Here is a 288,358-nt window from a genome sequence, read left to right as displayed (position 1 = left end):
CCTTGGCTTCCTCCATCATTGGAGCAATTATAGCTACTATACCAGGCATAGTATGGTCAATAGAGCAAATTACGGTAATTATAGCCTTCTGGCTCCTGACAGACAAGCACTGCCACCTGCCACCTGGCCTCTATTACTCCAATGCCCCATTGTCTCCAAGGATAGCAACCAGTCCAGCTATGTAACTGCTCCCAGTGCTAACATTGTTGGCTGGAAGAGGAAAGGCACCACAGAATTTCTTAGTGGTTCTGGTGCCCCTCTCACTAGTGCATCCCTGACCATCACACAACTGACCTTCCTTGGCTGAGAATTCAAGTGTCTGTGGTGCTCTGCACAAATTTGGCCTCCCAGCAGGAGATGGGCCTCTTTGGAAGCTACTACCTGGGTTCTCTGGATCTCATATTTAGCTCCTAACTGCTTGTTTACAGCCCTCATCTCCTACTATCCCTCTGCAGGGTGTCAATACAGCTTAGTACTAACCAGCCAACTCCCCTCTCTTTGTAAGCATTGTTCCCGTCATATTTTTCAGATGCCCGTGTCATCCCCTCATGTCACAGTATTCACCTCCACTTGAATGTTTTCCAAAGAGCACACAGTGCACCAGGCCCTCAGGAACACATGGGTGAGAGGTCCCTGAAGTCTAGCAATTTTGTCACTGCCTGGTAGGGGGTAAGTCATTACCAAACCCCCATCTTGCTGCCTGTTTTTTGGACCATTCCTGGTACCATTGGTGTTCATTTGTGTCCTCTGAGAAAAATAAATCAAGACTGGATTAAATATAAAAGGATTTTATTAGAGAAAATGCCTGTATGAGAAAAAAGGATGAGGGGGATGGAAAAGACTAGAAGAGCTGACACATGGGCAAGTCTGACCTGAGTGAGGAAGAGTAGAAGGAAGTTTGAGTGGAAGTATGTGGTTCTAATTTGAGGAAGGTTCAGAAAGGCCATCAAGAAGTCTTCAAGACCAAACGACCTGGAGTCCCGTGTCTCCCAGGTCACGCCGCCGTTGCCTGGAAGCAGCCCTTCTGAAGCATTGCCTCTGCACGAACCAGGCAGTGGGTTCTCAGAGAGCAGCAGTTGGAGCCTTTGGTCAATTTGGCTCATTCTCATGGCCACCATGGCTTAATGTGTTTTAGTTACTATTTATGCATAACAACATACACCGAAGCTTAGCAGCTTGGCACCATTCTATTATGCTTGTACTCCAAGTTGGAGACCACAACTTGAATATACCCCTAGACCAGTGGTCGGCAAACTGCGGCTCGCGAGCCACATGTGGCTCTTTGGCCCCTTGAGTGTGGCCGCGGCCGCGAAGTTTCAATCGCACTGTACGTGCGTGCCCACACGTGGTATTTTGTGGAAGAGCCACACTCAAGGGGCCACAGTTTGCCAACCACTGCCCTAGACCAAACACTCAAAATTTAAACTGTCCCGATTTCCCTAAAATGCTGACTCTGACATTAAACAAAACTTGAGCTTCATGTCAGGGTGGCCTTATAGCTTCCTCACCAATCAGCTACAAATAAATATATACAGTGTTACACCCTGAAAGGAATGTAAGTCTCTGGTAACCAATTGCAATAGAAAACTGTATTTTCTCATCCATGACTTGTAAACGGAGCTGTAACAGCTGAGTCCTGAGCTTCATACTGATTTTGGTTTGTCACCCTATTTGCAAACAGTTTGTTGTTTTTGCGGTAAAATGTTCGTATCAAGTAATGCCCTCTGGATTTTCTTTGGCCAGTAGATTCTATGGGTCCGGAACTCAAACAGAATATCAAGCGTGGCTGGTCTTTGCTCCGTAATGTTTCAGGCCTCCCTTGAAGGCCGGGGTGACTCCATGGTTCAGGGCTGGATTCCTCTGAAGGGTAATTCACTCATAACAGGCACCTGGATTGGGATGGTGTGAGGATTAGGGCAGGCTAAATGCCTACACGTGGCCTTTACATGTGGCCTGGCTTCCTTGCAACATGACTATCTCAGGGTAGTCAGGCTTATTACAGGGTGGCTTGAGGCTCCAAGGGTAAACATTCTAGTGATCAAGGAACCCCTTTTATGATCCAACCTCTACTGTACTGTATTGGTCAAAGCAGTCACAAGCCCATCCAGTCTCATGGGGAGGGGACAGCCTCCCTACTCCTCCCCATTCCCCCACACCTTTTGATGGGAGGAGTAACATAATTTTTTGGCCGTTTTTTTAAAACCACAACTGGTCAGTTGGTTTCTGTAAAGGAGGCCGTAGAAAACCCACAGCTCAATATATTGCCATTGCTAGCTTTCTGGATTTCTACTCATCATAGCACTCTTCAACTTGTAATTGCCTGTCTACTTCTGTTTCAGTCTTCCGGTTCCCCTGCACCCGGCACACAGGTGCTTAATAGGCATTCAGTTAACTGTTCCTTCCTGAAACCTACTTTGGGAGCAAAACTAACATATAAACTAGTAACAATGTAGGACAATAAAATTACAATAAAGTTTATGAGGTTCAAGTTGTACTATAAGAGTTAAGTCTTCTTTTATCCCTCCTCCTAATTAAATTCAGGTTAATGAACACCAGGAATTATCCAGATAATGAACTATAGAGAGCTATTTCAGGATTCTTCCAACTACAGTGAGATCTGTAATTCCAAAATAATAAAATCCTAACTTGCCTCCTGAAATGGCCTTTCTAACTGGGAATTAGGGAGCTGACTTCTTATCCAAAGGCAATTAAATGGCCTTAATAAGTAATTAATGACTGAAAGATGTCCTTTGTACATTCAAGTGAATGTGTTTACCTCTGTAAGAAAACTGTAAGAGAATAAGGAAGAATGACAGCATTCTTAGGAAAAGAATTAGGAAAACTGTAAGAGAATTAGGAAGAAGGACATTCAGAACAATTCTATAACCTTTCCCTACTCATATTTTCCTTAGAAAATTTTAGATAATAAAATGGATTAGATTATTTCAACTCTATCTGCATAGTAGTTAAGTGCAAAATAACAGAAGCAGCAAAAGGGAAATGAACAAGATCAAACCAAACTATAGCTATGGCTGTGTCAAAATACCCTTGAGTTTGTTTAATCTCCGTGTGATTTATACATGAAGAGCCAGCTAATTTGTGGTATTGTTTGGAGAACTCAGAGGTGTCAGAGTGAAGGCGGTTTTTCCAAACTAAAATGAGTTGGGAAGATAAGAAAATCCACCATTTAAAATAAATTGGCTCAGAGACCAGCTAAAACTCAATACAAAGTTATATTATGAATGAAATCCTTATTGGAAACTTGGTTTGACCTATCCGTGAAGATAAAATTCTTATTTCATTCTTGTGCAGCAATAGATACCCATTTATTTATGACTTTTATTTTGCCTGTGACAATCTGCATATTTTGGTAACTTAAGAAAAAATTTACAGAATTTTAAAGAGAACAAATATCCATTGACATTAGAAACAGCTTTCCTGACAATCCATGATTTTTCATCATTGATTTGATGAAGCAATAGGTTTACTTTGAATTGTATAGAATCTAATTATTGAAGTTGGGACTGAAAATTGGTGTGATTATACCTTTGTCTTTCTTGTATTCCCGTTGGCTTTTGTAGAGCAAAGTAGACTGCTTCCTCACTCTCCATCTCACTTCTGGCAGGCCTGGCCACAGAGGGAATATGTATATGGAGATGGGAGGTAGCTATTTAATTTTTTTTGAGCATAAAATCTACTGAGTTAAAAGCTTAAAATAATAGAGAAGAGTAGCATGAATCCAGAAAGATGTGATTGGATACCTATATCCTGATTAGAGACCAATTCTAAGAGTTATGGAGAAAGGGGAAGTGAGGGATGTCTGATCTCAATTAAGACTACAAAACTAAAGAGAAGTTCCTTTTTTAATAAAAAAATTCTTCATATGAGGTTATGTTTTCATTGATTTTTAGAGAGGGAGAAAGAGAGAGAGAGAGAAATATTGATGTGAGGGAGAAGCATGGATCAATTGCCTGCCTCCCTGACCGGATTGAACCTGCAACCTTTGGGTGTATGGAACACACTTCAACCAACTGAGCCTCCTGGCTAGGGCAAGGGAAGATTGTTTTAGTTTGAGAGGTTAATTGAACTTACAGGAGTCTTAAAAGAGCATAATCATTCAATACACATCAATAATATATGTATTTTGTGATGCCTATATGTCATGTCATTGGTAGTTTCTGGCTATAAAGTCAAGGTAATTAACTGGATTAATCCTTTTATTTTTTTTAATTTTTTTATATATTTTATTGATTTTTTACAGAGAGGAAGGGAGAGAGATAGAGAGTTAGAAACATCGATGAGAGAGAAACATCGATCAGCTGCCTCCTGCACATCTCCTACTGGGGATGTGCCTGCAACCAAGGTACATGCCCTTGACCGGAATCGAACCTGGGACCTTACAGTCTGCAGGCCGACGCTCTATCCACTGAGCCAAACTGGTTTTGGCTGGATTAATCCTTTTAGATATCAAAACTAACACTCGATGTGGTGTCTTCTTAAATGTGTGGTGTACATGATCCTCTTATATTAAAAATTAGTTTACTGAACAACAATTACGCTGCCTTGAAGGTGCCCATCCCCCACCAAAAAGAACATTCTGACTCACTGCAATTTGATGAAACCTGTGCATTTATGTGTTTAAAATCTCCCCAGTTTGACCGGTGTGCTTCAGTAGATGAGTGTTGACCTATGAACCAGAAGGTCATGGTTTGATTCCCAGTCAGGGCACATGCCCAGGTTGTGGGCTTGATCCCCGGTGTGGGGCATGCAGGAGGCAGCTGAGCAATGATTCTCTCTCATCACTGATGCTTCTATATCATGTTTCTTCCTCTCCCTTCCTCTTTGAAATTAATAAAAATATATTTAAAATAATAATAATAAATAAGTAAAATCTCCACAGTTGAACCTGAAATGCAACTAGTAGTTATATCATCCTCTCAGAAAAGTCCTCAAACCAAGGCAGTGGCTTCCATCTTCAATCAGGTTTCTGTGGATAAAAATTCAGAACTGCCTTCTTTATTTTTCACAAAATATTGCTTGTCAGGTTAACCACACTGCCCTGTGACATTTTGGAATGTGAATTTTCCTCCCTTAGTTATCCCTTCATTCTATCTATCTTGGGCTTCAACTTCCTATTAATACTGTTCTACTAAAGTAAAGATTTTCTCCTTTATAAAGAAGAAATAAACCAAAATTAAGTAGTTCTGCCTTCAACTGAATGATTGCTTTTAAAAATTATATTCTTCAAGCAGTGGAGTCTAGCCTGCCTTTATTACTTTCTTTTGCCAATTGAATTTCGACTTCCTGATGCAATCTCTTACTGTTTTTTGATTATATGCCTGTCCCCTGAAAGTATAATCTGAGTTGTTGAATTTATGTATATTTTCCTTTTTCTTCCCTGTGTTGCCTCCCAAATGATTCAGAGTTTAGTTTGAGCCTCTCATCAGGCCCAAACTGTCTTTCACAATAACAGATTGTCTGGTATGTGAATGCTCTGAATGCTTTGAAATAAACTTTGCTAATATCTGGCGTACTTTTCACAATGTATTTGATGCTCTTTTCTTTGGTTGAAATAGGTTCTGAGGTGTTTTTACTTTCTCCTGAAGTTTCTACTTCTACTTCAAAAAAACCACACATTAATTTATGTTGGTCAGGGTGAAATTAATTTAAGGGAAGCAAATACTTTCTTCCAGAAAAGCAGCTTCTTAAAAATCCTGCTTCATCATTTCAGAAGTATTTGTCAGGGATTTTAGAGTGTATTTTTTTCAATATCCCCTCAGTAAGGAGCCATGCCTACACCAATAGTCAACTCAAAGTTTTATGTAAATAGAATATTTCTGTTCATTTCTACAATAGAAAAAAAAATGGAATCAACTAACAAGTCAATTATTATTATTTTTTCTTTCTGGAGCATCAAATTTATTACAAAATTTGAGAGAACCAAATGCTTTAATAAGAAGCCCCACAAACATGGGAGGAAAGGGACCCAGGATAAAGTCCAGCCTCTGAAGTTTTATTCAGGTGGGGGCTGAGGGGTGGACCCACAGCGAGGGCACTTCCTCTTGACCTCCAGGGGGCGCCAAGCAGTCTTCCAAGCTCAGCAGGTATTTTGGATAAGATGCTTCTGAAGACCTTGGAGCTGCTAGGTACCCTCCTGATGTGAATCCCCTGAGGCTGAGGAAAGGCCAACTGGTAGGAGCCTTGCTGTAAAGATTAAAGGGAAAGGATTCATCCCTCCAGTGGTACTTGCCAAAGGATGCAATGAATTTGGATCTGCAATGAGGCTGCAACATATTTTTATATTTGGAATATCCATTGACAGATTACACAGAGGACTTCTCAGGTGACCTTGAGCTGGCCATTTGGGTAAATTTCTGTGTTACTTAAATGAGCCATTTCTGAGGAGAGAAATGATGATGAGGCTTGGTAATTTACATTCGCAAACACACTGAAATCTCTGGATGAAAGAATTTCTGCAGGGTACAAAGGGCGGGCGAGGTAATACGTTGGGGCAAATGCTGCCCTTTCTGGAAGCAGAGGGAGCAGGCAGGCTTGAGGACACTTAGGGGGAGCCTCTGGCATATTATATATCAAACTAATCTTCCAAGAAACCTCGCTCTTTCAGTTCGAGTGTTTTAATCACACGTACACATTATTCTAGTAATTATTTTCCTTTAACACTTCCCTCCTAAAGTCTCAGCTCTGTGTAAAGAGAATCTTTGGAGGGATTAGTCTGTGAGCTTTTTCCTTTACAACACTTTAGTTTGTTACTTTTACCTTATAACCGTGATACTCAGCTCCTAAGCATGATGGTCTCTGTTGCTGAGCTGATTGGGACCCAAACAGGGTCATTTCATCAATTCTAGACAGATGTTTACAAGTTCTAGTCAGAGATTTGTATAAGCTCAGAAAGGAGAAGAGAGAGAGAATTTCAACAAAAGCTGCCAGTCTATTAGTTAATTATATCCATTTATAAAAATGGTATTAATAGTTACTTAAGAAATAATACCAACCAAATAGAACATTTTCTGATCTCTTTCAGCAAGATAAATACAGATTCAATGATAAGACATTCCATTCAATGTAAAACTGTCAAGGCAAAAACCAAGCTCTGGCTAAGTCTAATTTGAGGTCTCCAGTAGACTGAGGTGTTCAATCAAGTGAATGAGGTATAATTTTGGGAGCCTTTTAAAAAGAAAAACATAAATTCATGGATCAGTACTTTTTGACCTTGCAATGCAGGAATTAATATCCATGGTCCACTCCATCGAAGCTGGAGGGAGTCCTTGTGGAGATTCTTTTCCCCCATCACCATTTATCGTCTCTGTGCCCTCTTCCATCTCTACCCATCCAAAGTTTTGGGGTGACCATATGATCATGCCTGGGCATTCCAAGCACTATATTCCCTGAGACATATTGATTGTCTCAAGAATGGTCCCGTGAGCTAGTTAGAGCCAATGAGCATGACAGGATGTGTGCTTGGACTTCAGTGTGAGCATTTGGGCCTAGAACTGCGCTTGCCCATCTTGCCACCATGAGGAGAAGTCCATTATTAATATAATTAATACTTCATTGTATACTGAGCTCTAATTTAGGCAATCTCAAACAAAGATGGTTTAAGATATTTAATGGCATGGGAAAATACTCATGCAGTCAAAAAGTAGGTTTGAAAACCGTGTACTAAGAACATAATATATTCTAAAAATATATGCATACAAAAAATAATAATCAGATTAACAAAGGTTATTTTGCAATGATTGCATTGTTTCTTTTTTTAATTTTCCAAAGTCTCTATAATCATATATGACTTTAGAAATAAGAAAAAGTTGTTATTAGACCTTTTTTTAAATCATCTACTTCTTTAGTGGATGACTGCTTTGTTGGGGTTCTCTATCACTTTCACATCTTGTTTTAGAATCTTTTTGATGATCACTTATCAGGTATAATGGGACAGAGGAAACAGTTGCTTGCTAAATAAAGTTTTGATTCTTTCTCCTTCATGATAGCTAGCATTTGTACTTACCATGTGCTAGGCACAGTGTCAAGGGTATGAAGTACACAGCATTTTATTCATCTAATTTAGGCACTACCTTCTAAAGCCTTAAAACAAATCTGGTATTTTATATATGAGGACATGGAAGCTGAGACTGTCCCAGTCATACAACTGATATGTAGGTGAGCTATATTTGACCAAAGCTCATAATCTTTCTTTTCCATTACAAAATGAACATTACCATGCTTGTCCTATAGCATTTGGATAATATAGCAGCTCCTAGCAGTATTATTTGTGTCTATAATAAAATTTCTCCATTACCCAGCCTTCAATTAGATTTTTCAAATTAAATTAAATTAAACTTTTTGTTTTGAGGTAATTGTGGATTCACATGCAGTTAGTTGTAAGAAATGTTACAAAGATCTATGTACCCTTTACCTAGTATACTCCAATGGTAACATTTTACAAAAGTATAGTACAACTAGGGGCCCAGTGCAAGAATTCATGCACCTTGAAAGGAACTGTGGGCCGTGAGGCTGCGGTGGGCACAGAGGCAGGTCTCGGCCCATACTCTGCACCCCCATTCGGCCCCTCCCGCTGTGGCCCCTGGTCCCCTGTCTGCCGGCAGCCCCACTCCCACCGCCGCTGCTCCCATGTGCTGATGGTGCCAGCCCTGCTTGTACCCGCTGATGGCCCGGAGTGACTGAGGCCAGAGCCATCAGCAGTTGCGAGTGGTGGCTGCTGCCCCGATCACCCCTCAGGAGCAGGAGGAGGTGGAGAAGCCCTGAGGGGCAATTGGGGTCGGCAGCTGCAGCAGCTTGCACCTGCTGATGGCGCTGAGCAATCGGGGGCTACAGTGCAGGCAGCAGGAGTGAGTACTAGGTGGGACCATGGCATGTGGGATCAAATTTTCAGTAACTATCAGAGGCTCTCCTCGATTACAACAACTGGTGCCCTACCGTGGTCTGGTGCCTCCACTTACCTGCTCCACAATACCACCCGCCGTGTCGGACACCCGCCATATTCCGCACTCTGCCACCTGCTGCCGACACCTGCCATGTTCGCGCACCCCTTGGTGGTCAGTGCACATCATAGCAACTGGTCGTTCGGTTGTTCGGTTGTTCCATGTTCGGTCTACTTGCATATTAGTCTTTTATTATATAGAACTAGAGGCCTGGTGCACAAAAATTAGTGTACTCAGGGGGGTCCCTCAGCCTGGCCTATGCCCTCTTGCAGTCTGGGACCCCTCGGAGGATGTCCACCTGCTGGCTTAGCCCCACTCCCTCGGGGATCAGGCATCCCTCTGGAAGCCCGGCAGCGCTTGGGGGATGTCCACTTGCCAGCGGGGAGCAGGCGTAAGCTACAGTCGGACATCCTTAGTGCTGCTGAGGAGGCAGGAGAGGCTCCCACCACCATCGCTGCACTGGCAGCCATCAGCTTGGCTTGTGGCTGAGCAGAGCTCCCCCTGTGGGAGCACACTGACCACCAGGGGGCAGCTCCTGCATTGAGTGTCTGCCTCCTGGTGGTCAGTGTGTGTCATTGTGACCAGTCATTCCCAGTTGTTCTGCTGTTAGGGTCAGTTTGCATATTACCCTTTTATTATATAGGATAGAGGCCTGGTGCATGAGTGGGGGCCAGCTGGTTTGCCCTGAAGGGTGTCCCGGATCAGGGTAAGGGTCCCCACTTGGGTGCCTGGCCAGCCTGGGTGAGGGGATGATAGCTGTTTGCAGGCTGGTCAAGCCCCCTTTAGGATGGGGGGTCCCTAGTGGGGTGTCTGGCCAGTCTGGATGAGGGGCTGAGGGCTGTTTTAGACTGGCCAAGCCCCCCTGGCAATGGAAGCTCCCAACCTCTCCTTTTTTTCTTTTTTCTTTTTTATTCTGGGATTTATTTACCTTCTATAATTGAAACTTTGTAGCATTGATAGGAGCTCAGAGCCGGCCAGGGCAGGCAGGAGGGAAGCCTCCTGCTTGCTCTAGCTCCGTGGCCACAGCCGGCTGAAAGCAGGTATCTGGGGTTTATTTACCTTCTATAATTGAAACTTTGTTGCTGAGCTCAGAGCCCGCCACAGCAAGTGGGAAGCTTGGCTTCCTCCATCATTGGGACAACCAAGCCTCCTGCTTGCTCCAGCTCTGTGGCTGCCGGCTGCCATCTTGGTTGGGTTAATTTGCATATAGTTGCTCTGATTGGCTGGTGGGTGTGGCTTAAGGCATAGAGAAGATATGGTCAATTTGCATGTTTGTCTTTTATTAGTGTAGATATGGTCACCAGGATATTGTCATTGATACAGTCAAGATACATCAGCACAAGAATCCCTCATGTTGATCTTTTGTAGTCACATCCGCCTCACTCCCTGCCCATGTAACTCCTGACAATTATGAAAAGATTCTCTCTTTATGTAACTTGTCATTTCAAGAATGTTATATAATAGAATTGGCTTTTTAAACTCAGCATAATGTTCTTAATAGTCATTTAGGTTGTTGTATGTATGATTAATTAGTTCTTTTTTACTACTGAGGAGTATTCGATGGTATAGATACATCACGGCGTAACTATTCACACACTGGAGAACATCTGGGTTATTTCTTATTTTTGACTGTTACAAATAAAACAGCTATGAACATTACTCTTCAGGTTTTTGTGTAAACATAAGTTTTCATTCTCTGGGATAAATTCACAGGGATTCAATTTCTGAGCCATATTATAGTTGCATGCTTAATTTTTACAATAACTGCCAAACTGTTATCTGAACTGATTCTACCATTTAATGTCCCCATCAGCAATGTATGAGTGATTCAGTTCTTCCATATCCTCACCAGTGTTTGGTATTGTCATTATTTTTTTAAATTTTAGTGGTCACTATTTTTTAATTTTTATTTATTTTCTTTTAAATTTTCTTTGTTTTTTTTTTCTTCTGCTAGATGTATAGTGATTATCTTATTGTAGTTTTAATTTTCATTTCCTTCATGTTTAATGATGAGCATCTCTTCATGTGCTTATTTGCTTTCTACATATCCTTTTGGATGCAATGTCTCTTAATGTCCTTTGTCTATTTTTCTTATGGATTCTTTGCATTTTTACTGCTGAGCTTTAAAAGTGCTTTCTGTATTCTAGATACAACTTCTTTGTTAGATGTGTGACTTTTTTTTATCACTGGTCTGGTTATAGAGATTGCATTAGTGATATTTTCTCTCAGTCTGTAGCTTGTCTTTTCATCCTCTTAAAAAGGTCTTTGCTAAGCAAAAGTTTAAAATTTTGATGAACTCAGGTTTGTAAATTTTTTTCTTTTATGAAGAATACTTCTAGGGTCAAATCTCAGAACTTTTCCCTAGCTCTAATTCCTGAAGATTTTCTCTTATATGTTTTTCTAAAAGTTTTACAGGTTTACAGTTTATATATAAGTCCAAGTTCATTTTTTGCTTCAATACTAAAATCAACCACTCTAGGATATTTCCTGCCTCTGTCCTCAGAGCTCTGTTTGTTTTTTTTTAATTGGAGAATTGTATTAGAAACCAAGGACCTAGGTAATAGGTGTATTGGTTACTGGAGTGTCATTGATTTTAGGTCCTCTTGGCCTACAGAGCAAGGAAATATGTGTTACACTAAAGCATATACTAAAATTTTCCTGTACATATCTATAAATATTTTTTATGTAACCACCTATAGCTATATTAAGCTAAACCCAAGTTTATAGTAATATTTCTAACTCTAATCCATTAACATATGGGTTATTCTAGCTTATCTGTAAATTTCCAACAGTGGGAAATATGACATTCATCATCAATCATCTATTTATTTAATTGTTCAGTTCCAGTATACATGCATAATGGTATCAGAATTGTTCATCTGTACCCCAGTGGGAAACAACTTATCTATTAGAGTATAATTCTTATATATGGTTTCTTTAGCTTTAGTGTCAGAGATTCTCTACTCATTTCCAGAGTTATTTAAATCAGCACCTTTCCCTCCACACCCATCAGTGAAGTTGTTTCATGCATTTGTAGTATAATTAGATTGTTTTGTCACAGTGTGCATTCCATCCCGGAATCCCTGCACTTCCAAGTGATTTTTTAAAAATGTGCACAGATTAAGGTTTCCTCTGTATGCTATAGAGTTCCATGGGTTTTAACGAATGCATCATTTCATGTATCCACCATTACATTATAATATAGAATGCATGTGCTTTGCCTGTTCAACCTTCCCTCTTCTCCCTCCTCCCTGGCAACCACTGATCTACGTTTGAACTATAGTTTTGTCTTTTCCAGAATCTCTTATAATTGGAATCATACAGTATGTAGCCTTTGCATACTGGCTTCTTTCACTTTGTAATATGCATTTAAGGTTAATCCATGTCTTTTGTTGGTTTGATAGTTCCTTTCCTTGTTATAGCTGCCTAATATTCCACTGTATGGGTGTACACATCTTGTTTTTCCATTTACTTAGTTAGGGACACCTTGGTTGTTTTCAGTTTTTGTGTGTGACTGTGAATAAATGTGCAATATGCATTCATGAGTATATTTTTTTGTGGGCATACATTTTCAGGTCAGTTCAGTAAATATCTTGGTGTTTGCTTATTGAATTGTATGGTAAGGAACTTCCAAACTGTCTTCTAAAGTGACTGTACCTTGTTGCATTGCCCCCAGCAATGATTGAGTATTCTTCTTGCTCTGTATCCTCACAAGCAATTAGTATTGTCAGTTTTTTTTAAAAAAATATTTTGCCATTATAACAAATGTGTATATTTTCATTTAAAAAAATATACTGGAAGACAGGTTATTTTGCAGGGCAGGAGAATTAAAGCACTAATAACCATTGGCTTTACCTCTTCACAGAATTGAAGAGGGGTCTCACTGCTAAGAAATTTGCTTCAAGATCCAGGAGAGCCCATGTTTGTAAACGCTCCCTTAAATTCATAGTTCTTAGCCCTATCATGCCCTACCATTACAACCAGTGTTTGCAATGCCTTCTTTTCTATGCTAAAATGAAAGTAACCAGTAATATAACCTAACTAAATAGTTTTTTATTGAATTTGTTGGGATGACAGTGGTTCACAAAACCATACAAGTTTCAAGTGTGCAACTCACTATATCATGCACCCATTGCTCCTAGCAAAGTCTTTTTCTGTCCCCATTTCCCCACTCCTTTGTCCACCTCCACCAACTCTCCACCTCCCTTTGCCTCTGGCTATCACTTTTTAATTTAATATAAGGAAGAATTTTTTTAAATTTAAAATAAATTATATATTTCAACACATAAAATGCTCAGTCGTAACTGCATTAACAGACAATGAAATTGTTAAGTATTAGAACCTTCTTGAATAGGTGAGTGAGAAGATCAGAGTCATTCCACGTAAGACGTATAGGGAAACTGAAGCAGTGATACTGGTGGATACTAGAATAAAAGCTAGTGTTACTCGTGTGTATAAGAGAACGAGAACTTATTTATATATAATGGGAGAGAACAGCCCCAGTTGAAGCAGGAATAACATCTATAATAATAAAAGCATAATATGCTAATTAGACTGGACAGCTGAACGACCTTTTCAATGTCATTCCGGACATCCTTCTGGATGAAGCCATGGTGTGGGGGAGGGGAGACAAGGCAGAAGTGGTTAGGGTTGATCAGACAGGCAGGCAAGTGGTTAGGGGTGATGAGGCAGACAGACAGAGTGGTTAGGGGCAATGAGGCAGGCAGGCAGGTGAGTGGTTAGGGGCAATGAGGCAGACATGCCGAATGGTTAGGGGTGAGCAGGCAGGCAGGCGAATGTTTAGGGGTGATCAGACAGGCATGCAGAAGTTGTTAGGGATGATCAGGCAGGCTGGCAGAGGGGATAGGGGTGATCAGGCAGGCAGGCAGAGGGGTTAAGGGCAATAAGGCAGGTAGGCGAGCTGCTGGGGCGATCAGGCAGGCAGACAAAGTGGTTAGGAGTGATCAGTCAGGCAGGTGAATAGTTAGGGGCATCAAGAAGGCATGCAGATTCATTAGGGGCAATCAGGCAGGCAGGCAGAGTGGTTAGGGGCGATCATGCAGGCAGGTGAGCAGTTAGAAGCCAGCGGTCCCAGATTGTGAGAGGGTGCAAGCCAGGCTGAGGGACATCCCCCATCCCCATGCAAGAATTTCGTGCACTGGACCTCTAGTACTAAAATAAATTAAATATTATTAAAGTGAAAACAGTAGGGGATACGTAATTCTTGCAAAGGAGCTCAACATTACAACTATGGAGTTAAAGTTTCCTATCTTATGACATAGGATATGATAGTGACAAAGTGTCACATCTCATCCTATTTTGAAATTCCATTACCTGTTGGGGCATATGTTCAGTCTCAGGGAAAACGGCCTGGGAGGCTATATTCCTCAATAAGCAATAGGGACTATAAGAAGGATTGGAAATAAACTGTAAAACAAGAAGCTATAGAGACATTATGTAATGAACCATTAGGGACAACATTGTGGTAAGAGCTGAGAACAGGCAACCCCACAATAATTACAATGCTATTTTCACCACATAAGTTTTTGTCCTTGTACTATAAAAATAATGTAAGATGGTAAGGATGTGAAATTTAAAAAACATTTTTATAATGAAATGTAGTGAGGTCCCCATATGTTCTGCTAATTTAGTAATATTTGGCATCAAGTATCTTAAAAGGAGTCCCAAAGCTATTACATAGTTGCAGACTGCCTCCTCATTTCTGTAGCACTGTAATTGTACTGCTGCACTGAAACCCTTCTTTTTCCTTTTTATTGAATTTATTGGGGTGACACTGGTTAACAAAATTCTACAGGTTTCGGTTGCACAATTCTATAGTATATCATCTGTACACTGTAGTGTGCTCACCATGCCCAGTCAAGTCTCCATCCATCACTTTATTCCCCTATACACTTCTCCACCTCCTGCCACTGCTTCTCACCCTGGCAGTCACCACACTATTGTCTGTGTCCAGGAGTTCCTCTCTCTCTCTCTCTCTCTCTCTCTCTCTCTCTCTCTCTCTCTCTCTCTCCTCTCAATCCTTCCACCACCACCACCACCGCACCAACAGCTGTCACACAGACTCATAGATAGAGTCTGTTTCTATTTTGCTTATTAGTTCATTTTGTTCATTAGATTCCACATATTTACTAGAGGCCCACTGCACGAAATTTGTGCACTGGAGGGGGGTGTACCTCAGCCCAGCCTGTACCCTCTCCAATCTGGGACATCCCTCTCACAATCCAGGACTGCTGGCTCCCAACCGCTCACCTGCCTGCCTGCCTGATTGCCCCTAACTGCTTCTGCCTGCCAGCATGATCACCCCCTAACCACTCCCCTGCCAGCCTGATCAATGCCTAACTGCTCACCTGCCAGCCTGATCACCCCTAACTGCCCTCCCCTGCCAGCCGGGTTGCCCCCAACTGCCCTCCCCTGCATGCCTGGTCCCCCCCAACTTGCCTCCCTTGTTGGCCTGGTCACCCCTAACTGCCCTCCCCTGCAGGCCTGGTCTCCCCCAACTGCCCTCCCCTGCTGGCCTAATCACCCACAGCTGCCCTCCCCACCCGGCCATCTTGTGGCTGTGGGTGCTGCCATCTTTGAGGGTGGGGCAGTCAATTAGCATATTCCCTCCTCCTTGGCTGTGAGTGCTGCCATCTTTGCAACAGCCTGAGAGTCATTTAGCATATTCCCTCTTTATTAAATAGGATATAGCCCTTGCTGGTTTGGCTCGGTGGATAGAGTCTTGGCCTGCAGACTGAAGGATCTCGGTTTCGATTCCGGTCAAGGGTACATGCCTGGGTTGTGGGCTCAATCCCCAGTGGGGGGCATGCAGGAGGCAGCCAATCAATGATTCTCTCTCATCATTGACATTTCTATCTCTCTGTCCTTACCCTTCAATAAATATATATAATATATATAATATATATATATATATATATATATATATATATTCTCTCTCTCTCTCTCTCTCTCTCTATATATATATATATATATATATATCCTATATAATAAAGAGCTAATATGCAAATTGCCATCACTCTGTAATGGCTCATTCAACACTGAGGAGAGAGGAATGGGGACTAGCCAGGCCAGGGGTGGGCAAACTTTTTGACTTGAGGGCCACAATGGGTTCTTAAACTGGACTCAGAAGAAGGATCTGCGGCTGTGTTTCCCGACGTTGCCATGTTAACACTGCTGCTGGTGAAGGAGCAGAGGGGAGAGCAAGAGAACCCTCCACTCTTTCGGCTCCGCGGGCCGGATAGAACAGCCGAACGGGCCGAATCCGGCCCGTGGGCCATAGTTTGCCCACGGCTGAGCCAGGCTGTGCCCAGGAGAGGGACAAGCCACCCGCCCCATGGTCCCGGGGACCACCGCCTGTCCCTGCGGCCTGGGATAGGGACAAGTCATCCGCCCCGTGGCCCTGAGCGCCAGCGCCTGCACTTGAAGTGCTATGAAGCATTTAGTGGATAGAAAGTCAAGAGAAAGTAAATCACTCAATAGTTTTAGAATAGTCTTTGTCCCACTTGAGCTTTTCTTTCTATAACATGCTTCTCTTAAATTATGTTGACTTTTTGTATAAACATATGTAAAATATTTCCAGTATCTCATCTACTAAAGTATTATTAATTTATACTTGTAGTGAGATTGGCACCATGGATATAAAACATTTATTCAGCAGCCTAGTCAGTAATCTACACCTTCCCTGACAGTGGCCATTTGGGCTCCTTGCTCATTGTCTCCCTCAGAGATCGTGGAAGAAAGCTGTTTACCCTCCTCCAGTTGTTGTTCCTTTGCTTTTAACAGAACATAGTGATATTGGAAAAAAATAAAATCAGTTATAAATTTAAAAAAAATTGTTCAGGAAGATGCTTTGTTTGTGAGATTGTCCTGTGTGTTTTAGAATATGTAACATCCCTGGACCCTAAGACTCCATGTCTCTGTCCCCAATCATCAGACAAGCAAAAATGTTCCCATGGCCCAGCTGGTGTGGCTCAGTTGGTTGAGCATTGTCCCAAGCACCAGTAGGTCTCCAGTTTGATTTCCTGTCAGGGCACATAACCGGTTGTGAGCTCAATCCCCAATAGGGGACGTGCAGGAGGCAGCCAATTAATGTTTCTCTAGAATCTATGTTTCTATCTCTCCCTCTCCTTTCCTCTCTCTAAAATCAATAACAACATTTTTTAAATGTTTCCAAGAGGTACCCTAGGCTAGAGTACCTGCCTTGTTGAGAACCTCAACTAAATTGATGGTTTCTGCCCACTTATGAGGAGTATTATACATTTCTGCTCTTTGAGCCTATAGCGTGAAGTCTGGACAAATAGATTCTGTAATTATTTCCTGGTTACTGGCGAGGCCATCATGTGTTTCATGACATGGGAGTTTTAATGCTGAGTTGAAATGTTTAAATGTCATATATTGCAAAGTTGGGTGCAAAAATGCCCTACAGGAGTAAACTGACTATTAGCAAAGAAGGAGTTAGGTCAGAAACTAATTTTGCTCCCACTTTGTCCAAACTGGGTTAGGGCATGAGAACCAAGAAGAAACGGAAACTAAAATGCAAGCATGTACCCTGTCCCAAGTGCACTATTGATACTTCCACATCTAATCTTCATAAAAGCTCTGAGCAGGTTGCACTCTTCTCACTTAATAGTAGAGGAAACTGGGATCCTGAGAAATTATGTAACTTTTCCTGCCTCTCTTGAAAAAGAGAATCTGCTAAATGAGGAACAAGGAGAAAACTGGACATTGGAAATAGAACAGATTTGAATACTCATGCTGTTGAATAGGCAAGCAGGCTCATTAGGTGAAAGATATCCGTGTTTGGGGAAAATAGACAGCCTTTGTGAAATGGTAGGTCCAGAAACTCTGTATCACCTAACCTGATCTAAGGTCTTTTGTCCAAGCGGTAAGACTATCCCCTAAGCAGAAACAGAATATGCCGGAAACCAATTCCAGCATGTCATAATTTCAAGAGTTTCGTCAAAAAGTTGATGAGACTTGGAGATTCAACAGGGTTGGGAATGGCTGAAGGCATTTCCCCAAACCTGAATAGGATACATTAAATTGATTCGTGGCTGCCAGACAGCTAAAAGGCATCTTAATCTACATGTTATTGCCTCCTACTGGCCAAACACCTGAACAGCCGTAGGCTAATTCCCCCATTCTGACAATGGACTCTGTACCAAACCCTGACCCTTTGAGATGTATATCTCTGCCTCGCCTCAGGACAAGTTGTGTTAATAAAAAGCATGGTGTCCTGGGGACAAAGAGAACCTAAGACCTTAGACTTAAGATATTGGATCTTAGCTCCTTTAGCTAAGCTCCTCTGACCCCCAATGCCTTTCAAAATTATGTTTCATCTCTGGACTCTTCATTAGTCTCTGGATTCCTATTTAACATCTACGCGCAGCGTTCTGTTCTCCAGATTCCTGAGCCCTTCCTGATGCTGGGACAAGAGCGCCAACAAGAATACACCACCAAAGGTTTAGCCTTTTGATCCAGGTCTAGCTATAGCTAGACCCCCCATTGAATAATGGGGTCTGGTTTTTTTGTGATAATTAGAGATTTCAAACTGGAAGATGGGAGAAGTTCCTCTTAGCTCAGATTAAAGATTCAATCAAATGAGTTACTTTTTGAGAGATTATGGACGGAAAACCTTTAAATGTTTACTTTATGTACCACCCTTGGCAAGATCTATATTTAAATCAGTGGGTCTTGTGCTGTAATTCTGGAATGTCAAAGGCAGTCATCTGGAACAAGCTCCTGCCCTCATTAGGGCCGATTGTTAAATTTTCAGGAATTTTGCCATCTGTTTTTTAAATCCTTGATACTTTGAAATCAGCTACGATGGGAACATTTGAGACTCTACTCCCCCATCCCAGAACCAATTGTTAAACATTTATTTGCATACTGCTGTTTAAAAGTTATAAAATGGTTCCACTCTGGCCATTGACACTTATTGATGCTCAAAAGATCTTGAATGTCTCAGGGTGTTTTTCTGGGGCTTGACATCTTTGGCCATTTGGCAACTACTGAGAAACTTATTTGCACCTTTGCCATAACCCACTTTCAGTTGGGATGAGGCAAGTAACGAAGTTACTTATTTGGGAAAAGATTTCCAGCGCAGATGGTGATGTAAATCAGTTTGTGGATCATTATCATTAAGGCTTTTGCTATTTCCATTTACCCTCGTTACTTTACTCCCATTGCCCTCTGCTGATATTGGCAAACATTTTAATTGAGAAAATGTTTATACTTATGTCTAGGTTCTTTGAAAATGTGTACTGTTCTGCATATATATATATATATATATATATATATATATATATACACTTACAGAAATGATTTTGTCTCACTCTGGATATTTTATTCTATTGTATACCTTTACACCCAGAATTAGTTTTATGGATTCTTAATTTGACTATTTTGTAACTAGTTGTCCGCTGGAAAGACTTCACTAGTCTTTCCCATCAACATTTCTTGAGGATTCCCATATTCCCACATTCTTGCCAATACTTGAAAATTATCTGGCTATCTATTTCCAGGTATTAAATCATATATTTTCTTAATCTACATTTCTTTGATTACTAATGAGTTTGAGCATTTTGTTATATATTTGCTAGCTTGTGGTTTTCTTTCCCATAAGTAACCTGTGGGTATATACTTCACAAAGATTTTTTTTTTTCCCTGTAGAGTTCCTCTCTCTGCATTATACACTCTATATGTTTTTTGGTCAATTTCATATGCTGAAAATTTATCTGGAGAAACAAATGTAAGTACCTTTAATATTCAGGCCCTAAAATTAGAAGCCAGTAATTTCATATCTTTTGTTCATAGTATGCCAAGAAGAAAACTGTGCCCATTACCTTGCCCTCCGCCCTCCCTATTGGTTCTTTTGTCAGTCAAGATGGATTAGATTATGTTGCAATGCTAAACATCCCCATAACTTTGTGGCTTAAAAACAGACAGCATGCCTGAGTGAGAAATGAACATGTCAACTATGGATGAGCAGAGGAGTTCTGCTTGTCACAGTAGCTCAGGGACTGATGGATCAGCCACCACATGAAGCTGTGCTGGTCGCTAAGACAAAGAGAAAGATAGGATTCTGGAGGGTCTAGGACTGGCAGTTAAGTACTTGGCTTGGGAGTGACCCCTGTTGTCCACAACTCATTGTTCCGGAGTAGTCATGAGGACTTACTCATTTTCAAAGGTGCCAGGAAGTATAATCCTGCCATTGCACAAGAAAGAGAGAGATGCAAATGTTATGCCCAGAGTTCAGGGTCCCCAAGAATCAACCACCAGGGAGCCTCTTCCGATGCAAAAACACAGAGTCTTTATTCAAACCCGGGTTTGGCTCCCAGCCTCTTTACCGATGTAGCGGCGAGATGAGAGAGCAAGCCCCAGGAGAAGAAAGGTTATATAGGGCTAGACATTTGGGTGGGCTTAGGTAAGTGACGTGGGTTACAGAGACTGGTCACTTTGGTCAGGATCTTTCAGCAGGGTCTTACAGCACAGTGGTCAGGAAGTGACCAACACATTCTAAGGTTTGAGCCATCCCTCACTACGTCTTGATTGGTCAACAGCGACACATAGGGAACATTTTATAGTATAGCCTTATTAGGACCTTAGCTGCATTCCTTGAGCTTCATTGGTCCACTCAGGCGGTGGTTGGGGGAGTTAGGACATTTCTGGCATTCCTGTGGTCACTCCCTAGGGGGGAGGGGGTCAGGCTGAAGACCCAGCTCTACAAGTATGGGGATAGTCAGTTCTGCTTTGTTCTTTCACAAATAGCAGAAATCACATCTGCCCTTCTAGCCACCAAATATGCAGGTCATCACTTTTTTTTCCTGCATCCCAAACACTTTGACCTTTCTTTAGAGATACAACCCAAAAGTCAATTCCAGTCAGTACATCAAACTCAAAGCCCAGCATCTGTGATGAAAATTTTTATAACAGATCCAGGTGTGGTTCTGAATTATCTGGAAACCTAAAACTTAAGATGACAAGGTATTTGTTTCTCACCTACTTTGGTAGAATAAAAAAAAATAACTGAGACGACAATGTCATTCTGAAAGAGAGGGACATTTAGGAATCAATAGTATGTTTAAAATCACTCTGAGAATGTGTTGTGAGGGGCCTTTATGCTGTGAGTAGAGGATGTTTCTAAGTAGGACTTAATTCTACTTCCTGGGAGGGACTTGGACTTCCTAGTCTATCATTTTCCAAGGTCCTTGACATCAGGCCTGGGTGTTTCTTTCTTTCTCCATTATCTTCCTTGATGATATTTGAGGAACGCTTTGTAGAACATACCCTCCTTAGGGCTTGAGAAGTTTTCTCAGCTTGTTCTTTAGGGCCCACAAGTCAGTTTAAGTTTCAAAAAGTCACCAAATTTTGGTCTCATCTTGTTGTTGTTTGGACTATAACTACAAGTTGGGTTCTCATCTGTTTGATTCTAATCGGTAGCATATGCCAAAAGACACATCCACATTATTTTAAATACTGGGTTACATTTAATTAAATACCCAGCTTGAACCTACAAGGATTTAGTGGGAAAATGAATTTGTCTCTTTTTAAAACTGAGCCACTTTGTCCTCTTAAAATGATGTAGTGGGTACTGTAACCTTAACTAGATCTGTGCTGTGAAATAACCAAAACATTCAGAAGTTTTAAGCTACAGCCTGCCTTCAATTTGGTTCTTGCTGTAAGGCCGAATTCTAATAAGTTGTGTTTTTTTTTTTCCTAAAATGCCTCTCTATTTTTAGCTTTTACCAACTGGGGATAAGAAACAGCACCTCTCTCAACTTTGCAAGTCTTAGACTTTCTGAATCCTTTCTCTTCCCTTTCATTCTATTCTTCCATCCTGCAAAATTTATTTTCTGGCTGTCTAACTCTTAAACCAAATAACCTGATATTTTTTTTATGGTAACACCTCCTTTTCTAAGTACTTATTTGTGTAATGATCCAGGCATTCTTGTCTCCATGATGAGTAATTAATAGAACTGGGAACTGGGAGCTCCTGCTGCTTACTAGACTATATTCCCCTGTGTTACTGAGTTAGAAGAAGACAATTAATTGGTTCAATTTCTCTTAAGATCCAATATTTCTAAGTCAGTTACCAAATATAGCATGGTAAAGTACCATTAAATGAATAAAAAAATCTAAAACATCAGTATGTAAAACTAAAATATTGAGTATCTCTCTTTTCCTTTGCTACAATTGTAGCAATCTTGAGGATAAACGTCATATAGTTTGCCTTCTTGTCTGACCCTTTCATTCTGGTATAAAGCATACATAAGTAGGCAAACCCATCTTTTATCAAAATACTAGAGGCCTGGTGCACGAATTCGTGCACCAGTGGGTCACTCGGGCTGGCCTGCAGGATTGGGCTGAAACTGGCTCTCCGAAACTAGCCCAAGGGGTCCCAGATTATCAGAGGGTACAGGCGAAGCCAAGGGACCCCACTGGTGAATGGTCAGAGCTGGGGAGGAACACAGGAGGTTGGCCAGCTGAGGAGGGACTGCAGGAGGGCTCCAGGGCATGTCTGGCCCATCTCACTCAGTCCCAATTGGCCAGACCCCAGCAGCAAGTTAACCTACCAGTCAGACCATCTGCCCCCTGGTGGTCAGTGCACATCATAGCGAGCAGTTGAGTGGCCTTAACATATCATTAACATATTATGCTTTGATTGGTTGAATGGATGACCGGATGACCAGACACTTAGAATATTAGGCTTTTATTATATAAGATGTTTGCAAAGTCAGAAATTTTCAAGGGCTGCAGCCTTTTGGGTTTGTTCTTTCAAGGGATCTTTGAATAATTTTAGACAGTAATGTACTGGAATACATATTTTGGGGAGGTAGAGAAATGAACAATGCTCTTGTACTGTGGGGGTTGGAGTAGGCAACGGACTTTTCACGTCTCTTGCCTTCTCTTTTATATTTATACACCAATGCATTGCAGAAATTTTCTTCAAATTGTACTTCCAGTGTACACAAAGCCAAATAAAATTAATCATTTTAAAAATTCATACTCTAAATTTTACATTTTATGTACTGTATTATTCTTTTCACATATTCTATTTGGTTATGTTTTTTTTAATTTTTTAAAATATATTTTTATTGATTTCAGAGAGAGAAAGGGAGAGAGGGAGATAGAAACATCAGTGATGAAAGAGAATCAGTGATTGGATGCCTCCTGCACACCCCACACTGGGGACTGAGCCTGCAACCCAGGCATGTGCCCTGTCTGGGAATCAAACCATGACCTCCTGATGCTCAACCACTGAGCCATACTGACTGGGCTATTTGGTTATGTTTTAAATCTGTTTGTTCTTTTTCTAAAAATCTCTCCTTCCCAGGTCATCCTCAAGGATCTCATTTTTTAAAACATATTTTTTTTATTTTATTCTGATTGATAATTCTGATATCTGGAATGTTTGTGAGTCTACTTCTGCTGGTTTTTACTTGTATTATGTTTTCATTATTAGTTTGTGGCTTGTATTTTGTTGTATGTATGGAGTTGCTCAGTTTCCTTGGAGTTCTATCTGTGGAAATTCTTAGAGTTCTGGCTTGTTAAGTTTCTCAGAGAGGATTGGTATTTTCTTTTCTCAGTATCCTGGAGGTATGCCTAATCCAGGAAAAATGCAAATTAAATTCTGTGTTTGGGGTTTTCTCGGACCACAAAGGTAACTTGAATGTAAATAGTAAAGTTGAGGACTAGTTTGTGCTTATGTGTTTTCAGGGAAAAATTTGTTTTCTTTTCCCTTCACTAAGCATCATTGATATCATATTTTTCGGCAATGTTTTTTTTTTTCTTATATTCTGAAGGAGTTAAAATCTTATGCAAGGTACCCTAATGGATGGGCCATGAGGTTTAGTTATTCTCATACTAGCTCACAAAGAGGAAGCTCAGGAATCTCCAGGGTTCACCAGAAACTGACAGGTCAAGAGACTGGTTTGATATGAGCCTTGTCATTAAACTTCCTGGCTTTAAAAAATTTGGGAAATCTTTCATATTCCTTAATTTTGTACCAGCTTATTGACATTTTATACAATATGTTTTTTATATTTCTATTTGTTCTCTTTGATTCAGTTAGGAGGGGTTGTTTTGGATATTTAATCTATCATACTTTTAAAAATATGAATAGTCATAGCTCTTTATCTGTCATGGTTTTAATGAAATCCTAAATTTTTTTTCAATTGTTTCTCCCTATAAAGTAAAATTGTATATTTTGGTAACTGGATACTTTAAATAAAACTAATTTATTGCTGCTTGCTGCTTGCCTTTGTTATCTAATACAATCTTGATGTTAACAAAATTTTACCCTCTTCTGGTTTACTCATACTCTGCTCTACTTCTAGAGCATCTTCTCTGACCTGCTCTTTTCTGTTTTCTCTAGAGTCAAAATTCCATGTTCTGTTGTTAATACTCTTGTGCTTGAACAGCATTCAATCCATTGGAAAGTAAAATCATCCATTCTAAGGATCCCACTTACATTAATCCTGTGAAAGATGCTGGAGGAGTAAACATTTTCCACTGCCCCCTGCAAGACCTTGGCCCCAACTAGTCACTTCCCTCAGTAAACCCAGTGGTCCCACCAATGGCTGCTAAGTCATGGCCCTAATCTAGTTGTCCCTGCCTCTTGTCCTATGATTAACACAACCTCTGTTTCCCCATACCTTTCAAGAATTTGAACAATGAAATCTGATCTTCCTTAATGTAGCCTGTAAAGTCTTTGTCTTGTTCTGCCTGGAGCATTCAACTTGAGCACTCATATGTTGCAACCTTTAAATAAATGCTTGAGCTATCTCCTTTCGTTTGTATGTTGTTGTTTTCTACTTTCATGCCCTTTCATTCAATAATTGTTTAAAAGTTGCTAGGCAATGAGCAGCCTGGGTGCTAAAGTAACAAAGGTAAGTAAGTATGACCCCTGTCTTCATGGAACCTTTAGAGAAGTAAATGGTTCCGTGTGATTTGAGACATTCTTCACATCCCCTGGTATCTGAGGAAATATATGTAACCTAAGTTTGGGTAAACTTGGCCTCTACAGATGAATAGGAGGAGAAAATATGAGGGTACATCTGACTCATGTGGAGGTGGCAAACATATGTTTCTGGATTTGGGAGTGCTTTCTGCAACAAGCAGAGACAAAATACATTCCAACAGAGGAAGACATCTGGTCTTCACACAAAATAGGCTGTTCTTATGGAATCTTATCCTGTGATTCCCTTCCAAAATAGGGAAGGACCCTCCGGAAACTTTACAATTACAGAAAAATAAAGAAAACTGGATGTGTTAAAGTTAGACGGACTTATTTACTATGTTTAAGGAAATCTAAATATTTACACAGACCACTGAAAGCTTCCCCCAAATGCGTAAAAGAATCTTTACCTTCAGATTATTTTACTTGTTAATATACAGAAGCTGAACCAGTTAACCCTAGGGTTGTGATTGTATTCATTACACCTGTCTCCAGCTCTAAAACTTTGAACCACTTAATAATTTAAAGAATCTATCATGTACTCCATTGTTTTAGAGGTCTAAAATTAACTAAAAGTTAGTATTCTTCACCCAATAAGTTATATGCTTTTGGAATGTTATAATTTAGATTTGCTTATGCGTAACACTCATCCAAGAATTTAACAAAAAAGAAATAAGACTCTATATTTGTACATTACATTAGCTATGTATCTACATGGCTGTTCTATAGTTAAGAAAAGCCAGATTTGTGACTGCTAGAATGGAGGCCTGAGTTTCCCCTGTGGTGGCTGTAATTCCCTTACACAGTAGTCATTGACTCTGTTGATAATTGTCCACCTGTTGTTCTGTTGGCCTCACTATAACTCTCGTTCACCCTGCTATAAAACAATGAGAAACTGGGAACAGAGACAGGGCAAGACTGGTGACAGTGGTGGCATGTTGCATCATTGGAGTAATAGCCCCTCCCCCCTTTTTGGTTAAAGTTGAGGGTATTATTCAGAAGAGAGTATTTGCATATGTAAACCATTTTGTTCCTATGAGATAGATTTCTGGGTGTTATCCCATTCTGTTACTGAGAAAATGGCCATATTGCTGAGTTTTGGTCCAAAGCACAGTATAACATCACAATAGCTTAGGAGGAACTTGCATTTGGGTAGACATTTAAGTCTAATATGTGCTAGAGGCTTGGCTAATGCAATCACATTCCTGTACAGAGCAAAATCGCCAATTCCAAGGAGGAAGTCAGGAATAGTCCTAATGGTATTGAGAGGATATGAGGGGTCTGGCAGATATTGAATCTTTTTGGAACTAAATGAGTCAGAGGAAGTCTTATAATAAGCACTTGAAAAATCAGGTGATTAATTCATAGTTTCATTGCAAACAGAAGCAAGCCAATATTTCAGTGTCTACAATGAGTCAAATGCCTTACGTATGTTTTTGTTTAATCTTCTGCACCACCCTATGAGGTAGATGTTTTCCATACTTCACAGATGAAGAAACTGCAGTATAAAGGTCAAGTAGCTAGTCTCAATTTCTTCCAGGAATACCAAGTAGAAGTGCTTGTCTCTTTTCCTCCCACTAAGTAGAGTGAAAATCCCAGACATTGTATGGAAAATAAACATAAGGCTCTGAAAAGTAGAGAAAAGAAAGCCAACAGGCTAGGAAGCCCGGGTCCTGAAGAGAAGACTGAGGAGTTAGTTCCCTGGGTTTTCCTTTAGCCTCACACATCCCAGACTTGGAGTTGAAGAGGCTGGCAAACAGGAAATTCCAACAGGCATAGACCAAAAGTCCCAAACAAAGGTTTTCTCTCTCTACTAGGAAGATCAGGAAGGGGAAAACTTAGCAAGACAGAAAAGTTTTAGATTTTTTAAAAATTGATTTTTGGAGAGAGAGGAAGGGAGAAGGGAAGGGAGGCAGAGAGAGTAACATGAATTGGCTGCCTCCTACATGCCCAACACTAGGTAGGGATGGAGCCCCAAACCCAGATATGTGCCCTGACCAGGAATTGAACCAGCAACCTTTCAGTGCGTGGGACAATGCCCAGCCAATTGTGCCACACCAGTCAGGATGAGACAGAAAACTTTTAGGCAATACTCCTCTATTCATACCAAACATTACAGAAAAGCTATGGTGGTGAGCTTAGACTGCGATCTTCTAGAGACTGTAAGGAAGTACCATACCCTCCCATTGGGATGGTGTCATAGAAAGCTACATTGGAAACTGGGACTTTCATCCCTCCTAGGCAGTAAGGCAAATCTCCCCAAGCATCAGTGGAGACTATCTGGGGAGTCTGGACTTCCACCCCCAGTTGATAGTGATGAGATGGCATCTCTGCCTTCTCTGCTGGAGCTGTGACAGGAAAAGCCACTAAAATACAATAAAGAAATAAGATCCAGAACCTTGTAAATAAAAAGCTTTTGCTCTGCAAAAATCTCTGTTAAGAGGATGAAAAGACAAGCCACAGACTGAGAGAAAATTTGCAAACCACAAATCTGACAAAGGACTGGTATCTAAAATATATAAAATACTCTCCAAACTCAACAGTGAAAAGGCAATCCCAATAGAAAGTGGGCAAAAAAATGAACAGAAATTTCACCCAAGGGTATATACAGATGATAAATAAGCACAAGAAAAGATGGTCAATATTACTAGACATCAGGAAAATTCAATTAAAACCACAACTATACATGTATCCGAATGGCTAAATAGTGGTAGCACCAAATGCTGGTGAGGATTTAGAAAACCTGGATCACTCATACTGCTAGTGAATCACTTTATTGCTGGAGGGGATAGAAATGGTATAGCCCTTCTGGGAAATAGTGAGGCAGTTTCTTTAAAAACTAAATATCCCAGCAATTGCATCCCTAGGTATTTATCCCAGAGAAGTAAAGACCTGTGTTCACTCAGAAACCTGTGCATAGATATGTATAGCAGCTCAACTTGTAACAGTCATAAAAGGAAGATAGCCCTGATGTCCTTTGACTACTAAATGATTAAACAAATGGTAATATATCAATACCATGGAATACTACTCAGCAATCAAAAGGAAAGGACTATGGATACATGCAAAAACCTGAATGAACCTCTAGAGAATTATGCTGAGTTTTAAAAAGTCAATCCCAAAGGTTATATACTGTCTGATACCATTTATAAGGCATTCTTGAAATGATAAAATTATGAAGATGGAGAAAAGATTAGTGAAACCCAGGGTCAATGGAATGAGAGGAGGTCTATCTGTGTGAGGTCACTGTGAGGGGTCCCTGTAGTGATGGAAATGTCCTATGTCTTTACTGTGTAAATACCGATATCGACCTGTTATGGACTGAATTATGTCCACCCCCCATTCATATATTGAAGTCCTAACCGCCAAAGCTTCAGAATGTGACCATATGTGGAAATAGAGCCTTTAAGGAGGTAAGTTAAAATAAGGTCATTAGGGTGAACCCCAATCCAATATGACTGGTTTCCTTATAAGAAGAGAAAATTTGGACACAGACACATATGGAGGGAAGATAGTGGGAAGATATGGAGAGAAGACAGTGATCTACAAATCAAGAGAGATCAAGCCTGCCAAGGCCTTGAGGTGTTCAGCTCCCCTGAATTTCAGCTTCTGAGGCCTGGAGACCTCAGAAGAAAACAACATTGATGACTCCTTGATATTAGACTTCCAGCCTCCGGAATTATGAGGAAATAAATTGATGTGTTCAAGCCACCCACCGATAGTGGGCATAGCAGCCCTCACAAATTAATGCACTACTTATAATATTACCTACAATTTTACAAGATATGTTACCTTTTAGGGAAACTGGAATAAAGGGTACATGGGATCTCCTTGTGTTATTTCTTACAATTGCTTGTGAATCTACAATTATCTCAAAATAAAACGTTCTTTTAAAAAATGATTCTGAGGTTCAAATGAAGGTCTCTCATTTGCTAAAGCTTATACTCAAAACTAACCCAAACTATTGACTCAGCCCTGTGTCAGAGGATCTTCAGTTCTGAGGTTGAGTCAAAAATCCAAACTATGAATTCAGACTTAGATGATTGGTGTGGGTACTGACCTAGTGTCTTAGTAGTGATAGGTCAAACTGTAGCCTTTTGCCCTGGGGTTTTCTGTTTTCTTTATTTTGATCAATACTTCCTGACTGCTTTCTTCCACATAGAAATGGCCCTATCTCACAGACCAGAGCCTGGAGTAGAGGATGACCTCAAGTGTTGTTTCAATTTTACAGGTAATTGAAACCACACATTGTGACTTTCCAAAAGTCATGCTGCAAAATTTTGAGGACAACTATTTCATAGTGATTAAGGACATATTGCTTTTAAATAGATTTTTTGTGTGCCATATATCCCCTCAATGCAAGCCAGTTATGTTGGGCTCTGAATTGAAAAGTACTAATCGAAACTAAAGAAATCGAAATCTGTTTCCATGCTTAAAAAATAAAACCCCAAAAGACAAAGTCTCTGATGAACTCAGGATGCTTCTGTCTGTTTCTTATGTGTTAAGAGATTTTCAGAAAGAATTTTCAGAGGTAATTTTGACTCTGGGAGTGTCTTGCTTTATATGCTGACTCTAGAAATTAACCTCCTCATAAAATCCAATCCTACTTTGCTATTTTGACACTTCTTTGTCTGAAAGTATTCATTAACATTTTGCATAATTGCCCTGCTTCCAGAACAAGTATATAATTTCCTACAGTGTGAAGACTTTATAATGCATATACAGTAAAGTCCATCCTGTCTTCCACTAGTTGATGCCTGAGTCTTAACCAAGGATTTGAAAGAGATTTTTCTGTTGTTGGTTCTGTTTAATCTTGTTGGCCAACTGCATCATTAAAAGGTGACTGACCATCCATCCTGGCCATTTCTAATGTCTACAATTCTTCAGTCATTGTTGTTCTTTAATGAATTCCTGCTCCTTTCTGAATATATGCTACTAGTATTTATAACCATGTCAACACAGGATTTTAAGCACAATTAATTAGAATACTTTTACAACTTTGCTTTTTACCAAGATAGTCATGTAAATATGGGTCTAATTTTGATGATAATATTGAGGAATAGGGAAAGCCATAATAATATACCCATGAGAACTTAGCATAGTGAAATATGAAGTCAAAAAATAGGCTTATTGAAACAAAGGTATCTTACTTTCTGACTAAGAGTAAATTGCACAGAACTTCAAGAAGAATTTTTTTGAAATCAAGTATGTGTATTTTTTTCCCTGAGGAATTAAGAGCAATTTTGGAAATAGATTTAATTTTATTGTGTTTCTTTCCCATTGAAATGACCTACTAGTATTTTTATATTCAAACGAACTGCAATTTAAATATTCTTTAGTAATTTTATTAAGCTATTAATCATATGGATTTTGGTGTTCAGCCCATAAAATAGTAACTGAAAGCTTTTTTATAGGTATCCTTGGTTTATGCTTTGAGAGAAATAGATTTTTGGGGGCTACTCTATATAGGCTGTATGTATGTTCTTTAGGAAAGGCATGGAAAAATTCAGTCGTTGTTCCACAGTGATGGATGTTTCAACCAAGATATCTAAGATTTAGAAGCTGGGTCCTTTCTGCATATTTATAACTTAACACACTCAGTCTTTAGTGACAAGAAATTACAGCAATATTTATATTCAGACTGCTTGATTTCTGGTGTCTATCAACTATTTAAAAAATTATCTTTGTTGGTTCTTAAATCAGAAGCAGTGTGGGCAAATGATCTGATAGTCTGCACAAGCTGAATAAAATTGTTCCTTTTGTACTATTATTTATACTTAGATTTGTCCTTTCCAAGTCAAGAATAGTTTGATATTTAGCAGTTGGTTTTCTTAATCCTGTGCTGGTACGTCATGGCGCTAGCAATATTGTACTCCATTTAAGAGATTTCATTTATTTTTTGTATCAAAAACAAAAAAAAACATGAATGACTGGTGTTCCATCTTTCTAAAATTTGTGAAAGTTAAACCCCCATTTATATATATATTTACAACTGGTAAATATTGATATTATTGCTTTTAAACCTCAAAGCTATAAAGATACCATCTGTTTTCTTTATTCAGTGAGACTGTTTAAAGTAAGTCATCAAGCCCTGGCCAAGTGGCTCAGTTGGGTGAGCGTCATCCCATACACCAAAAGGTTGCTGGTTTGATCCCCAGTCAAGGTACATACAAGGAGGCAGCTGATTGCTGTTTCTCTTTCATGTTGCTGTTTCTCTTCCCCTCTCTCCTTTCCTCTCTAAAATCAGTGGAAAATCATATGCTTGGGTGAGGATTAAAAACATAATGATAAAATAAGCCCTCAGTACAGTATATCTAAATAAGAAGCCATAAAAATAAAAAATTTACTTCTTGCTAAAAAACTTAGGATTAAAGGAAGCCAACCAGGAAGGTTTATAGACATCGAACCTTTATAGACTGACCCTAAAAATGCCACTGGGTAAAGACAGCTGCTTCTAGCTCTCTAAAGTCAGCTTAAAGAGTTTGTACTTGGTATCAAATATTAATTCTTATAGCTGTTGTTGTCTGTGATTGTAAATGGAAAAAAAGATGAGTATTGAATTTTAGACCTGGTGATTAATAGGATAATAAGAAGAATAAATCAGAAAATCGAAAGAGTATGTTTATAGTCTGTTGTAACTTAGGCTCCTCCAAGAAGCAGAGCCTGAAATAAATATTTCATGTAAGTAGTTGATTTGGGGAATAGGGAAAAGGTAAAACGTGAAAGGATGGAGAGTTAATGCAAGGCTGTGTTGTTGAGTGGCTGTCCCTACAGGCAGCTGAGGCTTGTCCTCATGGGGCTGCTTTAAGAAACCATGTAGAAGGCCCTTCAGAATTGCTGAACAGAGACACAGAAAGAGGAGCAACATGACTCATACAGGCTAAAATTAACTCTGGAAGGTATTAATGTTTTCTTCTTCAGGGTTCTTGCTAGAAACAGAGAATCCAAGCAAGACAGACACACAGCCCTAACCGGTTTGGCTCAGAGGATAGCACGTTGGCCTGTGGACTGAAGGGTCCCAGGTTCGATTTCAGTCCAGGGCATGTACCTTGGTTTCGGGCACATCCCCAGTAGAGGGTGTGCTAGAGGCAGCTGATCGATGTTTCCCTCTCATCGATGTTCCTAACTCTCTATCCCTCTCCCTTCCTCTCTGTAAAAAATCAATAAAATATATTTTTTAAAAAGACACACAATATAGCTGAGATGAGGTGCCATTAAGAACACCTGTCCATAGCTTACAGTTGACTCAGCATTGGCCAGAGCTAAAATGTGGGCTGATGGTATATGAGAGGGGAATGGCATATGTCTAATGGGATGCCTGTCTTGACAAATGCTCATTAGGTGCATCACTTGTTCGCTCTTAGCACCTGTTTCCTCATCTTAAAAGAGGCAGGGCTAACCTACCCTGCCTGTTTCCTGGAGTGATCATCAAGGATTTGTGAAAAAACCTGGAAGCTATTTTAAGGACTACAAAACTGAAAGTTGTTGAGGATGTTATAGAAATACAGGAAAAGCAGAGAACCACGAAGTCACTGAAAGAATCTAGAAGGCCATGATAAGCACCTATATGTTATGTGACAGCTCTGAAGCAACCATAAAGGAAGACAAGCACAACTGAAGACAAATAGCATATCTAGCATCTTGGAAAATGTGTGACTTTAACAGATCAAATTATCTACTATCTGGGATATTAGGAGATTGTTTCTTTTTAGAAATAAGCATTTATTAAACTGATTTAGCAAATGTCTATTATATAAAGACCATTATGCCTACTCTGCCTCCCAGACCAATTTAAGATGTTCTATATTTTGTTGATTTTGAGAGAGAGCAACATTGATTTGTTGTCTACTTATTTATGCGTTCATTGGTTGCTTTTTGTATATGCCCTGACCAGGATTGAACCCGTAACCTTGGGATGAGGCTCTAACCAACTGAGCTATCTGATCAGGGCAAGATCTTCTACATTTTAGTCTTGTCCATCTACCTCTCAGCTTTAGAGCTCAAATTCGTTGTCTTTGGCAATGTTTTGACAATTGAAATACTCCAGTTGGATTATTAATTTTAGCCTCATTTGATATCTGAGGATTCAGCCAGTAGCTACTCTCCCATCCTCAAGTTATATGACATTGACACTTTTATTTCTTCAGAACGTTGCAAATTTAGTAAGTGTTAAGCACCAAGATTACTTTGAATTCTCCTCTGAGCCTTGTGCACATGCAAGGTTAACAATATTACATAAGCCATATCTCCTCCCAGCAACTTGAAGATATTGTGAAGGAACTTTGTAGAGGAGAGACCAAACTGGTACTTGAAGTGCTAACAGATTTCAAAGCCAAGAGCTGAACCTTGGTAGGCAGTGGCCCCATGGACTTCCCTAATCTAGGGTCATAATGACTCATCCTACTTCTTTTCAGGTACCCTCTTCTGGAGTGGTAGTGACAACATTACAAGGGAAAGGTCCATAACCTAAAACTTTCTCTAGTCTTCAACAGTGGTATAAATGTTGTAGTAACTTTCTCTGTGACATAAACTTCAGAGCATCCCTTATCTCCCAGCCTTAATTCTATTTTTACTTTAGCTTGCACAATTTATGCATAATAAATATCTGTGTGTGTATATAGTATTTCATCCACAAACCTCAAAAATGTTCAAAGAATATCTACTTCTTCTGTTTTGAGATTCTGTGAAAATCTGTTCTCCCCATGGGTATATTTTTGGACCTTAGCTATTTTCTTAAACAAACATTAGAATTTCTGTGATGTACCAGGAATTGTGTGGTGCTAGGAATTCAGAGGTAAAAGCTGAGATTCCTTACATCTTTAAGGAAGTCCCAGTTTGATCCTATTTCATAATGGATCTTGTTCAATAATGATAAAAGTTGGCATGGGTGACTTTGGGGGTCCTACAAGGGGACAAGAAATTGACTTCTAGTGGGTAGTAAAAGATTCACCACTAATGATTCCTGAGTATAAGAAGTAGGGCAAGAAAGAGATGGGAAAGAAGAAGGAGAAGTTCCCCAGTGTACCCTGCCCTCTCCTCCAAGTGTTTCCATGTGGCAGGAGGATACAATAATGCATGAGGGCTAGAAAGCTAGGCAGGGCCACACTATCAAGAGCTTTGTGTGCCCTGTTAAGGTGTGGATGGCATTCTTTGATCCAGACCAAAGAGCCTATTGAAATCCTGTTGAAGAGTCCATTGTCTTCATGAAGTACCTTTTGTTTAATATTTGTTTCCATATGTTCAACAGAAAATATTAACTACCTGGTATGTAGTAGGCACAATGCTAGTTGTTGGAAATACAGAGGTGGGTAAAGCATGGTTCCTAGTATCTATCTTACATATGTATGTATGTGTGTGAGTGTGTGTATGTGTGTGTATATGTGTGTGAGAGAAATAGAAGGAAACACTTAGTAATTATAATAACAATGTGTGATAATCCTATCTAATAAAATAATAATATGCAAATTAACCATCACTCCATGACAAAGATGGTGGTGCCCATAGTGGCTGGGGCGGAACACTGGTGGCATTGCCCAGCAACATGAGCCCAGCGCCCATGCCCTGGCTGCGCGGCAGGAGAGGAGGGGCTTACGGGATGCTGGGCTCACGTCGCCTCTGGTGACATGAGCCCAGCATCTGCGCCCCGGCTGTGCAGTGGGAGGGGAGGGGCCTCGGGCTGGAGGCCAGGGTGAAGGATGCTGGGCTCGCGGCTATGCGGCAGGAGGGGAGGGGCCTTGGGCAGGAGGCCAGGGTGAGAGACACTGGCGTTATTGTAGGCTGGGCTGAAGGACGCCCCCCCCCCCCCGTGCTCGAATTTCATGCACCAGGCCTCTATATATATAAAAGCCTAAGTGACCATTACAACTGGTTGCTATGATGCGCACTGACCACCAGGGACAGATGCTCAATACAGGAGCTGCCTCCTGGTGGTCAGTGCGTTCCCATAGCCAACCTCCTGCGGTCCCCCTCCCCCGCTCTGGCTGGCCCTGATCAACCCTATGGGGACTGGGTCAGGGGGCCCCGATCAGCCCTGATCGCCAGCCAGGCCGAGGGACCCCACCTGTGCACGAATTCATGCACCGGGCCTCTAGTGATTATATAAAAGAGAGGTATTGTTAAACTCCCCCTCCGCCCCCCCCCCCACAGAGAGTTCCAGGAAGTGCTTACAAAGAAGACTTATCTGAAGACCAGTTTGTTAAGCTTGGGTGTTCTAGCAAACAACTTCAATGAAAATTGTAAATGTGGAATTGTGTAGAGTTATGGTTTTCTTTCATAGAACTTTCATCACCCACAGAAACCAGAAGCACACCCCCTCTTTTATTTTACCACTTGGCAGCAAACTAAAAAGGTTTGCTCTAAACATGAAGGTCATAGAGCAGTCCACTCCAGGAGGTGCCTGAATCATGCTGATGGTGAAGGCTGGCACCCATAGTATGGAAATCAGAGTGTTCTGCTTCCATAGGTAAATGTCTAGTTGCTCCATTATACTATCTGCTAATGGGCATTTTGATTTTTCAACTTGAAAATCTGCACTAACTCAGATCTGGGAGGGGTTTACTTTGAAACAAGCAGTCCTAATGACATCATTGGTTTCCTTTATCTGTTACTAGGTAGTTAACTAAACATACCTCAATGTCTGACTCCTACAGCATTTATCATCCCTCTCCTCACATCACAATTCAACCTCCAGCTTATGGACTTAATGTTCCAATGAAAGGCATAAATTTCTAAGTAAGGTAGGAATTTATTTCTAAGTTGTTCCTACCTAGAAGTTAAATTTGGGCATTAATGAATAAAAAAATATTGATTTTCCTTATTATCTTATTCTGTTAAGAAAAAAATTTGTGACTGGTTATTTAAATTTATTTCATATGAATATCTATAGTATATATGACCAAAATGCTTAATAATGATTATTATTATTTCAGACTATTGATGTAAAAGACAAAAATTTTTTCTAATCATATTATATTATGGTATCTATAATAACTGTACCAAAAGTTTGGAGGTTCTTAAAGTAAAGTCCATGGAGAAGGCTCTGTCCAGTTTTAGCATGTGGCCCAACAGTGTGCTCTCTCAGTTGGCCTGTGCTGGGGAAGAGACTAATTCCTGGATTTAGGTTTCCTCCAGACACTTAGAGAAGGCCACAGCTGATGAATATTTTTATCAGTAACTTGGGATCCTGGGCAGCTCCTCCTTGCTGTGGTCAGTAGCCATTGTACATTGTATAGTTAGGCACTGAAGGTGTTTTTCCTCCTAAAGGGTGTCAATCAACTAAAAATTTAGAACATGGAAACGTTGTAAACAGTTCTGTGACAGCACTTTCATCTTTAAGGCTTTGAATGGATCTCTCTAACTGACTTCCAGCTCTCGACATACAAGCATTTCCCCTCCGTCTACTGGAAATAAATACCTCTTCTCTAAGAGGCTCCTCAGTAGTTGCTGAGGGGCGACCAAAGAGTCCTGACTTGTTTTAAGCTCTGGAAAGACCAAATTTCCTAGCCAGGAAAAACTTCCAGTCTTTCTTATAGGGGAGACTGGCCCTTGGGTACACTTCCTAGGTTTCTGACCAGACTTTCAGGGAAAAGTAAGGTCCAACTTTATTCTACTTAATTGGAACTAAGAACATAATGTCATTCTAAAAATCCTGCTATTGTGTTTTGTGGCGTTTTCTTTTTTGTTTGTTTGTTTTTAATTTTGAGTCCTCCTTTTCCATACAATACTATCTTTCTGACACATGCACACCTTTCATTGGTATTCAGTTGTGGTATTTATGAATAAAAAAATCCCTGTGATTTAGCGCAAATTAAAAGTTCCCAATACATATTTTAGGTCCTTGTTGACTCCATGATCTTTAAAACTATGTGGATTTCTTTCTTTGGAGGTAGACCTTGCCCTTGAAGGCTTTCTTCACTCTGAACGTTCGTTTACAGCAGGTCTCTGTGATAGCTCACTCTACTGAATCCCTCGCTGCTGAAGAATAAAGTGTGGCCAGCAGGTAGATTCTGATCATGTCTTTAGTTTCAGGATTTTTCTCTGTAAAACTCTTAAATGCCTCTTCAGATGCTTCTTTTTAAATTCTGGGTCATGGGAGATACTCTTTCTTTGTTCTTGATCTTAGAATCTTGTAGTCTTTAATTGTACATCATTCCTTTTCAGCCATTTAAACTAGTAATCCCCAACCAAGAAGATATTAAGATACAAACTGGAGATATAACAATGCATGCTTACGAATTTATTACTTCTCCATGACCACCCAGGTTCTGTCCTACACACCATCTTTGACAAATGGGGTTATTTTCATCTGATTTAACCTAAATTAGAGGCACTGCAGACAATACCTTTGTAAGAGAAAAACCTTCTTGCTTTCTCTTTCTGTTCTGTCCTCTAGCTCCCTTAGCTGTAATCACTAGAATGTCCTGTCAATTATATAAAATCAATGTCACTAAAACTGACTTTGGTAATATTTCTATCTATAGGGGAGGTCTCCAGGGAGAGTCTTAACAGAATATTCAGTAGCTTTCCAGGTGTGTCCTTCCTTCCATGTGTTGATTCATCAAAATGTGCTTATAGAGGGTACATCTGGAATGTACCTGATATAAACCATTTGCTCCTAAGTGTCCTTGGTTAGGGAAGATTTGTGATTCATTAGCTGGCTGTAAATGGCTCAAATTATTTGGTCCTGTTTAATTATTTTGTCTCAGTTTCCCTTATTCCATTTGTCAAGGAATTTCCCTAGCTTCTTACTATCCTGCATCATTAGGAAATTTTTTTCTTTTCTTTCTTTTTATTTTAGGGTTCAGGTGTGAATTTCTATGTTACAAGATCTGTATATGTCACTGTGTGCCCACCGCCCAAAAGGAAATTATTTCTTTTCTTGGAAAATATCACAGCCTTATAAAAAATCGAGTACTTTATTGAACGTTCTATTCCCAATTATATATTTAAACTTTACATATTGTTTTGGGACTATCTTAGCCATATTATTTTCTTTTAAACCTATTATGGTTAAACTGGGCCTTCCCCTTCATGCTGTCCCAGACCAACTCTTATTTCAATCTACACTTAAAGTATTTTTTAAAACATTTTTCCATATTTAAACAAACTTTCTTGATTCATGTATTCTTTGAACCATTTCATTTAACCATCTGATCTCTAAAGAATTTGTTATACCTTTTAGTAGCTGTGTTATCTTTTTTAAACACCAAAACATTTCATGATCATTTACCTAAAGTTATATAAGCAATTTTTACCACAACTTTTTCTTTAAAAATATGTTTTTATTGATTTTAGAGAAAGAGGGAAGGGAGCGGGAGAGAAATATTGATGTGAGAGAGAAACATGGATCAGCTGTCTAATGCACACACCCCAACTGGGTATTGAGCCCACAACCTGGGCATAAAACTTTTGATATAATTACAAAAAATCTCCTCAAGTTATCTTCTAAGTAATGTAGGCAACAAGTTAAAGTAGTCAGGAAACTTTTTTCATTAGTTTAAAAAATTATAAAAGTAAATTAATACAAGACAAAGATGCCCCCTTTTATTAGCAAAATATTTTAGATATCTAATGCCGGTGATTTTGAGGAGTGGCAGCCACTTCCAAACATGGCCAGTAGCTATCTATATTACAAAAACCATTTTTGAAAGCAATAGCTTAGGAAATATAGATCATGTATAATTCTAGAGTCAATTTCAAATTCATAAAATGCTAAGATACAGTATAAAAAGTACCCTATTTTCAGTATTAGTAGATTACTGGAAAGACCATCTCCTCGTGGGTGTAATGGAATAATTTCTAAGGGCTAGATATTATTGGTTGTTAACTTTTTTCCTCCAAAATAAATCATTTGTCTATGGGACCTGTAGACAATAAAAATATGAATATTTCATATTCCCGAGTCTTTTATTCCTTTTGATTGTATGGCAAAAAGCTTTTGGCAATTTCTAAAACTCCATCTGGTAATTATTAGTAAGGGGGCCTCATTTCTGAATTCCAAGGCTCTTATAATCATGAAAACTTATTGTATATGTATGTATATCAAAAATTATTCTAAATACTTTTATATACATTAATTTGTTGAATCTTACAAACGCTCCAAAGGTTTTATCCCCATTTCTGTCCAGTGCCACAGACCTAACAGCTAGGACCTGTATCCCAATAATTGTATTGATTACTGGTTTTCTCAACGAGATCAGTTATGGTATATGTATAGCCCTCTGCCTAGATATTACCAGATATAGATAATTATCGTCTGTACCAGGGGTGGGCAAACTTTTTGACTCGAGGGCCACAATGGGTTCTTAAACTGGACCGGAAGGCCGGAACAAAAGCATGGATGGAGTGTTTGTGTGAACTAATATAAATTCAAAGTAAACATTACATAAAAGAGTATGGTCTTTTTTTTCAATAGTTTTATTCATTTCAAACGGGCCGGTACTGGCCCGTGGGCCGTAGTTTGCCCACGGCTGGTCTGTACTATACTCTCTCAATTGCTATCATTATTTCTGGAGAGTTAGCTAAGATTAGATTTCATCTGCACAGTTATAGATTTAATATTTGTCCATGGGTGATAGTATATTAAAAATACTTAACAACCTTTAAGGCTAGGGCACTAGCCAGTCAGTGAAGACACCACCCAATCAAATGCACCCAGCATTAAAAACTAGTAACATCAAGTGGATGTAAAGTACCTGGATATCAATTCACTCCATAGCTAACTCGTCCAGGAATATCTGTGTGATTCAAGAAAACTAGCAGCTAATTTTGTCACTAGCTATGTACATCATGCTTAAAGATTGTCTATGGAAACAACTTTAAGGAATTTGCCAAGAAACCCATAATTAAAATTGCAAAGCAAGTTCTTTTTACATCATACATTGTTTAATCTGCGCCCAGAAATTAGGGAGCCTCACTCTACCTGGGCTTTCAGTTCTCCTTAGACATTTTTTGTTCTATCACTTTTAGCTTAAAGAACAATTTTTTAAAAAATAGGAAGAAGCAAACAAAATAAGAATTCTACTGTCTGTTAGGTGTTAAACACATGCTAAGCAGTGGAGCCCATCCTTCTTCAGCACAAGCTCCAAATGTGGCTTTGCAAAGACTCTCATGCTCAACTCTTCTCATTCGCTTACCTCAAACTAGAATTAGTCTTTACTGACATTTTAAGTAAACCTGTGACTATCCTAATTTTGAATTAATCCTTGATAATACTTTTTAACTTTGGTTATTCTCTTTTTAAAACCTGAGTTTAGAGAAACTTTTTAGTCATAATGCTTTCTTTGTCTTTTCTATCCTTTTCGGGACGGGGGATGTAGAGAGGATTATTTGTGTTGTTTGTGTTGAATTTGAGAGACTCCATCCATTATGTCACTTTTCATTTTAGGGACTTTTACCATGAAATCATAGCTAAATCCTTGGGAAAGTTTAGAAGTTAGTTTTTTTCTAAAGTCTATAGCAATGCCTCTCTGTGCTCAATGGGTTGTTTTGCAAATAACATGATATTTTTTATAAGCCCAATAAACAGCCAATTTTATTATTCTTTTCAGGACAGTGGCATTATACTGTGTTTAATTTATGAGACGAATGCACTGCCTACCGCACTAAGAGGGCATCTTTGTACTGTAGTTAATTTAAAGACAGGTGTCATGTGTACTGTGAGAGGTAGTACCTTGAACATTAGTCTTACGCCTTGTCAAGCAAGAATTCTAATGAATAAACTTATAGAGCTTTTGTAGAGTAGGGCCTTTTATTTTTTTCATCCATATCCTCTGCATCATTTATCTAGTGTTAGGTACCTGGAATGAATAGCTCCCTTTTGATAGTGAACATTCATAAATGAGTCTTTTCTAGAACTCTGCCTGGTTACAAATTCCTGGTGCAACTCCTTTGAATTATAAACCGAAGTGTTCATAGCTTTTTATTTATAGCTTTGACACAAGTAAAGATTTTATATTTTTTTTGGGGGGGGGGATATACTAGTATATTCCTTTCATTACAGCTATGTATCCTAAAATATAATTCACACATTGCACCCTTACTGCATTAGTTATCTATTGTGTAGTAAATTAACCCACAATGCAGTACCTTAAAACAACAAAGCTTAACTCATGGTTTCTGTAGGTCAGAAATATGCATACAGCTTAAGTGAGCGCCCGTGGCTCAAGGTGTTTCAAGAGGCTGTAGTCAGTGTGTCAGCAAGGGCTGCGGTCTCATCTGAAGGGTTGATAGAAGATTCACTTCAAGTTCACATGCATGGTTGTTAAAAGGATAAAGTCCCTTGTAGGCTGTTGGTCTTGAGAGAAAAAGGGGAAAAGGTCTCCTTCTATTCTGTGCTATGTGGACCTCTGCATCGGCCATCTCACAGCATGGCATCTGGCTCCCTCAGCACAAGAGAGCTAGTGAACCCCAATGATGGAAATTGTGTTTTTATAATCTAATCCTGGAAGAGTTATCTCATCACTTCTGATGTAGTCTACATTTGTTAGGAGTGAGTCACTAGTCTTGGCCAGTGTGGTTTAGTTGGTTGAAGCATTGTCCCATGCACCAAAGATAGCAGGTTTGATACCCAGTCAAGGTGCATGTGGGAGGCAACCAATCTGTTTCTGACTCTCCCCCGGCTCTCTGTCTTGTCAATTAAAAAAAAAAATCAAGAAAAGAAGTGAGTCACTAAATGTTGCTTAGATTCAAGGAGGATGGAATTACATAAGGGTGTCAGTTTTAGGAGGCAGATCACTGGGGTCATCTTACAGGTTGCCTCTGACCCCTGCCAGGTGGAACACGCATGTGTGCATATACGTGCCTGTGTTAAAAAAAGGGGGGGTGGTTTCAGTCAGCCATGGGCTTACTCTAATAACTTATAAGAGGCCAAGCATAATAAATATCACAATAGTAGAAATGACATTGCTATAGGAGTATAAAGGAAAGTCGTTTGGAGGAGGATCTCAGAAAGCTTTATGGAAGACGTTGGGTTTATGTGTGACTTTGAAAGATGGAAAGGGCTTTGACAGGTGGTGTCGACATAAGGCTCATCCCAGGTGAAGGAAACAGCATGGGCTGAGCACAGGACACAGTCAAGAGACAGGCAGGTGACTATGACCAGAATCCTGGGGTGTATGAACACTAGTGCTGAGGGTAGAAATTTTTTAAAAGATAGCCTGGAACCAGATTTTGATATCTTAAATTTTATTTTGAAAAAAAAAAATTGAGTTCTGTGGGTAACATGAATTTATTGGCTATTTGAGGAGGAGAATAAACTGGTCAAAGAGTATACCTGGGCCATGTTATCTGTCTTCCATGACATGTGGTACGAGGTTAATAGCAGGTGCTTTATACTAAGGCATTGTCACTTGCTATGAATTTGAAATAAATTATTCAATTCCTTGCCCCTCAATCTACTGATATTTAAAATGTACATTAGTACACATTTTATAGAATTATTGCTGGGATTGAATAAAGACATGTTTATAATGTACTTAGCATTTCTGTCATAATGCCAACACTTGAGTGACATCTGTTAATTACAAAGTGAACCATTAGAGAGCTTCTTGTGTGTGTGTGTGGCAGGGGGAGGGGGGGCGGAGGTGAAGGGAGTCTTTCTGAATACTCAGGCCATCTTTGTGGGTAACAAAAAGAGAACTTTCTAAGATCAAATTTTTGTTGTTGACTTTATTTACTTTATATGTCTGGGTCTGAATGCCCACTTAGAAGGCAGGAGCATCCAGAAACCACAGCTAACCTAAAATGTGGGGATGAAATGGTCACATCTGGAAATCCCCAAAAGATAATTGGCTCCTCAGCCTCTTGACCCTGCATATAGCATGGAGTAGGAGGAGAATCGGCTTTGGAACAGGACTCTGTCTATTGCTTAAGTATCTTTGTGACTTCAAGCATTTCATTTACTCTCTGAACCTCCATTTTATCATTTTAAATGGATATCAAATAGGAACTTAAGTGAATACTATTATAGTGCATCTCCACAGAGAAGGCTCTCTTAATTCCTCATCTTTTTTAATGTAATTTCCGTGTGTGTGTGTGTGTGTGTGTGTGTGTGTGTAAGATAAATGAACCCAGTATATTTTTATTATTATTGATTTTAGAGAGAGGAAGGGGAAGAGAAACAGAGAGAGTCAGATGGAGAGAAACATCAATGTGAAAGAGAAATATCGATCAGCTGCCTCCTGCATGAGCCCTGACTGGGGATCAAACCCACAACCTGGGTATGGGCCCTAACCTGGAATCAAACCCCCAACCTTCTGGTGTATGGGACAATGTTCCAACCAACTGAGACACACTGGCCAGGGCAACTCTTCATCTTTTTAAGACTCGCTCTATAAATGTTCTAATTGAATTTTTCTTTTCTATGGCTATACTCCATTAACCCTGAAATCTAGAGATGAGAGGGATTTCTGAGAAGGGAAAATCTCTGTTACCCCCCCCCCCCCCCGCCCCGCCATAGATTTTCCTAAAGAGAGAACATGATGTATAATTGATGAGTTTATTATAATCATATTTTTTAATTCTGCCTACTTAGCATCACCTTATTTTTTCTTTTTACTGTTTATCTTTGGTCAATATAATAAAATACGTCAACCCCCATCTTCCTCCCTAAACTGAATTGGCAATATTTTTTAAAATTGAAAACTACGTGTTCCTCTGTACCTGTTCTTATCTAATTTCTTTTAAAAAATATATATTTTATTGATATTTTACAGAGAGGAAGGGAGAGGGATAGAGAGTTAGAAACATCGATGAGAGAGAAACATCCATCAGCTGCCTCCTGCACATCCCCTACTGGGGATGTGCCTGAAACCAAGGTACATGCCCTTGACCAGAATTGAACCTGGGACCCTTCAGTCCACAGACCGACATTCTATCCACTCAGCCAAACCAGTCAGGGCCTTATCTAGTCTTATACTTAACCTCTGCAAGTTAGAAGGATGACCATCAGGGGACATACTCCTGTTCCCTAACCAATTTAAAATCAGTATCTGTCAAGGACAGCTGTGCCCTGACATATGGTATATGCAGAGCATGTTACATATTACACATTTTACTAGAACAGGAGCATGGTGGGAAAATATGAAAGCTTGGCTGAAGGAATAGATAAGAATTAAGCATTTGAAATCTGTCTCTCTGAAGATGCACGTGGAGGGACTGTACAGTGCACAGGGGAATACTCTCTTTGCTTGTGCTACAGTTGAAGGAAGGGGACAGACCCACAGCTTCTACAGAATCATTTCAAGGAGTGGCTGAGAGCTTCTTGCTCTCCCCAGTTGGTTCTGAGAATTCCCATTTCTTTCTTTTTGAACACAGGAATGCTCCTGGGGATTGCTTGAAGATTAACCTTCTGACAATACTTTTTTCCTAGGAAGAGGGAGTCCACACTCAGTAATGCAAATCTTTGACCCCTGGAAAGTCATTGTGAACTTGGACTAGTTTTCCAGCCTCAGAAAGCATACTTCCACTTTAACAAGCAATGACTAATTCTTTCTGAAATTGGTTTCAAACTGTAGACATGTTGTATTGTTTAGGAAGGCTGATTATGGAAATGAGACCAGCCTTCTCTCTTTGACCTCAGAATTATGTAGCCCATTACAAAAACTCTTAGCCGTTCTTTGGGAAAGAACTGTCCAGATGTTATAAACGGGAGCCTACTTGCTTCAGTGACTCAAGTGTTGTTTGATCTCCAATTCCAAATGTACATGGTAGAGAGTAAGTGAGGTAGGGAGGAGGTGTGGGAAGCTTTTCTTCTTCCATTATTTTTAAGAGGATATGCAGTTAATGTTCTTAATTAAAAGGACTTCTTTTTAATTTCCTCATAGAATTTTAAATAATAAATACTAATTATTTACTAAATATTAATAAATACTTTAGGGATGTTGGTTTACCAGGCATTTCATCTTGGGTTGCATTGGGAATAGTGGGCCTTTCTACCACAGTTTTAGCTTTTTGGGAAAGAGAAAACCCAAAGCCTATTGAAATCTAAGAGTGCTATACCTGTTCTTTCCTGTCCTCATGACCAACCTCACTGTGAAACTATAAATTTCTTCTAATGTAACCACATCAATAGCTAAACATTGTTCTTAGAGATTTACAAACTGGCAAATTATATTACTAATCTAATTACATGTAAGCTAAGCTAGCAGCTCTGTAGTTATCAAGATTAATGTGACAACAAGGAAAAGAAATCTGTTGTTTTAGTCTTTTTTCAAAATAAGCTCAAGATGTTAAGTAGTTTTTGTAAAAAGACCTAGGAAGTATATAATAGCTTAAGTGAAAATGAGAGCAATTGGTGGAGTCAGGGCTTAGAAATCTTAAGATTGTTAGTTCAGTGGGAAGAGGGAAAGGATATGATTGTTAGAATGATAGAGAGTTGTGTCAGGGTAGGATACTCTTGTGTTTAATGATATCTCATTTTTATAATTTAAAAAGGTTGATAAAGTATAAATTGACATATAACATCATGCTAGTTGCAGGTGCATAACATAATAACTTGAAGTTTGTACATACTGTAAAATGCACATTTGTCATCATACATAGTTATACCTTTTTTTCTTGTAATGATAACATTTAAGGGGTAAGATATTCTGAGTTTGAGATTTCAGGGGTGGAACAGTTCTAGATGATAAGAGCAGGAATTCATCTATGAGGTGATAGGTTGAGTGAGGAAGTGACTAGTTTTGGAGTTCTTTTTTTTTATTGAATTTATTGGGTCGACATTGGTTTACAAAACCATACAGGTTTCAAGCACACAACTTAACAAAACATCATCTGCACCCTGCATCATGTGCCCATTACCCCAAGCAAAGTCTCTTTCCATCCCCATTTATGCCCTCTTTGTCCACCTCCACCTACCCTCCCCCGTTTCCCTCGGGCTAACACCACACTTTTGTCTGTGTCTATTTGTTATATATATGAGAGGTGTGTTTGTTTTTTTTTTTTTGGTTTTGTTTTTTAGTTCTTGTTTTTCCTCAAGAGTTTTTTTAGTTCTTGTTTTTCCTCAAGAGTTTTGGGTTTGTCGTCACATGGGCATCAGAGTCACCGAACAGTGAGGATGGAGCTGGAGACTGAGTTTTTGGTGCTAGTTTTAACAATCTATGGGATGTGGTTAGGATTTGGTAGATAATTGAGTGAGGAGCATAGGAAAGACAAGACAGATAACCCAAGCCACATGACAGTCATTAAAAAATATTTCATACCTAGTAAAGATGTAAAGAATACTATATCCCAAACCTATATGCCCCATCTATCTTAAATACAGCTGACATTCCCTTGGTTCTCTCCTGTGTAGAGACAAGGCACTTCAGAAGGAATTCAGGTTCTCATAGTGAGATCTAGAAGCCCTAGCGATACAGAAATGATGTAAAAGGACATAGCCAGGTTTATTTCCAGGTTCCAGTGTGAGAGGATATATGAAAACGAGTCACCCTTTCTTAAGAAAAGGGAGAAGGGAAAGTGGTGCATGGGGCTGAATCATGTTTCAGTTGAGGCTGACAGGTGGCAGGAATGTAAGCAGGTTATGGGTAAGGAGCAGTTTATTGTCGAATGATGTTTTCAGGGGGCACATGGATGAGATTTGGAAGTTGCTGAGGAAATAGGAGGCTTGTTTGAAGAGAAGCAGCACAGACCTGGGAGAGGATGTATAAGAAAAGATAAGTGTCTTGTTCACAGAGTGGAATGCCAGCCTTTGCAGAGATGTGAAAGTGGGAAGGAGCAGCTCAAGGCTTTCGAGGATAACCTGTCAGGTTTGATTGCATTTCTTTGTGTCTTAAAGAAGAGCCTACAAGCAGCTGCTTAGCCAAAGATTTAGGTGCAAATTATTTATTAAAGTAGTGCTCCCAGGAGAAACCAGTTAGGAAGTGGGGGAAGCCAGTGTGAGGAGTGGGATGGGAACATCACCCAGCTGAGCCAATAACAGGCAAACAGTTGTTTGCTTGGGCTTCTGGGACACAACCTTCTCATAAAAAGATGCTGGCTGGGAATCCTGTTCTTTCTATCCAGAGTTTGGAGGTGCATAGATGTCAGGCCTGAGACTTCATTACCAAGAGTGTGAAGCCAGACTGTATGTCAAGCAAACCCAGGGAAGGCAAAGCTGAGATGAGACCCGGTGAGATGAGTCTTGGATCAAACTGACCTGAAGCTAGAATCTTTTCAGGTATGTTTCTTAGAAAACTTCCTTTGCCGTTTTAAGCCAGTTTGTTCTAGGATTTTGTTGTGTTGCTTGCAACAGAATTGTAAATTCTCAAACACTTTAAGAATCCTGTGTATTTATCTAAATGTGCTTTAATTTGGGGTTTGAGAGAAATAAAAAATGAGTGATAACACAAATATTTAGGTTTATCTTCTAACACATCTGAAATTTTTCATGGTATCCCATTGGAAAGGAAAGGAGATTATACATTTATAAATATCTCTTCTAAGTTATATCTTCTGATCTTGGAGTAAGTCTTAAAAATTTGAATGTGAAGAGACCTAGGGCCTCCAAACTTATTTTCCTCGTTGAATTTAGCTTTTTATTTTATTTTAATTTTTTAATCCTCATCAGAGGATATTTTTCCACTTATTTTTAGAGAGTGGAAAAGAAAGGGAAAGACAGAAAGAAATATTGATGTGAGAGAAACACATCAATTGGTTGCCTCCTGTATGAGCCCTGATCAGGGCCTGGGCGGGGATGGAGCCTGCAACCGAGGTACATGCCCTTGACCAGAATTGAATCTGGGACCCTTCGGTCAACAGGCCAATGCTCTATCCACTGAGCCAAACCAGCTAGGGCTAGCTTTTTATTTTATATGTAAAACAAGTTTATATCCTAAATGTGCTTTATAGATTGCATTTCTAATTCTTGTACCTTCTTGTGCTGTTAGTGCTGCATGCTCTGACATAGTTCTGCAAGTTGTCTCTGAGGGGCTTTTTACCATCCTTTGTCTTGCCTGTGAATTCCAGAGATGTGACAGCAGAAGTAGGTGATTGAATTCCAAGTCTACCGTTGCTCTGTTTCCTCACTTTTATTCATTTCCTTTTCTGACAATTCCAAACACATCTGATGTTTTCTGAGGCGTTTGCTTTTTCCTACAGTTATCTTCTTGCAGTCTTTTTTTTAAAGATACTTCCTATTCAACTCACAATTATTTCCCCATAGTTTTCTCCCACCACAACCTGAAGTCAGCTCTATGTCCATCCCCTGCCCTCAATTATTTCAATGCATACACATTTGGTCACCTGAAGTGTCAGAAGTGGCGTGTGCTCACGTGTTAGTAGTAAAGAAGACACACAGAAGGAGAGCTGTGTTTTAAAAAATATATGTGGTGAGTGGCTTTCAGCAGTATCTCTGCTGGTGCTTAGCAAGCTCTATATTGTTATTAGTTCTCTTTAGAAATCTTAATGCCTGTTTCATTTCCTTAGACCTGCAATCTTATTTTCATCTTATTCTTTCATTTATTTTGTTGGCATATGTTGTATTTTTTTATTTGGTTGTAATTTAAAAAATTTTTATTCGGGAATAATTTTAGAATTTCAGAAAAATTGCAAGATTGTAAAACAGTTGCTATTTACTTTTACCCAGCTTTCTTTATGTTAGCGTTTTACATAAACGTGGTTCATTTGTCAAAACTGAGAAATCAGCAATGGTAAAATCCTGTTAACTAAACTATAAATTTTATTTGGATTTCACTAGTTTTTCTACTGATTTCTATTTTTTTATTTCACCCAAGCCAGAATACCACACACTGCATTTAGTACTTGTCTCTTTAGTTTTCACTAATCTGCAACAACTTCTCAGTCATCCTTTAGTTTTGGTAATCTTGACAGTTTTGTGGTGTAACAATCAGATACTTTGCAGACTCTCTCTCAAGTTGGGTTCCTCTGTTGTTTGTCTCCTGATTAGATTGGCATGGTGGGTTTTGTGGGAGAGCTCCACACAAGTGAAATGCCTCATCACATTGGGGTACCTGACAGCAACACGTAATGTGAACCTTGATCACTTGGTTAAGGTGAAATCTGCCTGTTTTTCCAATTAAAGTTACTATTTCTCCCCTTTTCATACTCCATTTGTTGGACGTGAGTGACTAAGTCCAGCTCACACCCCATGGGGATGGGAATTAAGTTCTACCTCCTAAAGTGGGGTGGTATATGTTGTATGTACATATATTCTTTGATAAGGAAAAATATTTAACAATTTTTAATACTCACCAAGGATATGTTTATTGATTTTAGAAAGAGAGGAAGGGGGAGAAAGAGAGAGAGAGAGAAACATCAATGTGAGAAAGAAACATCCATAAGTTGCCTCCCATATGAGCCCCAACTGGAGATGGAACCCACAACCACCCACAATATAGGTATATGTCCTGACTGGGAATCAAACCCACAACCTTTTTGATTATGGGATGACATTCCAACCACCCAAGCCACCCAGACAAGGCTATTTACTTAATCATTTATATGAGTATGGACTCAGAGTTTTAAAAATTCTTTGGGTTATAATCTGATATTATAATTAATTTTGCTTCTTAACATTTCCAGCTTTGGCCTTTAGAGGCTCTTTGAGGTTGATGCCTGTGTATTGTTGACATCCCCCTACTTTTTTATTCAAATTATCACTTTCTTTCTCCCCTTGATCACCCTCCAAATTTGTACTCCCAGACCACTCATATTTACCTAGACTAGAGCAAATACATATTTCTAGGGAAATTCTAGGCTAAAATGATTTTTAAATATTATTTTATCTGCAGTTTTTATATTTATTTATAGGAAAAGTAAGTCTTACATAGACATAGAACAGTTACATATTTTATAATTGCCTTCAGGAGAAAAGTATCTGAAAAATACAAAATTCCTCAGAAGTATCAGTTAATACACTGTGTTATTTTCATCAATCATATTCTTTTGGAGTTAATAGCATATTGTTTTCTTCTTAATCGTTGGGGGGAAATCAGCTGTCTTAATTAATTTTTTTGAAATTTCTTGGCAAGTCAGTGTAATTCATTTGGATTATCAAGAGAAACTTTACAGTATAATGGTCTGAATCTTGATTCTAAAAAGTTGTTAATCACTAATAATTAACTGCATCCCACATCCATATTGGCAGTGAGAATGAATTTGCTGTGTGTTATGATTGTGAATTTGATTTCTCATCTCAGCAGATATAGAATTGGATGCCTTTCTGCTGCATCTCAAGACTGATTGGAAAGCTTGAGAGACCATTAAAACTTTGGATTTGGAAAAGATGTGAATACTTGGCATATTATAATTATTCGACTCTATGTCGTCTGCCCCCCTATATAAGTTGCTTGAAGACAGAACTTTTTTAAATGCAACATTTAACATGCATATTCAGTTATATTTTTTTTAACAAAATGAAGTTTTGGAAACTGTATGCTAATATGCCCACACATAAAGAATATTTCTTGCGTTGGTTTGCCGTTCACCAAAATCCACTATAGATTTGGTAAAAGGTTATAGCTTACAGATCTTCTAAGTTGTTTTAAAGAAATATGGAGTTGAGAACACTTACAGAATTCTAATGTTTATTTTCCTCTGTTTACTAAATGGGACCAGTCTGAGTTTCTGTGCATAGTATGTATACTTGAAAAATGGTTTCACTTATAGCAAAGAGGAATTTTTTTCAGTTATTTGATTTGCAAGTGGTAGAGAACAACACCTGGGAGCTCCTCTCTCTTTGTTTCCTAATAAGCCTGCAATCACTTGTAAGTCCCTTGGGGCAGCCATTGTATAAGCTGTCTCTTGAGTAGTCCCAAGTGCTGACACAAATCAACAAATAATTAAAGACACATGCAAATGTGCCCACTAAATTTGGATCTGTGGTTAAAACTTAATTGTTATTTAGTGAGTGGCAAAACATTTCAGGTGATGACTAACACTTTGCAAATGTCAAGTAATATCAAATATTGAGCATTATTTGCTCAGATATCTAAAGGAGAAAATGGAAATCCAAGCAAAGAAAAGGTCCTGCCAAATTGGCCTGTGCCAAAATGATTAATGAAATGCAACTCAGTCCTTAATGTTACCTTAAACCAATCTCCACTTTTTCCTTATGTCTTTGCCTAGATTTAATTTTTTGGTTTTTGAAATGGGTACCAGGAGGAGTGTATCTTTCATTGTTGATCTCTTCCACAGTTTGAGAACTAAGGGCTGAGTAGAAAAACAGTACATGATATGCATTTGATATAGGGTTAACTAAGACCTGGCATAAATTTGATAACTTCTGTTTTCATCTAAAGAGATGTCTCTGTCCCCAAACTAACTCATTCTATATAATGGGGAAAATGATGACACACTGCTGTTTTGGTAAGTGTATATGTCACTTGGTGTGAACAGAAGAGTGTAGATGTGTGCTATCATGCCTGTGTAAGCCGCCTGCCTGGAGGCTCTTGTTATCATTCTGCCTTTCCCCTACTCTGCTGAGCATCACAAAAAGCTACATCTCCCTGACCCCCATCCCTCCAGTTTCTATGTAAGGTTAGCCAATAGGAGGCACCTGCAGAAAACTGGAAGGCAGGAAGGGAGAAACCAGGTTACTTTCCCCTTCTTATTTCCTGAGGCATCCCATCTGCATCCCTCAGGAGTTCACCTCCTTCCATATAGCCCTGACTTATAACACCACCTTCTTCCTTACCTTTTAGCCCTAAGGGTTATAGCCCCATCTTGTTAACTGTTAATCACTGGATTGCCTTACTCACCCTTGTTGTTTCCTGTCACCCATGTAGCCATTTTCCTGCAATTTCTTCTTTATAAAAGACCTATGGTTGTTGCTGTTTCCTGGATGGATCTTATATATATACTAGGGGCCCGGTGCACGAAATTCGTGCACTGGGTGTGTGTGTGGGGGGGGGGGGAGTGTCTCTCAGCCCAACCTGCCCCCTCTCACATACTGGGAGCCCTCAGGTGTTGACCCCCATCACCCTCCGATCGCCTGATTGGCGCCTTGCCCAGGCCTGACGCCTCCGCCAGAGGTGTCAGGCTTGGACAGGGAACCCCCGATCACTGGCTCTGGCCCCCGCCCAGGCCTGAGGCCTCTGGCCCAGGAATCATGCCTGGGCAGGGGACCCCCATCTCCCTCTGATCGCTTGCTCCACCCCCCGCCCAACCCTGACGCCTCTGACCCAGGCTTCAGGCCTGGGCAAGGGGACCATCATATCCCCCCAATCCCCGGCTCCGCCCCCCACCCAGGCCTGATGCCTCGGCCAGAGGTGTTGACCCTCATCACCCTCCGATCACAAATCACCGGATCGGCCCCTTGACCAGGCCTGAGGCCTCCGGCAGAGGTGTCAGGCCTGGGCAGGGGACCCCCAGCTCCCCGCGGTTGCAGGCTCCGCCCCTGCCCAGGCCTAACGCCTCTGGCCTAGGCGTCCGGCCCAGGCAGCGGGGACCTGCAGTGGCAGCGGGGGGCGCCGTGATCGTGGGCTTCGCTTTAGGCCCAGGCAAGGGACCCCTAGCTCCTGGGACTGCCAGCTTCGACCGTGCCCAGCTCCCATCGCTGGCTCCACCCCTACTTCCTGCTATCACTAGCCAGGGTGGCAAAGGCGCCTGATTCTCCGATCATGGCTGGGGGGCAGGGCAAAGGCTGCCCCAGGGCCGCCTTTGCCCTGCCCCCCAGCTCTTAGCTCCCCCCTGGGTTTCAGATCACTGTCAGTGGCAGGGGGCTTCTTCCTGCTTTCCCTTTCGCCTCTCTGCATTGTGCCTACATATGCAAATTAGCCGCCATCTTGTTGGCAGTTAACTGCCAATCTTAGTTGGCAGTTAATTTGCATATAGCCCTGATTAGCCAATGAAAAAGGTATCGCTGTACGCCAATTACCATTTTTCTCTTTTATTAGTGTAGATATATAGACTATTTGCTACATGAATAGACAGGTGTCAGTATGAGCAGTAGTCCCTCTTAATGTTTTGCCCAGATCCAGTTTGCTGTGCAGGTGCACCCAACTTTCAGCTGCCATGACTGTTGGTTGATAACGGTTCGTAGATGCCCTCTTCAGAGCACATCCTTGCCTGGAGATGCCTGGAAAGTTGTGTGTCCTACCTAGACTGGCTCATGTCTAATGACTGACTAATTTGAGGATAGATGACTTAACCCCTTACCTCAAGGATGAACAAGTTTGTGGTGCCATTTTCATGCTCCAGAGTTCCTTGTGCCCTTAGTTGTACACAAGACTTCAATCAATGTTTGGTTGGCTCCTTTCCCTTGCCTTGCTCCATCCTACTTCCCTCACGTTCTTATGGCTTCCCTCAGAATCTCCATCCCTGGCTTTGCTTCTAGGGAACCTGACCTATGAAAATATATTTTACAGAAGAAATGGGGAAAATGTGTTACTCTGGTGAAATGGTTAAATGGAAATTGTGAAGAGAGCTTTAGTTACAGTTCTATTTGGTGATGGTAAGAATGAAAATAAAGCAATAGCTGAAAGTCTTTAAGAAATCTACACTTTTTGGGGAACTGATTGTTCTAATACTAGAGAAACAACACCTTATAAAAGTAAGATTTAGAAAAGCTCGATGTCATAGGAAATAGATGATATTGTGCTTTTTTATTAGTTGACTGTGAAGCCCTAAAAGTTTTCAAGAGTAAAAATACCTGGGAGTGATTAGAAATGTAAGTCTGATCCAAGACTAAACTAATAAACTCTAATTAGAGAATTATATGAAGGCAGTTTTTCTCAGACTTGAGTAATATATACTTCTTATTTTTCAGAAAAAAATCTCTTTGTACCCAAAGTATTGGTGTAAATTATTTTTTAGTACAAAATTACCTTTTTTTGAGCCACTGGTGCTACCTTGCAGGTGGTATGCCATTTGGCCTTCAGTTGATAAAAGCATGTCACTTATATAAGTCTGCCCCTTTCCTTATTTTTTTTTAAAATATATTTTATTGATTTTTTACAGAGAGGAAGGGAGAGAGATAGAGAGTTAGAAACATCGATGAGAGAGAAACATCAATCAGCTGCCTCCTGCACATCTCCCACTGGGGATATGCCCGCAACCAGGTACATGCCCTTGACCGGAATCGAACCTGGGACCTTTCAGTCCGCAGGCCGATGCTCTATCCACTGAGCCAAACCGGTTTCGGCCTGCCCCTTTCCTTATTAACATGAAACAAAATTGTCTAACTTGATGTTGAACAAAGGCAACATTGACACTGAAATTGTGTAGCAGCTCTTGAAAATGGTCAACCGTGATATCCAGGATATGGGCCCTTTTATTACAAAAGTGAAAATAAAGTTCCTAAATGACTTTTAGATCATGAAGAATACATCCCTGTACCAGCTGAGGGTGGGAGTGTGGTATAGGCAAAAGAAGGTGGAAGGATGAAACCTTGAGAGTGGCTCTCTCAGGCTCTGCTTTCAGGGAAACAAAGGCTGGTGCAGCGAGCAGGACTGAGGTTCAGGAGGAATAAAACAAGGAACAAAAGCAGGTCAACCCAGAGATGCATTATTGATTAGGTCACTGCCTTCAGTGACTGTTCAATTCTTTGGGACCTTCTGAGGAACATCAAAAAATGTGTTTCAGAACGATTAGCATCTATCCATCCTCTCCAGACCTACTATAGATGTTACTTCCCTTATATTTCTGGATTGTGTGTGTGCATGTAGAAATAGAGAGAATTCCTGTGGGTATTTCACTTCCCACTTCAGAACCTCTAGGTCAGTCAGTGGTTCTCAACCTTGGCTGCACATTAGAATCACCTGGGAATCTTTTTAAAATCCTGATTTCTGGGCCTCATCCTCCGGAAATTCTGTTTCTTTGTTATGGGGTGGGGCCACAACGGCAGCAGCAGGCAAGCAAGCTACCAAGGACAAGGGTATAAGAGTGAGCACCTTCTGTCAACCCAGAACCTCATGGGTGGGGCCACAACATTAGTAACAAAGAAACAGAATTTCCGGAGGATGAGGCCCAGAAATCAGGATTTTAAAAAGATTCCCAGGTTATTCTAATGTGCAGCCAAGGTTGAGAACCACTGCTCTAGGTGATGGTATAGTCCCAAGGCAAGGTGCCCCAGTCTTAATGCAGTTAGCTGCTTGAAGCCTTTGCAGAGCTGGTTGCTGGAGGAGGGCCAGAACAAGAGGTTAACAAAGTGGATTAAAGTTGTGCCCAACGGGTATCCACAGGTTAATGTGTTAGGGTTAAGGATAGCCACAGAGTGGTGAGAAAGTTGATCTGGAATAAGGTCTGGCTCTTGGCCACATTGACACTAATCTCTGTGACCTTGGGCAGGTCAGTTCTACTTTACTAGTGTGGAAATTGAAGCTCAGGATGTTTAGGAACTGATTCCCATCATACCCCTTTGATGGGTTAAAATGGCTTTATACCAGCCGTTCCCTTTTATTCCCCTCCCGCAACGAAATCCTCCTTAATTTGCAAAGCACAACTCAAATGTTATCTTTGAAGGACTGTGGATGGCTTCACAGAGCAGTTATCACTTTCTTCAAGTGTCCATCATTCCTATCAGAAGTCTAGCATGTCCCTTGTTTAATGTATTAATCATACATCCTTTTATTTCTGCTGAATAAAAATGCATGGGACACATTTTTTGTCTTTTCCCCCAAACACTATCAGGTTGGCAATCAAACTGTTGAACTAGCAAGTGCCTATGAAAATGCATGATACAGAGAAAGAGATGACGGGAGGAGGAAAAGTTGGGGTGGGCAGCCATAAAGACACATTCCACATTCTTGTGAGCACCTACTCTGTATCACTATGAGCAAGGCAAATCCATGGCCCTGTCTGCCTCTTAGGTGAGAAAAAAACATGTTTTCTCTACTTCCACATCCTTAGGTTTGACTTTTGCCATTCTATGGATTCTTTCCCCTTTTGAATATTTATTGATATTCATTGCTTCTAAGTTTTAAATAGAAAAGAATGATGGAGGTGACGGAGGTTGGCAGAAGAAGAGGACCTTGCCCAGCTTCAGATGCCTTAGGGATGGGCCTGGCTGTACCCACCTCTCCTCTCCATGTCTCCTCTCAGAAGAAAAGCAGAGAAGACAGTAGGAAGTAAGGAGAGGTTGATAGAATGTGAAACAATACTTGTGTACCTACAATATAGCTAGGTATTTTACTTCATCAAGTTGCTGTGAGGATTAAAGGGACTGTTTGTATCCACTGCTACTCCCAATCTCCATTTTACAGGTGCAGAAACGGCTTAAAGACTCTATTATCAAAGTCATATAAGTAGTAAATGTTGGAGCTAAAAGTGAAAACCCCACCTGAATCCAGAGGCCAGGCTCTTGCCTGCCTGCTGCTAACACGCCTAACAAGAGTCTTGACGAGACTCAGGTGACCCCACTATAAAAGGAGCCTGCTGCTCCAGTTGGGACTTTCCTCCCTACTCATCTGAATACAAAGGTTGCTATGCCTACCAAGAAAGATGCCAGGCTGTGTGCCAAAACTTTTTTCCGGCTCTTCAGAAGAACAAATGCTCTTATTCTCCCAGACGGGTTGGAAATGGTGCTTTGTACTCCCGTTAAGTCTTTCATCCGAGGCTCTCGCCTTTGAAATTAGATTAAAGGTGGCTCATTGAGTGTATGCCAGGAGCGCATTCTCTTGCCCCTCTGCCCTCGGAAGAGCCGTGAGTTCAGAACTGAGTCCCCGGTGTCCCATAAAAGTGCAGTGCACACTGATTGAGTGTATTCTGTGGTTCTGGAGACAAGAACGTTGGCACTTGAAAAATCCTCAACTATGAGAGCAAGTACATGGCCTCCTATTATATTGAATGGGGGTTACAGTCTCTGGGAGCTTAAGTGTGTGCCCAGGGTACATATTAGTGCACTTCCTTAGAGCTGTTAACCTTTCCTTTGCCACTTGACTGCTTCAGTTGATCTTCCCAGGTAGTCAGTATTCCCTGCAGAGGCTGCAGGTGCAGAGGAAGCACTTAGTCCTAACTGCTGCTCCCTCTCTGTGTGGTCTTAGGCAACTCTGTTGACCTCTGCTTTGGCTTATCTGTCACATGAGGGGATAAGGCTGGCTAGCATTCCAAGAGGCTTTCTGCCTAGAGAATTCCAACCTGTTTGGATAGGCAAGCTATTAGATAAACTATAGGTGAGTTATTAGATAAACTAAGGCGATTTACTTATGACGGTAACTTTCTCTCCTGGAAAGCAGGGAGCTTGCCTCTGAGATAATGAAGCTCTGCTAGAGACCACAGGAGATACATAAATCAGATGAGTAATTAAGCCAATTAGGGATTGTTAGCCTATGTACATTTTGTATCAAATCCTTTTTATTAGACTAAAATACAGAATTAGAAGTTTAATGGATATTTGGCCTCATTTCAAGTACTATTTACCAAACCAGATAGCTAGTTGGCTTATTTTGAATGTTAAGAGCAGACCTACAATAAGCTTGTTTTCATGGGAGAAAAGAATCTTGATGTTTCCTCGAAACCTTTGGAAAATACATCAGCTGGCTGTTGGCTTTTCTTGATATTTTAAAAGGGCATATAAGAAGCTTAAATGTGGTAGTTTTCTTAAAGTTTGTTGTTTGTTTTTAAACTAGAATGCTATACTTTGCATTTTCTTTTCTCTTGATCTTCAAACATCTGTCCCTTAAAACTACTTCCATTCAAAAGCCTGATCTATTTGTGTGGTTTGCTTGTGGTTGATGTTTATTTGGATAATCTGAGATAGCAGAAGAGGAATATATTTAATCATCTAACCTTTACAGTAAGGAACATTTGAAATGTCAGCATTTTATTTCAGGAACAGGTGAGCAATTGCACTATAAGGCTTTTATTTATTTATTTACACCCTGCATCTTTCTGAAGAAAAATTTGAAACAGCTTATAATAAAGAGTAATATAATAATAAATATGAAAGAGGAAACAGAGTCAACATTCCAACCACAAGAGTCAACATTATGGTTAAGATGGACTATAAACCTCTAAGATTCTTGGACATGTAATAAGGCAAGAACCAAATTATACCATCTTTAATCTTCAAAAAAGGAAGCAAGTTCTTGTGGTTCAAAACTCAGATCTCTCAGATAACTCATTATAGATGGGATGTTGGTTGAGTCCATTCAAGAAATATTTAAGCACCTATTATGTAGCCAGATCTGTGTCAGATACTAGAGGCAAACCTGTAGGTATGAGTGTTGTTCTTATGAAGCTCACATTCTATAAAGGTGATAAATACTAAATCTATTGATATATTACCTAGTATACTTTTCTTTTGTATCACTCATTGAAACATTTACAACTCCTAAATTCCCTTAATTGCCTTTGCCTTAGTAGACTCTGTCCCTGTCTCCCCAATTTGAGACCTGAAAGATGAGTCCGCATAATCCAGATGAAGAGAACAGAGGAGAATTGGGCTGGAGCACTAAGGGAGTCACTGTGCCCCGAGGAGGAAAGGAAAGAGGACAGTACAGAGGAGATGGAAAGGCAGGTGGTGATGGTCATGTCTGCAGTTCATCAATGCACTGGTCAAGCTTTATTTTATTAAAGGAAGAATGTGGGTTTAATAGATAGCTTTTATTGCTTGATGGATACTGGTCTTTGATTTTAAAATTACTATGCTCAGTGAATTACATATTTGAAGTCATCTTATTTTTTCAAATAAAACTTGGCAAACCTATATTAGGTCCCCAAAAACACCTTTGTGGGTTTTGTTTGTTTGTTTTGGTATGTAATTGGTCCATGAAATTGAAAGAGCTTGGAAACATTGGTTTGCATAGGACCTTCAACAAATGTGACTGGAAAAACCTGAGAATAATAAAGGTTTATATTTGAAGCATGACCTAGTGACAGAATTTCCTCATGGGACTCAGGTAATGTCCTCTACGCACATAAACCATAGCTGTGCTGGACAGTTATTCAGATTGAACAATGTACTAGGGCAGTCTGCTTACGGAGTGAGTGATATCCAGTCCTTGTTATGCTCATTAAATCATGTACCCTGGTATAATGCATAGTCTGCCTGGAAGAAGGGGAGCCTTTTTTTTTCTTTTCTTTTTTACAGGGAGGCATTGTGGACACTATCAACACACATCATCTTCCAGTGATGTAGCTTGCTCCTAGGATAGAGCTTAACATGCAATTAGAGTTTCTGTGGCATTTTTTCAAGCAGGTTTATTATTTAATGAGTATAAACTATTCTTCCATACCCTCTAGTAGGGTTTAAAGCAATAGCTGCTGTTAATTGATGATGGATCTATATGTTTAGAAATTAAGCTGCCAAGTGGAAATGTGAATAGCAATACTAGTAAGAAAAAAGAAGGTATCTTCATGTCCCAGTCATGAGGCAGATACTTTATTATTTTACACTAGAGGCCCGGTACACAAAATTCATGCCCTGGATGGGGGTTCCCCTCAGCCCAGCCTGCACCCTCTCCAATCCGGGACATCCCTCTCACAATCCTGAAGTGCTGGCTCCTAATCACTCATCTGCCTGCCTGCCTGATTTCCCCTAACTGCCCTTCCCCCCCCGCCGGCCTGATCAGCCCTCACTGCCTCTGCATGCTGGCCTGATCGCCCCTAACTGACACCCCTGCTGGACTGGTCACCCTCACGGCCCCCCTGCCAGCCTAATTACCCCATGAAGCCTGCTGTTCAGTTGTTTGGTCATTCCTCATGGCCCCCTCGCTGGCCTGGTCGCCTCACACAGCCTGCTTGTTCAGTCACTTGGTTGTCCCTCACTAACCCCCTGCCAGCCTGGTTGTAGGCAGCCATCTTTGTGAGGGTGTGATGGTCAATTTGCATATTACAACTTTATTATCTATACATATAAAAAAGAAACATGGAAATTGACATATGACCAATACCCTTCCCATTGGCTAATCAGCGAGATATGCAAATTAACTGTCAGCCAAGATGGCGGCCGGCAGCCAGGCAGCTTGAAACTAACATGAGGCTTGCTTGCTTCAGTGACGGAGGACCCCAATGTTCCCCGCCTGCTTTGCAGGCCTCTGAGCTTGCAGTTTCAAACATTGTAACAAATATAGAAGCTAAACAAAACCCCGGAAACCAGCTTTCAGCTAGCCGGGATCTCAGACCTGGAGTTGATACAGAGTTTCGATTGTAGAACTGAAACAAACCAGATACCTGGTTTCAGGAGCCGAGGCCTAAGAGCTGGAGCCTCAGAGCTAAAGCTGGCCCAGAATAAAAAAAAAAAATAGAAAAAAAGGAGCAGTTGGGAGCTTCAGTCCCAGCCTGAAAACAGCCCTCAGCCCCTCACCCAGACTGGCCAGGCACCCCAGTGGGGAACCCCACCCTGAAGGGTGTGTGACCAGCTGCAAACAGCCATCATCCCCTCATCCAGGCTGGCCAGGCACCCCAGTGGGGACCCCCACCCTGATCCAGGACATCCTTCAGGGCAAACCAGCCAATCCCCACCCATGCACCAGGCCTCTATTCTATATAGTAAAAGGGTAATATGCCTCCCAGCACTGGGATCAGCGGAGCTGAGAGGCCTCCCGGCACCAGGATCAGTGTGACAGGGGGCAGCGTCCAAACCCTCTGATCGCCCTGTGGCTCTGTGTGTGACAGGGGGCGGGGCCACAACCTCCCTATCCGCCCTGCTCTGTTCATGACAGGTGAAGGCGCCCCAACCCCCTGATCGGCCCTGCTCTGTGCCTGATAGGGGGGAGCTCCCCAACCCCCTGATTGCCCTGCGGCTCTGTGTGTGACAGGGTGCGGTGCCCCAACCCCCTCACCCCACGGGCCCTGCTCTGTGTGTGATGGGGTAGAGCCATAACCTCCCCATCGGCCCTGCCCTGAGTGTGAGAGTGGCGGCTTCCCAATTCCCTGATCGGCTGTGTTCTGTGGGTGATAGAGGGCGGTGCCCCAACCCTCCCCCAAGGGCCCTGCTCTGTGTGTGATGGGGTAGAGCCATAACCTCCCCATCGGCCCTGCCCTGAGTGTGACAGTGGCAGTGCCCCAACCCCCTGATCCGCCCTGCTCTGTGTGTGACAGGGGGCGGTGCGCCAACTCCCCTATTGGCCCTGCTCTGTGCATGACAGGGGGGAGCTCCCCAACCCCCTGATGGGCCCTGCTCTGTGCGTGACAGGGGGGAGCTCCCCAACCCCCTGATCCGCCCTGCTCTGTGCGTGACAGAGGGCAGTGCCCCAACCCCCTGATTGGCCCTGCTCTGTGCGTGACAGAGGGTGGTGCCACAACCTCCCCATTGACTCTGCTTTGAGTGTGACAGGAGGCGGTGCCCCAACCCCCCAATCGGCCCTACCCTGAGCGTGACTGAGGGTGGCATCGCAACCTCCCAATCTGCCCTCCTCTGTGCATGACAGGGGGCGGCACCCCAATTCCCCAATCGGCCCTGCTCTGAGTCCGACCAGGGGCTGCACCTAGGGATTGGGCCTGCCCTCTGCCACCCGGGAGCAGGCCTAAGCCAACAGGTCATTATCTCCCGAGGGGTCCCAGACTGCAAGAGGGCACAGGCTGGGCTGAGGGACCCCTCCTACCCCCTGAGTGCACAAATTTTTGTGCACCGGGCCTCTAGTCTTATCTAATAAAAGAGAAACATGCAAATTGTACCTCTGCTACACTCACAAGCCACACCCATAAGCCACGCCCACCAGCCAATCAGAGCAACTATATGCAAATTAACACAACCAAGATGGTGTCTGGCAGCCATGGAACTGGAGCAAGCAGGAGGCTGGGTTGCCCCGGCGATGGAGGAAGCCAAGCTTCCCGCCTGCCCTGGCTGGCTCTGCTCAAGGCAACAAAGTTTCAACACACTGTATGTGGGAAACGTATTTATATGTTTTACGTTGACTGGTAGTAGAGCGCGGGACACGTATTAATACGTTTTTTATAGACTAGCAGTAGAATGCGGGTAACGTATAAATACGTTTATTTTTATACTTTTTTATTGCTCTAAAGGGATGCTAACATGCAGATATATGAATTCCAAAGGACAAAATTTGGGTCTCTAACACATACAATGGTGAATTATGTATGTACTTGCAGATATAATGGTAATCTATTCAACTGCAAAAATGGCCCGCGCCACCTGTTAACGCACAATAAAAACTACCGGCAAACAATGTGTTAATTATAGAAGATAAATAAATCCCAGATATCTGCTTCCAGCCAGCCTCCACTGGGAGCTTGGGTGGCTGGGGGCTGTGGCCAGCCTGCAAACAGCCCTCAGCCCCTCACCCAGACTGGCCAGGCACCCCAGCGGGGACCCTCACCCTGAAGGGGCTGTGGCCATCCTGCAAACAGCCATCAGCCCCTCACCCAGGCTGGCCACACCCTCATGGGGTGAGAATCCCCGCTGGGGGGCTTGGCCAGCCTGCAAACAGCCATCAGCCCCTCACCCAGGCTGGCCAGGCATCCCAGCAGGACCCCACTCCCTGAAGGGGTGTGGCCAGTCTGAAAATGGCCCTCAGCCCCTCACCCAGACTGGCCAGGCACCCCAGCAGGACCCCTAGCCTGATCCGGGACACCCTTCAGGGCAAACCAGCTGGCTCCACCCATGCACCAGGCCTCTATCCTATATAATAAAAGGGTAATATGCAAATTGACCCTAACAGCAGAACGACTGGAAATCACTGGTCACTATGACACACACTGACCACTGGGGGCAGATGCTCAATGCAGGAGCTTCCCCCTGGTGGTCAGTGAGCTCCCACAGCGGGAGCTTTGCTCAGCCACAAGCCAGGCTGACGGCTGCCAGTACAGCAGTGGTGGCGGGAGCCTCTCCCACCGCCTCAGCAATGCTAAGGATGTCCGACTGCAGCTTAGGCCTGCTCCCTGCTGGCAAGTGGACATCCCCTGAGGGTCCCCAGGCTGCCAGAGGGATGTCTGACTGCCAGTTTAGGCCAAATCCCCCAGGGAGCGGGCCTAAGCCAGCAGGTGGATATCCTCCGAGGGGCCCCAGACTGTGAGAGGGCATAGGCCAGGCTGAGGGACCACCCCCTGAGTGCACAAATTTTTGTGCACCAGGCCTCTAGTATAGGATAATAGGTTATCAATAGAATCCTGATGAGTCATGTTCTTGAGAGGGTGAGGTAGCCTATAATCCAGGGAGATTGCTTCTTGAGAAAGTATAGCTTTAACTATAGCTAGACTTGAATTTAGTCATTATTGGAGCAATATTTTTCTTAAGACCTCATTATAAAGCAAAATAGAGATGGGTCTGGTCAAAAGAGTTTCAAAGAGCTAGTTATCAACAGTCATGGAAAAAGCATCTTAACTAAAAGGTCTATTTTGTCTCACATGGCTTACTAAATATGCTCCTCAGGATGAATTGGCTACAAAACGCATGCATGGGCTACAGTGTAAATTGACCTGTTCTGTGGAGTTCTTTTATAATGATCATTTATGTTGGAGACTTTTGGGAAAGCAATGACTTTACTTAGCTAATGTTTAGCCTAATTCCTGAAAATAAGAAATTACCCAAATCTCTTTCTTTATATTAAATAAAATTCATGTTCATTGTTTAAAAGTTAGAAAATAGAGACAAAAAAATCATTTAGAACCCAATCCTGTAAAGACAACACTAGCATTTTATTTGTACTATCAAATAATTTCTACTCACACATATTTTCTGTGTGTGTGTGTATATACAAAATATATATCTTAAATCTTAAATATATATTTATTGATTTTCAGGGAGAATGGGAGAGGGAGAGAGAGAAAGAAACATCAATGATGAGAGAGATTCATTGATCACTGCCTTCTGCACACCCCCACACTGGGGATCAAGCCCACAATCTGGGCATATGCCCTGACTGGGAATCACACCATGGCCCCCTGGTTCATAGGTCGATGCTCAACCACTGAGCCAAGCCTGGCTGACTGGCTGTGTATATTTTAACTAAGACGTCAGTTGTGGTGACCCTGCTAACAATGAGCTTCCTCAGATCAGCCTGTACTTCCCACTCCCCCTAGGCCTCCCAAGCCCAAGTCATATGGGAAGTTCAGTGCATGCCCTAAAATTTCTGGAATTATTCATAAACTTTGTCAGCCTTGGTTATCATTTATGACTTCATGGTATAGGTGTTGCCTTATCAGTTGGCATAAAATGCTTTTCCTCATCCTTTCCAAAACATATACAGTGTCACTCACAAGGCAGCATAAAGTCCTTTGGCCTCTGAACACCTTTCTCTGTTCCTTTGCTCTTTTCTTCATGTCTTCAAACATCCCAAATTTCTGTTTTTCTTATTCACAGTGCCTTAGGAAAAGGCCTTGATAGGATGATTGCATGGGGGATTTCGGACTTGAGGGCCTGTGGGGAAGGAGACAAAATCCTTAAAAGAAATTCTACTGGTAGTTAGCAAAATACTTTTTAAAAATTCCATCCATTTTATTTAATAAAATAAATGTATTTAATTAAAAATAAATATAATGTAATTGACTTAAAAAATGAGAACATGTAATTTCACATTGAAACCCACATGCACACAACTATAATGCTGAGAATAGATTCCGGCTAATTTGGCTATTGGACAACCATTAGATTCTTTTCTCCTAGTTACCTGCAGTTTCCAATGGTTAAACTATTGATGAGGGCACTCACAGTCTCTCTACTAGGTGATTTGTCTCAGTATAAACTAAGCATAGTATTCTACCGCACATACTATGGTAGCCATGAAAATACTTGGGTCTCCTGCTGTAGGGAACATAATTGACTGGCAATGCAGCTCCTCTGGATCTGCTACTTCATTCACAGTGATGCCATGCTTCCCATAGCTGAGCACAGTTGGGGTATTAATGCAGGACCTTTGCTGCAACAGGAATGACTACCATGGGTGGGTGACTTTGGCATAAGGACTTGTCATCAGATTGACTAAAACTTTCCTAGAACCTCACCAGACTGAGGTTCTTCCCACCGCATCCTCCTTCCTCCCCTGTCACCTTCACATATCAGACCTTCATCAAAGCCTGAAGGTCCTCCTTGCCTTCTCCAGCTTTCTCCTCCTTTCCTTCATGAGTATGTCCCCCAATAAATCTGCAATAATCCTGTCTTGCCATCTGCTCCTCAGAAGTACACAAAATAATACACGCATTTAGCAAGTGACCATAAAGGGTGATAAAACCTGTTCATGTAAACTTGGTGCAAGGGCTCCTGTCCCTTAGATACTTGAAGTTCCTTGCATGGCAGGCTTACTAGAGGCAAACACTGAAATATTCTAGTGCTAACCACTCTTGTGGGTATGGGCTTCTATTATGCTCCTGTTCATACAAGAGCAGATGTGCTAGTTTTTCACCAAGGAATACATATTTTGAGCAGCTCCTATGCTAGTTAGAAAATCCTCCAATGCTGATGGAATTAGCTATTATTGAAGCACTTGGCAGTTGCTGCTTCTATAGCACAGATGCCTGGAGAGCATGCACTGAACAGGGTTCTTCAAATATTAACTAACCACCCCTGGGGAGTAAATTAAAATCAGTGCAAATACAGATCATATGGTCCATGCTTAAGTGTTTTAAAGCAAATTACAGTGGAATGCGAACTTTACCGACATCGGTAAATGTATCATATTTAATGATTGCATAATGGTCAATTACATGAATATCCCACTTATTGGAATCAATTCTGCAAGAGTGTTTTTGGTTCCTAACTTTTAAGCATTAGTTTTAGATTTAGCAAAGTATTTCTGTATACTTTGGGCACAATCCAACTCTTCATAGAATATATTTTAAAGTCAAAATAAATGCCCAGTTTTAAAGTTTTTTATATTCATTGCCAAAAAGTCATTTAGGAAGTTTGTTCCAGTTTCCAGTCCAACCATTATTATATGAGTAGGCTTATTTCTTTTTCATTTGTTTTCTGCATTGTGAAATTATGTGTAAAATATAAACATTTAATCCAAAAACAATTTTAAAAAACACACCTGGAGAACCAAGATGGCGGCATAGGTTAACGCCGGAGTTTGCTGCTTTGAACAACTACTTCAAAAGTGAAACTAAAAGACAGAACGGACATCACCCAAAACCACTGGAACGTTGGCTGAATGGAAGTCCTACAACTAGGAGGAAAGAGAAACGCATACGGACACTCAGAGGAGGCGCAGTGCTGAAGTCAAATTCTGAGGTGCGGAGTGCGCGCGCGGAGCAGGCTGGCGGCGGAGGGCGTGGTTGGCGTTTTCAATCGGGAGGGAGTCGCAGACTCTGAGCTCCAGATCCGGGAGAGTCTTTAGGGACCCAGACTCAAACGGGAGAAGCAGGACTGCCTGGCTTCGGTCAGAACGAGTGCAGCTTTCTCTCCGAGCTTTGCAGCGGGTGCTGGGACTCAGAGAGGCAGAGCCCCTGGGGACAGGACTGAGAGCCGCCATCACTGCTCTCTCCGGCCCACCCTATTGATACTGTGCGACCCGCCTCGCCCAAGCCCTGCACAGAGGCATTTGCCGGATAGCCTCAGGCAAAGGCTAGATTAGCACCTCCCTAGAGGACAGAAGTTTGCTCACTGCTGACACAGCTGATTCTCATAGCCACTTGGCCTGGAGGTCAAACCCTCCCTGGAATTAGCTACAAGATTTAACTATAAGACTGCGCACAAAGACCACTAGGGGGTGCACCAAGGAAGCATAACAAAATGCGGAGACAAAGAAACAGGACAAAATTGTCAATGGAAGATCTAGAGTTCAGAACCACACTTTTAAGGTCTCTCAAGAACTGTTTAGAAGCCGCCGATAAACTTAATGAGATCTACAAGAAAACTAATGAGACCCTCGATGTTATATTGGGGAATCAACTAGAAATTAAGCATACACTGACTGAAATAAAGAATATTATACAGACTCCCGACAGCAGAACAGAGGAGCGCAAGAATCAAGTCAATGATTTGAAATGCGAGGAAGCAAAAAACACCCAACCGGAAAAGCAAAATGAAAAAAGAATCCAAAAATGCGAGGATAGTGTAAGGAGCCTCTGGGACAGCTTCAGGCGTACCAACATCAGAATTATAGGGGTGCCAGAAGATGAGAGAGAGCAAGATATTGAAAACCTATTTGAAGAAATAATGACAGAAAACTTCCCTCACCTGGTGAAAGAAATGGACTTACAGGTCCAAGAAGCGCGGAGAACCCCAAACAAAAGGAATCCAAAGAGGACCACACCAAGACACATCATAATTAAAATGCCAAGAGCAAAAGATAAAGAGAGAATCTTAAAAACAGCAAGAGAAAGAAACTCAGTTACCTACAAGGGAATACCCATACGACTGTCAGCTGATTTCTCAACAGAAACTTTGCAGGCCAGAAGGGAGTGGCAAGAAATATTCAAAGTGATGAATACCAAGAACCTACAACCAAGATTACTTTATCCAGCAAAGCTATCATTCAGAATTGAAGGTCAGATAAAGAGCTTCACAGATAAGGAAAAGCTAAAGGAGTTCATCACCACCAAATCAGGATTATATGAAATGCTGAAAGGTATCCTTTAAGAAGAGGAAGAGGAAGAAAAAGGTAAAGATACAAATTATGAACAACAAATATGCATCTATCAACAAGTGAATCTAAGAATCAAGTGAATAAATAATCCGATGAACAGAATGAACTGGTGATTATAATAGAATCAGGGACATAGAAAGGGAATGGACTGACTATTCTTGGGGGGGGAAAGGGGTGTCGGAGATGCGGGAAGAGACTGGACAAAAATTGTGCACCTATGGATGAGGACAGTGGGTGGGGAGTGAGGGCGGAGGGTGGGGCGGGAACTGGGAGGAGGGGAGTTATGGGGGGAAAAAAGAGGAACAAATGTAATAATCTGAACAATAAAGATTTAATTAAAAAAAAAAAAACACACCTTTGATTCCTTCATCCAGGTTATGAGATAGAACTTAAAAGCCTTTCTGTATTTGCTGCTTTTCAGCTTTCCTCTCCATGCCCTCCTCCCCTCCCACAGGGTGGCAAAAACAAAGCCAGTTCTGTGAGGGATTCCAGGAAAAAAGAAACTCAAAGTCTCTGGGTTTTAGGCTTCTGCTTCCTGGGAGTTTCCAAGAGGACGTTCTGGGGTGTTTAGTGGGTGAGGCCATGCATGCGTTCCAGGAAATTGGAGGCTCACAAAGTGGATGAGTCTGGGAGGTTGAAGTGGAAAACAGGTACTAAGCTTGTGAACAGTGGGAGGGAAGTGAATTGTGCTGGGTTTCTTGCCTCTAAGCTCACTATGGCATTATTACAGCTCAAAGAACTAAATTAAAGGAAAAAAAATTGGTGGGATGAAATAAATGTCCATAGCCGATTCAGGCAGCAAGATCTGGAGAAAAGAGCAGGAAATTTATCAGCAAGTTGTCAAGATTACCACACTTCTTTCTGGGCTGGACTCCCCAGGGTGTTCATTCAGGTGTTAAAAAAACAAAACAAAACTATATCACCTTAGCTGGTTTGGCTCAGTGCATAGAGCATTGGCCCATGGACTGAAAGGTCATGGATTTGATTCTGGTCAAGGGCATGTGCCTTGGTTGCTGGCTTGATCCCTGCCCTGGTCAGGCCGTGTAAGAGGCAACCAATCGATGTGTTTCTTTCACATTGATGTTTCTCCCTCTGTGTCTTTCCTCTTCACTTTCAATCTCTCTAAAAAATCAATGGAAAACATCATTGGATTTTGTTGTTGAAAACAACAACAACAACAACAACAACAAAACCTATACCAGTCATATGTCCTGCAGCATATCCATCTACTCACACTTCTCCAATCTGGTCTAGTTTCCAACTAGCAAGTAGCATCTCATGATGTCTGTTCACTATCCTCCTAGGACTCCCTTCACTTGGAATTCATGTTCCTGTGCCATCTCTTTTTAAAAATTAATTTATTTTTAAATTATAGTTGACATACAATATTATATTAGCTTCAAATGTATAAGTGTGATTCTACATTAATGTACCTTAGGAAGTGACCATCATGACAAGTCTAATAACAATCTGTCACCATTCAACTTATTATATTATTGACTATATTGTCTATGCTGTACGTTACATCCATGTGATTTATTTTATAAATGGAATTTTTTTTTACCTCTTAATCCCTTCATCTTTTTTACCTGTCTTCCCACTCGCTCCCCACTGGCAACCATCAGTGTTTTCTCTGTATATGAGTCTATGTCTGTTTTGTTTTTTTGTTCATTTATTTTGTATTTTAGATTCAACATATAAGTGAAATCATATGGTGTTTGTCTTTTTCGATCTGATTCATTTCCCTTAGAATGATACTCTACATACATCCATGTTGTCACAAATGGCAAGATTTTTTTCTTTTTTTTATGACTAACTAGAGGCTTGGTGCACAAAAATTTGTGCACTTGGCGGGGGGTCCCTCAGGCCAGCCTATGCCCTCTTGCAGTCTGGGACCCCTCGGAGGATGTCCACCTGCTGGCTTAGGCCCGCTCCCTGGGGGATTGGGCCCAGGATGGGCTCCCTGTGACAGCCCGGCAGCCCTCGGGGGATGTCCACTTACCAACAGGGAGCAGACCTAAGTTGCAGTCGAACATCCTTAGCACTGCTGAGGAGGCGGGAGAGGCTCCTGCCACCACCGCTGTGCTGGCAGCCATCAGCCTGACTTGTGGCTGAGCAGAGCTCCCCCTGTGGGAGCGCACTGACCACCAAGAGACAGCTCCTGCATTGAGCATCTGCCCCCTGGTGGTCAGTGTGTGTCATAGTGACCAGTGATTTCCAGTCGTTCTGCTGTTAGGGTCAATTTGCATAGTACCCTTTTATTATATAGGATAGAGGCCTGGTGCATGGGTGGGGGCCAGCTGGTTTGCCCTGAAGGATGTTCTGGATCAGGGCAGGGGTCCCGCTGGGGTGCCTGGCCAGCCTGGGTGAGGGCCTGATGGCTGTTTGCAGCTGGTCACACCCCCTTCAGGGCGGAGGTCCCCACTGGGATGCCTGGCCAGTCTGGGTGAGGGGCTGAGGGCCGTTTTCAGGCTGGCCAAGCCCTCCGGCGACAGAAGCTTCCAGCCTCTTCTTTTTTTCTTTTTCTTTTTATTCTGGAATTTATTTACCTTCTAGAATTGAAACTTTGTAGCTTTGAGTGGAGCTCAGAGCCGGCCAGGGCGGGTGGGAAGCTTGGCTTCCTCCATCCCATCACTGGGGGCAACCCAAGCCTCCTGCTTGCTCCAGCTCCATGGCCACAGCCAGCTGAAAGCAGGTATCTGGGATTTATTTAGCTTCTATAATTGAAACTTTATTGCCTTTTGCAGAGGCCACAGCCGGCCAGAGCAGGCAGGAAGCTTGGCTTCCTCCATCACTGGAGCAACCAAGCCTCCTGCTTGCTCCAGCTCCATGGCTGCCGGCCACCATCTTGGTTGGATTAATTTGCATTTAGTCACTCTGATTGGCTGGTGGGCATGGCTTATGGTGTAGCAAAGGTACAGCAATTTGCATGTTTGTCTATTATTAGTGTAGATATTTCATTGACTTCTTTATCCATTTATCTATTTTGGGGCACCTAGGTTACGTCCATATTTTGGCCATTGTAAAATATGCTGCACTAGCCTTTGCCAGATGACTCAGTTGGTTTCTCTTTGTTGTCTTTTTTTTTTTTATAATTGCCACTTTGACAAGTCTGAGGTGTATCTCATTGTGATTTTGGTTTGCATTTTCCTGATTAGTGATGTTAAACATCTTCTCATGTGTTTGTTGGCCATTTGAATGTCTTATTTAGAGAAATAATTCTATTCAGGTCCTCTGCCCATTTTTTAATTGTGTTGTTTGCTTTTGTTGAGTTGCATGAGTTCTTTATATGTTTTGCATATTAATCCCTTATTAGATGTACCATTTGCAAATAACTTCTCCCATTCAATAGGTTTCCATTATGTTTTACTGATGATTTCCTATGCTGTTTGATGTATTTTTCTTGGTTTATGCTTTCATTTTGGTGGAGAACATTTCAAGTAGATTCTTAAAAAAGAGAGCATGGAAATCTGAAATAGTCTGTCCTCACAAAATTTGATAAATTGACTACAATTTTAGGTTACAAGCCATTTTTTTTCTTTAGATTTCTGGACATTACTCCATTTTCTTCTTGTCATGGTGATGCTATTGCATAATCTAAAGCTGTGGTGATTCCTGATACTTCCTTATCTGCCTTTTCCTCCTGGAAGTTGCTAGAATCTTTTTTCCCATGATGTTCTGAAAGTGTGGTGTCTGTATGGGTATTCCTATCTACTTCTTCCTGTTCATTAAGCTTTTTTGAGTAATAGCTTCCTCTCATTCTGGGAAATTTTTTGAATAATTTTGTTTTGTTTCTGTTTCCTCTTTTTCCCCCTAGGTTTTCTGGAGTTGTTATCCAGTTTTCTTATATTTTTTTTCTCTTATTTTCTGCCTCTATATTTATGCTCTACTTTCTAGGAGATGTCTTTCACTTTATCTTCTAACCCTCTAATGACTTTACTTCTACTGTTCTCAATTCTAAAATCTCTTTTCTGTTCTCTTAATTTTGTATAGCATACTGTTATTATTTTATGGATGCAGAATATTTTTATTTCTCTGAAGATAATAATAATACTTGTGTTTCAGTGAGTCTTAATTGATCTTTCTTATCTCCTACCCCCTGACACCTGCATTATTTACTCCAAAGTGCTTTTTTGTGAGGGAGATCAGTGTTAATTTCTGTCATTCATGATAGGAGCTTTCCTCAGATATTTGGTAATACCGAAATAGTTGGTTAATATTGAAAATCAGAGGGGGTCTACAAAGCTCATCAGAGCTCTGAGAGCTTGAACTGTGGGCCATGTTTATCAACTAAGTTCATATCACAATAGGGTGATCTAGATTGGGGGTAGTTGATTCTAACTTAATTCTGACTATTACTTCAACTCTAATATTTGTTGGGATCATCAAATACCTTGCTTTTAGTTTTTCCAAAGAACAAGCTTCCAGATTTCTCTCAGTGTTGGAAGGGTAAATTGCCTAGCAAAGTTGAGTAGGGGTGGGAATCTGGAAGTTTAGCTTCTTTAAGGGTAAAGTAGAGCCTGACTATATATTATTTTAAATCTTTGACTGCTGAGAGCTTCCAAGACCCAGTTTATTCCTTCTCTTTCTGCCCCTTACTTGAGCAAGTTGTTAAAAAAGCCAGGGCACTCCTCATTTGGCATCAGAGGGAAGTTCAAACCCTTCCAGGAATGAATTCTTCTATAATTCCATCCCCTCTAATCATGATGAAAACTAGAGTCAGTCACTCACACTCTCTCTTAAGACACTCAAGCTAATTCTAGATCAGTGTGGATGCTCTCCTCCTGATGTAATACAATTTTTTCTTCTCATTGTGTGCATGGTGTCATCAGTCTAGACATCCAACCTGTCTGCTTGGGCTGGAATAGCAAATTACCATTGATGAGGTGTTTTAAATAGCAAATATTTATTTTTCACAGTCCTGGAGGTTGGGAAGTCCAAAATGAATCCAGTGTTTGGTGAGGGTACTCTTCCTGTTTTGCAGATGGCCTTCTTCTCATTGTAGCCTCACTTGACAGCATGCTCTCTTCTTCCAAGGGCCCTAATCCTTTTATGAGGCCCATTTCCCAATGTCATTACACTGGGTATTAGGGTTTCAGCATATGAATGGGGGTGGGGGTGCACAAACATGTAGTCTACAGCAAGGCAGGTACACAGCATTTGCATTGGATGGGTATAAGAAATAGTTTTCACAGAAGATTTTTAAAGCTAGTCTTCCTTGCACCACCTGTTTCAAAGGCAGTTCCTTTGTCTTTTGAACACTCTGTGGTATAAAATAGTTGGCTCTCACATTTTCCCAGTTCCAGTTAGAGAATAGTTTTCTTAAGTATACTAAATCAGTTAGTATTTTCCCATCTTTCTCTAGTTCCCAAAATTAGAAGCATGCCTTTAATTTACTTTGATTGATTTCAGAGAGGAAGGGAGAGGGAGAGATAGAAACATCAATGATGAGAGAGAATCATTGATCGGCTGCCTCCTGCATGCCCCCCACTGGGAAGGAGCCTGCAACCAGGGCATGTGCCCTTGACTGGAATTGAACCTGGGACCCTTCAGTCTGCAGGCTGATGCTCTATCCACTGAGTCAAACCAGCTAGGGCTCAATCTACTTTCTTAATCTAGAAGTCCTGGATGGCTAATTTCATACCTTGTCAACAATGGGTGTTTCATTTTTATTTATTGCATAATTTCTGAAATATACACTGTATGTAGTTCTAATTGCTCTGACAACTCAGATTATCCATGTTATTAGATTCTGAACTGCTCTACTGTACCTATGACTAGAAAGCCTAAAGTACAATTTCATGATTTGTAGCAAATTCATAAATTCAGCCATTCAGTTTTTGCTAAAATCGCTTCCTATTTTTAGTAGCATTTCATCATAATGCAGATGGAAGACTTCTACCAATATTCCAAAAACAAGATAAAATGAAAATGAATCATCTATACCTATCCCTACTCCATCTGTGTGAGGCATAATGAAAATAAAATGGGAAAATTGAACTGGAACCTGTGGTGTTCCTCTGGGCAGGATGGTTCCCGGGTCCTTGTCCAGGTGGAGATGAAGAATGAAACCACGGACAAAAGGTGGTATAGTAAAAGGCGTAAATTTATTGAGAAACAAGCACAGACTCCCACATGGGAAGGGGGAAAGAGTCCGACTAAGTCCCTTTTTTCCACGGTTTATAAAGGCTGCAGTTTTTTGTGCCTTGACATCTCCTCTGATTGGTCACTATCCTCTCTGATTTGGTCACAATAGCAACTTCAGAGCTCAAACCTCAAGTGAGGTTTCCTCCTTCTTCTCCCTTATTGTTTTCCTATTCCCTTTGGGCTTTCTTCTTTCCTCTCTGAATTAGGAAATTCCTTCTCTTTATTCTGTAAATGTATATTTTCTGCAGCTTCCAGCTCCCTTAGTCTATGGAAATGTACCTTCTGCTGCTCTGTAGCCCTATGCTTTTCCATGGACCTGTTAATTCCTCAAATTTCCTAAACCTGCCTATTTCACCCCTAAAAATCCCTTTCAAAAAAGACAATAGATTTATGGGTGTCTATTTAAAATAAGAGCCATTTCTTTTCTTGGTTATAAAAATTTGATTCAACTTTTGAACAAATTTAACAATGATTTAAAATTCTTGGCTATTACTGCGAGATTTAAATGAAGATTTCAAAATTCAGTTGGTAATTTGAAAATAATGATTTCATCAAATAGTATCCCTATTTTTTTCCCCAAGTTGATTTACAGGTTAGTGATTTTTTTTATTAAAAATATAATTCAGTTATCTTCAAAATAAAACCATATAGGTGAAAATTATCCCCTCCTTTTCCTAAATACCCAGAGTCCTTGTCTTCCCTTTTAGAAGCAAAGGGCCAGATTAAAATTTTTATGTATGTCTTAAAAATGGTCTGCGTGAAAATGCAAGTATGTGAGCTTTTTAATACGAACAAGAGCAGAGGAAAAGGGAACTTGGGAGAAGGAGAATGCTTTGAAGACAGCAGGATGGCTGGTGAGCTAGGAAGAAGCCCCCTGGCTGATTTGGCTGAGTGGATAGAGCATCAGCCGGTGGACTGAAGAGTCCCACGTTCAATTTAGTCAAGGGCATGTACCTCCATTGCAGGGTATACTGGATCAAGATTTAAACAATAAAGCTGAGGGGGTGCCAATTTAAATTCACAGGAGAGATGAAAAATGGTGGCAGAGTAAGTGGATGCTGAGTGGACATCCTCCCAGAAACAAAATGGTACTACAACTAAAATACAGAAAATCTTCCTGAATAATCAATGGAAAACTCAGAAGAGAAGCCTGACACCCAAGGACTGAAAGTAGAGACCACATAGAGACTAGTAGAAGGGGCGAAGGTGTGAAAGGGCTGGCCGGGTGCCCACAGACAGCAACTGAAGTCCTGGAGAGATACCTCAGCTGTGAGGGGTTGTCACTGAGAACTCTGGGATATAATCTCCAAGCTGGGCCCCCCAGCAGAGAGCACCAAAACTGAAGAGGGTACCCACATAATATCTGGCTGTGAAAAGCAGCGGTGTGCTGTCTGCCAGGGAGTAACAGCTGAAATTTCAGGCACCCTCTTAAAGGGCCAATGCACAAAATTCCTTGTGGAGCCACACACCTTGTCCTCTGGCAGAAGGAGGGTGAAGTGGATTGGAGCTGTGAAGGCAGAAACCAGGACCGGGGACTCAAGGGAAAGAGCTCTGAAGGCAGACACCCCAAGTTTCCTGAGCTGATTCATTACCTCACACAGTGGAGGGAATTTACATCTTTCCCACATAAACATCTGCCTTGCCTGGGGGGAAGACAGTTGACACACCCTATTGGAAAACACCTTGCCCTGAGGCCACTTAAGAGATTTAAAAATAACAATCAGTCTCCAGGCAGAAGCAACTTCCCCACCTGTTGAAAAAAACTCCTGCCACACCTGAGGACGATTGCCTGCGGGCAATTCAATTCAGAATGCTATCAGTCTGTAGGCAGAGGCAGTCTCTGGAGGCTTGAGTCTTTGCGTGGTCTAACTAGTCAGAACAGTCTTTAACACTGTCCTGCACTAAAGATTGAGAGGTATAGAGGATCTACCTAATACATAGTCACAAACTCAAACAGAAAGCCAAAATGTGGAGACAAAGAAACAATTGCCAAATGAAAGAACTAGAGAATTCTCCAGAATAAGAGATAAATGAGGCAGAGATAAGAAATTTATCTGAATCAGAGTTCAGAGTAATGATGGTAAAGATGCTCAACAGCATGAAAAAAAAATATAGTAACTATGAAAAGAACAGTCTGAGATTAAGAATGACATACATAACACATTAGAAGAAATACACAGATTAGGGGAAGCTGAGGACAGAATCAGTGAATTAGAAGACAGAGTTGAAAATATCACTCAATCAGAAAACCAGAAAGAAGAACAATTAAAAAACAGGAGGACAGCTTAAGGGAGCTGTGGGACAATGTGAAACATAACAATATTAGAATAGCAGGTGTGACAGTAGAGTCAGAAAAGGAGAAAGGCATAGAGAAGGTGTTTGAAGAAATAATGGCAGAAAATTTCCCTCATCTGATAAAGGAAAAAGTCGCACAAGTTCAGGAGGCACAGAGAACCCCAAACAATAAGAACCCAAATAGGCCCATGCCCAGACACATCATATTAAAATGTCAAAAATTAAAGACAGCCCTAGCCGGTTTGGCTCACTGGATAGAGTGTCAGCCTGGGGACTGAAGAGTCCTGGGTTCCATTGCAGTCAAGGGCATGTACCTTGGTTGCAGGCATATCCCCAGTAGGGGGTGTGCAAGAGGCAGCTGATCAATGCTTCTCTCTCATCAATGCTTCTAACTATCCCTCACCCTTCCTCTCTGTAAAAAATCAATAAAAAATATATAAAAAAATTAAAGACAAAGAGAGAATCTTAAAGGCAGGAAGAGAAAAGAAGACTGTTACCTACAAAGGAGTTCCCATAAGGCTGACACCTGATTTCTCGTCAGAAACTCTACAGGCCAGAAGGGAATGGCATGAAGTATTCAAGGTAATGGAAAGCAAGGCGCTGAGACCAAGATTACTATATCCATCAGACTATCATTCATAATACTAACAAGTGCATACTATTGCTGCTGTTCAGTATCTTATTTCAATTAATTATATATGTCTATACTATATATTTCTAAGATTATGCCATACTACAGGCCTGGTGCACAAAATTCATGCACTCAGGGGATGGGTCTCTCAGCCCGGCCTGCACCCTCTCACAGTCTGGGAGCCCTCAGGGGATGTCTGACTGATGGCCTAAGCTGTCAGTCAGACATCCTTAGCACTGCCACGGAGGCAGGAGAGGCTCCCTGTGGGAGCACACTGACCACCAGAGGGCAGCTCCTGCATTGAACATCTGCCCCCTAGTGGTCAGTGCACATCATACTGACCAGTCATTCTATTGTTTAATATATTTGCATATTAGGCTTTTATTATATAGGATTAACACATTTATATTTCCCTTATATTTTTATTGTGTGTGGAAATGGAATAAAGACAGGGAATTTCACAAAATCCTATATAATAAAAGCCTAATATGCAAATTGTCTCCTCTACCAGGAGTTCAGCTGCTCACTATGATGTGTGCTCACCACAAGGGGGTGGCGTGAAACATGGCGGGCATTGGCAATGCAGCACTGGCAGTGGGCGGCAGTGGCCCTGATGGGCCCTGATGAGAGCGGGACTGTGGTGGGATGGTGGAGCAGGTGAGCAGGTGGCTCCAGGCCATGGCAGTGTGAGCTGGGCCCAATCACTGTGCAGATGGTGACCAGCAGCAGCGGCAGGGGATGGGACCGCCGTCTGGCTCCCAGACACTGAGGGAACCAGACGGGAGCCCAATCGCCCTGCCGATCACCCCGCCGATTGCCCCACAGACAGCAACCAGCAGCAGCGGTGGGGGCAGGGCCACCACCTGGCTCTCTGGTGCTGAGGGAGCTGGGCAGGGGCCCGATGACTCAGGTGGAAGGGGACACAGGGGGCCCAGGTGCTGCCCAGAGGTCAGCTGGGACCTGCCCTTCCACACCAGATGCTCATACTTCAATTGCCAGTCAGGCCTAGGGACCACACCCATGCACAAATTTCATGCACCGGGCTTCTAGTACCTATATATAAGTGAATCAGCACAAAAGCCTATCAGGTAACCACCTGGTGAGCCAAGTAGTAGAATATCCTTAACCATTCATGTTCCCTCCAAAATTACTACCATCTCTCTCTCCCTCAAAGGCAACCTCTCTGAACATTTATGGTTACCATTTTCCCACTTTGCTTTAGTTTTGCTACCTAAGTATGCATCCTTAAGCCTTATAGTTTAGTTTTTCCTGTTTAGAATTTCAGGTGATTGGAATAATTCAGTATGAATTGTTTCATGTCTGGTTTGCTCAATGCTTTCTACTCTACTCTTTGTCCCACCTATCTTGTTTTTTCTCTTCCAAAATTTTCTCCTTTCTGGTCTTTACTGCAAATCATTGTTCTATTTTTTTCCTCTACTACTTGGAATTTAGACGTTCTTTTGCAGTTATTTTAAAGATTAATCAGAAGATTATGACATATATTTTTGGTTCTTAAAGCCTTTTATTAATTGGTATTTTACCCTCTTCATGGAAAAGGCAAGGATCTTAGACTCTTTTAAGTACCTCAATTCCTTTCAGTTCCCCTCTAAACTTTTAAGCCATCATTGTATGTCCTTTAATCCTGCCTGTATTTTAAACATTATCATAGTAATCATCATCATTGTTAGTTCACTATTTAAATTTGCTTCATAGTCACCTTTTAATTACTCTTGATTTCTTTCTGAATCTCAGCTTTCACGTGATATAATTTTCCTTCTGCCTACAAAGCATGCCTTTCGTGTTCCTTTTAGTGCTTATCTACTGAATATAAATTCTGTTTGGAGTGCCTTCAAATTGTTTATTTCACTTTATTCTGAAAATGTATTTTTGCTAGCTTTATAATTCTAGGTTGAGTGTTATTTCCTTTCAGCACTTTGAAGATATTTTTTTCTTATCTTCTGGCTTCTATTGACTATTGAAAAGTTAGCTGTCTGCCTAATTGCTGCTCTTTTGAAAGCAATCTGCCTTTTATGTTACTTCTGACCCCTTTAAGATTTTCTCTCTTTTCTGGTTTTTAACATTTTAGTATGAGGTACTTGGTTGTTTTCTCTTTATATGTATCTTCTGGTTCTAATGTTTCCTGTTTTTCCTCTCTTTGCTTCATTCTGGATAGTTCCTTCTGACCAATCAATAGTCCAGGCTACTGATTGTGTAGCTACCTAAACAGCTGTTAAATCAATCTATTAAATTGTTGCTTATTTAACTTATAGTTTCTGTTTGGTATTTTATTATGGTTTTCAATTTTCTACCAAAATTCTCAATCACTTCTTGTCTCCTTGAACAAAATAAGTATGATTATTTTAAAGTCTATGTCTAAAAACTTCAACGTCAGAAGTGCTTGTGAATTTTATTTTCAGTTATTTCTGCTTGTTTGTTCGTTGCTTTGTCTCTGAGTTCCTGGTTATTTTTTACTGTGTGCCAGACATTGCAGTTTCAAAGATGTTGCAGAAATAATTTTTAGCTTGAAATAACATCTACTCACAAAGAGGACTTGTGTATGTGTGTTCTTTGCGGGGGGTCGGAGGAGGAAGGGTGCATATGTAGTAATAATACTCAGTGTTCACCTTAATCTAATTTCTTCCACAGCGTGTAGAAGAGTACAAATGCTACACAGGATGTGATGGTAATGCCTCTTTTGAAAGATACTAAAGTACCTCCTAGGGTATATAGAGATATATACAATCAGATTTCAATATGATCTGTGCTAGTACTTTAATACTTTCTCTATACCAGGTAGTATTTTAAGTACTTTCCAAATAAGATAATTTTTACAGCAATGATTATGAGATGGATATTATTATTGTCCCTGTGTTACAGATGTAAAACTGAGGCAGAAGGGAGTTGGTAATGCGGCTTTAAATGGAACAGCTGAGCTTTGAATCCAAGTAATCTGGTTCCAGAGTCTCTGATGCTAACTGTCATGGTAGAGTGAGAATATGCTTTAGGGGAAAAATTCTGGTTATTGTTTATGCCAATTCCTCTGAGCTCCCTTAGCTCAGTTTCTGGCTGCTAAATGTATTGAACCAAGGGGCAAACACCCTTAATGTGATTATTTAAATTTTTTTCCAGAGGCAAGTTTTGTGAATTGTCACCAGGCTAAATTAATGAAATTGGTTTGGTAAGAAATGATACTGTTGAGAGAAATTTAGACTTTGAGTACTGTGCTATTCTGAGAAATGGAAAACTTTGGAATTATGTGGGGAAGGGCAGTTAGGAGTGGTGCCAGTACATTTGACTTTGTCTAATTATAAACTTAAGAATACTTATCTATCTGTCATTTTGTCAGTGGTGCTGGATGATAACAAGAATTCACAATAGGATTATTATATGGAGGAAGAGACTCACTGGGAGAGACCCCAATTTTGTAAACTCACTGCTGTGGTTCAGAATTGGGAGGAAGCAAAATTGTGGGTTGATTGTGTGGTCTCTACAGACTACTTAGTACTGAGAGCAGCAAGTATGGAGAAACTGCATCTTGGAACTCAGAATCTTAGCTGATTCATGTGTGAGATTTGTTTATTGTGGTTCTTTTCACAATGACTGCTCAGCCTGCTTCAGCTTGAGCAGTTGGCTCAGTACCCAGAGAGTGTTTGATTCGCTAACTTAGGAAGCAAAATATCATATACTATAGCGGAAATTTACCCTGGATAAATGTAGATCATTTAGTCAAATTGCTATATTCTCAACATGTTAAGGCTTCCTTGGGAGAAAATGCCTTGAGAGCTTTCTTAGAAACACAAGTAAACAGCACTTATTTTTCAGGAAACCTGAAAAGCATGACCTAACTTATGATTCAGGACCAACCAACATGACCTTGGAGGGAAAGATGCAATAAAAAAGAAAATGACCAGAGTAAGGCATGAAACTAGTCCTATAGAGGGCTTTTATGAGTCAGGACTCCTGGTTGCAAGTGACAGAAACCAGATTCAAATCAGTGTCATCACAGCCATCAAGAGAGGGGGGAGGGGGACAAATGTCTGTCTTGGGCTGACTACATTGCACATCAGTATCAATTTAAACTTGTTGGCTGGAGAGAGTTCCAAAATGTATTCAGCAGGCCTAAATTTACTTTGGAGGGTTCTGAATTTAAAAGGGGGGAAAAAGGAATGCATTATTGGCTCATGATGTTGAAGAGAATAGGCATGACACTAAGGCATGACATTTGACTGGGTCCAGAGGCAAAAAAAAAAATACCACCGCTGCCCTTGCACCATACAAACTGCCTCTGCCCTCTGCTCTATCTTTGTGGACTTATTAGCTCCTACTGGATGTGTGCTTTTCCTGTGGCACTAGGGGAGAAAGATGCAGGTATCTTTCACTCTTTTCTCGGTCAGTCAGGTCTGGGATAATTATTATATTGGTTATCTACTGCTACATGACAAATCATCCCAAAACTCAGCAGTTTAAAAACAAACATTATCTCAGTTTCTGTGTGTTAGGCATCTGGGAGAAGTTTAGCTGGATGGTATGGCTCAGGGTCACTCATGGTGTTATGGGTTCACTCAGCGAGATAGACCACCGACTCAGAATTTAAATTTAAGAGCCTTTATTAAGCTGGCCAGCTGACCACAGTCACAGCACCCTGCCGAAGCAAAGGCTGAACGGCAGCGATGACTACAGGAGTTACATTTTATTATTAAATTTTGTGGAGGCCCAGAGAAAGTATGTCTTTCAAATTCTGGGCCCCCCAATATGGAGGAAACTCTCTTTATTTATACTTTTTCCAGTCTTTTGTCTCCCAAATTTGGAATGAGACTTCCGGGCCTTCTGAGAAAGAAGGCCTGCGTGCTGGGAAGGGGCCAGGAGACCATATCTCAAGGCCTGGCCTGATGTCAGCACCTTCCTGTCTATGTGTTTTAGGAACATACAGCACAGCATGACCCATCTTGCCGAAGTGCCAGATATGCAGCCCAGTACAATGGGATTGCAGCTAAGGTGTTGGCCAGAGCCATGGTCATCTAAAGGGGCTGGAGAAACTGCTTCCAAGCTCATTCACCTGGTTGTTGGTTGAAGGCTTCAGTTCCTTTTTAAAAAAATATATTTTTATTGATTTCAGAGAGGAAGGGAAAGAGAGATAGGAACATCAGTGATGAGAGAGAATCATTGATCGGCTGCTTCCTGCACGCCCACTACTGGGGATCCAGCCTGCAGTCAGGCATGTGCGCTGACCAAAAATCAAACTGTGACCTTCTGGTTCATAGGTCGATGCTCAACAACTGAGCCATGCTGGCCAGGCAGGGCTTCAGTTCCTTGCCTTGTAGCCCACTTCCCCCGCCCCCAAGGCTGTTCACACAACATGAAGCTGGTTTCCCCCAGAGTGAGTGATCAGAGAGCAAGAGAAACCAAAACAGAAGTGCAGTTCCTTTTATAACCTAATTTCAGAAGTAAAGTATTATTTCTGCTATATTCTACTGGTTCCACAGACCAACCCTGGTGTAGTGTAGGAGAGGATTATACAAGGGTCACTGAGGGCCATCCTAGAGTCTGGCTGCTGCAGGTACTATAATAGGCAGAACTCAAAGGCGGTCCCACATTCTTGCTTCCTGGCATACACACTCTTTATAATCCCCTCCACTTGCAGGTGGACTGGGCGTGTGAGTATGATTGACTAGCCACAGCCTTAATGAGATTACACCGTATGACAACGATGAAGAGCTTTTGCAGTTTTGAGGTAATCAGAAAGGAGATTATTCTGGGTGGGCCTGACCTAAGCAGTGAGTCCTTTAACAGAGGCTCAGGCATGTGAAGCGGTGACACTCTCCTGTCGGCCTTAAAGAAGCACACTGCCACATTGTGGAGAGGGCCATGCACCAGGGCGTGGTGGGCGGCCTCTAGTTGCGGAGGAACTCAGCGGCAAGAAACCAGATTCTGCCAATAGTCAGTGAGCTTCGAAGGGGACTCCAGGCCTCAGACGAGAGAGCAGCCCTGCTCTCACCTGCACTGCAGCCTGAACACAACATTCAATTAGGCTGTGTCTGGACACCTGGCCTAAGGAGATCATGAAATCATAGTTGCATGTTGTTTTTATCTATTAAGTCAGTGATAATTTGTTATGCAGCATAGGAAACTAATAAAGGTACCTACCTGTGAAAGGTAAAAGACAGGTAGTTGTCATCTGTCAGTATCTCCTCATGTTGTGAATTGTGATGAAGATCCCTAAGTAAAGAAAGATGCTGTTTGAGAAATGAGGGTTTGGCATGAGCTACTAGGCAAACCAAATTTAACTCGCAGAGTTTATGATAATATTTCAAACCTGGGGATCCCACCATTTCAAGGATTTGAATCATCCAGCAAACAATATTTAAAACAGCTCAAAATGTGGTCTGTGTGTGATCTATAATAGAACTCTCTGGAGTGTTAGTTAAGGTATAGGTTCCTAGGCCTTGTTCCAGATGTATTGACTCATTTCGGGCATATAGCTTAGAGCTATGAATTATTTTTATTTATTATTTCATAGATGTTTTTATTCTGAAGATTTTCAAAATCAGAAAAAAGCTAAACAGCTGTCAGGCATAGGGGGATTGGGAGATTAGATAATATAGATGAAGGGATTAAGGAAAAATAACCTCATGGACACAGACATCAGTATAGTAATTACAGAGGGAAAGGGGGTAGGGGCAGATAGAAAGTTATATAAGGGGTACAAATGGTGACAGAAGGAGACTAGACTTCAAGTAGTAAACACACAATACAATATACAGATGATGAATTATAGAATTGTACACTTGAAGCCTATATAATTTTATTAACTAACCAATGTAACCCCAATAAAATCAATAAAAATGTTAAAAACACAGAGAAAAAAAGAAAAAAGCTGAAGTGACGTAGGGTGAACACATATACCTTTCACCAAGATTAAGCAATTGTTAATATTTCACTCAATTTTTTACTTTTCATATACATAATTACATACATGATTTTACTGCTAAACCATTTGAAAGCAGGTTACAAAAGATCATGACACTTTACCCATAATCACTTTCATACATATCTCCTACAAATGACATTACCTCATATAATCACGTACCCTTATCACACTGAAGAATTGAAACATTGATGTATCACCTAATATATAATCATTTTTTTTCTAGTAGTCCTCAAAATGACCTTCAGATTTTTGCTTCTTAAAGTTTGATCCATAAACCAGCAACTTAAGCATCTCTGTATTTTGACAGGAATCCAGTGATTCATACACACATGAGTTTGAGACGCCTTTAGCAGTTGTTTGATTGAAGACCTAATCAAGGATCGCATTGCATTTTGGTTGTCAATGTTTTCTTTACTCTCTAACATCTTTAAACTGAAATAGTCTATATGGTGTGTTTTTTTCTATTCTCTCTTTCTGCTCCCATCCCCCTTGCCTCTGTTCCCTCCTTCAACCTGGCAAAAACAATGTGTGAAGTTTTAAAATTTTTCCATGCTTTTGAAACACACATAAGTTTTCTGGTATGAAGTGATACAGCAAAATGTAGAGGAGTGTGGTGGCCAATGACATCCGCAGGAGTTGGCTGAGGTTTCATGAAAAACATGGACTTCTGTGGATCCTGAAATCACAAATGTTGACTGAAAGGCAGACAACTTGTGGGGATAAGCATGAGGCATTTGGGAAACCAAGTTAGTTGGTTTCTCTTGAGTGTTTAGTTCAAGAAACAAAGAAAATCCATTTGAAAGGCATGTTGCAGCCAGATTCATGAGCAATCAGAAATCTTAATTAAAAAATAATTTCCAGACTCATTAGAAAAATGGAGGCAATCTAGCTGTGAACAGTAAAATTATATCTGGGCAGTGAGATTGGTGAGTTTTAATTTTTCTTATATTTCCTGCCAGTCTTTTGCAAAAAAGGAATCATTATAAAAGTCTGACATGAATTATAAATTTTATATGAGAACTTCCCAATACATTAAATACCAAGCCAGCATTCACTTTATAAATAATTATAGTAATATCCCATATTTTATTTCCCCATTTTGTTATTTTAATCTTCCCCCTATTATTGGACATTTAACTTGCTTGCAATTTTTCACTGTAATATAAAGCTTTGTTCATACATATATTATATCTCTGATTATTATTTTTTTATAATAGAGTCCTAACAGGGTTACTGTGGCAAAGCTCACAATAGATTCCAACTAGGCAGTGCGATTCCCTCAGAGGCACTGGCTGTGCCATCATTCTCAGTCCTTCTCCCTAATCATTCTGACCCAGGAAGAGAGCACCTGGATTCAAGCTGGCAGCCCCCAAAAGATGTGGCAGAAAAGATGGGTTTGCAGCTGGGCTCTGACATTGCACTGCTCCTCCTCCTGTCCTTCCTGAAGTGTCTGTGCAGCCCCTGCTTGAGTCATGTGAATAACCTTAGACACCTTCCCCCCGAGTCCATGTTTTGCTTGTTATTCTGGGTTTCTTTCTGTTGCTACCGAAAAAGGAACCCCCAACTAATACTGATGGTGGCTGCATACAACAGATACCTAGAGAAAGGTAGTATTTGGAGTTAGCCATTGGATTGTGCAGGGTGAAAGGCAGTGTGGCTCACTTCTATGTTCTGGGACAGAAATGTGAAAGCTCCTGGTAAATGGTAGCCAGGTATCTCATCCATCCCCCACCCTCAGGCAACTGGGCATCTCATCAGGGTGAAGATCTGGGTGTCTGTTAGCAGTTTCCAAATGAAGAGAATGAAGCTGAGGAGAGATCCTGGCCCCATAAATTATGAAGCTGGTCCTGGTGAAGGTCACAATCATTAAGTGGAGGTGATATGATTTAAACCTAGGCAACCTCACTCCATAGCCTTGGTTCTTAGCCACTCCTTTATACTCCCTTGCCCAGTGTAGCTAAGCCTTCTGTATATAACAAGAATCTAATCCAACTGCCCCCACCTATAGAGTTGCCAGAAATAGCAAATAAAAACATAAAACTCCCAGTTAAATAACCAATGAGGGATTTGATTTAGTATATGTATGTCCCAAATGTGTCTAAGACATACTTGTATTAAAATATTATCTGAATTCAAATTTAACTAGGTGTTCTATATTTTGTCTGGCAACCATACATGGCCCAATCCCTTATCTCTCTTTTTCATTATTGCTCTCTTTATAACAAAGGTTAATTAAAATTTAGCACATACATGCCTTTGAGGGTACAGTGAAGAAAATATTTTCAAAGGAAGTTTCAGAAATTGAGATCCACTGAAAGTGTTGCTATAGTGCTCACCTATATTCAGTGAACTAGTCTAAGCAGCCAGCTTTAATTAAAAGTTTGATGGCCTGGTGAGTGCAGACCATTGCTGAATTCTGTGCTAATTGAATTCCTTCCCCTCTGTCATTCTTGGGCTATGCAGGCTCTCAAGGCCTGCAAGAACTAAAAACGTTAGTTTGTACATATGTGAATGTGCATGGCATACCTCCCTCTCGTGCATTAGTTTGGACATATGTGTATATGCATGGCATACCTCCCTCTCCTGCATTAGTTTAGACCAGCGGTTCTCAACCTGTGGGTCGAAACCCCTTTGGGGTCGAACGACCCTTTCACAGGGGTCGCCTAAGACCATCGGAAAATACATATATAATTACATATTGTTTTGTGATTAATCACTATGCTTTAATTATGTTCAATTTGTAACAGTGAAAATACATCCTGCATATCAGATATTTACATTACGATTCATAACAGTAGTAAAATTACAGTTATGAAGTAGCAACGAAAATAACTTTATGGTTGGGGGTCACCACAACATGAGGAACTGTATTAAAGGGTCGCAGCATCAGGAAGGTTGAGAACCACTGGTTTAGACATACGTGTATGTGCATGGCATACCTCCCTCTTGTGCATTAGTTTAGACATATGTGAATGTGCATGGCATACCTCCCTCTTGTGCATTAGTTTAGACATATGTGAATGTGCATGGCATACCTCCCTCTTGTGCATTAGTTTAGACATACGTGAATGTGCATGGCATACCTCTCTCTCGTGCATTAGTTTAGACATACGTGAATGTGCATGGCATACCTCTCTCTCGTGCATTAGTTTAGACATATGTGAATGTGCATGGCATACCTCCCTCTTGTGCATTAGTTTAGACATATGTGAATGTGCATGGCATACCTCCCTCTTGTGCATTAGTTTAGACATATGTGAATGTGCATGGCATACCTCCCTCTTGTGCATTAGTTTAGACATACGTGTATGTGCATGGCATACCTCTCTCTCGTGCATTAGTTTAGACATATGTGAATGTGCATGGCATACCTCCCTCTTGTGCATTAGTTTAGACATATGTGAATGTGCATGGCATACCTCCCTCTTGTGCATTAGTTTAGACATATGTGAATGTGCATGGCATACCTCCCTCTTGTGCATTAGTTTAGACATACGTGAATGTGCATGGCATACCTCTCTCTCGTGCATTAGTTTAGACATACGTGAATGTGCATGGCATACCTCTCTCTCGTGCATTAGTTTAGACATATGTGAATGTGCATGGCATACCTCCCTCTTGTGCATTAGTTTAGACATATGTGTATGTGCATGGCATACCTCCCTCTTGTGCATTAGTTTAGACATACGTGTATGTGCATGGCATACCTCTCTCTCGTGCATTAGTTTAGACATATGTGAATGTGCATGGCATACCTCCCTCTTGTGCATTAGTTTAGACATACGTGTATGTGCATGGCATACCTCTCTCTCGTGCATTAGTTTAGACATACGTGTATGTGCATGGCATACCTCCCTCTTGTGCATTAGTTTAGACATATGTGAATGTGCATGGCATACCTCCCTCTTGTGCATTAGTTTAGACATACGTGTATGTGCATGGCATACCTCTCTCTCGTGCATTAGTTTAGACATATGTGAATGTGCATGGCATACCTCCCTCTTGTGCATTAGTTTAGACATATGTGTATGTGCATGGCATACCTCCCTCTCATGCATTAGTTTAGAGGTATGTGTATGTGCATGGCATACCTCCCTCTTGTGCATTAGTTTGGACATATGTATGTGCATGGCATACCTCTCTCTCATTCTGGTCTCCTGGAGCTCAGAAGAATCTTCTTTCCCACAAGAAGCAGATTGCTGAGCCAGGCTGCAGAATTCTTTAAATGTGCACATTGCTAACTGTCTCCATGGGCCAGGACTGCAGAGAAGAGAGATGCGATGAAAATGGGATCCCTAAACTCAGCAGAGTTAGGAATCAAGCTCAAGGCGAGTGATTGCAGACGGCAAGGGGTGTGGTCAGAGATCTGAAGGCAGTGCAGTAATCAGGGCACAGGAAATAGTCATGCAGAAATCTTTGGCTCAAATTAAACATGGAATCTTCAGAAATTATATTGATGAGCCAGCCTTTCAAGTCTATTTTTTGTTTGTTGGTTGTTGCTTTTTTTACTTTTTTTGATACATAAAAAACACATACCACAAGCCTTTCTTTCCATTGTCATCAGTGTTTGAAATGACTAACTCAAGGAACTGGATGAAAATAAGCTATGAATATCCTCATGTACATCTTTCAAACTTTTGGATATATCCTAGAATGTAGTATTGCTCTTGATAAGTTATTTTGAAGGTATGGGCAATGCAAAAAGCTGTCATTTGGCTCTCCTATTCTAAACAGACTTTACAAAAGAGATGAAAGAGCTAATTTGGGGATGCTAAAAGTTGCCAAGGATAAGCATTCCTGTTATATACTCAGAACAAAGTGTGTTAAATATAGCCCCACAGGGACTAGTGTGTTCAGTCTTAGTTGACAAACAGGTAGCTTTTCTGGGAAAATAGCATCCACTTCAAGTATTTACAACAGAGAGTATTTAATGCAGGAAACCAGGTGACTGAGAAGTTAGAAAATCAGAAGATGGTGAGGAGCTTGGTAAACAGTAGGAAGTCACTTCTATGGTGTAAGAATTTAGTGCTCTGGCCCTAGCCGGTTTGGCTCAGTGGATAGAGTGTCGGCCTGTGGACTGAAGAGTTCAGTTCCAGTCAAGGGCATATGCCTGGGTTGCAGCTCAATCCTCAGTGGGGGGCATGCAGGAGGCAGCCAGTCAATGATTCTCTCTCATCATTGATGTTTCTAGCTCTTTCTCTCTCTCCCTTCCTCTCTAAATTGAATAAAAATAAAAGAATTTAGTGCTCTGGGATCCCAGCAATGAGGTCACCTTCTGGAAGCTGGAACCCTGGCACATGTGTCTGATGGGAGTTTGAGCCATGGAAAGATTAGCTGGAGCTGGTGCCAGCAAAGCTGCCCAGCATATTATTCTTTAATCAGGTGGTGATTCTTATTGCAACTGCTGTCCATATGTTGTCTCCTCATTGGAGCAAATTAATGCAGTGACTGAGGCAGATCTGGATACTGAATGGTGCCTGTGGCTATTCCTAATAAGAGAATTGCAATAAAAGCTCCCAGATTGTGGTATCTGCAGGCTGGTGCCAGTCTGTAAGCTGTTTATTACTGGTTCATGTTGCAAAAAGTACAGGAATAGAGAGTAAGTATTTAAAATTACTCTATGAAATTGGTATCAAAATTTCTATGCCTATTGTATGTAAAAAAAAATCAAGGCTTGCATTTTATGTTTTGAATTTTCATTTTTCCAGCAATTCATTTTTATTGCATTTTCCCAATGAATTTGTTCATGTCAGATTAGAAACAAAAATTTGCTATTCATTTACTACAAATGATTGAAAAGCACTGGCCTTGATGAGTTGAGGCTTTGTGAAATCGATTATTACTCTTGGATATAGCAGCTGTGTGTAACTTCAGACCACTTCCCATTGTGAAGGATGTGAGTGAACTTGCCATTGTTCATAGAGTATTTGGGTGGTGGTTGCATCTTTACCTATTCAGGAACATGAGTGTGTGTGTGTGTGTGTGGGGGGGGGGGTGGTGGTGGTGAGCAGCCAATGGTGCATGGTAATTTTCCAGTGAGCTGACTGTGTAGCTTATATCCTATTGCCCTCTCTTCTTCCCCTGCCATAGCTGGCATTCCCAAGAGTAGATGTAATCAATGTTTGGTCTTTCCCATTTGGACATTAGAACAGTGAGTGACCTACTCAGATGGAAGTTGAATGGAACTGAGTTACCATAAAACCAAACCTAAGAAGTCTCCAGGGTTCCTGCACAGGGTTCCCACTTTTCCTGGAATTGTGTGGGCTCTGCTCTTTTTGTAGCTTGGTTGTTCTTCCTTCCATTCTGGAGTTCCCCAATAATGTCCTTCTAATAAATTTGCTTCTTGCTTAAGTTTTAAATCTGTTGCTTGTTGCTAAGCCCACCTTAAGTGGTACAAAAGATCTTGCAATTTTAAATGCATTTTGATATGTATTGCCAAATTGCTTTCCAGAAAGTTGTATATGAGTATGTACCATCACCAATGATATGAGCAATGGTCTCCAAATATCTTTCTTAGAACTGACTATTCAGTGTATTTATCTATCGATCTGTCTATCTATCTACTTCTTTGCCATTCTGCTCAGTTGGAAATGGGATCTTATTTAGATTTTTTTCATATCTTTGAATATTATTGAAGGTGAATTTGGCACTTTTCACCATTGTCAGGGCACTTTTATATGCAAATTAAGATAACCAATTTCAAATTATCTTGAGCAGAAAAAGAGATTTTGTTGGTACACATGAAATGGAAAGATACTGGAGTAGTTTATAGAATTAAGGAGTGTGGGGACCAATGATATGAGGCCGTGCTTATTGGGGGCACTTAATGTCTGCTTTGGTGCACTCACCTTCTTGCCATCACAATCCGCCCTCAGCCTCTCTGTGTACTCCTCATCACTGATTGATTTCTGTCGAACAGTGCTCTGCATGTGGCAGGAATTATTGCTGCCAGTAGTTCCAAATACAATATGTCTTCTCACCTAATGTCCAGTAGTGCTTTGGCCTTTCCTGGATCTCTTGCCCACTCTTGGAATGGGTTGCAATGATTCACCACACCTGGATTATTAGCCTATCCTTTGTTGGGATGTTAGGGTAGGACAGTGTGACCAGTAGTGATTAACAGTTTCCCCGGAATGAAATGAAATGGGGAAGGAAGTTTCCCCTGAAGAGCAGGTTGCTGGGCAGGCAGAAATGTTCCCTATACATCTAGCAGGAGTTCTTAAAATTTTGGCAGATTGATTACATGTTGAAATCGATGTTTGAAGAAAACTAAGATGACAATGGTATGTAGGTGGGGTGACCATATAATTTATCATCCAAACTGGAACACTTTTGAAAGTGAAAGAGACTACTAATAATGGAATGGACGTTTGCCCTATTTGGAGAGCTAAGTGGAAGCAGAGAGGGTATTTGGGAATTATTGTACTAACCTCTTTTTTGATATGATAAAGGTACAATAGCAGTTTATATAGTTTTAAAACCATCATCCACCATTTGCTGAGAGAAAATAACTTTTTGGAATCAGGGCCAAAGCTCAGGAAAAGGCAAGAGTCACAAAAGGCTAAGTCTACACTGGAAGGAACCATTTGCTCCTTGATAGTTGGTTCTCAGGAGAATAACCTTGGGGCGGTCAATCACTAATGTCACTTGTGAGGTTTCATAGCAGTGCGGTTCATAGCAGGTCTTGAAATCCTGAGCCTGATGTAATTTAAAGTCTTGACTTTGCCATATGCCAACTATGACCCTGAACAAGTTACTTAACCTCTCTAAACCTCAGTGTCTCCATCTCTAAAATGGAAATTATAATATTTCACATGATGGTGTTTTAGACTTACCATGTATATAACATTACTATATGCTTAGTAGCAGTGAAATATTTTCTGCCAATACTACCAAAAGGGGTAATGAAATGCAGGAGAAAAAAATTATTGTTTTGTTTTGCTTTGTTTTGTTTTGTTTGTTAGTTTATCTTTTCAGCAGATAGGACCTCCTATAAGCATTGCTCATAGCAGTACTTTCATCCATCCTTATTTATTCACCTAATGTGCTTTTCTGATATGCCAACTCCTCTCGCACAAATACAGAAACACCCTATTTTTGTGGCAAGAATGGAGTAGCTGAATACCTTTCATGGTTTAAGAACATCTCTGGGTTTGTCACTGGTGTCTCTCGGGCCTGTCAGAAATTATTTCAGGATTGGTAGAGGGAAGAGTCTGGTTCACAGGACTGTAGCCAGTATGTAATGAGGCAATAGATAGAGCCCCAGATACAACTCAGAAGGTAATGGTAAGTGGGAATCAGAGGCATAACAGAGAAAACAACAGGGTCTAGGAATGTTATTCAGTGTTTGTAGGCATGGAGAAAGTGGGATAAGGGATTGGGCGTAGGAGGGTTAGAAAGGCTGAGGTCTAGGGAAAGATTAAAGGGGTCAGAATTGAGACAGGGAAGAATTGCCAGAAGATGGATTTGGTAGAGTGGTGTGTAGATGAGATATTTCCTATTTCTCAAATAAGGTGGTAGCTAATCTTTGGAAAGTAAGAATTGGAAGCCAGTGCAAGGAGAAGCAGGATCACCATTCTACTGTGAATCATGCTGGGCCAGGATCTCACCGCCTGACTAGATGGAGACACTGGCAAAGATGCAACACTTTTAACAATCCTCCCTCAGCATTGGCTGGTGTCTCTCTCTGTTTGCCTACATTTGCAAGTGTCTTTACTGAGCCCACACCCTCCCCGCCCCCACCCGCCTTCCTGTAGAATGTCTAGCTATAGAAACAAACAGAACTGAGTAGAGGCTGACCTACCAGGTGCATCTGAGCAGCTCCGTCTATGAGTGAACCAATGACCTCAGGTGTCTGAATGAGTCAAACTTATGTACTCTGCATTTGAACACTTGACAGACCAATAAAAGCTTTTCTGTTGTCCTTTGTTTAGTTTTTCACTTTATAAATTTCACACTAACCTTATAACATTGAAATGCACATAATTATATTGTGACACTGAATTTATCATTTCTACAAATATACAAATCCTAGTTGTATACTATAAAGTTACTTTACTACTTTATAGACTTATTTTTAAAGGCCCCTTGAAAACAGGTATTTTTATTCTTTTCTCTTTGAAAGTAAGAAGGAAGAACAGGGGCTCTGGAGAATCAAATAGCTAGCCAAGCTCTTTTCTAATTTTATAATAGAAAACTCCCCTATCTGCAAGATTATGCTTCAGTTGAGAATCAGTGTTTTCCTTTTAATGTGGACACTAAAAAGAAATAGGAAATTTAAGGTGAATGTGGTTCTGCTGTTAGAAATCTTCCTATAAAAAGCATAAGGCGCATTAAACTTGCTACAAACTTCCAATGGCTCATAACTAATGTTTGTTTTCGCTTCATGATTACAAGTTGTTTTGTTAACATTAACAAGCAAATGAATGTCTCTAACTTTGCTCTGTTAAAAGATAATACCATGCCTTTCAGTATATTTTTTTTTTGTGGTGAAAGGAGAGATTGTTTTTTCATGGATTTATTTTTGGAGGCAAAAATGGAACCTACTTCCTATGTCAGTAGCTCTTCATCAGGTAAATGTTATTTTTATTTTGTGTTACTTGGAATGTTTAGACACACTTGATGGTCCAACTCACAGCAGTGGAAATTAATAGGAAGTCTAAAAGTCAAAGATCCAGAACATACAGCTACAGGGACTCAAAAATATCATAACAAACCCAGGTTCTTTTTATCTTCTTGCACTATCATCCTTATTATGTGAAATTTTCAGTCCTCCTACTTAATTCCTCACATCAGTAGGATGGCTGCTGCAGCTCCAACCATCAAATCAATACTCAGAAAGTAGAGCAAAGGCGTTTGCCATTAGGTGCTGCTTTGGCATCTGTTCCTTTTATGACACAAAGGTTTCCATAGATATGCTTCCAACAGACCTTTGTTTATGACCCACTGTCCAAAAACAATCTCAAAATGTTCTTTTAAATTTGATTTTAAGAATTTAATCGAAAGGTCCCAGGTTCGATTCTGGTCAAGGGCATGTACCTTGGTTGTGGGCACATCCCCAGTAGGGGGTGTGCAGGAGGCAGCTGATTGATGTTTCTCTCTCATTGATGTTTCTAACTCTCTATCCCTCTCCCTTCCTCTCTGTAAAAAGTCAATAAAATACATTTTTTTAAAAATAATATGAGGTATGCCTGTAATTTATTTTTGATACAAAGCAATGAAAGAGGGTGGCCACACTGTCCTGCTTCCTCTGGACTCTAAGTTAGAAAGGAGGAAAAAGCAGACATATTTTAATTAGACTTCAATACTCAAGAGTCCTGTAAACATGGTTAGTTGCTAGACTCAATTTCTAAGAAATTTGGGAAGTTCTGTCTGGCTTGCCTAAACCCAACTCTTCACAATGGTCACTACCCAGCACCTTCTTTCCCAAATACAGAGGATACCTTACCCCCATTCTGAGCCGGTGGTGGTCATCTCATTTTCCCTTTTCTGGAGCCTTTCCCAGTTCTCCTTTTAGCTAGAGGTGGTCGGTCCTGCACAGCACTGGGCAGAGAAGGAGCTGCGTTAGCGAGGAAAGAGGAAAATGGTGGTGGCGTCTGTCAGTGTCCTTTCACGTCTTATCTACTTCGCACTATAAAGTTTGCTTTTAAATGGTTTCCTGTCACATTTACTTAGTTGATGCTTTCAGACTGGCTCCGTTTATTCATCTGCTACAATCCTATGGTGTGATTTCCTAAAACACAAATTTGACTTCATCAGTAGCTTCCTATTTCCTTAGTGTAGCTTACAAAAAGGTCATTGTCTAGCCTTTGCTCCCCTCCCAGCATCTTCCCTTCCACATGGTTTGCTTGATATTTATTTTCTCTCTTGCAGCTGTCTAACTCTGTCCTGTTGTCTGGGTAGAATATCTTCCCTCCTGGCACTTCCCTCTACTCTTCCTCACAGGCCAGATTCTCTTGGCCTTTCAAAACCGAGGCTTCAAGAAGCTCCCCTTCCTACCCTGCCCTCTCTAAGCTCAAGTATTTTTCTTCTGTCCTTTGGTAGCGCCTGTGGGAGTCCTTATAGCTGCCTGTATCTCTGTGCTATGCCTTATTTGTTTATATAACCCATCTCTTTTGGTACCAGAATGAGATTTTGAGATTAGGGACTGACTCATCCCTGTATAGTTTGTGACCCAAAGGGGAGCTTCAAACTGTATATTTTTAATGGCAGAAAAGATGGTAGGCTTGCTGGGTGAGAATGGATTCTCCACAAGGAAAGCTCTGGCCCTATTTCCAAGGGGGGCAGGGTAGGTGTAAAATATTCCATTTCCCTTGCGTCTCAGAACTTGAACATTTTCTGACTCTAATTTAGGAATGGGTTGTGAGTAGGAGGTAGGGCTGAAGCAATGGTGCTTTACAAACAAAAGTTATTTGGCAGAACTGACTCAGCCGTACAGATAACTCACTGGTACAAAGCCAGCCTGATAACTGCTTTGCTTTGAAATGACCCACTGAGCCATGTGTACGGGACTCGGCCAGCCTTTTTTTCTTGTGCACCAGCTGGTCGGGTGAGCTACAGCTTTAAATTCTATGGACTGAAAGCCACTAATTTAAGTGTACACAGGCACAAGCACATGCCAGAAAGCAGTCCATTAGAAAGCATCACTTAATAAGAGCCGGGGGTGGTGCGCTGCCAGGAATAAGTCATGTCGAAATTGGGTTTTCTTCACATGGAATCCTGGATTCTGATCATCCACTGCAGGTCAATCCACCCTACCCTCTTGACATGTAGATACAAGGAGGGGGTCTTTACTTCTGGATTAGAAAGGAAGACCTAGGGACTGAGTCGGGATGGTTAACCTCATACTGGGGAAGGAGGAGCACTGTATATATCACTTATTATGCCATATGCTATTTAAATGTAACAACTGTGACCCCCATAGTGTGGGATTCTGATATCACAAGTCGGTGATGCACTGAAACCAACATGAGGGAGAGTCCATTGTAGTGGAGCCCAGATTCTATAACCCTCATGCACTGCAGCTCCTCCTCTGTGTTAGAGAGACTTTGTCTCCCATTATCTGTGGTGAAAATTCATCATATTTCAGAGCTTTTATTGCTTTAGTCAAAATCCTTACAGCTGACTCACTTAGGCCCAGTAGCTGGTATGGTGTTTGTTTTTTTTTAAAGGTACCGAAATTATATATTTTGAATGTTTTTAACATTAAGTATGAAAATGTCCATTATTTCCTCACTTTCTGAGTGGAGGGTGTCAAGGCTTTGTTCTGAGTAGGGGGCCGCTGTTTGATTTTCTGAATTATCTTTCTTGCACAGACTACTAGTAAATCAATAATGCACCCCCCAACATTTCCAGTTTTTGTTTCTTGAAAGCACCCAGAGACCTTTGCATTCAGATTGTTACAAAAGACTCCAGCCCCTTCTAGACCTTTGCAATTTGCTTTCAGTCTTTTGCTATTGTCCCTCCCACACCTAATCCAATACCAGAATCCAATACCCTCCCTCTTTGTGCCTGGCTTTTATTTAGCCTTCCCAAAGCATTCATCTTATTCATCTTCGTTGCAGAAACACCAAGTTAGACTGGCCCTCTGATTTAATCAACTAACATAATAGTTAGTTAAAATTATTTAATGATGATAACACACCACATGGATGGATATAGAAGTACACAGACACAGCAAACTAGCTTCCCAGAGGCATCCGTCGTTCTGTGAGCCTCTCTTGGTGTGTTTTAAAGAGGGAGAGGCCACTAATTCCAGAAAGCCTTGGCCTTACATCTACACATGCTCAAAACTCACTTCACTTAATAGTCTTGTTCAATTGCTTCCTGCCTTTGTTTTCAACAAATTGCAGGCCTTGTTAACCCTGGCGTTTTCTCTTGTCTGTTGTGTTGGCTTTACACGTTCTTGCTCAAAAACAAGCAAGCAAAAAGCAAAAAATCCCTTTCTGTTCAGCAATATATCCTTTTTTTGCATAGAGCCCTGTTGAGGAGGATTACATAACCTGTCCTTCTGGCAAGAAGAAACATTTCATGATCAGAGTCTGAACTGGAAAATCGCCCATGGAGGCACAGTAGTGCCCTGGCCCCTCCTATATACTGTGGTTTCCTGTCCACGTGCTTTGTCTGGGGCAATGCTTCTAAGACCCAGCACACCGGAGATGAGGATTTGTGAATAAGTAATGAGGGAATATTTTCAGGAGAAACCTGGAAGGAAGTGTGGGAAGCCGGATGGGGCAGAGGTAGAAGCTAAGTGAGGATGTGGCTCTGAGTGAAGTCTCAGCCTCATTCCCAATCGGGGGGTTTGGACGTGGGGAAGTCTAGACAATGGGTTGTCTCTTGCCTTGAAGCCATCATTGGGGCAGGCAGTGGGGAAGGAGTGTAACTTTCAGAACCACAGCTTGCACCACCTAAGAGCAATCTGCTGAGGAAAGTTCCAGTACGTGAGCAGGTAGCAGTAGCTGAGCAATATGTGCATGAAAACAGAACTGATGAAGTGACCACAGGGGTCTGAATAGGTGATTAATGGTCTGCCAATATACATAATATCAAATAATAAATGTGTCGCGTTTTTGAAATAGCTGCTTTCATTTGACCCAATGTATGAGGCTCTCTAGATTTTCTTGGCCTTCCCTGATTCCTGGCCCTTCAACTGGTTGAACAGAGAGGCCTTGCCCCAGGGCCATTGCCTCATTTCCAACCCTTGCAGCTGACCCCAGCCCCGGGGAGGCTGACTTCCAAATGGCCTCCATTGTACCCACCACGTGGGAGCTGCAACAGCCACAGAGTCCTGATGTGACCCAGGGACCCTCACAGAGGCTGTGGTTCCTCCGGCCCCATATTTCCAGACTCAAAGTGCCAACTCTGAGGCATGATATCTGGCTTCCTTAGTGGCTGTCCCGAAGGGCCAGGTGCACCACCAGGAAGGACATGAGCACTAAAGCCCCATGGGGAAAACCAGTGGAGAAAACCTACAGGTAAATGTCTTTTGCTCTCTTCATCTGACATTGTTCTGAGGTGCTGTAGACAGTGTAGAGGATGCTTAAGGCCTTCCCTTGTGATGGGGCAAGTGGCCTTGTTTTCTGTTCTAAAATTTTAGCCAGCAAGGCACAGCCACCTCACATTGCCTTTCCTTCCTCCCCAGTGTCTCCTCCCTTTTCCTTCACTCCTGCTGCCCTGCCACTGTACCTCTACACCACTCCCGAAATGTACCAGCACATACCTGTAACCTGGTTCCAAACAAACAAACAACAACTCCCCCCACAAAAAAACGGCCTGGAGGAAACACAGTACCCCTAGAATTTCAAATTTCAACCCAATCTATAAATCCTTAAGTGGCAGATTTTCACTGTAAAACACCAGGGGAGATTTTTTTGAGTAAAATGAGAATGATCCTAAAATTGCTCTTTTTTCTATCTAAACAAAGTCAATCCTTTTAAAACCTAAGTGGATGCCAAGGAGACATCCCCAGGCTGCTACAGAGAGTTTTCCTTTTTGTTATGACTTCTTTCACAAACGGGCTCCGTGCCATGAGCACTGTGGAGAGGCAGTGAATTTAAAAGCGATGCAGAGAATGTAGTTCCCTGGAAGCTGCTCTTCCTGAAGGAATTCATAATGGGAACCGGCACGATGCAAGTGATGGGAAACGCTCTTGTATTTCAAAAAGAGAATTGACTGGCACGGTGGCTCTGGTCACACCGAGGCCAGCAGTTAGGAGACCAGAACGAGTTTTGAGTGTTCCTGAAGTGCAGGCGAGAGAACCTGACCAGAACACAGTGAAGTTGTCATCATTGTTACAATTAGTGCTGATGGCTGCAGTCAATTTGGTCTGGAGCTCTTAAGATGGGTACAGGATAGCTGTTCTGTTCTCTTTATTATATGCTTGTGGAGTGACCTCAATTTTCTTTTCTGTCTGATTGGCCTTAGCATCTGGTTTTCTTTTTGCTGTGTTTTATCACAGAGGCCGCCTCTCTTTGTTTCCCCCTTGCCCCACATCTGGAATCCAGCCAAATGTACCAGAACAAGATGCTTCTGACATCTGAAGCCTTTGTAAGGGTGCTGATTGCAACTTGGGTAACTTCAGTTTAATCCAAGGTGGAAGATTTCTGCTGCTTTGGGGGAAGAAAATCGATGTCTAAAAATAAAACTTAGGCACAAAATAGGGCCAAATACTCATTCACTGCCTCACTTAGCTGAATGCTGAGATTATTTCAGCGGCACTAAATCAAGCATTTGTGTAGAAGAGGTTGAGCATGTTCAAAAAAAAAAAAAAAATCCAGAACAGTTAATCTTAGATGGTAAACTGACTACTATAATTTGTCATTTTTTCAAAAGACATAAATTATGTAGTTCTCAAATGCTTAATTTTCAGCTTATACTTATGCTGACCCCTGAATTGGAACACTTGTATTCACTAGTCTTTTGAAATGTATGTTGTGGTTATTATAAGAGAGGCTGGAGGGACAGGCAGGACCAGGAGCCAGAGTATAAAGGTTTGGTAGGCAGGGGTTAAGAATGTGGATCTGGCCCTGGATGGTGTTCTCAGTGGTTAGAGCATCGGTCTGTGCACTGTAAGTTCTCAGGTTCGATACCCAGTCAAGGACACATACCTGAGGTGCAGGTTGGATCCCCTGCCCTGGCCAGGGCACCTGCAGGAGGCAACCAATCAATGTGTCTCTCTCACATTGTTGTCTTGTTCTCTTTCTCTCTTTCCTCCCCCATCCCTCCCTTTCACTCTCTCTAAAAATGAATAGACAAAATATCCTCAAGTGAGAATTAACAACAAAAAGTGAATGTGGATCTGAGTGTGGTGGGAAGCCACTGGAGGGATTTAATGAGGAAGATGTCATAGAAAGATTTATATTTTAAACATATGACTCTTGGCTGCTATATTGACAATGGGTTGTAAGGAGGCAAGAATAGAAAAGGGTAACCAGCCAGGTATCTATTTTAGATATTCAAGTAAGAGATGATAGTGTTTTGGAGTAGGATGGTAATGGTGGGCTTGGAGAGAAGTGCACAAACAATGGAGATCTTTCTAATAATCCATTAGCAAAAAAAGGTTGGTTAATGGATTATATACAGATCATGAGGGAAAGGAAAAGTCAAGGTTGATTTCTAAGTTTCTGGCCTAAACAACTGGGAAGATTTGGTGTTAATTATTGAGATGAAGACTGGAGAAGGAGCAGGGTAAGTTTTGTTGTCATGTTTGGGGTAGGACAGGGAGCAACAGTAAAGGGAATGAAATGGAAACAAGGGCTCATGGTAATTCTGTGATGCCTATAAGGAATCTAAATGAACAGCTCAAATGGGTAGTTGAATATCTGACAAGTTTGAGAATCCTTGGCATACAGATGGCATTCAGAGTCATGGAATAGAGGAACTCACCTAGGGAGAGAATATAGAGAAAATATAAGGCCCTAGAGCATCCATATTTCCACATAAATAAGGCAAGCTGGGGCGGAGGCCCAGGAGAGAACTACGGGGCAACAACAGTGAGGAAGGGAAAACTGGAAGAATGTGGTGGTCCAGAAATGAAGAGAAGAATCTTCCATGTGGAAGGTAACAGCTGGTTATGTTGAATGCTGCTGTGAGATGGATAAGATAAGAACAAATTGTATCCACTGTTTTGAGCAATATGGAAGTTCCTGGTCATACTGACAGTTGCAGATACGACATGTCATGCAGATGGGCCCAGAGTGGTTGGAGGGGAGATTGTAAAGGGGAAATGAGGACGGCTATTTAAACAATTATTTTAAGAGTTAATAGACCTTAGAAATAGATGGGTAGCTAATCAAAAGTTGGAAGAGAATATTGTTTTTTCCTATGTTCTTAAGATGGGATGTATTGGAGTGTTTATGCTCATGGGATTGATCAGGTAGGGAGAGAGAACATGGTCATACAGTAGAAAGGGGATATAACTGCAGGGATAAATTGCTGGATGCAAAAAAAAATATGTGGGATGAGAGCAATAGTGAAGAGTTTGAGTTGGAAAAGAGGAGCCTGAATTGGTGATAGGGGGACAAGGGGGTATTTGTAATTAATTGTAAGTAATTAATGAAGCAAGAGCACCAGCTGAAATGGAGATGGGAAAAGGGAATGCTGTAAATTTCAAGAAAAGGTAGCAACTATTGGAGTTATTTTAGAGAATGGGAAGTGAACAGGAATGCCCTAAACGTACATTAAACAAGGTGGATTTGATTTTTGCTTGGGAAGAGACTGATTAAATCTTAAGTTGTTTTTTTAATAGCCTGTAAAGGTAAAAACAATTATTACATATTAACATTTGTTCACAGTAGGAAATTAGTTTAATGATTATAATATATCTTTTAATATATTATACATGCAAATACATCTACAGGAAGAAAAATAAAGGTCTTATTTTAATAACTAATACTATTTTATAGATTTTTACTTTGCCAAGCATTTTAGGTGTTGCTCTGAGAAAGATAGAAGCTATTGGAGTGATAACTGTGTCATATTGCAAATGTTTACTCTAATTGTATTTTAATATGTTTGTGCTGCTTTTCCAATTTTTATGTAGATATATCTATAATTGGAAATGTACAGTCATGTTAAAAAGGCGCTCTTCCAAGGATATGTACCAATTATTTTTTCTACTATTTAAAATGTAAAAATGAAAGTATAAATTATTAATCTACCAGCTTTTAATATGATTAAATGTAATGAAGGAACCTAATTTTATTTTTTGAATAGTTTTAATTATTCTTAAATTTCATATCCTATGACAAATTTAAAACACAACCTTGCACCCTAGTCAAATAGCTCAGTTGGTTAGAGCAGCATCCCATTATGCTACGGTTGTAGGTTTGATCCCTGGTCAGGGCACTTAAAAGAAGCAACCAATGAATGCATAAATAAGAAAGCCCACTGCATGGGAGAACATATTTGCCACTGTTATCACCAATAAGGGTTTAATATTCAACATTTACAGGGAACTCACATAACAACAAAAGGAAGATAAACAACACAATCAAAAAAATGGGCAACGGACCTACATAGGTACTTTTCAAAAGAGGACTTTCAGAAAGCCAAGAGCCATATGAAAACATGCTCAAAGTCACTAATCATCCCAGCGATACAAATCAAAACGACAATGAGGTACCATCTCACACTGTCAGAATGGCTATCATCAACAGGTCAATAAAGGACAAGTGCTGGCGAGGATGCAGAGAAAAAGGAACCCTCATGCACTGCTGGTGGGAATGCAGACTGGTGCGGCCACTGTGGAGAACAGTATGGAGTTTCCTCAAAAAACTAAAAATGGAACTCCCATTTGACCCAGTGATCGCACCTCTAAGAATATATCCCAAGAAACCAGAAACACCAATCAGAAAGGATATATGTACCCTATGTTCATAGCAGCACAATTCACCATAGCTAAGATTGGAAACAGCCTAAGTGCCCATCAGCAGATGAGTGGATTAAAAAACACAATGGAATACTACGCAGCAGTAAAAAGGAGTTTTTACCATTTGCAACAGCATGGATGGAACTGGAGAGCATTATGCTAAGTGAAATAAGTCAGTCAGAGAAAGATAAATATCACATGATCTCACTCATTTATGGAATATAATGAACAACATAAACTGGTGAACAAAAACAGATCTAGAGACAGAGAAGCATCAATCAGACCATCAAACCTCAGAGGGAAGGTGGCGGGGGGGGGGTGGGGGTAAGAGGGAGAGATCAACCAAAGGACTTGTATACATGCATATAAGCCTAACCAATGGACACAGGTAAGATGGGGGTGAGGGCACGAGTGGAGGGTAAGGGGGAGATAAGGACACATGTAATACATTAATCAATAAAGAAATTAAAAAAATAAAAGTTGTACCAGTTAAAAACTAAATAAATAAGTGGAACAACAAATTGATCTCTCTCTCTCTCTCTCTCTCTCTCTCTCTCTCTCTCTCTCTTTCTCTCTCTCTCTCTCTCTCTCTCTCTCTCTCTCTCTCTCTCTTTCTCTCTCTCTCTCTCCCTTCCCACCCCCCTTCTCCCCCCTTCTCTAAAATCAATAAAAGCACAACCTTGTAATGGTAGAGCTCCCAAATGATTTACTTAAAATTTTCTTCAGAGGTTTATAAAATAAATTACTACATATTGTTCTTTAAACAGGATATTTGTTAAAGAGTAAAAATTATCTATCATCCCATCGCCAGAGAAAACAAGTTGTACTTCACTTATTTGAAGTGACATTGTGTGTATACATTTTGCCATCCATATTTTCTCACTTTTTAAAGCTTTTGAAACACTCTGTAAGCCATGACTTTAATGGCTGCTTTATGATCCAGACTATTATGGACATTTAAGGTTAAGTTTCCAGGTTTTGTTTTAATTGCTTTTTTATGTGTTATTATAAGCAGCATCATAGTTAACATCATTGGCATTTAATATTTAAATTGAATTTTGTTTTAGCATATTTACTGTAAAAACAATACATGCCAATTGTATAAAGCTTTAAAAATAGCAGACAAAGCCTGGCAGGCATTACTCAGTGGTTGAGCATGGATCTATGGACAAGGAGGTCGCTATTCGAATCCCAGTCAGGCACATGCACCAATGAGGGGGGCATCCAGAAGGCAGCTGATCAATTATTCTCTCTCATTATTGATATTTCTATCTCTCTTTCCCTCTCCCTTGCTCTCTGAAATCAATAAAAATATATTTTAAAAATATAACAGACCAAAAAATTATTATCCAGAGAACTACCCTTGGATGTATTCCAAATCTTTTTTCATTCAACAGCCATTTTTCAGTACCGGTTGCTCTGAGAAAGATGGAAGCTATTGGAGTGATAACTGTGTCATATTGCAAATGTTTTCTCTAATTGTATTTTAATATGTTTGTGCTGCTTTTCCAATTTTTAGGTAGATATATGTAATAGGAATAGCAGTCATGTTAAGAAGATGCTGCTTTTGATGTGACACCTGCTCTCCACAGTTAACAGTCTAGTGAATATTTAGTCATATGCCATGTCAGTCTCCAAAATGCAGAAATGCGTGTGCTTTTTAGAAAGGAACTGTGCCACTTAAAAGTTGCATTGTAATCTAATTTTCTCCAATAAGATAAGAACTCCCTTCCATGCTACTGAACTGTTTTTTAGGATCAGCTTTAATGGTTGCAGAAAAATTATCTGTGTGGATGAACCATATTTGATTTTACTAATCTATAAACAGTCAGACACTTTCTTTTCTAATTCCTGTTTGCTCTTAAAGTCCATAGAATACATGTTTTGCTTCTTTTTAATAGGATAATTAACATGACCTCCACAAGATTCTGTCTTTCTTCCTCATTCTTATAATATCTCTAAGCGGATCTCAAAGTAAGTTCCTTTGTAATATACCCAAGTGTTAGTTATTTGTATATTCAAGAGGAACATGAGTACACAGCTCAAGGTGGCTGTTTCCTCTCTAGCCATAGCATTGTGAACTTTTCTAAAAGATCAGTTAATGAAAAGTCTGCATGAAGATTAAAAATCATATTTTTCTCCTGCCTACTATGATTAAAGCTCTTCTAATCTGTTATCTGCTACCAGAAATAAAATCACTAGAAAGGCAAGTTTGATTGATTGGTTGATTGATTTTTTTATTTTATTTTTTTAGTGTAAGCTTGGTACTTACTCAACACTTGACAGAAGGCATTATCAGCTTTGCTGGGTACTGTGACAGGCATTTTTAATTAACTGATAAAATATCAGAGGTGCTTAGTAGAACAATTAGTGAGGTCAACAAAACCACTCCTTTTCTATCCCATCTTTCCATGCCTTTCTTTCAGCATAATACCACATCCCTCTAACACTTTGTAGAGAAATAAACAATCTCGCTGAGGAAGAGAAGTAGGACATGGCAGAGTGGAAATAGTGCCAGAGGAAAAAGATGTGACAGGGCCACATGAGCACCCAATTCCCCCATCTTTGGTGGCCTTGCCTAGAGTCCAAAGGAGCTTACTACATTGTCCACAAGCTAAGCTAAGCTTTTCAGTCCTGATATCATGGAATTCATATATAGGGCACTCAACCTACTGATCAAAGAACCTGGATTCTGGCTTCAATGATTATGAAGTAGCTAAGTATATCTTCTTTGCAAAAAACCTTGATTTTGATAAGTCCATTTGGTTTTTAAAATCAACTTCTGAAGTGGAAAATTGGACTTCCACATTTATATTCAGAATATTTATTTACTAGTTTTTATTAACTCATGGAATAGCCTGAGAGTTGTCCCAAAACCAAAATAAATGAGTCACTTCATTGCCCATTTTGGACTCCTCCTTCCTGTGTGCTCCCTCACTTGAAACTAATGTCTGAAATTCCTAACAGATTTCTGAACCTAACAGTATCTTCGATGTGCTCAAATATTTCCTAGCTCAACCAAGTTAAGCATGTTCTAATCTTTTAGGGCCTGCTAGCTCCAGCTAGCTGGATAAACTAATTTGTTATTGTTATAGTAGGTGTTAAAAGTAAATGTGTTCAGGGAATAAAAATCAATAGGAGTCTTTTATTACATAATATACATAATTTCCAGTAACTATAGCAGGCCAGGATCAGAGGAGAGATGAGACTATTGATCAAGTGGGGATCAAACTAATATTTCTATGCTTTAGGCTGTTGACAATTCTCATAGCTACAATGAATCAAACAGATAGTCTATTAAAATTGCAGTAAGTCAAACCCAGAGCTTCATGGCTTGTTTCTAGTAATTAGACTAGCAAGAGTTCTTGATGCTGTGTCTATTAATGATCAGGCTGTTGACCTAAAATAGTTCTTCTAGTCTACGGCCATACCACCCTGAACTTGCCCGATCTCGTCTAAAATAGTTCTTCTAGGTAGTCCTAACATCACCCTTGATAAGCACCCATCACTAATTCTCTTCATAACGGCTCTTCATTTTATACACAGTCTTTCCAGCTTTCTTCATTCATTTTAGTACTATGAGTCAGCAAATAGTCATTGGAAGACTTGAGGAAGATATAATTCTCCCTTGATCATTTGAGAGTGGGTGAAAAAGTCATAATTCACTGGAGGAATCAGGGTGATGTTTATACGTACTACAAAGACAGTGACCATTTGGGAAAACAAGATCCCAGATACACAACCAGGACACCCTCTTCCTCAGTGAAATCCACAGTGAAAATGCTTCCCTACCTTTCAGAAGAGTAAGCCATTTGGATGAAGGAATTTAATTGTGCTATGTGGAAACAACAGCTAGAAAAATCACAAAGTGGTCCTAGAGGTGGGAGGTAAGTATGCATGTAAGATTTTACAAAACATAACAATGATATAATTCCATGTTTTTCTGAAGTGTCTTTTTCTTAGTTTGATATACTAGGGGCTTCCTAAGTCAATACATACAAATAGACCTCATTTTTAATGAATAATATCTCATAGTATAGACATGCCATAATTGACACACCCATTCTCCCATTGGTAGATATGCAAGCATTTCCAGTGTTTTACATTGCAAGAAAAAAATGAGATTAACATCCTTACACTAAATGCAGAGAAATGATCTGAAGAAAAAAAAAAGTGTTAGATGTAAAATTTTAATGCATTACTTCCATCAGCATTATAAGAACATCCACTTTCCCCTTAGTCTTATCAGTACCTAGAACCATCAATCATAAAATTAATGCCAATATGATATCTTAAAAATATTCAATTATTGACTTAAATTGCACTTTTTTTGGTTTCTGAATGAAAACAGAATGGCAGCAATGGACACTGGAAAACAATGAAAATGCTCATATGAAATTGTACAGTTAATTTTAATATTATATTCAGTTAACCTTGGAGAACACAGGGATTAGATGTGCCAACCACCCATGCAGTTGTAAATCTGCATAAACCTTAAGCCAGCCCTTCACATACATGTGTTCTCAATGGCCAGTCAACCCTTGAAGAATGTGGGTGTGAATCCTGCAGGGCGATTGAAAAATATCTGCAGGTGAGAGGACCCATGCAGTTTATACGCACTGTGTTCAGCATCACCTGTGCTTACCTCTTGCCCATATTAATTGTATTTATCTGTTCATTTATTTATTGGAGAAGGGGCATTTTCTAATGCGTTGTTTTACCCAGCACTGTTCCTTCTCCCTCTGTCCTATTTTACTGTGTCAGACCTTGACTCAGAAATCTAAGAATAATGTGTAAGTAATGTCAAAATGACTGAGTAGTGCAGTACCTGAGGAGTGCAGAGTCCTGCATGAGCGCTAGTTTATAGACTTCAACACCCACATTTTGGTTGCTCAGTGAGGCTATTAGATTTCATTCTCGAGTTCTTTCTAGAGAATTGAGATCGCCATTTGCTATGTATCCATGAATGCCCTTTTTGTTTTCACTTGTAGATAACCACACACGATCTTACCGTTCTACAGTTTTTGTTTTGTTTTTCCTTTCACTGACTGCCAAGTTTTGCTCATAAAGCTTATCTTTCCATTGCACGGATATTAAAATAATAAATGTTCTGCAAAGATGGCCTAACAAGAAGCTAATGATGACAGTTCCCAAAAGCCCTTCTTCCTCCCCCTTCACTTTTGTCACACTGGCGATAAAGTATGAAAAGAGGAACACAAACAGCTCCGTAATATGTGGCGTGTTAAGCGTTTATCCTTGTCCAGTTCGTACATGGCAAGTGGACAATACACCTATCCCTGAAGACAATATGGAAGGAATTGGGTCTTTTGATCCTTTTTATAATAAGGGTAGAATAAATATCATAGGATCAAATTTATTGTGTGCATGCACTATTGAAAATCCATTGCTGAAGCAAACATGGACAGGGAGATGGACAATGAAAGGTGGGCTTCATGGGGCTTTCTGTGTATATGTGCTACGTCCGAGGGTTGGGGGAATGGGGAGTGATTTACAGGACAGAACAGAACACAAAGGAAAGAAAATGCATCTGTGACTGTTACAAGACCGGAACTGGAGTCCCCAGTATAATATTTACTGGCTATTTTACCTTAAGCAATCAATCATTTTTACTTCTGAACATTAGTTTCTCATTGATTAAATCGAAGTAATTCTCACCTTGCTAGGTGTTTATGAAAACATTTGTGAAATGGAAATTAGCATATTTATTCATAAATACCAATGTATTTCTCTATGGTTTATTCTCGAAAGAGGGTTTTCTACCTGCATTGTACTTTAAAAGGTCAGAGGAGAAGGAAAGAATGCTTGCTTGCCTGTTACCAGGTCCCAACCTCTGATTCTTGCCAATCTTTCAACTAAATAAAACTTAACTAATTAGTATTATGGTTTCTCTCTTTTTTAAAATTTTTTATTGATTAAGGTATTACAAATGTGTCTTTATCCCTCCATTTTCCCTTCATTCCATCCCCACCCCCCATCTTGCTCTCACCCTCACCCTCACACCCTGTTGTCTGCATCCATTGCTTATGGTTATATGCATGCATACAAATCCTTTGGTTGATCTCTCTCCCTTACTCTCACCCTCCCCTACCTTCCCTCTGAGGTTTGAGCATCTGATCAATGCTTCTCTGTCTCTAGATCTGTTTTTGTTCATCAGTTTATGTTGTTCATTATAGTCCACAAATGAGTGAGATTGTGTGATATTTATCTTTCTCTGACTGACTTATTTCACTTAGCATAATGCTCTCCAGCTCTATCCATGCTGTAGCAAATGGTAGGAGTTCCTTCCTTTTTACTGCGGCATAGTATTCCATTGCATAGATGTGCCAAGGTTTTTTAATCCACTCATCTGCTGATGGGCACTTAGGCTGATTCCAAATCTTAGCTATTGTAAAGTTTCTCTCTTTTCAAAATTATCTTTATTGTTGAAAGTATTACAGATGTCTCTCCCCTTCCCACCCACCTCCATGCCACTCTCTCCCCATCCCCAGGCCTTCACTGAACTATTGTCTGTGTCCATAGGTTATACATATATGCATATAAGTTATTTGGTTAATTTCTTCCTGCTCCCCCCTTCCCTCTGAAATACATCAGTCTGTTCTATGCTTCTATGTCTCTGGGTCTATTTTGTTCATCAGTTTATTTTGTTCATTGGATTCCACATATAAGTGAGATCATGTGATACTTGTTTTTCTCTGACTGATTTATTTCACTTAGCATAATACTTTCCAGGTCCCCCCATGCTGTTTCAAAGGGTAAGAGATCCTTCTTTTTTACAGCTGCATAGTTATTCCATTGTGTAAATGTCCTCAGCCTTTTTATCCATTCATCTGCTGATGGGCACTTGGGCTGTTTCCAGATTTTACCTATTGTTAATAATGGTGCTATGAACATAGGGGTGCTTATATCCTTTCTGATTGCTGTTTTAAGCTTCTTAGGATATATTCCTAGAAGTGGGATCACTGGGTCAAATGGCAGTTCCACTTTTTCTTTTCCTTTTTTTTTTGAGGAAATTCCACGATGTTTTCCAAGTGGTTGTACCAGTCTGCATTCCCACCAACCGTGCACTAGGGTTCCTTTTATTCCGCATCCTCACCAGTATTTGTTGTTTGTTGATTTGTCGATGGTAGCCATTCTGGCAGGTATGAGGTGGTACCTCCTTGTCATTTTTAATTTGCATCTCTCTGATGATTAGTGACTTTGAGCATTTTTTCATATGCCTCTTGGCCTTCTGTATGTCCACTTTGGAGAAGTGTCTCTTCAGACCTTCTGCCCATTTTTAAATTGGATTGTTTGTCTTCATTTTGTTGAGTTGTATGAGTACTTTATATATTTTGAAAATTAACCTCTTATCAGATGTATCATTGGCAAATATGTTCTCCCATACAAAGTTCTCCCTTTTCATTTTGATGACAGTTTCCTTTAATATGCAGGAGCTTTTTATTTTAATACTAGAGTCCCAGCACACAAAATCGTGTGTGGGTAGGGTGCCTAGGCCTAGCCTGTGATCAGGCCCATCTTCCACCCACTTGCCAGCCCCGGGTCCCGACCCGACTCCACCGCGAGACACCAGGTTCCCCTTGCTGGCCTTCATCCCACCCTGTTGCCTCTGCCAGCCAGCCGGTTCCCTCACTGGCCCCGAGTCCCGGACGGCCACCACTGCCAGCAACCCAGTTCCCCTTGCCAGCCCCCCACCTCATAGCGACCGGTTGAGCAGTCATTCCGGTCATTACCTTATGGTTGCTGGCCTTTTATTATATAGGACAGTCCCATTTATTTATTTTTTCCTTTGTTTCTCTTGCCCTAGGCCTTATATCTGAGAAAATTCTGCTATGTGGAATGTCTGATATTTTGCTGCCTATGTTTTCTCCTAGGATTTTTATTGTTTCATGTCTTACATTTAAGTCTTTTATCCATCTTGAATTTATTCTTGTGTATGGTATAAGTTAGTGGTCTAGTTTCATTTTTTCTTTTTACATGTAGCTGTCCAATTTTCCCAACACCATTTATTGAAGAGACTGTCTTTACTCCACTGTATGCTCTTGCCTCCAGTGTCAAATATTAATTGTGCATTAATTGATTTCTTTGGTCTCTTCATGTAGTATTAGCCCATTAATCTTTATCAATACCTTCATCATTGCATGAGCAGTTTTTAACACTCCTTCCTCTCATTTATTTGAACAAATCCGAACTCTGATCAATCTCTGTATTTATAACCTACTGTTTATGAAAAATTGAGAAGAAAAATTTATTTGATACTTCTTACCAATTCTAAGGAAAAATATTGTTTTATATTTCATTAGAAGCAACACAAGATTTTTCTATAAATCTCCATTATATAGGGAAATCTCCATTGTGCAAGATTTTTCTGTAAATCTATTTTTCTGTGTTTCACATTCTCAAGATGCCCACTGAGAAGATACTAAAATTATAAGTGCTTTATACCTTTACATGATTTGAGTGCTAAAGGCATGGTCACCCAATGTCCATTTTTCATCAGTCAGGCAGCAATGGATACATGGAAAACAATGCAAATGTTCATATTAAATTGTAAATATTTTCTATGGGAAATTGTATTTTCTCATGTTTATTCAGAATTGAGTGTCCTAAAGCACCAACAGGTCCTTAGGCTCCATGCTGTTTGTCTTGTTGATAATTTATTATGCGCTAAGTAAGGGTTGTTGCTCTCAGACTGTGAACTTAAGGACAAGGGCTCTTATTTCTGCATCTATAGCATCTAGTATAAACCATGTAAAAATAAAATTCAACCAAGAAGGGTGCATACAAAGGGAGCAATTAATTCTATTCACCATGGTTGGGTATGCATGGAGTAAAGAATATACGCCTAAGGAAGTTGAATAAGAACAGAATTTTAAACAAGTTGTAGGGAATTTCAGGAGAACATAGGCATTCCAAGTTGGAAACAAAAAGATGCATTATATGCAAATGCACAGGGAAGTAAATATTACTAGCTTTATGAAAGTTTAAGTGTTGACAGCAAGGCTAAATTACCAAGAGATGAGCCTGGAGAGTGCGGGAAAACCAGATGAAAGACCTTCTATGCCTTGTGAAGAAGTTTGACCAGGGTCCTGGAAGTAATGAGAAATCAAAGAAGGATTAGAAACATCAGAAAGATCCTGTACTTGAATTTTAGATGATTTGGGGGGGGGGGGGCATATTCTCTTGCAAGTGGATTAAATGGTAGGAGAATCTAGAGCCCAAAATAAATAATCCATGGCAACCCACCGAAGTCAGCCTACAGAACTACAGGACAGAATGGGGTTCAATCATGGAGTGGGGAGAGGCAAGCCAGAACACCCAGCACAGCTCCTGCTTTAAAAGAGTTCAGGCCACGGGGGATTAGTACACATTTGGAAATGTACTTCTTGTGTACAAGAAAAGAACTTTGTCTAGAAAGAGAGATTAAGAAATGATTGAGACCATAGAAGTAACAGACAACTAGGGAGTAGACAGAGTGACAAGAGGAGAGTCCTGGGAAACACCAGCATTTGAGAAGCCAACAGAAGCAGAACAGTGAGTTTAAAATGTTGGTAACTGGTAGCAATGTTAATATTGGGTGCCCAAGCTTGAGTGCTCACTGTCAGGTGGTAGGAGTTAAAACCCAGGTGGTGTCACCTCCCTAGCTGGCTTCAGGGCTTTAGAAATTAAGAGGGAACATATATGTTTTATGACTCTGCAGGCTGAGCATCTTCAATTCCTTTTATCACTGTGCCTAATATGTTCCTTAGGGCCCAGTACTGGGGGAGTTGAGGCTCTAGGCCAGCCGTGGGCAAACTATGGCCCGCGTTTGAAATGAATAAAACTAAAAAAAAAAAGACCGTACCCTTTTATGTAATGATGTTTACTTTGAATTTATATTAGTTCACACAAACACTCCATCCATGCTTTTGTTCCGGCCCTCCGGTCCAGTTTAAGAACCCATTGTGGCCCTCGAGTCAAAAAGTTTGCACACCCCTGCTCTAGGCACAGTAGGAGTTTGGAATTGGGGCTCTGCTGGATGCTGGGGAAGCACAGTCTGTGAACCTGGGAGGGAGAAGCCACCAAAGGACATTTGAAACACTAAGTGGATGCCTGATTCAGCTCATTTTTACCTCTGCTGATAGCTAAATGCCAAAACTAATTATTTAAAATATTTCTAATTCACTATTCATAGTGGAATGTGTACTCATGAAGCTGACTTTCTAAGGGGGTTGATTGATCCCCTTACCCTTAAACTGTCAACTTTACATCATGGGAGACCATGGCACCTCTCTTTTTATTATTTAATAAAGATATTTGAGTCAATGGAATATGGTTTAGAAATATTTATATCATATCATCCTACTTGTGAAAATTAGTAGGAATAACACACTTGGAGGCTTGGTGATTCTATGTAATAAGACTTTGAGGTTAAGAACCGAGAGCTGTCTTTAGGTTAAGTGGTCTTCAAATAGACAAAATTTCTAGACACTAAGTGATAACACTTTCTTGGTAGAGCTGCCACTTTGAGAATACTGAAAACTGGGATGTGAAGCTATTTTTCTCCAAAATAAGTGTCCATTTTATGTAAAATACAGTTAAGCTTGCATCCTATTTTTAAAATGCTGCCTCATATTGGATTCATTTTGGAGTGTAGAAAAATTATCAGGAAGAAATGGTCTGCAGACCACACATGGCCCATCTTTCTAACCACAGGTCTAAGTTTCAGTTTATTCAAAGTGAAGCCTTAGACCAATCCAGCTTTTCTGAATCTTTTCCAGGTAAACCTTGGTCAGTTGAGACTTGAGAAGGGTCTGCTCAAACTCCTCCCTACTCCCCAAACCTACCCAGGCAGAGGTCTGTAGGAGGAACTACCCCGGCAGGCAAGAGAACAGGGCAAATAGTACCTGTACTTTTACTTCACTCTTTCAAGAAAACTTGGTTTTCTATTCTGAATGGCAATTTTCTACTTGATTCCTTTTCCAGAACATGTTGCAACATTTGAAAAGGAGGCCCAGATAGGGCTGCTTGTTATTCCTAGAGTTGAGATCTGCTAGATAAAGTTTACACTGACTGGAATGGAATTAAATAATTCTTGCTAAATTTTGCTGCTGAATCAATATGTGACCTTGGGCAAATCTTTCGACAGATGGGGGAACTAAGATCACAGATAAAGTAAGAAGAAGCTAACCTTGTAGGATTTTCTTCAGAAGGAAAAATATGCATATCAAAACACGCTGGAAAGTTAATATTTCTACTTAATTACTTCTTCTTTACATGGGTATTGAATTTCACATTGACACAAATACGTGGAGAGATTAATTTTTTATTTTAAAATATTAAAAGTGTGTTTATTAAAAATGAGATCTATTGGGTAAAGCTGTTCATCTTTAAGAATAGCCTAAAACATTTATCCTCCTGAATTAGGCTTTGTGCTCTAATGCTTGCTCACTACGTTTGGGTAGACTTTAGATCACAAGGTTAGCAGGTTCTTACTTTGGTAACATTAGGGCTCCAAGTTTCTGCTTCCCAGGATCCCCACTTCCTTTAATACTAATTACAATTTTGGTACTAATGAGGATGCTGGGAAAAGTTCAGGCTTCTCCAGTTATTCCCAAGGAGCCTCAAGTACTATATATTGTCCCTGTGGTCACCTGTAACCTCTCACCCAATACCATGGCTCCTACTTAGATCTTCCCATCACCTCCGCACTCCTTATCACTATTTCCCTAGGAATCTGTCTTCTCCAAGCCAAGGGTGAACTGCACCCTCTCTTTATCCCTCAAGAAGAACACTGGGCTGACACTGGTTTGTAGGCATAATTATTCCTTTGGAAAAAGTGCATTAATTCTCTTATCTGCACCAATAAAAGACAAAGATGCTAATTGACAGTGCATTCGCTACGCCCCCAAGCCACGCCCACCAGCCAATCAGAGCAACTATATGCAAATTAACCCAACCAAGATGGCGGCCTACAGCCTCAGAGCTGGAGCAAGCAGGAGGCTTGGTTGCCCGGGAGATGGAGGAAGCCAAGCTTCCCGCCTGCCCTGAGCCGGCTGTGGCCTCCACTCATGGCAACAAAGTTGAATTATAGAAGCTAAATAAATCCCAGATACCTGCTTCCAGCCAGCCTCCACTGGGAGCTTGGGTGGCTGGGGGCCATGGCCAACCTGCAAACAGCCATCAGCCCCTCACCCTGGCTGGCCAGGCACTCCTATTTAATAAAAGGGTAATATGCAAATTGACCCTAACAGCAGAACAACTGGGAATCACTGGTCACTATGACACACACTGACCACCAGGGGGCAGATGTTCAATGCAGGAGCTGCCCCCTGGTGGTCAGTGCACTCCCACAGGGGGAGCTCTGCTCAGCCACAAGCCAGGCTGACGGCTGCCAGTATAGCGGTGGTGGTGGAAGGCTCTCCCACCTCCTCAGCAGCACTAAGGATGTCCAACTGCAGCTTAGGCCTGCTCCCTGCTGGCAAGTGGACATCCCCTGAGGGCTCCTGGGCTGCCAGGGGGATGTCTGACTGCCAGCTCAGGCCCAATCCCCCAGGGAGCAGGCCTAAGCCAGCAAGTGGTCATCCCCCAAGGGGTCCCAGACTGCGAGAGTGCACGGGCCGGGCTGAGGAACCCCCCCAAGTGCACAAATTTTTGTGCACTGGGCCTCTAGTTCTATATAATAAAAGAGAAACATGTAAATTGACTGTCCCTCCACTATGCTCACCAGCCAATCAGGAGTATGTATGCAAATTAACCCAACAAAGATGGCAGGTTAATTTGCATACACAGGTGCCAGGTGAAGAGCAGAGCGGGAGAGCCAGTGGAGAGTGGAGCAGCTTGGGGAAATTGGCTCCCCAAGCTGCCTGACGGAGAGCAGAGAGGGAGAGCTGGTGGCTTGGAGGACTTGACAGAGTGGGAGGCTATGGGACGGAAACAGAGCAGGAAGGGAAAATGAAGATCACAGGGAGCATCAGGAATTTTGGGAATAGTAGTTTTGGTGGCAGCCCCAGGACTGGAAGCGGAATCCCCGAGTGCAGGGAGCACCAGGAATGCTGGGACTCATAGTTCTGGTGGCAGATGGGTCTCCTAGACACTAGAGCAACGTGAGCCTGGAGCAAGTTACTATTGTGGTGGGGGGTGGAGGGAAAGCAAAGGTGAGAGATATAAGTAAAATCAGAGTGTCTATGAAAAATTAAAGGATTGATACCCTAAAACTTCCAGGAAATCTCCACCAATGAAGCAAAGAAGAATAAAAATGCTTCTATTATTCTGTGAGCAACAAACCAAATTGAGTTGGGTTCTCAGACAATTCGCTCATATGATTGCAAAGACAGACAGAAACTCCCAGATTGGAGAGGGCTCCCCTGAGGGCTCCCAGATTGGAGAGGGTACAGATTGAGCTGAGGGACCCCCACACCCCACAGAGCATGAATGTCGTGCACCGGGCCTGTAGTCACAATATAAAACAACAGAAACTTAAATGCATAATAGACTCATTGCCTCTCAAGTTTTCAGACTTTTTCTTTCCCAACTCCCACTAAGCCCCAAATTCATTCAAATGACAGCTTTTGCAGGTTTCGCACAATAGAGACATTGAGACTAGTAGGTATTATTTATGCTCATAAAACAAAACAAAACAAAACAAAAACACAAAACACAACTCTCTGGTCCAGACAGGGCTTGTCTTTTCACTATGAAAAGTGTTTTCACTAATATGAAATTAGCCTGCCACCCGCATGGCAGAAATAACTGGTTTCAAAAATAGTAAGCATACTCTACCCACCCACTCACACATTTTCTTTATCGTTTGGTAATTCTTCTTCTAGCTTATAGACTTTTTTTGTTTGTTTTAGTTAGAACCAAGTCAAAGAACAGCCCTCTGGATAATCATTCTGTCTTCAATGCTTTGGGAGATTTTGGTGGTACTTAACATCATGAAGTCAAGAATATGTATCTATTTCATCAAAGGTGATGCCTCATGGAAGATTTGGGTTCTGTCCCTGGGTATTCAGCTTGAGGTATGACATTCACCTGCACTTTCTGGGCATGTAAACAGATCTGAATTTTCTGGATAGTCATTTGTAAAATTTATAAGAAATCTTTTTAAATGCTCATACATTTCCACCTACTTATTGTAATTCTGGGAATTTATTCTGAGTTTAATGGTCTGAGACACACCAAACTATATATAAGTATATTTACTACAGCATACTACCATTAATTCCAGTTTTTATACTGGAATTTCAATAAATAATAGAGGGTTGGGTAAATTAATTTGGCATCACATGTTAGTTAAGGGTTTTTTGTTTTTTTGTTTGTTTTTACTAAAAATGATTAAAAGTAAACCTGGCAGTAAAATAATGCCCAGGGTGGTACCAATTATCTTGAATTGAGAAATAGCTGAAAAGAAATAATCCAAAGCTTTAGACATAGTTGTTTTTGGAGAAAGGTTGCCCTTCTCCATCACTCACCTGCCCAGGTACTTTATGGACTTCCTCAAGTCCCTGGGCTCTTATTTTCTTTTTCTTTGAGCTTTATTTACAGTAGCCACTTCTTGAAATAGCATTGTCCTTTATGTGCCACTTATTTTAATCCTTTTTAAATTTTTAAAAATGTTTTCTAAATTTTCTGCAACAAACCTATGTTACTTAGAGCAATTTTAATGATATATTAAGATGCCATTGTTACAGGACTTCTTAAAAGACTTCACTTTTATCAGCAAAATTAGGTCTGGAAAAAACTTATTTCCATATTTTGCAGATCAGAAAACTGGAATGTAAGGTGTTAACTCAAATGCTAAGGAGGTCTGTGATACAGACTTATGGCCACCTAATATGACCCAGCTAAGTAGCGGCCAAGATAGATCTGGGCCCCAAGAAACTCTCCCTTATTCCATAACTCCCTTGAGCAGGTTCTGAGTATCTGGGAGGTTGAACTAGATCCCATGTCTCTTCCCCTGGTTGATATCTACCTGTCATTTCTGTGGAAGTTAGAGGGTTTGGTCATAGCAGAAACCATTTTTGAAGGTTTTAAGAGTGACAGTGAGCATGAGTTTCACCAACTTTACCCTGTGATTGTACTAATATGCAGGCTAGTCCCCTTACTTGTTACTCCTATTCCTTAGCTGGCAGGAAATATTGGATGTGGGCATAGGTCAGGCCCTACCAGCAAACACCTGGCTCATTCAGAACTGTACAAATGGGAGCACAGAAGATAGTGCATTCCCCCAGAGGTGGGAGCAGCTGACTCACTAGCAAAACTAAACTTGAAGGGACAAGGAAAAGGAGAAGTTCCCCAAATGTGGGGAGTCACATAAAAGCTGCTGCCATGTTAGGAGAGTGACCTGCACTTGAAGAGCACAACCAGACCAAGATGACCCTAAAGGGAGGGAGCTGGAAGAATAAACACCTGATTTTAGTCTTCCTTCCCTCAAATCTCCACCCCAACTGGAAGCCAGAGGGAAGAGAGGCCCTGTAGATAGAACCCATCCAGGTGAGCTTCCCATGGCAGAAAGCAGGATGGATACTGATTCTGGAGGAGTGGTCAGGAGAGATCAGCAAAAGCAATGTCAGGGTATTGGCTACTTATAAATAACAATAATAATAATAATAATAATAATAATAATAATAAATAATAATAATAATAATAATAATGGCTTATAGTTCTATAGTTAGATGGGCTACAAATATATTTCAAGCTATTATACTAAAAGCCACAAACCTACCTCCAGGTCGCTGGTTGTCGTTTTAAATGACTATGGTTCATATGTTTTCCTTTTCAATTATTCTGTTTAAAATACCCTTAGTCTAGGATAAACATAAAGTATACTAGATTTTAGAAAGGCCTAGAGGAAAGGCCTTTCTTGAGAAATGCCATTATACTCTTTTTTTCCTTAACCATCACTCTCAGCTTTAACCATCACCTCTTTGGCTATTTTCCATTAAACAGTTGGTAGGAAACTGGCCAACAATCCTAAAGAGCCGGGAATTCCTGGCCTGGTTGAATTGGCTTTATCACCACTTTGGAGCACCTTAATGAGCCATAGAATTTACTGCTGTTTGTTTCGGATGAGGTATTTTTGCAAGAAATGCATTTTAAATACTGTTTGTTGAAAGAGAGATATGAAAGGGGGAGTAACTAAAGTAACTCTAATAACCTAATTACAGACATACCTCATTTTATTGTGCTTCACAGATATTGTGCTTTTGCAAATTGAGGGTTTGTGGCAACCCTGTGTCAAACAAGTCTATTGGTGCCATTTTCCCAAGAGCATTTTCTCATTTCATGTCTGTGTCACATGTTGGTAATTCTTCCACTATTTCAAACATAGTGCAAACATAGCTTTTATCAGCCCAGGGAAACCCAAAAGTTTGTGTAACTCAGTTTATTGTGATATTTGCTTCATTGAGGTGGTCTGGAAGAGAACCTGCAGTATCTCCAAGTTGTGCCTATATACTGATTTAGGAATAAGGGAGAATGAATGTTTGCAAAGATTTTAAAGTTTTTTCTCTCTATTCCTATAGAAAGAAGTTTTGTCTCTACTGATGAGAGAGCTAGTAATGCCAATAATGAAGAAAACACAGTAAGAGATTTCCTTTGTCAAACCATTTATAGTACAAGAATCCTATCTAATAAAAGAGAAACATGGTAATTAGCCATACCTCTGCTATCCTTCCCATTGGCTAATCAAGGCAATATGCAAATTAACTGCCAGCCAAGATGGCAGCCGGCAGCCAGGCAGCTTGAAACTAACATGAGGCTTGCTTGCTTCAGTGATGGAGGATTCCAACGTTCCCCGCCTGCCTTGTCGGCCTCTGAGCTTGCAGTTTGAAACATTGTTACAAATATAGAAGCTAAACAAAACCCCAGAAACCTGCTTTCAACCAGCCGGGATCTCAGAGCTGGAGTTGAAACAGTGTTTCGATTATAGAACCCAAACAAACCAGATACCTGCTCTCAGCATCCGAGGCCTAAGAGCTGGAGCCAAGCCTCAGAGCTAAAGCTGGCCCAGAATAAAAAAGAAAAAAGAAAAAAAGGAGCGGTTGGGAGCTTCAGTCACCCGCCAGCCTGAAAACAGCCCTCAGCCCCTCACCCAGACTGACCAGGCACCCCAGTGGGGACCCCCACCCTGAAGGTTGAGTGACCAGCTGCAAACAGCCCGCAGCCCCTCACCCAGGCTGGCCAGGCACCCCAGTGGGGACCTCCACCCTGATCCAGGACACCCTTCAGAGCAAACCAGCTGGCCCCCACCCGTGCACCAGGCCTCTATCCTATATAGTAAAAGGGTAATATGCCTCCCAGCACCGGGATCAGCGGAGCCGCAAGGCCTCCTGGCACCGGGATCAGCGTGACAGGGGGCAGCGCCCAAACCCCCTGATCGCCCTGCAGATCTGTGTGTGACAGGGGGCGGGGCCACAACCTCCCTATCCGCCCTGCTCTGTTCATGACAGGGGAAGGCGCCCCAACCCCCTGATCGGCCCTGCTCTGTGCCTGATAGGGGGGAGCTCCCCAACCCCCTGATTGCCCTGCGGCTCTGTGTGTGACAGGGTGCGGCGCCCCAACCCCCCCACCCCCCACGGGCCCTGCTCTGTGTGTGACGGGGTAGAGCCATAACCTCCCCATCGGCCCTGCCCTGAGTGTGACAGGATGCGGCACCCCAACCCCCTGATCCGCCCTGCTCTGTGTGTGACAGGGTGCGGTGCCCCAACTCCCCTATCAGCCCTACTCTGTGAGTGACAGGGGGAAGCTCCTCAACCCCCTGATGGGCCCTGCTCTGTGTGTGACAGGGGGGAGCTCCCCAACCCTCTGATCGACCCTGCTCTGTGCGTGACAGGGTACGGAGCCCCAACCCCCTTGATGGGCCCTGCTCTGTGAGTGACAGGTGGCAGCGCCCCAACCCCCTGATTGGCCCTGCTCTGTGTGTGACAGGGGGTGGTGCCGCAACCTCCCCTTCGACCCTGCCTTGAATGTGACAGGGGGCGGCGCCCCAACCCCCCAATCGGCCCTACCCTGAGCGTGACTGAGGGTGGCATCGCAACCTCCCGATCCGCCCTGCTCTGTGCATGACAGGGGGCGGCGCCCCAATTCCCCAATTGGCCCTGCTCTTAGCCGGACCAGGGGCTGCACCTAGGGATTGGACCTGCCCTCTGCCACCCAGGAGCAGGCCTAAGCCAGCAGGTCCTTATCTCCCGAGGTGTCCCAAACTGCGAGAGGGCACAGGCCGGGCTGAGGGAACCCTCCCCTGCCCCCCCGAGTGCATACATTTTTGTGCACCGGGCCTCTAGTACTACTATAAAAAGGTAACTGATGTTTTAACTGATTCACATATTGTCATTCAAGAGACTTTTATAGAGTAAAACAAGGCAGAAGGTATTGCTGGATAATATAACAGAAAAAAGAATACCATTGGGCTTTTTCCAATGTATAATTAGACAGGCTCTATTTGCTTAAATAAGTGGTTGCTCTTCTCATCTTCTATTGTTATTTGCAGAGAGTGGCACTAGGCATATGAGTGGGCCCATGTGCTTATTATTCTGATGGAAATGGGATTGTATAGAAATGAAAAGAAATATAGAAAGATAAAGTGAAGAAAAGCACACTACAGTTTCTGCCCAGACTCAGATTGCTGAGTTTTCCAGCCACTTCTAGGCTCCTTGGGGACTGATAATTCACTTTTGAGTCACAGTTTGATTGTTCACTCCATTTTTGTTCCAAACCTTTTATTTTTTTAGTTCCATCAATATGAGCCAAGAATCATAAACTTGTTATAAACTCAGGAACATCTAGCAGGGAGATGAAAATTGACTGATAAAACCCAGACTTCATAACTACTTAATTTATAACTATATCATGGATCTCTGATTAGAGATAAAAACAATAGCAAAACACTACCATCATTAAATACTTAAGATAAAAATGATTATTCTGACACAAAGACAGCTCTTTAGAGTCCATTTATCTTGGGTCTAGGCCAGGGGTGGGCAACCTTTTTGTGAGTGCGTGCCAAAACTAGCAAAATCTCTGACTCAAAATTCTTCTGCATGCCAACCCTAATTATTTTAATATATTTTATTGATTTTTTACAGTGAGGAAGGGAGAGAGATAGAGAGTTAGAAACATCGATGAGAGAGAAACATCGATCAACTGCTTTCTGCACACTCCCTGCTGGGGATGTGCCCACAACCAAGGTACATGCCCTTGACCGGAATCAAACCTGTGACCCTTGAGTCCGCAGGCTGATGCTCTATCCACTGAGCCAAACCGGTTAGGGCCCACCCTAATTTTTTGAGAACATGTTATGTCTACTTGATATCTCTTAAGGTGTACATATGTGAAGAACCTTGAAGAATTACTAAAATTCATTCTAGCGACAAAAGCACACTATATGATGATGAAAAATACATTTATTTTTTAATGTATACATGTACACTGATAGTCCAACAGAAAACTCTATGACTTCATTTGATATTATCAGTGGGACTTTTGCTGCTGCATCACTGATGACAGAGATTTTACATCAGGTTTATATTTCGTGACCTTCAGAGATATGCACGAGCTACTACTTTCATCTGTCAGGCTACTCCTATTATGAGACTTAACAAAATTCATCACTGAGAACAAAGATTCACAAGTGTATGTGGATGAAAACATGGAGAGTAACGCTGTTGCAAAGATTTTTAAGCAGAAAAATTTTCTGGAATGGCATTCCAAGTCCTCAATAGTTCGTTTTCGACACTATTGAAATTGCTCTTCCCCTCTCTTGTCAATCCATGTCTAAGGTCTTTAAAATAACTTGTTATGTAAAATTATTTATTTATCTAAGATGCACCTACACTGAATTTATCTGGAAAATAAAAAAGTAAATATTAAGAAAAAAATTGTAAATGGAAGATTATAAGAGAGGGTTTCGCATGCTGGAAAAAGTTACTGGCATGCCATGTTTGGCACACGTGCCATGGGTTGCCCATCCCTGGTCTAGGCTCTTTCAGAACAGTTAGCCAGTACAGGAAGTGAAGTGAAAACAGGAGTGTGACAACACGTCACAGGCATCCTCAGTTTCTGAGGACTACATCTCCCTTTCCTCCCTAGGATTCCAGCAGTGGCAGGCCACCACCAGATGGTTTTAGCATTGCAAAGACTTGTAAACTTTCTCTTTTCCAGTATCACATTCACTCTCCAAGACCTAAGTATCATTCACTGACCACCTACCTGCATCAAGATTTTAAATGCCTGGATGCCAATTCAACTTAGAAAACAATTGTCTCATTCATGTACATTCTTGCTGCAATCATCCCAGGAGGCTACAGTGAGGATCCCACCAAGAATGTGGAAGGAATGTATCACTAAGAACTGATTCAAAAATCTGATCAACTAATGATAGGTAAGAGAGTGGGTAGGGGCAGAAGTCAGCTTAAATGAAAAGGTGAAAAACAGAATCTGCAAACTAAGGCAATTGATTTGCTAAGGTATTAGACTCTAGTTTTATATGGTTATATCTGTTTAAACAACTAGATTTAGTATGCTGAGTCTCAGAACCCAAAGATTAAGCATTTCAGTATCTCTAAGACTGCCCTATCAACCCAATAACTGCCACCTCTGGAATTGGGTCATAGCTTCCAACACCAGATTGCATAGCTGAGTGACCCCAGCTCTGAAGATAATTTGACTCACTTGTCTGGTGCAATCATATTGCTTGCTCATCAGTTTTTTTAATAATTTAGGTTTCCATATAAATTTTTATGCAAGGAGAGAATGAATAGCCCAGCTGACTTGATGATCTATTCCCCTTAATTTAAATCAAGAAAGAAAAAGCCTAACCAAGATTTTTGTGACTTGTTCAAATGTTAACCCTATAGTTTACATGAGAAAACCAACTCTCACTTGTGTGTTAATACTACTGGTCCAATTTTCTCTATCAGCTGGCCTTAGCTTCACAATATCATACCTTGTGCATAATTTTATTTAATCTTATTTGTTTCGACATGATGACAGGTGTAAGGTATTAAGAATGCCATTGTAAAGGAAACCTTTATAAAGAGACACAGGACCCTTTGTGAGAAGGAAATCCTCAGAACTGCTGTGGTCCTCCTCCAGTGATGATGAGGACAAATTTGAAGACCTAAGCCAACACACTGAGGATGGCAGACCCGAGAGAACTTGAGTGCTTCACCACTCCTGAGCACCTGAATCAATCTTAGAGCCACCTGTAGGAGTCGGTGTCGGATCAGAGAGGCAGATTGATGAGAAAGACAAGAAATAAGGATTTATTATAAGGATTCAGCCTTACACATTATGGGCACTCCCCCCTCCGTCTCTGGTGCTGGGCTTGAAGTCGCTCTAGGTCCGCTGTGCCAGTGCTCAGGAAGGAGAGTGGGACATGGAGAGAGGAGAGTGATGACGAAGGGAATCCATGCCTGTTGAGGGCCTCCAAAGTCCCTGCCGTGGGGGCCCAGCAAGCGAGGCTGGTGTCGTTGCCATGGAGCCCCACACATGCCTGGCCAAGACTCTGAGGCTGAAGAGGGAAACTGACAGGAACTGGAAGAGCTGTGGGTCCAGAGTTGTTGCTGATCTCTGGTAGCTCACCATTTTGGGCCTGGGCTAGTATTTTCCAGCTACTGACCATATGCGCATCCAAAAAACAGATGCTCCTTCACTGCTGTTTCTCAAATCTGGTGCAAATTCCTCCTGTCCCTAAGTCCAAGCCTGAACCACACAAAGAAATTCTGGGAAATGTACCTCCAACCTAGAGAAACTGACACAATCCAAAACTACCATACCACCTATCACTGAGTGTCCTGTGTGAGAAGTGGCTTCAGTGTTTAAAGTCTACACCAGCATGTAGCTTCCATGTGAGTCAATTTAGTCATACTAAATCTAGTTGTTTTAACATTACCTACAAGCACAAAGTGCCTAACTGTGACTATATGTAGATTAGAGTGCTAATGATAAATTTATCAACTCCCACCATTAGTGCCTGAAAATATAGTCTTATGGATTAGGGATGTGACAAGCAAAGTTCACTAACTTCAGTAATAACCATTTGCTAACATGCTCTAGTCACCATGGTCTAAAGATTTGAATATTACTCATTATGAGGCAATATGGACAAAGAACAAATATTCATTCATTTGTTAACTTCAGAATTTAAAAAGGTCATTGCATCTATTTAATCTTTCATGTGAAATGTTTACTTGTATTTGAGGATCAAAAAATCCCCATTAACCTTGGAAGCAAGGAGATTCCCTTTAATAATTACATTTTTCTAACCACTTTGTTTAATGTTTGTTTCAAATACAACTCAACTTTTCAGCCATAAAATGAAACTCTCCTTGTACTTCCCCAGCTACTATCCTCCATAAGCAAGAACTGCTTATTTTTCATGAGCCTGAAAAATAGCATCAGTGTGTTCTGAGAGATTCCTGTGACTTCCATCAGTGGAATACACACTCAGGGCCAAGCCGTCCTTTCCAGAGATGAGCAGGCCTTAACCAACTCTTCATTAGCTTCAAAGGGAGGCAGAGAATTGGAGCAATTATCTGCATTATAGAAAGCAGACACCCGCCAGCAATTCACCCCAAGGGTGCGCTTGGTCCCTCAATCTCCCACCCCGCTTTGCCAGTGAAGGAAGAGTCTTCTGCAGACGATCCCATGAGGGAAAGTCTCTGTAGCCACATCACCAATGTGCTCCACAGCCCGACATACGATTCTATCAGAAAACCTTTTCCTCTGCTTTAAGACAGTTGAGAGATTTCCAGGCTTTCCCTCTGTGAATGGGAAACAATTAGTCATCGCCGAGGACGCTTTTCCTATTCATCTCTGGCCTCTCAGAAGAAGCAATTTCTGCTTTGCTCATTTAATCTTTGTTGGAAATAACTGTGACAAAGTCTAATACTTTACATCTGCTTTGGAGCCCTTTCAACCTCCTGCAGCTGAGTGCAATTGCAGCACATGGGAGGCATTTTCCTAAACAACCCATGATACGGGGCTGCTGGGCAGGCTCTGCACAGAAGAGCCCAAATCCAATGCCATAACCTTCTCAAATTGAGGCCAAAGTTCACATCATTTCACTGGACCTCTCCACTGAGGCCTTGTCCCTGAGACAGCTATGCAGGCACCAGTAAGAAACCTCTGGAGTCTGCCAGTGACTCACGCTTCTTATATTTCGATCTAAACATGGGCACTGTACCAACTTTTAGTCTCTGCTTCAAAAGAGGTCCTTTTGACCTCACTTAAGGTAGTATTTACTGTTGGCAACCCTATATATTTATTTTGCAGGGTTATGAGTAATTCTTTATAATAAATAAGAATGAAGATCAGACATATACCAAATTTTTTTTAAATGAAATGATGGTACCTGTCTGTGCTAGGCATTGTGCTAAGTGCCTTATAGGCCTTCTATGAAGGATAGCCAATCTCCTGCTTCTCCTGAAGCCAGATCTCATTTTTAAAAAGTGTATATTCCTTGGAAAATCTATGAGGAATCTGAGGCCCTGACTGCTGTAGTCTGAATGTTTGTGTGCCCCATAGATCCACATGTTGAATCCCAAAACCCATAGTGACGGTATTAAATGGGGTTTTAGGGAGGTGATTAGGTGATAAGGTTGGAGTCCTTAGAGGTATCAGAGCCTTAATGGTATCAGTGCCTTTATTTAAAACAAACAAAAAAAAAAACACCAAAAATACCCAGAGAGCTTCTTTCCTGTTTTTCTCCATGTGAGCTTACAGTGAGAAGAGGCCATTTGGGAAATGGCCCTCACCAGGTTCCTAATCTACCAGCACCATGGTCCTGGGCTTTCCAGACTCCAGAACTGTGAGAAATATGAGATGCCCAATCTCTGGTGTTCTGTTATGATAACCTGAACAGACTACAACACTGACCCCATCAAGCCTACAGTTTGCTGTTCCTTGTCACTCTACCACTTTGCCGGGGAAATTGGGGCCTCCACTATAGGATCAGTACAGTAGTTTATGGCTCACAGAGATGTAGAAAGTTTTCTTTTCTGTGATTTAAGCAGAAAGCTAGAAAGTAGGACTCTTACATGTATTCTCCACTGCCTCAATTTTAAACCTGAGCCCCCAGGTCTCCATATACATACAGCACAAAGTCATACACTTATCTACCATAGAAACAGTCCACTTAGAATCTCAAGCAGACCCATCTGTGCCTTTTAAGTCATCTTTTTCCCTGGGCTCCTGACTATTTTATAGAAATGAATTTAGGCCCTGGCTCTCAGAGCCTGCAAGTTAAGCTAGAATTAAGCATTTGAGAAGTATAAATACAGTGTGCATCCCACTCAGATGCTTAGCACTTCCTACTACCTGGACCAGTAGAATTTAGTAAATATGGGAAGGTTTTATTAGAATGTGGTTTTTTTATATTACTGATTTTTAGAAGCGTTTAAAGAGAAAAACAAGAAATGTCTTAAGAGTTAGAACAGGGGGAAAAGGGACATCTGTAATATGTTCAACAATAAAGATAAATTTTTTAAAAAAGAGAACAGAGTTGAACATGTGACATACCTTTTTTCCAAATTCTTTCACTTTAATCTTGAGTTTATTGACTTGAGATTCTGCTATCTCTGCCCTTTCCTTAGCTTTGTTCAACTCACATTGCTGCTTCTTATACTTGGAAAGATATTGATTGGCTTGTGCTTCCTATAAAAATAAAAAATGGGGGAAAAAAGAAATCTCTGTGCCTACATAGTCATATTTTTTCTGCTCTGACATGAGAAAGTTGAAAAATGTGTGAAGGGAATCTAAACTTCTGTGTATTGAATGGAATATCATATTTCTGTATGACATATAGGATTCAGACTTTCCAGCAGGCATGAGATCTATTTTTATAACTGTTTTTTCCTGTAAGTTTAGAACATGGTCGGCACTTTCCACCAACTGGATGTAGTCCTCCGGCATGCACAAATTTGGTATGTGATAGAATGACCAGTGTTGTTTGTTTTCTTATCAGTTCAATATTATATTCTACCACTGGGTAGAGGGGGGCGAGCCTTTACAATTTTATTGGTCAACGGATAATAGCTCTAACAGTGTTTTAGCCCAAATCATTTAAATAATCAATTTGAAACCCCTAAAGAGATATTATTAGGTATAATCCAATATATATATATATGGCACTTATCTCTTACATTCCACGTAGCTATGAATACTAACCCAAAGTTGGCAGATACATTTCAAGTGATAACAGTTCTGTGCACAGTCATGTCCAGGCTCATCAGAAAAAGGACTGTGAATTGCATTTGTGCTTACTCAAGGTTTTAGGGTGAGGAAGGCCCTAGGGTGATTACCCAGCCAAAAATGTGCCATCCTTACTTAATACCATGCTCTTACTTGGCTTATTTCTTGCACTGTACATGTTTAGGTATAATCACAAAATTGAGGGAGAGAGCTCTGGCTCCCTGGAGGGAAAAGTAGCACAAAATTTTACCATGGGTGATAATTCTAGCTTGAGAAAAACCAGAGAATGAGCAGACTTGAGCTGAGCTGCTTTTCTCTGACAAGCTGCTCACCTTGCTCAGGGCCCCACATCTCCATTAATCAAAAACAACTGCTGGGAAATCCATGAGGCTGCAACCGCCCCAGGCACTTACCGCTGCCTCAATTTGCTGCTTGTAACTTTGCACATTTAGCTGAAGATTATCCATCAGAGTCTGCATCCTGCTCAGATATGTCTTGCCTTCTTCTGCCTGAAATGCATGGGTATGTATGTGAAGGCGATTTGAAGGACACAGCAGTGTGCATTGGAAGTAGCCTCATATGAGGAACTAAAGCATAAGGAAACTTTGTTAAATGTCATTCATATTAGAGTTATGACTGGAAAATGGGTTTAACTCATGCCAAGTTCTGAGAAATTAAGAAAAACACAGCTCTGAGCAATGACAGTCATTTCTCCTGATTCACCACAGAACTTCCAGCCATTGCTAAAGTGGAAGTTAAAGCCACTAGTTTTAATCTGGTCTTCAGTCCTCCCATCCCAACCAAGCTACATCTCTGCCTACGGTTTCTCAGTCACCTCTCTCCCTCCAATCAAACCAAATTTTCCTTTGAACTTTCTAATTGACTGCTGGCTTTTGCTAATGGAATAGGAAAGGTAGTTTTCTGTAGTTTTGGTGTGGACATCACCAGGGATAGTGAGGAAAATTCCATAAACTATGAGGATGTTGTTGTGTGCATTCTCATTGCTACCATTGCGATCCAAACTTGAGCTGGAGGAAGGAAATCTAGTGAGATAGTGTTTTGCAGCTGTGCTTCGTGGAGACTTTGTATATTCTGAGGAGAAAGGAGGGAATAGACAAGCAGGTAGATAAGGGTCAGCAGATCCCCCCTTTCCCACACCCTTTAAACTCAGATATCTCCCCAATGGGGCTGTTGAACTTCCCAAAGAAGAAGGTATCTCAACCTTTGACATTTATTTAATCAAGACCTACCCCTGTTGCTCAAATGTTTTTTTTCTGGCTCCATCTTACTTATTCCATCAAGTATAAACTACTTTAACAGTGTTGGAAAAACTGTACAGGCATATGCAAAAGAATAAAACTGAACCACTACCTTACACCATACCAAACATGATCTCAAAATGGATTAAGGCTGAAACCATAGAACTCCTGGAAAAAAAACATAGGGAGTAGGTAAGCTCTTTGACATTGGTCTTGGCAATACTTTTTTGGATTTGACACCAAAAATAAGGGCAACAGAAGCAAAAGTAAGTAGAACTATATCAAACTAAACACATACATACACACACACACACACACACACACACACACACACACACACACAAAAGGAACCATCAACAAAATGAAAAGACAAACAATAGAACAGGAAACAACCTAAGTGTCCATTGACAAGTGAATAAAGAAAATGTGTTCTGTATATACAATGGAATATTATTCAGCCATAAAAGAGAGAAGGAAATCCTGCCATTTGCAACAATTTGGATGGAAATTGAGAGCATCATATTAAGTGAAATAAGTGGGTCAGAGACAGACGATATGTGATCTCACCTCTATGGAGAATCTAAAAAACTGAACTTATAGCATAAGAACAGATTGGTGGTTGCCAGAGGCAATGGGAGTGAGGGATGGGATGAGGTTGAAAAAATAGGTGAAGGTGGTCAAAATGTAATCACTTCCATTGATAAAATGAATAAGTTCTGGGAATGTAATGCACAGCCTCATGACTGTAGTTAACAATACTGTATTGTATATTTGAAAGTTGCTAAGAGGATAAGTCTTAAGAGTTCTCATCACAAGAAAAAGATTTTAACTGTACGGTGATGAATATTAACTAAACTTGTGATAATCATTTCACAGTATAAACATATGTCAAATAAGTATGCTGTACACCCAAAATGAATCCAATGTGATATGTCAATTATATCTATAAGCAAAGAAACAAATAAATGTAGGTTCAACCAAACTGTTTCGATTGCCTAGAATGCTCCCTCTCACCCCCACCTTAAAGTAAATCTGACAGTAGATAACTAATTACTAATTTTCAGCTTATTAAGCCAGGGACCAATATTAAAGAATAACCTGATGACAACGAGAAAAGTCCATTTTAAAAATAAAATCTCTTTTCTGTTGTCATCTGCTTATCCCGCTACCTCTCAGGTTTAAGAAATTTGAGGATTCATAGAATTCTGTGTGAATAAAAAGTTCTAAAACCAACAGAGCTCTAATTGCCTAAAATCAATTTGCTGAGGTCAATAAATTTACTGTGTGGTGAAGGAGGCCTCACAGAAGAAAACTGAAAATGGCTAGAAGTGGTTGCTGCTGGTAGTGTTCTTCCTGTTTGGGAAGGCAAGCCTTTGTTAGGCTTGGGCTCATGTGCATCTCACTCTGAGGCATTAAGTAACTGTGGGAACCAGAGTTGGGCACCACTCAAATTTCCCTTCAAGAAACTTGCCATTCAGCTGTGAGTAGTTTACTGAAAACTGCCAACTGCAGTGCTTCTGGGATCTGCCATAGCATTTGAGATCATAAACTCCCCAGGCAGCCACTACCCACTAGCGATAAATAGGCACCGCACGGTTACTAGGGTCTGAAGAACATGGGACTCCTAGATGGGCAATTTTTGTGCTGGAGACTTGCTCAGAGTAGCACTGCACTATGAGGCTCCTTCTGTCCAATCCTCCTTCCTTCATCCTTTCCCTTCACAGGTGTCAGACGCTACAGTGGTCTGTAGGCTTTCTCAGCCTGAACCCTGTTTGCTCTCCTCTCTATCTTTCCCAGGTGTTACCTCCAATAAATCTCGTGCTTCTAATTCCATCCTGGCATCTGGTTCCTAGAGGACCCACCCAAGCCCAAATTTTGTTTCCTCCAAAAATAAAGATGCCATCTCTATAATTAGATTTATAAGGATTAAATAACATCTGCCCACAGGTCCCTGACTATCAGAAGCAGTCGAAGGTTAAAATTGAGTAGGCAGATGAAGAGCGGGGGCAGAAAACCTGTCTTTACCTTTTCAACAATTACAAGTTTCTAATCTTACGTCTTGCAGCACATTTTTCTAGGCAGCGGAGAGAAAAAGTAGGATGGGATTCTAAATGCTAGAAGGACATGTGAGGGGAGATAAGTGCTCAGTGGGATTGGCCATCGAACAGTTGTGGATGGGGTCACACCTGATACCCTTTCTAATGTAGTGGGATCTCCCCAGAGGATGTTTCCTAGGAAAGGAAAGCCATATTCATGTCCCTTTCAAAGTGACATTTTTAATTGGCAGCTATGAAGTTCTATCGGAAAACATCCTGCATCATAGTCCTGATGGTTATTTTGATATTAAAGGAGGGCAGACAATTGACACAGCATCCACCTTGAATCTTTCAAAATCTGGTACTGATATTAAGGAATGTAGAGGGCTCTCTAATGTCTCTTAAACTTAAGGATTTAGACTAATATTTGCATAAAATAAGTGTTCAACAGCTGTTATCTGATTTGATGGCAGAAAGTCATTGCATAACTGAATGGATACACTCTAATTATTGTGCAGACAGTTGGAAGAAATTAAGAAATATAACAGTACCTGGGGAATACTAAGATTATTGCTATGAAGAAATAAAGATCTAACATGATAGAACAAGAATGCAGTGCTTGGAACAACAGTATTCAAAAATTAAAAAAGCTTTGGTGTTTTGTTCTATAATTACACCAAAGAAAACAGTAAAAATAATCCATAGGAAAGTAAAAAAAAAAAAAGGAAAAACTCAGACATTAACAAGTACTGTTCACTCCCTCACACTGGTGACTTCCCCCACCCCCCTCAAAAGAAGAATAGAACAGCACCTCCTTCACGTTCCCCAGGTGAGTGCTGCCTTAGCCACACATACCATGCATGGCTCACCCCGCAGTGGCTTCGCTATACCTGCATGGCCTAAAGAAGTGTCAGACCAGCTCGTCTTCGGAAAGAACCACTTACTCAGTAAAGACAAGCTGCACAAGTAGCTCATTTCATCTTAATGAGCCCAAGGCGATGCTTCTGAAGCGCTCAGCTTTCTGATCAACACTATTCTTCCAGCTGCAGAGAGGAAGACTTTGATGCCTCTAACACAACAGTGTCCCCTCAGGAACCAGGGTCAGGACGGGCAGACCCTGCTTTAGTGCTGCAGAAGTGGCTGCAGACATGGGAGCCTAGAATGAGTTTCTTTTCACTGACATAAGCTGTATTGTGCAGGAGAAAGGGCTAGAAAGTGACCTCTGCATCTGTTTTCAGCCACTGAAATATATTCACCTCGCCTGTGCCAGGAAGATGCACAGAGTGTCAGACAGACATACAGGCCTCTGCTATCATGGAATCTCTGTCTACTCCACTTGAAGACAAAGGAAGAAAGGGTAGAAAAGAAAAAGAAAAATGAAGGATTTTATTGTTCCTTTAGAAGTGTATTAATGACTGGTAGGAAGTCTGCCCACCTCTTTTCAATTAGTTGCCTGAGACCGATATTAGCAGGAAAACGGAAAGCTTTGGAGGCCTCTTGTTAGCAATTTGCTATGTGTTCACCTGGCACCAGCACCAGATAGAGTCCTCAGTGGCCTCGAGTGTTTGTGCCACTAGAAAAGAGAAGTGCAAATGTCCCCTGCTCAATTTAGTCAGCGTCCATGTAACCTGCTGGCTGGGTAGCCACCCATCTCTGCCAGTCACTTCATTTACACATTGTTCCCACTCATGCTCTCACAGGAAGGAATATTTCTGAAAGTGCTGCAGGCATTATGTGTGAGAAAATAGGAACAGTATAAATAGCTTTTTACTTCTAATTGCAAATTGCCGTTCACATTTGGCTTCCTGAGAGCTCTGAAAAGGGACCAACCCAAACCACTAATAGCATGGGGTCCCTGGAGGGTGAGTCAGTGTCTACCACTGAGGGAGAGTGAAGATGGAGAGAGAAGTGCAGGAGACCTGGAAGGCCATGTCTGGCTTGATGGAGCCCATTTCTCCAGGACGGAGCCCAGCTGGACTGACAGGGGGTGCTTTCCCCGCATACCTGGTAGGTCAGCTCTTTGGTGCATCACTCCAGCGGGTGGGCTCCCCTCTGCCTCTGCATGGAGACGGATTTCGCCTTCCAGTTCACCTTCCAGTTCACAAACCTGCAAACAATCATGATCTCAGACCACAGGCTGGCCGGGAGCAAGCCGCGCTGGCATTGTACTGGCCATTTGGCACGATCACTTGAAAGAGAGCAAAATCATCAAAGGAAGATGTGTCTGCTCTCTTTCTGGCAGTGGTTAAGCAGGGCAAGCCCTCTCAGAAAACGCTTGCCAAAAGTGAGTTGGCTGACTTAGGTGAGTCCACTTAAGGACTGTTTAGACCGAAGGACATGAAAGGCTAATGCATACAGAGGTGACAGCTTCCCCTCTTAGATGACATAATTACACATACACACACTTATGAATGAATGAATGCATGTAAGCACATAGAGAGGATAAACTATACAGCACACTTTAAGGATTCAGCCAACACACTACCTAATCCTAAACTTCTCTCTCCATGCTCAGTCCTCTAGAACTCAAACCCTGAGTCTATGCCACACATATGTCACACACAGCCCCGCTTTGTAGGAGAGCTATAGTACAGACTAACAATCTGTAGCCTTCCAGAGTTATACAAACAAGGTTAACATGACATTCAGTCAACAAATATTTAATGCCTACTACACACCAGACCCTAGGGCTAAGGATACAGCCAGGAATAAAAGAAAAATCTCTTTCCCCTGTGAGTGTACGTTCTAATGAGGGGAAACACAAACAAAACAAAGTAACATATAGTGTATGTTAGATGGTGATAAGTGATTTGAGGTCAAATAAACCAGGAAAGAGGTAGGGAGCTGATGGGGGAAGGGTGTTGCCTGCTCTTCTCTTGCCCATGTGCTCAGGGCTTCCTCCCTGCCTTCTTCTTGAAGCAATGCCACCTTCTCAGACAGGCAGTCCTGATCACCCTTTAGCACTGCACAGCCCAATGCCCCGAGGCTAAATGTGCCTGGAATATCTGACCTCATCTCTGACTCCCCTCACCTCCTCCCACCCTTTAGCCACTCTGTCCTTGTTCTTTTTCAGAGAGATATGACAGGGGATGGGCAGACAGCAGGCCTGCACGTTCCTTGTAAATGAAGCCTATTAAAAAGAAAAACCTTCCAGACCACTGTCATATAGGAGCATAACACACAATTCTATCAGTTGGAACATGAGACTAACAGAGTCTACCCTTTACGATTTTGTTGTGTATTTTTTTAAAATATATTTTATTGATTTTTTACAGAGAGGAAGGGAGAGGGATAGAGAGTTAGAAACATTGATGAGAGAGAAACATCAATCAGCTGCCTCCTGCACACTCCCTACTGGGGATGTGCCCACAACCAAGGTACATGCCCTTGACCAGAATTGAACCCGGGACCCTTCAGTCCGCAGGCCGACACTCCATCCACTGAGCCAAACTGGCCCGGGCTGTTGTGTATTTTTTTTAATATATTTTTTATTGATTTCAGAGAGGAAGGGAGAGGGAGGAGAAGATAGAAACATCAATGATGAGAGAGAATCATTGTTTGGCTGCCTCCTCCACACCCCCTACTGGGAATCAAGCCACAACCTGGGCATGTGCCCTTGACTGGAATTGAATCCAGGGCCATTCAGTCCACAGGCTGATGCTCTATCCACTGAGCCAGACCAGCTAGGGCTGTTGTGTTTCTTAAGTGATTAAAACACCTCAGGGAAAAATCACTTTATTAAAGCAAATCCTAGACATCATGTAACTTTACCTATAAATATTTCTTTATGTAATTTTAATAAATAACTAGAGGTCTGGTGCATGAATTCATGCACCAGTGGGGTTCCTTGGCCTGGACTGTGGGATTGGGCCAAAACCCACTCTCCAACATCGCCCAAGAAGTCCTGGATTGTGAAGGGGTGCAGGCAAGGCCGAAGGACCCCACTGGTGCACGATTGTGGCCGGGGAGGGATGCAGGAGGTTGGCCAGCTGGGAAGGGACTGCAAGAGGGCTCCAGGGCATGTCCAGCCCATCTGTCTCAGTCCTGATCAGCCAAACCCCAGCAGCAAGCTAACCTACTGGTCGAAGCATCTGCCCCCTGGTGGTCAGTGCACATCATAGCAACTGGTCGGCCAATCAACTGTCTGCCCCTGGTCATCAGTGCATGTCATAGAGAGTGGTTGAGTGGCCTTAGCATATCATTAGCATATTATGCTTTGATTGGTTGAACGACTGACTGGATGACTGGACACTTAGCATATTAGACTTTTATTATATAGGATGCTATTGTGATTTTATTTTAAAGAAAGTTAATTGTAATTCTTTAGTATCATCTGATATTTAGGAGCTCATTGCTACTGATTTATCATTAGTTCTAGGCCTCAATAGTGAACAAACAGCAACTGGAAATAAAATTAAATCTTGTCATCTTAAATTTGAGTAGAAATACTAGTATCATTTGTCTTTTTAGGGAAAAAAAAAGGCATATTCTAAGTTCTTTGATTTTATGCCTACCAGCTTTTTCTTTATCCTATAAACCTTGGTTCTTATATATGTTGTTGAATAAATAATTATATTAGTATTATTGCTAGTAGCAATAATAGTATCTTATTTTGAAACTATGAGTGCAGTTTGCCTCATTTGCTGTTTGTATTTTTTTTTTTATCCTTAGATCTACTTTGTGAGAGATGTACAAACAGCACACTGTTCACAAGTCACGGGGATCATTGTTCTTTGTGTTCTGTGGCTCCCAGCTTGATCCACAGTTAGCTTCGTTTGCTTCCATGTGTGCTAAAATGTTAAGGATTGCTTTGTTTTATTTTCCTCTTTGATTTAAACTTTTTAATTATGAAGCATATAAATATTTTATATGATTTTGCAATCAAACGACAAGGTGCATTCAGCAGGTCCAACTTTTATCTCTGCATCCCCCTCCTTGAACAGCTGTTTTTATTAGTCTTTGTTTTATCCTGTCACCATTTATTTTTTAAAATATAGGCATATGTGCACAAAACTTCATATTTCTCCCCTTTCTTGCACAAAAGACTGTACACTCTCCACATTGCCTGCACCTTTTATCATCATACTGTAGGCATGGTCTCCAGGACATATTATAGAGCTTTTCCTCATTTCTTTTAAAACAGCATGACTATATGAATGTGGTACCATAAATGCACATTGGTATTCCATTGTATGGGTACACCATAAATGAGCAAAGGCAATACTTTACTTTTCAGAGGCCCTTCTGAGCCATCAAATCCCAGTCAAATATTCTTTCCATCCTGTAGCATTTGTCACATGACCTGTACAGAGTCACTGAAATTGATTCAATAATTTTAAAAATCCTATTTTCAAGATAGGTCTTTCTATTTGTTTTTAAGCTCCCTGAAGGCAGGTACTATATCATTTCTGTCAGCCCTTACTATATCCTCACTCTGTCTTTCTTGAGACTTGATTTAGTTGTTTCCCTTCTCTGGCTGTTAGGAAATGGGCCAAGGAAGCAACAACAGCAAGACTGTAAGGGAGTGTGTGGAACAGGAGGTCACCTGGCTCTGGAGAGTCCAGAGCTGGTGCAGGTGAGTGGGAAGAGATGCATTTCAGGAAGCAGGAATGGGGAAGGCAGATTTAATCCAGTCCAAGAGAAATGGCCCAAAGTCAAACAAGAAAGAATGAAACACTGAAATCTGACCCTCTTAGAGATCTGAAAACACCAGAAGCAAAAGTGATGAGGGAGGTATGGATTATTTGGTGTTATTCCAGACAATGTGGACTTGAATTGGGAATTGTCAAGACCCCATGACTACCCAGGCCAACTCCTACCCTGGATTCTAGTTTCTGGATTTGCTTTCTACTCCCCATCAGGGCCATCTGTTCAGCTTCATCCAGCCTTTTTTATAAGTCTTTAATTGTCTGCTCCATATTACTTCTCATCTTCTCCAAGTGGGCATTGGCATCTTGATCCTTCTTCAGTTCTTCTGACATGTTTGCTACCTAGAAAAGCAGGAAAAAGATGGAAATCATCTGGTAGCCAATTGGTCTTAACATTTCTACCCACAGTCTTCAGTTCTTGACCTAACTAGATGTCATGCCTTGCTTCTGTGTATGTAATCTCTTCCCATCAGGCTCTCCCTAGTGTCCGTGGCCCTCAGATTTATGAAGTAAAGGCACTCACGATAGCAGCAGCTACTGAAGAAATCAGGGTGAGGGGTGGCGGAAACAGACAAAAGATGAAGTACCTTATGGACATTATTACCCAACACCCTATGCTAAAAGTAAGATGAGCCACTGAAGCAACAACTTTTTAAAATTTCTAAAAATTGATTTCAGAGAGGAAGGAAGAGAGAGGGAGAGAAAGAGAAAAAGAAAGAGGGAACGAAAGAGAAAAACATCGATGTGAGAGATAAACCTCAATGGTTGCCTCCCATATGTGCCCTGAGAGGGGATTGAATCCGCAACCTGGGTATGTACCCTTATGGGAATCAAACCCATGACCTTACAGTGTGCGAGACAATACTCCAACCAGCTGAGCCACACCGGCCAGGGCGAAGCAAGAACTTTTAATTGAACAAAGCACTGAGACATGTCCTGTAACATCATGCACCAGGAAAAAGTGTGGCGTGCCTATGAGAATCTTTTTCACAACTCACTTCTATGATTCTATGATTCACAACTGCAAACAAGTTAGGCTCCAGGAATTTGGCAGCAACAGCTGTTCCGCATGCCAATAATCGGGCACACGGTAGGTTAATTCTTGCTTGTGAAGCCCGCTTTTGGCTTTGGCTGTATATACAAGGGCTTAGTGTCTTGATGCAATTATTAAGAACTGTTTCCTGAATCTCTCAGTGCATTTAATGTAAGAACTCTATCCTCCCAGGCAAAGCTTCTCTGTCTATCAGGTTACCAACCATCTGTATAATTTAAGTGTGAGACGTCTATGCAGATGGTGAGGGCAAAGAATAAATTACGAAGGCAACTCTGGGCTGTTATGTGAGGTTAGGCCTCATAGCTAAACTACTGGAAAATTCAAGGGTGGTGAGAGGTAGTGAGTTCATTTTTCAACTTAGTCAAGAAAATCTTCAAAAAGCAAAGTTAAGCATATACAGTCTTCATAATGTATGACTACATAAATTTACCAAGCAGATCTAGAAGCTCTTTTTATTCCTTTCTATCTATGTGGATTTGCATAAATGTTAAGCACATTATTTTTCCCTTGGCCAAACATTTTCAAGCTTTCACACCCCCTTCCCCATCAGAGAGCAGAAGTGTCTGTCTTGATACAAAATGGCGAGTGACAGGCATGCTTCTCCATTCTTCCAGATCGTACAGTGACCAGGTAGCCAGGTTGTGGTGCAAAAGATTTGTTCAGCTCCCCAAGGTGAAATAAGTCAGGCAAACACAGACACTAGCTCTTCCCTTCATTTGAATTTCAAAATGACAAATGTAAAATTGAATTGAATATCTTGTCTCCCTCCCCAATTCCCATACCCTTTTCAGCAAGAGGAGCAGCTTCCCTTCATCCAGCAAGGTCAAAGCTGCTGCCTAGGGTGGGTTGTTTGGACTACACAAAATCACCTGATGGGGTTGGGGTGAGTGGAGGCTGAAATCAAGCCCAAGCCCACTCAGCTGGGACCTGCAAGGCTGGTTCCACCTTCTCCCTCCACCCTCCTTCCTGAATTATTTTTGGTGAGCATTTTATTCCGCTTATCCTTTGAGAGGAGTGCTGCATCTGCCCACAGAGGGTGCCCAGAGGGTGGCCTTCCTCCTGTTCCCACAAAGGTGCAGTCAAGGCTGGGGGGCAACCCTGAGCTTAGTGTCATTGAGGAAAAGCACCGCCCTCACCAATTTCTAAGTTGTAAATAAAGAAGGCACACACCACCCCTGAAGCTCCTCTTTATCAACCTATTCTGCTACATGAGCAGTAAGCAGTATGGCTTGTAAGAATTAAGTGAAATAAGCATTTTTTCCCAGAGCATAGTCATAAAACCGTTACACTCTCTAGCAACATAGCTATTTGTAAGTAAACACAGGAAGAATTGTTTCTACACATTAGATATATCGATTCACAGCACTAAGTGGCTTAAGTTTTTTTTTGTTTTTTTTTTAAATCTCTTGCTTTCATAAGGTTTTGCTTATAGAAATTCAACTGCTTCTTTTCATTGCCTTAGGGAGGTTGGAGGGGAGGAGTTAATTGGCCTAATTCTTCAAAATGGGAACAGAGAGCAGAGAGGTGAGCTAACCTCCTCCTGGCTGTTTGGAGAATCAAAGGAATCCTTTTGGGCTGCAGCGTGGCCTCCGACCAGTGGCTGCTGCTCCAGTCAGCTCTGGAAGGCAGGAGTGAGCAGGCAGGCAGTGCACCCACCGCAGCGGCTGTCTTCTTGGTCTTCTCTTCTGCATTTCGACACCTCCACATGGCTTCTCTGGCTTCCTTCTGCATCCTGGCAACATCAACCTCCAGTTTCTTCTTCTGGCCGAGCAGACTTGTATTTTAAGGACAAGCAGCCGTCTCCTTAAGCAAGTTGAGACCAGCGATGCAAACACAAGCTAATATGTTTGGGACAGGGCTCAGGCCAAGGCTGAGTTTTATTCTAGTCAGCCACAGTCACTTCAGCAACATCTCCAACCCCAGGAGGCCAGGTTAGAAAAGCCTCTTGCCATCAAAGGCATACTTGAATGGAAGCGATTTCAACCATTCAGTAACAAAGAGATGACAGCCTGAATCAGAAAGGAGAAATGGGTCCAGGTAACCTACAAGCCGGGGACACGTGTTTGGTTTTCAACTTGCTGCACCATGTTTTTCTGCCTGAGCTCTTTGATGGGGTAGATCAAATGTCCCAGGGCAGAAGTCAGGGTCAACTGCAGCCCTTCGGGGAGCAGGGGGCTGGGGAATAACACTCAGTGTCCAGCACGATGCTCCAGGAAGCAATAGTCTTCCTCTTTATCTACCTCCCTTTCCTATGGGGCTTTGCAGTGAGGAGGTGGGAAGAGTCTTTGAGATGAGCTCCCCCCCTGACACCCCCCTCCACCACCACACTGCGCGGGAGAATCCTTTGTTCTGTGGCTGGTGCTGTCCTAATTCTTTCCTTCCTGGGGTGTGACAAGAGGCTGGAGCTCCTTTTGCTGCTATTTGGTCCACGTTTGAAGCACAGATTTTCTGAAGGTATGAAACCTGAGCATAGAGAGTGTGTATAAAAGGCACGAGCTTTCTATTTTTTATTTCTCCTCACTGTCCTTTCACCTTCCACCAGCTAGTGTCTCTCTCGGTGGCAGGACTGAGCCTTTGAAAAAGAAAGAGATTCCTGCCCCACAGGTTCCTCCCTGTTTCCCTGGTGGCATGAAACATCTCCATCAAGGCTGCCATCCTCTGTCCTTAAGGGACAGCCAGGCTCTGGGCACCCCCAGGCTTCCCACTGCCTTGGGTGCAGCCTGGGGTGGGTAAGTGTGTTTTTCTGAAGTATATTCTGGATGCTCACTGCACTTTACTGGGAAAGGATGTCTTTGTATAGGAAGCTAAAAGTGATTTGTTTGTACATAGAATCAGCTAATCTGTGAGGGAGATAATGGTTAAAACCTTTGCAAGCTGAGCCCCGGCCAGTGTGGCTCAGTTAGTTGGAGTGTCATCCCATACACCGAAAAGTCACAGGTCTGATCCCTGGTCAGGGTGCCTACCAAGCAATGTTTCTTTCTCTGTCTCTCTCTCTCCCTCTCCCTTCCTCTTTCTAAAATTAATATAAAACCATATCCTTAGTTAAAGATTAAAAATAAATTCATGAAAAAAACCTTTTCAAGACGAATGACTCTCTAATTGGTTCTTTTCGGGAAAAAGCAGGGTTAAGGGGTATTGTGTGGAAAGGTAATCTAGATAGTCACAGAGCAGGTTTGAAAAGGACACATGTAATTAGCCAAGGATAACTTTGGCCTCAGATGTTTGTTTTAGAGGTCTGAGAATGCAGAAGGGCCTAAGAAGGTTGGGTAAAAGTTTCATTATGTTATCAGAAGACTGACAGTGTTCTAGTCATTGCAGGGTGTCCCCACGTGATTTTCAAGGGGAAGGGGTCCTTAGGTGCAACATAGTGTCCCCTAGATATGCTGGGTGGAAGGTAGTGCCTAGACCAGCAGCATCACCTGAGGACTCGCTTGATTCCTGGCTCCCACCGCAGAACTTCTGATTCCACAGGTCTGAGGTGAGACCTGAGAATTTGCATTTTTGTGGTAGCTTCTCTTGCTCACCCACATTTTCAGAAATGTGCTCTAGAGACCAGCTCTCTCTACTGCCTAACCCCCCCCCACCCCCCATCCATCTCCTCCTCTCTATGTGTGGTTGATGAATGGCCTCACTTCTCACTAGGCTAGTGGTTTTTCTTTTTTAAGATAGTGGTTTTCATCATATAGGGACTCACTGGCGCATTATCTACACTAATAAAAGAGAAACATGCAAATTGGTGTCACTCCGCTATGCCCAGCAGCCAATCAGAGCAACTATGCAAATTAACCCAACAAAGATGGTGGTTAATTTGCATGTGCAGGCGTAGAGCGAAGACTGAAGATGACTGAAGATGGTGGTGGCCACGGAGCTGGAGCAAGCAAGAGGCTTGGGTTGCTCCTAGTGACAGAGGAAGCCAAGCTTCCCACAGGCCCTGGACTCTGCTCAATGAGGGGCTGGGGGCCTGGGCTCTGCTCAAGGAGTGGCTGGGGGCCTGGTCACCGGGGGCAACCCAGGCTTCCAGCCAGCCCTGGCCTCCCCTCGAGGAGCTGGAAAAAAAAGGAGGGGCTGGGAGCAGCCGGAGCACAGAAGCCAAGCCTCGCTAATGCAGCTGGAACAAAGGCCTGGGTCCCGGGTGCTGGAGGAAAACTGGTGCCGGCAGCCAGGGGAAGGAAGGCCTATTGTGCAAATCTTCGTGCAACGGGCCACTAGTCAGTTATAATATGCATAGCAAATGATTTGTTACCAATAGCTATTAAGTACTACAGATAGTGAATGATTTCATTTAAAAAAATGATATTCTACTCTATAAGAATCCCACTCATTGTATTTAGATCAGCCTTTTTGAGATTGTTGATGTGAGTTATACTGCTGGGAACCACACGTCACCTACAGGCTGTTTGTTCTATTCTACATGGTATCCAAACAGGTTTGTGTCATGTGCATGGACACAGCAGCCAAACTGTAGGCACAGTCTGGTTGTAGTGCCTTCCAGCTGGTACTCTCTGGTTTATACTTCCTTTTTTCTCAGTGGGGACACAATTGGCATTCTGGGAGGGGAGATTCTTTGTGATGTAGGATTATCCTGCACCTCGCAGGAATATTAGCATCTCTGGACCTTTCCCATTAAATTTCAGTGGCACTTCCCAGTCGCTGTGGAAACCAAAATGACCCTGCAGACATTCCTAAATACCCCAGAGCATGGTAGTTCTTCCCCTAGTTTTTTAATCTACCCTTCATAACAATCATGAGAGTAAACTTCCTAAAATATAAACCTAGCAACTTCACTTTCAGCTACCTAAAATTTCACAGCAGACCCTCATAAGCCAGAAAACAGAATTCAATAATCCATTGGTCTCAGACTCAAGGTCCCTGGTGACCTGGCTTTTACTTAGATCATTTCTGCTGATCTGTCCCATCCTGACCCCATGCTCTAGTGAGTATATCAGTTTCCCTTAACATTCCCAATTTACCTCTTCTCCCCATGCCTCTGCCCTTGGCTCCTCTCTACCTGGCTGGCTACTTACTTATCCTTCACGACTCAGATTAAGTATGCTGTGCATCTACCTAAGCCTGGAATGGTCAGAGAAGGCTGTCTGTAGGGATGTATACATCATGAGAGTGACACTTTTAGGATAATAGAGACATTTTGTATCTATACCGTGTATACCTGTCCAAGGAATGGTGGGTACCCTAAAATGTTTGTTGAATGACCCATTTACTATACACAGTTGTCCTAACCACTGTGACTTTTTTCCTGATTCTCTAAGAATGGCAAATATTCTAAGAATTCTTGTTTTGCATCACTTACATAACCTTCAACGAGAAGCCAAAGTCCTGACAGCACAGCAGCAGCAACTCAGAACTGTTAGCTATCTCTGGCTCTGAAGCAGGAGGTTTTATTGCTAATGTTCTTTTGTTGTTGTTTTAATCCTGGAATGCTGGGGAACATGTGGCTTAGAAGCAGGCAAGAAGTTCTGGAACACTAGGGAATGTTCCATCTCTCTCTCCCTAGCATCCTGTGAATGCCCTGACAGTCCATTCTTCTGGCACAAGGCTTAGTGTTATGGGTCAAATTATGAACCTACCCAAAAAAAATATGTTAAAGTCCTTATCCCCAATACTTCAGAATGTTACCTTACTTGGAAATAGGATCTTTATAGAGTAATCAAGTTGAAGTTGTCAGTGTGGGCACTAATTCAAAATCACTGATGTCCTTATAAAAAGAGAATATTTGGACAGAGACAGATGCTCATGGAAGAAAGATGGTTTTAGGGCATGCAGCAAGTATGCCATGTGAAGGTGGAGGGTTGAAATGATGCATCTATAAACTAAGGAACATCAAAGATGTCCAACAAACCATAGTGAGCTAGGAGATTCAGAGGGTGCATGACCCTGCCAACACTTTGGTTTCTGTCTCCTAGCCTTCAGACATGAGAGAATACATTTCTGTTGTTTCAAGCCACCCAGTTTGTGGAACTTTGCTACAGCAGCACTAGGAAACTCATACACTGGGGAATAAATAAAGAGTGTGACCACTCCTCTGAAGCTAAAGGCTCTCCCTGTGCCTCGCATGCCACACCCAGAGTTAACATGGCAACTGTGCATGGCCACAGGCTGACCCGTGTGTGTAAACCACTGCCTTCAACCAGCTGATGCAGGTAATGGGAAGAGTTTATGGGCCGCACCTGGGTATGGAAAATATGGATTCTTTCCATGGCTTCCAGGAGCTCTTCCTCCGCCAGCCTGCGCCCACATTCTGTCTGCTCTTGCAAGGACCTCAGTTCCTCCAGTTGAGACTGGAGAAGAGAGTTGCGCTGCTGAGCCATAGCCACCTGCTCCTTCAGCTCACTATTCAGGTGTGTGCTGTCGTCCAGATGCACCCACAGGTCCTGCAAGAGAAAACATGGGCCAGGGGCATAGGGCCCTCTGACTTCAATGGAATCTGCACCTGTGAATGCATGTTCTGATGAAGGCTCCACCAACTTAAATTTAGCATGTTCCCACTCTCTTGAAGGGTTTGATTTGTTGTCCCCACTTTTATTGCTCAATACAATCTGTTGCTTGGTTGGCTTCCATGATCAGAGGCATTCCCCACCCCCATATGACAACTTGAAAATACCTTGATTTCAATCTGAAGTTGGCCCAGAGACGTGGTTGCCTCTGACACCCCCCGGATGGCACAGCTAAGCTGGAGTTCCATCTCATTGAGGTCCCCTTCCATGTTCCTCTTCAACCGGGTAGCCTCAATTCTGCTCCTGGTTGCAGAATCCAGACTAGACTGCAGAGAGTCAATAGCACACACTGCTGTTTCCTCCTAATTTTAGAATAACATTCAGGGGAAAAAAATCATGCACCTAAATTAAGAAAGGTTACCTGCTGTGTAAATAACAGTTTAGGAAACAGAAGAGCATTAAAATTCAAGAAAAATTCTGGGTAATTAACAAAATGAGTCTAAAGGGTTTTCGGTTTTAAAACACAGAGGTTGAAGGGTTTGGTGAATGAGCACATGTCTATCATAACAGACTGAGATTCCCAGGCCAACCTCCTGGAAGAATAAAGGGAAGCACCAGAATTTTTGGGGGGTTCCTGTGGGGCAGACTTAGCCTTGTCTTAGGATCTCCACCAAAGAGCAATCTATGGAAATTATCTATATTTTATAAAGTGGCTAGGGGTGAAGGAAGGATGCTCTTTCAGACAGCCATAGTGTTTAAGCACTTTCAATGATGCAAAATTTCTGAACAAGGCAAGAAGGAGCTACCCAGGTAGAAACAAGTCTTGAACTCCACCAATGCTATTCCAATGGCCTCCAGAAATTTAACTTTCCTCAAATAGCATGGTTATCTCTCACTGGGAGTGTGAGAGACAACAAAGGATTGTCTGAGAAAGCCAACTGCTGTGTGATTCTGAATTACTTCATAAACAAAGCCCTACGCTGAAATCACACTTGCAAAGTGACAGAAGATTAGACAATAAATGTGTGTTCAGGAAGGCAATGAAAAAAGTTTGGGGAAATCATGCCAATCATTTCCCAGCCCTTTTGCAGTGAGTTTGAGACCATGTAACTGAATTCTTATGGACTATGGGCAGAAGTGTTTACAAGCCTTGCCAATACCAATTTTTTCCTCGTGATCCTGTATTCTCTCGTCCCCATCGATGACAAACTTGGTGGCCACATATGGAAGGCCATAGCATTACAAGATGGGAAAAACCTGGAAATGACTTTGAAGAACAGTGGCCTGCTCTCCACCCATACTCCATGCTGGACTCAGACCTAGAGCAAAACAAACAAACTCTGATCATTTAAGCCATCGAACTTTGGTGGCTGTGTTTAATCGCTATAACTAACATGTGCCTTGTTAAACTCGCCCTATTAAAGAGGGCTGAGTGCTGAACAGATAAGGCAAAAGAGAAAAGAACCTTCCTGTTCTTCTTCACTGAGCCTGTCAGCACAACATACTCATCATGGGGCAGAATTAGGTTGCACATTGAGTTGTCATTGAGTTTATGTCCTGAACTCTGAGGCCAATCAGAAAGGCGGACAGCCTGCAGGGGGATAGCCATGTGGCCAGGGTTTCTGATTGGGTGACAGATGGAAGCACCACTTTCCATGACCACCCTTCTCTCCATTAGGAGGAGCAGGTCTCAGAGTAGTTAATTATGGAAATATATGTTGAATAACTCTTTCTGGTTCCAGAACTAGCACCTCTCCTCTGCCAAGCCCATGTTCCTGGTTGCCACATCCTAAGGTCAGCCTCTCATGCCTATCTTTAGATCCTGGGCCTTTGTTCAACTCCCAGATCGGAATCCTATGGGATGTCAGTATGTAAGTTAATAGAGACTGTTATGACTAAATCTTGAAGTCCTAACCCCCAGTATCTCAGATGTGACTGTATTAGGAGATAGGACCTTTTGAAGAGGTGATTAAGGTCAAATGAGGCCATGAAGATAGTTCCTAATTCAACCTGACTGGTATCCTTATAAAAAGAGGACATTTGGACACCCAGACACACCAGGAATGCACACCCACAGAAAGGACACAGCAAGAGAATGGCCATCTGCAAGCCAAGGAGAGAGGCTTCAGGAAAAACCAAATTTGCTGACACTTTGACTTTGGATGTATAACTTTCAGGAATGTGAGGAAACAAATTTCTATTGGTTAAGCCACCCACTTCATGTATTTTGTTATGGCAGCCTGAGCCCATAACTCCTACAAGAACACGCACACTCAACATCACTAAAAGGTTTAAGACCTCTCTCTGTCTTCCATTGGGGGAACTCATTTTTGCCACTGCTGACTCTCCTTACAAAGGAACACTAAAGCATCCCTAGTCTGGTGTCAAAATCCTCTATAAAGAGATACGTTCTGCTTAAGCAGACAAACTGAATGTTTCAAGCTGTCCTTTTCCCGCAGTTGTTTATGAAGCCTCATAAGTGCCTCTAGACACATAAAAAGTGCTGTGGTTTAAGAGGCTTGGATATGACGCAGACCTAGAGAATGGCTGCTAGACAATCACCACAATTCATGCAGAGTCAAGATATCTTTACAAGGAAAACTCCCCCAAGTATATTTTTTAACAAAAATTAAGCTCTCAGGACTAAGGCATTATGGTAAAAAGTTCCTTTCCCCCACCTCCAGAAATGTAAAATATAACTTGAGGAAAGAAACCAAATGTAAAAACAAACAAAAAATTTAATCTTAAAACTTGAAAAATCTATAGACAATTCAATAGGTCCTTTCTTTTCTCTTGCAATACTGCTTATCTGTATTAGAGAAATGTGAGATATTCCTTCATTTCAATTCATATGATTCAGCTTTAAAATTATTAGCAAGGCATTCTGTTAACTAAATGCTATGTCTGAGTTTGAGATCCTGCTTTTTGTAGACATGCTGAAATATTTTACCTAAAAATGAGAAGAGATTTAGACATATTCTTCTGGCAGAGACTCGAACAATAGAAGAACTGAAGTCAGGTGGTGCATACAACTTAAGACCATGAGGCAAAGTGTGATATTATTGAGTTCACAGGAGTGGACCACATGGAAGGAAAGGATGATGGAACATTACTATATACCTGAGGCTAGAGGGCAGTGGTGGGCACACTATGGGTTATGGGCCAAATCTGGCCATGCCATTTGATTTCCAATGTCTATGGCTGCTTTAAGCGACTACAGAGTTGAGTGGTTGTGACAGAGCCCCTATGGCAGGAGTCCTCAAACTACGGCCCGCGGGCCACATGCAAATACAAATATTGTATTTGTTCCCGTTTTGTTTTTTTACTTCAAAATAAGATATGTGCAGTGTGCATAGGAATTTGTTCATAGTTGTTTTTTTTTAAAACTATAGTCCGGCCCTCCAACGGTCTGAGGGACAGTGAACTGGCCCCCTGTTTAAAAAGTTTGAGGACCCCTGCCCTATGGTCTGCAAAGCCAAAAATATTTACTACCTGCTCTAAACAGAAAAAAAAAAAATGCCTAACCTTTCTACAGGTGATTGAACCAAAGCAAACAAATGCATTTTGACAGAATAAGGAATGTCAGTGCCTCATTCCCAAAAGCTCCTTCCACAGCACCTCCCTGGGTCTCTCTGGGAGACTAGCATACAGGCCAGGCGCACCCTCGCCTAGGCCAGTGAGAAAACCCTCACGCATTTCAGCATGTCTTTGAATACCCTGGGTTGGGAGGAATATAATTGGTGATCCCCGAAGAATCAGGACGTACCTGTTTTTAACCCAATCTCAGGCCTTGTGGTAGGACTTCACTTACATGGCAGTTACGGCCACCAGGTGGCCTGTAAGCTGGTCCTTAACATCAGTCCTCCTTTCCTGTGTCTGGGGTGGAGAGGATCAAAGCCAGCCACCAAAGCTCTTCCCCTCCATCAGTGACTACATTGTCACCTCTCTACTCTAGCTATGCTAATTATAACATTTGCAGAAAATAAAGTAAAAAAAATGGCTTCTCAGCCATAAAAGTTTAGGATGCCTTGGCTAGAATAGCAGGCACATTGTCTCCTCAACATTATGTGCTCAGATACCTGCTGAGCAAGCAAAACACATAAGATGCAAACCCAGCTGCTCAAACATTTCACCACCACAGGCCTCCAGGCCCAGCTCACTCAGGTCTGTCCTCACAGAGAGAATGAAGATTGAGCTGAACAGAGAGAATTAGGTGAGTGAGTTGCCCAGTTTGGAGCCATCAAGGTTTTGCCTTTGCCTCTGAGTCTCTCTCTTGCCTTTATGGTCCCTTCAGCTTCCTGGGTCCTGTCTCAGAGGCCTCCTTCAGTTTCTGTGGAGTTACCTATGGTTTATGTGGACATAGGACCTTGACCCTCACCTGGGCCTCAGGCAATATTTCCCTTGAGTTCTATAATTTGCCTGGGTTATCTTTGATGGCTTGAAATCCTATGCTTTGCTCAAATTTTCCCGTCACATTCCATTATTCCCTTAATATCCCCTCCTCTCCTAGCCCTGAAGTCAGATTATACCAAGGCATTCTGATACAATTCTGATACACGCATTCCATGCAAAGGGAGCCTGGGATGCTATTTGTGAAATTTTGTAAGACATGCTCACCTTTCCTTTCCGGATGTACCTATTACAGTGATTATGAGTCATTAACTAAAACCCATGAATAGCTCACCCCTCCCTCCAGCCCTCCCCTTCTTTTTCAGCCCCTTCTTTCCCAGCTCCTGTCTAGTCTTCTGCTCTTTCTTCTCCAGCCCTAGCTGTTTGGTTCTCCAGCTTCCTTTGCACTAAGATAATTACCACCGGGGAATAGCTCTACGACATTCAGATGGACCTGATGAGATGCAGACTGAGGATTCGTTTTTCCTTAGCTCGGTTTATTAATAGGCACAGGTTTGACATTACCTGAAATGAGGGTGTGTGTGTGTGTGTGTTTAACTACACAAGGAGACATTCGTTTTTGCTCCTCATGGAAGGAAGTAGGGCACATATCAAGGCCCAATATTTTTGCCTTTCATCAAAAAATTTATTTTCACCACTGACGCAGAGCCTCTTAAGTAGACCAGAATTTATCACCACAGTCAGTCCTAGAGAGGAAAGTGCCGATGAGTGAGAGCACAGACAACTCAAAGCACACAAAGGCCCAAATTTGGCTTGACATCCTCCTTTTTAAAAATGACCCCCTGTGGGGTTTTTGTCTGAAAATGGGCTATGAGAAAGAAGCCAGTTCAATAGTACATGTTAACAGGTTTTTGTTTTTTATTAATGTTTAACAAATGCACTGAAAGCAAGTTGCCAGTTGACCCTCAGACTCCAACGATTTTCTTGCTGACACATGGCATTGACTTAGGGGAACAGATCAGATAGATAATATAATCATAGTTAATTCCATGTTTATAATTGTGCCTTTGATCTATAGAGTGTGAAGTGCTTTGCCAACATCAGCTTACTGATCTTCCTTACCACCTTCTGTGACATGTATGAGGCTGCTTTTATCCCCCCACTTCACTGAGAAGCTAAGAAGTGAAGTGTCTAAAGTCATCAGCTTGCAATGATGAAGTCGGGAAAAGAGCCTACCACCCACGAATCCTGTCTAATTCAGTTTCCTGACTATTAGGATGCAGCTGCTTCAACAGGGATTCATTAAGCAGCTTAGCTCTTGGCTTCTCCTCTCCAAACGAATGGCCACAGGTACAGGCAGGGGCTTTGCGAACATTTCGCTCTGATATGACATTAATTTTAATACACAGCATCACATTTTTAGTTCTTTTCCTCCCCTGCATTTCAGTTCCTTGGGTACCTAAGAAAGAGACTTTTTTTATACAAAGACTCAGAGAGTATACACAGTAATTGTATATATAATTAAGTTTTTCGTGGGTGAGTATTTGAGGTTTGTATGTGAATAGAAGCTGCTCAAGTGTACACAAAATTATAAAAACTGACACTAATTATGTAGAGGTATTTCTTAATAAGTAACAGTGGTGAGCTTTCTAGAAAGATTCAAGTTAGACTGGCTAAGTTTCTTTGATAATGTTCCATCAGGGGTCATAAAAGTAGCCACGCTCAGTGAGTTCTGTTCAATCAAGAGTTCTGAAATATGCAACTGTTGCTTATCAAAATAATCTTCAATACCTAAAATTTTCTATTTCTTCATCTTTTTCTGAGAGCCTTCTTTCTTTCAAGTTCAGCTTTAGTATCTGAGAGTTCAAGCTGGAAACAAAGATTCTTGCTTTCATTACATTTCAGAGCTCCCTGAAATATATAAATAAAAAGCACTAAATTAAGTCCACTTTTAGACAATTTTTTTTCTTCATAAAAGGTATGTCACTAATGTAGCTCTTTAGAGTTGCTGAGAAAGATCTAAGTTCACATCAGGTCCCTGAAGTTGGGAACAGGATGAAACAGTGGTTCGTTTTCTCTGTCATGTTGTGGTGGGCCGTTAGACAGACATGAGCAGAGCAAGGAGGATGGGCCCAGTACAGGTCACCAGGGTGGAAAGCCCCGGTTACCTAGCAATGGGGAAACCTGGGAAAACAAGGACTTTACCTTTCCTCCCCCAGCATGTCTCTGGTCAAGCAGTTTAGACCCCTGACCTTTCATATGTTGGTCATGGGATTTGAACTCTCCCCTGACTGCCTCCCCTGGCATGTCGCTATCATGTGGCTTAGACCCCCTTGCAGGGGAAACAAACAAGGGCCTGGAGAAGAGCCCTTAAGCAGTAAGCCCCCAGGACAATGAGGTTCTGACCCACATCAAATACGTCTGGGCTTCAGCTGTGTTTCAGCTCCAGGCCCAGAAAAGCAGCAAAACCAGACAAGACACTGACACCGCTGCCTCAGGACTAGCTACATTGACTAATAAATAGCCCCTGCCCTGGAGCTGACCCATCCATGGCGACACACCTGGAAAACTGATGAATAATCTATTGAGATCCTTCCCAGAGGCCTTCAAGATGACAACCCAGTGCAGCTCTCTGTACGGAGCACACCTAGGCTTTCCCCTCCCTGTGCTAGCCATAACGTCCCGCCCTCCCCCCACCCAGGCGCTTATTCCTTGCCTCTCTCTTTTTCCTAAATTCCAAGGGCCTTTCTTTTGTCTCTCATTCCCTAAAGCCCCCCCTCCCACCTTTTTTTTTTTTTTCTGTAGCTCACTTCTTCTACCTCTGTGACTTTCTAAATAAACTGTCTCTTATAGTTTGAGCCCTGGCTCTGAATTCTTTCTTAGCCAGAACTCAAGTACTGAGGTCACTGAACTGAGGTCTTGGTCTGGCTCCACCAGTGTAACACTTGGTGCCGTTTCACTGCCAACGATGTCACTTAATAGCTCTGACACTCTTAGGGTTTTCAGCTGTAGTTCAAGAGCTAGAGTTCTAAAGCATTTTTAAAATACAAAATTTCAACCTTGTCTATGACTATATTCAAACCTTTAAATTTATTACTTGACTTTTTATAATGTATTCCATCTCTGGGATGAATCAATAAAAGTATCAAACTGGCACAAGGATTCTACCTGGAATCTTTTAATTCTGGATATCACAGAGGGATAGAGTAAAGGTTGAAAGCATTCAGAGAACAAGAAACAGAATGGTGCCCAAATACTGTCATATGAAGAACAACAAAGGAATTTAGGATGCATTTGACACATACATACAGTGTGAGCCATTATCAGCATAATTATTACTACTACTTCAAATGGATTGCTGTGGCAGGTAGGGAGATCTCCTAGTCCTCTGAATATTTAAAGATAAGGCAATTACTACCAGGGTTATTATAAAGGTCATTTGAGTTTTAAAATGTGGGCTTGACTAAAATTTAAAAGCCTGTTCTAAAAAATGTATATAAAAGACAAAAAAAACGCTTGGAAAATACTGAGGGGGGGTGGGTGTTTATAAAGGGTACAGGGGCCCTGGCCAGTGAGGCTCCATTGGTTGAGCATTGTTCTGTGAACTGAAAAGTTGCTGGTTCAATTCCCAGTCAGGGCACATGTCCAGGTTGCAGGTTTGGTCTCTGGTCAAGGTGTGTGCAGGAGGCAACCAATTCATGTTTCTTTCTTGCCTCAATGTTTCTCTCTCCCTGCCTCTCTCTCCCTCTCTCTATAAAATCAATAAAACACATATATTTTTTATTGATTGGAGTGATGACAATCTATGGTCAGTTAATTGGCAGACATTCGTGAGAGAAGGAATAATTTTTATGGTAGTTTTTGTGAGGAGTGGTTAGCATATACCACAAAAAGTAAAACTGAGTAGAAGTTTCAAAACAAAACCAAGAAAGATGTTAGAAATTTTAATATGGCTAAGGTCTCGCTGCTCTTCTCCAAACACTACCTTCAATATAAAAGAAAATAAATGAAAAACAAATGCTTGGATAGCAATTTCCTCCTAGGGAACGGTACCCTTCCTTTCTTGGGGGGAACTGACACCTCTCACCCTCCAGATTGCACTGAGAGTGAATCTTTGTAGGAGGTGACCTGGGATAATTTGAGTTTTGTGACTTCAGAGATAATTTGATAAAGTTTCTCATAAAAGGCTCACCCAGGAAAATAAATAACCCAATTTTACAAATACATGTCCAAGTTGATGAAGTATTTATGGATGTGGTTGAAGATAAAGCTTGAGAAAATGTGAATAGAATAGAATGCCATCTAGTGGTACTAAATGGTATGAGCGCTATGGCCTTGGTAGTTTCACCTTAGATGCTAGTCAATTTAATATACCAAGATGTCTATATTTTATACAGGACTACAGGTACTTCTGAACAATTATATATCTCAACAGATTGTCATGGTGCTTGAAACTTCTACCATAGAAGTTAACTTCTTTGTGTTAAGGTGGTAGCTTTATAAAAGTCCCTAGCTAGAATGCCCAGGGAACCAGCCGAAGGGAATGAGTAAATGAAACAAGGTTTACCAATTTTACAAGAACCAGCTTTGCTAGGGAATGCCACATTGCTAATTGCAAGGATTCTGTATAAGATGTGGGTGACTTTGGAAAACAATTATGCATAAAAAGGCAAGAGCTGCGTCAAGTGCTGTCCACTTGACATCTCTACGCACAAGGGTAATAGGAACACAGCTTCTGTCTGGCAGGGTTCTCACAGAAATGTCATGGTGAGATAAATGCAGTACACACTGCTTGGCACAAAGCAGTGCTCTGGAGACTAATTCCCCACTATCACACTTCCAAACGGCCCTGACTAAAACTGACTGCTGTGTCTTCTAAAAAAAATCATTGTTTCTATTGGAGGGGGAGAGGGTGGGATGTGTTTTAATGGGAGTGGGTGCTCATTCCAAGGGTGGGTCAAGCAAATGAAATTCAACCTCAAGAATGGAGGTATTGCAGGGCTAATTAACTACTTAATGACTGTGACAGGGTGACTGCCTTTCTAGTTTACCCTCTTTGACAAAAGGTCTTCTCAGCAGTCCTTTCAGTCACACCTAGGGATAAAATCAGAGTTTTTCCTGAATTTTTAATCCATGCCACTGAAAATATTCCTGTCCAACAGCCTGCACAAAATGAGCTTTCAGAAACAAATTACCTAAAGTTTTATGGGGGAAATAAGTGTTTTGACTGATTTTGTTTAGAGAGGAGAAAGTATGAGGATATTTATTTTCAACATTCAACACATGTTTACTGAACCTCTACTACACAGGAGGCGATATTCTAGGCCAGTTCTTCCCAAATGTTAGTGTGCGCATGAACCACCAAGGGATCTGGTTAAAATGCAGATTCCAGTTCAACAGAGCCTGGGAAAGGCCTAACTGTCTAAACATCCAGTAAGCCTCCCCTTTCCCCGATGATGCCCATTTTGAGGTTTGAGACGCTCAAAAGGGTCTACGCCAGTGATGGCGAACCTTTTGAGCTCAACGTGTCAGCATTTTGAAAAACCCTAACTTAATCTGGTGCCGTGTCACATATAGAAATTTTTTGATATTTGCAACCATAGTAAAACAAAGACTTATATTTTTGATATTTATTTTATATATTTAAATGCCATTTAACAAAGAAAAATCAACCAAAAAAATGAGTTCACATGTCACCTCTGACACGTATGTCATAGGTTCGCCATCACTGGTCTACGCACTGCGTATGCCTAGCATGTTGTTAACATGTGAATAAGTGTCACTGTGTTGTTGTTGCTGCTGCTGGAATGCAGACCTTCTGCTTTATCAGAATGATAAAAATCTTGTTTACTACCTGAAGGTAATACCTGCTTCTTCCAGCACTACCTGGACTTCAGTCTTCTCTTGTTCAATCTCTTTCTTGACCTTTTCCATTTCACTTAACTTCTTGTTTTCTTCTCTCAGCTGATTTGTCAGATTAGAAACCTCTCCTTAAAGGGAAAAATAAAAGAGCAAAATTAAAGGAACTGTGGTAGGCAGCTAGACAGATGTGAGCAGAGCAAAGGATGATGGTATAGGTACAGAAGGTCACCTAGGTGGAAAGTCCTAGGTGCCCAGTAATGGACAATGGTAAGGTGGAACCTTGCCCGTAGGGTGACCTTTCCTCCCTCAGCATATCATTGGTCATTCTATTTGGACCCCCCTGACCTTTCCTCTCTAGAGATGACATCTAGGCCTCAGTTGTCTTTCAACTCCAGGCCCAGAAAAGCAGCCAAACCAGACAATGAAACCAAAGTTGACCTCCAGATCAACTGCATTGAATAATGACCCTATGCCCTGGCACCAGTCAGTCAGTGGAGATCACAGCCCCAGAAGGACATACCTGAAAAGCTGATGAGTATTCCACTGAGATCTTCCCCTGGGACCTCCTCTAGAATCTTCTTAAAATCCCTTAGGAGGAAGACCCAGAGCGCGCGCTCTCCTGGGAGCCTGCCAGAGCCTTCCCCACCACTTTCCCTTTCCCCTATGTCTGTCACCATTACTTCTAAGCTCCAAGGGCCCTTATTTTGCTTCTGTAACTTGTTTCCTGACCCTATTTCTTCTACCACTCACTTCTTCTATCTCTGTGACTTTCCAAATAAATGTTCTCTTATAGTTTGAGTCTTGTCTCTGAATTCTTTCCTAGCCAGAACTCAAGAACCATGGTTGCTAAACCAAAGTTTGGTCTGACCCAATGAATCTAACGCCTCGTTCCATTCCCAAACTGTGGCCAACAGAACAAGTCTCAGACCCATGATATCAAGCCAAGAAGACTGTTCTCAGAGACCCACTGACACTGTCATGCCATCTTGGTAACTTGATGACAAGGCCACCACTGGCACATAAGGGACCTTTGAATTAGGAAAAGGTATCTCTTTCTTCATTTGCCAGAAAGTTGCCTACAGCAGCTGTTCTCAACCTATGGGTCGCAACCCCTTTGGGGGTCGAACAACCCTTTCACAGAGGTCGCCTAAGACCATTGGAAAACACATATATAATTACATATTGTTTTTGTGATTAATCACTATGCTTTAATTATGTTCAATTTGTAACAATGAAATTGGGGGTCACCACAACATGAGGAACTGTATTAAAGGGTCGCGGCATTAGAAAGGTTGAGAACCACTGGCCTACAGTGAGTATAGTGCTTCTTACACTGTTGTGCATTGAACACCTGTCCAGTTTCACAGGGTGGTCCTGCTGGCTAGAGCAATGCCAGATTCTGCCTGGTGGTGCTTGAAATACAGACCTGGAATCCCATACTTCCAGTGTCAGTGCTTAGTTATCAACACCAGTGACTGCTTTTTTATCAGCTGCTGCTCAATACCAGGGTGGGTTTATCAAGCATAAGCTGGGTCACTGTCTGCCAGAAGCCAATGCAATGAGCCAGGTAGACCAAAGAATCTGAAGGAGCTCAAGCTCTCGAGGGTCTGTGGTTAGCCTCTCAAGAACACAAGCCTTTGGCAGAGTAAGGCATCCAAACCTCCACCCCTGATACCGTCATTGTCAGTTCTGCTTCTTTGAGGAGGAAGCCTCGAATACCTAAGAGGTATGAAGAAGGGCCAAGTAGCTCTTGGAATTACCCACAGTCCAGGGGCAGTAGAAGGAGCTCAAGAGCTTTCTTCTCCTCTGGTTCTGAGATCCTGGACTGTGGTGTGATGTGGGAATTTTAAACAGTTACAAAAACAAACCCACTGGATAGCAATTCTCATCTATACTAATTAAAGGGCAATACGCTAATCAGACCGGATCAACCAGGCATCTTCCAGATGTCCAACTTCCTTCCAGACAGTTAGGGGGCGACCAGGTCAGCATGGAGGAAGTTAGGGGGCAAACAGGTTGACCAGGGGCAGTTAGGGGATTATCAGGCAGGCAAGCAGGCAAGCAGTTAGGAGACAGTGGTCCTGGATTGCCAGAGGGATGTCCAACTGCCGGTTTAGGCCCCATTCCTGTGGCAGTCAGACATCCCCAGAAGGGTCCCAGATTGGAGAGAGTGCAGGCCAGGCTGAGGGACCCCACTCTTATGCACAAATTTCATGCACCAGGACTCTAGTGTGAATAATAAATCCTTCTGTGATAAGCTCTTTCCAGAAGAGATGATCCCAATGTTCTCTATTGACCATACCTTAGAATCACTTGGAGATTTTTTGAAATAGACCTCTGTCCAAACCCCACCCAGACCAATCAGCACTGGCCTCACCTGGGAACTTGTTAGAAATGCAAATTCTCAGACCCCCTCCTAGACCTAATGAACCAAAAACTCAGTCAACTGTTTTAACAGCCCTCCAGGTGATTTTGATACAGGTAAAGTTTTCTAACTACTGTTCCAGCATCATGACCTGGTCATGCATATAGGTCAACATAGAAAGCAAGTTTTATTCATGCCTCCAATGGTAATGCACTTGCTCCCAGGGCGTCTCAGGATTTTGATGCACATCACAGATGGTACTGGTGTAAGCTGGCAGCCTCTTTCAGGGCTGCTTGGCATTATCTCAAAATTTAAAAATTCACTCCTTTAACCCAGTGATTTCATTTCTAGGACTCCAACCCACCAAAATATTTTTACATGTCCACAGGTATATGAACAGGGATGTATAATATAGAATTATTTATAACTAGAGGCCTGGTGCACAAAAATTTGTGCACTCGGGGGGTCCCTCAGCCTGGCCTATGCCCTCTTGCAGTCTGGGACCCCCTCAGAGGATGTCCACCTGCTGCCTTAGGCCCGCTCCCTGGGGGATGGGGCCCAAGCTGGCAGTCAGACATCCCTCTGGCAGTCCAGCAGCCCTTGGGGGATGTCCACTTGCCAGGGGGAGCAGGCCTAAGCTGCAGTTGGACATCCTTAGTGCTGCTGAGGAGGCGGGAGAGGCTCCCACCATCACCACTGTACTGGCAGCTGTTAGCCTGGCTTATGGCTGAGCAGAGCTCCCCCTGTGGGAGCACACTGACCACCAGAGGGCAGCTCCTGCATTGAGCGTCTGCCCCCTGGTGGTCAGTGTGTGTCATAGTGACCACTCATTCCCAGTCTTTCTGCTGTTAGGGTCAGTTTGCATATTACCTTTTTACTATATAGGATAGAGGCCTGGTGCATGGGTGGGGGCCAGCTGGTTTGCCCTGAAGGGTGTCTCGGATCAGGGTGGGGGTCCTGCTGGGGTGCCTGGCCAGCCTGGGTGAGGGGCTGATGGCTATTTGCAGGCTGGTCACACCACCTTCAGTGCGGGGGTCCCCACTGGGGTGCCTGGCCAGCCTGGGTGAAGGGCTGATGGCTGTTTGCAGACTGGACAAGCCCCCCACCCCCAGTGGGGACTCTCATCCCATGGAGGTTTGGCCAGTCTGGGAGAGGGGCTGATGGTGTTTTCAGGCTGGCCACACCCCCTTTAGGGTGGGGGGTCCCCACTGGGGTGCCTGGCCAGTCTGGGTGAGGGGCTGAGGGCCATTTTCAGGCTGGCCAAGCCCCCCCGGCAATGGAAGCTCCCAGCCTCTCCTTTTTATCTTTTTTTATTCTGGGATTTATTTACCTTCTATAATTGAAACTTTATAGCCTTGAGAGGAGCTCAGAGATGGCCAGGGCAGGCGGAGGGAAGCTTGGCTTCCTCCATCGCCAGGGGCAACCCAAGCCTGCTGCTCGCTCCAGCTCCGTGGCCACGGCTGGCTTAAAGCAGGTATCTGGGGTTTATTTATCTTCTATAATTGAAACTTTGTTGCTTTGAGCGGAGCTCAGAGCCCGCCACGGCAGGTGGGAAGCTTGGCTTCCTCCATCATTGGGGCAACCAAGCCTCCTGCGTGCTCCAGCTCTGTGGCTGCTGGCCGCCATCTTGGTTATGTTAATTTGCATATAGTTGCTCTGATTGGCTGGTGAGTGTGGCTTAAGGTGTAACAAAGGTACAGTCAATTTGCATGTTTGTCTTTTATTAGTGTAGCGTATTTGTAATTGTGAAAAACTATATTGAAAATGAATAAAGGTTAGTTAAGTGTTAGTCACCCTTATAAAATACTGTGTAACTATAGATAATCATGTGGTTGGTCACCATGCAAAGAATCACAGGCACATGGGAAAGTGGCACAGCCCAAGACTTAAGTGTGTACATGCCAGATGCAAGCTCAGATCTGTTACTTGCTGACTGTGATTTTGGACCAGTTCTTAACCTATGTGATTCAATATAGTCTGCATTTTACAGATTTAAAAAAATTGACACATAAGACTGTTCTGAGAATTAAATAATAAATAATTGTATATAAAACAGTGCCTGGCATGTAGTATAGGCTTTAAAAATATTTGAAAATTAGAAAACATATTGATAAATTAAAAAATAAAAGGTGTAGGATAATGTGTAATTTGAGTAAAAAAATACATGCATGGATATATGCATAGAAAATCTTAGTAAAGCTATGGATATAAAAAATTCTTAATTGTGGCTTCCTTTACGTAATAAAATTTGGAGCCAAAGGTAGAAAAGTATTCTTATTTTTAGAATAAAAATAATATCTGTAGCAAAAAACATTTTAAGTATGAAAAAATGAAAAAGTTAAAACCTGAGTGGGAATATGTCAGTGTTGAAGTGTTGGCCCACGGAGGACAGCCTTACGCTTGAAGCCTGGCTCCCCCACAGGTCTTTGCTCCTGTTCTGGCTCCAAGCCCGGCTCAGACCTTGTAGGAACTAGTTCTCCCCCTGGAGGGTCTCCTGGCTCACAGTGCTCTTCTCACAAGTGTGCCTGAGCTTGAGGAGCTCAGTGCTGAGGGCCCAGGCCTCCTCCTGAGAGGCATCCAGCTTTGCCTGAGATTCCTTGAGCCTCTGCCTCCAGCCATCCAGGCACATGTCAAAGTGCTGCTGCTTCTGGTCTAACACGACTGCTATGGTGCAGGCCTTCCCCAGATCCCACAGGGCGTCCCCCAGGTCGATATGCCGGCAAGTGCCTGGCCCTCTTCAGGGAGTCATTTCTGGCGTTGGCCACCCCTGGCTCCAGCAGCCTCCTGCAACCCAATTGCCAGCTTGTTCCTGAGTGAGGGAGACCCAAATGGCAAGTGAAGTCACAATCCTAAAGAGCTCATCCAGTTTGTACTTGACTAAAGATAGCGCTTGGGGATTAAATCAGGTGGCTTAATAGTATGAAGCAGAAGCAGCTTGGGTCTGAAAATGACCTCCTTGTGCTTATAGAACCCAGATGTTTCCTGACCACTGCCCCCCACTCCTGTATCCATGTGTCCTTTATTTCCCCTACCCCTCTCCAACCTGAACTTGGAACTGGGGATCTCTGAATCCCTGTATTTGCTCACCCTAAACCTTAAATAAGCAACAAAGCATACTGATGACTTCATAAGAAATGGGAGAAAGAGAAAGATTGTACTGAACATTCCACCAACAGGAAGCAACTATTAAAAATCCTTAGGCACATCCAGTCTCTAAAGAGCTCCTTAGCTATGTTGCTTCCAAAGAACATCTGTTGGCTCTCTCCTGCTCATTCTCTCTCCCTCTTAAGCAGCTCCTAAATGGCCCAATTTATCTCTTTTCTCTGAATGTCTTTTCTATCGCAGCTCCTCTGCCCAAATTTATACACCCCAATCCATCCAACTATTAAGCTCATTTAATAGATTCCACTGCTCTTAGGGGGTACCTCAGCCCCTATCTGCATCTTCTGAGATGGGGTGGTTTATTAAGGTGCCTCTTCCACCCACTACACAAAAGTGGGGCTTTTGAATGGATGAAATGTGTTCTCCTGCTCACATTTCCTGCATATACTTCTTAGATGAAAGACACTAAGTACCATAGCTTCTTCTCATCTACTGGGTTTTTAAAAAAAATTTATTGAATTTATTGGGGTGGCATTCGTTACTCAGCTACTGTTATTAAACAGAAAAAGGCCCTCGGGAATTCACATGTGCCACACAACTAGCCCAATAGAGCAATGTGGTCACAAAGCCTCTTCTTGGTGGAATCCTTACAAAAACCAGTCTGTGTTCAACATCCAGGAAGGAGCTGGGCTCTCACAACCTTTCTTTGCTTCCTGCTTTCTAAGTCACCTCATGTCTTTGCTTCATTTCCCTGAACTGTGAAGAGGAGACTCTGATGGACTGCATAATGAGCACTAACAATACTGCACTGTACACCTGAAAGTTGCTATGAAAGTAGAGTTTCAATGTGCTCACCATAACAACACAACAGACAGTAATCACGTGGGGTGAAGAATGGGTTAACTAACCTGATTGTGACAGAGATTTTGCAGTATGTACATGCATTTAGTCATCACATTGTATATCTCAAACTTACACAATGTCAGATGTCAATTATATCGCAAATAAAGCTGAAAAAAGAGGATGTTTTACCCCACCTAAAACAATAGTCAAATAAAATTATTACATGTATTGACCTTCCCTCCTTGCCTCTCACCCAACAGTGCAGAGGTATGCTGTACAGGAGTGAGGAACAAAGGAGCAGTGTGGGGAGGGGAGCGAGTTCGGGGAGTGAGAGCCCCTAGCCGGCTGCCAGAAGATCCCACCAGGAGGAAACCCAAGTGTCCCTTGAATTTCATCCAAGAAGCTCACTCCTGGGTCTGAGCACCTGGGTTAGCAATAATTACTGGAGCTCACCCTACACATTACCCAGAGGAGGACAAACTCTTGCCCTCTGCACTCCTGCTCCTGCCCGCCCTTCCTCATGCCCCCATCCCCCAGTGGTGCCCCACTCTGGATGGGGAGCCCCAGAATGAAAAGCAAGAAAGGTGTTGCAGCCTCTGGCAGTGAGACTGAGGATGATGACAGCATGGACATTCCCCTGGACCTTTCCTCTGCTGCCAGCTCAGGCAAGAGAAGGAGAAGGGGCCACCTGCCCAAGGAATCTGTGCAGACTCTCCAAGATTGGCTGTATGAGCACCGATACAATGCCAACCCCTCAGAGCAAGAAAAAGCATTGCTGTCCCAGCAAACACATCTATCTACACTACAGGTCTGTAACTGGTTCATCAATGCCCGCCAAAGGCTCCTCCCTGACATGCTGAGAAAGGATGGCAAAGATCCAAATCAGTTCACAATTTCCCGCTGCTGGGCCAAGATATTTGAAGTGAGCCCTGTGGAGTCAGAAATGGGCATCAAAAACTTCATGCCAGCTCTAGAGGAGAGCCCATTTCATTCCTGCACTGCTGGACCAAACCCAGCCCGAGGGAGGCCACTGTCCCCTAAGCCGTCATCTCCAGCATCCTTTCTGGCCCGTCCATCAGCGTTCTGTCATATCCCTGTGACTGCATTGAAAGAAGTGCCTTTCTATCAGCCCGTTGGCATGGGACAAAACAGCAGATAGCAGCCAGAAACTTTCCAGACACTTCCCTCATGCACCCAGAGCACACGTGTAAATCTGGACAAACCACAAATACACAAAGTGGTCTTTTCAACAGTCCTCCCCCTAATCCACCAGATCTCAACCAGGATTTTAGTTGATTTCAGCTTCTAGTGAATGTTGCACTCAAACAGGCTGCAGAAATGGAACTTCAGGAAAAACTTACAGCTTAACCCTTTTCCAGTAAAACAGTTCTAACAAAGGTTATGATTGCTGGGGTGATGGCAAGAAATAAACTGCATTATTTTATATATTTTTTATTAATATCTGCACATGGGATTGTTAAAATGAAGCTTCCTGTTACTGAGATGCCTTCAATGGAATACAGTTATTCCAACAACTATAAACTCAAAGCTACTGTAGAAACAAAGGGGTTTTTTTAATGTTTCTTGGTAGATTATTCATAATGTGATATGGTTTCCAAGATCATGTGATTTTCCCCTCCCCCCCCCTTTTTTGTTGGTGTTTTTTCAGACTGCAATATTTAGAGAACCTATAGCATCTTCTCATTCCCATGTGGAACAGGATGTCCACATACTGCCTAATAAATTTTCAAATTTTTTTCAGACAAGTATGAATCTAGTTGATTGATGCCTTTTTTTTCATGACATAATAAAGTATTTTCCTTAAAGAAAATAATTACATGTATTTTTAAGTACTTTAGAAATGCTTGGTTGGTGCCAGAAAAGAGGAATTTTACTTTGGGTGACCAACTCTGCTAGTTTGACCAGAAATAAAGGGTCTCAGCAGAACATAGCCCTGTCAGTGCTAAAATCAGGCTTGTCCAGGACAAACTGGCCAAGTTGGTCACCCTTGTTTCACTGATAATGTTCTACATTTAATACCGACTACAATTTTGCTCAACTTGATAATCATAAGTACTTACTTAGTTGGCTAGAATATACATGAGTATATGGGAGATTAAAAAACCAAATTCCTAACCTTGGGGGATTTAGAACCCAGAAGCAGTAAACTGGGTCTCAGGTGAGCTAGACTCCACAAAACTAACTCATCGTGTGACCCCAAGCCTGGAAATCAAGACATAGATCCTCAACTTCCCAACAAAAAAATAGAATCATACATTTTTTTTTGTATGGCTCTACCTCCCTGGGGTGATTTAGAGAGAAAGCATAATACAGACAATGCCTTATTTAATCGATGTTCGACTAAGTTTAAAGCAAAAATAATTTTAGCTATTACCATATTATTTTTCTTTAGTTGTCATGTATAACAGAAGAACCATTTGTTAGTTCCAACAAATCCATGTGGTCATAGTCTGTATACTTTCCCTCTTTTCTACCCCTTAAAAAAGACCAAATAGAATGACTGATAGGAACTTTCACCCACATCCTTTATATTAGAAGAAAAATCTTACTTTATTAGCAAATGCCATATTTTGGATATGAAGAGCCATTTTCACTGAAAGCCCCACTTTTCTGTGGTCCAGAGTTTGTACCTCCTGCAGGTATTTTTAGTATCTGTCATCCCAAAGCCCTTTGTAAGTTACTGTGACTACAGAGATGGATCACTTGGTGCCTGTTCTGGGACAGAACACAGCAGCTATTCAGCAACAGCACAGCAATGTATCGCCAAGATTTAGGTGAAGAACTGAAAAACAGCATCTTCGGTTGAAGCTAAAAAGAATTGTATTAATCTGTCCTGGATTTTTGCCAAGCTACCAAACCAGGGACACAGTCTTTTGAGTAAATCTTTATGGATTATAAACTTGAATTTTTTGACATTTTCTCTCAAGCATACATTGTCTTTCGATCTCTGAACAAAATGCTTCAGTACTATACTGTGGTATCAAGTCTTAATTTACTTGGGCCCCAAACTTCTGTAGTTCCTGAGAACTTCTAAAGCCTTTATATAGTATTGGCTATAAAATTGATATTCTAACCCCAGAGATGGCCTGAGTGTCACTTCTTTTCAATGACACCATTATCTCATAAGGCATGATGGCAGATCCTAAGATGTTCTCAACCATCCCTGTCCTTCTCCACAGACCAGTTTGTGGTCTACAAGTTGTAGACTAGAGATACAATGACTTTAATTATAGATACCTGTACAAACATGAACTCAATTACTTTGGTGTTACAAATGAAATACAGGATTTTAAGTGCTAGTCCATTTTCCAACATAGCTCAAAGTTACATCTCCTGAGAAGATTTCCCTCCTGCCCCTAGAAAGAGCTTCCTTTCTTCCTCTAGGACCGCTTTATAGTCTTTATCATTTTTTATTATTATAATTTTTTATCCCCTCTAGAGAATGTGCTTCTTGCTAGTGGTGGCTTTTTCAGCTTTGATCTTGGGCTTATTCATGCACTTGGCCTTACGAAAACAGTCCCTATTCTCATGCTCCTCTGTGTAACTAACTCCAGGTTCAGGGTCACCTTCCTCTACTCACTTGGCATCCTCCAAGTCTTCAGTTCTGTAGATGGCATCATCTTCATACTTCATTCTACAGTGCAGCATTTCAGCATTGCCTTTGGAGAGAGCCCGGAGCCGCTCAGCCTTGGCCTCCTGTTCTTCATATTACTCTCACGGAAGGTCACAGTCATACTTGGCTGACTGCAGGGACTGGGCTAGGGCACTTTGGGACTATATGGGATACAATATACATTGCAAAAAGAAACCACCACCATTAACAACAAAAGGCTTGGAGGTGACATCATTTTGTTAGGTAAAGTTAATAACAACCTGCCACAAATCCAAGCTGGGCCCAAACCTGGTAAGATAATATTAGAAAGAGCATATGGGACAATAAGAGGAAAACAAGAGTATCTGATTGCTGCTGTTAAAACAGGAAAGAGAGTTCTATTTAGGGAAATGCCAGCCTGACTATGTGGGCTTCAGTTCTGGAGTTCTGGAAACAGTGGAGGATGCACAGGTAGCAAGGAGAACATTCACTATCATTTCCAGTGGTTCTCAATTTTCCTAATGCCGCGACCCTTTAATACAGTTCCTCATGTTGTGGTGACCCCCAACCATAAAATTATTTTCGTTGCTAGTTCATAACTGTAATTTTGCTACTGTTATGAATTGTAATGTAAATATCTGATATGCAGGATGTATTTTCAGGGGTCATGACCACAGGTTGAGAACGGCTGAATTTAGGCAATAAGATTTATATTTAGCAATATATACGATTCAGGTCTTCTTTGGACTAGAAGGAACCACTGAGATTTAGTCTAGCCTTTTCATTCCATTGATGAGGAAAACAACATCTTTTATTTCACAAATAAATCTCTGATAACATATCTCATCACTTTAAAACAAGGATAGGGAAACTTTTTTCTGTCAAGGGCCCTATGGATATTTATAACATCATTCACAGGCCTCACAAAATTATGAACTTAAATATTAGTCTGCTATATTTGGTCAAACATTTAATTAACTCACCACTAATGCCTTGGCAGGGCCAGACTGAATGATTTCACAGGCCTTACATGGCCCGCAGGCCAGACGTTCCCATTCCCCATCCCTGCAAACCACACTTGAACTTTCTATGGTGAGGAAAATATTCTATATGTACACTGTCCTATGTGGTAACCACTAGCCATATGTAGCTGCTGAACACTTAAAATGTCCCAAGTACATGTTGGTCAATATGGAATTTTAATTTTTATTAATTTTTATTAACATCAATTAAATTTAGATAGCCACCTGTAGTGTAGTAGTGGCTACTGTATTTATTGGACAACAGAGCTATGTTTAGTGGATATTCATTCACTTACATGGTGATCTGGTTAACCTAACAGCATAGTTCCCAGGAGGTAACCTTGTCTAGTGGGAAGAACCAGGGGTCTCTGCCAGTCCTCGTGTGTCCTTTATGCAAATTAGAAGAACGTATTCTGGAGCAGATTCAACTGAGAGCACAAGGCTTGGTTAATGGCAGCCTCAGCCAGACACCTTTGGATGGTGAATAGGAGCAACAATACATGGTGACCCTGAGAAGGCTGCAGGCTTGGAACTTGATAAACTTGGCTTCAAATTGGTACCCTTCCTCTTATTTAATATATACAGGGTGTCCCCCAGAATGCACACACACTTACTATTCATTATTCATTCTAATAGGTTAAATCTGAAAAGAAAGTAACATCAATTGAGCTACCAGCTGTTAAAGTATGTACACAGTTTTGGGGAAACACCCTGTATGTATTGAGCACCTGTTCCAGGCATTTGTGTTTCAAAAGCAAATGAGACAAGGACAAAGTCTTTGCCCTAAGGAGCCAAAAAGGAGTGAGAGGATACACAAAGAAAACATGTAAACAAATTAATAAATAATATAGCTAGCAGCATAAGACAATAAAACAGACTGACATGATCTGGAATACTTAGCTCCTTCTAATCACCCCAAAGACCTTGGAGAAGGGCCTTCAAGCAGTGGGAACAGCCGCTACCAAAGTCCTGGGGCAGGAATGATGGCGGCTGTTGAAAAGGCAGAGAGAAGCCAGGATGGCCGGAGGGGAGTAAATGAAGGAAGCAGATGTACGAGGTAAGATCGCAGAAGGAGGTTGGAGCGAGAGCAAGGGGGCCTGGTAGGCCAATTGGAAGGCACTGGGAAGGCAGCCAGATGATGTTCTAAAATATAAATCAAGTCCTTTCGTTATCAGCCTAAATTCTTTCACAAGCTACTACTAGCTGTATGATCTTGGACACGTTATTTGTCATCTCAGAGTTTGGTTTCTTCACGTATGAAGATATAATTCTACATGACTTAAAAATTGAGATAACAGGAGAGAAGCATCTAGCGTAATGTCTAATGTACAAACTATGGTAGTGATTTTAAAAATTATATATAATACAGAAAATAAGCCACAGAATGCACGGAATAAAATAAAAGATTTAAAAACAGAAATCTCAAGATTCAGTGACCTTTACCCCTCAAAATAGATCCTTTATGGTGAGATTATATACAAGTGAGTGAGGTACTTTGGGGTCTTAATAACAAGATGCATTGAATATCAACTAAGAATTAGCTTGAAATAGCAAAGCTAAAATAACTCATCTCTCATCTTAGTCACTATGCTTCCACCTTAAACAACCACTTTCACTGAGGTCACCTACTGCCAACATCATATATCTCTCAGGAAGAAATCACTAATATCTATAATTTATTGACAATTTCAAAGTAATATTGAGCTAAGTTAGCTCCACTTATTTTATTTTTAGTGCACTTCAAAATCAAAGATCCATAAAGAACCTTGCTGACTTTCTGTGCACATAATAATGCAAAATGAAAACACATACTTTGCTTGCTCTAAATCTGACAAACCTGAGATGCAATTTGAATCACTGAGGAAGATCCTTTAGGGATCAGGGTCCTTCCCAGCACATATGAGGTTCTACATGTTCCCCCCTCCCCTAACTCCTAGAGCACTTTCCCTTTCCTTTTATATGAGAATATATGTAGGCTGACCAACCAAACACACATTTTTCTTTAAACATGTGGTCAAGCTATTGGTGAAGAATAATAGATGCGTCGCTTTGGTATCCTCTTCCAGTTGTCCTTTCAGTCCTTCAATTTTCCAAATGAAGATGCTCTTCTCTTTGGAAAGTTGGTTTATCAGAGCCTCCTTTTCCTCCAGTCTCCTTAGAAACTCATCTACAGAAAGAGTTCATGGCGTAAGTTAATCATGGTTGTCCTCATATACTGCCTCCCCCACTTAACTTGTTAACTTTAAGGTCAACTAAGATGATTCCTACCCACATATATCTGGTATTTAGGACGGGTTTGAGAGTCCAGTTATTAGCAAAACCATGGCAATGATCCTTTCCAGGACTCACAAGACAACCTTAATAAAGAACTGATTTTTAGTAGTAAGTATAAGTCAATAACAGATAATATTAGCTATCACTTATTGAGAATCATCTATGCAGTAGGCACTTTATGCATATTATCTAGTTTAATTATAATAACTCCTTGATAATGTAGGTATTATATAACCCATTTTGCAAAGGGAGAAACAAGGCAGCTTACTTAAATGTAATTGAGATACATGCATAGCCAGTAATTGGTGGAGGTAGATTCAAATTGAGTTTTTAACCCTGTAGAACACATCTTTTCTTCTATGTCATGCCCCTTGTTTATTATGTGTGGCTATATCAATTTCTGACTATATAATTTCTTAGATAATTACACTTATTTGCCTTATTTATAAAATAAGGATAACAATAAAATATTGTTAATGAAAATCAAATGAGTGTGATTCTATTTTATAGAGTAACTAGAGGCCTGGTGCACAAAAATTTGTGCACTGGGGGGGGGGGGCAGTCCCTCAGCCCGGCCTGTGCCCTCTCGTAGTCTGGGACCCCTCAGGGGATGACCACCTGCTGGCTTAGGCCTGCTCCTCAGAAGATTGGGCCTAAGCTGGCAATCAGACATCCCTCTGGCAGCCTGGGAGCCCTCAGGGGATGTCCACTTGCCTGCAGGGAGCAGGCCTAAGCTGCAGTCGGACATCCTTAGCACTGCTGAGGAGGCAGGAGAGGCTCCCACCACCACCGCTGTACTGGCAGCCATCAGCCTGGCTTGTGGCTGAGCAGAGCTCCCCCATGTGAGAGCGCACTGACCACCAAAGGGCAGCTCCTGCATTGAGCGTCTGCCCCCTGGTGGTCAGTGTGTGTCATAGTGACCACTCATTCCCAGTCTTTCTGCTGTTAGGGTCAGTTTGCATATTACCTTTTTACTATATAGGATAGAGGCCTGGTGCATGGGTGGGGGCCAGCTGGTTTGCCCTGAAGGGTGTCTCGGATCAGGGTGGGGGTCCTGCTGGGGTGCCTGGCCAGCCTGGGTGAGGGGCTGATGGCTGTTTTCAGGCTGGTCACACCCCCTTCGGGATGGGGGTCCCCACTGGGGTGCCTGGCCAGTCTGGATGAGGGGTTGAGGGCCAGTTTCAGGTTGGCCAGGGACTGAAGCTCCCAGTCTCTCCTTTTTTTCTTTTTTTTTTTATTCTTGGATTTATTTACCTTCTATAATTGAAACTTTGTTGCTGTCACTGGAGCTGAGAGCTGGCCTGCTGAAAGCAGGTATCTGGGGTTTGTTTAGCTTCTATAATTGAAACTTTGTTGCTTTTGGAGCTCAGAGCCGGGCCGCGGCAGGTGGGGAACCTTGGCTTCCTCCATCACTGGAGCAAGCAAGCCTCCTGCTTGCTTCAGCTACATGGCTGCTGGCCACCATCTTGGTTGGCAGTTAATTTGCATATCCTGCTGATTAGCCAATGGGAAGCATAGCGGAGGTACGGTCAATTACCCTTTTGTCTTTTATTGGGCAGGATTGCTAAATAATTATTAGAAGTAATCATTAAATAGCAGAGAATGTGACCATGACAGGGGAAAATTCTATTACACTCTTGTCTATACTCTCTGATTAACTTATTTGATTAATGATAGGACAGAAATGCCTTGGTTATTGGAATGGCTACTAAAAGATGAGCCAATTCTGGACAAAGGCAGCTGCTCCTATAGTGTAATTAGTGCAAAAATAAAGCTCCAAATATTTATGACACCTATCCCTCTTACTACAAAGAAATTCTAAAACTCTCAACATTATAAAGAAGCATCTGTGAAGGCCAAAGTAGCAACTCCCAAACCTTTTGATCTCAGGAACACTTCATATGCTTAAAAATTATTGAGTTCCCAAAGAGATTTTGTTTATGTGGCTTTTATATTAATAGATAGTATATCCAAATTTAAAATATGCATTAGTTGATTTTGAAATAATAATAAAAATCTTAATGCTGTGTTTACATATAAACATAAACAATATTTTTAGGGGAAAAACTCTATTTTCCAAAACCAAAAAAAATAGGTGAAAAATGACATTATTTTACATTTTAAAAAAATCTCTGGTTTAATAAAAGTCAGCTGGAATCTCATATCTGCTTATGAATTCAATCTATCACAATACACAGTTTTGTTGCTGTATCTGAAGAAAATCCAACCTGGCACAGATATGGAGTTGGAACAGGGCAATGTATTTCGATAGTCTTTTCAGATAATTGTGACTATTTGCTACTACATCAAAACCCAACAAATAGAAATCTCTTAGTTGCAATATGGAATAAACCATATCAATGATTTTTTTTTTACTGTTACATTAAATTCACTGGTCTATGTTCAACTTTCAGTGGATTTTTATCACACATTATTCTGCATCAGCATGCAGTGGTGATTTGAAAAATATGTGCTCACTGAATCGTGCAGATCTTCAAATGTTGACACATTTCATTACATAATATTAAAAAAATCATATTTTATCATCACCACTGGTCTCATCAAACAAGCCTTTAAGACTTGAAAGCCATCAAGCTCGTGATGACACTTACGTTTTCCAAAATCTAATTTTTGCCTAAAAGCTCCAATTTTATTGCAACCAATATTGTCAGTTATTTCCTTGAAGTGACAGGCTCACTTTATTTTTTGAGAAATATCTGCCAAGTATCTAAGTCTGAATTAGCATAGTTTGTTTGTCAATCATTCTTTCAAGTAAATGTGATCCTCCCTAAAAAAACCTGCTAGCTCAGCTCAGAATTGAATCATGTGTCACAGAATTGCTTTATGCATCCTTCTGGTTATATCTCACAGAATACTAAAGAGATACACACTCAGGGTCAAAATGTAATAAAACCATTAACCTCAATGCCCCCTAAAGGGGTTTTGACAATCACATTGGGGAGAAGGGTCTGTGAACCAAACTTTGAGCATCTCTGGGTGTAAACATCATATTTAAAAGAATTCTGAAGACATGCCAATCCATCAGGGGATTGAGACCAATCTATCACGTATTACAGACCCAGGACGCATTTAACATGACTTCACTGACCACATTTACTATTGGACTCCTTTGAAAGCAGGATATGATAAGTTGGTAGGGGAGAGCATGAGAAAAATACATTGGTGGTAGTAGCAAAAAAATCTGGAGCATAGACCCAATGAGGAGAGAGGAGGTTTGGATAGGCATATACAGTACTTACAATTTAATTCACACAGAACCCAAAAGGTAAAGATATGAACTAAAGGAAGAAAAGGGCCCTGCATCCTAAGTTGAATTATCATCTCAGACCCACTTTCATTTCACTTACCTGCCAATTTTCTTACCAAAAACGGTGAGTAAAAAATTAATGGCAATAATTAGGAGGAAATAGGCAATGCCTATCAAAGCAAATTTTACACACCAGTTCCTTCAGAGCCAGATGCACAGGATTCTCCAGCCTTGTCTCTGGTCTGTGGAGTCTACACACAGACTATGTCATAAATGGCACAACTGGGGGTTTTGTAGCAAGGCCGTGTCATGCACCCTGTCACCTTGCTGGAACCAAAAACACTTTTATCTTCTGGATTTCCAGATTAGCAGTTGTGCCAGTTCATTTTAATTCAGCTTCGACTGTAGATTTAGAGGTATCCACCGGGAGAGGATTCAGTAAGTCTAAATGGTCTTCATTCACTTTCTAAAGTAAGTGCCTCTGGCATCAAGAACAGAACGTTTATTTTCATTGACCTAGAAATTCTATCTCTGGGAATATATTACTAAAAATAATTCTAATTACAGGCAAACATCTAGCCACATGCTGTGCATGGCAGAGAAACAAGTCAAGTTACAGGGCAAGGTTAAGTAAACTTAACCTCTACTTGATGGATTAAAAGAAACCATTATAAATGACTCAGATACAAAAAAGCTTATGATAAATTGAAAAAGAAAAACCCCAAACAGATTGTGTGAATGAAAAGGGCCACATACTAAATCTGACAAGCTCAGGGGAGGCCTGCATGGTAGGCCTAACAAACTCAGAGACTGACAGTAACCACAGAGGATGGTCTGAACATAAAATTCCTAACCAAAAGTGAGTCAAGGTTGTTAGTCATGTAGCTTCCTTGACAAAGGTCACTATTTACTGTAAATGAACAGGTCTATTGTCTTTTTGCATCTAAGATAATGCAGATCCATTTCCCTGACTCCTCAAGGCACAAACACCAAAGCACCAGACCACAGAACCCATAGCTGCTGTTTTGTTGCCTGCATATTATCTCTGAGTGCTGTAAATGTTAACTATCCTGTACCCATCAATGTAAAAGAAGTATGTGTCTCTGTTTTTCTTTTTATCTAACCTTCACTTTGCTTTCTCCTGCCCCTTTAATCTATCATCAGTGGATTTCATGTAACACTCCTTACGTCTCCTCCTTTTATTTTAATGTATAACATAAACTGCAAAACTGCTATTCTCTGGAGCATTTTCCCAATCTGTTGAGTCTTTGCTTCCTGGCAATTATCATCAGTTTGCCTCAAATAAACTCATAAAGTTATCTACAGGCTTGGACATTTCGTCAACAATTGCTACAATTAAAAGATTGGAAAAAATGAAAAAAAAATAAAAATCATACACACACAACTCTATCAATAATGGTTGATTGTAGAGCATAAACCATGTGACGTTTTTCTACTTTTAATTTATCAAATGTTTGTGGGGCACCAACAAGAAGCAGACATTGCTCTAGATGACTGACACACATCAGTGAACAAAACAAAGTCCCCCCACCCTCATGAAGCTTCTGGCAGATGGAGACAGACAAATAATCATATTTATTATGTAAAGTATGTAGTCTGTTTTAAGGTATTAAATACTATGAAAAAGAAGCACCTGGAGAAAGCAGGTTGCATGTGCTCAAATGTCACCTTTCCAAAAAGGCATATCCGAACTTCCCCTGGGTAGCTGATTAACCCTCATCTTCAAGTCTTGCAGAATGAATAGTGGGTTCTAGACAGAGGAAATAGCTAGGGCATCTAGGGTGGGAATGTAACTGGTATGTTTAAAGCAACAGCAAAGAGGTCAATTTGGCCAAGGCAGAATGAGAGCAGGAATAGTAGTAGGGAGATCAGAGAGATAATGAGGCCCAATCATATGGTCCTTGTAGGCCCTGTACAGACTATGGATTTTACTCAGTATATAAAGGAAAGTGTTCATTATTGAAAATGAGAAAAAAAAGAGGCCTATTTCAATGAGGTATACCTTATAAAATATGTCTTGTAGGTGAACAGCCCCTACCACCTTCTGATTTTGAGCGCTTCAGCCAACTGCATATTGCTTTTCCCTTTCATGGAAGAGAGCTACGCGGGACCTCCCAAAGTGGCAGAGTTATCCTTTCCCAGACAAGAGCATGTCTGTACACAAGGGTATATCAGAGGCCTCATTCTTCCCCTAGAAACTTAAAATGCCCACTCATGCTCAGTAGTTGGTACATCATCTCAGCTGGTCCCCCACCAATCTGCTGGGATTGAGGTTCAGCCACGAGCAAAGCAGTATGTGTACTTACTGTTCTCACTCTATAGCCTTGACTTCTGTGCTGTCAGGTCATTTGCCAACTGAGTCGCTTCATCTAGTTTTACATTTGCTTCATTCAAGCACTATTTGCACATACTACGGAGCTTCTCACATTAACCTACAAGTTAAAAAAGAAGGGCTGGACATGGCTCATAAAACCCATGCTGAATTAGCTGTGTGAGAAGGGAGGGGGAGTTATGGGAGGTTCCTGGACTCTTGTGCTCTCTTCTGCCCTGAAGGAAACAGCTAGCATTGGGAAACCATGTCTTGTAATTTAAGCAAGCACAATAAACTTAGGGCCTGTGCTCCTAAGAGACCCGGACTTCTCAGAGTATAGGGGTCAATAGAGAAATTCAACTCTCTGGATATTGGACCCTCTCTAGAATTTTTTGTTCTTTTGGAAGGGAACATGTCAAATACTGATGAATTACAGAATCACTTCCCAAAATGATTTTATTATATATTTAACCATCTTATTTTCCAACTAGAATATAAGTGCCATGAGAATAAAAATTCTATTTGATCACAAATATACCTTCAGTGCCTAGAATAGTGCTAAGCACATACTAGTAGCTCACAAAATAAGGGGTAGGTATAGAAGGAGGGGAGGCAAAGGGAAGAGGAGATGAAGGAAGAAAGAAGGATTGTCAAAGAGCTGACCAAGCAGGAAGGGAGAAAGTAGATAGATCTAAGCAGCAATCTATATTTTTTAAATATTTTTTATTGATTTCAGAGAGTAAGGGAGAGGGAGGGAAACATCAATGATGAAAGAGAATCATTGATCAGCTGCCTCCTATATGCCCCTACTGGGGATTGAGCCTCCAATCCTGGGCATGAACCCTGACTGGGAATTGAACCCTGACCTCCTGGTTCATAAGTCGATGCTCTTAATAACAGAAATTTGAGCTGTCAAAGTATGTGCACTCTCCTGATCATGAAGTCAGCAGGCTCAAGATAATCCTATTGGGTTAATACTTCAATCCCAAATTGTAACTTCTGAGAATTGTTTTTTCAGAAGAGGAAAGGATATGCCTCTGCACTTCTACTTATTTAGATAACCAATCTAATCACTGGATTCTTGCCACACTCTGGAACTAATGCTAGTGACTATGAAACAAACAAGACCAAGAGCTGCCAAATATAAGATGGTAATATCCTCTTTACTTAGCTTTAATTTGTATTCTTATTTTTTTATTGTTTTATTGCTTAAAGTATTACAAAGGGTATTACATATGTGTCCTTTTTTTTCCCCCACCCTTGACAATCCCCTGGCTTCCCCTACCCCCCAGTGTCTTATGTCCATTGGTTATGCATATATGCATGCATACAAGTCCTTTGGTTGATCTCTTACCCCCTCCCTCCTGCCCCCCAACCCTCCCCAGCCTTCCCGCTGCAGTTTGACAATCTGTTTGAGGCAGCTCTGCCTCTGTATCTGTTATTGTTCATAAGTTTATAATGGTCTTTATTATCCATGAGTGAGTGAGATCATGTGGTATTTTTCCTTCATTGACTGGCTTATTTCACTTAGCATAATGCTCTCCAGTTCCATCTATGCTGTTGCAAATGGTAAGAGTTCCTTCTTTTTAACAGCAGCATAGTATTCCATCGTGTAGATGTACCACAGTTTTCTAATCCATTCATCTAATGATGGGCACTTAGGCTGTTTCCAGATCTTAGCTATGGTGAATTGTGCTGCTCTGAACATATGGGTGCATATATCCTTTCTAATTGGCGTTTCTGGTTTCTTGGGATATATTCCTAGAAGTGGGATCACAGGGTCATATGGGAGTTCCATTCATAGTTTTTTGAGGAAACTTTATACTGTCTTCCATAGTGGCTGCACCAGTCTGCATTCCCACCAGCAGTGCACGAGTGTTCCTTTTTCTCCACATTCTCTCCAGCACTTGTCGTTTGTTGATTTGTTAATGATAGCCAGTCTTACAGGTGTGAGATGGTACCTCATTGTTGTTTTGATTTGCATCTCTCGGATGATTAGTGACTTTGAGCATGTTTTCATATGTCTCTTGGCTTTCTGAATGTCCTCTTTTGAAAGGTGTCTATTTAGATCCTTTGCCCATTTTTTGATTGGATTATTTATCTTCCTTTTGTTAAGTTGTATGAGTTCCCTATAAATTTTGGAGATTAGGCCCTTATCAGATATGACATGGTTTCTTTTGCTGTGCAGAAGCTTTTTATTTTGATGAAGTAACATTTGTTCATTTTCTCTTTAGTTTCAAGTGCCCTAGGAGCTGTATCAATGAAGAAATTGCTTCGGCATATGTCTGAGATTTTGTTGCCTTTGGATTCTTCTAGAATTTTTATGCTTTCCTGTCGTACATTTAAGTCCTTTATCCATTTTGAGCTTATTTTTGTGTATGGTGTAAGTTGGTGGTCTAGTTTCATTTTCTTGCATATATCTGTCCAATTTTCCCAACACCATTTATTGAAGAGACTATCTTGTCTCCATTGTATGTTCTTGCCTCCTTTGTCAAATATTAATTGAGCATATTGGCTCGGGCTAATTTCTGGGTTCTCTATTCTATTCCATTGATCTATATGTCTGTTCTTGTGCCAGTACCAGGCAGTTTTGAGAACAGTGGCTTTGTAATACAGCTTGGTATCTGGTATTGAGATCCCACCTACTTTGTTCTTTCTCAGGATTGCTGCAGCTATTCGGGGTCTTTTTTTATTCCAGATGAATTTTTGGAGACTTCGTTCTAGATCTGTGAAGTATGCCTTTGGTATTTTAATGGGAAGTGCGTTGAATTTATAGAATGCTTTGGGTAGTATGGACATTTTAATGATGTTGATTCTATCAATCCATGAACACGGTATGTTCTTCCATCTGTTTATGTCTTCCTCTATCTCTTTTTTCAACGTCCTGTAGTTTTCTGAGTAGAGGTCTTTTACCTCTTTAGTTAAGTTTATTCCTAGGTAGCTTAATTTTTTTGGTGCGATGGTAAATGGGATTGATTTTATAATCTCTCTTTCTGAAAGTTCACTATTGGTGTATAGAAATGCTTCAGATTTCTTGGGGTTAATTTTGTATCCTGCTACATTGCCAAATTCGTGTATTAAGTCTAGTAGTTTTTTGATGGAGTATGTAGGGTTTTGTATGTATAATATCATGTCGTCTGCAAATAAGGACAGTTTTACTTCCTCTTTTCCAATTTGGATGCCTTTTATTTCTTCTTCTTGTCTAATTGCAATGGCTAATACTTCCAGTACTATGTTGAACAGGAGTGGTGAGAGTGGGTATCCATGTCTTGTTCCTGTTCTTAGGGGAAATGGTGTTAGTTTTTGTCCATTGAGTATGATGTTGGCTGTGGGCCTGTCATATATGGCTTTTATTATGTTGAGGTATGATCCTTCTATTCCCACCTTGCTGAGAGTTTTTATCACAAATGGGTGTTGGATTTTGTCAAATGCTTTTTCTGCATCAATTGATATGACCATGTGGTTTTTTTCTTTCAATTTGTATATGTCATGTATCACGTTTATTGGTTTGTGGATATTGTACCAACCTTGCATCCCTGGGATAAATCCTACTTGGTCATAGTGTATGATCTTTTTGATGTAGTGCTGGATCCGATTTGCTAAGATTTTGTTGAGGATTTTGGCATCTATGTTCATGAGGGATATTGGCCTGTAATTCTCTTTCATTGTGTTGTCTTTACCTGGTTTTGGTATTAGGGTGATGCTGGCTTCATAGAATGAGCTTGGAAGTGTTCCTTCCTCTTGGATTTTTTGTAGTAGTCTGAGGAGGATAGGTTTTAGTTCTTCCTTGAATGTTTGGTAAAACTCCCTTGTGAAGCCATCTGGTCCTGGGCTTTTGTTTGCTGGAAGCTTTTTGATGACTGCTTCAATTTCTTCCATAGTTATTGGCCTATTGATATTCTTAGATTCTTCCTGATTGAGATTTGGAATGTTGTATTTTTCTAGGAATTTGTCCATTTCCTCCAGGTTATCTAGTTTGTTTGAGTAGAGTTGTCCATAGTATTTTTTAACAATCATTTGCATATCTGTGGGGTCTGTTGTTATTTCGCCTCTATTGTTTCTGATTTTGTTTACTTGGGTCCTCTCTCTTTGCTTCTTGGTGAGTCTGGCTAGAGGTTTGTCAATCTTGTTTATCCTTTCAAAGAACCAACTCTTGGTTTCATTGATTTTATCTATTGTTTTTTTGGTCTCTATGTCATTTATTTCTGCTCTAATCTTTATTATCTCCTTCCTTTTGCTCACTCTGGGGTTTTCTTGTTGCTCACTTTCTAATTCTTTGAGTTGTAGAGTTAGATGATTTACTACCATTTTTTCTTGTTTTTTGAGATAGGCTTGTAGAGGTATAAACTTCCCTCTCAGGACTGCTTTCATTGCATCCCAAAGGTTTTGGATTGTTGTGTTTTCATTGTCATTAGTTTCCAGGATGTTTTAAATTTCTTCTTTGATCTCATTGGTAACCCAATCAATATTTAATAACATGCTATTCATCTTCCAAGTGTTTGAGTATTTTGGGTTGTTTTTATTGTAGTTTATTTCTAATATTATGCCATTGTGGTCTGAGAAGATGCTTGGTATGACTTCAATCTTCTTGAATTTGGGGAGACTTTGTTTGTGACCCAATATGTGGTTTATTTTTGATTCTGTCCCATGAGCACTTGAGTAGAATATATATTCCGTGGCTTTGGGATGAAGTGTTCTGAAGATGTTAATTAAGTCCATCTGATCTAGTGAGTCATTCAGGATTGCTGTTCCTTTGCTGATTGTTTGTCTAGAGGATTTATCCAGTGATGTCAGTGGTGTATTAAAGTCCCGTACTATTGCCGGGAGCCGGTCCATGCTTGCTGTTTCAAGGGACCTGGCATATATGGCATACTGTTCTTAATATGTTTGCTCACCTTCTTGGCACTATGTGTTTTAACCAAGGTCTCCTCTCTGAGAAAGGTTGTTTCCCCAGGTAGGGATTTTCCCCTGAAGTTAGGGAGGGAATAAAACCCCTCAACTAAGTGCCAGGCGGGTAATTAATCACTTTAACTATGAACAATCATGCTTAAGCTACATAATCTTTACTCCCTGGAATGGAGATAAGAAACGCCCTAACCTTTGTAATAGAGATTGATAGGATTGAATCAACTGGTATAAATACAGATGTAACAAGACAGCAAGAGACAGAGGGAGAGAGACAGAACCTAGGCACAGAACCTACACAGAACGTTCTCTAGAGACAGAAGAACTTCGCTGGAGAGAACATGGCAAAAGATCCTGGACTGAACCTGACTACAGAAATTGGCAAGAGAACCTGACTAGAACTTGGTGACTGAACCTGGCTGGAGAACCTGGACAGAACCTGGCTGGAGAACCTAGCGAGGGAGCATGGCTGCAGAACCTGGCTGGAGAGCCTGGAGAACCCAGCAAGAGAACATGGACACGGAACCTGGCTGGAGATCCTAAGCAGAACCTCTCTGGAGATCCAGACCAGAACTTGGCTGGAGATCCTGGCTGGAGATCCTGGCTAGGCTGCTGATCAACTGAAAGCTGTCTCCGTGTCATTCCTTCTTCGCCGACTCCGTCCACACCTTTGGGGACCCCTGGACCCGCTGGGGTTGGACCCCAGCATACTATGATTGTATTGCTGTAGATCTCGCCTTTGATATCTCCCAGGAGTTTTTTTATGTATTTGGGTGCTCCTGCATTGGGTGCATATATGTTTGCGAGGGTTATATCTTCTTGTTGCATTGATCCCTTTAGTATTATGAAGTGGGCTTCCTTATCTCTTGTTATGGCCTTCACTTTGAGGTCTATTTTGTTCGTTATAAGTATTGCTACCCCAGCTTTCTTTTCCTTTCCATTTGCCTGAAAGATATTTTCCATCCCTTCACTTTCAGTCTGTGTGAGTCCCTTCTAATGAGGTGGGTCTCTTGTAGACAGCAAATGTATGGATCATGTTTTTTTATCCATTTAGTCACTCAGTGTCTTTTGGTTGGAGTATTTAGTCCATTTATGTTTAAAGTTATTATTGAAAGGTACTTGTTTGTAGCCATTTCTTTTTTTGTGTGGCTGTTTTCATTCTGAGCTTTTTATTTCTTCTTTTTTCACCAGTCCCTTCAGCATTTCTTGCATTGCTGGCTTGGTGGTGATAAACTCCCTTAGTCTTTTTTTGTCTGTGAAGCTTCTTATTTCCCCTTCAAGTTTGAATGATAGCCTTGCTGGATAGAGTATTCTTGGATTCAGTCCTTTGCTTTGCATCACTTTGTAAATTTCCGTCCATTCTTTTCTGGCCTGATGTGTTTCTGTTGAGAAATCATTTGATAATCTAATGGGAGATGCCTTGTATGTAACTTTCTGTCTCTCTCTTGCAGCCTGTAAGATTCTCTCTTTGTCCTGAACATTTGTCATGGTAATTATGATGTGTCTTGGTGTGGGTCTTTTCGGGTTCACCTTGTTTGGGATTCTCTGGGCTTGTGTGACTTTTTTCTTCCCCACCTCAGGGAAGTTTTCTAATATTATTTCTTCAAATAGGTTTTCTAATCCTTGTTCCTCTTTCTGTTGTTCTGGCACCCCTATTATTCATATGTTGTTTCGTTTCATGTTGTCCCAAAGCTCCCTTAGACTCTCCTCCTGTCTTTTAATTTTTTTCTCCAATTGAAGTACAGTTTGGGTGTGTTTTGCTTCCTTGTCTTCTAATTCACTAATTCGGTCCTCTGCTTCTCCTAGTCTACTGTTGATGCTTTCAATGGTGTTTGATATTGCAGCTATATTGCTCTTCATTTCTTCTTGGGTCTTACATAAGTTATTAATTTTTTCATCTGTTTCTTCTTGCTTCTTGCATAAGTTGTTGATTTTTTCCTCCATCTGGTTTATGCACTCTAAGACCTTATTCTGAATTCTTTTTCTGTCATGTTGCATGCCTCTGTATCGCTTAGCTGCTTTTCTGGTGAGCCCTCCTTTTCTTTCCTTTGGGGGTTTCTTTGTCTACCCATGTTTGATCTCACTGACATATCTAAATGTTGAGTCATTCAGTGGCTGCTCCCTGGGTGACAGTGGCTCCTCGGGCTGTGGTTGCTCCCTGGGCAGTTGCGGTAGCAGCTGCTCCTCAGTTGGCAGCAGCTCCTCTGGTGGGTGCTGTTCACTGCTGTGGTGGCTCTTCTGGCTGGTGGGGGAGGCTTCACGTACAGCTGCTGTTCCTCAGACAGAGGGTGTGGTGATCAGGAGGCTGCTGTGCTTGGATCTGCTGCATTGATTTAAAGGCACAAAATACCACACAACAAGGTACAACATACCAGGCACTGAACAAAAATGTATTCACGATATTAATAACCCCAAATAAAGGTGACCACATAGCTGCTGTTTCTCAGACAGAGGGTGTGGTGATCAGGAGGCTGCAGTTCCTTGAATCTGTATTCTTATTATTAACACTAGGGGCCCAGTTCATGAATTTTTGCACCTCGAAAGCAACTGTGGGCTGTGAGGCTGTGGTGCACACAGGGGCGAGTGTTGGCCCATCCTCCATGCCCCCGGCTGGTCCCTCCCACTGGGGACCCCAGTCCCCTGTCTGCTGGTAGCCCTGCTCCTGCCATGACTCCCATGCACTGATGGTGCAGAGCGATTGGGGCCAGCACCAGCAGCAGGTGCGCGCAGTGGCTGCTGCCCCAATTGCCCCTCAGGAGCAGGGGGAGGTGGAGAAGCCCTCAGGGGTGATCAGGGCCAGCAGCCACTGCTCGCACTCACTGATGGCACAAAGCGATCGGGACCAGTGCCAGGTGTGAGCGGTTGCTCTGGTGCTGGCTGCGGGTGTGAGTGGGGCTGGTGCCAACAGCAAGTGCAAGCACCAGGCAGGACCGTGGCATGCGGGAGCAAAGAATTTTCAATAACCACCAGAGGCTCATCCCAATGACAGCAATCAGAGCCCCACCTTGGTCTGGTGCCCCTGCTCACCTGCTTCACCATCATGTCATGGCCAATGCCCACCATGTTCTATGCTCTGCCACCTGCTGCCAATGCCCACCATGTTTCATGCATGCCCCCTGGTGTTCAGCACAAGTCACAGCAACCGGTTGTTCATTTATTCGGTTGTTTGGTTGTTCTACATTTGGTCTATTTGCATATTAGGGTGATGATAGATAGATAGATAGATAGATAGATAGATAGATAGATAGATAATAGATAGTCAAACATAGTAGAATGACATTAGTGGTGCTTACTGACCCATAGTTCTGTGGAGTTTACAAAGCTGTTTTTGTGTTTTGCTCTTTACATGTATTAAATGTCAACTCATACCACTTCCCCATGAGACTTTGTTTCTAAAAGAAAGAGTGTTATGGAAATGTCAGAATAGGAAGACAAAGAAGGGATCACCTATAGGCATTTGGGAAAATGGTGAACCTGGTGGTAAATCTAATAGTCTCAATGTTAACCTAATATTTATGATAGAGCAATGGCCAAGGACCAGGAACATTTAAAAGATGATACCAGGTTTGGTCCTCTGGTAAACCTCTGCATTAGCACATATCCTGGAGATCTCCAACTGGAGTGTACACTATATTGAAGATTGTTCTTTTAAGCTCATACTAGTGACTATTCTAAACTTCCTATGAAAGACTACTAGATTATATCTTCTTTTTTAAAAAATATATTTTATTGATTTTTTACAGAGAGGGAGGGAGAGAGATAGAGAGTTAGAAACATCGATGTGAGAGAAACATCGATCAGCTGCCTCCTGCACACCCCCTACTGGGGACGTGCCCGCAACCAAGGTACATGCCCTTGACCGGATTCGAACCCGGGACCCTTCAGTCCACAGGCCGACGCTCTATTCACTGAGCCAAACCGGTCAGGGCGATTATATCTTCTTATATCCCCAAGCCCAAATACATTGTTTGACACAATATAGGCACTTCATAAATGTCTGAGACACTCAAACTATTTCAGACTTTGATGAGAGGCTTGGCCATCATACCCACTAAAGTTTACTTAGAGATCATAGTCAAGCTCTCCTTATAAACTCCAACATCCTAATTTTTTTTAACTTGGTTAGAATCTTATCCACCAATTAGCAAGCAAGTTAAGAGCCAAATCACATATATGCCCATTAGGAAGCTAACGAGGAAAGTCATATATTTCTATTTCACAGATGTCCCCGAGCACATCCAGGCTTGTTGGGGGTTGTGAAACCACACCTGGCAGGTATTTCATGGCAGCTTCTCACACAATGCCATCAGCATCACGCAGGTTAGAGCACTGATGTTAAATGCCAGGCTCACTCTCCGATGCTATGAGAAGGAAGCGATGCTAGTGACAATTGGGACAGTGTTTGGATGGTCTGGAATTTGTAATTATGTTTTGAACGTTGAATATGTTTGTTCTCATTTATGAAACTTGGCACACTCATTGCTTTCCTCATATTACTCAGGAGTTCAGGTTGACTCTGTTTTATAAATGAGAAAAGTGTTAGAGAGGCTGAATACCTTGCCCAAATTCACATAGCTAATAAGTGTTGGAATTAGGATTCAAACTGATAACTGCCTGTGCCAATGCAAAAAAAGAAACATATCAAATAGTAGATTCCTAAGATATGAATTCGTAATAACAAAGACAATTGATGTCCTAATTGGCTCAAATTGTCAAGAATCCTGGGTCCCAGAGGAAACTGGATAAAAATATGATGACTGTTAATAATTTTCATTTTATGTTGTCTCCAATAATAAGTGACCCATTAACTGGGCCATGAGGAACACATCCAGGTGTGAGAAATGGCACTTCTGTTTATGGCCCTGAATATGCTATGCTAGGCACCTGTTTGCTGAGGGTGAAAGAACACAGATCTCTATAATATGAGTTAGTCAATGATGTGTGGAAGTGGCAAGCAGAGGAGCCAGAGATTATCCAGTTTTCAAGAGACATCTGTGTGGTAAAGTAGACAGCTACCTGGGCAGACAGACAAGGCACTGGCCCATAGGCATAGCTTCAAATGGTAGGTATCCATGGACACTGCTAACCATTGGTACAGTGTTTTCAATTCACAAAGTATTTTAATATGCAGGATCGTCAAAGATAATGAGATTGTTTCTCTAAAGGTGGCCTGTACAAGAATATAACAATCAAAGGGGTTGTACCTTCAAAAGAACTTCACATTTAAGCATAAGGACAGCCAATTTTCACACCAGGAAAGAAGAGGTTAATGGAAAAATGCACATTCATCTTAAAGCTGGTTCTTACAATGATGCATAAAAATGCTGCCTCCCAGAAATGCAGGAACCAATGGGAGTTCAAAATAATCAAAATAATTGTGAGATTGCCTATAACTTCTAAATTTCCCTGGGCCTCCCTGACAGCATAATATGCTTTTGAAAATGCTTCCGTTTCCAATGTACCATTGAGTATTGGCATTTCTGGCATTATAATTCAGGAAAGATGAAGTAAACAATTCAAGGAAAAGTTCAGCATAATGTGTGTGCCTCTGAGAGTGAACAGAATCGATTTATCCCACCAACAGATATTTAAGGCAGCAGTGGAATGTGGCCACCCACAGATACACACAGGATTTAGAGTTGAAGCCCAGGTATGACATATAATTGTGGGACCTTAAATAAGTCACTGAACCTATGAGCCAAATAATTCCCAGAATTTTATGAAATTTTGCATGTGTAAAAGTTAATGCTGGTAATTGAGTGCACAGATTACACAAAGCATGTAGTAAACATGAGTAAAATAAGACCTAGTTTCTGCCTTAGAGATTCTTTCTACTTAAGCAAAGTTAAAAAGCCATAATGTTAAAAAAAGGCCCTAAGTGCTACAGGAATTCAGAAATAGATAAATTTTAATATGGGAAGTTGAAATTGAGTGTTCTGTGGAGTAGGTGAAGTTTGGAAAAGGCAGAAGTTCTAAGATCACTTTTAAGTGGGGACATCATTCAGTAAAGCCATGTCTAGAAATATTAATATGGGTACTGGATAGGATGAATTGGCAAAGAGAAGACCAAAGCAAAAAATAGTAATTTAGGAAGCCACTGCGATAGTCCAGCTGACAGGTAATGAGAGTGCTACATGTTCCTGGGAGTGGACTGCAAAGCTATAAACCAGTGCAGAATTGACCTGCTGCAGTAATTGGTTGAAAAGCAAAGAATAAGAGAGGACACAAGTGATCAAGTACAGGATTTAGAGCCTGGGTGTGGGAAGAACCAGGGTGTCAAGAGCAGAAATGTACAGAGGAAACACCAGCTTCAGGAGAAGATTGTAAGTTTGGTTTTAGAAATGCTGATTTCAGAAACAGAAATCACAATGTATCTTTGAAAGAACAATATAAGGGAATACTTTTGTTGTTGTTAATCCTCACCCAAGGATATTTTTTCCATTAATTTTAGAGACAGTGGAAGGGAGGGGGTGGGAGAGAGAGAGAGAGAGGAACATTGATGTAAGAGAGATACATCGATTGGTTGCCTCCCGCATGCTCCCCAACCAGGGCCAGAGAGCAAACGTGGAGCTCAAGTATGTGCCCTTGACCAGGAATCAAACCCACAACCTTTCAGTCATGGGCTGACGCTTCAACCACTGAACAACACAGGCCAGGGCTAAGGGAATGCTTTTAAGAAAAGTGGGGGAAATAACAGACATTGCAGGGGGTAAGGGAGTAAGGGGGGAGTGAGGTATATACCTACCTGTGGAATGGCCCCCGATGAGGCACACCCTCAGGTATTCATACTCTGTGTAGACCCCTGATCCTGACTTGTAACTGATGGGAGTCTACTGAGTCACTTACTGCATTATAAGTCTGCCTCAGAAGAATTTCTGCAGCTTCTGCCTTGGTTTCTTGGAATATGTGCTTGATCTTAGTGCCTTGAATTGCCACATAAGAAGTCCACATCCCCTGTAGCTGCCATGTTGTGAGAAAGCCCAAGGTAGCCACAAGGAGAGGTCACATGGAAAAAGAGATCTCCAACCAGTTCCTAGCTGTTCTAGCTATCCCAGCCCAGGAGTCAGATGTCTGAGTGAATAAAAATTCAGATGACTCTAGTCTCAACTATTATGTAAGGTAAGCCAGTCAACTCCCAGAACCAGGAGAGGTAATAATAAAAAATTGCTTTAAGCTACAAGGTTTGGAGGTGATTTTTTATTCAGAAATAGGTAGAACACTATTTTTTGGTCAAGGAGACAAATTAAGGCATATATAGACAGACTGAGCTTTCTTCTCAAAATCCAATCACTAGCCCAGCCTGAGTAGCTCAGGGGTTGAGCCTTGACCTATGAACCAGGAGGTCATGGTTTGATTCCTGGTCAGGGCACATGCCTGGGTTGCAGGTTCAGTTTTGTCAATGATTCTCTCTCATCATTGATATTTCTATCTCTCCCTCTCCCTTCCTCTCTGAAATCAATAAAAATATATTTTAAAAACAAACAAACAAAACCATATCTTCTGATAAGGACTTTAAAAAATCCAATCACTAGTACCTGAGAAAAGGTCCTTTTATTTTAGAGTGTTTTTTTAATGGTTGAATAATATTTATGTGAAAGAATATTTAATTATTTGAGACAAGAAGGAAAGAAATGAATGAGTGAAAAGAAAAATTTAACATAAGATAAAGAGAGAAGTTTTACTGAATGGTTTTGATGTTATCAGTCTTATCTTATTAGGCCTTATTTATTGATAGGAAGGGTTCAGTAAGGCAGGATTCAAATCTGAGGAAGGATTTTGCTTCTGTTTTAAAAATAAAAAAGTCAATTTTAAGAATGAAGAACTGAAAAACAATGAAATTCTAGAGAAGGTTGGAAAGTATAAAACCCATGTCTAATTCGTATGGCTTTGGTGAACCTATCAGCATTTTTATGATTGCACTAGAGGCCTGTTGCACAAAGAGATTCATGCAATCGGCCTTCCCTTCCCCTGGCTGCTGGCACTAGTTTTTCTCCGGCACCTTGGACCCAGGCCTTCACTCCTCCTTTGGCCGGAGCTGCCTTCCATCTTCGCTTCACTGCTGCTTCACGCCTATGTATGCAAATTAACCGCAATCTTAGTTGGGTTAATTTGTATACCCTCCTGATTGGCTGGTGAGTATAGTGGAGGGATGGTCAATTTACATGTTTGTCTATTATTAGGTAAGATTACTTCCTACTGAAATGTGTAGGAACAGAGCATTCCTGAGCATAAACAGGAGGCACAGGAGAGTCCAGAGAAAGTAAGGTCTTCTAGGATCTCACTTGATCTGAGGAAGGCAAATGAAGCCTACAGAGCATTGAGAGAGAACATTTTAATTGCTGAGTGAAAGACAGAATAAAATACAGAATACACAAGAGAGAAGAGAAAGGGAGGACCCAAGTCCTCGCTAGATTTCTATTCTAAGATAATTTTGGGTGGGGTGTCAGGAATAGTGTGGGGTTAGGAGAAGCAGGAGATTTGTGTTTCTCTCTACTCAATGTGGTCTTTAAAGGGGATTAATGATAAACATTTTAGGAGCCACTCAGTATCTCTAAAGAAACTGTACTTGTTTCTGGCCACAATCCATGAAGATGAAGCTTTACTGTTGGTTGGTCTCTTTCCCATATGACTTTACAAATTTTGCTCACAAGGAAAATGTGCTCTGCTTTACCGAAAGCAAACCTCCTCTCAACTGCCAGAAGGTAGTGTGGTCATTACCTGTGATCTGATGCTAGTCATTTGAGATGAGCACTTGTATAGATTCACAGACTCAGTGAAGAAAGATGTCATAAAACTTTTAGTGCTGGCTGGTTAAAGAGATGCCAGAGGAAATGAGGGAGAAAAAGTTCTCTCTTCTCAGCAAAGCTGTTTGTGTCCGCATTCATTCAGACAGAATTAAGAAGTATCTGTGCCACCCTTAGAGAGTGCTTCCAACACAAAGCCTTTTGTCAAGAGAGACATATTGCTCACATAACTAGCAACTTCACTTTTCCAGCAACTAACTTATGGCATCACCAGACAGAACCACAAGAAATGTGCACTGGAATTCTAATAAAACTAGGAGCCATTGTAAGGCTATGTTCAAGTGATGGTCATGTGACCTTAACAATGATCCCTAAGGTTATACCTGATCTAATCCATTTGAAGAACTATAGCCTCCATCAGCAAATACCTCAAGCCACTAATCCAGTTTCTATTTCTTTCTTATCCAATTCTATATTTTAAGGAGGTCTATGAGATGTTTATTACCTTAGCTCAGTCATCTGCTCAACATGGGTCAGATGGTCATCCACTTCTAGCTGCAAGTCACTCTTGTCTTTTTCCAATTTCTGTTTGATTTGTTGTAGATCTTCTACCTGGCTCTTTCTATCAGTCATGATATAAGCATGTCTCAACTTCAGAAGTTGCCTCAAAGTGCAGTGTGGCCTCTTCCATATCCCCGTGAAGCTTCTGTAATTTCGCTTCCTGTCTCTTAGTTTTCTCTCGCTGGCCAAACTGTCCCCTTCTGCCTGCCCAAGCCTCCCATTCAAGTCTTCCAGTTCTTGGGTGAGGTCAGCTCTGTCCCTCTCCACCTTGGCTTGAGTGATCCTTCTAACTTCCAGCTCCTCTTTCAAATGCTGTATTTGCGTCTATAACAATAAATAATCTTGACTTTTACTAAGACTTTGTGGCATATTTCATAGTGAAGAGCTTTACTGTATATATGCTTTTTAATTTCTCCACAACTAAGAAAAGTAACAGAACACCTTTGGTTCCCATTTAATAGTTAAAGAAAATAGAATACCCAGAAACTTTGCTCCAAATCAGTAGTAAGACCAGAATTAAGATTTGCAGTTGCTCCATATATCCCAGCCCTTGGTGATGAGCAACTTCATAAGTTACATATACGAAGGGGAAATTTTAGTAAAGAGTACTTTCCAACAGAATACAGAACACCTTTCACGTAACAAGAAAAAAATTTGAAGACAGCTTATAAAAAATAACATGATGCCTTTTATATTAATACCTCATTAATCTGAAATTAATTTACCTAATAATCTCAAATATTAGAAACTCAGGCAAAAATCTGATCAATAGGATAATATTAAGCAATTTACTCATAAGAAACAGTATCAACTTAATTTGACAGACAATCTTGGTGAACTTGGTTATTTGGTTTCTTAACCTGCAGGCAATTTTCAGTAGCAGGAGATTTGGAATAGCAAAGTAGAATTGATGAAGGAATAGGGACTACTAAAAAGAGTAGGAATCTAATACCATTAAATTAAGAATTATTAGTCAAAGAAAAGTAGTGATAAAAACTCTGAGAGCCCAAAATTCTTTTAGTGTAGGGGCAAATAGCTCTAGAAATCTTGATAGAATCATTGTATTACAGTACATCAAAGCCACTGATGTTCATTAACATCACCTTAAATAATTAGGCATAGGGAGGGTAGGGGGAAAAACAGAATCTATTTTAGAATATGTTTTCCTTTCCATTAAATAAGAGTACCACAACTTAAAGGAAGCCAATTTCTAGATCATACTAAATATGTAGGCTCTCAGACATGTGAATGGGTCATGACGGAGTAGGTGCTAACAAATTTATGATTTCACATCCAACTAGTTATCTTGGGATTCGATACCTTTATCCCAAACAATGCTGTCACTGGACCAAACATTTCTTCAGAATAAAGCATTTTCTTTTCTTTTTTTTAAAATATATTTTATTGATTTTTCACAGAGAGGAAGGGAGAGAGATAGAGAGCCAGAAACACTGATGAGAGAGAAACATTGATCAGCTGCCTCCCGCACATCTCCCACTGGGGATGTGCCCACAACCCAGGTACATGCCCCTGACCGGAACCGAACCTGGGACCCCTCAGTCCGCAGGCCGACGCTCCATCCACTGAGCCAAACCGGCTTCAGCAAAGCATTTTCTTTTTATCATCAAGGTAAGAAAATCTGTCTTTTAGATAAATTAATTTTTTATTTTTATTTTGGGTAAAGTCAAGTGTCATTGGAAGAAAAGCCTGGTGAATATGATAGATAATTACTTGGAGATTAATGCTGTGTTTAAAAGCATGGCCATGTAGCAATGAGACTGTTTTGTTTTTTTTAAATTTGGCTCAAAATGTCTCAGAAGAAATAATCAAAAAGGGAATGCTAAAATTATTTTGCATAATAGGTAATTCATGAAATAAATATTTATCTCCAATAGAAAAACATCCATCTGTGTGCATAACTAAGAATTTACTAGTATAAGTATACATATATAGTATTTATATTATTTTATAAAAGGTCATATGGTATAAAACAGTCATATGGTCTAAAATGTATTAATAGCTGTTCATATGAGATGTTTTGAGGCTACATATAGCTACAAAACAAATTTTCAGCATAATTGCCTTTTAATCACAAAGACTAATCATCATAAAAAGTGAAATTGCTAACACTGAATGCTAACACTGAGTCAGGCACCATGCTTACCACTAACATATACTGTTACACTTAAAAATATTAGTTCAAAGGTTACCGGGAAGATTAACACATGAAAAAAATATATGTCCAGGGTTTTATTACAGTACCTGAGTCATGGCAAACATTTAACAAATTAGTTATTTGCTTTTATTATCCTCACTAGAGGTTCGGTGCACAAATTTGTGCACAGGTAGGGTCTGGCCGGCCCTGCCCCCTGGTTGAACTCCCAGTTGGTCAAACTCCTGCCCGAGATGGACAATTTGCATATTAGGCTTTTATTATGTAGAGTAAGAAAATTTAAGCTTAAAAAAGTAATTTTCCCTGGATTCACATATCTGTAAAATGCCACAACTTACCTTTTAACCGTTGTTCTTTTCTGCCTCTGTCTGTGTTTGGTTAAGGGTATGGATACTTTGGCAGAACATTTGTCACTGAAGCACCAATCATCACCTATTCATCTAAATACAGGTACTCACAGGTGTCTGGTAAATGACTACCTGAAGCTCTTTAACCATCTGCTGAAGCTGAGCCACCGGGTCTTTCTCATGCTCCACTTTTGAATTCATCTGACTCATTTCTAATTCCTTCCTGTTTGGAAAAATGTACCAAATGCAATTGTTCAGAATAAAGCATTTTTTGTTCCCATTTAATAGTTAAAGAAGATAGAATACCCAGTAAGAGTAATAACGTTATGTTTAAATATTTTTAGAATTACAATAACACATGAATTCATTCTCATTGTAAAGATTCAGCATTACATCTACATCCAATCTCTGTTCCTTCCATAGAGGTAAACACCATTGTCAGTTTGGTGTGAATCAACCAACCTTTTTTTAAAGTATTGACATATGTTTGTGTTTATATATCAGTAGAAATAGTTTCTTTTTTTTTTTTTTACTATAACAGATATACTATTATATACATTTGTATTTATAGTTATATAACTTATTTTTAACCCAATAATACTTTGGAGATTTTTCCATGCTAGCCTACATATAGATTGCTTCAATTAAAAATATACTTATCCATGATTTAGACATCCAGAGCTTTTATTTATCAATTTCCCTATTAATAAGCACATAGGTTTTTCTAATATTTTGCTTTTATAAATAAGACTTTTCATATACATGCTCATTGTGTACAAGTACATATTTCTATAGAGTGAATACTGAACAGAGAATTGCTGGGTCAGGGAGATACGTGCTTAAAAATATGCAACCCTGCCCTTTGACCTCCAACAGTAGTGTGAGATTATTATTTCTCTACATTTATGCTTCACATTAGTATGCTTATAAACTTTCTAATCTGATTGAATAGATTAGTATACCATTGTTTACCTTGAATGTCCTTGTTTTTAGTAATGACAGCTTCTTGTCAACTATGAGGATTTAAAAATGGCCAATAAATCAAATTGCATGATTTAATAATCATGCAATTAATAAATTATAGATTTCTTTTAACATTCTCTACATTTATTTTTTGGTATCTGTTGAAAATATTGCTCCCACTTACAATTATTCACAATTTTATTTTTTTGGCTTTTGCCACATAAATGTTTTAAAATTTGATGTAGTAAAATTTAGTAAGATATTCCTTTTGTGATTTATCCAAGAAGATTTGATCTGCCAATTTCCTATGATTTACAGTACTTTATAGTACTTTTTAATGGGTTTTTGTTGTTTTTATTGCAGTAAGAACATTTAACATGAGATCTACCCTATCTACCCTCTAAACAAATATTTAGGTGCACAATATTGTTAACTATAGGCACAAAGCTGTGCAAAGATCTCTAGAGCTTAACCACCTTGCATAACAAACTTTATACCCATTTAATAGCAACTTCACTTTCCCTCTCTCTTCTCCCATTGGCCACTGCCTTTCTACTCTCTTTCTATGAGTTTCACTATTTTAGATACCTCATGTAAGTAGAATCGTGCAGTATTTGTTCTTCTGTGACTGGCTTATTTTACTTAGCATAATGTCTTCCAGTTTTGTCATGTTGTAACATACAGAAAGATTTCCTTCCTTTTTTAAAGGCTGAGTAATATTTCATTATATGTATACATATTTTCTTTATGCATTCATCCCTCAATGGGCATCTATGTTGTTTCCATAGCTTGGCTATTGTGAATAATGCTGCACCTTCCAATGGTCTTATAGTTTTATTTTTACATTGAATTCTTGAATGCAACTGGATTTTGTGTGTGTAAGTAATGTGAGTAGAAAATTAACTTTTACCTCAGAAAATGAATAGCTAATAATCTCAGCATCATTTATTAAGTAGCCTATCTTTGTCATCAATATTTTGAGTTGCCATCTTTATCATGTACTAAGCTTCCATATTTAGTTTCATTTATAGAAAAGTTTTTATAATAAAGTTACAACTGTCTGCAAATATGGATTTCTAAAATGCCAGTGCTCTTTGACCTGGAAGAACATGGTTATCCTTTTTACTTTCCTGAGCTTAAAAACCATCTGCAAAATTAAAGGCTGAGAAGACTCATCATTTTGCCTTTCACTGTTCCATTACATTCGTAAGGTTACTTATTTCATCTTTTCCAAATACTCATCAAGTTCACTATCTTATTAATAGAATATTAATCACACCTGACCGCAGGCATGTATAATGGAAACCATGTCCACATACAGGAAAACCGGCATCACAGCTGCTCGGTTGACTCTTCTTTTTCACTGTGGGTCCTAATGACCAACATGCTCCCAGCTTTTTACTCTCGGACCTCACTGTTTCCCCCCTCATTGGATATATTCCAAATTAACTTGAAAATCCCTCATGGTGCAATGAAAGTCTAGCTAAACAGAGGAAGACAAAAGGCGAATGGTGAGAAAATCCATTCCAAGGCATTGTGAAACTAAACTAGAATGGCCGTCTTGACCTCGGGATCCACATGAACTGAGATTCCACTAATTTTGATTGTGTGATGTTTTTCTTTAGATTGTAAGGTTTAACATTAATATAGAAAAAATAGCAACATAAATAATAGAGTATATCTGACAAACAAGTGTATTTTTGAGTAATCAGAGAATACACACTTTAAAGCTGATAGCTCAATTTTGAAAATGAAATGTATTTTAATAAACACTGTCTTTATAATTATTCAAAAAGTGTGTGTATACACTTTTGGGACTATATATATATATATATATATATATGACTTCAAATTAGGGCCCATTGTTTATTTTGATTTATTTTTACTTTTATGCCATTGGTCTCATAAGTAGAAGTAATACATTTTTTTTTTACTTGTAGCCTCAATAATTCACATCTCCTATGCTTTAGACCGTTCACTCATATCTGCTAGTCAGATGCCTTCTCAGTTATTTTCTTCTAGATTATGCATTGACTCTCTTTTTACAACTATATAATAAAGTCCAGCAAAAAAAAAAAAAATCCATTTCCTAGGCTCATTATCCTCCCCTTCAGGTTTTGAGAGTTCTGGCCCAGGAGTCATGAGGATAAATGATACAAGAAAGCTGCTCCTTCCAATATTAGTTCTCCCAGAATCTTATGTCAACACAAAGGTGGCTTACTTTCTCAGCTTTTCTGTAAGCTGCAGCTGGCTGCTCTCCAGGTGCCACACTCTCCTGGTGCAGCTGGAAATCGCCCTCCAATTGGAGCCTTTCCCTTTCATGTTCATTTTCGCCTTTCTCTCCTGCTCAAGGGCACCCTCAAACTGACAAAAGAAGATAATTACTTAGCTAAATAAATAGGTAAAGTTTATATTTCACTAGATGTGCTCATTAATTACTTCCCTTTTGGAAAATTTAAAAAAAATAGAAGCACAGATTCTGAAATGATTTCCAGCTCTGTAGATATTTTATTTTTTGTTTATCGATTTTTAGAAAGAGAGCGGGAGAGAGAGAGAAACATCTATTTGTTTTTACACTTATTTATGCATTCATTCATTGGTTGTTTCTTGCATGTGTCCTGACTGGGGATCAAACCTACAATCTTGGCACATCAGGACAATGTTCTAACCAACTGAGCTACCTGGCTAGGACCACTATGTATATACTAGTATTTTTAAATAAATATTGAACGTATCAATAGGATAACAAAAGAATCTAGCAATCACAGGGATGGAAGAAAACTTTGGAGATTAAGGAATACACATTCCATCCTAAGGAAGGAACCAATAATAAATGGCCAGTTGTAGGGTGCGGCTATAAGGTTAAGCCTCAGACTGCCCTGTTGGCAAAGCCACAAACAAGTCCCAGCTTAGAGGGCACAGTCCTCTTAGTATAATTAGGCTTGACCTTATGATGCTCCCTAGATCCTTTCTAGGTAGCTAGCTAATGGGCTGTGGGAGGTGCAGCAAGTGCTGCCAAAACAAGTGAAACTCACAAGAACATTGTAACTATGGTGACCACTACCTCCTTTACCTCTGACTATAAAATAAAGACTCAGCTTGCCTCTGGATCTCTCTCTGTGGCCTCAGCCAGACACAGGAAGATCCACCAGACCCAGCTTATTCTCTTTGTCATTTCTTCAGCCATTTGCTGCCCTCACTCAGGCTTGTGAACCCTTGGCTGAGCTGGCTCAGCATAGCCAGTGACACCTTGTTTGATCGTTTCCCAGTGATGGGAAGCTCACTTCTTCATATGGCAGCTCATTTCATGGGTGGATAAGTCCATTTACTCGGGAATATTTCTTCATAAGAAGCCAAGATATTCTTTGTAAATTCTTTCCAAAGGTGTAAGCTCTGATCCCTGGGGCAATACCAAGTGGACCTGTCTCCACAGCTGTCCCGAGCTTCCCAGCTCAGTACTGACCATTTCAAACATGTCTCACGTGATTTGCTTACCTCCTTCACTCCCTGGGTATTCTCTTTTAGTCCATTACATTAGGTCATACTCTGGTACCACAGCAAAGTGCTCAGAATACTCTAGTTTTGTCTGAATTAATGTTGCTGATAATGATATTGAGGTCAATTTAACAGGCTAGATAACAGTTATAATATAGCTATTTTTTCACTGGTATGTTTACTTTTTAGTAATGGACGTAAAGAGCAAAAATATGAACTTTAAATGGGTGGAGGAGGGAGAATTTCTGAAAGTTGTATGTAAAAATCTGAAAGTAGATAAACTGCAGGAGAGAACACTATGTAACACCAATAAATACTTATATGGAGGCTTTGTGAGATACACAATCAATAGAAATAGGAAGAGAAGTGAGAAAACTAATAAGTAATAGAAGAAATTGATAGAGAGACTTGAGGAAAAAGCAGGTAATAATAATTAATAAACCTATCCACCCTTGTCAGCAGTTTTATAAAGGCTAAGCTGTGGGGACTAATAAGAGAAGGAAAGCACACACTATGTCAGCTGGGGAAGGGAAAGGAAGAACAATGAAGCTATCCATTGAGGCTGGTCTGATAACTTGCTATCCCAGGGTACTTAGAGGCAGAACAGAACACCATCTTTGGAACCTTACAAGTACTTTCCAAGAGTGTATGTAGAACACAGCTTGTGACTTCCATCTCTTTCAACTAGAAATAAACCTCAGGTCCCACCGGAGACATGACAGGCCTTTAAGCCAATCAATCCTTCAACATCAGTGCCAGATAAAGAGAGTACCAGCCTGTCTGTGGGGCAAAATACCAGGCTCTGTGGGGAAAAGTAGTCACTTCGAGTGATAACACTTCGTGATCCATCCCAGTGTTCTCAGACTGCCCAGGGTTGTATGAAATTTACATTTAAAAACTGACGGATTACACGCAGGGGCTTCTCTCTGCTATAGTGGTTCCTGTAGTGGTTCAATGTACATTAAGGAAAAAAGCACACTGTTTCTAATAGTGAAGGAAACAAAACATGCTACTAAGTTCTCCTGAAGTCGTCAAGGTAAATGAACTAAATAAAAGTTGGAGATTTGTATACCTGTAGACAGACAGCTAGCCAGCGAGACAGAGCACTTCTTACCTCATCTACTTGCTGTTCCGGTTTCAAGTTGGCTTTGCTCAGGTTACTGAGTTTCTCCTGCTCTGTGTACAGGACATCCAGTGTCTGCTGACGGGCCTCCTGCACAACCTTGGCTGTTCAGTTTGCTGATATCCTCATTTAGAGACTCCATTTCCTCACTCAAGTTCTTGGCCTGTGGGAAGAAGACAGTAACAGCTTTATTAGAGTTTCCATGGAAAGGTTGGGCACAACGCTAAGGATCATCTTCTCCCTTTTTCTAGCACACACACACACAAAATCTTACGAGCTATCCATTGTCATAAAGAACCAAATGTAGCCAAATTCTTCATATACTTTCAAAAACTCTGAATCTACCCTTTCTTACACACATACAAACTGATGTAACTGCCCTGAAGTGTTGCTTAGCAGTGAGAGCATTGGCCCTCACACTGAAGGGTCATGGGTTTGAATCCTGGTCAAGGGCATGTACCTAGGTTGCAGGTTTGATCCCTGGCCCCGGTTGGGGTGTGTACAGGAGGCCACCAATCAATGTGTCTCTCTCACATCGATGTTTCTCTCTCTCCTCCTCCTCCTCCTTCCATCCCTCCCTCCCTCCCTTCTACTCTCTCTAAAAATCAATGGGAAAAGTATCCACTGGTGTGGATTAACAAACAAACAGTGGTCATGGTCAGGGAATGGGGTACTTTTGGTTAATCAAATATTGTCAATATAGCTCCAAGGAAGGCCAGTTTTGAGAGTGCCACATAATTGTATAACAAGAACACCACTTATGGTAGAGCCTTCTTTTGAATATTCAGAGGGCACATGTTAATCTGGTGGTGCATCAATGTCCACAAAATAGTGGCAGTTAAAGATGAGGTCCAGCTGATAAAATAAGCAAACGTGGAAGCTGCCTATCTCAGACCAATGTTCTTTTTATGAAAGCAAACCAATGGCACAAGAGTTGCTATTTAATCATCTGTCAAAATTGCAGTGTCATTCTGGAGACTGGTTATTTATCAGAAGTTTGATACAGACTCTTCAGCTGTATCAAATCCATACACAGATGTGCAAGTTAAAACCCTCAACTGTTAAAGGACAAAACAGCAAAGTCCTTAACTGGAATTAAATTGGCATACCAAGGTCAAACTCCAAATCAATGACAGAGCTGGAGATTCACACACATCCCAAATCTCCTTTCAGTAAACTGCATCATGCTCACTCTCCTTCCAACAAAGGGCACTTAGAGGCCCCACGAAACCATTTCGCTCTTTCAATTAGATTTCAGATGCAATGAAATTAAAACAAATGAAGAGGCTTCACTGGGGAGAGTTAGTGGGGTAGCACAAATCAAGCTGGAAATTTGAACTGGGACAGCACAGTTCATCAGACCCTTCATTTTATGCCATTTCTGACTCCCACTGTTGTCAAGGTTGCAGACCACTGTGTTAGTTAATTTAAGCAGAGCACGTCTGGTACCGAACCCTGCATGGGAGGGGCATTCAGGCATTCAGGCATCCAAGCCTTCCTAACATTATAGAAAAAGGACCTTGTGCTCTGTAGCACCCTTCTCCTTCTGTGACTTCACCAATATTGTTTCCAGGTCATCGATTTCTTTCTTAAACTCAGAACATTCATCTTCGAGTTTCCGCCCCCTGGCAGTCAGCTCAGAATTTATCTCCGCCTCTTCCTCCACCCATGCAGACAGGGCCTTGACTCTGGCCTCCAGCTGGATCTTGGATTTAATCAGCAACTCGAACTGCTCTTCAGCATTTGCCAGGGTCTCTTGCTCCTGCCATGATGAGGAGAAAATTGTTGCCAACAGCTGGAAGTAATTTATCAGCTAGGCGAAAATGCTTCTTAACACCAGCAAAGAGATAATTGCCTGCCCTCTGCCCAGCACTTTCACCTACCTTCTTTCCTAAGCAGTTGAAATAATATCCCCAGTTGCCCTGATCCTATTGTTGAGAAGTAGAAGAGTTGCAGTGTTTGGAGGTGCTTTGAATCTTTCAGGCCATTCGGTAGATTAGATTACCTCTTCTGAAGCACTTAATAGAATCCTGGTGGCCTGAAGGAGCTAACAGCCTCCAGAAATCATGGGTGTCCTGCTTAAATCACAGCTTCTGGAAGCATCCACTGGGCATAGTGTTTGAGGTTCATACTTGCTCAGAATACAATCTTTTAAGAAGCATTTTCCCAGACAACCGAATATTTATAATATTACACGCACCCTGATGTAATTGCTTAATATATATTGGTATCTTCTAATAAAGAGAGCTGAGCTATATTCACAGGCTGAATTCAGAATTATAGGGTTACTTGCCAGTCACTAACTAGTTTTTACTGTTTTCATCTAAAATCTTTTTCTCAGTGATTCTGCCAGCAGTAAATTCCAAAAGATATACTTGTAGAGCATAAAATGTCCTTTCCTTTTATCCTTCCAAATGTACTCTCCAACTCTGAGTGACCCATTGTTCCTGTGTTAGGGGTCAGGTAAAACATGAAGGAGCTGATTGCTTTTCACTACAAAGCACCTTTTATAACTTTGAACCCCTCTAATTTATCTCCATTAGAGGCTAAATAAAACCTCCCCTTTGTGAGCAAGTTCTTAATTATTGTAGGTCTTGTTGCAACATGACTTTACACAGACCTCCATCTTCCTCCATGCCTAGACCTTGTCATCCTCTGCAATATGCTAGTTTGGGCAATTTATTAACTATGCATCTATTTGTCTGGCTTAGAGTTAGATTAAGAGCAGTAAAAAGGCAAAAAAAAAAAAAAAAAAAAAAAAAACCCCCAGGGTATTGGTTTCTGGCTAACTCCTGGCAAAGAATGGCCCAACCAATGGGGCTCAAAGCAGCACAACTAGGGGATGTACAGAGTAATAAATCTCCAACATCACTGAGGACCCAAAGGGAAGGGTTAAATTTAAAACCAACAACAACGTCAAAGCAGAAGGGTCCATACAAACCAGAGAATCTTCCAATGTTTGGTAAATAATGGGGGCAACTGATCTTCATTCATCCCCAGGGTAAGGAGCAGAGCAGTTGTTCACTCATTCCATTCAGCATGTGCGTAGGACCTGTTCCATCACTGAATGAAGGGGGCAGTCCAATTCACCATCATTGGTCCCTTCATTAAACTGATGGCAGGACTTGGGGGCCAGCTGAGCAATGATGTGGCAGTTGAACTATAGAAATACCCTGTCCCCAATGGTAATTGGAATGGGTTCTGAGTTCTGCAGGTATTTTTAATAAGTGAATGATTCCTTGTTTCCTTGATCCCTACTGTGTTGTGTCCCTTAAAAAATAAACGATGATAAAATATTTCATGGTTCTGTCAACATTTTTAATCACAGTTACAATTTGAACTCATCTTACACTTCCTGGGTTTGCTGTGGAACTGGCTTCCATGTTGTTTCCCATGCTCACCACACTAATCTTTTATTATGTGTCCCAGGCTTGGACCCACCACCCTCCACACAATTTGGGTCCGTTTCTATTTCCCATGTCAGCCCAGGTAGCTCTGGATACTATCTCTGTCAATAGGAAGAATGATGAAAACTGGGAGGCAAGGTCTCATGCATAGCTGCCTCTCCCCTAAGCCAGACTACATATGACATTAAACTTGTGATTCTCATGGTATGGGTCTTTACGTAGGTTTCAAGGGAGGACCAGAAATGTATGTTTCTAACAAACATCCCCGGTAAGGCTGATGTATTCTAAATATTCTATATAGTCTAATGTCCTAGAATCACTGTTATGTTAAATATGTACCAGAAATGTGATGAGGACAACTGATCTTCATTTACCCCAGGGTAACAAGCAGAGCAGGTGTAAATTACTATGTAAAATATGGCCTACTGAAACACTGATGGATAGCACAGCCACAAAATAAAAAAATAATTTGGATCAGTCTAAAATTACTCAATTTTCTGTTTTCAGTATGTTCAGGGAGTGGGAGAAACTATTTTATTCATCCTGTATAATAAAAGGCTAATATGCAAATTGTCCCCTCAGCTGGGAGTTCCACCCAGAGTTCAACCAGAATTTCGACTAGGGGGTGGGGTGGGCCAACCAATGGCCCCTTCCCCCTGCCCAATCAGCCCTGCTCTGGCTGGGCCCGCCGGACCCCACACATGCCCGAATTTGTGCACCGGGCCTCTAGTATGATTATATTTGAGCCTAGTATTTTTTAACTTAGCATTGTTCTAAGTGGGGTGAAGAATACCATAAAGATGGATGCGATCCTATCCCTGCCTTGGGATGTTTGGGGATAACAGAAGTCCCAGTGGCTAGCGAGAAGGACTGTGAAAGGGACAAAGTAATGGCACAGTGGCATTAATGGAAATGGTGGCTCCAATGCCTGGGCCAAGGGTTTGGAGTCTACAATGCACATATTGCAGGAACTGAAGCTTGTTTATCACAGAAGAACTATTTAAGATAATGGTTCTCAGTCCTGACTGCATATCAGAATCACCTAAACACATTATTTAGACCAGCAGTTCTCAACCTGTGGGTTGCGACCCCTTTGGCAGTCGAACCACCCTTTCACAGGGGTCGCCTAAGACCATCCTGCATATCAGATATTTACACTGTGATTCATAACAGTAGCAACATTACAGTTAGGAAGTAGCAATGAAAATAATTTTATGGTTGGGTCACAACATGAGGAACTGTATTTAAAGGTCCAGAAGGTTGAGAACCACCGATTTAGACCCACATAGGGCCTGCTAATCCAAATATCTGACAGTGGGGTTTAGGCATCTTTCTTTTGACTTTAAGGCTTCACAAGTGACTTTGATGCAAATTCAAGGTTGAGAACTGCCGTTTTAAAGAACTAAATTGATTAGTAATGTTGATCTGAACCAGAGAAAGGGGACGTAGGAACCAAAATCAAGAAAACCAACTAGGTCCATACTAAAATAATCCTGAAGATCTATGAAAATCCTGTGCTTTGATTTGTTAATGAGTCATGAGCTAAATGAAGAACTTAAATTAAAACTCAGAGCTTCCTGGCTGGCTCCCATGATAGATCGTGGTGCTTTTATATAGTTAAAACCCATCTAACAGTTTATCTCTTTTTCAAAGACATCTTGTCAATAAAATCACTCCTCTATTGAAACAGAGTGTCTTTTTAAGTGTTTCCATTGTCTGCGTTTGATGAAATTCTATAGTATTTGAAAAGCAGGTGCCTCTATTTTTTTTTCAAGTCAACACTGCCTGCAAAACAGAATCTAATGAAAAACTTGATTTGAAGAATAAATGGTGGGGCTACCCACAGCCTGCAGCTAACAAAGCAGGTCATTCCTTTCCCAGATGAGGGAGACTTGTTTGGCTTCCAGTTTCTCCCTCTGAGATTCTGATTTCTCCAAGGCTCTTTGCAGTTGCACACACTCTTCCTTCAGTCCAGCTACCTTCTTTCCCATCCAGGCAGATTTAACAAGAGGCTTGATCTTGAAGAAGAGCCTCATCCAGGGCCAGTTCTTCACAGTCATGAAAGATCTTGCGTTCCATTGGATCGAAAGAAGTGCATCCCTAAATCAAGGAGAAAAAACTAACCCAGACTATAAGAGAGTTGTTTTCTAAATTAAAATGTTTAATAGGCACATCTTTTTAGGAGTTCTGCGCTCTCATTTGATTCCCACAAAGCCCTCTGCAGGACTTCTGGCTTTGGCAATATTGTGGGCTAGATAGCCTGAAAATGCTCCCACCACAAAAAGCCTCTAATTGAGAAATAAGCCTGAAAAGAGTGAGCAATAGAGAGTGAGTTAAACACCTGAGCAATACGTGAGTACATGTACAGCGTGGCTATGCTCCTGGAAGAGGGGAGCCAGCCTTAGTATTGTAGGGGCTTATAGTTACATATACACGTGGATAAAGAGACAGGCTAAGCCCTGTCTGGTGTTGCTCAGTGGATAGAGCATCGGGCCCGGGTTCGATTCCCGGTCAAGGGCACATGCCCGTGTTATGGGCTCGACCCCCAGTAGGGGGCGTGCAGGAGGCAGCCGATTCATGATTCTCTCTCCTCATGGATGTTTCTATCTCCCTCTCTCTTCCTCTCTGAAATCAATAAAAATATATATTTTTTTTTTAAAAAAAGAGAGACAGGCTAAAACCTTTAATGAATAGCAGCTTTAATGAAAAGAAAGACTAAAACATTCACCACTAGTACAGAGACATGTCAAAGAGAGGTCCATCTGATCTGGATTAAGCTCAGGGTGAAGAAAAAAATTCCCACTCTAAGATTTTTTTAAAATCATGGACCAGCCCCAGTGGAATGTTTGAGGTGTAAATTATACTACATGACTGATATAGAAATATGCAAGAAATCAGCAAGACCATTTTTTTACACTGGTAATAAATATCCTGGGTCCTTGGGAGAGGAAAACACAAAACTGCACTGAAGAAAACACCCTAATATCAAGCATCAGAGGTTCTCTAGCCTCCTGAAGGTGAGCTTACAATTAAAAATTACAAAACACGTATTTTTAAAAAATCAACCATCAGTAAGAGAAAGCACCTACAATAAAAGTTTGATTAAACTCATAAGAATTTCAGATAATTGAACAATATTGTAGATGCTATAAAATAGATGCTATAATTATTAAAGACATAAAGAAAAAATTGAAAAACAAGAAAGAAATGTGCCACTATCATAAAAGAGCAGACAGATTTGAAAGAGGACCAAATAACATGTCTAAAACTGAAAAATTCAGTCATTGAAATAAAAAACTCAATGGAAGAATTAAGCAGCTGTTGAGATCACTGGAGGCGCATGGAAAGGAGAATTAAGAAAAGAATAAACCTAGCGGAACAATTCACCATAGCTAAGATCTGGAAACAGCCTAAGTGCACAACCGCAGATGAGTGGACTAGAAAACTGTGGTACATCTACACAATGGGATACTATGCTGCTGTAAAAAAGAAGGAACTCTTACCATTTGCAACAGCATGGATGGAACTGGAGAGCATTATGCTAAGTGAAATAAGCCAGTCAATGAAGGAAAAATACCACATGATCTCACTCATTTATGGATAATGAAGACCATTATAAACTGATGAACAAAAATAGATACAGAGGCAGAGCAGCATGGAACAGACTGTCAAACTACAGCAGGAAGGCCAGGGAGGGTTGGGGGGTAAGAGATCAACTGAAGAACTTGTATGCATGCATATAAGCATAACCAATGGACATAAGACACTGGGGTGTAGGGGAGGCCGGGGGAATGTCAATGGAAAAAAAAATGAGACATATGTAATACTCTGTAATACTTTAAGCAATAAAACAAAATTTTAAAAAATAAAATAAAAATAAAAAACTGTGGTACATCTACACAATGGAATACTATGCTGAGGTAAAAAAAAAAAAAAAAAGGAAATCTTACCATTTGCAATACCGTGGATGGAACTGAAGAGCATTATGCTAAGCAAAATAAGTCAGTCAGAGAAAGATAAATATCACATGATCTCACTCATTTATGGAATATAATAAACAACATAAACTGATTAAAAAAAACATATCCAAAGACAGAGAAGTATCAATCAGACCATCAAACCTCAGAGGGAAGGTAGGAGAGGGTGGGGGTAAGGGGAGAGATCAACCAAAGGATTTGTATGCATGCATATAAGCCTAACCAATGGACACAGACACTAGCGGGGTGAGGGCATGAGTGAGGGGGAGGTGGGGGGGGAGCAATGGGGCGATAAGGACACATATATAATCCTATATAATAAACAGGTAATATGCAAAATGACCCTCACACCATAACACCATCACAAGATGGCAGCACACACAGCGGGGATGGAGGCGGGGCCGGCGGCCGCTCCGCATGGCTTCTGCCAGGGTTCCTGTGGCCCCGCAGGGGCATGGGGGTCCCGGCAGCCACTTTGCACGGCTTCTGCCAGAGTTCCCACGACCCTGTGCATGTGTGCCGGGTCCCAGAAGCCACTTTGTGAGACTTCTGCCGTGGTTTCTGCGGCCCCACGGGTCACTAGTACCTTAATAAAGAAAAAAAAAGAATGCGGAAAAAAAAGAATGCAAAATAAAAAGAATAAACCAAAGAAAGTGGAAATCACATCACCTTTTAAAGATGAAATCAGAAACTAATGAATTAAAAAAAAATAAAGAAAATTAAAAAGGTGTTTTATTGAATAGGCTAAATAAACATCTGATATGAATTATCAAGAAAAAGAAAAGGCACAAATGAACAATACTAGAAATGGTAATACTCTAGAACTGTAATAATCTAGGGATGTGCTCTAGAAACAATTTGGATATGGTAGAAATTTTTTAAAATCTAGCAAATTGGAAAATTTAAAAGAAATGAAAATTTTCTTTTTGTGAAAAGAGAAATATCTTAACTGAGTCAAGAAGAAAAAAATCTCAACAAGCCTATAACTATTAAATAAATTAAGTCAATGTTGTAAAATATATCACAAAAAAACACCAGATTTAGATGGTTTCAAAGGCAAATTTTACCAAACATTCAAGGAATAAATAATCACAATAAATTGTTCATGATTTTAAAAGATGAAACATTTTTCAACTCTTTTATTAGGTCAAGGTAACTCTGACCAAAGTCAGATAACACAGCAGGAAAAAATATTATAGGAGAAACTTATTCAGGAACATTGATTCAAAAATCTTCATGATAATACTACTAGTATATGAAAAATACAGTATTTCATAAACAAAGTAGGTTTACATTCTTAAATACATATTAATATAATTCAATACATTTATAGGTTAATGAAAAAATGTGATTATTTTAACAGACACAGAAAAATAATTTAACATTTTCTGAGTAAAAATGCTTCACAAAATAAGATGGAAGGGATATCATCCACAAAATATGTCATATCTAATAAAAAGCAACACACACACAACAGAAGAAACTATAGAAAACATCATCTTAGGAAAATAGTAACTTTCTCCAAAATCAGAAATATGACAAATGTTGGCAAAAGTTTTTGAAGTCTGAAATACCACAAGTTAGTGATAATATAGAGTAATGAGACTTTCATACACTTCTGGTGAAGAGTAAATTGGAAAGCATTTTGGCAATATCTCATAAAGTTGAATTGTGTGTAGCCTAAAACCTAATAATTAGTACCCTGGAGAAATGTCACTCAAAGAGTGCACCTCGGCCAGCTGCTATCCACAAACTATCAGCATGACCAGCATTTTGAGTAAAGTATCCTCAAGAAACTACTGTGTATGTTCAGGGCAGGGGACATTTACAAAAATGTCACTGCAGAACTGTTTATAATAATGAAAAATCATAAATGACTTAAATTTACTTGATCTAGAAAATGGATAAATTGTGGTATATTCAGGTAATAGAATACAATGCAGTAGTTAAAATCAATAATCTAGCACTATATTTATCAACATTAATAAAATTGAAAGCTAGTACTAAATTAAAAAAACAAATTTTAGGATAATACATACAAAATATTATTTATGTGAAAACCAAAACATTTAAAAAATCACATCAACTTTTAAAGATATCTGCATATCTACATATTTTCATATCTTTACAGAACTTGGATCAAGAGAAAAATGCAAGGGGCTTTACCTTTTTTAATTTATTCTTTAAAGTTGTGAGCAATTACAGAAAAAGAGTTAACAATTGATATACTTTGGTGATAGCTCCATGAGTGCATATTACAGTGTGTTTAAAATATCCTTACTAATAAAAGGCTAAGTAGTCATCACACCCTCACATGTGGTGACCTCACGCCATCGCAAGTAGGCGCACGCAGGTGGGTGGGGCTGGGCTTGATGCTGTGGGCACAGCACAGAGTCTGCCTGGGAGTCCCGCCTCCTCCCAGCTCCACATGTGGCCAGGCCTGGGGGTCCCGCGGCTCCATGCGGCGTAGAGGAGGCAGGTCCAGAGGGTCCCTGTGTGGCATGGAGGCCTGGGGGTCCTGGGCTCCTCTGCAAGGCGCAGAGGCCTGGAGGTCCTCAGATCTGGCCTATCTCTTTGGGGCGATCGATTGCAAGGCTCCTTCCCTGTGACAGGGCAGAGGCCAGGCTGGGGGACCCCGTCCCCATGCATGAATTTCATGCACTAGGCCACTAGTTTCATAATAATTTTTTAAAAATCATCCTATGGCCTGGCCAGTTTTGCTAGGTGGTGAGAGTGTCATCCCACAGAACAAAGGGTTTTTGGTTCAATTCCTGGTCAAGGGCACATATATGGGTTGCAGGTTCAACCCCTGGTCCTGGCGTGTGGGAGACAACCAATCAATGTCTCTCTCTCACATTGATGTTTTTCTCTCTCCCCCGCTCCTCCCTCCCTGCCACTCTGTCTGCATATCAATAGAAAAAAATATATATCTGCAGGTGAGGATTAAAAAAAAGTCATCCTATGATTTAGAAAGAATCCTATATAATAAAAGGCTAATATGCAAATCGACCAAATGGCAGAACAACCAGTCGCTATGATGCACACTGACCACCAGGGGGCAGACGCTCAATGCAGAAGCTGCCCTGTGGTGGTCAATGTGCTCCCACAGGGGGAGCACTACTCAGCCAGAAACCCTGAGCCGGGCTCATGACTGGTGAGCACAATGGTGATGGCAGGAGCCTCTCCTGCCTCCCATCAGTCGGACATCCCCCGAGGGCTCCCGGAGGCAAGAGGGTTCAGGCTGGGCTGAGGGGCCCCCTGAGCGCACGAATTTATTATCCCTCTAGGGCAAAATAAAGATCTTATTTTAGTGATGAACAAAGTGAACCCCTAAATTTCCCTAACCCCCAACCCCTAAATTTCCATACCACACTGAGACTATATGAGGGTCACAGAAGACTCTTAGAAGACATATATCTAATATCTCTGACATCATGTAATTATCTTTTTCTTCTTTGGGTTAACAGAAAGAATGAACAGATTGTTACTTAAGCAAGCTATACTAAGACCTGTGGACCTCTCTCCAGAAGGTAAACTATGCTACAGAAAGGTAAAAGCAACAACTGCCGACTCCCTTGCTCACAGTCTCATTATTTGGAGGTTTTGCTAGATTTCTTTCCATGAGTGCATTGACAAAACCTACCCCTAAGTGTCTAAATGTGGTGGTAAATGTCCCCAGTGAACCTGGCTGAAATGAAGAGAGTTATGATTACATGTCACCAAGAGGCACAGTTTCCCCTAGGGAGGTGGTAAAGTGGTCAGAACACCTCCTCACTTGACAGAAAACTTCCCCAAAGAGATGGCTGTACACAAAAACTCTTCCAGGTCTGCTCCTGTTAGGAATTGTGAGTCATACCACCCTCAGAGATCCAGATTTCTCTAACAATAAGGAACCCCTCCTAAGGGAAGGCTACAATCAGTGCAAGAAATACCTGAGTTAAGCAATATATATGCTTATATGTTGGATAAGGCTAATAAAATACCTTTGTGTTCTGTCTAGTTGGTGTTCTAGAATTTAAAAACTTTTAAGTTAAGTCTGAGCCTAAGCAGAGGAGGCAGCTCCTCACCTTGACCTATTATAAGGCAACTAGAGGCCCGATGCACAAAATTCTTGCAAGTGTAGGCCTTCCTTCCCCCAGCTTCCAGCACCCAGGACCCAAGCTTCCCTCGCAGCCCCGGCTTTGTCCAGGAGGTCATCTGGAAGGACATCCGGAAGGATGTCCGGTCTGATTAGCCTATTACCCTTTTATTAGTATCTATACTAATAAAAGGGTAATAGGCTAATTAGAGTGGACATCTTCCGGACAAAGCCATGGTGACAGGGGCCGAAGCAGAGGCAGTTAAGGGCGACCAGGCCAGCAGGGGAGAGCAGTTAGGGGCGACCAGGCCAGCAGGGAGGGTAATCAGGCAGGCAGACAGAGTGGTTAGGGGCAATCAGGGAGGCAGGCAGGTGAGCAGTTAGGAGCCAGCAGTCCCAGATTGCAAGAGAGTGCAGGCCAGGCTGAGGTACTCTTCTTTCCCACCACCCCCCACCCGTGCACAAATTTCATGCACCAGGCCTCTAGTAGATGAGATAAGATCACATTGATTGAGGCACACCATTACTCTAGCACTGTGGATACAGGAAGAGATATTATACATCTCTTCCAGAGTCCTCTGGAATTTGATTTGCATCAGTGTGCCTGGTACTCTGGCTTGGGACAATGTGAAGACTTTAGATAGTCTTTCATCTTTCATTGCTTCCAGTTGGCCCCAAAAAAGCCAACTTTTAAAAACACCTAAAATAAATGTCAGATATTAGTTCCATAGTGGGTATTCAGGAAATGTCTGTTTAATTAGCCTATGAGCAGTTGATGTATCCATTTATCAGTTCTAGTTCTTGTTAAGAAGTTTTATTTCATGTCTAAAATGTATGTTTTAGAAAGTTTGGTTTAATAAATATTAACTTTACAAAAAAATATTTTATTTAATCCTGTGGTTATATTGGTCCCTTAAGAACTTAGACCATTTTCCCCCTTATCTGTTAATAATGTCTAGGTTATCCAGGGAACTTGGCTTTTGTTTTAAGACAGCCCCAGGCAGGCAGTTCTCTAAAGCACCAGGCAGGATTCTATAGCTCATTTTGAAAATGGCAACACAGTATTTTTAGGCTTTGTGGTCCACATATAGTCTCTGTAGAATATTCTTCTTTTTTTTATACAACCCTTTAGAATATAAAACCTTTTTTACTAAGTGGGTCATATTAAAAAAAAAATAGGCCATAGAGATGGCCCTTAGTCCATAATTTGCTGACCCTTGCTCTAGAGAAAGGCACTTTTGTCCTGGGCATTAAATAATTCACATAAAAAATTTTTTGAGAATCATTAATAAAGGCCAAGATGAGGTAAATGAAGTACCTAAGGCACAAATTTTAAGAATGCCATCACTTTCAGAGTTGTACAAGTCAGCACTTGCATAACCCTAAGAGTGAACTCCTCCTTAAATTTTGTACCTTTGGAGGCTCACTCACCTCATGCTAGATGAGTAGTATACAGTAAAAATAACTAAACACACAAGGAAGCAAAATCAACAGAAACAACAAACAGCAAAACCAGATGCTCAGGTACTGAAAATGTGGGTATCAAGTAACATTTTATGATTATGTCCTATAGAGTTCTTTTCCTATGAGCTCTTCAACCTAGACCCTCCGATTCTCTTTCAAACAATATGGTCCTTATATGGATATAGTAAGGAACAACACAATGTTGACCTTCAGATAAAACCAAATCTATTAGCAGTTTCCCAAAATATGTGGATCCTACCAAGATCATCTAAGATAAAGCAGAACTTAGTGAATCACATTTAATGAAGTTAACTTTGGATTAATTTTTTTGGATAGCGGGGTTGACCAAAAGTTATTAATTACTCAGACAGTCCTCTAAAATTAATTCCCTAAAACAGTACTTATGGGTTAATCTGTTTATACACAAACAGTTAACCACAGCATGTTGATTCATCTTTTTCTAGTTCTGATATGTATACATATTTTTTTAGCAGACAAAGGTTTATTCTGCATTTTATATCTTTGCACAGACTTGCTTAGATGAATAATTATAAAAGTGAATGTAGTCAAGACTGAGGTTTAAGGAGCATTACATATATCTCTCAAAGAGCAAGGAAGTTTCCACTTTCACCTGCGCTCTTTGTATTGTTTGTGGTCACAGGAGCTAAAGAGTGCCTTATAATTGAACTTTCATGGGTATTTTAAGATACACATTCTTTTCTCCCACTCTTCTCCAAATGCATTCTTTGCAGAGTTCTGGTTACCTTGGTGATTCCCAAGCGGTACTGGGTATGGGCTATCTCTAGGGAGCCAAGTAATTCTTCAGCTACTTTTCTGCTGCTCACAAGCTTGCTCTTTGGAAAGGCCTTCAGGTTCAGAATGCAGAACCTAATTTAAAATAGGCAAAGAATAAATTCTGGGATCAGGAATTCATATGATTCAAATAAAGAATGATCTGGACAAAGTAAGGGAGAAAGAAGTACAGATTTCTACCTTCTACCAATATGTTCAACTTTCACAAAACTCCTGGCAATAGAAATGAGAGTACAAGCAAGATGCCTTAGTTTGGTATAATAGTGTGTGCTTTTCAGACAGCCTCATTTGACCCCCTGCTCAATTATGGAAGGAAGGAGAGATTGGGAGGAGGAGAAGAGCGAGAGGGGCAGGTTTGCATGTCTCTGTTGTATAAATAAGAAAAATGAAAAGCAGAGACAAGTTCCAAGATTCCTTTACCCTTATGGTAAGTTGGTGGAGAACTAGAAATATGCCTTTTAATTCTGAGACAGGTACTCTGTCCACACCATCATACTTCACTCAAATTTGCTTGATGACCTATCGTTTGCTCTTTTAGGATTTGGGAAATAGAAAGCCACACACCCGGCTGGCTTCCTTTCTTTCGCATATTTGCTAGTGAAGCAACAGCTGCATAGATGGCAGCTAGGATTGAGTACATACAACATTTCAGAGATTCAATTCAGCCTCCATATCTTTTTTTCTGTATATATTTCTTCTATATGTGGGTCTATTATCCGTTAATAGAGATATAAGGACATTACAGCTGCATAGATGTTGGATTTAAGGGGAAATAATAATGGAACTCTGTCATCATATATCTCACCACCACCAAAACATATTGATCTGTGGTCTGGAGGACATCAACCAAACAAACAACGCATGCCTAAACACCTGAAAGATAAACAGAATAGATTGCCTCAGGCTTCTTGGATCCTGGGACATAGTTTACCTTTGTTTAAAATCAGCAGTTGGTTTGGGAAACCTTTCCGGCATCTCCTAATCACTTCCAAGACACCATTACAGCCCAGCTGCTGTAGAACTAAGTGAGGGTCCATTACACCTGAAGGAAGAAGAGTCCAGTTGAGTCTGTGTCTAAAAAAAATATTACCCTAGATTTTGTCCTAATTGCTGCACCCCCAGTTCAAAGAGTTTGAATTTGGTGTTCCCTATATGATCCTATATGGTAAAGAGCTAATATGCTAATTAGACTGAACAGCAGAACGTGTATTCAGATGACCTTCTGGACAACCATCCGGACAACTTCCGGAGGAAGCTGGGGCTGGGAGGGCTGCAAGAGCCAGTCTGGGCTGCGAGGGGCTGCGAGGGCCAGCCGGGACTGTGAGGGGCTGCTAGGGTCAAGCCCCTCACACAAATTTCGTGCATTGAGCCTCTAGTGGGTAATACTTAGTTCACCCACTCCCAGCCTGATGACACTCACAGTGCCCATCCTATTATGTGGGAGTCCCCAAATAGGATTAACCTGAAATTCCTTTAACATGGAATGAACCCTTTAGTTTTCAGTCAGTCAAGACTTAATAAGCAAAAACTCCTAGAAGGTGAAAAAGAATACATTTTTGCTAGAATGTAAATGTCTGGTATCACATCTACTCACGAGCATACCCCCACCCCACCCCCCACCTCCAAAAAAAACCAGCTAGAGAGAGGAATAAGAATTCAAAAGGGAACTGATATCTCCAAGTAGGACAAAGGGATTACAAGAAGGGAGAATAAAAAGAAAGGAAAATGGCACAACAAAATTGTGTTTACTGTTTTGCCTTACAAAGGATGTGGCCACATTCCAGCTTACATTTCACATCTAAGTTTATTCTGTAGTATAAATATCCTCCTATCACCTTCTCTTTCATCAAAAGAAGCACCACTAGAGCTGCAATCTCAGATAGAAGCCTTTGAAAAACCATCTAAGGAGCCACTGTGTCTGGCTCTCAGCAAGTCTTCTGGAAGAAGCTAAGCAGTACTCCTTCTAACTCCTACTAAAGTTTTATTTTTTTAAAAAAATGAGAATGAGATGACTGTGTGCAGGGTCACAGAAATCTCTATATATAAAAGCCTAATATGCAAATTGTCCCCATGGGAATTCGACCAAGAGACTGATCACTTGCTATGACATGCACTGACCACCGAGGGGCAGTGTGGAACGAAGGATGGCCCCAGCCAGCAGCCGGCAGCCAGGGAAGGAAGGCCTCGGCCAGCTGCCGGAAGGCCCCGATTGGACCTGATCGCTGGCCAGGCCTAGGGATCCTACCCAGGCACAAATTTCATGCACTGGGCCTCTAGAAAATAAGTAAAAGCCATATACCCATATTCCTGTACTCCCATCCCACTCATAGACAGAAGCAGATAATCTGCAAAAAGTGGCAAAGGTCGGATCCTATGACACCTTACAGTCAAGTACATTCATTTCCTTTAAGTACATATGAAGAGCTGTTTTTATTAGAACATGAAGCTTTTCTTATAACTTTGTCTTATGACTTAAAGAAAAAAAGTATCCCTGCTGAAATCAGAGCTGACTCCATGGGAGGCAACTCTAATAGGTAACAGAATGGCTCCAAAATAGAGGTAGCTAATTAGATTCCTTGCTAGATGGAAGCAATGTCCCTAGATGCATTCAGAAACCCAGCTGATACAAAACAATGAGGCAAAAACATACAGCGTGAATGAACATGAAGTGTTTGCATTGCAAAATCTCAAACTGCAGCATCATTGTTTAGCATCACACTTTCCAAAAATAGGTCACAGGCTGTCAAGATTGGGATCTTAATTACAGGAGGTTAATAAAAATGCAAAATATTACAGAACCTTAGAAATTGGAATCAGCAACATCTGGCTACATATTCCAAGGGTGATTAGTGCTCTAAAGACATAAGTGCTTGACAAATACACGACTTTGAGGCTGACAGCCTCCAGCCAAACTTTATAGAAGTCTGTAATTCTAAAGAGAAAGCTGGGAATCTTTAAGCCCATGACATAAGAAAAGCAAGCCATGTAGTTAATAGTAAGAACTTTGTTTTGGCAATTCTATATAATAAAAGCCTAAGCAACCATTACTGTGGAACAACCAGAACGACCAGTCACTATGATGCGCACTGACCACCAGGGGGCAGATGCTCAATGCGGGAACTGCCCCCTGGTGGTCAGTGTGCTCCCACAGGGGAAGAGCCACTCAGCCAGAGCACAGCAGCAGTGGCAGGAGCTTCTCCTGCCTTCGCAGCAGCACTAAGGAGCAGCGCTAAGGAGCAATGAGCCCAGCAGTAAGGAGCAGCGAGCAGGCGGGCTGTATGGAGCGAGGGGTCCCGGACTGCGAGAGGGTGCAGGCCAGGCTGAGGGACACCCCCCCCCACCCCCACCTTCCCAGAGCACAAATTTTATGCATCGGGCCTTTAGTTGAAAACATAAAAAAACCTGATTCATCACCCACTTTACCCCATCATCCTTCTACCACCACCTACTCATCAAAAAGTATCCACTACAATTATCCAGTACATGTGAACAATCTAAGTAGCCATCTACAGATGACTGGATAAAAAAGTTTTAGTATATATATTCCATTGAATATTATCTATATATATAAAAAGCCAGTGTTTGTGACAACTGTGACGACCAAACGACCGGTCACCATGAGATGTATTGAGCACCTCTCTGTCCAACCCCTCCCCCCCCCCCCCCCCCCGGCCCTCAGGCTCTGATTGATCAGGGGATGGCTAATGGGGGAACCAGGGTGAGTGGAGCGGCGGGGACTGGAGAGCGGGTGGAAGGCAGACCTCTTGGTCCCTCCCCCCAGCCCCCAGGCTCCAATCTATCGGTGGTGGCAGTGGGGCGGAACTGGGAACTGGCTCCCTTAGTTGTCCTGCAGGTTCAATCTCCAGAGGACAGGACACGCACTAATGGACCAGTGCCACCGGCATGATCCTGACAGCGCTGCTGGCCTCCTGGAGCTCGGCCTCAGGCACTGTAGCCGCTTCCCCTTCCTAGACACTCCTCGAGGAAGAAAGGATACCACCAGCAGCGCCAGGGGTGACCAGCGGTGACTGCTCTCCCCGTGCTTCCTCCAGGTCACTTGAGCCGGCCCCCGCCGGCCCCTGCTCCAGATGAAGTGTGAGCACTGCACAGGGAAGGAATGTAGTAAAAAAACAAAAACCGACAACCAAGAGAATGCTGCAGTCAACATCCTGAGCCTGTCTCAGGAGAATGGAGAGACGAGAGAATTCCATAAGTTGGCCAATGCCAAGATATTTCTGAGTGACTGCCTAGCGTGTGACAATTGTGTGACCGCAGAGGAAGGAGTCCAAGTTTCCCAGCAGAACACCAAGGACTTCTTCCGTGTTCTGAACATTAATAAGAAATGCGGTGCCTCACAGCACAAGGTGCTGGCAGTGTCCGTGTGTCCTCAGTCTCTGCCTTATTTTGCTGCTACATTCAGCCTCAGTGTCACTGATGCATCCAGGAGGCTCTGCGGCTTCCTCAAAAGCCTTGGGGTGCACTGTCTTTGACATGAAGATAGCTGCGGACTTCAGCCTCCTGGAGAGTCAGAAGGAATTTGTGCGTCGGTACTGCCGGCACCGTGAGGAAGAGCCCCGGCTACCCATGCTGACCTCCGCCTGCCCCGGCTGGGTCCAATATGCAGAGCGCGTGCTGGGTCATCCCATCACCCCCCACCTCTGCACGGCCAAGTCTCCCCAGCAGATCATGGGCTCTCTGGCGAAGGATTACTTCCCCGGTAGGCAGAACCTGTCCCCAGACAAGATTTTCCACGTCATTGTGGCCCTGTGTTATGACAAGAAACTGGAGGCCCTTCAAAAAGATGTTCCCACAGCTTTACATCGTTCCCGGGGTGCTGACTGCGTGTTAAGCTCAGGTGAAATTGTCCAGATAATGAAGCAAAGTGACCTTGCCTTGAACGCCGCTGCTGTGGACACTGTTTGGAGACATGAAGGAAGAGGTGAGGCTCCACAGGGGTGCCAGCTCTGACGGGTACCCGGCACACATCTTCAGGCACACAGCCAAGGAGCTGTTCAATGAGGATGTGGGGTGCTCACCTACCACACTCTGAGGAACAAAGACTTCCAGGAGGTCACCCTTGAAAGGGACAGAGAGGTTCTGCTACACGTTGAGGCTGCTTATGGCTTTTGGAACATCCAGAAGTAGTCTTGAAGCTGTAGAGGGGCAAGTTCCCCTGCCACTTCGTGGAGGTCCTGGCCTGCGCCAGGGATGCCTAAGTGGCAGGGGCCTGGCCCAGGCAGAGGATGGACATGTGGACAGGGCACTGCTGCGGCAGATGGAAAGCATCTACGCTGCCATCCTGGTGTGGCCCCTGGGATCCAGCGCCCATGTGCAGGAGCTGTTCCAGGAGTGGCTGGGGGTGGGGGGTGGGGGAGGAGGCGACTCTCCCCAGGCCCAGGAAGCCCTGCACACCACCTAGCGGCCCAGGGCAGCCTGCCAGGACATCAAGTGGTAAAGGTCCAGCAGATGCCTGGCCTGCGGGCCACCTGAGGAGGGGTGTCAGACACGTGAAGGAAAGGCTTAGCTTCTCTGTCTTTGTTTTGGTTTTCAGAATTCTGTGCTCCCCATCTGTCGGCTCCCTCCCTCTGAGGCACGCTGTCATCATCACATGAGTGCTACTGGAATATCGTACTATCTCGAGAGGATTGCCCAAATATACATATCCTTTTATCTAAAGATGAAAAAATCCCAAAGAACAAGAATTAAGACAAACTACTATCCTTTAGGCTTAAAAAATTCTGGAAGTGTCCTGCAAAGAGCTGAGACTTGGTTCTGTCCACGCACCTCAGAGCGATTGGATGAGGAAATGGCCTGGCTTGGCCCTGACTTTACTCACTGTTACTCTTGAAGGTGTCTTTGCCACAATGTGAATAAACTGCCACCTTTTGGAATAGGGGCTCATATGAAAGTCTGCATTCCCACCTTTTCTTGAAATAGATCTATATTCTGCAGCTGTGGCCACGGTCCTGAGACCAGGTCTTGCCAACCAGGTCCTGTCGCCAGGGGGCACTGGAGTGGAGGCCCCCCTAGTGCCCTTTTACATTCAGGGATTGAGCTGAACTCACTTTGGGGAGGCCTGGCAAGGGTGGCAGGTGCCACAGATGGCAGGATGGAGACTGGAGAGGCGGACACCCTGCTCGGTCCCTCCCTGGGTGAGGTCAGGCAAATGAAGGCCGGCTAGCCCGTCCCACAATTGGGTGAGATAGCATCCTATGTGTCCACATCTCACCCTGTGGGCCCGGCCACTCCCCTTAGCTCTGGACAGCCCCCTTGTTCCATGACAGCGTGCTCTGCCATCACGTGCTGCTCACCCTAAATGAGAAGGAAGAGAGCAGTTGGCCCACAGACAACTACACAGAAAGATACGCAGCCACCACAGAGCCCAGCACCCCATGCACGTTCGGGCTTTCCTGTGAAGTGAGGCCTGTGGCCACCCTGGTGTTGGTTTTTAGAGCACTTGGATTTTGTTACCATGTGAGTGACATTCTTCTTGAACCCCTCAGCCGGTTAGATTTCCTTCATTCTTGTGTTATTGTACCTGTGCACCCATCTGGGTTGATAACTTGGACATTGTGTGAAATTACCTATTTTCTGCTTCCAATCTATTTACAGTGGGGTTTCATCCTCTGTGGAAACGTAGATCCATTTCTGATTATGGAATAAACAGTTGAAGTGTCAAAAAAAAAAAAAAAAAAGCAGCTGCCAGGTGACTCCTGATAACTGGCAGGAACTTCTGTGGGATGGATCCGGATCCCAGGCTGGCAAGGGCATCCCACTGCCCCCCACAGAGGACCGATCAGGTCCTGGCTCCCCTCCCCGCCCCATCCTCTTTGGGACCCTACTTGTGCATAAATTTGTGCACCAGGCCTCTAGTTTAAACATAAAAAGGAGTAAATCCTGCCATATGAGAAAACATGCATGAACCTTAAGGGTATTATGCTAGGTGAAATAAGTCAGACAAAGACAACTATATGATCTCACTTATATGTAGAATCTTAAAAAAAGAAAATGAAAACACAAAACTCATAGAAAAAGAAATCAGATTTGTAGTTAACTGGAGTAGAGGATGGGGGGCATGAAAAACTGGATGAAGGTGGTCAAATAGTACAAACTTCTAGTTATAACATAAATAATACTAGGGATGCATGTACAGCATGATGACTAGAGTAAACACTGCTACTGGTACATATGAGTTAAGAGAGTAATTCCTATGAGTTCACATCACAAGGAAAATAAATTTTATTTTTATTTTTTTGTGTGTATATGAAATGATGGATGTTAACTAAGCTTGTGGTAATCATTTCATATTTAAATAAGTCAAATAATTATTCTGTACACCTTAAACTATACAGTGCTTTATATCAATAATATCTCAATAGAACTTGGAAAGAAAAGAAACCAAAAAAAAAGTACCTACTGCCCAGAAATTCATAACTAAAGAGATAGATACTATTAGGGAGAGGGAAGATACTAGTCTTTGGAAGAACAACCAGAACAGCGGTTCTCAACCTGTGGGTCGCGACCCCTTTGGGGGTCGAACAACCCTTTCACAGGGGTCGCCTAAGACCATCGGAAAACACATATATAATTACATATTGTTTTGTGATTAATCACTATGCTTTAATTATGTTCAATTTGTAACAATGAAATTGGGGGTCACCACAACATGAGGAACTGTATTAAAGGGCTGTGGCATTAGGAAGGTTGAGAACCACTGGACTAGAAGGAGTTTTTAACAATTAGAAATGGATTTAGGAACTGTCTTTATGGTCAACTTAGATAATTCAGACCAAAAAATTTCCTTTATGCTTATACATCTGTCCGAATCCCCCAATTGATTATTCAATCTCTTTTTATTATACTTCGCCCTTGTAGACAATGACATAGAAGCTCATCCACATTTTAGCATGAAATTTAAGAAGGAATTTAAATGGTAATATCAGGTATTCCAATGTCACACAATTGAGCCTGCTTTGTGAAATCCTTCTGTATGTCCACTTGAATCTCAGTTCAAAGGCAATCTTGTGGAGGTTTTAAAGATCTCACTTTTTAAAAATATGTTTTTATTGATTTTTTTAAGATAAAAAGAGGAAGGGAGAGGAATAGAGAGATAGAAACATTGATGGGAGAGAAACATCATCCATTGGCTGCCTCCTGCACGCCTCCTACTGGGGATTAAGCCTGTAATATGGGCATGTGCCCTGACCAGGAACTGAACAGGTAACCTCTTGGTTCATGGATTAATGCTCAACCACTGAGCCACACTGGCTGGACTAAAGATCTCACTTTTAACTTGCTTTCATTTTTCTTCCCTTTTTTATGTAAAGGCAACTGGTAAATGTTTCTTAAGGAGACATTCAATATGACTTAAATCAAATATATACCCTAGTGTAGATTACAAAGAAGTCCAATTCTTACCTGGCATTCTGTTTATATTGGTCTTTATGCACCTCACAAAACGAGGTGCTGCTGATTTCAGATTAGTCATCAATTTATTTAGGATTTTCTAAAATAGACACCATAACAAACAAAATCACTTTGCAAATCATTAAAAATATTAATGCACTTCACAAGTGTGTCCAAGTCCATCAACTTCATCTTAAAGCCAAAATGCATACTGACGATAAAATAATGAATTCAAGGTTCTTCTCTGCTTATAAAACATACATGATTTCTTTCCTATGTCAAGTAGTTCTTCATCTGACATAGTTCTATTATGAATCATGTCTACCTGTTTTAAATTTGATAGCAATAATTTATGGCTGGGAAATAAAATGGCTTGAAGAAAGAAATTGTTTCTCAAGTTTTCTGTCTAGAAAATGTTTGTATTATATTCTCTGGAAGCAGAATCTGAGATGAGAATTCTGATTCAAGAGGCTTGTTTGGAGAATGAGGGAAGCAGGATAGAGCAGCGGGGGGAGGGGAGAGTGGGGGCGGGCAGGAGGAATAGCAATGGTATAAACTCTGCCTAGTCTGATCCCTGCAGGAGCTCTGAGCTGAAATGCACCAATTGCATCACAGTTAGTCCCACCTTGAGGTAAGGGAGGGGCCAGAGTCTGGAGCTGAGGGTATGGAGACAGTTTAGCTTGCCATTTGGCCAAGGGCAGTTCTGGCAAGAGTTGTTGTAACGTACCCCACCAATCACAGAAGGATGCCTTGCTACCATACTTCACTATGAGATGTTTGTTATGAGCCAATATTTTTGTTAAAGTCAACAGTGTCCACTAAAACCCAGTAATAGCAAGATAAACTTTCAACTTTTCCAAGTTGGCTGTCTTCAGATTCTTTATTCTTATTTGAAGATGTAAAATTTCAAATAAGTAATAACATATGCAGATTGTAAGGCAGTTAATATATGAATAGATGCAATTAAAAATTACTTTATGCAGAGATGCAACCACTTGGAATGAAGCTCCCTTCTTGTGTTTATTTTCCCCAAACGGTAGAGCTAAAAAAAAAAAAAAAAAAAAAAAAGACATTTAAAAAGCTCTTTTATTTGGTCACATTATCACTCCCTGCTGATGAAAGCATATATTCATCAAAGTTCTAAAAGCACTATGGCAATATCTACAAAAGCTTTAAAATACTTATGTATTAATACAAAAAGTGTATTTCTAGTACTTTCCTTGAGGAAATAATCAGGCAACTGTGTAAAGATATTCATTGCAGCACTTAGTCATACAAAAAAATTAAGCCAAAAATATTATCAACAAATGTTCATCAATAGGAAGTTGGTTTCATTAAGTTATGAAAGAACAGGTATACAATGAAATGCTTCAATTTTTTTAAATGATAGTGTGGATCCATATAACTGACATGGAAATATTTCTAGAATTTAAGAGAAAGAGTAGGCTACAAAATAGTTTGTATATTATGATCCTGTGTGTATATACATGGTTTTGTGTATGTATGCTTTTTTTAAAAAAAAATGTTTTAATTGATTTTAGAGAGAGGAAGGGAAAGGAAGAGAGAGAGAAGAAAAAAAAAACATCTCTGAGAGAGAAACATCTCTGAGAGAGAAACATCTCTGAGAGAGAAACATGGATTGGCTGTCTCCTGCACACCCTCTACTGGAGATCAAATCTACAACTGGGGCATGTGCCCTGACAGGGAATCAAACCGATGACCTCCTGGTGCATGGGACGCTGCTCAACCAACTGAGCCACACTTGCCAAGTTGTATGTGTTTCTAAGTGAAGTTTTTTGTGGGTGGCTATACACATAAAAAGTTGGGAGGAATGTACATCAAAATGTTAGCAGTTGTTATCTCCTATGTAAGATTATAGGTAATCTTGATGTCCCATTTTTTAGTTTTTCTATGTTTTCTGTGGTTTTGGCAACACTCATACATTACTTTTATAATTTATAAAAAAATCTACTTCCATTTTCTTGAAGCAAAAGAATTTATGCTTAAGCCAATTTGTTTTACAAACATCTGTGTAGTGCTAACTCACTAAGATGTAAAACAACAACAAAATCCATGGGCAATCTGGAAAAAAATGGGCCAGCTATCAATATGAAAAACTAATAAAATATTCTCTGCCTGAGTAGCACTGTGCTGAGACAGATGTCATGAAGTTTAATTAAGAATGTCCTACTGACATGCCTTAGGCCCTCAAAGGGAACCGCTTGAGTTGCCTGTATTTCAGTTTCTCCATACATGAAAAGGGAATATACTACCTTCCATTAATTTTTTTATTATAACTGGTTTAAAATAAAATAAAAGTGTGATTATTATAGGTAACTTGATGGTTGGCTGAGTCGGAAACTTAGAGGCAACTCTTTTCAGGGGGGTGCTTAAATAATTATGGAAAAAGACATTCTGGACAATTCTCTTCTATTTCCAAAGAATACAGCATATACCCTGAAGAATTAGAAGATGACTTCCTCCTAATTCTCTGCCCAAACCACTCTCTGATTTCTTAGGATCAGAGAATTACTCATCTGGGAGCCATAAGCACCGTGACCTCTATCTAACAGATTTCTCAGAGCCACTTTTGGACCTATTAGAATTAGGCAGATGCATTGCCTGAAGATGATCAGAGTCCAACATAGTAGTTTCCATCTGTCAACAGGATTCCTCTTGAGACAGGCCAACAGGATTTCAGGTATGCTCCTGAATTATGTCAGCTTGTGCTGGCAAAGCCAGGAAAAGCTAAATTCTCTCTCCATCCATTGGCTGCCTCCTGCACGCCCTCTATTGGGGATCAAACCCAGTCCGATGTTCCTAATCAGCCCACAGGGGACAGGAGTTCACTTGAAGCTGGGTGTAAGATAATAAGAGGATGAGAATGTTAGGAGGTACGAGTACACACCCCATTTAAAGAACAGTTAGTGTTCTGCCCAATTGCCATGAAGGCATCTGAACCAGGCTGGTCAGATTTTCTATTTTCATATAATTCTGCCCCCATTTTTTTTTAAAGAAATAGGGAAATCAAATGTGTATATGAAATCTTCTGATTATTTTTTCACCTGTCTGGGCCCAACACAACCATGCTTGAAGACCAGTTTTTCTCAAAGGCTGCCAGTCTGCGACTTTGCTATGGACTGTGAGAGAGTCCTTCTGTAGGAAGCCTAGCGTTAGTTTGGTTGTGAGGCTGATGTTAGCAACTTAAGCTCAGTATCTTCAATGCTTTGTGTCATGGTACAGAAGTCTGAATTGTATCCTGTCCATCTCTCCATTTTGTTTGTTCCTGAGAAATCCTGCTTCCTACCTTGGCTTTGCCATTTAATAGATTTCTGAAGCTGGGGATGCTACTTACTCTTCTACACTTGTTCTTGTAAGAAAGGGAGAGATTTTCCTCTCTATGTATCTGAAAGGGTCATGACAAGGCTTGAGTAAGATGATATATCTGAAAGTGCTTTGTAAATTACAAACTACTAAACAAGATTAGTTGTTAGTTGATCAATAAAACAGGCATTTGCTACATACTTGAGGCTATGATTGAACAAATCAGACATAATTCCTGTCATCATGAAGCTTAAAATAACTTCAAGTTATTATAATAGAAAAGCACTGTGAAGGAAAATTCCAAGATATTTGGGGAATACCTATTAAAGTGACTTGTTATTTCCCCAAAATCCTTTTTCAAAACATGGTTTGCTGCTCTCTCTTTGCATCTGGGTCAAGCAGAAGATAAAGGCAAACCAGAGCAGGATTCTTGAAATATAACTATCTTTGAGCACCATTTCCTTGAAGAACCATGAGCCTGAGGTCAGAAAGGCTAATAAGAGGGGACAACCAGACCACAGAGCAGACAGATATCACAGGAAAGAAGTAAGGGTTGTTGTAAGTGTCAAGGCAACCATGGGTTCCATTCTGAGGCTGAAAAATGAGGGAAGATTGTTTGACTCACCACTGTCAGTACTGATGTAATTTTCAAAAAGATTTGCCAGAAGTCTGTTAGGTTACTTCTGAAATATAGCCACCACCCTTTCATTAAGAATGTCTTTGTTTTTTTAAGCCAGACACTGATGTTATAGGACACCTTTAGAAAGACACGCAGTTCGGGTAACAAAAGAGAATACATAAATTAACATAGCAAATTGTGCGTTTCTTAAAAAAAAACAACTTTAAATTAGTTTGATGTAACAATACTGAATAATACTCCCAGAAGTCCTTGTGCTACCCAAAGAGATGCTCAGAATTTACCATTTGCACTGAAGAAGAAAGGAAGAGAAGGGGAGGTGAGGAAGGGAGAAAAGAAGGAGGGAGGGAGAGGGAGGAAGAAATACATGGTATTTCAAGTAGAAACAATTCACATCAGCACTCCTTCATAGGCAAGAATAGATGAAATAATCCAAGTGTCTCTGACACATAGCGAGTATTCAAATAATCATTGACAATTATAATGGTATTTTGCTCTAAATATTATTATAATTAATATTTAAGAATTGTATCAAAGAAGAAAATTACAAGCAAATCTATACAGTTGGCTGGTCATTTTTAGGTTGAAGTATTATTTTATCCTTTATTAGTTATCTTTCTGTTCTAACTAGAATCACTGACTAGAAACACAAAAGCAGAAAAAAGACACACACACACACTCACACCAGTGGGGAAATGCAAAGAAGCAGTGAGGTCCATTAGAAACCTTTGTTGGCCATAGATTTGAGATCATTACTTTACAGTGACTATTGTTTTATGAGAGATTTTTTTTTAAAATCTTCAATAAAAAGATCAATTGAAAGCACTCATTTATACACTGTTAAGTTAAAAGGAAGGACAAAAAAGGAAAAATCCATGACTTTGATAGTCTCCATGACTTCCTAAAATGTCTTACTTTGAGTTGGGGTGACCGGGTCTATTTTGAGATTTTTGACCCCTGTGCACATGGAAAACTATTATAGTATAGCTATTTCATTTCCTAAGTGCAAAAAGGCTGAACCAACTTTTTCCTAGAAGTGAGATTTATTTTATTCATCTCTTCATTTAATCTAAACTTTAGTTATGTATTACCTAAAGACTTCGGCTGAGTGCATTTGAAACAGTCAGGGCTGAAGGTCTACAGGTAACTTACCATTCCTGCATAATGGACAAGTTCAAGATGAGCTTCATATTTCTTCTTCTTATCAGGCTGGGCTTCTGGAAACGAACCGACTTTCCAAATTGTCAAAAAATTTGGTCTTGAACGTCACATCTGTAGCCTGAGAAAACATACATTCCTCTTCAAGGATGAAAAAGATTCCCATTGGCTGTTGGTGATTCATAGAAACATCAGATGAGAAAATACCAGGAAATGGGATTTTCAGTAGGGGGTTAGTGTAGACTCTTTCCCAGGAACTTAATCAGTTGACAAAGGGAAGGGATATTCACTATATATAACTAGCCATTATCCAGTCAACAAATAGTTATTAAATATCTACTAGGAGCCAGGCATCAGTAGTAGTAACCATATGGCCATGAACCACATAGACAAAGCGCCTTTCTTCAGGGTGCTTACGTTCTAGTGGAGCAAACACACAAGCAAACAAAAAATAACTGACTTAGTTTCATATAAGTGCTCAGAAGAAATCATGCAAAGTAAAGGGATAGAGCATGATTTCTTCTGAGCACTTACATTTCTTCTGAGTGGGAGTTATTTTAGTAAGATTGTGGGGAAGACCCTCTGACCTGAATGAGAAGAGCAATTCTGAGAAGATGGTATAAAGTATTCTGGACAGAGAAATAAAGAGTGCAAAGCTCTGAAGCAGTGGCACACTTGGCAAATTTGAGGTCCTGCCAGAGTCAAGTGTGGACAGAGCAAAGCTAGTCAGATGGAGTATGTGGTTACAAGATAAAGCCAGAGAGGTAAGGAGTATTGTATCCCAAAGGTCTTACAGACCATGGTGAGACATTTGAATTTTATTTTAAGTATAATAGGAGACCTTTGGAGATTTTTAACATGAAGTGATATGATTTGATTTATGCTTGAAAAGAAGGTTTAGAACAGGGGTTGGTGAAATAGAGCCTATTGGTCAAATCTTACCTATAGCCTGTATCGGAAAGCCAGTGAACTAATAATGGTTTTTACACTTTTTAAAAATATTTTTATTGATTTCAGAGAGGAAGGGAGAGGGAGAAAGAGATAGAAAGATCAATGATGAGAGAGAATCAATTGATCGGCTGCCTCCTGCACACACCCCACTGGGGATCTGAACCCGCAACCCAGGCATGTGCCCTGACAGGAATCAAACCTGGGACCCTTCAGTCTGCAGGACAATGCTCTATCCACCGAACCAAACTGGCCAGGCCCGGTTTTTACATTTTTACTTTTTATTGTTTTTTACATTTTTAAAGGGTTATAAAAACAAAAACAGGATATGTGATAGAAAACCTGATGGTCCCAATTGGCAGAATTTCTCTCTAAAGGGCCATATCTATAATAATAAAAGGGTAATATGCTAATTAGACTGGACATCATCCCAGACGTCCTTCCTGATGAAGCCAGGGCCAGAGGGAAGCCAGCCCGGGTCCCGGGTGTTGGAGGGAAGCCAGTGCCGGCAGCAGGGGAAAGGAAGGCCTATTCTTGAACAAATTTTCATGTATTGGGCCTCTAGTAGTATATATATTTACTAGACTTTGTGGGCCATCTAGTCTCTGTTACACTTCTGCCATCAACTCAACCCTTTCAGCCCTGAAAGAGCAATTGACAATATGTAAATAAAATGAGTGTGACAATGTTTCATTAAAACTATTTACAAAAACAGGATACAGACCAGAATTGGCCTACAGGGCTGTAGTTTACTGACCTCTGGTCTAGACTAGTTATAGTATTAGAGGCTGTGAAAAATCATTGACATGTGATAGAGGTTGAAATTAGACCCTGGGTTACAAATTGCCAGTGGATAGAATATGGGATGTAATAGAAAGGAGGATTGCCCTAGCTGGCTTGCTCAGTGGATAGAGCATCAGCCTGTGGACTCAAGGGTCTCTCATCATGTTTCTGTCTTTCTCTCCATCTCCCTTCCTATCTGAAATCAATAAAAATATATTGAACAAAAGAGAGAGAGAGAGAGAGAGAGAGAGAGAGAGAGAGAGAGAGAGAGAGAGAGAGAGAGGAAGGAAGGAAGGAAGGAAGGAAGGAAGGAAGGAAGGAAGGAAGGAAGGAAGGAAGGAGAAAAGAAAAGAAAAGAACAAACGAACGACCAGGCTTTTGGTTTGAGCAAATGGGTAATAGATACTGCCATTAATTAGGTTTGGGGTGGGAATCAAGGACTAATATTTGCCTATTATTTTGTATATTTGTATATTCATTTACCTACTTCATGAATATTTTTGAAGGGCCTTCATGAACCAATTATTGTACTGACAGTTTGGGTTTAAAAAGAATAATTAGCCCAGATGGTGTGGTTTAGTGGTTGAGTGTCGACCCATGAATTAGGAGGTCACGGTTCGTTTCCCAGTCAGGACACATGCCTAGGTTTCAGGATCAATCCCCAGTGGGGGGTGTGCAGGAGGCAGTCGATTAATGATTCCCTCTCATCATTGATGTTTCTTTTTCTCTCCCCTTTTCCCTTCCTCTTTCTGAAATCAATTTTGAAAAAAAGAAGAAATAATCAGACATGGGTTTTGGCCCCAGAGCATTTAGTCGAGAAAACAAGACATATACATGATATATAGATCACAAAGTAGACCAAACAGAGGTACAGGTAAACTGTCAGGAAAATTTCAAATTACAACATGATCTCTTGACATACAACATAAATTTCATAATTCTCTATCAATCCTTTATACCTAAGAACCATAAACTCTTAGGTTTGAGAAAGATATTAAGGATCTAGTCCAGTGATGGCAAACCTATGACACACGTGTCAGAGGTGACACGCGAACTCATTTTTTTGGTTGATTTTTCTTTGTTAAATGGCATTTAAATATATAAAATAAATATCAAAAATATGTCTTTGTTTTACTATGGTTGCAAATATCAAAAAATTTCTATATGTGACACGGCACCAGAGTGAAGTTAGGGTTTTTCAAAATGCTGACATGCCAAGCTCAAAATGTTCGCCATCACTGATTCTAGTCCAATTCCCTAATAACTCCTTCAATTCCCTTCATCATTTCCTTCTAAAAAGCAGATTAGCTTATGCGCGAATATTTCCATAGAGTGAGAACAAACCAAGTTGAGTCAATGCTCTGTGGGTGATATATTAAAAGAAAATTTGTCTCAAGTTCAGAATACTTTGTTTTAAATCATTCTACTAGAGCCAATACAAGTCAGTCTAATTCTTCTAAATGGTGGATCATCAGATATTTGAAGATTACGTTTCTGATCCATCTGAGTCTGTTATTCTAATATATGGACTATGGTTTTCTACCTCTTGTTTATTCTCAGACTTACAACTTGCATTTAATAGATGATGTATTGAACAACATTCCACCAATAACTCTTGTACTGAATAGTTCTGGGACATCTTCCTTTATCTGAAGCATCTAGGTGGGGAATGATGCAATGAGTGAATATGTGAACTGTTCTAAGTGAGGACAAAATAGTCTAAGTGAAACCGACACCTCTCTTGCTCCTGGCAGCACTGACCTTTTGGGTTCTTGGGAGAGTGAAAAATGAGAAAGAGGATGAGGAAGACAAGAGAGATTCTGATAAATTACACAGTGAATTTCCTGGTACAGGTGCTGCGAGGCATGGACTCCATCTTGGACCATGTATTTTCTCATCCTGCCTATAGTCAGTCAATCCTCAATAAAAACTGGAATTAATAGTTTAAAAGTTTAAGCATCTCCTGGGATGGTGTCTGTTAACAGGAGGGTTTTGGCAAACTCACCAGGCATGGTAGCCCCGTTTCAGGTAGAGGACCATTAGGACTATCATTTCCTTGGGACTTCAGTGATGCCAGTTTTGGGGTGAATGGAAGTTCTATGTAAAATAAGTGGACGGTATAGCTCATAATGTAACAACTAAATCACTAAGGAGGGGAAAACACTCTTCAGAGTATTCTCCATTTCCCCGGTGCTTGAGAGGCGTAAAGCTTCTAATAAATATGAGGCCCTCCAGCAAAGTAATTACCAAATGCTGCCCCATAGCAGCAAGTGCTCTCCATTGCACAGTAAATGGTTTGAGCCAGTTGCCCTGATTCGGAATATTAGGGCTCTAACCTCTCCCTCTTCAAATATGATCAATTCTGCCTTCCTCTTGTTTTTATCTGCCACCTTCTTACTATTTCCATTTTTGCTATCCTGATTCAGAACCTATTATTCACCTGGACTACTATAACAGCTTCCAAAATGCCTTAATTTTAGATTTTCCTTCCAGTGCAACCACTATACACGAATCTACCAGATTAAACACAAGCAGCTCTGACTATTCTATAGCCAGCATAAAACTCTTTTTGGCTTCCTATTACTTCCAAATAAGATATTAATTCATTAAAAGACCTTCACAACATGACCTTCTATTTTTGTTTACTTCTAGCTACTTCCATGTGTGTGTTCTAAGTTCTAACTAGACTCCTAACATTTTGGAATGTGTTCTTTGCTTTCCTGTCTCTATGTCTTTGCTCTTGCCAGCCCCCTCACCTGCTAGCTTCCTCTCTTCATCTGCTGAAGTCATATTCATTCCTTAAGATCTAGCTAAAATTGTACACTCTTTCCCACCAGGCCTTGCTAGATTCGCACTTATGAGCTCTGTGGGTCTCTGACAGTGCCTTTACTCCATTTATGCTGACATATATTTTTAAATTTATTAGACTTACAAATCTACTTGACTGCATACTTCCTAAGGGCAAGTGCTATTTATAACAAATGCTTAAGTTTTTTACAACATTTAATTCAAAGTCTTCTACACAGCAGTGTGGTATTGGGCCTAAAATTAAGGTCCAACATTATGTGTTCCTTGACATCAGGGAAAACAAGGAGAGCCTCAAATTACCAATCACAAGTTCCTCTTCCCGTTGTGCTTCCATGGGTGAGGTCTCCTAGCCAACAACCTTCCTTATCATGGGACCTGTCACAGTGTCTGCTTAGCCTTGAGTAATGGGTTTCAGTTCCCTGCCAACCCATGGAATTACTCCAAGTCAGTCACATCCTCCAGGGGCAACCAAGGGTCACCTCACCCTATTATTACTACAAAGCCTGCCTCCTAAAGCCACTGCTCACCCATTCTCTTCCCAAGTGCAAACACCATGTGGCTCTGCTCTGCATGGCATGCAGTGTTCTCCACCCCCAGGCTGTGAGTATCTGTGACTAATAAGCTGTTGTCAATCTCATCTGTCCAGTGATGGGTTGTGCTATGTTTAGCTATAGCCATAACGCTAGGAGAGGAATCGAATCTCCCCTCACCAGTGGAGTGATAAGGAGCTGACCAAAAACGGGTTAGTTATTGAATAAATTTACTTACTTTTCCAATAAAAAGAAAAAAAAGTGATAGTTTTGGTCTTAAGACATCTTTCTATTTACATTCTAAGTTCCTTCAGGGCTAGGATGAGGCCTCTGGTTTACATTTCTCACAACCCTTAGCCTAGTAAGTTCCAAGGTGAGTTAAATGTAAGTTGCTAGAAAATTTTTAAGTAATTAATTGACAGGTGAACACTCAGACATACAGGTTTGAGTTTTGGGTCCTGGGCTGCTTTGCTATGGGCAATAGGCATAAAAAACAGAGTTGCAAACAAGAAAGCACTGAATTATATGTTTAAAGAAGATATTTATGTGCATGTAAAAGATATTTAGACATTAATGTGATTCATTTTATAATAAAAACATCAGAATTTACACATCCAAAGAACCCCACTTAGGAGGCAACAACACTTATTGCCAAGCTGCTACCAGGATTTAAAATAGTTTAGAAGCTTCCTTAGGCTTTCTAGACATAATGGACTACTGGTACATGGAAAGTTCATATTGTTTGATGGTGTACATTTTATAGAAACAACTAAAAATTATTCAGGCAAATAAGGTAAACAATGTGCTCAAGTTAAGTAACAGAGTTAAGACTCAGATAGGTAAGATGATCAGTAGTAAAGCTGGTAATATTTCAAAAACATTATCCCAATTCCCATCCTGTGAGAGACATTTTCCAAAAGGGCTGAATTATTGGAAGATGGTTAGATATAGCCTCTCAAGGTGACTACAATGGAGGGGCAACAAATTTTTAAATGTATAATGTTGGATTTATTTGCTTAAAAATATTAGAATTAATCTCTTTACCAATTCCTATGTAAAACCATAAATATGTAGTTATATGTTAATACTTTAATAAACAAATGATTGATGCTCAAGTTCTAAACAAACTAGAATATTTCAAAGTAATGAAATAAGGGTGAGCTAATCATATAATTGATTTATTTACTACATCCTATATAATAAAAAGGTAATATGCAAATTAACCCTTACGCCTTCACAAGATGGCTGCCTACAACCAGGCCAGTAGTGGGGTTAGTGAGGGACGACCAAACAACTGAACAGCAGGCTGCGTGGGGCGACCAGACCAGCAGAGGGGTTAGTGAGGGACAACAAAACAACTGAACAGCAGGCTGTGTGGGGCAACCAGGCTGGCAGAAGAGGCAGTAAGAGGTGACCAGGCTGGGAGGGGGGGCAGTAAGAGGCGACCAGGCTGGTGTGGGGGGGGGGGGGGGAAGATAGGGGTAATCAGGCCACTGGGGGGGCTGCAGTTGGAGGTAACCAGGCCAGCAGGGGAGGCAGTTGGGGTGACTAGTCCAGCAGGGGGGGCAATAAGGGGTGACCAGGCCAGCAGTGGGGGAAGTTAGGAGCGAGCAGGCCAGCAGGGAGGGGGTAGTTGGGGGTGACCTGGCTGGCAGCAGGGGCAGTTAGGAGCGACCAGGTTGGTGGGGGTGGAGGGCAGCTAGGGGTGACCAAACAGTCAGGCAGGTAAGCGATTAGGAGCCAGCGATCCAGGATTGTGAGAGGGATGTCCGACTGCCTGTTTAGGCCCGATCCCAGGGGTCGGGCCTAAACAGGCAGTCGGACATCCCCCGAGGGGTCCCAGATTGGAGAGAGTGCAGGCCAGGCTGAGGGGATCTCCCCCCTATGCACGAATTTCATGTACCAGACCTCTAGTATACAATATTGAAGCAAGTCACTGTATGCTTGAAGTCCAAATTAACAATTAAAGCTGATGTTAAAATCCATTTGTGTTATGTTCCTTGGTTATTACCCAAAGGAGTTAAAGACATGTCCACCTGAAGAACCTGCACATGGATATTTGTAGCAGCTTAGCTATTTAAAGCAGTTTTGCTTGCCAAAACTTGAAAGCAATCAAGATTCCCTTCAGTTGGTGAATGGATAAATAAACTGTGGTGCATCCAGACAATGGAATACTATTCAGGGCTAAAAATAAGTGAGCCTCAAAACCATGAAAAGATGTGGAACAACCTTAAATACAGATTCCTAAGTGAAAGAAGCCAATATAAAAAGGTTACATGCTGTGTGAATTCCAACTGTATAACATTCTGGGGAAGGCAAAACTATGGAGGTAGTAAAAAGATCAGTGATTTCCAGGGGCAGTGAAAATACTCTGTATGATACCATAGTGATGGATACATGTCATCATACATGTCTCCAAACCCATAGAATGTACAACACCAGGAGTGAACCCTAAGGTAAATTATGGACTTTAAGTGATAATGATGTGCCAATGTAGGTTGCTCAGCTGTATCAAATGTACCACTCTGGTGGGGATGTTGACAACCAGGGAGGCTATGCATACATGGGAGAGAAGGTATATCTCTGTACTTTGTCCTCAATTTTTCTCTGAACCTAAAACTGATTTAAAAATAAAAGCTTAATTTAAAAAGTAAATTTGTTTTAGTTTGACATGAATTTTCCTAACGAACATAAACATTTAAAACTTTTATGTATGGAAATCCCTTTTCTTTACATATACACACAGATGTATGCTCTAAGACACTTTATACAAAATAATGCATTTTAGTTCCTTTGAATTTTGAAAATGTCCCATGATTTATACTATTTCAAGGAGTAAGTTTAATCATTAATATTTACTATAAATTTTCTTCACATTGCTTGAGCCAGCACAATGCATATTTTCAAAATATGAAATAACTTTAAGATGGGTTTTGGTATTCCTCATTTGCCTGACCTGAATACCTTTGAAATCACTCACAGGAAGCTGAAGACTTATCTTCTCCTTCTATCATGTGGTCAGTTTTTATTTTCTCGTTTTATCATATCAGTAGAAAATACAACAGGAAATTGCATCCATGCTGCAAGTCTATTATTTGAAATAACTGATACTGGCAGATGTGAGACAATAGGCTTCAGATAACTAAAAATCAGTAACATTCCCAGACCTATCAGGATCTGAGTCATGCTCATGTCCCATCTTCCTACCTGAAAACGGTATCTTGCCATAATCAGAGTAAGTTAATATTACAGGTAACAATCGCCAGGAGCCACATCTGCCCCTCTGAGAAGCTCCAGTTCTCCTCTTTCATTTCTAATCAGAAAACTACAATGATGCTAGCAAACTTGAATGAGGCTAGCAAACATTGACCAGCTCATGGTTGGGTTATTATTATTATTTTTTAATCAACTCACAGGTTGGTCATTATTTTTTTAATCAGCCTGTTCTTCCCCCCAGGGAAGTACACTGGTTATAAAGGAAATTAAATCAATGTGATGCCCACTCCTGTTGGAAATAATGGCTATTTTCAAGAAAGATTTTGTTTCAGCTGAAACCTAATAAATAAAATTGATGGAACACTGATTGATAAAATCTGAGGCCCAATAAACATCGTCACCTTAGCCCTGTCCTGGCAGGGTTGTTGAGAATCCAATGTGACAGTGTAGCTAAAGAAACCTTCAGAGAGTTCAAAGCCTGAGGCCTTGACCTGCTCCGCCCCTTCTTCAGACTCCATAGCAATCCAGTTACAGAGACACACAGGGGCACTAACACGCCACCACACTTGCTCTCGTGGACAAAGCTACAGCAAAGGGCCATCGTGAGTACCTCCAGCAAACCCACTTAATCTACCCCTTAATGTATCCCAGAGCACGTGGAAACACCACTGAATTCAGAAACCATGCACTGCGGCTAATTTACTAATAAGCCATGAAGTATTGTCATAAATTACATAAACTAACTGGTACTTGTCCAATTAAATGAACAAACTGCATCCTGCAGGGTAGTGACCTGGAGGATGTATGGCAGTTGTTTGCGTACTCAATTGTCAAATTTCGTTAAGCTGCTCTGGGTCTACTCCTTCACCTTATGTTAATCAGCCAGGGCCAACGGTGCCCATACTTTCAGCTCTGTTTTTCCAGTCAAGAGCATGACCATTTTTAATCTCAACAAGTCTCCTCACACATTAACAGTGGAGGCCACGAGTAAACAGCAAATGGGTAGCGACAGCCTGCGTTAGAGATGATGGAGTGGGGTAACTGCCATGGGAGTTTAGTTAGGATGCCACGGGTACTGCACACAAAGACATTAAGAGAAAATGTGCAGAGCTGTCCTGCCCCACTTCCACCCTCTGACAGAACGTGAGTCCTGGCATCAACATGGCAAGCAGGGACAATCCTTAAATGAAAACGAATGAGGAGAGAAACATGCATTACTTTCTCAACGAGATCTATGCAGGCTTGCAAATCCAGACCAAAGCCCATGGACATCCAGTCAATGCCTTCTTTTATATAATCCTCTTGCCCCAGAACTAACATGTGCTGATTGAAGAACTGTTGTAATTTTTCATTGGTTAAATTAATGCAAAGTTGCTCAAGGCTGTTATACTTCAAAGATGTAATTAGGTAAGAAGAGATAAAAATAAAATTGAGAAAACGGCAACAACTTGAGGTGATGGATATGTTAATTAACTTAAGTGTGGTGATTATTTCACAATATATATGTGTACCAAATCAAAAATTGTCCCCCCAAAAACTTACACCATTTCCCCTAAGAACAGGAACAAGACAGGGATGCCCCCTCTCACCACTCCTGTTCAACATAGTACTGGAAGTGTTAGCCATTGCAATTCGGCAAGAAGAAGAAATAAAAGGCATCCAAATTGGAAAAGAGGAAGTAAAACTGTCCTTATTTGCAGACGACATGATATTATACATACAAAACCCTAGAGACTCCATCAAAAAGCTACTAGACTTAATACATGAATTTGGCAATGTAGCAGGATACAAAATTAACCCCAAGAAATCTGAGGCATTTCTATACACCAATAGTGAACTTTCAGAAAGAGAGATTATAAAAACAATCCCGTTTACCATCGCACCAAAAAAACTAAGCTACCTAGGAATAATCTTAACTAAAGAGGTAAAAGACCTCTACTCAGAAAACTACAGGACGTTGAAAAAAGATATAGAGGAAGACATAAACAGATGGAAGAACATACCGTGTTCATGGATTGGTAGAATCAACATCATTAAAATGTCCATACTACCCAAAGCAATCTATAAATTCAATGCACTTCCCATTAAAATACCAACGGCATACTTCAGAGATCTAGAACGAACTCTCCAAAAATTCATCTGGAATAAAAAAAGACCCCGAATAGCTGCAGCAATCCTGAAAAAGAACAAAGTAGGTGGGATCTCAATACCAGATATCAAGTTGTATTACAAAGCCACTGTTCTCAAAACTGCCTGGTACTGGCACAAGAATAGGCATATAGATCAATGGAATAGAATAGAGAGCCCAGAAATAGGCCCGAACCAATATGCTCAATTAATATTTGACAAAGGAGGCAAGAACATACAATGGAGCCAAGATAGTCTCTTCAATAAATGGTGTTGGGAAAATTGGACAGATATATGCAAGAAAATGAAACTAGACCACCAACTTACACCATACACAAAAATAAACTCAAAATGGATAAAGGACTTAAATGTACGACAGGAAACCATAAAAATTCTAGAAGAATCCAAAGGCAACAAAATCTCAGACATATGCCGAAGCAATTTCTTCACTGATACAGCTCCTAGGGCACTTGAAACTAAAGAGAAAATGAACAAATGGGACTACATCAAAATAAAAAGCTTCTGCACAGCAAAAGAAACCATCAACAAAACAACGAGAAAACCCACTGTGTGGGAAAACATATTTGCCAATGTCATATCTGATAAGGGCCTAATCTCCAAAATCTATAGGGAACTCATACAACTTAACAAAAGGAAGATAAACAATCCAATCAAAAAATGGGCAAAGGACCTAAATAGACACCTTTCAAAAGAGGACATTCAGAAAGCCAAGAGACATATGAAAACATGCTCAAAGTCACTAATCATCCGAGAGATGCAAATCAAAACAACAATGAGGTACCATCTCACACCTGTCAGACTGGCTATCATCAACAAATCAGCAAACAACAAGTGCTGGAGAGGATGTGGAGAAAAAGGAACACTTGTGCACTGCTGGTGGGAATGCAGACTGGTGCAGCCACTATGGAAGACAGTATGGAGTTTCCTTAAAAAACTGAAAATGGAACTCCCATTTGACCCTGTGATCCCACTTCTAGGAATATATCCCAAGAAACCAGAAACACCAATCAGAAAGGATATATGCACCCCTATGTTCATAGCAGCACAATTCACCATAGCTAAGATCTGGAAACAGCCTAAGTGCCCATCAGTAGATGAATGGATTAGAAAACTGTGGTACATCTACACGATGGAATACTATGCTGCTCTAAAAAGGAAGGAACTCTTACCATTTGCAACGTCATGGATGGAACTGGAGAGCATTATGCTAAGTGAAATAAGCCAGTCAATGAAGGAAACATACCACATGATCTCACTCATTCATGGATAATAGAGACCATTATAAACTTTTGAACAATAATAGATTCAGAGGCAGAGCTGCCTCAAACAGATTGTCAAACTGCAGTGGGAAGGCCGGGGAGGGTTGTGGGGCAGGAGGGAGGGGGGTAAGAGATCAACTAAAGGACTTGTATGCATGCGTATAAGCATAACCAATGGACATAAGACACTGGGGGATAGGGGAGGCTGGGGAACTGTCTAGGGCGGGGGGGGATAAAATGGACACATATGTAATACCCTTTGTAATACTTTAAGCAATAAAAAAATTAAAAAAAAAAAAAAAAAAAAAAAAATTGTCCCCCTTAAATATATATGTATTTTGGTCAAATGTACCTCAAAAAATAAAATAAAATTTAGTTCCACTTGGAAAAATGTGGACACATCATGGCAAATAAACCCAGTAAGTAACAAATGTCCAGTTAAATGTTTACCTTCTTCCTCCCTGGTCAGTGTGGCTCAGTGGACTGGAGCTTCATCCTGTACACTGAAAGGTTGTAGGTTCAAGTCCCAGTCAGAGCATATACCTAGATTGCGGGTTTGATCCCAAGTTGGGGGATGTACGAGGGGCAACCAATCCAAAATCATAAAATATTCCTTTATCTCTATTTACCTTTATTTAAAGCTTAATTAATTTCTTAATACTATTCATTATAATTATTGTTATTTACTAATATTAATAACTAGAGGCCCAGTGCACAAATTCGTGCATGAATTTGTGCACAGGTGGGGACTCTCGGCCTAGCCAGTGATCAAGGCCATCTTGCTCAGTCCCTATAAGGTCTGATCAGGGCCGGCCAGCCAGGGAGAGGGACCACGGGAGGTTGGCCAGCCCGGGTCGCAGGAGGTTGGCTGTGGGAGCACACTGACCACCAGGGGGCAGCTCCTGTGTTGAGCGTCTGCCCCCTGGTGGTCAGTGCACATCACAGTGACCAGTCATTCAGTCGACCAGTAGTAACGGTCACTTAGACTTTTATATATATAGATTGCTCTTTTCAACCAAAGTAGCTCTCTCTTAAGGTTTGCAAAGAATGAATTGCATCATACTTTGATGACATTTTCTGACATTCAATTCACATTTTCTAATCTCCTTGTAAATATGCATTGACTTCATTTTATCAAAGATACTTACATCAAGGATTTCAAAACCAGTGATGTTCAGAATGCCAATGAAGAACTGCCCTGGTAGCTTGGCATCCAGGGCCCTGTTGATACGTGTCACCAGCCACTTAAACATCCTTTTATATATTGACTTGCACAAGGCACCAATGGCAGAGGTCACCTAGAAATCACATTGAAAGCACTCCTTCATCTGACAGCAGGGTTCATTTTAATCCCGGGCAGCCTCTGTCAGTGACTGCCTTCTAGTGAAATCTGATATATTTATTGACTTTCTGTGGCTCTAGCATGCTGCGGAAATGATACATGAGAAGAAATACAATAAAATGAGAGAAAAGGAAGAAAGAAGCAAGGAAAGGAGAAAAGGGAGAGGGAGAGGGAGAGGGAGAGGGGGAGGGGGAGGGGGAGGGAGAGGGAGAGAGAAGGAAGGGAGGTGAGTTACCCTGGTGCCTCTTTAACCAACGCTCTTTTGAGAGAAATCTGGTTCCTATTATCGAAGGACCAAATATCCTGGGGGAGCTGGCAGGGTATTCTAAAGCCTTGCTATTCAAAATGTGGCCCTAAGACCTACAGCATCAACGCTACCTGAAAGCTGGTTGAAGATGCCAACTCCTGTTCCAGACCTGAGAATCGAAATTTGCACTCTGAACACAATCCCCACTGTTTCCTATGCACCATCAAGTGTGAAAAGTCCTGGTAGAGTAGGTGAGGACTCTGGAATCCTTAGTCCCGTCCTACTGCTGCTGTTGCAGCTCCTAATGAATAGTGTCACCTTTGGCAAGTGACCTAACCTCAAGGGGCTGCATGCAGTATCCTCAGGTGATGCTCTTGAAGGTTCTTTCTAGCCTCAGCTTCCACTTCTTTATATTAGTTCCCAAGGCTGCTCTCAACTCCCTGTAGGGAGAATGGCAAATTAGTGCCTCCTTCTGACTCAGATTCTCTTACTGAAACCTCGGGCTACATTCCCCTCCCTAGAGGTATGTGGCCAAGGCTCTCAGGGAACCTACTGGGGAGAGCTCCAACCTCCAGAAGATGCTGTGCAAAGGCAGAGCCTACTTCCAGGATGTAAAGGTGCTGATGTAGTAGCAGATTTCCAACAGACTCCAAGTAGGAGTGAATTTCAGCTGGACACGCTCCAAGCCTGGAGGCAGAATGGGCTCCAACCACTTAACATTTAAAACAGGCCCGTCACATCCATCCTTCAGCTGCCCAGGAGAGAGCGCAGCAGGAGCCAGTTGGTGTCTGGTGGTGATTTAGTTCTGAGTCACCCACTCTCTGATCAGTTATCTTGAGTCATTCCCACAGTAATCCATACGCCGGATGGCATCACGGTTTTTTTTATTATCAGCGTCAAGAGCACGCCGCACAAACAAAGCAACAAGAATGATTTTTATTCTCTGGTGCACCGAGGAAATCACTCTCTGTCTACAGCAGTCACTTTGAAACTTTAAAAAGAACATGACTAATTTGTCCACCTCTTTTTGTGTGTCTGTTTTGTTAATCCTCACCCAAGGATATTTTTCCATTTATTTTTAGAAGGAGTGGAAGGGAGGGGAAAACATTGATGTGAGAGAGACACATCGATTGGTTGGTTCCGGCACAAGCCCTGACCAGGGCCAGGATCCAGCCTGCAACGGAGATACGTGCCCTTGACCAGAATTGAGCCCAGGACCCTTCAGTCCATGGGCTGACGCTCTATTCACTAAGCCAGATGGGTCAGGGCTATACACTTCCTTTTAATTCCCTAAATACTCGAGAAGTGGGGGTGGGAGAAAAACTGGTAGTGAAGAAATACTGGAAGAAAGCCTGAAGATGTCGGCAGAGGAAGAAATAGATAGTATGATGTCTGCTGAATGAATTAATGAAATCAGTAAACCAATATATGGCAAAATTAATCATTTTCATCATTTCTGTGCAATAACAGGAATTAGGCAGCTAAACTTACAGTTCTACTTTTCAGGGATTAAATGGACTCATTTCTTAGCTCTTTTTAGAATAATCTCACAGAAGACTTTGATTACTGGGAGGCAATCATGCATGATAGCAAGAACAAAAACAACAACAAAAATAATGGAGTCAGCCATATTTTTAACCACTTTGTTCCCAGCCTTTCTCATCTGTAAGATAACAATATTAAAATATGCATCTCACAGAATTGTTGGGAGAGATTCAATGTGCTAGATGTTGTAAGTATGTATAGCACGACATTTGGCACTTACTGAAGACTGTTAGTTTCCCCTTTCCACTGTTATCACTTCCTCTTCCTCACTCCAGTGTTCACTAGCAGTGTTACCTTGAGGAGCTAATCTTCCTAAGGTTCACTGTCTTTCACTATAAAATGGAGATATAAGTAATATCAATTTGCAGGTTTGCCATACTTAAGCACAGCACCCACAGTAAGTACTCAATGGTTACTGATTTTTGTCCATTGACACTGGGGGGTAGGGGAGGCCAGGGGATTGTCAAGGGCAGGGGGAAAAAAGGACACATATGTAATACCCTTTGTAATACTTTAAGCAATAAAACAATAAAAAACAAAAAACAAAACAAAAAAAAAGGGATCCAAGGAAAAGTGGGGGAAAAATGGTTACTGATTTTTATTATTGTTCTATCATTAATATTTTTTAAATTAAAATAACTTGTTCCTAATAAGCGTAGTTGGAACTCTCATTGGCTCATAAAACACTAGACCTGAAGAACCTAGTACTTTTTTAAATTAAATTGACTGGGGTGACATTAATTAATAAGATTGTATGGTTTTCAGGTGTACAATTCCATGATACATGATCTGGATATTGCATTATGTGCCCACATCTGAAGTCAAATCATCTTGTCACCATATATGTGACCCCATTTACCCTTTACTACCCTCCCACCCCCTTTCCCTCTAGTAACCACCATACTGTTATCTGTGTCTATAAATTTTAGCTTGGCTGTTTTTCTTGTTTGTTTATTTGTTGCTTACAGTTTTATATCCCACCTGTGAATGAAATCATATGGTTCTTAGCTTTTTCTGACTGACTTATTTCATTTAGCATGATATTCTCAAGGCCCATCCATGTTGTCACTAATGGCAGTATTTCATCTTTTCTAATGGCTGAGTAGTATTCTATTGTATATATGTTCATAATCATGTATTATGGCTCTCAGCTCAGGACGGTACCGCCCCCTAAAGGAAGAATGCCCTTGGAAACAGGGAGGCACTGAATGTCATAATGACTGAGTATGTTACCGACCTTCAACACCTGGAAGCAGGAATGGAAAACCTCCTACAATGTGCAGGACACACTCATATGAAGAACTGTCCCATTTAGATGCCAATCACCCCTCCACTGAGACACAGGGGGACTCAGTCTCTTCGTTGGGGTGCTCAGAGGGGTGAAGACATTTAACCAAGGCTCCAGAACTAGTTAGCATTAGAGCTAGAACTAAAAATTTTAGAGTGTTAACACTGCAAGAATTTTTTGCCATCTTTTGCAATTGTCATCAAAAGAATACATACATACATCACTATTCTTAGCAGTGGCAATTGTCTCTATAAAGTCAGTAAAATCCATAAGAAAAGAAAAGCCTTACAGTGTGCAGTCTTACTGTCTCCAGGAGGAGGAGGAGGAGGAAGCAAGGGGGAGAGGGAGAGGAAAGGGAGGAAATGGAGGGAGGGAGGGAGAGACTGGGAGGGACTTTTTTTTTCTTTCAATGTTGAATAACAATATATAAACTTGCTTCACTGGTTCTATTATAGTAAAGGCTGGAGTGGTAACTCAGTCCCTGAGAACACACTATTAAAGAGGCAAAGGTTTGATTTCAGTCCTTCTACAGCCTCATTAGTTTTCTACAGAGCAAACCCTTGTTCTATAATCATAGCATGTCATGTGGGCATGTTGTGGTGAATGTCTTACAAAAGCAAGAAACTGCCACATGCCTCTCACCTCACTACCAAGAAATAGTTCAACTACTTGTCCTGCTGATCCCAGTTCATGTTCAGCTCAGTACTTAATTTATTTTAACATTTAGGGAGCACCTACTGCTTGCAGGGCACGGTGCTAACTGCCGAGGGCATGAAGATGAATTACACCCACTCAATGGCCCCAAGGAGCCAAGTTACCCAGGAGGACAAAACTGTAAGCAAATTGTTTCAGTACAGTCAGTATTGTGGTAGAGATAAAATTGTTGATTTATAGAGTAAGCTAAACTAGGAAACTGATTTTGATTAGTTGTTGAAATGTTTTAAGTAACAGTCACACCAGCTGCCTTAATATACCAAAAGAAATAGTTTACTGCAGTCAAAATAACTGTCTTCTATCACAAATTTGTGCATTTATCTCTTGTTTTCAGATTTCAGATGTATGAAAACAATCTAAGTGTCACCTGAGTACTAGCTGTGGGTCCTTGGAAATGTTACTTGTATTCCCTAATCCTTAGTTTTCCTCAACTGGAAAAACGTAAGTATTGCAACCCTCCCTACTTACTTCTGAGTATTGTAAAATGGAAGCAGATAATACCTCTGAGTGCTTAATACATATAGGTAATCATACCATCTCCTCTCTCCAGGAAAGACTACATGTCTCAGACCCCCTGTAGCTAAGGGGATAATTTGACTACCTCTTACCAATAGAGTATTAGTGAAAGTGATATCACTTCCAGCCCCAAGCAGTTTAGGGAGGTGTGCTTCCTCCACAAATTATCTTTCCCCTTGTACATCATCCCTGGAGTCCATGTGTTCCAGATGTCCTACCTACAAAGTGGAAGAAGGCTGTACCATCTGTACTAGTCTCGGTGGAAAAAAATAAATGCTTATTTTATTGTCACTGAGATATTAGCACATGTGTTATTGCAGCATGCCCATTTCATACTGACTAATCCACATTACAGATATAAGTTATTATTTTTGAAATGCACTAGCATACTCAGATGGTCTCATTACCCAGCGACTCAGGGAGTATCTACTGTATCCCGGCAAAGTCTCAGAACACTGTTATTCCATCATTAAAACATTCTCCTGGATGCTGAACAAAACCTACATGACCTTTCATCGTTCATGTGTTTTTAATCCCCTCCCTTCAAATACTAACTTCAGCATGTGTCCTGAAATCCTTTCTCAACTATGTCACCATGTGTCTGTTACTCTCAAAAGTCAATAATCCAAGTAGACGAGGGATGCCAATTTGCAGATTTTATTCATGTCAGAAACCAATAGTTTTGAAAGCTTCTTAGCTGGGCAACAAAGATGTGATCACAATATGTAAAGGGCTTGCCTGCCTCTGCAAAGAGATTTGTTGCTCAAGGGAAAACTGTCAGAATTTCAGGCAACAAAGACTCTTAAACATTAGTGCACTCACTTTGGTGAGCATCCCAAGTGGAAACATTTGGAATATTCATCACGGAAGCCCTTTGTTGCTTTTTTATGGATGCTCTTGTTGCAGACATCATAGAAATTGGAAAAATATATAAGTATAATATGTGTATAATTATTACAAGATCATAGAATCATAGTTCTCTTAAAAACACCACCTTACCTGTTCTATATTTTGACCTCTAGTAACATAGTCATTACCAACTTTGATCCTAGGATGAATCAAGCCCTTCACCAACTCAGAGGAGTTAATGCCCATGAGGAAAGCAGCTTTCTCAGCACCTGGTCAGAAAAAAGGAAGGAAAAGAAGGAGGGAGGGAGAGAGAAAGAGGACAAGAAAAAATACCATTAAACTTTATTCTGTTATAGACAAATAGACTACCCAAAGGATGGAAAGATGATATGTTTAAACTGATGTAGCAAGATTGATAAACTTTCGAAATGATTACCTAAATTCTAAATATTTAAAGGACTTTATTTCTTGGAAGCACAAATCAAAGCCACATAAAATTCCACTTCATACCCACTAGAATGGCTATAATAAAAAAGATAGAATAGTAAGTATTAGTGAAGATGTGGAGAAATTGGAGCCCTCACATATTGCTGGTTAGAATGTAATATAGCATAGCTGCTGTGGACACAGTTTGGCAGCTACTCAAAAGTCAAACAGAGTTCTCGAGACCCAGAAATTCTACCTCTAGGTTATATACCCAATAGAAATGAACACATATGTTCACACCAAAAAATTATACACAAATGTTCCTGGCAGCATTATTCATAATAGTCAAAAAGTTGGGGGGGAGGACAAATGTTCATCAACTGATGAATGGATAAACATAGTCTGTATATCAGTACAATCAAATATAATTTCAGCCATGAAAAACATTGAAGTATTGATGCATGCTATGGCATGAATGAAACTTGAAATCATCATGCTATATGGAAACAGCTAGACACAAAAGGCCACATATTATGTGATTCCATTCATATAACGTGTCCAGAATAGGCAAATCCATGGAGACAAAAGGTAGGTTTGTGATTGTCAGAGGCCAAGGAGAGAAGGGAATGGGGAATAACTAGTCAGGGGTACAGGGTTTCTTTTTGGTGATGACTATACAACCTATGAATACACTAAATCTCACTAAACTGTATATTTTAAAAGGGTGAATTTTGGTGTCTGTGAATTATAGTTTAATTTTAAAAAGAATATATTTCTTGATCTTGGCTCTTTCTAAAAAGAGATATTTTTCTGAAGGACATGAAATATTCCATCCTTATTATTTGCCTATTTTTCCCTTCTATGTATATATTTATACATTCTTTCAATAAAATAGGCACTTGTAACTTGATAATTCAAGACAACCACCAATCAGCAGAAGCCAGGACACTTGCCCAGTATCTATCAAAAACCTTTCTTGTCCTGTGACGGCTCTGTTTGTACCATAGTGCCCTCTGCTGCCCAACAAGAATAATTGCAATCCATGCAATCGCACTTTTATAATGAAAGTTTCCATTTTCTAAGTAAATAAGTGGAGAAGAGTGTTATCAGAAGGAAAAGTAAATAGGCACACATCATGTCAGGTGTTAAAAAAATGAGCTTAACACAAAAGAATGCCACAGGCAAAACATTTCAAGCATGTTTCAAACTGTAGATTTCTTCAGTTATCAAACAAAAGGAATATCTCATCTGGAATATCTCTGCCGTGTCTTCCATTTTAAATGAATCATGAGATACACTAGTATATTTGATGTAGCCACTGTGTGAAATAAAGTCTTATAGAAGGAAATACAGTCTTTCCTTACTTCACTAAAAAGTACAAAGTTTCCTGAGCAATAACCACAAACGGGGGGAAGTAAAACACACACACATACACACACACACACACACACACTTAGGGAGGTGTGTGCCATGACTAACAATATCCATTTCCTTTTTATGCGCTTTTAAAATGTTCACAAAGGCTTATAAGGCTTGATATGTTTGCTTTGCTTGTTAACTAAAATCAATACATATTATAATACATTTCTGCAAGCTACACACCCACTCTATGTCAGTGATAATGGCCTACGTCAGTGGTCAGCAAACTGTGGCTCAGCAAACCGCAGCTCATGAGCCACATGCGGCTCTTTGGCCCCTTGAGTGTGGCTCTTCCACAAAATACCAGCTCTTCCACAAAATACTGACTTCTGCACATGGGCCATGAAGTTTCAATCGCACTGTACGTGCGCACTGGCACGTGGTATTTTGTGGAAGAGCCACACCCAAGGGACCAAAGAGCCACATGTGGCCCGCGAGCTGCGGTTTTCCAACCATGGGCCTAGGTACTCAGTTGCTATGAAACCTTTGCAAATGTAAAGACTGGGAAAATAAATGGAAAAATCAAAACTAGAGCATACATGCCCACCTATGCTGAGATGGTCCTGCTAAGTGTGCCACATTGGGAGACAATAGCTTGATTACTTCAAGTTGGGAATCCAGTGGGTCAGTCATAGGCTATTTAAACTCAAGAGACCATCTAAACCAACATGAAAATAATTAAGAGAAAGGGAGAAATTCAATGTGCCTGGTGAATCTAAGCAGAGATGAACAGTAACTGACTATGTGAAAAACAAGCAATTCTGTCCAGGGAAAAAAAAAGCCAGGAGTCTGGTTTTCTAAGCTTTGGAAGCATTCAGATGGACATTATATGTAACTAGGGGCCCAGTGCACAACATTTGTGCACTGGGGGGATGTTGTACATGGGGGGAGGGGAGGACGGGATTCCTCAGCCCCGCCTGTGCCCTTTCGCAGTCCGGAAGCCCTCAGAGGATGTCCGACTGACAGCTTCCCATGGAGAGCAGGACTAAGCCGTCAGTTGGACATCCTTAGCACTGCAGTGGAGGCAGGAGAGGCTCCCGCCACTGCCACTGTGCTAGCCAGCCATCAGCCCGGTTTCTGGTGCACTCCCACAGGGAGAGCGCACTGACCACCAGGGGGCAACTCCTGCATTGAGTGTCTTGCTCCTGGTGGTCAGTGTGTGTCATAGCGACCAGTCATTTGCTGTTTGGTTGATTTGCATATCAGCCTTTTATTATATAGGATAATAGTCTCAAATTCATATATCCTTTTTCTAGTGCTAAGAACAGTCCTTTGAGTCTATTTTTATCCATTAACAAAAAACACACACACTTTTTTTTTTGTACAGTATCCCACCTAAAAGAAATAGCAGCCAACATTACAGAATTACTTCTCACCCACTCCAAAGCAATCAGGTATCAGCAGACAGAGCACTGGCAAGCTTTGGGTCTACCCCATAGCTGTACACTACACATCCCTCATGTTCTCCATCTTTTTTTTTTTTTTTTGACAGAAAATAATAGTGGTCACCATGTTCCAAAAAATAAATCACTTCATTTGCACTAAAAATTTAGTTTTCAAGCAAGATGAAAATACTTGAAATCTGTGAATAAATGTCCATCTGACATTCAGAAATATTGCAAACATAGCCATCGATGTCTGTAAACACATTTTCATCACGTGACCTGATGTGGTCCTGAAAAAGGCTTTCTGAAATCTCCATCAATAAACACCATTCCTTCAGCACCTTATGAATAATCCCAGGGCTTTAATTAGGCTGCCTGAGACTAGCTGAGAGGGGTAACAGATAGGTAGAGCAAGGGTTTTCAAACATTGGTGTGGATCAGAACTAATGCAGAAACAAAAGACTAGCTCGCTGAGGAGGTTGGGGTCTGGGCTTATTTTTATCACATTCTCCAAGTGATACACATAAATACTGGAGGTCAGAGTCCTTACTACAATGGTCCTCAACCTCCACTGAACCTCAACCTTTACCTGGCAAGTTGCAAAAACAAGCACTGATGACTGCACCCACCCTGGAGATTGGTTTTCTTTGATCTGGGTGAGGCCTGAATGTGGGTGCTCTTGTTCCAGCATTAGAAGGGTTCAGGAAATCTGGAGTGTGTAAATTAAAGTGTCCAGAGACAAAATATAATTTTGAAAGACAGAGGAGCCTAGCTAAGAGGAGCTAAAATCTCATCTCAGGACCCCATGCTTTTTATTAACATAAATTGTCCTGAGGCGAGACAGAGATACACACTTCAAAGGGTCAGGTTTTATGCAGTGGTTCTCAACCTTCCTAATGCCGCGACCCTTTAATACAGTTCCTCATGTTGTGGTGACCCCCAACCATAAAATTATTTTTGTTGCTACTTCATAACTGTAATTTTGCTACTGTTATGAATCGTAATGTAAATACCTGATATGCTATATGTGTTTTCCAATGGTTGCGACCCACAGGCTGAGAACCGCTGGATACAGAGTCCATTGTCAGATTTGGGGGAATCGCCTACAGCTGTTCAGGTGTTTGACCAGTAGGAGGCAATAACGTAGATTAAGATGCCCTGAACTGTCTGGCAGTCAAACAATCATCCCTTTTCAGGTTTGGGGAAATGCCTTCAGCCATTCCTAACAGGTGACAACATATGTGACTCAGCCCTTGTTGAGTCCCCAAGTTTCATCAACCTTTTGATGAAACTCTTGAAATTATGACATGCTAGAATTGGCTTCCAGCGCCTGAACTTCAGAATTTTAAAACTCCCCAGGTAATTCAGATATAGAGCCAACTTTGACGAGTACTTTCTAGAGCACGGTAATTGGGTGTGGTAAGTACATTTGGAAGTCAAAAAGATGGAGAGAACAAAGTCTGACTTCACCTAAAAACAGATAAAATGGTAGAGAAGAACAAAAGGCAATTCTTTCCAACTTTAAAAATTTTACCCCAGTTCAGTCTCATGTGTGAACAGCCTGGTTTTTTAAAAAAAGCAAAACAAAATCCAGTTTTGTCAGTCCGCACCAGGCAAATCTGAAAGAGGGTTATGATAATGACATTCAATGGTCTTTTTGAAGGGTTGGCATATGGTTTCTGAGCTACTCACATTTCATTAAGTTTACTGAGCACTTGCTATGTGCATGGCCTGAGAAGAAAGCTAAGCAAGACAAAAATCCTCAGCATCAATGACTTTAAATCCATGAGCAAAAATATCAAGCAAGTCAGTAAAACAACTGCAGAAGAGATAAAGAAATCAAGTATAATGAAAGTTTGAATTGGGAATAAATCCCTTCACAGTAGTGAAAAGTGGAAGTATCTCAAGTGCCTGTCAGTGGATGAACCAGATAAACCAAAGTGATACATATATATAATCGAATATTATTCACACTTAAAAATGAATTAAATTCTGACACATGCAATACGGATGAATCTTAAAACATTATGCTAAAGGAAATAAGCCAGACATAAAAGAACAAATATTGTATGACTCCACTTCCATGAGGTACCCAGAATAGTCGAATTCATAGAAACACAAAGTAGAACGGTGGTTGCCAGGAGTCAGGGGAAGGGGAAAGAGGGAGTTATTGTTTAATTGGTAGTTTCAGTTTGGGATGATGAAAAATTTCTGGAGATGAACAGTGGTGATGGTTGCACAAACTGTGAAGGTACTAAATGCCACTAACCTGTAAAATGGACTTAAACTTAAAAAATATCAAAACAGCAACTTTATGTTATGTATATTTTATCACAAATAAAAATGTAAAATTTATTAAAAAGTATTTTTGGAGGAATTTGAATGAGTTTTCTAGTTTTCTCTTTTTGTTTTAGTTGCCAGAAAGTTTAATATTAAATATAATAATTATAACAACTCTGCTTTCTTCCTTTCATAATTGTGATTTTCTATTTTAATGATTATTCTAGACAGATCTTTCATTGTAAAATGCCTCCAATCTTGTTGGTAATCAGGCAAGACTATAGATTTTTAAAAATATGAATAAAAAACAAAGGGAAATGAGGCCATTGTGGTCTCTGTCCACTGAAGACTCTGCCTCTGGGATTTTAAAGACCTTTGTTCACACCTCCATGAGGCCACTTACTACATTTGATGGCAGTGATGGCGAACCTATGACACGCGTGTCAGAGGTGACACGCAAACTCATTTTTTTGGTTGATTTTTCTTTGTTAAATGGCATTTAAATATATATTATAAATATCAAAAATAGAAATCTTTGTTTTACTGTGGTTGCAAATATCAAAAAATTTCTATATGTGACACGGCACCAGAGTTAAGTTAGGGTTTTTCAAAATGCTGACACGCTGAGCTCAAAAGGTTCGCCATCACTCTCTTACGGTAATTTGTCTGTCCCCTTCTCTATTTTTCTTGATAGTCTATGTGCTGAAGGCAGGGAATGTTCTACTCAATCCTGGATCACCCAAGTTTGGCAAATTTACTGCATCCCCAATAACTAATTATGGGATGCTCTTTATTCTGAGGTATAAGGATTCTACATCAGATTGGTAGTCAAGAGAATAATTTTGAAGTCAAGCAATTGAGAGAGATTGCTGATTAATTTCAACATCTTTCCAAATACCAAGAGAGGAGGTCAACTGCAAGGCAAGGGAAGTAGGCCTGCGGTAAGGGTTTGAAGAGAATGTCATGTCTTCAAAGAAAGTCTTACTTTCTGTGCCATCTGCTTCCACTTGCTCTTCTCTGGGTCTGTTTAAATTTCATGTTTCCCAACTGAATGATGGCTTCAGTGAGTTTATAGGATCCATACTTCTCTTCAGGAAGAATGCCCAATATGTCCATGCCTTGCTGTAAAAAGAGAAAGAGATGGCGATGACTTCATTTGCCTAAGGGCTTCAGTGAGCACCACACCCCCCATCCCCCGTATGTCACACTTCCCTACACTCCCTGGGGTGAGCTATGGGTTTCAGAAGGGAGTAAGACAGACCCCCATAGCCCTGACATGACATGTGACAGCTTTGTGCAAAGCAATGCAAATTGGCCCTGTTGGCATTTGGTCACCCATACCCACTTATCCCTTCAAAAGAATTAGGAAGACACCAGATTTGGCTTATTTAGTTTCCTGTAGTTTTCAAATTTTCCCATATGCCCTGTGTCCCTCCTCTCCCTTCCAGCAATCGATCATTTACTAGCTATATGAGGTAAATCATTTTGCTTTTCATGGTTATGGCAAAAAATAGCTCCATATCTGATGGGATGATTATTTCTGGGATTCCATATGTTCTCCAAACTTCATTCCAGAACTGATACATTTCAAAGGCTGTTGAAAGAAAATTTTAAGAAAAACCATGTCACCAAAGAACTGTATCCAAAGAAGCCACTGCACCTGGTAAGATGTGTACCAGTTTCTATCTTCTTCTCTAGGAAGGGGGAGATTGGTACACTCTTTCCAGTGGTGAATTTAGAGTATATATAAACAGGCTATAAAAAATATAGTCTATATTTCATATTACATTACAATCCTTACCTAGTAATTTCACTTTTAGGAATTGAGCATAAAGTGAATCTGACATACAGACAAGCATTTACTTACAAAGATATTCACCACAGTACAAAAGCAAACAAATGAAAAACCTTGTCTAACAGTGGGAGAATGGCTAAAAAACTACAGGACAACTGCCTGATAAAATATTAAGTACCCATGTGAATGGTTATGAAGAGTTTCTAATAACACTGAAAATGTTTATATGTTTATAACAGTAACTGAAAAAGTAAACTTTATATACCAAATATATATATATGTAATGATTATGATCTTTTGATTAAAAAGAAAAGATAGCAACACCATATAAAAAAAAAAAAATGGCTGTTGCCCTAACTGGTTTGGCTCAGTGGATGAAGCCTCGGCCTGCGGACTGAAGGGTCCCAGGTTCGATTACGATCCAGGGCATGTACCTTGGTTGTGGGCACATTCCCAGTAGGGGGCGTGCAGGAGGCATCTGATCGATGTTTCTCTCTCATCGATGTTTCTAACTCTCTATCCCTCTCCCTTCCTCTCTGTAAAAAATCAATAAAATATATTTTTTTAAAAATGGCTGTTGCCATTTAGTTGAAACATCTTCCTACTTTTCTATTTGTCCCAAAGTTACCATACACACAATGTGCACTTTTACAGTAAATAATTAAACTTGGGACAGCAGCCCGGGAGGGCCTCCTTCCACTCTGCACCTTCAGGGCCCTTCAGAAGAATGGAGATCTAAGACTCTCTTTCATTTCTCATTGTTGTTACCAGACTTGGCTTAGATAACTAACAAGCCTTACATCTGTGGCTGGTGATTCTTAAGCATCATCCGAGCTCTCCACGGCAACTTCTCCATGACAGCAGAAGTGGAAGTCAGAGGGCTTTTCAGACACCAGGAGCATATCTGCAGTGAGAAAACCACTGATTAAACAGCTTATAAACCCCATGAAGCTTTAGAAAATAATTGACCAATATTCCCAGTTTACTCTTACAGCTTATAGCATACTTGTAAACAAGCCAAAACACAATCCATATTCAATACCCAAACCTCTGCAATCAATTTTTGCCCTCTGTTAGCTTGTCAGTCTTGTGCTAATGCCTCAGAGAAGAGCAGGCAGGCCAAATTTGAAAGTAGACGCAATTGCAGCAGCTTGAATTGGTGTGAAAGAAAACAGATAACGTGTGTTGGCAAAACTTTTAAAATAGGAATTTGGCCTAGATGTGTGGTTGAGGGCAGGAGAACAAAAAATGGTTTATAAAATTTTAAGTATAATGCTCCTGAGCTTCAAAGGCTAGGAAGCAAGCAGACCCTGGGCTCGGGGCTCAGGGAACATTGGCAGTATAATCCCGTCACATCACATCCGACCTATTAGGAGGCTGAGTGCGTCTTTCAAGGAACCCATAAATCAGCCACTGTGTTCCACACTACACCTGACATGTCTAAGACTCCTGACATGATTCACTTAGTCAGGGAACACGATGCCGGCCAAAGCCAAGGCAGGCTGTCAGGAGCACATCAGCAGCTGACGCGGCCAAATCACATAACCTCTTAGTGCCAAGCGCTTGCTCTCAAGGAAGTTTCCTTGAGCTGATCTGATTTTTCTATTTACTACTCAGTGAAGTGAAGCTCTGTTCTCCTGAATCCCAAATCTCAGAAAGAAAGAAACTGGGCTACCAAGCAAATGTTCCTAGCAGCTCTGTTTGGAAACAACCCAATGTCTGTCAACAGTTTAAGTATTGTATATGCACACAATAGATTATTAACCAAAATAATTCTGAGTGCAATAAGTCAGACACAAAAGAATATGTACTGTATGAAACCATCTTATAAAATTCTAGAAAAAATTTTGTTTCCATTAAATTATTTTATTTTTGTGAAAGCTACAAGGAAATTTACTCACTGAAATCTCAAAAAATCATGGGCATGTTAGTTTCTTCTGAATGTCTCTTTTATTCATAGGAATTTCCCCACACATTTAAAACCCCTATTTTAATGGCATTTATAGCCTTTATATTTTACAAGGTTCACTTGTGGCTTTCCTGATGACTCAAGTCTGTATTTGTTTTCTGAGCTCTAAACCTAGATCTCCAATTTCCCATTAGGTATTTCAATGCAGATAGCCCTAAGTAGCTCAGGGAGGTATACTGGAAGTCAAAGGGAAATTTTCAAGGAGAGACAAATCAGCAGTGTCAAACACTGTCACACCCTAAAAATCAAGAAAATTCCCTTGCAGTTTAGGAGATACATGTCTTTCAGATATGAAGAGGGGAAAGAGAATGTCAAAGACGTGGCTCAAATCTGTATTTGTTTTTTGAGCTCCAAACCTAGATTTCCAACTTCCCTTTAGTTATTTTGATGCAGACAGCCATAAGTAGCTCAGGTGGTTCCTATGTCAGTGAATGTCACCACTCTACCCAGGCCAGACACTCCTGTGCCATGACATCCCTTCACCTACTTCACAGATCAAATGGGCATCATTTTCATGTCTTTCAACTCAAAGCATTAATTTAATGGTATGGGAGGAGGAAAAGATACAAGGATAACGCAGTCCTTTCCTTCAAGGATGCTGAGGAGTCACACAACTCAACAGTGCAGGAAATACTGCTGTGTTTTTAGGGTCGAGATATCTTTCATTTGACTGACTCATTCAAAAAACCTACTTTCCAAGAATACTTTGCCAAGAATTACCTTTTAGATAATTCTAAATTGTGACATTTTTATCATTTCAGTCTCATGTTTACGTCATTTTTTATCATTTTCATCCCAGTCATAAGGATCAAAGGTGCTATATTTGACACTGCTTTCTCTATGTTAAATATAGGAAAATAGAAAACTAGAAAGGCTTACTACTTTCCCAGAATCAGTTAATGATAAATTGAATGTAGAACATAGCCTCTAGTATTTTTGTTAGACGATGCCACCCACCTTCTCAACCCTGTGTCTGTAACTCTGAGGGGATTCCATTTCTTCCTTTGTCCTAGACAGAAGAAAGGTCTTGTTCCATCCAAGCAGGCTCATTTGGATAAGCACTGCAGAAGACAGAGAAGAGTGGAGTGGAGAACTACAGAGCCAGGAGGAGGAAGGAGTTACAATTTAGGAGGGGCTGGTAGTGTTACTAAGCAAGGGCTTGCTGCCACAAAACGCATGGAAGCCAAGACTCTATCACTAGCTTTTGAAGAATGAGAGGAATATTGTTTCCAAGTTGACTAGCAAGAAGGCAGGAAGCAAAGCTCAAATCTGTCTTACCAATCCAGGGGTTTCAGGTGGATTATTAAGGAGTAGTAGTAGTAAAAGGCTCACAAGTTTTAATTGTAAGTGGTGTAAACTTTAGTTCAAGGTCTTGTTAAACAGAATAGGACCAATTTGAGCTGGTCTACAGTTACAAATCAGCCCTTTTTGTCCTTTATTCCTTATTTTTGGGGGATGAGGGATGACTGCTCAAGTTACTGCCTGCTGATAAGGGGACAAATAAGTCAGGAAAAATGCAAGATAGCATAAGAAAGTAGAATACTAGAATTATATAAGCATATATCACAACCAGGAAAGGAAAACACTTACTTAAGCCAAAACAATAGCAACTATAGTAAGAATTTAGGTTCATACATACCTGGTCTGAACTCTTGGGTGGAAATGGTCTATTTTCAAGATGACCTTCTCTTCCTGGCCAGGTGAAGTCTCAGGTGGCCTGCTTCTTCTGAAAAGTAACTTAAGAGTAGCCAAAGGTTCTCAAGTGTCATTAGGGGCTGAAAAGTCAATTACTGGGTTTCCAGGCCCATTCGGTGTGAGGACCGTTGGGTCCTCCTCCTCCTTTCTGTCTGTGAAGAGAGGGCCCCTGTTTGTAAGGGGGATGACTAGGTCCTGGTAGACATGGATAACCAGAAGGACTTCATAGGGTCCATTTCATGTAGGTGCTAAGTCTTGAGGACCCTGGGCTTACACAATGCAGGGGAACATCAGTAGGAAACATTAGCAGGCATATTTAGGTATGGCAGATAAAGTAGAGCCTAGAGACTGTATATATTTTATGATATCTATTTCTTTTTGCAATATGATCATATTCAAGATTGTAGTAATAGTCCTAAGAAAGGACCTCCTATATAACATTTCATAGGAACTCAATTGAAGCTTATTTCTAAGGGGCTACTGCAACTCTAAGCAGGGCAACTGGTAAGACCCTATACAATATAGACAGCTGCGGTTTGCTTCTTCTGTGCCACAGGTTTCACACCTTGACCTGGCCAGTGTCTGCTAGGAGTCCACTGAGGCACTATCTAAGGCTCTTCTTCACCTCTCTGTTTTTCTGGTTTGTTTATTTTTTTGTTTTTTGGTGTGTTTTTTTTTGTTTGTTTGTTTGTTTGTTTTTGTTTTGCTGCTAAATCCAAATAATGTCCACACATTGCAAGTGGTTGGGATATTTCCTAGGTTTGTTTTGCTTTGTTTTGTTTTTGTTAATCCTCACCAGATGATATTTTTTCGATTTATTTTTAGACAGAATGGAAGGGAGGGGGAGAGACACAGAAAAAAGCATCAATGTGAGAGAGGCGCATTGATTGGTTGCCTCCCACATGTGCCCTGACTGGAGCTGGAGATTGAGCCTGCAACTGAGGTACTAGCCCTTGACCAGAATCAAACCTAGGATCCTTCAGTCCGCAGGCTAATGTTCCAACCACTGAGCAAAACCAGCTAGGGCATCATCATTTCTTTCCTCAGGAAATACTTTTCTTCTTTTACACATTTAATCATTTCCTCCTGTTTTATGTTCTGACCAACAAATATCTTCTGTTTTATCTCCTCATTATTTTTCTGCTCTTCCTTCACTTCTAGACAGTCTATCACCTCTTCCTTCACTTTCACTTTCTCTTCCTTTACCTCAGATTCATCCACCTTCTCCTTTTTTTATCACCAAACCACTATCTATTTTCTGCTTCACCTCCAATGTGTCTAGTTTCTCCTCCTTCACCTCAGGTTCATCCTCCACCTCCTGCTGGCCATCCAGTACACCTTCTCCCATTTCCCACCATCCCATAACTTCTAGCTTCACAGCCATTAGATCCACTATTCCCATTTCCTCTGCTCTTGGCCCACTTCCTTCTTCTCTATCTGCTATCTTCTCTATTCCTGTCAGTCCATTCTTGCCTCTCCACCACAGCCTCCACAGTCCCCGATATGCCTGTCTCCCTCCCTACCTGATGAGAGACTGAGCCATGCCCCCTCACCCCCTCAGCTCCACTCTGGAGACCACCTCCCTATGTCCCTTCATTTTCAGCAGCAAAAACCATCAGCTTACTTCCTTGGCCTCCACATCTAGTAAGCTGATTTATGGGAAGTTCCTTCCCCTGTCGTTCCAGGGATCAGGACATGCTCCTCTCCAATGACCCTCCTGCTTAAAATATGTACACTGAAGGCAGGGTGGGGTGGTGGAAGGAGAGGGGTATCTTACCCATGATTTGTTGTTTCCTTCCAGCAAATGCTATACTGGGTCTTGATTGGTGGCAGTTAAGTGCTAGGGGGAGCAATGCAGTTTGTTGTCTCATGTCAAGTTGTAAATCTCAAACACCTTCTCAGGGGAGGTGGATGGGTTTTCTCCCTGGGCCCCTGTTTGGGGCCCCTTTTTGAAGTCCTGTTATCAGGTGCACGCTGCTTGCTCCTGCTGAGAGTGAGGCTGGCATGCTGCAGGCGGATCCCAGCGGCTGCTGCAGGTTTCCACATGGAGCTCGGGGGTTGCTTCCACCTGGGCTCAGCCCCAGGCTGGCCTTGGAGACACCAAAGCTGTGGCTGGAGCCCAGGAGAGGGGCTGAGGCAGGCACTCCTGCCCCTGGTGCTGTCCAAGCGGCTGCTGCCTGCTGTGTCCCAGGCTGGTGGGTTTCCTACAGCCTCCTCCTCTGAGTCCTGCCTTTAGAATTCACAACAGCTGTGGATTAAGCTGCTGCACCTGGAACAAGACTCTCTACCAGGGCTTCTCTGCTCCTTCCCTGACACCCAGCTCCTCCTTGGTGGAGGATTCCAAAATGCACAGATGAAGAGATTCTCCATCTTTCCAGGATCATCTCAGTAGGATGGCCTGCACATATACAAATCCCCTAGGTTGACCTTGGACATCCAGACTTCAGGGACTTGTTTCAAGGGACATCACCTTGCCTGAGCCAGTGTCCCCTGGGCCAAAGTGAATACCCTGGGGAGACCAGACTGTTCTTTTCTGACTATCGGGAAGGAAAGGTACAGGGCTGCACCTATGGCCAAGGAGGACTGTTGGTGGAAGCTTCAGCATTGCTCACAGGAATTCCCACTTGATGTGCAGGAGGAATCATGGGAGGAGCCAGATGTAGAAAATAGAAGTCATCATTTGACTCTAACTCAGGCAAGAAGGGCTTTTTTAAAAAAATTATTTTTTTGTTATTTTTCCCTGATGGTCTTCCTTCTGAACTATAATTTTGGTTTAAGGACCCCTCTGGGGGGCCATTTCTCACCTGGCTCTGATATTGGGCCCAGCAGTATTATAAAAGAAACCATTTTGCTAAATATTGACCAATTTTGAATAATACATCCTAAAGGACTGCAGCCAGATATAACATTCCTCACGACTTCACAGTTATAAATCTGATTACAATGAAATTGACAAAAAAATTAGCTTTTTTCTGTAACATATATTATAATATTTAACATTTTAAGATAACAACTAAAATTATTTCTTTATTTGACAAAGCCTCCCATGTAATTTTAATATCCTAATTAGTTTAAAATTTATCTATAATGAGAGAACAGATCTCTGAGGGATTCTAGTGGCCTCAAATAACCCAAAAGCCATTTCCAAGCTAAGAAAAAGTCTCCTTTTAAAATTTGAACCCTGAGAAGTTTATCAAACATACTTGACCAAAAATATGTATATCACTATGATTCATTTACCCAAAGTGACAATAAAAGGTAGGTTACCTATTCTTAGCAAAACTTGAGTTCTTAGGTTAAGGTGACCAGGTTAATGGATTCCCATTTTGATGCCAATTAATGTGAGGTTCCATACCTTTCATCTAAACCAAAGACACAAAAAACAAGACCAACACCCATACAGTAGATTGAACACTCTTCTTAACAAAGAAATTCAAGAACCTGAGACTCAAACCTGACCTTTGAGGACCTCAGTGGTTGTAACCTTTCTTCCAGCTGTTTCCTTGGGTGACTACTGGAACCCACAATTCTAGCCCTAAGACTCTAACCCAAGTCTGGGGATGGGGTGGGTAGAGACTGGAAGCCACAATCCTCAAGAGACTTTCATATAATTTAGGCACACGCTCATATTCATGTCACTCACTTGAATGTGATCTGACCCAGGAGCTGTTTCTTTTCTCAGAAGTGAAAGGAGCAGGGAGGAGCCTGGAGCACTGTGGCCGGGAGAGCAGAAACCCAGGAGGTCAGCCGTTAGACAAACTGGTTCAGGTGGCCACAGAGTAGTGCAGGGCCCACACCCCACTGGAGGCTACAGTGCTTCAGGCAGGCAGGCAGTCACAGGATGAAATCCCTGGGTGGTTACTAAAATTGTTACCAAGCACAAGCTCGCTGCCCCACGCACACACAAGCCAATTCTATGGCACCAGCTCTTGAGAAAAGAAAGATTTATTTGCAAGTCAATTACTAACAAGACAGGAGGCAAGGTTCAAATCTTGATGATCTAGATTTGAAGGGGGTTCATAAGTGTTACTCGTGAGTGGCGTCAAGTTTGGTTCTGGGCCTTGTTAAATAGAATAGGACCAGTTTGAGCTGGTCTTTGGTTACAGTTGCAAGGCCCAAGTGCAACATGTACACCTCCCCTCAGCACCTCCCTGCCTGCAAATGTATTTTTTCTAGACGGCATTGAGCACACCTAATGGAGTGTTCTTCTAGTTCCTTATAACCAGGAGTATGGCTGCTGCATGGGTCTGACCATTCACTGGGACAGCTGCTCTCAGTCTGAAGTGGTGGCTCCAAAGACTGTGCAGACCAAACTCTGAAAGGCCTTTAACTTAAAACACCATCCCCACCAGGTTGTATACAATTTTATTTTCAAGGAACAATGAATTCTAATTGGGTTGAGGATTGAGGTTATCTCAGAGGAGTATCATGTAAACAGGAATTCTTTTAATTAAGTTCACTTCTACCAAGAGAAATGGCCCTGAGAGAACAACAACAAAATGTAAAGCACTTATATGAGACATTATTAGGACCAGAGAGACTGTCTAGGCCAGTAAAGACCCCCCCTCCTTCCACCAACACCACCAACAGAAGATTGTTGACTGGACTATGGGCATGTGAAGGACAGGGAGCTGGCCAGGAGGGGCAGGGTGTTAGCAGAGAGAAGAGGGATGAGAGAATGCTAAGTAAAAGCCGATTGTTTCTCAATTTCATAAAAGTGCAGGTGTCAACCTTTGTTTAGGTTCATTTCTAAAGGCCAGTCCAGGGAGAGGTGCAAAGAGCCTTTAAAAGTGGGTATTGTTGCCCTAGCTGGTTTGGCTCACTGGATAGAGCATTGGCCTGGGGACTGAAGGGTCCCAGGTTCGATTCCGGTCAAGGGCATGTACCTTGGTTGCAGGCATATCCCCAGTAGGGGGTGTGCAGGAGGCAGCTGATCGATGCTTCTCTCTCATCGATGTTTCTAACTCAATATCCCTCTCGCTTCCTCTCTGTAAAAATCAATAAAATATATATTTAAAAGTGGGTATTGTATCATTCCAGGCTTTGTTTTACGTGGTATCCTACACTCAATTTTACTTTCTGCAAGGCTGAATGTTCTCCAAGACTCAGCTATATTCACTGTGAAAGAAGCAAAGCCAGCACTGGGCTGAAAAAGTTCTGCAGCTAGTGCCTCTGTGCCATGCCCCACCTCATCACCTGTTCCTCAGTGGTACATGTGCAACTGCAGGGATTGTGCACTGCCCAGCCCCAGAGGGGATCATTCCCATAGTCTACAGCTTGAATAGCATTCCCTGGAGTCAGTGCACATCTGCACAACCAACAGATCCTAGCGCCAGTGGGGAGAAAGCAAGTCAAGATAGACTAGTTCAAGAGACACTTCGTGGCTCAAAAGGGTGCAACTGAACATGCTCCAGAATAGGAGGTTTGGATGCTGACAGTTTCATTCCCCAGAGGCATCCAGGCCACAGGAGACAGGCTCAGGTGCACCTCTTGGCAGGTTGCCAACAATGCAGAGCACTAGGCAGTATCAAGGGCAAAGACATGCTTCCTGACCTCTCCTCCTGAAGTTTACACACTTTGTTGAATAATCAAAATGGGTATCCTATATAATAAAAGGCTAATATGCAAATGGACCAAACGACAGAATGACCAGTCGCTATGACATGCACTGACCACTGGGGGCAGACGCTCAACGCTGGAGCTGCCCCCTGGTGGTCAGTGCACTCCCACAGAGGGAGCACTGGTCAGCCAGAAGCCGGGCTCATGGCTGGCAAGCATAGCAGCGGTAGCGAGAGTCTCTCCTGTCTCTGCTGCAGTGCTAAGGACCCCTCGGAGGACATCCCCTGAGGGGTCCCGGACTGTGAGAAGGTGCAGGCTAGGCTGAGGGAACCCCCTCACTCCCAGTGCACGAATGGCATGCACTGGGCCTCTAGTAATGAATAAAGAGAAAGAAAGCAAAGTCAGAGAAAAAGGAAGATATGTGCAGGACCAAGCTATACAGATGAAGGATTTCAAGGAGCCATGTCTGAGGGGACTGAGGGAGTGGCTTTAGCCACGCCTGGAACAGAGGTCAGCCTTAACTGAAAGGAAAGGAGAGAGGGGATGTTCAAGCCATGTGCAAGCAGACTAGAGGGGGTTGGTTCTAGGGTAACTCATGACCCCATTTCCTCAGCTTCTTCAGTGGGTGGCCAGCCCCCCCTGCTGTGGTTTTGCGTACCTGATTCTTTCGTAGTGCACAAATGCTCTTATTTTAGGAAATTTGGACTTATCCCTCACACTGCTAAGATATGCCTCTTGTATCAATCCTCAGGTCACTCTGAAGTGTTTCTTTGGCAAACATGAATAGAAGGAGTTCCAAATTTTAAAATGTCCCAAAGGACAATTCATGTCAAAACAGGTGAACGGACATTCCCTAATTCGGACCAGCAGATGTCACTCTTTGTGCAGCAATCAATCCAACAGCCCCCAGAGACTGAGCAAGATAAATGAATTCAGGGTAAGTATAAATTTTCTATGGCAGCCCAGTCTTCAGACAGTTCTATTAGTAAACAGAGATACTCCAAAAAAAATCCTTGCAGTCACTGCTGGTACCCACAATGGACCCTATGTGTCAGATGTCCTGCACAGCATAGACATTTGTATCAAGAATATTAGATGTGCAACTGCTAAGAAGACCAAAAAATCTGTTCTGGGTTTAGGTGGAAGGAAGGTGGGAAGGAGAATAGCTGCTATTTTCATATCACTAATTACACCCACAGTGATAATAATTGTCCACATTGCAGAGCTTTCCCCATCTGGTGAGGGCACTTTGGAGTTGAACACATAGTAAAAACACTGCCAGACTTATGCCATATGAATCTAAGCATATGGGTTGGGGAATTGTTCCCCATCAATTTACTCACCTGGATCTTTCATTTCATCCTATATCCACTCCTATGGGAGCACTGTTGTCCTCAATAGCTTACATCATATGCAATACCTTTGAAGTCCAATAGCTTGTCATTCTCCCCTTCCAATGACTTCCCATTGCACTTAGAATAAAATGTAAACTCTCTGCCATAGCCTGCAAGGTACTGTGTGTCTGGATCCCACCTATGTAGCCCTACATTACCCTCTCCTCTCCATCACCCACAATGGCCATTTTTCTATTCTAAGAATAAACCAAATGCATTCTGTCTCAGGGCCTTTGCACTCCCTGTTCCCCCATCCTAGGACTCTATTACTAAAAATCTGTGCCTACTTGCTCCCTCACCCATTCAGGTATCTGGAAAAAAACATTGCCTTCTCAGGTTGTGCCTGACCATACTATCTCAATATAACCACCCACTATCCTACCAAATGCCAGTTTACTCTATCCTCTCATCCTACTTTACTTTTTTGTAGACCTGCCATTCTTTGAAATTATATGTTAATTAATTTGTTACCTGCCTTCCACACTAGAATATAAGCTCATAAGGGCAGGAACCTGTCTATCTCGTTTATTTTCCTGTCTTCCATGCTTAAAAAGTAGTGCCTAATGCACCCATATTGGTCTCACAATAAATATTCGTTTAAGGAATACTGGAAATTCATTCTTTTATCTCACAAGTTGCTTTTGTCTTTGTCTTTCTGTTCATGGCACTACTTTATCCTAGTCAAATTACAAAACTTGGGAGTATTTTGACTCATAACTATCCCTCATTCTTAGCTTCAGTCATTGCCAAGACCTTTCTAGTTTTCCATGAATCTATCTCCTCCTTCCCCCATCACCATTCCCTCAGACACTACCTTAGACAACTGTCTTATCATCTCATACCAGGATTATTGCAATCACTTTCCTCTAGTGTTTCTACCTCCAATCCATCCTGCCTATCATACCACTTCACTGCCATTGCCTTTAACAAATCATGACCTCTTATTACCCCATTCCACCCCAACAACAAACATACACACAGACACACATTGCCACACACCCTCCCAACAACCTGAGTTCAGAAACCAATAGAAGAAAATCTCCACTATTCCTCTAAGCAAATCCTTTCCCCAGATAACCCTATCTCTGTTACCTGATTTTGCCTTGCCTTATCCTGACACTGTGCATATTCATTACTCTGATTAAGTCTCCTTCCTATTCTTCATATCCCAACCCAAATCTTTATAAAACTTCCATTAACCACTACACACCATGATAAATGTCTCCTACTTCTTGCTTTTGGTCTATAATACACAACTGGTTCTAATTATTTAAGGCAGTGGTTCTCAACCTTCCTAATGCTGCAACCCGTTAATACAGTTCCTCATGTTGTTGTGACCCCCAATTTTATTGTTACAAATTGAACATAATTAAAGCATAGTGATTAATCACAAAAACAATATGTAATTATGTATTTGTTTTCCCATAGTCTTAGGTGGCCCCTGTGAAAGGGTCGTTCGACCCCCAAAGGGGTCGCAACCCACAGAACCGCTGATTTAAGGGCTTAAATTATCTAACACTTTTTACACACACACACACACACACACACAAACACACACACACACACACTCAACTTTACCCACTTCCAAACACTACCAAATTGAGGAAAAAAAAGTTCTACCATTACTTTCTACCCATATAAAGTTATACAACATAGGTTCTATAATTGGTTCAATTCCCTAAGTTTTGGGATGAATAAACTGAGTTATAAAAAGGCTAAGAGACTCTGGCTAAACAGAACTTTGCCAGGTCTGACTTCCATCTCTGGTTTTAGGATTGCCCTTAGCTCCAGAATAATAGACTTACCATGAATTTCTCTTTTTCCAGACAGAATCTGATAGAATAAGTGGTAGTTCCTCTCTCCAGGCTGCTGAAAAATTACCCAGGACTTTTCAAGCAAATCTGAAAGATGAGAAATGGATAAAGACACATATTTAGGTGATCTTGCAACACTGAGAAGAAAAGTGACCAGACAGCCTGATGGCCACTTACAGATCTCAATGTCTACAGATGACAGCTTGCCTCTGGCACAAAAGTGCATCCTGATGAATTTGCCCTAGGTGGACGCAGAACACAGTCTCCTACTGAAACATCCCCAACAGTCATACACATTACTCACAGAGGAACTGTTTCCCTAAAAGTTAAAAAAAATAATAATACAGGCAACATGGTTCTGAGATAGCACAAGCCAATGCCAGGAACAGCAGTGATATTGGATTCTAGTCTCAAATCTGCTGATTGCCAACTGTATGTTCTATGTGCATTACTGAATCTCTTTGGTCTCAATATTCTTATCTAAAAGTGGGAAAAATAATATCTGCTTAGCAAATTCTTTCACTTATTCAACAAACATTCATTGAATATCTACTATGATCCAGGAAACCTGCTAGGCACTGGTGATGCCCCATTAGAAAAATAGATGTGGTCACTGCTCTTCCAGATTCTAAGTGTAAGCAGCCGATGCAAGGGCTCTAATGTAGGAACATTGGGAATGTCTTAAAATAACTTTTTAAAAAGTGGGTTATGGAGGAAACCAAGATGGCGGCATAGGTAAATACCTGAAATTGCTGCCTTGCACAACCACTTCAAAAATACAACTAAAAGACAAAACAGACATCATCCAGAACCACAGGAAGGCTGGCTGAGTGGAAATTCTACAACTAGAAGGAAGGAGAAAAGCACACTGAGATTCAGAGGAGGTGCGGAAGTAAAGTGCAGAGGTACAGAGGCTCGAGCACACATGGAAAGGGGCTGCCAATGAAGGACGCCGGTGTCTTTTACAATTGGGAGGGAGGCACAAGCTCCCGACGGCCCTGACTCCAGTTCTGGGTGAATCTCTGGGGACCCAGACTTATACAGGGAGAAACTGGACTGTCTGGCAGCAGGCGAAACTTGAGGGCGGCTTTCTCTCAGAGGTGCTTGCAGCGATTACCAGGGCACTGAGACCCGGGACGTCTTAGGGCAGGACTGAGGATCAACCATAGCTGTTTGCTCCACCCTGTTGATTCCCTGAGACCCTGCCCCACCCAAGCTGCAAGCAGAGGCTTTTGCATATGAATGGGCAGGCCCTTTGAGATCTAAAATTACCTAACAAACTGCAATTGGGTCAGAAAGACCCAGAACATCCAAAAGAAGGCCCAAGGCCCCATAGCAGCTTTCATTGCTTCACAGCTGGGCCTCATCTGGGCACCACCAAAACCCAAACCAGGAAGAGGAACCTGCAGATCTCTCCATAGCTCCTGCTGGGTAGCCTCAGGCAGAGGCTGAATTAGCACCTCCTTAGAGACCCAAGAGCCTGTGTACCCAGTGGTCAGATTGGGACCATCCAGATTACAACTCCTCAGATCCATAAGGGACACACTCAGGGGGCAGACTCAGTGAGCACCAAAGCCCCACTGAAGCAAGTCTTGCCACAGAAGGGTGTCTTCAGCACAGAAGTTCTCCCACTGTAGACACAGCTGATTCTAGAGCCAATTGGTCTGGAGGTCAATTCCTCCCAGTGATACCTACAACATTCAAGGCTTAACTACAATAAGACTGTGCACACAGCCCACAAAGGGGTGCACCAAGAGTGTCCACCCTAGGTAATTGGGGAGGCTGAGACACTGGGCCCTATAGGACACCTAGCAGAGAAAGCCACTCTATCAACACAGGGAAGCATAAAAAATGCGGAGACAAAGAAACAGATCACAAATGACAGAAATGGAGGAAAGCAAACGACTGGATATAGAGTTCAAAACCCCACGGTTACAAGGTTTTGCAAGAATTTTCTAGAAACTGCCAATAAATTTAGTGAGACCCTCGAGGATATGAAAAAGGACCAACTAGAAATTAAGCATACACTGACTGAAATAAAGAATAATATACAGAGATTCAACAGCAGACAAGAGGATCCCAAGAATCAAGTCAAAGATTTGAAATACGAAGAAGTAAAAAACACCCAACTGGAAAAGAAAAAAGAATCCAAAAATACCAAGATAGTGTAAGGAGCCTCTGGGACAACTTCAAGTGTCCCAACATCCGAATTATAGGGATGCCAGAAGAAGAGAGAGAGCAAGATATTGAAAACCTATTTGAAGAAATAATGACAGAAAACTTCCCCTATCTGGTGAAAGAAATTGACTTACAAGTCCAGGAAGCGCAGAGAACCCCAAACAAAAGGAATCCAAACAGGACCATCCCAAGACACATCATAATTAAAATGCCAAGGGCAAAGGACAAAGAGAAAATCTTAAAAGCAGCAAGAGAAAGAAACTCAGTTACATACAAGGGAGTACCCATACGATTGTCAGCTGATTTCTCAACAGAAACCATGCAGGCCAGAAGGGAGTGGCAAGAAATATTCAAAGTGATGAATAGCAAGAACTTACAACCCAGATTACTTTATCCAGCAAAGCTATCATTCAGAATTGAAGGTCAGATAAAGAGCTTCACTGATAAGAAAAAGCTAAAGGAGTTCATCACCACCAAACCAGTATTATATGAAATGCTGAAAGGTATTCTTTAAAAAGAGGAAGAAGAAAAAGGTAAAGATACAAATTATGAACAACAAATACATATCTATCAACAAGTGAATCTAAAAATCAAGTGAATAAAAAATCTGATGAACAGAGTAAACTGGTGAATATAATAGAATCAGGGGCATAGAAAGGGAGTGGACTGACAATTCTTGGGAAAGGGGTGTGGGGGTTGTGGGAAGAGACTGGACAAAAATCGTATACCTATGAATGAGGACAGTGGGGGGGCAAGGGCAGAGGATGGGGTGGGAACTGGGTGGAGGGGAGCTATGTGGGGGAAAAAGAGGAACAACTGTAATAATCTGAACAATAAAGATTTATTAAAATAAATAAATAAATAAAAGTGGTTTGTGCTGGAGGTTAGTGATGAAAAGGGGACAAAAAACAGAGTCTTTGAGGTAGATAGGCACTGGGCACCATATCGTGGAAACCACGTGTGCCCAGGAAGGAGTAGGATTTTAGTGTACATGTGCTTGAGAGACAAAGAGAGGTTTTAAGCAGAGAAGTGACATGATGTATGTTTCAAAACACCACTTTGGCAAAAATAATAGATGGGACTCACTTCCTTCTCAATGAAAAGCTACTGACAGGATCTAGTGGGCCAGAAACCTGCCTGAAGGTGACAGAGCCTGTGTCAGAGTGCCCAGAGCAGCCAAGGAGGCCGGCCAGGGGCAGCTAGAGCCTGCAGGGTGACGATGTTGGTGCTGGGCAGAGGTCTGCCTATGCAAGGAAGGGCTGCAACCTGGGAAGGGAAGGAAAGTGGCTGCCTAGAGGGGGACTGAGCCAGTAAGTTAAAAAATGTAGGATAATGGGAGACACACACACACACACACACACACACATACATAATGCACATATATGCATATGTACATTTATACATGTGTATACAAATGCAAACATAATATAAATTTTAAAAATTTAACCTGGATTTTTAACTTTTTTGAATCCACTTTTCTCTCTTCCCATCTCCCTTCTTCCCTCCCTTCCTTGTATTCATCTATCTTTGTTTATTGTTCTTCTCTACTTCAACATTCAACACTTCAACATTTTTCTTGTTTTTTTCCCCCATTGATTTCTTACCTTCTTATTTATCTTTCCATTTGATAGTCTTTCCTTTTTTTATTCTTTTCTTTCTCTTTCAACTTCCTTTTTTCTCTCCTCTTCCTTTCCCTCTCTTTTTTCCCTTAGGTTTCTTCCTTTCATATATCAGCAGAAAATATCTTCACATTCTAAGAAATCCCAAATCTAGTAGATGTTTTATGAACCAGTATTAGCACCTGCTATGCAGCCAGATGTTGCAAGTAGACCTAAGGCCTTGGGTGGAAGCTAGCCAAATCAGCAGGAGTCTATTATTTAATTATGCGCAGATACTCAAACAGGAAGCCTTCTGTAAATTTTCTTGTAAATTACATAGTTGCTCCCTGCCACACATTCTTGGCGTAAAATGGATTTGTGAAATTAGCTTTTGAAATCCAAATCCTTCCTCTATTGTGCGACTGCTAATTATAAAAAGCTACTTTAAAAATAATGGGTGTCCAAAAATATGTGTACACATTTTTTAAAATATATTTTTATTAATTTCAGAGAGGAATGGAGAGAGAGGTAGAAACATGAATGATGAGAGAAAATCATTGATCAGCTGCCTACTGTACGCCCCCTACTGGGGATCAAGCCTGCAACCCGGCACGTGCTCTTGACTGGAATCAAACCCAGGACCCTTCATTCCTCAGGCCAATGCTCTATCCACTGAGCCAACCTGGTAGTGCTGTATACAAATTTTAACAGCTGATAGCTCAATTGATGTTTCTTTCTTTTCAGATTTAACTCATTGTGGCTTTATAATTATTCAAAGTGGTATGGATTTTTTGTGACACCCTGTATTTTCTCCCAATGAAAAAAAATGCTCAATGAAAAATGTGCAGGAGTAGAGGTGACCATAGGCAGGAATAGAGATAATAATTATAGTAAGTGAATTAGAAAGTGTTTATTAAATTTATTTGTTATTAAAAGTATAGGAAACTATGAAGGAGAAAGTACTTTCAAATCTACAAAATATAAAACATTTTTTAGAATTTGCTGAGTAAGCTTCCTGTGGGAACCCTGTTCAGAGTACTCCGGATGTTCAAGGCCAATCTGAGCATGGGAACCTTAGTCAGGATGTTCAAGGCCAAGTTGCCATAGGCAGGTGCAAGGACACAGCAGTTTTACTGTATGCACTGTGCAGACATGCCTTTCGGTAGCCCAAAGACTGTTGTCATTATTTGGCAAAAAGCTTCTTTTGTCTAAGTTAGTATAAAGTATGTTACTGAACAACCAGTAAGTGGCTACTGTTATGTGAGGCTGCCTGGTTGGGCTACTTTGTGTAATAGTTCCTAGTTTTCTGAGGTGGCTTTTATGTAGAGCTGCTGTGTGTACAGCAGCTGCTTAGTAGGGCTACTATGTTCATAGAGTTCCTATGTTGAAGGCTTCTGTGTAGGAAAGATATAATGTTAACTAGCCTGTGTGAGGCTACTTTGTGGGACTTTACTTTGTAGAACTACTTTATCTGATGGCTCCTTATTAGCAATGGCTACTTGGGCTACAATAAAGACTCTCTCATATACCCACAACTTCTCATGTCTTCTCCGTTAAGGAGGTCCAGTCCCTGGCAGAGGAACTCAGACCCAACAGTTGGCATAGTGGAGCAGGATTCAAGGAGTGAGTACTCCAACAATTGGCACAGTGAGCAGGGTCAAGGAGAAACATACTCCAACACTTCCCTATTGGTAATGGAAAGGAATCTGAAACTATTAAAATAAAGATTTTCTTCCTGAAAGTGACAAAATAGTAGGAGCTTCTACTATTTCTATTTAGTTTTAATTGTCTTAATGATAATACTGGGTAATTTTGAGGGGGGGGGACTTAATGTTATAAACTTTCATCAAAGGGCCTTCTTTAATGTGGTAGAAATTTTCTTCATACCTGTATGCTCAGACATGAATTTTACCACTTGCTTTAACATTAAAGTCTTTTATATACTGCTCTTATATATGTTACTTTCAAAATGAGGGGGGTGGTCATTTCTCAAGGTTTTGGCATTTCTAAATGCTTCCAAGATAGAATTCACTTGTTCGATTTGATCTTCTAAAGTCCCCTGCGATACAGGTAAGAGAAGTACAGGTGATGAAGCTTTTAGTAAAATTCTGTCATGTGGAAAGCCCTCTGTCCCCAGGCCAAATTTCATCTTGCTTTGATAGCAAGGAGTCAAAGCTACTTCCAAGTTTGATGATGAAATGTTATTTTGGAAAAGGAACTCAGAAAAATAGATGGATGAGAGTCTGACAATATAAAATACCCCTACAAATATATGTGGGAGCTCATTTAACGGCACTGCTTCTCTTTTGGTTGGTATTGGCCTGAGTAGGAAATGAAAATGTATATTTTATAGAAAAAACAACAAATACCGTGGCCTAATTTTAAACTTCATTCCATAAATTCCCGCCCCCCCCCCCATTGTTAATCTCCCTCTCTTCTCATCTAATCCTTATGCCTGCCATTTTCTCCTAAAATACTACAGCAGACTCTTGGCATTATTAAATAATATGTTTCTTGGCTACCATTTCTAAGTAATCTAGAAGTCCATGTCAAGCAAAGACTTGTAATGGTATTGGCCTTGAATTTTAATCATGTGTGCTCAGGCTGAAGGGCCAAAGCAGGTCACCTACACAGAGCAAGTCTGAATGACCACTCAGCACCCTAATTGCAATGGCTTTTGCCTTTAAGTCTCAAAAGCCTATTTTATGGAGTTACATGGTATTCAAGAATTTATAGGTTTGCAAATACTATATCCCTTGTAAAATATCATGGGTGCATTGTCCTTTGAATAAGTAAAAGGGCTTTATGAGCAAAGATTTTTATAAAAATGTTGTGTACTATGTATTGTGTTGTATATTATCATAATGTGCAATGGCTAGACCAAACAAACAAATGCATGCCAAACAACTAAAATGAATGCAAAAATGAAGTTATATCTAATAGAGTCCAATGACACCTAAAGAAATCAATCAAATTCAGGAATTCACTGATTGAAAGGAAACTTTTCATGGTTTGAAAACTGGACCAGATTTGCTATTTTGATATACTTCTTACTTTGTATGAACAGCAGAAAACAATCAGGGTTGAATTTAGAAAGCAAAATAACAATGTCAGACAGAAAGATGTGAGGCTCTAACAGCTCAATAACTCATTGATTTTGAATTCCACTCAGTATTACCTAATTTTGTTTTGCATACCAGCTCTTGTGATCTAGTTATCCTCAAATTATTATAAAGCCCATCAACCTGTTAATGAAGCTAAACAAAGTTAGCAAAATGAAAAATCACCAAGGATACAGATAATTAAATAGAGAGAGAAGGTAAAGTTTTTCAGAACCCGGAATGTGATTAGGTTGAGGGTATATCCAGCGGATGTTAGAGTTAATCCAGATGTTAGTGGCAAAGGAAGCGGACTTCTGTTGGCGCATATTTCTGGGAGTCTGATTGCCCACTAGAGCTAAAGGAATTCAGAAATATCAAACGTGGCCATTCAAGGCACTGATGACCCTAGCATTTATAGAATGTGGTTGGACGTTAAGTGCCTAATTTTCAGAGGATCCAATCAACAAAGAGTTGCCCTTTGAAGCAAATTATGTAATTTTATGTTTTGGGGTTATTGGTCTGGAGCCATTAATGATTCTCTCAAGAGGCAAAGACAAAATGACTTTTTCATAATTGTCTAATTGATCTTTGGTTCTTTCCCGCTTCTTTTTCCCTGTAAGTAGTCATGGTACAGCTTCTGTGATCAGTGGGTAGGGCCACTTCACCGCCAAGGTATGTGAATACTTACCAGCTTTTCCTTAGATTCACTCATGGTTGCTATGGTGTCAAAATACTGGATAATATGTTTTGTGTTCACAGTCTTTCCAGCACCAGATTCTCCTCTGCTATGGGAAATTCAATGACACAGTTAACTGGTTCAGATTAAAAATGTAATGAAAGTTAAATAATTTCAACCACACAGGCTAAGGCAAGAAGGGAAAGTTTTATGGAAAAGTGGAACGTAAGAGGGGACTTGAAGGAGATGTAGACATTTAATTCGTTGGGAGAACGGGAAGGACATCTCAAGCTGGAAAAACATCATTAGCAAAAATCTGGAAAGATCAAAGACATTTATAAAGACAAGAAGCCTATTCCTCGTGGTCCTGTTAACAAAAAGCTCGAATGCCTCTACTGTTTAGAGCTAGGTCTTCGCATTACCAACTGTCTCAGAGATTTTCATATAGTGAGGCTACCAGTTGGCCAGGCCCAACCATCTCCTTCAGAAGAGGACCTACCAGTCACTTCACCAGGCAGCTGCAGACTTCCCTTTTATCTTGGTAACCAGCTAACTTTGCAATGCGGGGAGAACACCACGATAAATAAATTTACAGCCTCATCACCCGAAGTGGCACAGGATCAAGGTCTGCCTTTCCCCGAAGGAAATTTAAGAACATAGTCTATCCTCTCTGCAAAGGGCCGAACTCTACCTTCCCTTTAAGCTCTAAGATTCTGAGGTGCTATTACTTTTCTTGGCAAGAGCTGAAGCCAATGGAGACTTCAACGTGTGAGGCGCATCACCATTGCAGAGGAAGACCAGGGACTCCAGCACTTCACTGCCCCATGAGTCTCAGCCTGTCCCCTCGGCCACCAGGAACAGTTCACCTGGCCAGTGCGTGCTCTTCCCATCAAAACTAAGATACAACATGGTATCATTGAATGCTTTCCTTCCTTCCTCTTCCCTCCAAGCTTCACCATCTTTTGGCTCCTACTACTTAATATACCTCGGCCGGCCACAATCAGGCTGCCATAGGAGCCGGTTATCTGTTCCTCGGTCATCGCATTGGAATTTTATAGTCTCTCTGCCTCATTAGCCGTCCAGACCTTTGTGAAAATGATTAATTGGATAGGAGCTGTCTCTAACAGGAAAATGATTAAAGCCAGCGTGTACACTGTGGGCTCCCAGGGATCTCCTAAGTGATCGAGGCAGCCTGGCTGGCACCACATGTGGAGTCATTTCCTGAGTACCGTATTCCTTCCCAGAATATACTCGTATCTAAAGAGCAAACAGTTCATAGACAGCTAATGTGTGTTTTATTCCCAGTGAAATGGAGGTGTCTGTTTCCAGGGGAACTCTCACTGCTGGCCAAAAGGAAAAGGCAAGGCAAACACTTACGTGAAGACTCCAGACTAATCCTCCATCTCAAAAACAGGAGGAAATGTCAGAACATCCTTTTGCCAGAGCTTCTATGTATTGGCATAAAGTTAGTAAAAATCATTCCTTGGTTGCAATTTGAAGTCAGATACAAGGAAAGGGATTTGCTCTGTATATGGTTGGGGGAGGGGGGGGAAAGGACCATTTAAATAGTACAGAGTAAAACGTATTTTTTTCCTGCCCTTATGTATGGCAGTCATAAGAACATATAAATTCTAGGCCTATTTTCTTGTTCCAAATACAAACGGCAACTGACTAATGGGTGACATTTTTGACACGTTAAGCCTTTTAAGAAGCATGGTGTAATAATAGCTGCAGAAAAACTGCTTTACGCCAGAAACTCTGGCAGGCCATCTACAGGGGGCTCACTCTGGGCCAGCCACCGGGCCGAGCATTTTCAATGCTTTATCTCACTTAATTTGAAGTGTGAGCTAATCACCCTCACAACCCTAGGAGGTAGGCTTTATTTTGCCCACGTTTCATCCAGAAGGAAAAGGAGGCTTCAAGTGATTAGGTAGCCGTAAAGGCCACGCTCTGCTCACAATGCCTGCATGTCTCTCAGTGACACCGAAAAGTGGATCAGATATTTTTACCTTTCGTTTTGTAGGGCAGCCACTTACTGTGAAGCATATCCTGAAAGGCGCTCTCGGCAGCACGGAAGATGTGAGGGGGCCCCTCTGATCACCTCAGCCCTTTTGTAGGCAGCCGCCACATCTTTCTGATGCCCTGGAAGCCACTTGTGGGGTTTATGCTCACACAGAAGAGACCCCAATAAGTCTGAGGGAAGTTCAGATGAGAGTTCAGAAAACAGGTTAGAAATACCTCCAGGCTTATCAGCTTTTTCACTGTCAGGTAACATTTGCTTGAATATTTACTTGTGAAAATACTGAAAGGAGAGAGCTTGTGGATTCTTGCAGAGAAGGGAGTCCTAACAGGAAGAGGCAGAGCCAGGTTAGAGTGACAGCAGGCCCTGGGATCACCTCTTCCCCAAGGACAGCCTAAAACTGCCAACGTGTCTGACACAAAACACCTTTCGGAGAGAGAAGATGCTAACAAACAGCTGGCCTGCAGATTTTGCAGGCATTTGAAGCCAGAAGGAATCTGGGCCTCAGCAAGTTTAGGAACCTGATGTTTAAGGCATTGAAGGGAAATAGCTCTCGGGAGTCACTCAGTCACTGTAATGGTTTGTGGCCACAAAAGATATGTCCATGTCCTAGTCCCAGGACCTACGACTATAATCTTATTTGGAAAAAAGATCTTAGCATATGTAATGAAGTTAAGGATCTCAAGATGATATCTGGGTGGGCCTTAAATTCACTGGCTGACGTGAAGATGGAGGCAGAGATTGGAGTGATATGACCACAAGGAATGCCAATAGCCACCAGAAATGGAAAAAGGCAAGGAGTGATTCTCAGGTAAAGGCTCTGGGGGTGGGGATTCTGCTGATTTGATTTTGGACTCTGGCCTCTAGAACTGTGACAGAATAAACTTCTGTTGTTTTGAGCCTCTCAGTTTGTGGTAATTTTGTTACAGCATCCCAGGGAAACTAATACAGTTACACAGTAAGTCAACCAGCCAAGGAGCAAGCTGGCTGCATGTCATGGCTTCTATAGTAATGGATCCCAAATGCCATCACTGTAACCTAATCTGCTCTGCACTGCTTCTGCTGAGTAGGTGTTGAGTAAATAAAAAAAATCTCAGCAACCAACCATCATCAATTTAATGACGGGGGTGAAAAAACACCCCACAACATTCCATTTATTGAGCACTTACTAGGTAATAGGCACTGAACTACATTCTTTCACTGAATCCTCTCAGCTACCCTGGAGAGACAGGCATTATTATCCCACTTTACTGTAACAGTGACTTCAAGAAGATGAGAAACTTAACCAGTAAGTGACAGAGCTGGCATTTGGACACTGGTCTCTCAGCTCTAAGCCTCATGCTTTTACTTTAGCTCAACAACTTCTGGGAAGGGGTATGAATACCGACAAAATAAAAGTGGGAAATGCTAAGACAAGGACCCTTCCTGTGGGCATTCCTCAAGGATTATCTCCATGTGACTATGCTTAAATTTGATGACATCATTTTCACCGAAGAGAGGACTGGGACATGGCAAATATGAGTGGCAACATAATCCATATTTCAGCAATAAAGCATATATAGCAGTGGTTCTCAACCTTGGCTGCACATTAGAATCACCTGGGAATCTTTTTAAAATCCTTATTTCTGAGCCTCATCCTCCGGAAATTCTGTTTCTTTGTTATGGGGTGGGGCCACAACATTAGTAACAAAGAAATAGAATTTCTGGAGGATGAGGCCCAGAAATCAGGATTTTAAAAAGATTCCCAGGTGATTCTAATGTGCAGCCAAGGTTGAGAACCACTGATAGATAGGAATGTAGATCACTCAGTGACCATGGCACCTCTTCAAGGTACGTAGCACAGCGGCTTCACTGAGGCGAGTCAGCATGTTCATGTCTTCAACCATGCTGAACTGTGGAGGATTCATCTGCTGAACTTACTCCTCCTTGACATTCAGTATCTGCAGAGAGAAAAATTTAAGATATTTCCCTATTTTTTCCTATGCTTATTTATTTTGCCATGTATAGCAAAGAATTTTCAAGTCAAGAAAAAGATGGGGCCAGAAAAAGTTAAACCAACCTTCATAGAAGAAACAGGTGTTCCTCTAGCCCATGCTTTATTTCTTGCCCAAAGGAGAAGTTTAAGAAAGTGTTGTTGTTGAATCAAAATGTTCTAAATTGCACTGCCCTAATCCGATAGCTCCTCACTGACTCGGATTGCCTCTGAGAGTACACACATCACTAGTATGCATGATTCGGCTCCTCAAAATGTCTCAACGTATTAGTAGCCTGGAGGTTTAGAAGGAACCAAGGAGGAAGACTCACCCTTTCAGACAGTTCGAAATGTATCCTCTTTCCCATACCTTCCCCAACACACACATCCCAGTTTATTTTTGTAGTCTTTTACAATATATACAACCTGTACTATCTTGACATTATTAACTTGTATATATTTTAATTACTGACTATATTAGACTATTTCCCAGATAGATTATAAGCACCTGAAGAAGGCATTTTGATGTCTTCTTCTATAGTTATTAAAGCCCTATCACAATGCTAGGGACATAGTAGGTATTCAATAAGTATTAATCACTTCATTAATATGGGTGCATTGCTACTATCAAATAGTTGTATAGAGTTGCCCTTAAAAGTTTCCTAACACTATTTCTTACAGCCCTTTTTCTTGATGAATAAATATTGGTATCAGCTGACTTCAAGTTGATGCTAACTTCTCTTTCCAAGGCTCTGACACTTCCTCTATCCTTGATCCAATTTCTACCCACAGTCTTCTTTGACATTATTCCAACAGTAATCTCTTTTTATTTTAGTCCCTTTAATTTTCCTATTTCAAAGACTCTGTCTCTACTGTAGGACATAATCAATGTTTTTCCAGAAGTATTACTCTACTCCCACTGGCTTTATTGCCTTTGTTAGTACTATAAAGACCAACAGCAATGGGAAGTAGAATCACTTTGAATATCAGGAGGAGGAAACCTGGAGCCAGAGAGATGCAGAGAGAAATACAGAGAGGGGCTGGGGAAATGGGACCTCCATTATATGGTGGAAAAACAAACAAGACCAAACAAACCACCTGTAGACTCCTCTTTCCACATCATCAACTTCTCACTTTCTTGCTCTTCTTCTTAGGATTTCTTTTCAAAATCATACTTGTAACCACATTACATTTACAAATCACCTTAAATACTATTGACAGTAGTTCTGGAGAATGTGTTCAGAACAGGCAACCCTCTCATCTGGAGGCCTAATATAATTGGGTTAGACACCAGAGGGTAGTGAAAACACAACACACAGATTAGGAGAAAATACTTGCAAATCATATATCTGATAAGGGACTTGTGTCCACAATATATAAAGAATTATTCCAACTCAATAACAAAAACGCAATAAACTAATTAAAATGGGTTAACGGCTTGCATAGACATTTCTGTAAAGAAGTTATACAAATGGCCTATCAGGATGTGAAAAGATACAACATTATTCATTAGGAAAATACAAATAAAAATCACATTAAAATACTACTTCACACGCACTAAAATGGCTATAATAATAACATGTGTTGGTGAAGATGTAGAGAAATTACAACCTTTATATGCTGCTGGTGGGAATGTACGGTAAAATGATGCAGCTGCTTTGGAAAACAGTTTGGCAGTTCCTCATAAAGCTAGACATAGAACTTACCACATAGAACTACCCAGCTAGACATAGAACTTACCCAGCAATTCCACTCCCAGATATACACCAAAGAGAAATTACAGTACAAAAACTTGCACATGCATGTTCATGGCAGTATAATAGCCAAAACCCAAATTTCCATTAACTGATGAATGAATACACAAAATGTGGTATATTCCTACTATGGAATTTTATTCAGCTATGAAAAGGAATGAAACACCGATACATGCTACAACATGAATGAACCTCAAAATCATTATACTAAGTGAAAAAAGCTATGTTGTATGATCCTATTTCTCTTAAATGCGAAAATAGGCAAATCTATAGAGAAAGAAAGTAGATCAGTGGGTGCCTGGGGAAATTGAGGAGAGACAGGAGACTGACTGCTAATGGGTATAAGATTTCTTTGGGATATGATGAAAATATTCTAAAATTAAATTATGGTGATGTTTGCACAATTCCTTAAATATACTAGAAACTTTGGGATTGTACACTTTAAAGAGGTGAACTACAATATATGGTATATAAATATCTCGATAAGTTGTTTTTAAAAAGTTGGTATGAGCAATGATGGAAAAGAGACATTCAAATCTACATTTTTTTTCTTTTAATAAGAGATTGTCTCAAGGCTAATTGGTCTTAATTGAGTCTTTCTGTTTCCTTATGCAGGACATTCTGAATTTTCCTTTGCCTACCTATTTATATTCCTGTTGATAAGGGTCAAATTCCTCCCCTAATTCCATTAGTGAGTTATACAAAAATCTACCTAATTTGGAATATTTTTATGTCCACGTACTGTTAGGAAGGCATATCAAGACACCATTAGTAATAATTTGAGTGGACTCCAGACATTTACAATTTTTTTATTTTTTAAAGAGTTCAGTTTGCCATCTACAAGTACAGAATTTTATTAACAAACTAACAACATTCCTTTTTTTAATATATATTGTTTATTGATTTCAGAGAGGAAGGGAGAGGGAGAGAGAGATAGAAACATCAATGATGAGAGAGAATTATTGAATGGCTGCCTCCTGCCTGCCCCCTACTGGGGATCAAGCCTGCAACCCAGGCATGTGCCCTTGATTGGAATTGAATCCAAGACCCTTCAGTCTACAGGCTGACTCTCTATCCACTGAGACAAACCAGCTAGGGCAGACATTTACAATTTAAATGGCAATGCTTTTGATCATAAATTATCCAAGTACAAAGATAAGGCTGTGAAAGTCAAACTTTCTGATGATTATACCTGTTTGTTAAAGGATGGTATAGGATATTACACCTTTTTGTTATGCAGTTGGGGCAGAAGTGGAAGGACATTGGAGAAGTGAACCATGGGCAGGGAATCATCTGTAAAATCTACAAGGAGGTATTCATCCAAGTCAGGACAGAAATAGGGCTCCATTCACTGCCATGGGACTGGCAGACAACCTGAGGTCAGTGATGTAGGCAGAGGTTCTGAGTGGGCCATCTCAGTATCACCCTGCTGCTCTGAAAGCTTTAGTGGCAAGGAGAGGAGATGGGACTGTTAACAAGCCTTACTACATATGCCCTGTATGACCCCTTCCAGTCTAGCGTATGTCCTAACACTTGCCCCAACCTTCTCTATCAGAGGTCATAAGTGACCTCCTCATTCTGAAATGCAAGGCTTTCTCTCCAAATCCTAAGTCCCCTAGCATTCAACATTACTGACCATTCCTACATCTCTAGGCTTCTCTGACACTGTGCTATTCTCATTCAAATTACCCCTTTTTCTTGATCCCTTAAACATAATTTGCTTCATAGTGCCTTAGGTCACTATTCACTCCAGGGGGCACCTTAAAATTTTTTTTAAATCATCTAGAAAAAGATGAATAGTAAACTGGAAAAAAAAATACTTGAAACCTTGATGAAAGAAGTGAAAGAAGTTGTGAGTTCCAGAGTCAATGATCTTGACCACCAGCTATGGGTTCACTCTGACTTACTCAATGTTTGTCATTAAATCTTCTGTTGTTGTTGTTAATACTCCCCCATGGGTATTTTTTTCATTGATTTTTTAGGCACCCCAATTGGGGCCGGGAATTGAATCCACATTACTTCCATGCACAGGCCAAAGCTCTAACCACTGAGAACACCAGCCAGGGCTGTCATAAAATCTTTGATAGTAAGTGGACAAGCTTCTTAAAGATAAATGAGGTTTCCCAAGGTTATCAGTGGTATCTCCTACCACAGGTTCTTAATTACACTATTAGAGAAAATATTATTTGGTTAAATTGAGAAACTAGTCATTATTGAGATAAAATAATGATTGCTTTACCTTTCCATCTGTTGTCTCAACGATTATTTTGCCATCATCTCCACTCCCCTTAACCTCAGCCTCAACGTAAGTGTTCTTGCTATCACGAATCCAGCATTTCTTCTTCTCTGGAAAGAAAAAAATGTTGGACATTTTCAATTGATAGGTATGACTTTGTATCTGCTAATTCTGCTTGTTGACTCAGAATCACCAAATACGTAATTGCAAAGTTCAATAAAATTATGAAAGGTTATCCTGAAAAAAAACATCTACACAATGACTGTGTAGGAACAAGAAACATTTCAGCAAGCAGAGGTTGGGAGCATCATATGCCATTTTGCTACCAGAAATTTCCCTGTCCAAACCTTACCCACTCCTCCCAACCCCAGCACTTACTTCCTACTCACAACCCCAGATCCTGGGCATTTGTCCAGGTGATTTGACCCTTCCCAACTCCCTTTCAAAAAATTTCACTCAAAAACGTCTGGTTACAACTCAGTGAAAATCTGGGTTAGTGGCCATGTCTGTCCTTTGGGATTTCTTTACCCCTTAGTTGTTGTTATTTTTGTTGTTATTGTTGTTTTTTAAATTCTCACCTGAAGAGATTTTTCCATTGACTTTTAGAGATGGGAAGAGAAAGGGAAAGACAGAGAGAAAATTCAATGTGAGAGAATCACATTGATTGGTTGCTCCCTGCACTGGCTCCAACGAGGGCTCAAGCCGGGGAAGAGCCTGCAATCAAGGTACTTGCCCTTGACCGGAATGGAACCTGGACTCTTCAGTCCACAGGCCGATGCTCTATCCACTGAGCCAAAGAGGCTAGGGCTAGCCCTTAGCTTTAATTTTGGAATGAAAGCCTGCCAAGGGAATTACATGCTAGATTTGGGGGGCGGGGGAGGCTGAGTAGAGAGAAGACGGGGTTATGTCTGTCATGCAGCATAACTGGTTCTGATCATTTTTCTCATGTATTATTTTTCTCTTCTCAATCTCCTCACGATCCCAAGACGCATCCAAGCAAAGCAGCCCTCCACAAAAACAATTAACCAATAAGAGGTTTCTGGTACAATGAGGCAGAATTCATACACACCTGAGGCAGCTTCTCAAGTTCTTTGCCACCTGAGACAGATAACCAGGGAAGATGAATGAAAAACACTTTTAAAGCAAAGTGAGTCTTACCAGAAGCTCACAGAAATCCCCTGATACAGCTTCTCAAGTAGATAGCCTTTGGCTGGAAGGGGGAAATCTGACCCTGTGGCACAGGTGAAGCCTTGCTGCAACCGTGGCAGTAACACCGACTTTGTCACCACCACCTCTGCTGACACATGCATTACAATACTACGAGGCCGAAGGCTTCAGGACAGGACCCTCACCAGATGCTCTCCCAAGAGGTGGGGAGACGGACTCTGGGACAGAATATGTGAGAAGGAGGTCAAGTTGGGCAACACTCTTTTGCTCACTACTTTCTTACCCTTACCATCTACTGTGCTCCCTTCCCTGGTTCCCTGATTGCAACCAATTCATCACTAAAACTGCTGGGCCAGAGGATTTTTTTTATTCCTATTTGACTGATTTTGTATTTGCTTCTACTTGTTATTTGCATTTTAAATACTGGGCTTGCATTGTATCTATTCTTTTGGACTCTTTTTGCAAAAACGGATTTTGCTTTGTGTTATTTCTATGAAAACAGGCTTGTTTATGAAAAGCACCCATTTTGCATACATATTGCATATTTAAGGTAAATACACTGTATTTTAAACCAAATGTTATCACTTGGAAAAAAAACATGGCTATCACCTGGCACAGATTTTCCCCCTGCACACACACCCCCCCTTTTTTTTTTTAAAGAAAAAGAACCAAAGAAAAGAGATTAAGAAAGTTGCCCCGCTCTGGCTGGTTTGGCTCAGTGGATAGAGTGCCAGCTGCAGACAGAAGGGTCCCAGGTTTGATTCTGATCCTCAATTACAGGCTCAGTCCCTAGGCCTGGTGGGGCATGTGTGGGAGGCAACCAGTTGATGTGTCTCTCTCAAATCACGTGTCTCTCTGTCTCTTCTCCTTCCACTCTCTCTCTCTGAAAATCAATGGAAAGGTATCCTGGAATGAGGATTAACAGAAAGAGAGAGAGAGAGAGAGAGAGAGAGAGAGAGAGAGAGAGAGAGAGAGAGAGAGGTGTCCATAGTCACATAGCTAATTAGTGGCAGTCATTAGACTAATGTCCAGATATTAAATCACCTACCTCCTTAATCAGAATGTTTCCAATACAACATGCTTCCTCTATCTCATATGCTAAACTTTTTCCTCCATTGTTTCTCTCAATCATCAGGTTCATCCCCTGCCACTAAATTAACAATTTCTTTAATCATTCTTAGAAATCGTGAGAGAAAAGAATTTTTTGAAACTGTTACCTGAGTCCCAGGCCTTGACAGGAATGTTTTTGAATATTAAGTAAATTAACTCAGTCAACTTTTAATCCTTTGCATTCATAAATAATTACAGAGATGGAAAGGAGTCAGCAATGGATTAGAATGAGGACACCTGGCTTTCCTAGTAATAAAATATAAAGAATGGTCTCATTTCTTATTTCTTTGGGCCTTCATTTTCTCATCTGTGAATTCAAAAGTTTTGCCTATTTGATTTCATAATTTTAGATGATTGAATATATTTTCAAATATAATGGTAACACTTGTTTATTGAAGAAAACTTTAAAAGTATGAAAAAAATTTTAAAATACCACCTATGATGGAACTCAGAAAACCATTAACTGTGTGAAGCATTTCTTTCAAGTTTTTTCTAGAGTACTGATCAAAATTGGAGTACTCCTATATTCAGTTTTGTAGTGATTTTAAGTAGATTATTTACCTGTCCTTATATAAAAGTCATTTACTTTTGGCTTTGGGATGGTGTTTTTTCTTTATCTCTAAAAGCACATTTCCTGACACCCAGCAATTCTAGTTTCCTGTCCCAGGTGTCATCCTATTGCATTGTGTTTGTTTTCCCCATTTACTGTCTCATTTGATCCTCATGGATGAAGGCAGGCAGAGTAAGTATTATTATATAGTTTGACAGATGAGGAAACAGAAGTTCAGTAAGAAGTGATTTGCTCTAATTACACAGCTAGAGAACATCAAGGACAGGGAATTTGATCCCAAGACTACTTGCAAAATACTTTTATCACATTGCTTTCACTTGGCCTGAGTTCCAAAAAGCATAATGTATTGTCAGCTAGCCCAGGGGGCGAAAAACTTTTGCTGACTCTCATCTTTTTGCTGCCAGTGCATTTCCATGAGGAAGCATAATTAGGCAAAAAAAAAAAAAAATTAAAAATTATGTGATCGTTATATTTTAAGTAATTATTTAGAGTGCCGACTGAGCCTACTAAATGTATCATCCAATTATCTCTAGAGCCTGGGCTCGATTTTTATTTTCTCCCTGGAATCCCTGTGGTCTGGTCCTCTGTTATCTCACTACCTGTGATAAGCTTCTGCATGACCAGCTCTGACCTCGGGGATGGTTCTGTTGTTGTATTTGATTTGATGGATTATAATTAGCTTCTCTAAAATGCAATCACGGTAATGAAATTCAATGACTGGAGACTGGGAACTGATCCAGAACTGGTCTATGATGGAAATATAATGTCCTACATAACTGGCTTGAATTCTAATTGGTCATATTAAAGCCTGATGTTGACTAATTTTGAGTACTAGAACAACGCTCAGTCAGTATTTATGCTACACTACTGAATCATTTTGGAATTAAGATATGTAGGTGGCTTGATGCTAGATTACACAGTGAATCTGACTCCAAATCTCCAATTAAATTGGAATTCAGAAGATGGCCATGCAGCCCAGACGTGAAAAGGGCGAGGGGAAAACACATCATTTATTTAGAGAATTTCATGTAGCACTTAGCCTTTATCTTGAGGCTAAATCCTCATTAACCTTTGTTTTTGCCTGTCACTACCAATAAATTATTAATCAGGGTGAGCAAATCTCCCAATTATCTTTTGTTTAATGTTGGCTGAGTGACCCTGTTGACCTAGAAGAGAGCCAGAGGGCAAACTCAAATAATAGTATATTCCCAAGAGGCCAGAGACAGTGTCTGTTTTTCCTGCCTTCCCAGTCCTTTCCTGTCTTCTTTACAGTAAACAAGCCCAACTTACAATCTAAGTCTCAGTCCCCTCCCTCTATTATCCACTGACAACTAGGAGGTTTCTGAGAAAGGCTTTACCTGGGGTCACTCCTGCGGATATCCTATCTGATAAAAGAGAAACATGGTAATTGGCATACGACCGCTACCCTTCCCATTGGCTAATGAGGGCAATATGCAAATTAACTGCCAGCCAAGATGGCGGCTAGCAGCCAAGCAGCTTGAAACTAACATGAGGCTTGCTTGCTTCAGTGACGGAGGACTCCGATGTTCCACGCCTGCCGCTGCAGGCCTCTGAGCTGCAACTCTAAGCAACTATGTAACAACTATAGGAGCTAAACAAAACCCCAGAAAGCTGCTTTAGTCCGCCGGGCTTCAGCCAGCAGGATCGCAAGATTGTAAGCAAAGGCCAGAAACCTACTTTTAGCAGCGGAGGCCTAAGAGCTGGAGGCAAGCCTCAAAGCTAAAGCTGGCCCAGAATAAAAAAAAAGAAGAAAAGAAAAAAAGGAGCGGTTGGGAGCTTCAGTCACCCCCAGCCTGAAAACAGCCCTCAGCCCCTCACCCAGACTGGCCAGGCACCCCAGTGGGGACCCCCACCCTGAAGGGTGTGTGACCAGCTGCAAACAGCCATCATCCCCTCACCCAGGCTGGCCAGGCACCCCAGTGGGGACCCCCACCCTGAAGGATGTGTGACCAGCTGCAAACAGCCATCATCCCCTCACCCAGGCTGGCCAGGCACCCCAGTGGGGACCCCCACCCTGATCCAGGACACCCTTCAGGGCAAACCAGCTGGCCCCACCCGTGCACCAGGCCTCTACCCTATATAGTAAAAGGGTAATATGCCTCCCGACACTGGGATCAGCGTGACAGGGGCAGCGCCCAAACCCCCTGATCACCCTGCGGCTCTGTGTGTGACAGGGGGCAGGGCCACAACCTCCTTATCCGCCCTGCTCTGTTCGTGACAGGGGAAGGCGCCCCAACACCCTGATCAGCCCTGCTCTGTGCCTGATAGGGGGGAGCTCCCCAACCCCCTGATCGCCCTGCGGCTCTGTGTGTGACAGGGTGTGGCGCCAGAACCCCCTGATCGGTCCTGCTCTGTGTGTGACAGGGTGCGGCGCCCCAACCCCCCCACCCCAACCGGCCCTGCTCTGTGTGTGACGGGGTAAAGCCATAACCTCCCCATCGGCCCTGCCCTGAGTGTGAGAGTGGCAGCGCCCCAACCCCCTGATCGGCCCTGCTCTGTGGGTGATAGAGGGTGGTACCCCAACCCCCTGATGGGCCCTGCTCTGTACGTGACAGGGGGCAGTGCCCCAACCCCCTGATTGGCCCTGCTCTGTGCGTGACAGGGTACAGAGCCCCAACCCCCCTGATGGGCCCTGCTCTGTGCGTGACAGGGGGTGGCGCCGCAACCTCCCCATCAACCCTGCCTTGAGTGTGACAGGGGACGATGCCCCAACCCCCCAATCGGCCCTACCCTGAGCATGACTGAGGGTGGCATCGCAACCTCCCAATCGCCCTGTTCTGTGCATGACAGGGTGTAGCGCCCCAACTCCCCAATCGGCCTTGCTCTGAGCCCGACCAGGGGCTGCACCTAGGAATTGGGCCTGCCCTCTGCCACCCAGGAGCAGGCCTAAGCCAGCAGGTCGTTATCTCCCGAGGGGTCCCAGACTGCGAGAGGGCACAGGCCGGGCTGAGGTACCCCCCCCCCCCCCCCCCGCTGAGTGCACAAATTTTTGTGCACCGGGCCTCTAGTCTTACCTAATAATAGACAAACATGTAAACTGACCATCCCTCTGCTACGCTCACCAGCCAATCAGGAGAGTATGCAAATTAACCCAACAAAGATGGTGGTTAATTTGCATACATAGGCAGCAGTGGTGGAGCGAAGACTGAAGGTGGCTCTGGCCAGAGCAGGGAAGCAAAGGCCTGGGTCCTGGGTGCCAGAGGAAAACCAGTGCTGGCAGCCAGGGGAAGGAAAGGCCTATTGCATGAACCCTTCATGCAACGGGCCTCTAGTCTGTACTATAACAGTGCTTCCTGGAAAAGAAAACATGTTTTATGTCCAAGTAAGCAGGGCCTGCACCTGGGTGCCTCCCAGCATGCCTCCTCTTCTCTGCAAACCTCCATCCCTACCCTGGATGCTCTGGGCTCCTCAACTGCTCAGAGGTTCATAGAGGTGGGTTACAGCCTCAAGTTGATCTCCAGATGATGGTTCTCAACCAATCAAATATCTCAGTTGCCACCTGGCAGTAGTAAAATAAAGTGAAGCCAGCAGCTACCACGATGAGTCTTAGCATGAAAGACCATGGCCTGTAGCAGAAGCAGCTCAGCCTCGCTTGTTCTGAGGAAGTTCGCAGCCTCTCTAAGCTCTGACAGATCCATCCTTCTTAAAGGGATCCACCCCAATGCTGAGCCCTAAAAGTGAGCTGAAAGGGTTCACTCTGCAGCAGACAGGTCTGAGCAAAAAAAGTGAAAATGAGGCATCAGGCACTAAAGATAGACCACAAAGGCAAGGTTTCCTTTTTAACTACCTCTACTCCTCTCTCTCTGTCATGCCTCAAGTTGATGATAAAATTGAACTTAAGGTCTCTTGATAGGAGTGGGAGAAGGGCTTTCAGGTTTGTAGGTGCATCCAGGTAGATGGAGCACTGTCACCACATGATGGTGACAGAAGGGAGAAGTTATTTCACAGATGTTCAGCATTAGAGAGTAAAGGAATGAAAAGGTGTCCCAACAGAGGCAAGTGTCTAGGGGTGGGCAGGATAAAGAGCCACTGGCAGGCAGACATTTAGGAAGCTGGCCGATGCCAGCAGTGGGAAGCATGTGCTGGAGGTGGGAAGCAGGTTGTGTGGTGGAAGGATGAGCTGGTGTGACTAAAGGAGTTCTGGGGCTCAAACTTTTCCATTGTTGGAGGGGCTAGGTTGCTGGGCAAAGCATTAGGGCGAAAGTCAAGCACTCTATACCAAACACTTTACTTCACATTTGATAACATGGTGGAGCAGAAGTGGCGTCTGGGCTACCATGATCCAATATGAGAGGTTACTCTCTTTAATTGACAAAAAATGTCTTAGGCTTTGCCCCCTCTGCTCAAACTTGCATGGCGAATATCACTAGCTCCATTTTACAGGTGAGGAGCTAGAGAAGGACTTGCCACGGTTGCTTAGCTCCACTGCCCCATTCAAGGACTGATCAGCACCCTGGTCTTCCCCTCCAAATGAACTGCAGTCACTTTCTATCTCACACAGGGGCGATAATAAAGCAATGTGTTTCACTCCACTTAATCTACTCCTTTCTTGTGGTGACTCAGTGTGTGCACTGATGCCATCTATGGCAGTGGTTCTCAACCTTGGCTGCACATTAGAATCACCTGGGAATCTTTTTAAAAATCCTGATTTCTGGGCCTCATCCTCCGGAAATTCTGTTTCTTTGTTACTAATGTTGTGGCCCCACCCCATAACAAAGAAACAGAATTTCTGGAGGATGAGGCCCAGAAATCAGGATTTTTAAAAAGATTCCCAGGTGATTCTAATGTGCAGCCAAGGTTGAGAACCACTGATCAATGGGATGTAAGCAGTGTGGTTTAAAGCAAAGACCCATAATAAGACTATCGGTCCAATCTAAGAGCTAGTTTCATTTCTACCAGAAAATAGGCATGTAGCTTGTAGGAAACCACCCTTTTGAGGCTCTGTTTCCTCACCTACACAATGCAAGGACTAGTCCTAATCTATGGGGGCATTTCCTGAGGTCGACAGGTGAAAAGGTACCCAAGAGAAGCACATCCAGACATGGCACTGAGGGTAGCATTTCCCAGGAGAAAAAGATAAAATTGGCCTTTCTGAATGCAGGTGAGCATTCAGAAGAAGAATAAAGACTTGACCAGATAGAATGGAGCAAGATAAAGGAAAGCTCTGAAAGTTAGGCAGAGAAATTGAAACTAGACTGCAGGAAACATCATACACTCTGGGCAGGGACCCGAGGACAGCAGGATTTTAGGAAAATAGCTCTGGCAACATATTTGAGATCATTGAAGCAGGGAGAAGCCGTAGTCAGGGAGACACATTGCGAGTCCATATTTGTGGGAGAGCTGAACTGCATCCTCCTCCTCCCACTACGCCTGGCTTCCTGGTGTCTTGTACTCAGGAGACAGAAGGGCTCAGGGCGTAGATTAGGATACAGAACATACTCATGATATGTGTGTGCGTGTCTGTGGGTGTGCATATGTGTACAGATTTCCTGGGAGAATACTAAGAAATGGGTATCTAGGGAGTGGGAACAGGATATGGGTCAGAGAAGGAGACAGTTGCCTTTCACTTCATACCATTCCGGTCTGTTTCGAGTTGTGGCATGTGTATGTACTTTAACAGATTTTTAAAAGTGGTTCCTATAATAGTCAAGGATAAAGCAATCACATCAAAACGCAGAGCACACAGCTGTGTAAATCTCTTCGCTAGTCTGGACCACTTAGCATATTTAAAGGTATACAGGAAACAGTATGTGCAGGAAGCAGCACTACTGCTAGATAGGAGGAAACTGACAACTGTTCACGGGTAGGTAACTGAGGCTAAGAGAATGACCCACCTGAGCAAAGCAAGGACCAGAATCATCCTTCCTCCCTGGCCTCCCCCTGCATCCATTAGCCCAATGCCCCTACCATCTTCTGGGTCCCTTTAGTTTCATGTTGCACACGTGGCTTTAGAACTTTATGGAATAACACACTTGTCACAGCACAGTCATATCAACACCTTAAAATAGAAAATGAAAAAGCCCAAACTCTCCAAAAAGTAAACAAAATTAACCTTGCCAGCAAAATAGGCAGGAGATATATTTTAATCATGATAGAGAAACATAGATGAATGCAAAACTAAATGTAGTTCTTTCTGAATGATAAATTAATCTAAATATGGAGAGGAAATTAAATTTGAGACTGGTATTTGGGCACATTTTTGTCAAGAGATTCTGAGATCTATTGTAAACTTTTATCTGGCAGTAAATATATCAAAGAGGCAGAATAAAGAAGTGAGTAGGGCTGGAGGGCTAGCAGAGGAGAGGAAGGGATAAGGCACAGGGCTACTGCTGTGACTTCCTCACATCTGGGCCAGGGGGCCCTTGGAACATTTAGGACAGTGGTTCTCAACCCTCTGGCCCTTTAAATAGAGTTCCTCATGTTGTGACCCAACCATAAAATTATTTTCGTTGCTACTTCATAACTGTAATGTTGCTACTGTTATGAATCATTATGTAAATATCTGATATGCAGGATGGTCTTAGGCGACCCCTGTGAAAGGGTTGTTCAACCGCCAAAGGGGTCGCGACCCACAGGTTGAGAACCACTGATTTAGGCGCTTGATTTGTCTTACTGGGATGATTAGGCTCTGAGAGTTAGATAGCTATGGCCGTAAGTGTGACCATATTATTCATTATCCAAACATAGACATTTTTTTTATACTGGGGCACTTTTGAGAGTGAAAGGGGGGTACTAGTAATAATTAAATGCGGGCAACAGACATAATCTGATACCACCCCATGCAAATAGAGACATATGGACATTTCACGCCTGAGAGAACTGATGACTTGGAATGGCCATTTATAAATCAGCAACAAAGGTACACCACTTTGGTAACTACAAAGTTCAGATTACTTGTCTCCATTATTCAGGGGTTACTTAGACAACACTACTATCAGGAAGTTGAACTCAGAGAGGCTTTAGATACTGATGTGTATTGTCATTCTGTTTATAGTACAGCCAACCCCTCCTGTTCTGTTTCAGCATTTACTTTTTCAGAGACCAAGTTCTGTATAAACAACCACTCTTCCATTTGCACTGACATAACGCAATTTCCAGAATTAAATGTATCTTAGTTACCTAGTTAACAAGGTAAAGATGAGGAGTGGGAAGGCCTTGTGTGGAAGGGACAGTTAAAATGTGAGCTTTTGACCTTGACCTAGAAAGGATCATGTTGGTCCAAACCTAGCTGCCCTTGATAGGAAATAAAGAACACCTGCCATGTGAGAGGTGACATTAACCTGGGTGATGGACCATCCTGGTAGCTGGGATCTGAAGCATTTCCCAGCACTTGGAACTTCCGATGCTCAAGCCAGGTAAGTCCCAGGTAAGCTGGGACAAGTTGGTCTCACTTTTCAGACTAGAGCTTTGAGTGCCCTACATGGTTTGGCTCAGTGGATAGAGTGTCAGCCTGCGGACTGAAGGGTCTGGGTTTGATTCCAGTCAAGGGCATATGCCCAGGTTGCAGGCTTGATACCCAGTGGGGGGCGTGCAGGAGGCAGTTGATCAATGATTCTCTCTCATCATTGATGTTTCTATCTCTCTCTCCCTCTCCATTCCTCTCTGAAATCAATAAATATATATACAAAGACTAGAGCATTGAGTCATTTTAAGAATAAAATCTCTAGTTTAAAAATTAGCTGGTTTTGCCCTAGCAGGTTTGGTTCATTGGATAGAGCATTGGCCTGTGGATTAAAGGGTCCCAGGTTTAATTCTAGTCAAGGGCATCTAACTTGGTGGCAGGCTCGATCCCTGGTACTGGTCAGGGTGCGTGCGGAAGGCAACCAATCTATGTGTCTCTCTTACATCGATATTTCTCTCTCTGTCTCTTCGCCTCTCTCCACTCTCTCTAAAAATCAATGGAAAAATATCCTTGAGTGAAGATTATCAACAACAAAAGTTAGCTGTTTTTATGCTGATTGCATTTTGTGCTTCTCTCCACAAAATATTTAGGCATTTTTGTAAACAGCTTTTTAAAAATGTCCATCTATTCTCCCATTAAATATATACATACTTACTGCCCATCTATAACTGCCAACATGGGCTGGGTGTGTGTGTGTGTACAAGGATGTATAATATAAACACACTCCTTGCCCTTTTAGTGGTAGATTGGGATTGGGTTGGGTGTGGTGGGGAGAGGGAGTTCCTTCTGTCTTAAAATATGACTACACATTAGGCAAGTTTGTAGAAAAAATTAGGTAGTCATGTGGCAAAGATCACAATGGGGGAGTTTAGGGGAAACTGCGGAGGTCGGGCTGCAGCTCACCACTCAGCTAAAACCTGAGACCTTGTTATGTTTTTCTTGACGTGAAAGACCTTTTCATCACATTGTTTTTTCATAGGCTCCCTCATTCTCTTCTGCTTACCAGTTCAATGGCTGTCTTTGTCCCCCAACATAGAACCCTAGGAGTCATCTCCAATTTCTCCGTGTCTCTCATGCCCACATTCAATTGGCTACCAAGTTCTGTTGATTCTGTAATGATCAGATTCTTATTCACTTTTAGCAGACTTGGTCTGGAGGGCCTCCTGAGCCCACACACTTCTCTGAGCAGTGCTTGCCATCACCTACAGTCACAAACCTCAAGCTGTCATGTCTCTAAGGTGACAGTGGTGACTTGGCCCACCTGATTACACCAGATGTGAGTACCTGATCCCATCAGGGACAATCAGGCCATCTTTCCCTGGAATACAGATTTGGGACTTAGGTGCCATTCTCAGTCTGGGAATTTAGCTTGGATGAAGTGATGCAAACTTGGGGGTTGAGATTGGCATTGTGACATGGTGCCAAAGCCTGGTAATCAGTAGAAGCATCAACAGAGAGGGAATCACAAGAATGAGGAAAAGCAGCAATAGGGAATGAGAGATTGCTTGCTTATGTTCTCAAAAGTTTTCAACTCCTGCCTTTGGTTTCCATAAGATCTTTCAATAACCTCCCATTAATTCCTATTGACACCTAAAATTTAAATTACATTAAGTGAGTTTTCTGTTTTTGCCTACAAAATATCCTTAATGAAGAAATTATGTCTCAGTCTTTGTCCTAATACAGGTTCTTAATTTCTCTCCTGAACAATGTGAAGATTGTAAGTAAATGAAGTCAGTACAGTGTCTTGTGCATAGTAAAATTTCAATCAATGTTAAGTACTCTATTGATATTCAACAAGCATGTGTTCAGCCTTTGAGTGCGGGAAGGTAGCTTTGCGTTATAAATTGCTTAGTGGTTGAGATGTGCAAAACCACAAGGGAGGACAGTACCTTTGGGAAGCATGGAGGGAAATTTTCAAAGTGGCAGCTGTAGATGGGTGGATGGAGGTGTGACAACAGCATCATGTACCTAGGCAGTGTCTATCCTGAAGGTCACACTGACTCTGGTCCTCTCAATGCTAGCCACAGTGAGCCTTTCTTAGGCAATCTTGTCTCCTTCAATGAGGGCCAGACAAATTTCTGGAGGGAGAGGACACAGAGATGGCCTTCTTTGACATCCATACCACCTTGGTATTTTAGTGCCTTGACTGTAAGCAGAAACTCAACCAAGGCCTACTAAGTAAATTGTTAAAAGAGTTATATTATTTCACGTTAGCAACCCCAAATTTTTCTAGTTGGTTCCATCATAATTGATTAGATTCACTTGAGTTCTTCATCAAGTTGGGTTATTATGCATGTTTACTTTCAAAGGTTTTCATTGCTGGGAAACCACGATGCAAGTAATAAGAGGAAATATTAATATTCCCCTGAGTAAACAAACACTAAGAATCTCTAGACAAAGCCTCTTCTGTTATTAGAATTGGAGGCAAAGAATTTGAAAATGAGAATGGATTTAACCAGATGTCAACAGAGGAAGGGGAGCATTATCAGGCAGTAAATGACTCCCACTTGCTGGAACATGTGTCTCAAGGCAGTAAGTGAAATACATCTAGTTATGAGGCCCACTGAATGCCACAGATCTGGGGAAATGCTGCAAGGTGCTCTTAATTAGGGGCACTAGTGGGTAGACAAATGATGCTGGATTCTCCTAATATTCATTCTGCTGGGATAATCTGTTACATGTCTCAACTCAGCAAGGTTTACTCAATAGAA

The 288,358-nt window shown here is 41.3% G+C and overlaps 2 protein-coding genes and 2 pseudogenes across 4 annotated transcripts; 3 read left to right on the top strand and 1 right to left on the bottom strand.

The window, feature by feature from the left end:
* Positions 1 to 99,828: 99,828 nt before the first annotated feature.
* HHLA2 (HHLA2 member of B7 family) lies at positions 99,829 to 107,220 on the top strand (the record flags this gene model as incomplete). Its single annotated transcript, XM_081087979.1, has 4 exons — positions 99,829 to 99,856; positions 103,592 to 103,640; positions 105,466 to 105,490; positions 106,867 to 107,220. 4 exons carry the CDS (start codon positions 99,829 to 99,831, stop codon positions 107,218 to 107,220), a joined length of 456 nt encoding a protein of 151 aa, XP_080944105.1.
* Positions 107,221 to 125,638: 18,418 nt separating this feature from the next.
* MYH15 (myosin heavy chain 15) lies at positions 125,639 to 275,511 on the bottom strand (the record flags this gene model as incomplete). The annotated part of the gene is given in 65 exon segments (XM_081085999.1): positions 125,639 to 125,665; positions 126,186 to 126,320; positions 127,271 to 127,366; positions 132,157 to 132,180; positions 132,184 to 132,220; positions 132,222 to 132,259; positions 135,972 to 136,043; positions 136,047 to 136,142; positions 138,511 to 138,636; positions 143,040 to 143,243; positions 143,474 to 143,653; positions 143,656 to 143,668; positions 149,448 to 149,485; positions 149,487 to 149,590; positions 153,524 to 153,646; positions 155,154 to 155,237; positions 158,401 to 158,608; positions 158,610 to 158,652; positions 158,654 to 158,692; positions 163,430 to 163,559; positions 163,562 to 163,569; positions 163,571 to 163,623; positions 166,449 to 166,630; positions 172,333 to 172,342; positions 172,346 to 172,410; positions 183,988 to 184,061; positions 186,492 to 186,641; positions 186,643 to 186,736; positions 186,739 to 186,871; positions 189,200 to 189,290; positions 192,252 to 192,296; positions 192,298 to 192,352; positions 192,355 to 192,394; positions 194,640 to 194,754; positions 194,756 to 194,811; positions 196,168 to 196,410; positions 199,900 to 199,908; positions 199,912 to 200,155; positions 206,672 to 206,784; positions 206,787 to 206,810; positions 208,339 to 208,462; positions 209,319 to 209,337; positions 209,340 to 209,429; positions 216,806 to 216,893; positions 217,768 to 217,835; positions 220,743 to 220,794; positions 220,798 to 220,847; positions 220,850 to 220,874; positions 221,907 to 221,962; positions 221,965 to 221,997; positions 222,000 to 222,081; positions 231,416 to 231,586; positions 234,753 to 234,902; positions 240,256 to 240,374; positions 246,601 to 246,638; positions 246,640 to 246,737; positions 248,211 to 248,228; positions 248,232 to 248,314; positions 259,833 to 259,928; positions 260,019 to 260,082; positions 265,584 to 265,676; positions 267,407 to 267,503; positions 269,431 to 269,557; positions 269,560 to 269,587; positions 275,380 to 275,511. Coding segments are annotated over 65 exon segments (5,622 nt in total).
* Positions 160,397 to 161,196, top strand: LOC308515893 (homeobox protein TGIF1-like; annotated as a pseudogene). Its single transcript has one exon. The product of its transcript is annotated as a homeobox protein TGIF1-like (transcript).
* Positions 212,476 to 213,806, top strand: LOC308516881 (nuclear prelamin A recognition factor-like; annotated as a pseudogene). The gene has a single exon. The product of its transcript is annotated as a nuclear prelamin A recognition factor-like (transcript).
* Positions 275,512 to 288,358: the final 12,847 nt, after the last annotated feature.

Source organism: Myotis nattereri, assembly GCF_964212035.1.
Source record: "Myotis nattereri genome assembly, chromosome: 3".
NCBI lineage: Eukaryota > Metazoa > Chordata > Mammalia > Chiroptera > Vespertilionidae > Myotis > Myotis nattereri.
This window is presented reverse-complemented; position numbering and strand designations above follow the sequence as displayed.